The sequence below is a fragment of the Mirounga leonina genome, unplaced genomic scaffold, assembly GCF_011800145.1.
Source record: "Mirounga leonina isolate KUSES-001 unplaced genomic scaffold, KU_Mleo_1.0 Mir_200, whole genome shotgun sequence".
Classification (NCBI taxonomy): domain Eukaryota; kingdom Metazoa; phylum Chordata; class Mammalia; order Carnivora; family Phocidae; genus Mirounga; species Mirounga leonina.
In genome coordinates, this window is record NW_023270503.1 from 26,962,935 (window position 1) to 27,237,761 (window position 274,827).

Sequence of the window (274,827 nt, forward strand, 5' to 3'; positions counted from 1 at the left end):
TCCTAGGGTTCCAAGGTTCTAAGCTGGAGGCCTGTGAGTGTGTTTGTGCATTGAATTAAATCTACTCCAGATCCTTAAACACTCCTTTCTCCCTGACTCCCCTCTGTGTCTTTGCTACACACAAGGTGGCCATGAGTGCATGTGAGACCCAGCCAAGGAGGCATCGGGCTGCTAAGGGAGCTCCCAACTCCCCATCCCACCCCTAAACCCCCCCTCCCCGCCCCACTGCACAGCCTCCATTAGATCTGTGTGTTAGTTTTATTTTCTTCGCTTTGGTCTATACAAAAAAACCAATAACCAAAAACATAAAGCCAGAATAATAAAACTCTCTGCTGGGACCTCCCCCAGCCCCCCACACGCACGTGCAGGAGATGGTGGAGGGTTCGAAACAGGAAGGGGAAGAGAAAGCCCCTCACCGCACACCAGAAGGGTCAGCCAAGAGCACTTCTCAGGAGTCAGCTAGGGCGGTTGTGGGTGGGACGGGGTGTGAGGGCGTCATCCCCAGAGCTCCCAGGAAGGGGCCAAAGCCAGTTGAATGTCCTGGAGAGAGGAGCAGGAGGGTCCTGGAGTGGAGGATTCACTCTCTGCATCTCTGTCCCATCTCTGTGGTCCGTCCCTGAACTTTTCAAAACAAGCTTTGGATTCTGGGCTTTGGGCCTTGAACCTGGGTCCTGGACACCCCAGGGGCTCAGAACAGCTGGTTGGTTGGCGTTCAGTGAGACAATCAGGCCCAGAGAAGGAATCAAAGCTCTGTGGGGCCCGGGCCGCTGGAGTCAGGCCACCTGGGGTGGGGGTGGGGGGTGATTGCTGGTGGGGGAAGAGAGCAGGTGGTTGAGTCTAAAGCTTTAGTGCCGGGGCCACAGAGGTGGGGAGGGGGTGTTTGGCCCTGGACCCACAGCCCAAGACAGAAAAGCAGGAGCAGATCATCATCCCAAGAAAGACCCTACAGAGGACCTCTGGAGGCGTGGGGTTCGGCGAGAAGTCGCAGCCCTGCTCCCCTGGGCTCAGGCACTTTTCTGTCTCGCCCCATCGCCTGCACGGAGAGCCTCTCAGATGAGGAACCGCACCTGGGGGTGAGGCAGACACAGAGGGGTCAGGGCAGGCCTGTGGCCCCTAGGAGCTCGTCACCTACCCACTACCCACAGGAGGGGCAGGACTCCCTGCCCCCAGCAAGATACGGGACTAAGGCAGGCCAAGGCGCACCCCTTCCTTGGGGAAGCTCAACAGCAAAAGGCCCCACACTCGATCCCCCCCGAAAAGAGCCAGGGTTTCAGAGGAAACATGACAGGGCCTCCGTGCGAAGCAGGTTCTAGAGGGGAGGAAAAGCCTGTCTCAACAGCCCGCGGGCATGAGGGAGGGCTGTGAAGCCTACTGGAGTGGAGCCGGCTAGGCCAGCATGTGGTCCGCCGTGGGGTAGGGGGGCCTCAGGCCGTCGCTGTAGGTGTCGATGGGATAGTCCCCGTCCATGTCCATGTGCATGTCCAGGGGGTCCAGGGGCACATCGCTCGAGTACATGGGGCGGTAGGTGGCATCCATGTCTGGGGAGGAGAAGAAGGCAAGAGGACCTTCTACGGTCTGGCAGACCACCCTGCTGGACAGTCCTCGGTCCATCTGCAGCGGGCCTGACCCCCTCTCTAAACTCCCACATCAGCGGGCCTAGACAGGAATATGTGTGGATACTACACAGTGGCTGCCATGGGTCCTTTGGCCCTGGAGCTCACATCCTTCCTTCGCTCCTTCGCTCACGTCCAGAGAGACCCCACACCTTAGGCACTAGGTGGTCCCTGAGGAACTCTGCACACACTTACCATCTGCATAGGGTTCATTGATGGGGATCATGCTCTGGGCCTAAGGAAAGACACAGAGAAACATTGGGGGAGGGGGGAAGGGTGGAAAATGTAGGCTCTGGGCTGGGGGTGGGCAGCTAGAGAGGCTGCTAGAAAGGGGGCCACGGAAAAGCAATGACCCCTCAAAGGAACAGAGGATGAAATGGAGTTACACAGTGCCCCAATGGGCTCCTCTCCTCAGGCACCCCCCCTAGGGAAGGTCCCACCATTCATGCTTGGGGGCACCCACAGAACTAGAGCAGCCCTGGGGACAGCAGTGCATGGGATGTCTTGAGAGCAGGTACCAGGAGCTGCCCCCCACCCCCGCACCAGGATCAGACAACATAAAACTGCCACTCTGGCAGGTCAAAAACAGATAGTTTAACCTACTACTTCCACCTGCTAGAAATTGTCATCAATGATCCAGTTATAAAACAAAAATCTACAAAGTTGATAGTGCAGTAGGAGCCCCCTTAAAAGTGCTGTCCTTGTGCAGTGTGCAACTTGCACAACCATACACTGCAGTCCAGCCCAGGATACTCACAGCCTCCCAGGCAGCAGGGTCATGCTTGAAGAGGGAGTTGGTGAGCTCCACAGACACGCGCTTACGGTAATCTGGGTTCTTGTCCTCGGAGATGCGGAACAAGACAGCAGCAGCGTAGGTGGCTGAACAGAGAGAAAAGGAAAAACCAGTTCAGGCGCCTGCCTCCACCCAGGCTGGAGGACCAAGACCCAGCCCTCCTCTGCCACCCCCTCGCCCAGAGCACAGCCCCTCACCGGTGCCCTCGTTGTGGGAGTGCAGGAGCTCCATGAGGGGGGACGAGGCGCCCTCAGCATCAATGGCATCAGCAGCCTCCTTGTCCTGGGCCAGCTCACACAGGACCCCAGTGGCCACACGCTGGATGTTCTCCACTGACGAGTACAGGAGCTGGGGGGAGGGCGCAGGGGGTGGGCAAGGGGTGCAGGTGGGCGAGGTGTAGGGCAGGAGGGCAGCCCACCACCCAGCCCTGTCCATCTCCACCTCCCTCTTCTGGATTTAACACAAGGCTCCTACTAGAAAGTGTGGAAAAGTCTAAGGGAAGTATAAAGAAAAAGGAAAGAAAACCAGCCACAACTCCCTTACCCACCTACGGCCTCTGGCGAGTTTCCATCAGGTTTTTATCATAGTCCTGTTTTATGCCTATCTATATAAATTTTGATCCCTGCTTTTTTTTTAGCATTTTTTTTAAGATTTATTTATTTATTTATTTATTTATTTTAAGATTTTATTTATTTATTCGAGTGAGAGAGAATGAGAGAGAGCACGAGAGGGAAGAGGGTCAGAGGGAGAAGCAGACTCCCTGCTGAGCAGGGAGCCCGACGTGGGACTCGATCCCAGGACTCCAGGATCATGACCTGAGCCGAAGGCAGTCGCTTAACCAACTGAGCCACCCAGGCGTCCCTAAAGATTTTATTTTTAAGTAGAGGCGCCGGCATGGTGCAGACGGTTGAGCATCTGACTCTTGGTTTTGGCTCAGGTCATGATCTCGGGGTCGTGAGGTCGAGCCCGCAGTGGGCTCTGCCCTCAGCGCGGTGCCTGCTTAAGACTCTCTCTGCCCCTCCCCCCACGTGCTCACTAGCGCGCACCTCTCTCTCTCTCTCTCTTGCTCAGATAAATAAATAAATCTTAAAAAAAAAAACCCAAGCCAACAAAAAAGATTTTATTTTTAAGTAATCTGTACACCCAACATGGGACTCAAACTCACAACCCCAAGATCAAGAGTCGCACACTCCGTCAACAGAACCAGCCAGGTGCCCTGCAGCATAGATTTTGATATTTTGATTCCTGGTTTTCTTTTTTTTAACCTCATACTGTAACATAAGGCATTTTCCTACGTTATTAAAAAACTTTTCCTAGAAATCTATGAGTCCATACTGGTAAAAAGAGAGTACTAAAAAGCCAAACAATAAGAACAACAAAAACAAACAAACAAAACCCCTCATGGGTCACAACTGGAGGTTACAATGGCACCGATGATCCCTTACTCTGAACTCTAGTACTTAAAGGGAAAAGATTTCAAAAGCAAAAAATTCTTCAACTCACAGTATACAGCCATATGATGTAACAGATCATTCTTTTTTTTTTTAACCACTCCCTTATCATTGGCCACTCATTTTGTTTTCAATTATTGTAAGTAGCATTGTGATTGTTGACTGTAGGTATAAATTTTTGCCATGTTTTAAATTATGTTAAAATGATGTCACAAGGAAAAAGTCCCAGACTTGCGTGGAGCCCGACGAAGGGCTTAATCCCACGACCCTGAGATCATGACCTGAACGGAAACCAAGAGTCGGAGGTGCCACCCACGAGCCCTGGACATGAATATCTCCAAGGCTCTCCATATAGACGGCAGAATCGCCTTCTGGGGCTATTTCATCACATCTTTGCCAGCCCAGGGCACTACCCACCCCCCCTCTTTTCCCCCTAATTTGATAGTGGAGAGTGGGATCTCACTGGGAGCATCAGCTTCATTTCTTTAAACTCCTGGGGTTGAGCACTGCTTGTTTATGAGCGACCTGGGGATTGCTTCTGCCTCTGCCCATCTAACCACTGGGGTCTAGCCTTAGTGAGCTCTTTCATATGAAAGATATTAAACTCTTGTCTATTTTGATACTTGGCAAACATGTTCCCAGTTTGCTACTGACTTTTTCATGCTTTTTAGGCTGTTGTTTTGTTTTTCTTTTAAGATTTTATTTATTTACTTGACAGAGAGAGACACAGCGAGAGAGGGAATGCAAGCAGGGGGAGTAGGAGAGGGAGAAGCAGGCTTCCCGCTGAGGAGGGAGCCCGATGCAGGGACTCGATCCCAGAACCCTGGGATCATGACCTGAGCCAAAGGCAGACGCCCAACAACTAAGCCACCCAGGTGCCCCTAGGCTGTTTCTGATGTACAGATGATTTTAATGTTTATGTGGTTGAATCTGGAGATATTTTTCTTATTTGTGATCTCTTTCCTTGCTTTTTTTTTTTTTATTTCTTTTAAGATTTTATTTATTTGAGAGAGAGACAGAGATAGCATGAGCGGGGAAGTGAGGGAGAAGCAGGCTCCCCACTGAGCAGGGAGCCCGACATGGGGCTCGATCCCAGGACCCCTGGATCATGACCTGAGCCAAAGGCAGACGCTTAACCGACTCAATCACCCAGGCGCCCCGCTTTCCTTGGTTTTGAGCTTGGAAAGCCATTCCCATGCAGGGATTTGCTAAGTGGTCACTCCTGGTGTGGCCACTTTTCTCCACACTCCTCCAAAGACCTCTTGCTGCGTGGCCCAGACCCACCAAACCCATGGCTGCCAAGCTTCCCCTTTCAGTAATGAGGATGAGCAGGGGTTGGAGGGTCCTCTCCTGTCCACCTGCCCCAGGCTCACCTGTACAAACAGGGGGATGGTGTTGAGTCGGAAGATCTCCATGCGGTTCATGGGATCCCGGGCGAGGATGTGCAGGGCTCCGGTGCAGCCCTCCACAATCTCCTCCATCCTCACACCGTCCTGCACAAGACGAGGCATTGGAGACGTGGCAACCAATGGCCCTTGGACCTGGCCACACACCCCCAGCATGACAATCTGACAAACCTCACGGGTCCTCAGAGTCCGCCTCCATGACAACTTGCCTCCCCGCTTACACACTCGCGCACGCACACGTGCACAAACAGGACAACCCCGACCCCCAGGGAGGGCTCGCTCACCGTGTAGGGCTGCTGTGTGCCTGCAGCCACATGGCGCTGGGCATCCTGGTGAGCCTTGACCAGCAACTGGACGAGGCGGGGGATAACCGCCGCCTCCTGCAGCGGGGCGTGGTTTGCTGGGCACAGGGCCAGATTCCTGATCAGGCCGATGGTTGCCTGATAAGAAAAAGGACAATAATAGGGACATTTCGTGGACATCTGAAGAATCCCAACTTCCCAGCATCATCTCCTCCTTCTCTTGTCATCTCTCCATCCCCCAGGCCAGACACAGGCATGCTGGAAGATCTCCAGACCATGAGACCACTCCCAGCCCATGTCCCTTATTCCATAGGATCTGTGGGTCCTCATGTTCAACTCTAATAGCCCCTGCTAAAATGATATCCCATTCCAGAACATTCTACCAGCCCCGTGCCCTGCCCCCACCCATCCTTTCTCTTAACAACCTCCCCCTGCCCCCAGACACCAGAGTCTTACTTGCTTTTCTGATAATTCCCAAACCCTGATTATCAGGGAGTCCTTGCTATGGCTGACCCCAAAGCTTCCTGCTTTAGTGATACTCATATTACAATCAATCCCCAGCAAGGCAGCTCTGGGAAGAAGCCTCCTCCCCAGGGCACCCCATCTCCCAGGGGCCACTCTGGCCTGCCACGGTCCCTCAGGCTCTTGCAAAGCAAGCTCTCATGTCACCTGACCCTCAAAACAAGAAGCCAGGAAGGCGGGGACAAAAGTCATGAGAGATGAGGACATGAGCACAAGGTAGATGACCTGCCATGGTCATTTGTCACTTAGCTGCTAGGTCAAACCCTCCCCCCACCTCGGGCTTGCAGTAGGGACCAACCTCGAGGAGGGACCACATGTTTTTGTTTTCTCACTATGGATTTTAAAAATTCAATGTACAGGGGCGGCTGGGTGGCTCAGTCGTTGAGCAGAGTCTGCCTTCGGCTCAGGTCATGATCCCAGTGTCCTGGGATCGAGCCCCGCATCAGGCTCCCTGCTCCACGGGAAGCCTGCTTCTCCCTCTCCCACTCCCCCTGTTTGTGTTCCCTCTCTGGCTGTCTTTCTCTCTGTCAAATAAATAAAACCTTAAAAAAAAAAAAAATTCAATGTATAACTCCTTAGAGCCATTCTTATCTGTACTGTCCAACTGTCTAAAATTTCACCAACGGGAGCCCCGCCAGCTGGCTCTCCTCGACCCAAGCAGCCCCCTTCACACCCTTAACTCCGTATGGCAGACACTAAATGTCCCCCCAGAACCCTTTCTATTTTTTGTCTTGTTAGCGTCCCCCCTGAACTGTAGCGGGACACATGGCCTTCTGATGCAGGACACTTTGCTAGCCTCCTTGTATCTAGATGTGGTAACGTGACCAAGACCCGAAGTGTGAGCGGAAGTGATGTGTCCCATAGACCAGCCACATCGCCTTGGAACCTGTTAGAAATGCAGCGTCTCGGGGCGCCTGGGTGGCTCAGTTGGTTAAGCGACTGCCTTCAGCTCAGGTCATGATCCTGGAGTCCCGGGATCGAGTCCCGCATCGGGCTCCCTGCTCGGCGGGGAGCCTGCTTCTCCCTCTGACCCTCCCCCTTCTCGTGTGCTCTCTCTCTCTCTCTCTCAAATAAATGAATAAATAAAATCTTAAAAAAAAAAAAAAAAAAAAAAAGAAATGCAGCGTCTCGAGCCCAGCCTTCAGGACTCAGGGCCTCTCCGTCACAGCAGCTTTGCCTGTAGCCATAACAGCTCCTAATCCCGCCCGCAGAGAGCGCCTTCCCCTTGCCGAAGCCCTCCTGCGGCCACAGTCCGCACCTTGACCAGCGGCCACTGGTTGGGCTGGTTGAGCAGCTTGACGATGGCCGGGATGCCATAGTTGAGGCGCACGGAGTTCTGGGCCATCTCAGCCTCGGGGTGGCGGCTGGTGAGGTGGCGCAGGGCACAGATGGCAGGCTCCGTGATGTCATCCTTGTCGCCGGCACGCAGGATGGCGTGGATGAGCGCCTCCACGCCGCTGTTCTGGGTCACCAGCGTCTTGTTCTTGCTGTTGTTGCACGTCAGGTTGGACAGAGTGCCCGTAGCACAGGTAAGGACGTTGACGTCGTCCACACTCAGCTGGTTCACCAGAATCTTCAGCACGCTCTCCAGGCCCTCCTGTGGGTAATGGGGGAGGCAGCGGAGAGTGAGGGAGACTCCCCGCTCCCAGGAGTCTTCCCAAATCTGTCCGCCGGCGGCGGGGGGATGGCCTGACAGGGTCTGAAGCCCGCTCAGCTGACAGTCAATGGGCCCTGCCCGCGTGCCTCGGAGCCCCCATCCCCGTGTGGCTATCCCACCGGGCAGCTGCCGCTCAGAGCGGCTTGCCCACATACCCACAGCCAGCGGGCCGGCTGTGAACCCAGGCCTGTCTCTAAGCTTGTGCTCTTCCCTCCCACCCCCTGCCCCTCTGTGTCCTCAGACCCAGGCAGGGCCGGGAGGAAACTGTTGAGGCCATGTGCTTCCGTGGCCCGGCTGGCCTGCTCTTCCCGGCTTCTCATCTTTCTGGGCCTTCGTGCTGCCCTCTCAGGGGTCCCCAGGCCAAACGCAGTTTCAGGGAACATCACTGACCCAGAAGCCCCACTTCTCCCAGGGGGAGCCCCAGGGGCCTTGTGGTAGAACAGGAAGACTCCAGGCTCTGGGATGACACTGCTGAGTCCCAGCTCTGCCGTTTACTAGCTGTGACCAAGGGCCATTACATAATCCCCTGGGCCCCTGTTTCTTCACCTAACCACCTGGGTCCCCTATTCCACCTCTAGCTGTTGAAAGGGGTAAGCGAGCCAATGTCCACAAGTGCCTAGCAGGGTCCATCCAGCACATGGCCGGGGCTGAATAAACAGCCTATTGATGGGGTGCAAGGGGCCTCTTAGGAATGGTAGTCGGGTTGGGAGGAGGGACCAGGAGTCTTGTCCTAAAACTGCATTTTTCCTTAAACTGTGTGTTTAGTCACCAGAGCCCCCAAGCTATCTCTTGGTACATTACTGCTGCTCGCCGCAGGATCTAGGTCAAAACTGTTCCCCAGGGACCACCTGAACTGCAGCTTAGGAACATCAGCCCCTTCTTCTATTCCCCTTCCTGAATCCTTAACAGCCATTAGAGCCTTAAGCTAAAGGGAGGAGGGATTTCAGGGTATTTCCAGCCTCAGCCACAACGGGGCAAGATTTATTGGCCTCAGGCCTCCCACGGCTCCTAAGGTCAGAGTTGCAGACAGGAGCCTGCGTGCGACAAGAGGGGAGGACGAGGTGGCTGGAGAGGTGGACCCAGGCCCAGATGCTTCCCTCACCTGTTTGGTGGCCACGTCCGAGAGGTTGCGCAGGGTCCAGAGGCAGTTCTGTACGAGGCGGGGGCTGTTGCTTGTCAGGTGTTTGCCCAAGGCCTGCATCCCACCTGGGGCAAGGGACAGGGGGCACGTCGGCCACGGGGAGCATGGCTCACCAAGCCTGGCTGCTGGACAAGGCCCCCACCCCAGCCGTCCTGACCACGTGGGCTATCCTTGCAGGCCATACTCACCAGCCTCCACAATGGCAGGCTTATTGCTGGGACACACAGACAGCACCTTGAGCACACGGCTGGTGGTCCAGAGCAGCTTCTCATAACTGTAGTTACGCATGATCTGCACGAGGGCCTGGGGTCCTCCGTTGGCCAGGATGATGAGCTGAGTGGGGAGACGGTGGAGAACGAATGTGAGACAGACAGGAAGTATGACAAGGAACAAGGAAAGGAGAGGGGGCGACAGAGCTGTCACTACTGAACTTCAGCGAAAACCTGAATAGCTTTTGTGACAACTAAAAATGCCAAAATTTTGAAAAAAGGATAATACACAACGCTGACAAGGATGAGGTGAAACTGTACTAACAGACACCACCACTACCAACGCTGTAAGTGATACAATCCTTCTGGAAGGCATTTGGCAATCTGGGTAAAAGCCCAGAAATATTAAAAACCCTCAGCCCCACTGTTGAAAGAATTGTCCACTCTTTGGGAAAAGCTGTGTGCCCAAAGATGCTCATTACAGCATTGTTTATAAAGGTAAAAAATCAAGAGCACTCTAAATGCCCTCCCTAAGAATAACGTCTGGGGCCCCCACTTCATGAATATCATGCTATTTGCCACGATAGAGGGTGATTCTGAAGATACAGGAAAAAAAATTTTAAATACATAGAAAACAGGGGCGCCTGGGTGGCTCAGTAGGTCGAGCCTCTGCCTTCAGCTCGGGTCATGATCCCAGGATTCTGGGATTGAGCCCTGCATCGGGCTCCCTGCTCAGGGGGAGTCTGCTTTTCCCTCTCCCTCTGACCCTTCTTGTGTGCTCTCTCTCACTCACTCTCTCTCTCAAATAATAAATAAATTCTTTCAAAGAAACACACAGAAAACAGATGCAAAGTTGTACATTTGCCAAGGCTACAACCACGTACAAATACACCCACAGGACGGCCCTGCAGGACGCACATGGAGATAGCGGTGGTTGTGTGAGGATGGTGACATTTTTTCCTTTTCCTTTTCCTTTTCCTCAAAATATTCAGCTATATGATGAAAGATGTACAGCTGCGTATACTCATACATTTAACCTAAAAAGGGTAAGGAGGTAACCTAAAAAGTGGCCGGAAGCTGCAGCTGGACAGAAGGTGATGCTCCGCAGGACTGCGGGGCTGGGCTGGGGGCGGCGCACAGCCCACCTTGCTCTCCTGGTTGCCGTAAGCCAGGAGCTGCAGGCAGTCGGTGGTGATGGCCAGGAACTTGGGGTTGTTCTTGTTGAGCAGGGGCACCATCTTCTGCAGCCCATCTGCCAGGCGCACCGCCATCTTGGCGCCCTCCTGGTACAGTAGCAGGTTGTGCAGCGTGGTGATGGCGTAGAACAGGACCGACTCCACGGGGGAGCTGGGACGACAGGCAGGGCGTTAATGCGAGTCGGGTCCCAAGGGCCTGGCGTGAATGTGGGCTACCCTCCTCCCCAGGAAGCCTTCCCCATACCAACACCCCTGTGGAAACAGCCCTTGACGAAAACATCATTGTCCCTTGAGCCCGGCCCCACTCGGCCCCACTCGGCCCCACTCGGCCCCACTCGGCCCCGCTCTTACGCACGGAGCGCACAGTGCGCACCGCTCCTCTCTCCACCAGGACCACGACTCCCCCTGTGCCCAGGGCTGAGCGCACAGTAGGTCTACTAAGGAACTACCACATGGCAGGCCATGTGCTAGAGCGGTCCTGTGAGGGGATCAGAGTATCTCCAACCTCAAGGAACTCACAGCCTGGCATAAGGGTGGATATAAGGAGAAAGACCAATGAACCTTGCAAGCTGGGAAAGATATGGGAGGCAAGGAACTCTCTCTGCTGTTCCCTCTGCCTGGGATACTCTTCCCTTCATCTACCCGGGCCAAACCCCACGCATCCGTCGGCACCCTGCTGTTAGAGTGCACAGAGCTCTGAGCAATCGTGGGCAGACCGCTCCCTAGCCTATACCGGATCCTGGGAACTAACCTGCTAGTTTCTTACATGCCGTCTCCCCGGCTAGGCCGTGAGAAGCTGAGCCCCAGGACTGGGCATGGGGCTGCACCTGGCACACAGTAGGTCCTCGATAAATGTTGTATGGAAGCCCAAGGGAGGGGAGTCCCCAGGATCCCACAGTGAGTAGGGGTGCGTACCTGAGCATGCGGACCAGGGCAGGGATGCCGCCTGACTTGAAGATGGCAAGCAGCCCCTCGCGGTGGTGGGAGAGGTTGTGCAGGATGCTGGTGGTGCAGCGGGCCGTGTCCAGGTCACTGGTGTTCTGCATGGTGCGCACCACGGCTGCCACCAGCTGGGGCGAGCCCATCAGCGCCCGCCGCGACGCCTCTTTCTTGGACAGCTGGTTCACAATCATGGCTGCCTTGGTCACTACCACCTGAGGGGGAGGGGGAGGGATGGGAAAAAGTGAGCAGATGGGCCGGGCCAGCTGCCACTGTGAGATGAAGGGGCCCGGTGAGCCCGTCCACAGAGTTCAGACGGACCCAGCTCAAACTCTCCCCCGCTGATGTGGCCCGGGGTAGGGGGTCCCCTGTAGACACCTGACCTCTCCCCTCTCTGCCCCGCCCCCGCCCTGGCCAGACCCCTCCCAGACCGGGTCCTCATCGTTGAGCAGTTTGGTGAGTTCAGGCAGGGCCCGGGTGGCCAGCTCGGCATCATCCTGGTAGTTGATGAGATGCACGATGGCTGACTTGAGTAGCTGGGACGGCTCGGCCAGCCGCTGCAGGTTGGTGCTCTGGCCCTCCACCTGGGTGGCCAGCAGTAGCGAGCTGTCTTCCCCTGTCACACCAGGACACATGGCCTCCCGCACCCGCTTGGCTCTGGCCGTCGTGGACATCTGGTACTCCAGGTCGCCTGGGGGGGGGCAGGGGGCAACGGGCACGGACTGAGCCATAGGAGGTGCATGGGAGGGGCAATGGTGGGGGGACACTGGGGAGCAGGGCAGGCCTTGTAGACAGCCCACGTGGGTTCTTGGGGCTAGCTCCCACCCCAAGGCCCCAGTGACAACCCTCGCACGGTTCTGCCTCTAACCAGGGGAGGTCACCACTGCCTCAGTTACATCAGCTGTAAAATGGGGCCCCACCTATTCTGTCCATCACAGGGAATTCTTACGGGAATTAAATACTAGTTGTAAATCGCTCTGAAAAAAAGGATGTAGTAGTACACACATCCCTACAAAAGTGTTAGTGAATGTTACTATTCATAAGAATAGTTAACATTTTTTGAGTATTTAACTATGTACTTAGCAGTGAATTAAATGCTTTTCTTATATTTTCTCATTTATCTCATAATAACCCTATAAGTACTATTATTATCTCCATTTTACAGATGGGGAAACTGAGGCATGGTGAGATTCTAGGAGCCCAAGCTGGGGTCTGAATTCAGACAGCCTGACTCCAGAGCCCAAACCCCAACCCTACGCCCCTCCCTTAACAATCAGGTTGAGGTAGCAGCAGACAACCTAGGTCTCCTTTCAACTCTGAAATCTCATGATTCTAATTATATCCTCATCATCTCCAAAGGAGGCAACTCTCCCATTACACAGGCAAGCAAATAGAGGCCCAGAGGGCCACCCAGTATCATACAGCAGATCAGAGAGAAAGGCGGGAGTGTGGGTTTCAGAAAGCAGGAGGTGGGTTCTCAGCTCAGACTCCGTGTTCCACCCCCTGGATGGGTCCAGAGTCCCACATATAGGTGCCCAAGCTTCCCAGGCAGCCCGATGCCCTGGGGGACAGACACACAGAGAGGCAGAGGTTCCACCCTCCAATTAGTCGGGAAGGAGGAGACACTCACAGACCTTTCCCACCTGAATGCTGGGCTTTGAGCTACCAACACAGTGACTGGCCTGCCAAGGGGCCCTTGCCTGCTGTCAGGGAGGAGAGCCCCGGGCGCTGAGGCTGAGCTCTGCTGGGCCTCCACCTGTGCCAGCCCACCCCGCACCTGTCCCAGCACCCACAGCTCATCCGGCTCAGTGTTCGGCTCCCTGGAAGCACCTGTGGACAGTGGTCTAGGGCCCACATACTCCTCTCCCCCCAGAGAGACCAGTGCCCCGGCCGGAAGCCTCAGGGCCAGGAGCCAGCAGCTGGGTTGTCACGCCACCACCCGGCCTCAGGCTATCTGTAGGTCTCCTCCTACCCCCATCGGGAGCCCTGCCTCCCCATCAAATTTGAGGCTCCTGGAGCAAAAGGACCATCTTTCCTGATAGTCCATGGGTCCCCTGAGGGCAATAGTGATGCCTCGACATTATACTATAAGTTCATCGAGGACCAGGACCGTGCCTCCAGTCTGGCAGGAAGGGTCTTGCTTCCTCTCCATACGAGAGGTTCAAGGAAGAGGAATCCGCCGCCCTCTCAGATGGGGGCACCCTGAAGTAGCTGCACCTCCTCCCTCAGACAGGAGCCCCCTAAAGTCGGCCTCCCTCTGCCCCGACAGGGCCGAGGCTGATTTTTTGCTGAAGTATTTCCGTGGGATAGTTTCCATGCAAGAGTCCCGGGGATCCTGACCTTGGCTCTGGGGCACCTGGGTGTAGGTGGTGGTCTTCTTGAGCGTGTACTGGCACCCACAGGCCTCATCGTCTTCCATGATGCCCTTGCTACTGACCGAGGGCACACAGGTGTTGGCACCCGAGTGGATGCCAGAGTCATAGGTGTATGTCTGCTGCCACTCAGTCACCTTGATGGGTTGTTCGATCAGGTTCATCACTTCCATGGCGGCTGCTGGGGACACAAAGGAGGGACAGGAAATCAGCTGGTTCCAGGGAGGCATCCCATGATCTGGCCCAGCCCCCAGCTTCAGCCCATCCCCAGGCCCAGGGAGGGACTGCCCACAATGGGATACCCAAGTGTGAGTCCTGGGCTTAGACCTCTAACCTCCAGCCCAGGGTGGAGCGATGGTGGGGCGACACTGGGGAGCAGGGCAGGCCTTGTAGACAGCCCACGTGAGCAGTGGGGCAGTAAAGAGGCAGATGCCCCAACCCAGCCCTGGGCTCGCTCACCTTGCTGTCCCCGCCCAACACTCCCAGAGCAAAAGGCACTCAGGACCTCCAGCAGCTTCTGGGGTCCTGCACACCCACCCCCATGCATGGGGCTCTCTGGGAAAGTCTCTGGTGAGGCACCTACACCCCAGGCATTGGACAGGAAACTGGGTGGGGCAGGGAGGTAGTCTGACAGGTTTCTCTGGAGAGCCCCGGAGGCTGCTGGGAGCCGTCAAAAGCTCCCTTGGAGACTCCAGGATCTCAGGATCTTTCCTGAAGATGGGGCAAGGATCACAAGTGACCCCAGAGGCCCAAGCCCTGAGATCCCTGTCTCTCTAGCACCCCAGCTCCTAGAAGCCTTTTCCAGAATTCTGAGCCCCACTGACCAGTTCCAGTATCAGCCACATACTACTGGGCAAATCCACCTCTCCGCAGAGCCCAACCCTCATTTGCAAAATGGGGTAACACCACGTCCCTCACAGGCTGTCGTGAAGGCTGGATTTGTAGAAGACCCAGCCTGGTGCCAGGCACATAGTAGGTGCTCAGTCTTGGTGGCCACAGCCATGCACGTGGCCGTGGCCATATAGCAACACTGTCTCTCCCTCGGAGGGGTTTTCTCACTTCCTGGCCTCCTAGAACCCAGACTAGAGATAAGGGGTGGGGCAGGCCCCGAAGGGGGGTCACTGCTATTCAGGTACCCCTTCCTCCCCCTGCAGAGACTTGGGGGCACTTGAGGTTCACGAATTGTTGGGCCCTACTGCGGACCCCTGGTGAATTCTCACTTGGTCTGTTGGGCTTCCCTGTCTCGGGAGCTGACCTCCAGAGTCCAACCCCTGGGAGGAAAGGCAAGGGAAGCTGTGCTCCAGGGAGGGCCTGCCCCGTGCCAGAGCGTTCACGAACGCCGTCATCCGCACAAGCAGGTGCTCCCCGCTTTACGGACAGGGAAACTGAGGCTCCACCAGGGGAGGTGGCACAGCAGAGAAATGGCAGAGCTGGGACCAGGCAGAGGCGTGAGGGATAGCCCAGTCTGTGGCCTCTGCACACGCAGTGTGGCCTCAGACAGCAAACAGACCACAGGCCGGTCCACCCACGAAGGCGGATGCGACGCAGCCCCTCAAACCTACTGTCCCCATCGTGACGGGGAACTGGGTAAGGCCCAGGGTGGTTGGGCTGGCTCAGGCAGGCCCCACCCCGGGAACAAAGATCAGCAGGGTATGTCTTCCCAGGGCCACCCTCAAGGAGGAGGACGAATGATCCTCAGGCCTCCCTGCCTTTTACCTGACACGGGTTCCTTCCCTGCCTGTGAGCATACCTGAACAGGCAGAGGCAGGAGCCAGACTGGCTCCCAGCCGCCTCCTTCCTCTCCTCCCTTCACCCCAAGTGACTCAGAGTTTCGAGCTGATAAACAGAAGCAGGCCCAGAACGCACCAGACAGCAGGCTGGGTGCCACCAGCTGCACCCAGCTGCTTCCCAGGCACCGGCTATTTCAGGAGGAGCCCCCCGCCCCCGCCCTAACCACACACTGGAGGTGGGAGAGAGAAAGAATGGAGTAGTTTGGAGAAGCAAGCCTGTCACAGAGCCGCCCCCGGGGAGGAAAAGACCCCGGGGAGGAGGCCTTGGACATCCCAGTGCTGCCGAAGGGAGGTAAAACTCCATCACGATATACAGCTGCACTGACCCTGTAAATGCCACTACGCCAGGCAGAGGGCGGAGCCCCCATCTGGGCGCTGAGCCGTAGAGTCAGATCTGCTCAGGACAAACTGGAAATCTCCAGCCCGGATCATAAGAATGCTCCATCTGAGCCAGGAAGAGCCCCTCCCCAGCAGAGACCACCGCCTACCCCTGGGGCTTCTCAGCCCAGCCAGAGGGGCTCAGGCCTCACCCTGAACCTCAGAGATCACCCCCCCACACCACCACTTGCCAGCCCCGTATCCACGGGGACCACCGAGGTCAAGGCTGGCCACAGGAGGGGCATTTTCCCAGCAGGCCCCTCACCACCACCACCCCCCACCCCCGCCAGCCGCAGGCCTGGAGCCAAGAGAAGCTGAGGGCTGGCGGCTGCCCAGGGCGAGACAGAAGCCACAGGGAGGTCAAAGGATCCATGGGGGAAGGGACACTCAGCTGCTTTTACTGTCAAATGAATCTCACGCTTCCCTCAAAGCCACCCTGGCGGGCATTTATCCACGTCCAATTTCCAGTTGAGAAGACTGAGACACCACCCTGAGAACAGGGCAGTGCTCTGCCCAGATTGGGTCAGCCTCGCTGCACATCGGCCTCCAGCCCGCTAAACAGGGCTGCTCCCCTGGCTCCTAACAGGGGACGCCCTGCGGTCAAGGGGAGCGGGCGGCTGGGGCGTGGGTAGAGCGGAGCCCCTACGAGTGGGCGGAGAGGCTGGGGAGGCCAAGGGGACTCACAGCTGGAGGCAGAGCACTGGCTACGAAATCAGGCGTCCCAGCTCGCCACAAGCTTACTGGTGTCCTTAGACGATTACTTGCCCTCTGTGCTTCATCCACAGAAAGAGTGGCCCAGCTGATCTCAGAGGAACGTTGATTATCTAAGACTCAGGCTTCCCACGACAGACAAGAGAAGGCTGAGGGTGGGCCAGGGGAGGGACCGCACAGAGTTCAGAGAGGACACACACCAGAACGCTTCTCGAAGAAAGGATCCCGGGGTGAGCTCCTCCTGCAGCAGGAAGGCTAGGAGTCAGACCTCAGGCAGGACTGTCAGGCCGCCCCACCTTCCTCCTCACCAGCTCCCAGGAGAACCAGGGGAATTCTATCACCAAGAAACAAAAGTGCTGTTTGGGCAGTTCCCAGGGTGGAGCGGGCCGCGCCCAGCTTGGTCTCACCCCTCTCCACCCTGGACCCGGCGCGGGACCTGCCCCAATGCCCCCCGGAAAGAGCCAGGGTGGAAGCAGGCGAGACAGGCACGGGCCCTGCCCACGCGCTCCGGCCAGAGCCGGGCAGAGCCAGACACCGGGGGCCTTTGTTTAGCAGCATGCTCTACTGTGGGCAACAAGATCACAGCGTGGGGTGGGGACAGCACCGGCGACAGGAAGAGGAGCCTGGGCCCTGGAGAAGGCGCGCCAAGGAGCCTCCCCACAGAGGTCCCCAACTGGGTAGGAGTGTGCAGGCGAGCTTCGGACACACCCTGCCCTTCATTCCTGCTTCCTCCCCAGTGTGGCCACCTCAGCAGGCTGCCCCTGGGCACCCTAAGTCCAAGATGGTCCCGGGACAGTGTGGTCCAGTCCTGACACTCAAAATAACTGCCACGGCGTGGGGCGGGGCGGGCTGGCCGGCTCAGTCGGAGGAGCGAGCAACTCTTGACCCCGGGGTTGTAGCTTCTAACCCCATGTCGGGTGTAGCCATTGCTTAAAAATAAAATCTTTTTTAAAAACTAAATAAACAAAAAAAAAAACACCCTGCCACCAACCTACTGCAGGCCCCTGCCCCCACCAGCACCACTATCAGTAAAACACCTAGAAACAAGGGCCGGAATGGGCCGCCCAGGAGGCCTGCTGGAAGGAGGCTTAGACACACTGCATGAGGGAGCTAGAAGAGCAGGCAGGGCCCTCCAGAAGTTCCCTGGGCCAGAGGCCAGCAGCCATGCAGACGCTCAGTGATACAGGCTCAGTGACAGAGGAGGGGGCCTGTGGGCAGGGCAGGAGAGCCTGGGAGTCAGGGGAGAGGATCCTTCCAGGCCCGCCACCCACTGGCTATGTGCTCTCGGACAAGTCACCCGATTTCCTTAAGCCTCATGTTCCTCATCTGCAAAGTAGAGATGATCAACAAGCACTCCTTTCTTGAGACCACGTGTGGTTCGTGGATCTCACACAGCCGGGACCGCGGAAGCCCTCTGTCCACAGTAAAGGCCCAGGCCAGCTCTCTTCTATTAGCCAAGCCAAGACATGGCAGAGGAGGAGGCCAGCAGAGTCGGGCCTGGCAAGGGGGCGAGCAGCCGGTCTGCTTTTTGGGACCCAGGACCAGGGAGGGTGTCTGCCTCCCAGTCCCAGGCCCGAGCCCCAGGACTGGGGTGGGGTGTGGCTGGGGAGAAGGAGTTATGTCCGGTCCAGGAGGGAAGACACTGCTCTCCCACTGCCCTCTGCTCTCTCCTCTCTCCCCAGTCACATGAGCTGCTTCCTGCATCCAGGGGTGGCCAGGCCAGTCAGGCCGGGACATTCCCCACATAGCAGTCCCAGGAGAGAGGCTGGGCTGAGCAGGGTCACCAGCCCCCACCCTTCCCCACTGCCTCTGACTCCAGCAGAGCTTTGGCCAGCGGTCCCAAGAACAGACAAAAACAGACCCTAGAAAAGTAGAGACAGACGTGACTGCTTCCCTTGAGGGCCCTGTCTCCCCCATCAGGCTGGGGCTTCCCAGCTAGGCCTCTCCCCTCAGACTGGTGGCCTCAGCAGCAAACACCCCACAGACGAGAGGTTCCTTGACAGAATTCCGTAGTCTCTCCTTTCAGAATGGTCATCCCGAGCAGACAGAGACTGAAATGGGCACCACATATGGCCAGGGCCCTGGGGACAGGAGAAGACAGAGGAGCCCATCCTCCTGGATGCTTCCAGAGGAAAACCCTCACTTCCGGTCTGGAGGACAGCCCAAGCTGCGGCCCAGGACTGGCTGGGGGTGGGGGAGGCTCAGGTCAGGCCATCCCAGCTGCTGTTTGTTTTCTTCCTTCTGGGCTCCTTCCCAAAGCAAACAAACCAGGGTGGGAAAATGAAGGGGACTTGGAGGAGAGGGAAATGCAGGGCCAGGTGGCTCGACCCTGAGGACCTCCCGGCTCCCCTGCGGAGGACTCCAGCTGGAGCTCCCGTCTCTGCTGGTGACCCTCTGTGGGCAAAAACCCAAACTGGCGGATCACCCCACACCAGGGCTCCTGAGAGTGGAAACACACCGCACCCAGCCTCAAGAAACAGCAAAGGGTGACTTGAGCAAGTGGGGCCTCACATACCAGGGCCTCCGGGGGGCTGGGCAGCCCTGACCCCAGCTGGCATCCTCTCCTTAGGGGGTGATCCCCCAGGGTTTCATTCTGCAGGGATCTGCCTGACCTTCTCCGGGAAGTACAGGGAAGAACCAACCCTGAGTTCCCTGTTCTGCATTTGCTGGAGAAAACTAGGATTTGGATAAAGGTTTGGTTAAAATTTGTTATTGTCTACAGAGCGTGAGATCATCAAGATAGAGGCTAAGAAACAAGAAAAGAGGGGCGCCTGGGTGGCTCAGTCGTTAAGCGTCTGCCTTCGGCTCAGGTCGTGATCCCAGGGTTCTGGGATCGAGCCCCGCATCGGGCTCCCCGCTCAGCGGGAAGCCTGCTTCTCCCTCTCCCACTCCCCCTGCTTGTGTTCCCTCTCTCGCTGTGTCTCTGTCAAATAAATAAAATCTTTAAAAAAAAAAAAAAAGAAAGAAAGAAAGAAACAAGAAAAGAGAGGGAAAGAAACGTTAGTGTTGGGATCATGGATGATTTTTTTTTTCTTCTCTTGTAAACTTTTCTAAACTTTCCAGTTATTTTTTTACAATGATCAGATGTTACTTTTTCAATCAAGAGGGAGGAGGTGTCACAGAGTCCAGCCTCCTCAGCATCCCCCAAATAAGCATACTGATTGCCCAGCCCCATCCCAACTCTGCCTGTCCCAGACACTCAGCCCAGTGTCCCTACAGTGGAGAAGGAAAGCAGACCTGTGAACCCACACTCTGCAGGTCACAGAGAGCTGAGCTTCTTGTCCTGAGGCCCCCAAAGGCTGAGGTGCCAGGAGGCTGAGCAAAGAGCTTTTTCTTCAGGCCTGGCCAGGAAGTTGCTAGAAATTGGGGCAGTCCATGCCCCCAGACCGCCATCAGATTCAACCATGTCCCAGGAGAGAGGCCTCAAAATGTCACTTGCAGGGACACAAAGCTGGATGGCCTGCTCCAGCCACACCTCTCTTTCTCTTCACAAGGGTCACTGGGCCAGCCGGCTCACAGATACCTGTCCCTCTTACCGCCAGGACTCTCTTCTCCCAGAAGACACCACCCTGCGTGTTTCCCCAGGGACCCCAACAAACCTCAGACTGGCACCAAAGGTACTGATTCCTGCCTGCCCTCTCTCTCGGGCACGATGGCCCTCCTCCAACTCCCTCAGACAGAACCCTGCTTCCTCCTCTTTAGAGAAGAGTCACCTCTGACCTTCCATCTCTCCCTCTTACTCAGCAATGCAAGAGCTCATCTCTAACAGACAGGAAGTCCTTCCTCCTGTCTAGCCTCCATTCCTTCCCTAAGAGCATCAGTCTCCATGGCCCTTGTATCCCCAAGGGTGATGGAAAACCACAAGCCCAGCACCCTCTTTATAGCATCAGTCAGGACTGACATCATTCTCTTTCCTTCTCTGTCACATCAAGTCCCCTCAGCCTTCTCTTCTCCAGGATCAATAATCCCCATGCCCAGGGGCCCCTCTTGACCTCAAGGGATCCAAAAGCCCAGTGCTGACAGGCTCAGTGCCCAGGCTGCACCCACACAGAGAGAAGCCCCATTTTCCAGGCCCATCTGGTGTCAGGTGCCCGGTTGGCAGAGGTGACAGGTCTCAGAAGGCAGTGACACCAGCCCCTCCCTCAGGGACCAAGGCTCTGGATGACCCCACCCCATCACCAGAAAGGCCCTCCCAGGCTCCCGGGTTCCCAGTCTCCCAGGCTCCCAGGTTCCCAGGCTCCCAGGCTCCCGGGCTCCCAGTCTCCTAGTCTCCCAGGCTTGCAGGCTCCCAGGCTCCAGGGCTCCCAGGCTCCCAAGCAGAGGACAGCCAGCTCTCGGCCCCAGAGCAGCCAAGCAGTACTGACTGGCACAATCCTATAGCCCAGTGGCCCAGTCCTAAATCTGACTCTCATTTCTCTCTCCTCCCCAGGGACCAGGCTCCCCTTTATGTTGGCACAGCCCCAGCCCCAGGCAAAGCAGGAAGCCCCACTCCCTATACAGGGACAAGCCCAGAACAGCCCAGGATCTGGCCCGGCGCAAGCCAGGAGGCAGCAGCAGCTTTGACTCCTGCCCTCCTCTGCCCCACCAGCCTCCTCCACACATGGCCACAGCCCCTGGCCCTGGGGAGATGGCCCCCTCCCCCAGGAACTAAAAACCAAGCCATGGAAGTTTCAGAGGGCTGGAGGCTAGGACATGAGTCACCCCCTCCTGACCAACCTGCCCCCACCTTCACCACCCACACAAACCTGGCTGGGTCATTTAGAATTCTCTTCTCCCCAAACTCCCAGGCAGAGGCTCTCAAAGAGCAGGAGCAGGTTCTTCCCAGAGCTGCAGTTGGGTCATACATGATACAGCAGGATGGGCTCTGAGCTTGGAACCAGAGGACCCAAAGGCTAGTCTTGACCCTGCTTGGGTCTCGATGTGCAACTTTGGGCAAGTTACTTAACTCCCCTGAGTTTCAGTTTCCTCATCTGCCAAATGGGGTAATGATACCTGCCTCTAGGGATTGTCGTCAGGAATAAGTGAAAACACTCAAAGGAAAGTGCTGGTATCTGTAAAGTCCTCCCGTACATTTTTAGTTACCATTTGTCAAGTACTTATTGGGTCGTGGGTATTACTCCCATTTTGCAGAGGTCACTGAGGCTCAGAGAGATGAAGGGACCTGACCAAGGCCACACAGGTAATGAGTGGCAGAGCTGAGATTCAAACCCAGCTCAGTCCACGCCCATTTCACTGTGCTCAGAATTGGCCCACGGCCCTTCCACTGACAGTCAATCACCCCATCTCATTCTCAGGTGGCTCTTCTCCCCAGCCCCTCATCAGGACCTGCCCCTTGAGCCTCCAGCGGGGAGCCTCAGCGGGGAGCCTCAGCGCTGGCAGCCAGAACAGAGGTTCCAGAGGGAATGGGGGTGGGGCAGGGTGGAGAGGGCTCCTGTCACCCAAGCCGGTGCTTGATCTAGCAAGAAATGACTCATTGGATCCTACCTTTTCCCCCTTCTACCTCCCGACCGAGAACCACCAGTTGCCACCAGGCACCTCCTAGCAATACTTCCTCAGTATTATCTTTTGATCACAGTCACAGACCCGATTAGCTAAACTAATCATTTTACCAATGTAATTACAATGCCTTCCCCTCCTCCACTTTGGCACACAGCAGAGGGAAAACAGGTTATTTTTGCCCAAATTCCATGACCTTTTGGCTCCCCAGAGGTACACTACCCATTAGAGAAGAAGGATGGGGTTTCCTCCTCAGCCTCCCCCTAACTCAGGGCACTCCACGGGGACGGGTCTGACCCCTGCCCACTCCCCCAACTACAACCAGGAAAGAGGTGGTAGGGTCTTCCCAACTGAGTCAGGCCAAGCAACCCTGATTCCCTCCATACTCCCTTCACCCCCGAACTAAGGGAGAGCCTGGCTCTTATATTTCCCCTCTGGTCCCCAAGGAGGCTGGCGTCCAAATCCCTGCAGAAAGACCACACTTCAGATTTTTAAAAACCAGTGCTGAAAGCCTGGTGATCTCCAACTCTGCCCAGGGAAGGGGCTCTCAGGAAATTGGGGTGAAGGGAGCCCTCATGCAGCTCTCCCGAAACCTTGTGCCGCATAGCCTGTCCCACTCACCCCACCCAGCTCTCTCAGAAAGAGGTGGCTGGGAGACTGACTGCAAAAGCCTCCCGAAGGAATGCACCTTCAAAACCCAGAAATCAAATGGAAACCAAACCCCAAGCTGCACACTCTCCGGCCTCAAAGACTAGCCAGCTATATAAGGTGGGGGATGGGGTAGAGGGGGGAAAAAGGCCAGAACAATCGCTCCCCCCACCCTCTTCAGTTTGGCCGCCCCACCCCCATTCCTGGGGAGGGGGCAAAGCTTGGGAGAAAGCCACTGGCCTCAAGCGAGGGGGTGTGGTGGTCCCCGGAGGCAGGAAGAGAAGGAAGAAGCTGCTTCCCCTTTGGCCCACCCCCCAACCCCTGCCCCCACCTCGGGCCCCAGGGGCCCAGCAAACAGGATGGAGGTGGGGGCAGGGAGGATAGGGTCAGAGCGCAGGCACTGGCCCGGGCTCAGCCGGGCCAACTGGGGGAGGGGGCTTTGTCCAAGACGGACCCCCTAAGCCTGGGGGGTAAAGCCCTTGGGCAAGGAGGCAGTTAAACCCGCAGAGAAAGCTGCCGTGAATACTTCCTCCTAGAAAGTTTGTTTGGGGTGATTTTTTCGACAATAAGAGGTTAGAGAAGAAGAGTAGTCCTGTTCCCCTGTCGACGTTCTGGAAGCAGCAGCTACTGGAAACTGGGCCAGGGAATTCTCCAACCAGGCACGACCCCTCCGCTCAGACCCCAGTCCGAGCCACGGGTGCCAGACACCAGCTGGGCGCGCAGCCGGGCCCTGCGCCAGTCCCGCTGTCATCCCATCCCACCTCCGATGGCGGAGCCCTAGCCCGGCACCCACCGGGGCGGAGGGAGGCGCCGCAGGTACAGTACCGACGAGGGCGCTGGAGGGCTGGGCCTCTGCACTGAGTGCTCACCTGCTCCGCAGGTGGGGCCCGCGACGCTGGGAAAATGTGCGCTCGGCCCCCACGGTCGGGCAAGCTGGGCGCAGACAATAGGGCCCCACCCAAGCCTGGGGGAGTAGAGAGGGAGGGAAAGCGAAGATGACGCGTGAGGTGGGGTGAGGGTGGCCCCAAAGACACCAGCGGCAGCAAGTTTCCCGAACTGTACATTCCTGACTACAGAGTGAGCCCTGGGACGCAGAGGAGCAGGGCAAAGTCTCCCTCACAAGAGTCACGGCGAAGAGTCGGGGATGCGGCGTCGGGCGAGCTCCACCGGCCGCAGGTCAGGCGCGACCCCAGAGGCACCTGCCCTCATCCCTCCCCGCCCTTCTCTGATCTCCAGCTCACGCAGCCCCCGGCGCACAAGGCCGGAACCTCGCGCCCCCTGAGTCGCCGCGCCCAAGGACCCCAGCGCGCCCCCTGCCGCCGGTGCAGGGTGGCGCTCCCTGGCTCGCTCCCTCACCTGCCCGGAGACGGCGGGGATCGGCCTCTCGGCCGCTCGCCGCCCTTCCCTCGCCCCAGCGATCCCCGCCCCGATCGTCCGCACCTGCTTGTGGAGCCTGGCCGGGCTGGGTGTAGGGGTCGGGCCAGCGCGGGCAGCGAACTGAGCTCGGCGCGCTCGGGCGGCGGCTGCTCCGAACTCTGGCCAAGGCAGCAACTCAGTAACCGAACAAAAGGCGAAAGGACCTGACAGCCAAGCCACGCCTCTCGCCCCCTCGAAGCTCCGCCCCCGAGGGAAACGCCCACCCGCTGATGAGGGTTCACTGGCTGCCTCTCCTGACTGTCCCATCGAGGGGCGGAGCCTCGCGCCCAGTCCTCTTCCACCGCCGCCTCTGTTTATCCGCTGGCCATTGGCCCCAGGGACTGCTAGTCGGCTCTGGGGACGGCCTCCAACTTGAGGTTCCATCCTCACTCCGCACCTATTGGCAGATAGAAGGTTACTTCCTCCTGATTGGGCAAGGGATTGTCAGTAAGACTAAGGAAAGAACCAATGGGAAGGATGGGGTGTGTCTTGCCCCACCCTAGCTCTGAGCAGGTGAGACTCATTACTCTCCCCTTCCCCCTACCTGTCCAACAGGTGAGTCAGGAGGCGCCATGGGAAAGGACAGACGCCTTTACAGGCCAGCCAACTCAGCGTCAGGCATGATGCTTCTTTGCGCTTATTCACCCTTGCCACAGAGGGATAACAACATATTTGTATAGCATTTCATAGGCTTTTTTTTCTAGGTTGGGATTTTTTTCCCCAAAGACAAGAGTGCTCATGAGATTTCGAATTAGAAGGCCTGGGTTTGGGTTCTGCCACTTAGTAGCTGTATGATCTCAGCCAGTTACTTCATCTTTCATCCTGTTTTTCTTCATCTGTAAAATGGGTACATTAGCTGTATGTCTCATGGGGGGTGCGGGAATAAAATTAAGGTTTGTGAAATCATTTGGACAACTGCTAAATGTTAGAATTTAAAGATATGGAGGGGTTTTGGTTTTTTTTTTAATTCTCATGACAATTCTGAAAAAAAATTTAGGACAACAAAACGAGCCTCATTTCAACGATGGGGAAGCTGAAATTCAGAGAAGTCACAAACCTACAAAGTGGCATATCCTCCACTAGCACCCCTTTCTTCTAATTTCAAGGCCCACCAAACGCATGCGCCCCTGGTGGAATAATAGCTTAGACATAAAATGTCAAAAGCAGCGGGGAGGGGTGGGGGGAAAGGCAAAAGCAAATATTCTGGGCAGAGACAGAAGAACAAAGATTTGGGACAAAGAGAAAGTAGTGGTGGGTTTGGGAAAAAAACAGGCATCAGATCTAAAGGAAATCAACACTAGCATAAAGAAATGGGGCAGCAGCCCCCTCAGTGGTGGAAGATTGTGGGTTAGTAATCAAAAAGAACTTCCCAATAGGCAAGCAAGTTAAGAAGACAAGGGTCTTTCCGTCCTGTGGTTAATGAAATGGGTGCCCGCTCTTGTGGTTGTACAGTCTACTGAGCTTACTACAGACATTCATTCAAGGCACCAGATTGGACTCTGGTAACACAGAAAACCACAAGGATCCCAACCCTCAAAGGGTTCCCGGAGAGCTAAGTGTAAACAGGTCATCTTAGCCACTCTGAGTGTGTGGTAATTGGGGGAGTGGTTGTCATGAAAAGGTCCTCCCTCAAACAAGATCTATAGTCCCAAAGCTAGCACCCCAGCAGTATACTTGACCACTTTCCCACCAGAGAAAGGAATGATGGCCAAAACAGTCTCACTTCTGAGGCTTGTGCCATCCAGGAAGCTTTCCTGGAGGGGGCCAGGGAGACATCAACATCCTTAACCAGGTACCATCCCACATGCCAGGGCCACTGCCCTTCACTTAGTTTCCTTGACTCCCCCTCCTCTTGCTTTTCTGAGTATCTTCCTCCCTACCTTATCCTTGCCCACCCCTCCACCTGCTCCCCCCAACCCCCAGCCAGGCTGTACAGTGGCCAGCCCTCAGCTTAGGAGGAATAGAGCTCCCAGCCCTAGGGTTTCACTTCCTCCCTCTCCCTACTCTCCCCATCCCCTGCCCATTTCCCCACCCCCAGCCCTGCCCATAGACACACATACTTCCCAGACTGGAGCCTGACTTCACTCTTTCCTTCCTGTCTTCCTCTCTCTGCATACAGGCTGGTTGATGACAGAGAGGTGGAAGAACCTGGTGGAGAAGGGGGGCACAAATAGGGCTTCAGAATAAAGCCTCTGTGTCTGTGTGTGTGTATCTTCCCAGAATGTTCCCTGCATGTCAGCCTGGAACAAGCTGCAACATGCTGGCCCCACAGCTAAGCATCAGGCTGGGACTGGGTGGAGGTACCACCCACAGCAGCAGGAAAGACTGGAATAAGAGCTGTGACTCCTCCCAGATCAAGGGATTTTTGGCACATTTATTAAGCACCTACTGTGTGCCTGCCAGGCACTGAGGATTCATCTGTAGGATACAGAAAAGAATCAGAAAATGATGTTTACTACAATGAGCTGCCTGTGTAGAGGATTTGGTCTCAAGGGGCGAGGAGGTGCCTAGGGACAGGGATGAGAGTCTCTGTGGCCACAGACTCCCCGGTAGCTTGAACTTGAAGGACAGGCCACAGGAACATCTTACCCAGTCCCCTTCCTCCAAGCCTTTCAAGGCAGGGGTTTCTCTGTTTGACAAATCTCCGGGAAAGGAGAGTCTCCAGATATTATATGAATACCCTTGTCTCCTTTTATTGTAAGTTCCTTATGTCTAGCTTCACTTCGTATTCCTGAATTTTAAGCTCATTTCTCTTGCCCAGAGCTCAGTGGAAGCAGAGTCCTTGGGCCATGAAGAACACAAATGGTTAATGCAACCTTGCAGCTGTCTGGGTTCTCAGAGCAAAGAAGGAAAGGGCATCAAGGGGCTCATCCCAAACTTCCCCAGAGGTGGAAGTTACCAGCAAAGAGGGGTATGATGAGGGTCCAATGTTGGGGTGGGGGAGTTGGGAGGGTGGGGGCCAGGGAGGTGCTTCCCTGGAGGAAGGTGAACAACAGCCAGGCCGCTCTCCTCAGCTCATCCTCCGCAGGCCTCTGGGCCATATAAGGAGCTGGGACAGATGCTGTTGTCTTCCATCTCGGCCCCCTCTCTGTCAGGGATTTAGATGTGCAAAAGCCACACACACAACCATCTGCACTCATACCTCCGGGATATACACTGACGGGCCTAGATTCACACATACAAACACTGGGCACGTCAGCACTCTCCCCCAGCACACACACACACACACACACACACACACACACACACACCCTTCTTCCCTCCTCTGACCCAAGGTGGCCGCAGGGATGGCCACCTCTACAAAAGAAGATGGGGGGCACCTGGGTGGCTCAGTCGGTTAAGCAGCTGACTTCAGCAGGTCATGAACTCGGGGTCCTGGGATCGAGCCCCACAGCAGGCTCCCTGAATTTTTTTTAAAAATCTTATAGAAGAAGATGGGGTGAACAGATGGGTGGCTAAACTTCAGGCTGATGACGCTGCCTTTCCACAGCAGGAAAAACACAGACAATTGCAAGTTACTCCTGGAGGAGCAGACTGGAATCAGGCAATGCACAGAGCGAAGGGCATCTTGAGCGCCGGCCTTCTCTCAGCCCTGGGGCAGAGCCATCCACAGGCGTGGGGAAGGGGCCTCAGCCCTGGTCCTCCCGTGGGGGGGGCGAGGGACAGCACCCCTCCACACAGGAACAAGGGGAGGAGCCTACACAGTGTTCATCCCTCTCCCCTTTGAGACCACACTCTGGACGGACGAGAAACCGGAATTCCCTGCCCAGAGCTGACCCTGCTTGGGTGGCCTGTAGTTCTCTTGTTCTGGCTCTTTCTCCTGAGAATGGACAGAAGCAGCATGCGTGTTACGTGCACACTTGGTCCAAGGGGTGACAGGGGCAGGGATGGGGGAGGGATGGACACAGAGGACATGCTGCTGGGGTATCCACACACACATGCTGGAAGCCCTTGGTCATGTGCTAGTGAGTGGGGAGCCAGGGGTGCAAAGGGAAGGGGAGATGGCCCAGGCACTGGGGGTCAGGGAACAGTTACCCCAGGCTGCTGTGCTCTGAGAAGGAATCAGAACTCTCAGTTCCATCCTGGCCCTTCAGGTCGCTGTAGGGGTATACTTGTCAAGGTACACCTTACTTAACAGTTTGTTGGCTTGATTTGTGCCCAACTTAGATCTCTGTATGCGGGCCTCCATTTGCACTCTGGCCCCTGCCTGCGGGTGTCGGGGTGGGGGGATTGCTCAGTGGGATCCCTTCGGGGCTGGGGAGATGGCTGCAGAAGGGCCTCTGGCTCCCAAGCTCTCCTGGCGGGAGCGGGGCCAGGCCTTGCTGGGAGTAGGAGCATACAGGATCGTGCAAGGGCCCTGTGTGTGTGTGTGGGGGGGGGTGCTCCTGCTTTTTGTGCTGCCCTCTGTCAGGGGGGAGGAGCCTGGAGGCCAGAGACAGATGGCCACAGCCTGGTCCTGAGGGTGCGTGCCCAGCCGGCCAGGGGAGGGCTCTTAATTATAGAGGTAGCTCCCAAGACACTTCACTGCAAGGCGTGTGGGCGGGGATGGAATGTCAAAAAGAAAACAGGGAGACAAGAAAACAGAGATAGGACAGCCAGAAATAGCACAGGCCAGGGGGAGATACCAGGGGCTGGAGGTGGTGGTGGATAGGGAGAGGCTGGAAGAGGGTCAGGACCTCTCCAGAGCATGACGATCCCCCAGTAGGTACCCCCTTACCTACCCCAACCCCCCAACAAGGTGCGATTCCAGAATTTCAGGAACTCAACAGGACGGGCTCCAAGCATTGGGACTGTATTCTTGAGCTCTGTCCCCCTGGTTTTCTGAGCAATCCCCTCCCCCTGCTGAGAGTTTGGGTGGGGGGAAGCAGCAGGGGGAACCCTGCCACCTGAGTCACCCCTCTTGCTGCTCCTGGCCTGGAACAGGCTGACGCAGCTGAGGCCCCACCCACCTGCCAGCCCGCCTGCCCCTCCTGCTCCCAACAATCCTGGAGAGATGCCTACCCTGACAGGTGCCCTTCCCACGGAGAGGCTGCCCCTCCCCTGGCACACGCGTGTGCAAGCGTGAGAATGCTTGCACGCGTGTGCACACACGCACAACCCGATGACAGGATTTCTCCCGCACCTGTGGAGAGTCCTTGGGAAAAGGAAGAAGAAACATCAATCAGAGTCCTTCCTTGTATATATGGGGAAACTGAGGCTAGAACCAGGAAAGGAACGTCCCCAAGGTCACACAAGCAAATTCCTGGCAGGCCTGAGACTTGAACCTTGTCTCCTGCCTTCCCCGCCCCCCCCCCCCCCAGCCCACCGGTCTCACCAATCTAGGTCTTTTCTATCTCAGCAAAGGTGGGGTGCGGTGTATGTGTTAGGGGGAGAGGAGAACCAATTTTGTGGGAAGTCACCTCGTGTTGGGACTTCGGGAGGAAAACTTCGGGATTTGAGAGCCAGGGCTGGGGGGCCACTGGGGCCTTGCTGGGCTGGCCGGCCCTCCCCAGGGGTGGAAATCGGTCACCTCTGCTCACTGCCGCGCAAGCCTCCGCACCAAGAGGGCACCACCCAGAGCCACAGTCCTGGATGTCATAGGGACCTTTCCCCCACCTCCCGGGCCTGGAGCCCCCCTCCTCCGCCCCCCGCCCTGCTACGTGAATCCCTTGTTCCCCAGTCCCATCCTGCGGCCACCAGGGAATTTGAGAGTTGAGATCCCTGAATATTTCATCGTCACCTCAGCCCTGAGTTGAAAGCAACAGCCAACTTCGAGCTCATGGATAATTTATGGCCCTGGCAGAGCACCCGGAAGTGGTGAGGGGAGGAGCAGGGGGCGTGGGGCCGGGTGAAGCCTGGCCAGGGCCACGCGGAGGGTGCTGGAGAGAGGCCAGGTCCATCCGAAATGTGTGTGTGCTTATGGGGGGGGGGCGCCCCAAGGCCTGGGACATTTCCATTTTTGAGGATACCAATGGATTACCAAAAAAAAAAAAGGCAAAAACCCACAACCACCACCACCAACCAGGTTTGTCAAAATAATTGTACTAAAGGTTAAAGTCATGAGACAAGCATTTTCTGACTTCATTCCTATCCCCGTGTCTCTGTAACTACGAGCATAACCTCATTTGGAGATACCAAAAGCTTTTATTTTTTTTTAAGATTTTACTTTTGAGTAATCTCTACATGCAATGTGGGGCTCAGATTTACAACCCAGAGATCGAGTCACCTTGTCCTCCATTTAAGCCAGTCAGGCGCCCACCCAAAAGCTTTTAATGGAATGTCCTTCATGGCTGTGAGGTCTCTAAAAGGCCCCCTGCTCCCTACACCCACCAGGGCCAGGGAGAGAGGCCAGACTTGCCACTCAGACTGGCTGAACTGCTCTCCTTCCTAGCTCCCTCCAGGAAGGCCACCAGGATTGAGCCAAGGGGTCAAGGGAAAAGGCAGGCATCTCATGTGGCTACTCTTTACTGTACTCTAAGAACGTAATATCCCACTCCTCTCCTAAAAGGAGAGATGACAAAGGTGACCCAAATGGAAAATGTCAAGTTCTCCTTGACTCTTCATTGGGAGTGACTTACCTTAGTGAGTTCTTCCCCAGATTGAGAGGATTAAGTATATGTGTGTGGGGAGGGGCCGGTAAAAAAGCAGGCACGTTCTCCCCCTTACCTCAGTTTCCCCACCTGAGTCATGGGTTGTGAGAGGTGCTCCCACCCCAACGGCTGTTTGGGGGACAGAAGAGATGCTATCCGGGTGCCCTGGCGCCAAGTGGGACCCAGGCAGGTGGTGATTACAGGTGATGCGTCCACAGGTCGGCCTGGGGCTGGCTCTGGTGGGCAGTTCCAGGCCCCCACATACTCCCACCTAATCCCTGAGTCATTTTGGGGCTAAGCCAGCCTTCTGCACTCTCTGGGCCTCAGTTTCCCCATCCATGAAGGTGGGGCCATCTGCCGGGGCTGTCCTTGGGGAGGAGTGGGAGAGCTGGATGAAGACCCCAGAATGGGGAAGCGGCAGGGGGCGTGGGCCCTGCAGCTGCTAGAACTTCTGCAGTCAGGTTATGCTGCGGGCGTCGGTGCCAACTGGACACAGCCTTCTGACCCAGTGAAGGGGTCCCTCTCTGTCCCCAGGGGAGACCCTACTCTCCTGGAGAAGGGGAACACCAGGGTGAGACTTTAAGAACTACTGCTCAAACCTAAGGGGGGATTTCTTCCATTAGAATTTACTGGAATTTTGGAAGAGCCTGTAGGACTTTCCCCCTCCACTGGCCATCACTTCTCAGGATTCAAGAAGGTGCTGGTGGGGCGCCTGGGTGGCTCAGTTGGTTAAGTGACTGCCTTCAGCTCAGGTCATGATCCTGGAGTCCCGGGATCGAGTCCCGCATCGGGCTCCCTGCTCGGCAGGGAGTCTGCTTCTCCCTGCGACCCTCCTCCCTCTCATGCTCTCTGTCTCTCATTCTCTCTCTCTCAAATAAATAAATAAAATCTTTAAAAAAAAAAAAAAAAAGAAGGTGCTGGTAAGTGACCCCGGCAAGTCTGTCCCCAGGCTCCCTAACATGGGCCCAATTCCACGGAGCGGACAATGGCGGGAGGCGGGGGAGGGCAGGCTCTGGAATGGGGCCGAGATGCAGAACCTGACTGCCTGCTCTTCCTTCCCCTCCCTACCCCCTTCTTCCCTCCCTTCTTCTTTTTTTTTTTTTAAAGATTTTATTTATTTATTTGACAGAGAGAGAGAGACAGTGAGAGAGGGAACACAAGCAAGGGGAGTGGGAGAGGGAGAAGCAGGCTTCCCGCCAAGCAGAGAGCCCGATGTGGGGCTCGATCCCCAGACCCTGGGAGCATGACTCGAGCAGAAGGCAGACGCTTAACGACCGAGCCACCCAGGCACCCCTCCTCCCTCCCTTCTAGAACTCTTTGCCTCCCTCAGTAGGCTGCGGCAATGTGGGGGCTCTGTCCACACATCTAGCCCCAAAGCCAGCACCTTTCTCTCCTTTCTCTGAGCAGCATTGATTTGGGGGAGAAGAGTTTCAAACCCAGCTCAGTCACCAATGTGAGGAACCTGGGACAAGTTGCTTCTCATTCCTCAGCCTCACCTGGAGCAGAAGGCAACTGAGGCCTATGTCACAAGAATGTTTAAGACCAAGTGCCCAGCGTGTGGTAGGTACTCGGTATACTGTAGTAGTGAAGCTTGCTTCAGGATGGGGTCTTTCTGGGTCCGGGCATCTCTGTGGCTTCTGAGCCTGGCCCCATTGTGTGAGGTTGCCATCCCCAGTCTTTAGGCCTTCCCTAACCTTCTACCCATTATCCTACAGATGCTATGACTGATGAGGTGCTGGGTGGGGTTGGGGGGCGGGGTATGGAGGGACCAGGTGAGAGAAGTGGAGGAGGCAAGGGTGTCTGCAGTGGGTGGGGTTGGGAGAATGGGCTGGAGGGCCCACGCTGGGACTCGGTCTCACCGGTTTGGGGACCTGGCCTGGCACTGGGGAGACGCTGGTATCAGGGAGGGGGGAGGGTGGTGGTGGCTGCCTAGAAGAGAAGAGCTGAGTAAGGGACACGGGGCTGCAGGGCCTGGGCGAGGGCCTGCCCGTGGGGAGAGGGCCCAGGCCGGGGCTGGTGTTCCGCCCCCGGGGGATACCCCCCCTCACACACACACCCAGAGACGCCTCTCAGCTGCACACTTAGACACACACCACACGCTTCTGAAATGGCATCCCCTCAGCTCTCCCCGTCCCTCCTCCCCAGCTCTATTTTTCTGTCTGATTTATCAGACTAACCATGTAATTTATTATAACATTTATTGTCGGGGCACCTAGGTGGCTCAGTCAGTTAAGCATCTGCCTTCGGCTCAGGTCATGATCCCAGGGTCCTGGGATCCAGCCCCACATCGGGCTCCCTGCTCAGCGGGGAGTCTGCTTCTCCCTCTCCCTCTGCCCCTCCCCACTGTTCCTGTGCTCTCTCTAATAAATAAATAAAATCCTCTTAAAAAAACCCAACATTTATTGTTTATTGGAGGTCTCTCTGCTGGGACGCAAGCTCCACGAAGGCAGGTGCTTGGCCTGCTTTGCCCACTATTGTATGCCCGCACCTACAGTGTGCTTAGCACATACTAGGTGCTCAATAAATACGTGCTGAGTGAGCGAACCCCTCCAGAAACACATTCACGAAAGCCTGCGTGGTCATGGAGCCACGTGCAAAACCATGCTCGGCCACCCGTGCAACTGCCACAGACATTCTCCGACACACGCACCCAGACCTTCTTGCTCCTGCACACACACCCTGTCAGACTCACCCACCCAGCTGTCCAGATTCCAAAGCTCCTACTCACAGCAGGCACGCTCGGGCACATCCCAGCTCCCCAGCCCCTCCCAGAAACGGGGCGGGGCGTCAGTGGAAGCTGACAACACAGCAGCTAGGAAGGGGTGGGGTGGGGTGGGGCCCTGGCACCTGCGAGACGCTACCGCTGCGGACCCACCTATGGGAGAAAGGGAATGAGGTCACCGGTGCCCTCAGCCTTGACCCAGCCCTGCTGCAGACTGACTCTGGCCTCCCTGTCCTCGTCCCCACCAGAGACCCAGGGGAGGGGTTTGGGGTGAGGCAGAGAGTCCTCCTGGGCACAGAGAGGGGGAGGGCCCAGGCCAGGTCACCTGGCACGTCTGTGGGGAGGGCAGGGGTGCGGGCTTCCCAGCATCCGCTCCACCCTCGGATAGGAAGAGAAGCCTCCTACACCACCCTGCCCCCTGGGAGGCCTGAAACCTGGGGAGTCGGGCAGAACTGTTACCTGCCTCGTCCTGGCCCAGGGTCCCTCTCCAGAGAGTCCCCCCCCTCCCCCCGTGGAACACGGGGGAGGACACGGGTGCATCACGGCACTGAACAGTAGCCACCTGGCATTACCCTCACCTCTGCACCTCCAGACTCTCTGCCCCCTAGAGCTGATGGAAGACTGGGCAGGAGGATCTGGCAGTCCCACTGCCACCACGAGGTCTCGTTATCAAACTGTATGCCTAGGGCCCCTCTGGCTGCTGAGATGGAGCCCCAACCTCTGCCGAAGAATGGGAGAAGGGGCAGAGAGCAGGGCAGGGAATGCTTGCTCAGCCCCTCGAGAACCTGGCTCAGGAAATGCCTAGAAAGTAACAACCGGAAATATCCTTAGCCCCCCTCCGCATGCTCACCACACTCCCCGAGGGAAGCAATGCTGAACCAGGAAAATATAGGACATCCCATCTTAGAAATCTGAAACCGCCTTCCAGCGGCTGCAGAAGGAACTGCGTGCTCACGCCCCCTGGCGGGCGGATCTGCAACTGCCCTCTGCTCTAAAAAAACCCGCCCAGGTCTCCTGAGGCCAAACTGTGCCCGCCCCCTTGCCCACCCCATATTTACACAGGAGGGGAGATGGACGCGGAGGGAGGGAACGACCCGCACCCTCAGCCCAGGGGAGACCAGACCCCAGGTACTGCAATTCATTCGACAAGAAACATTTATTGAGCACCCACTGCCAGTGAGCCAGGAACCACTGGACTCTCGAGTGCTCCTCGTAACATCAGCGGCCCCTCTGCTGTCTCTGAAATCCAGGCTGAGACCCAGCTTGGAGGAGCAGGAACCTTCTCCTCCAGGAGACTGCCCAGCTGAGGAGAGCACCGGGGAGGAGGGGGCCGTCAGCCGCTGGAGCACCACCATCCTGTGGCCCAGAGACCCTGAGACCTGGGGAGCAGCGCTCACAGGTGGGATGGGATGGGGCCTGGTCAGCTATGTCCGTTGTACATTTTTAATAAATAGTTCTTGCTGCTGCACAGGCTGGTGAGGGCGGTACCACTGGGCTCAGGCTTCCCCAGCTCTTGAGGGGTGCAAGGGTGGCCCTCTCATGCTAGTTCAGGCTCCAGCTCTGGAAGGGAAAGGAGGGAGCCCCGGGTTAGCCCCGCATCTGCTCCCAACAAGCATCTGGGCGCTGTCCTGGGGGCATAGGGGCAGGCAGGAACGAGGTTCCCTGGGGCAGGTCTCAGCGGGGTCCCAGCTCCAGAGAGGATGCCACCCCCTCACACACAAGGTGGGACAGGGTTGGCTAACAGGCTAGAAACCCCCAGAGGAGAGGTCCCCACACCCCAACTGCCTCTGCCGTGCAGTACAAGGATCCTTCTGTGGCCAACCTCCACCCAGGGTGGCAGCCCCGCCCTCCAGCACTGGAGTCACTGACCGGCCTCTGCCTCGTCACCCTTGGCATCCGGCTCCTGCCACCAGTCAGCATAGATGCCCTCCTCGTAGTCCCCCTCCCCCTCGAACTCGGTGTCGGAGGGCGGGTCCTTGGGCTCCACGGGAGGCACTGTCTCTTCAAGCTCCATCTAGAGCAGCCCCAGGGTGGGGAGGGAAATGAGGCACAGCACGTGCAAACCCAGACGGGCTCCCTTCCTGGATGAGCACCCCCATCCCATCTCAGCCCCCAAAGCCCCTCCTTCCCCAGTCTCAAGATCCCACCAGGGACTGATCTGAGGGTTTCTCCCACAAGGTCCCACTCCCAAACTGCCGCTCCCAGGGCCGATGCTCCCCCAGCAGAGAGTGAATGTCAGCTAGGCGTTCCCTCGCCAAGTATGAATTCCCTAGCAAATGCTGCTAGTCCACGTAGTGTGTGCTCATGCAGTTTCCTGGCCAGGAACATGATTACCTCCCCCCGCACCACCCCGTGCCTGGGTAATGCCTGGACCGCTCTTTTTGACCTCACCGACGCCAGGCGTCAGCTCCAGGATGCGACCCTGGCCAATGAGCCCTGTTGGACCTAGAGCCCTCCTCTGCTGGCCCGGGCTGACCTCTCCTGAGCACGTGCCTTCCCCACTAGACTGTGAGCTGCTTGGAAAAAGGACTCTGCCTTTCATCAACTTGCCCCGGGCCCCCACAGTGTCTGGCAAACAGCAGGCCATGAATAACAGTAATCAAAACAGCACCATTCACTGAGCATCTGTACTAAGTGCTTTCCACACTCGATCTCATTTCATTGCCACCACAATGGTGTGACGTGGGCATCATCCTCCGAATTTGAGATGCAGGAACGGAAGTTCGAGAGCTACCTAAGACTTGCCTGGAGGCTGCCCACCCGGTAAGTGGCGAGGCCAAGTCAGGCTGTTGCCAAAGCCAGGGTGCAAATGGTGTACCCCCTGCGCCCATATGTGACAAGGAGGGGCATGGGTGAGTGAACGAAGGGGGTAATGAATAAATTAGCACTGAGCACAACACCTCACTGAAATTCAGACTCTCAAACCCTCATTCAGAATCAAGGTACCACACTGTAGTCCTTCTTTCCTGGCATCCTGCATTCATTCATTCGCTGGTTCATTCAAACTCCGTTTCCCCACACCAGCTCTGTGGCAGGTGCTGTGGGAAAGCTGGGAATAACCTGGTTCCCCGTCCCAGAGCACAACCCTCTGGGAGACTGGACAGAGAAGGGGGCTGGGCGGGGGGGGGGAGAGGGACCAGGGCTGCAAATCACTCCAGGTCCGGGGAGGCAGAGGGTCAGAACTGGCACTGCAAGCCCAGAAGACAGAGCCAGGGCATGCAGGGAGGGCTTCCTGGAGGAGCTGCCCCTTGAGCTGGGCTGGAGAGTTATTGGGCAAGACACATAGAGAAGGGGAGCACAAGAACACTGAGCGGGGAGAGAAGGGCGGGTATTGATGAGGGATAGTGAATCTCTCCTGCTTCACAGTAGTTGAGTGCCAGGAGGTGGGGCCGAGCTTTGGCACAGTGGCCCCCTGGAAGAAGATCAGAGGTCTCCATCATGGCCCAGCCTAGAGAGCAGGGGGTCGCTTACCTCATCATCTGACTGCAGGTACATATGTGCAAACTCCAGCAGCTCCCGAAGCTCAGTGGTCTGGTTGTGGTAGAGCATGGCCTCCTGAGAGGAGGGGAGGAACGTGGGGTAAGCCAGACCCTGCTGCCAGGTGGGGGAGGAGCCACATTGTTAGGATCTGGGTCCTCCCACCCTTTTTCAGCTCAAAGAGCAGGGAACAGGTATCAGGTCACATGCTGGTGGAAAAAAATCACAGCTGCTTGGAGTGCCTGGGTTAAGGAGGATTCTGAGGGCTCTATTAGAAAGAGTTCCCTAATCCATTAGCAATGTCTGCCACACATAAGGAAATCGAGGGTGGCACCATGTGCCCCATGACTGCCAGTCTTGCCCTAGATTCCCAGGGGTTCCTTAGTTGGTCCAAGCTAGGGGGTCCCTGGGGAAGAAGGGCAAAGGCCAGCGGTGAGAGTGACCAGGGTGGGGCAGGGAGCAGGCGGGGATGGACAGGTATTTTGGGCCTCCCACAGCCCGGGCTCTGTGCTGTCCCAGGAGGTGGTACCACTCCCATTTTGCAGGTGAGACCACATATTCAGAAAGGGTCAGTAATGTTCCCAGGCCCATTCAGCTGGTGGGGCTGGCTTTGAACCCAGGACTCCAACCACAACCCACAGTCTTTCTCTTCCCTTCGCATCCTGCCTTCCAAAGAAGCCAGGATTTTTTTTTATCCAACCGAGAGTGCCTCCAAAGGCAGTGCCCACCTCCCGGGGCTGGAAGTCCTCCTCCTCCAGGCCCCAGCGAGCCCGGTGGAAGCGGTAGTACACCAGGTTCTGCTGCATGACGCTGTCCCCGGGGTCGAAGAGCATGTAGCTGGCGGCACTGTGGGCGGCCTGGCGCACGTCGTTCACTGCGGGCAGGACAGGAGTGGACTAGTCCTGGCACCTCCCCACCTCCAGGGACAATGCCTTCCTAGGCCATCCCTATCTCCCAGCTCAGTCCAGTGCTCCTGGCTCCCCAGCTGCCTCTCATAAGATCTTTTGGCCACCTCACCGCACCCAAATAATAATGCAAGCTAGAATGTACTGGAAACTTGCCATGTGCCAGGCCCATGCAATTCATTTAAGCCTCACCATTATTATCATCCCCATTTTATAGACAAGAGACCCAAGGCACCGAGAGGTTAGGTAGATTTCTCAAGCTGACACAGCTGGAGAACAATGGCACTGGGGAATGAGAGCCCAGCAGCCTGGCCCTCAACCGCTCTGCCAACTGGACCCATGAAGGGTCTCCTGGCTCCTTGGTCCTCAGCTCCTCCACTCTGACTCCAGCCTCCATACGAATCTTGGCATCTTAGCATTGCAGGAACACTGGAGATCATCCATCCCAGCCCCAGCTGATGCTCAGGGTCTCCCCCAGACAAGAAGAGCCATAAGTCCTGGTGCTACTTATCATTAGCCATGTGACTAATGGCCCCATTGCGCTGTATGAGCCTCAGTTTCTCATCTGAAAAATGGGTCCATTCATGTCAGCTGCCGGGGGGAGGCGGGCTGGTGAAAGCATCAGGTGAGATAAACAGACGTGGCAGGGGTGTGTAAACTGTGAAGCGCTGTGCAGTTGTTGGCTACCCAGTCATTTACCCAAGAGGTCCCTGAATTCTCCTAAGGCTGCTCTCTGTTCCTTCCCACCCTCTCACCTGCCCGCCAGCCCCAGCCTTCCCTCCCGTCACCCAGGGTCCTCACTTCCGAGGAACGGCTCGCCACGACTCTGACGCTCCCAGTACAGTGCTCTCTCTCCCCCCTGCCCCCCATCCCAAGCCCCCTAGGAGGCTCACACTTGTAGTAGGCAAACTGCAGGTAGTGATACATGGTAGCCACGAACTTCTCCACGAAATAGCCCCCCACGTTGGGGGTCAAGTTGGCCTCACAGTCCACCTTGCACTGCAGGGACTCTGCAAAGAGATCTAGGGGGTGGGAGGCAGTGGTGAGGAGCTGGTGCCCAGCCAGCCTGTGCGATCACAGGAGGTAATGCTGGTGAAGACTGCGCTCAGCATACTAAGGGCAGTGCTAAGGACGACCGGGCCGGGGCAGCCTGGGCGGACTTATCACCCCCTCGACTCACCCCCCCCCCCCAAAACCCGAGGGAGCCGGGGCATTCTGAGGCAGATGAGGTTTGGAGGTGGGACTGAAGCCTAGATAGAGAAGCTCAGGACAGTCCTCTGTGCCCCCCCTGCTGAGGGACCCCACAGTTAGGGATCCCCAGACTAGGTGTGATTTCTGGCCACAAACTGCCTTCTGCACACACCACCTTGGCACCTTTGCCCTCTGCCTGGAAGGCCTGTGAACCCAATGTCCCCAGATCCTTTGGGGATGTCACCACCTCTCTGTACCCTTCTTGCCCACACCTGGGCCAGTCAGCACCGTGGCCTGTCCCTCTCAGAGGACTGAAGGCTCCCGGAGCGGGTTAACACCTTACTCCGGTCCACCACCCAAGAACTTCCTCCATGCTTCATCAAAGTGTACGGGAGGCATACTTGTATTAAGGGGCCTTAGGCGTTCTGGGAAGCAGGGCCCTGTGGGTGAGAAGGACGTCCACATGGGTCTGCAGGGACCGGGGAATACCTGCTATGGCCGGGTAGAAATCCTTGAAGTCCACCTGCTCGTGGGCCCCCTCGCAGCCGGCCAGACACCGGGCAAAGACGGCCAGGTACTCGGCCAGGGCGCGCTCCATGTCCTCCGTGCTGCTGCGGAAGTCCCCGCTGTTGTAGAGCTTCACGGCCCTGAGGAACACGGCCTGGAGGGGAGCAGGTAGGGGTCAGGGAGACGCCCCAACACCTCCCCTCCTCTACAAGCCTCAGGGCCTGCCCTACCCCTCTACCCCACCTCGTAGGGCTGCGCCTCCAAGTCTGTGAGCGGCTCGTCGGCGGCGTCTAGCAGCCCCCGGTAGTAGCTGAGATACTTGGCGGTTAGCTCGTGCTTCGGGTTCCTCTGGAGGAAGGTGTAGGCCGCGGCTGCCGCCTTCTCCAGCCGGTTAGCCTGTGCGGCGGGGACAGAGGGGTCGGAAGGGCCAGAGCCTGCAGCCCGGAGCGCACGCGCGGCCTGGGCTGTCCCGGGTTGTGCGAGCGACTCTGCTCCCGACCGGACAGAACCCGACGCCGGCTCCGAGCCACGCGTCCCAGCCGGGCTCCGGGGGCGAGGCAGGGCAGGGGCGCCGGGGGTGAGAGGCACCCCGGCTGGGGGCGGGGGGGGGGCATGGTTGGTGGGGGAGGCGAGGCGAGGGAGGCTGTGGGACTTGGGGCGCGGCGGGGCTGGGGGGGCGCGGCGGGACGAGGGGCGCGGCGGGGCTGGGGGGGCGCGGCGGGGGCCCACCTTGAACAGCGCGTAGTGCAGGTACTGGTAGGGCAGGCGGCTCTGGAAGTCGCGCAGCAGCTGCCGCGGCGGGTAGGGCACCTGGAAGGCGGGCAGCGTCCGCTTGCAGCGCCGCAGGCAGGCGGCGCGTTCCAGGACGTGGCCGAAGAGCTGCAGCTCGCGGGCCCACTCGTCGCCGCCGCGGCCGCCGTCGGCACCGAGCGCGGGCGCCGAGGGCGAGGCCGCGGGCGGCGCGGGGCCGCTGCAGTTGGCGTGGCAGAAGGCCTCGCTGTCCCGCAGCAGCCGGTGCAGCCGCAGCGCCGCCTCGAGGTAGCGCGCGCTCTCGCGCCAGCTCTCCCCCTCGTACTGCTCGAGCGCGTGCCCGTAGGCCGCGGCCAGGGGCATCAGGTCCTCGGGCGGGAAGCCCCGGAAGCTGTACTTTTCGTACTGCGCCGCGGCGCTGCCCAGCAGCAGCCACAGCAGCCCCCACGCCGCCCGCCCCATGGCCGCGCCGCGCGGGCCGGCTCTCCCGGGCGGAGCAGGCGTCAGGGCCGGCCGGGCGGCGGGAGCCGGGGCCGGGCGGGCGCGCCCGCTGGGTCTTAGCGCCGGGCACCGGGGCGGGGGGAGCAGGAAAGCGGGTCGCGGTCTGGGTCAGCTCCCCCGAGGGGCAGAGGGCCCAGTGGTGTCCTGAGTCCCCTACGTTGGCCGACCTCCTGCTCTTGGGGGTCTTCCGCTTGACGGATGGTAAGTGGGTGGAGGAACGCTTCCCGCAGGGATGGGAGCCCGCGAAGCCCCACCCCACGCAAGGACAGTCCCCCACTTTAAGATCAAGAAACTGAGGGAGCGCCGCCTCCTCCACTCTGCCTAAACCCTGGCACCCGGTCTTCTTTCCATTACAGGGTCCCTTCTGCTTCTTCTCCGCCCCTAGCCCCGATGAAGTCACTCCTAGTGTCCCCTCCCCGCCCCCCCACCCCCCGCCCCGGTCCGCTACGGGGAGGCGCACACCTGGCTTCACCCCGCACACAGCACCCTCGCCGCCGCACACCCATCTCCACCCCCGCGCGGGAGAGGCTTGGCGGCCCGGCTTTTCCGAGCCGCCGCAGCTCGTCCCTGGAGAGGCCATCCCTGGGACAGTGGGGGGTGTGGGGCTGGGGGAATACCAAGATTCTGGAGCCCCACCAGCCACCTGGAGAGGCCTAGATTTGGGGGGTGCCAGCGAAAGAAGCAAGGGATGCTTCAGCCCGGCTTTAGGACCCGGGGGCTCCGGAAAAAAGACTCTGAACTTTTTTTTAAATGGGAGTCAGCTCCGACTTCTCGGCTTTCCCGAACCTCCCTCCCTGGCCGGGCCCCTGGACGCCGAGCCCCGGGGGAGCGGGAGGGGGGAAGCTGCAGTTCTTTGTGGTGCATTCCTGTGACTCCAACGCTCAGCCTCGCCCCCTCCTCCTATCCCACCCTCCGTCTCCCGCCCCCCGCCCCGCGCCAGCTCCGTCTCCCCTTCCCCCATTCCACGTGGACCCGCCAGGGCGGGGGTGGGGACGGAGGACAGGAAGGGGGGGAGCCTGCTCCGGGAGGAGGGGGGAAGAAGGTTGGCGGCGGCGACTCCCTCGCTCGTCCTCACTGCCGGCGGTCGCAGCTCCAGACACCATGTTCCGCGCGGTGTCCCCGAGCCACACCTTCCTCGGGCTCCCCCTGCTGCAGTTGCTGCTGCTGCTGGTGCAGGCCGTGGGGAGGGGGCTGGGCCGTGCCAGTCCGGCCGGGGGCCCCCTGGAAGATGTAGTCATCGAGAGGTACCACATCCCCAGGGTCTGTCCCCGGGAAGTGCAGATGGGGGATTTTGTGCGCTACCACTACAACGGCACTTTCGAGGATGGCAAGAAGTTTGACTCGAGGTAATGGGTTGGGTGCCCCCAGACTCGCCACTCCCCTTGGGGCCGGGCTCTCTTAATCCTGGGGATCCCTTGTAGCCCCTTAGGCTGTGTCTGTATCCCCTACTCCATGGTCTTCTAAGCCCTAACACAGCACCTTGGGGATGGGGACTCCCAGACATCCATCTTCCCAAAGACATCCTTGCCCTGGATTTCAAACCCTCACCTCTCAAAGGACCCCAGTTTCTTTTACAGCAAGCTCCCCATTTCCCCCAAAGTGTTTGATGATCAAGGTGAACTGCTCTGTTTACTTATGGGTGCTTTACTTAAAGTCCTGGCAGGGAGGAGGTTCTGGTCCCCAGTGTTGGGGGGAAGGGCATGGCCCCTGCTGCATGTGAATCCTCCAGGGGTCTCAGTCTGGGACCCCCACCCTTTCTACGCAGCCTGAATCCCTTCTGGTTCCAGCCCCAGGGTCTAGTGCCTTTGTAACCAGAGAACAGGCAGTCGAACCTTTTTGGAGGCGGTGGGGATTAGGAGAAGCTAGCATAGTAAAGCCGAGGGAGCATTGTAATAAGACAGCAGGATGGATCCAGGAGTGTAGGGCATAGCTCTGTGTGGGGATCCTATCTGTCTACGTGTCATATGGCCGGACATTGACCCCCTGGGCTCCTCGGAGGGTTCTCTTACCTCTCTCTCCGGGTCTCCCTGCACCCCCACCTTCCTCCATCTTAGCTCTACCAGGCCAGGGCTGTCGCCCATCTTGCCAGCCTTGGGGTTTGAGAGATGGGTTTCTGGTCTGATCAGGCCTTTGGTCTGCTCTGGCAAGTCACTTTTGTTGGTGGAGGCAGGGCAGGACTGCATAGCAACCTGGTTCAACCTCAGGTCCCAGGCACGTACCACAGCCCAAGAAGCCAGTCCCTCTTAGACCCCTTCCCAAAACACACAACTCAGCCCACGGGAAGTTAGTGGCCTTGGCTTTGGAAGGCAGGCAGTATGTTGGGTAAGAACATGAACTCCAGAGTCCAAGACACTGGGTTCCAATCCAGCCTGTGACCATGGACAAGGAATTTTGCCACTTTAAGCTTCATGTTCCTAATCTGAAAAATGGAGGTTAAAAACAATCTGGAAAATTAAGTCCTCCCTTCCTAAGGCTGATAACAGGGCTCAAGTAAGATGATGAATGAAAGCGAACTTCGCGCAGTGCCTGCCAAACCGAAAGCCAGTTGAGGGCCTATTAGCCTTGACTGTGGGGAGGACTGGGTGCTCTGTGTTGTTGTTTTTTTTTAAGATTTTATTTATTTGTTTGACAGAGAGAGAGAGAGAGAGACAGCAAGAGAGGGAACACAAGCAGGGGGAGAGGGAGAGGGAGAAGAAGGCTTCCCGCCAAGCAGGGAGCCCGATGAGGGGCTCGATCCCAGGACCCCAGGATCATGACCTGAGCCGAAGGCAGATGCTTAACGACTGAGCCACCCAGCCGCCCCTGGGTGCTCTGTTTTTAACTGGTAGAAATTTTGTGCAGGCTTCGGCCCTCACAACAGCACTGTAAAGGAAGCAGCTCAGTGGGCAGAATGAGGTATGGCCTGTGGCCAGGAGTACAGCCCAAGTCAGGGAGGGCTGGGGAGCAGGGGATGACTTCCTTGGTGGGACTCTGGGAGCCTAGCTGGCCCCAGTTCATGCAGTGCTGAGCTTGGAAAACTTTCCTAACCCATGGTTCTTAACCCCTTTGATCAAAATAAAAATCTCGGGGCACCTGGCTGGCTCAGTTGGAAGAGCATACAACTCTTGATCTTGGGGTCATGAGTTCGAACCCCACATTGGAGGTAGAGATTACTCAAAAAAAATAAATAAACTTAAAAAAAAAAAGTGATTTAAAAATTTTTTTTAAATAAAAATCTCCAGGGTCGCCTGGGTGGTTCAGTCGGTTAAGTGCCTGCCTTCAGCTCAGGTCATGATCCCAGGGTCCTGGGATCGAGCTCAGTGAGGATCCTGCTTCTTCTCCCTCTGCCTGCCACTCAGCTTGCTTGTGCTCTCTCTCTCTCTGTCAAATAAATAAGTGGAATCTTAAAAATAAATAAGTAAAAAAATAAAATAAAAATCTCCCATCCTCCCTTAACTTCTGAAAACTGTAAGTAAAAGCAAATAAAAGTCAAGAGGTACAAACTTCCAATTATAAAATAAATCAATCACGGGAAAGTATGGGGAGCACAGATGACAGTATTGAATTAACTTTGTGTGGTGACAGATGCTGACTAGATTTATTATTCCGATCTTCTCGTAATGTATGTGAATGTCGAATCACGAGGTTGTACACCTGAAACTAATATCATCTTGTACGTCAATTATACTTCAATAAAAAAAATAAAAGTAAAAAAACAAAGGCCACGGCAATTTTAAAACAGGGCTTTCCAAAATTGGAAACCAATCCCTATTCTCAGGGAGCCCTGCTACCCCCTCCTTTCCTGGGAAATTGATGGTGTGGTGGCCCAAACACAGAGGTCAGTTGACCACGTGTTAGCCGTGTGACCTTGGGCAAGTCAGCTAGTCTCTTGTCCCAATCGTTGTCATGAGCAAAAGGAAAACGCTAACGCCCACTTCACAGAACGCAATAAGGTGGCGCATGTACAAGGCCGAGGATTTCATCTGGCCCATCGTACAAGCTCAGTGGTCCTCGGCCCCTTGGTGCCATACTTCGCCCTCCGCAGCTGCTCACAGATCTTAGTAGCACAGAGCCCTGGGCAGACCCCCGCCCCCCTGCACTCCCCCACCCCGGTCCCAGGCAAATAAAAGCCCCTGGCCTCCCTCGGGGGCTTCCCTGTGTAACAGCCCCTCCTCTTGAGTGGGGAGGGAGGCTTGAAGAGGAGACAGGAGCATGTAGATGCACACCTGTGTAGCGGGAGGGGGACTGAGTGTGTGCGTGCCCCTGCGTGTGTATGTGGCCCCCAGAGGCCGCCGTGGCCCATCTGTTTCCTCCCTCCCGCAGCTATGACCGAAGCACCTTAGTGGCCATCGTGGTGGGCGTGGGGCGCCTCATCACTGGCATGGACCGGGGCCTCATGGGCATGTGTGTCAACGAGCGGCGACGCCTCATCGTGCCCCCCCACCTGGGCTATGGCAGCATCGGTGTGGGTGAGAAGGGGTGGGGCCCAGGCGTGGGGATGGAGGAGACCAGGAAGCAGAATCAAGGGCCCCAGGTCCAAAAACCTGAAGCTCAGAGTGGGAGAGTGACTTGCCCAAGGTCACACTGCACATGCAGCGTGAGTCGGGGCATGTCTGGGACTAGAGTTTCAGTCTCCTGCCCCTGGAGTGGGAGGAAAGGAAATGACAGGGCCCTGGGTAGAATCAAAGCTTGACTGGGGAGAAGGGGACCTAGGGGCGGTGGAGCGGGTGGCCGAGCGGGACGTTCAAATGTCCATTCAACCCGCCACGCTGGGACTGTGGCAAACACGGCACCAGCTTTGATACCAGGTAAGGCTAGAGGGAGTCCCGGGGCCCCGGGGACTGTGGCGCGCTGAGGGGTCCTGGAGGCTGCACCAAACATGAGCTGGGGCTGCCGGACTCTCACAGCGGGGCTCATTCCCCCGGATGCCACCCTCTACTTCGATGTGGTCCTGCTGGATGTGTGGAACAAGGCAGACACCGTGCAGGTGAGCACCTTGCTGCACCCAGCCCACTGCCCCCGCACGGTCCAGGACAGCGACTTTGTCCGCTACCACTACAACGGCACATTGCTGGATGGCACCGCCTTTGACACCAGGTAAGGGCTGGAGGGAGTCCTGGGGCCCTGGGGACCGTGGTATGATGGGGAGGGTGTCCGGGGCCCTTCCTGCCTCTCTCATCTCCGCAACATCACCTCTGCCTCATTCTCTGCAGCTACAGTAGGGGTGGTACTTATGACACCTACGTCGGCTCGGGCTGGCTGATCAAGGGCATGGATCAGGGGCTGCTGGGCATGTGTCCTGGAGAGAGGAGGAAGATCATCATCCCGCCATTCCTGGCCTATGGCGAGAAAGGCTATGGTGAGGGCAGACAGGGACTCGGAGATTCCCCAGAAGAGGGCTGCCACATACAGTTGTTCAGGTTGTGTACTGCACAAGGGCACTCAGCCAAGGAGGCAAATCAGAGATGAACTCTATCTTGGTGATGATCTCACTAAGAAAGGGTGCTTTATTCTGATTCACACACGCATTTGGTATGGGCTGGTGATGGCCTTGGGGAAGATCCAGCTCACACCTCACAGGGGGGGCAAGAAACAGGGCTGCTGAGGGTAGGGAAGGGTCTCTGGAGAGCAGAATTAGCACCTTTTTGCAGGGTGCTCACATGGGCCTTCCTGAGTGGAGGAGGAGCCCTGCTTTGCTCTCCACTTGTATGGTTCAAGCCTATCCCTTCCCCAGGGACTGTGATCCCCCCGCAGGCCTCCCTGGTCTTCCACGTGCTGCTGATTGACGTCCATAACCCCAAGGACACCGTCCAGCTGGAGACGCTGGAGCTACCTCCTGGCTGCATCCGGAGAGCTGTGGCTGGAGACTTCATGCGTTACCACTACAACGGCTCGCTGATGGACGGCACCCTCTTTGATTCCAGGTCCGGGGGACTCCTGAGGAGGGAAGGTGGGGGCTGGGAGGAAGGTGGAAGAGGCTGAGGCAGGATCTGGGGTGGCCCCCCAGCAGCAACCGGGGGCGGTTGGCTCTGAGCTGCCGGGAAGGGCCAGGGACCCCTTTGACCCCTTGCTGGCCCTCCCTGCCTTGTCTTACAGCTACTCCCGCAACCACACCTACAACACCTATGTGGGGCAGGGTTACATCATCCCCGGGATGGACCAGGGGCTGCAGGGCGCCTGCATGGGGGAGCGCCGGAGGATCACCATCCCCCCGCACCTGGCCTACGGGGAGAACGGGACTGGAGACAAGATCCCTGGCTCCGCTGTGCTGATCTTCGACGTCCACGTCATTGACTTCCACAACCCTGGGGACCCGGTGGAAATCAAGATTCTGTCCCCGCCCCCGGAGACCTGCAATGAGACGGCCAAACCCGGGGACTTCGTTCGCTACCATTACAACTGCTCCCTGCTGGATGGCACCAAGCTCTTCTCCTCCCACGACTATGGCGACCCCCAGGAGGCTACTCTGGGGGCCAACAAGGTGATCGAAGGCCTGGACAAGGGCCTGCAGGGCATGTGCGTGGGAGAGAGGCGGCAGCTCGTGGTGCCCCCGCACCTGGCCCACGGAGAGAGCGGAGGTGAGGGGCCGACTGGCCTTGGTGGCTGGCGAGAGGGGTGCAGGAAGCCTTCCCAAGGGTTCTGCAAACATCCCATGTGCCCAACATGGGAAACGGAGGCCTCTGGGCTGGGGAGCACCCAGGGCAGGCTGCGAGTCGGGCCAGACCTGGGCCCAATGGCAAGGCCTTCCTTCTCTTCTCCCTCCCCGCCTGCAGCCCGGGGTGTCCCTGGTAGTGCGGTGCTCCTGTTTGCGGTGGAGCTGGTGTCCCGGGAAGAGGGGCTGCCCACAGGCTACCTGTTTGTGTGGCACGAGGACCCTCCTGCCAACCTGTTTGAAGGCCTGGACCTCAACAAGGATGGCGAGGTCCCCCTGGAGGAGTTCTCCACCTTCATCAAGGCTCAAGTCAGTGAAGGCAAAGGACGCCTCATGCCTGGGCAGGACCCGGAGAAAACCATAGCAGACATGTTCCAGAACCAGGACCGCAACCAGGATGGCAAGATCACTGTGGAGGAGCTCAAGCTGAAGTCAGACGAAGACCAAGAGCGGGTCCACGAGGAGCTCTGAAGGCCAGGGGCCCGGGCCCGAATGCAAAGGCCCAATTCTGGGAGGACAGTGGGCAGTGGGGCTGACCTTCCAAGAGTCACCCTCCCCTGTGCTGGCAGGATGTCGAGAAACATCTAGAACTTGGTCAGAGGAGACAACTCTGGTCATGCCACCAGCCCCCAAGTAAAATCCACAGCACAGACCTCTATTCAGTTTTTCTCTTCTGACCCCAAACCCCTCCTTTACAAGTTTTGGAGTCACAAAGCCAAGCCGGCCATTGGCCGAGCCTTGGGGATGAACGGGGCCCTTGCTGGTGCTTCACCCACACCTCCCCTCCACATCACCAGACACTGAACAAGGCCAAGCTTGTCCTTTATTTCCCCAAACTTCCCTTCTGTCCATGCTTTTCCTTGTTGTCCCCCCCCCCCCGCCAGCTCCAGTCCCTATTCCTGTGTCGTGGCAGCTCCCCAGGAGCGTGAACCAAAACTGACTGGATGCTCAGCCTTCCTCTCCGCTCTGGCTGGCTTCTGTCCCGCCCCCCTCCCCTGTGTCCCCACACCTATGCTGTCCACCCCTCACTCCGGCCAGTAGTGGCTAAAGTGACCCTGGGGTGCCACATTTAGGGCTGGGCTTGGCGTTGCCTTTCATCCCTAAAGAAGGCTGCTTTCTCTAAGGGACAGAGAAGAGGAAGAATGTCAAGGGGGCAGGGGTGAGGATAACTACTTGGGTGGGTCTTGGGGCTACGAAATTCTTGGTTCTGGGCTGAGATAAACTTGGAAGAAGGGCTCGCGGAGGGCGGGGAGGGGGGCAGAGCTCCACACACTCAAAAGGCTAAATTGGTGTCAGATCCCTTTCTCCTTTGTACCAAATAAAAGACTAAACCAAAGGCCTCAGGATGTGCTCTTCCGGGGACAGGGGGAGGCCCTTAGACCCAAGGACTGGGGAAGAAAGGGAAACAAAGCAGGCGCTCAAGATACTGTGTCCCTCCCTAGGTCTCTGCCTCTGCCCCCTGAGGCCTAATCAGGGCCCTCCCCATGGAAAGGGAGCCCCTATCTGCTGGAGGGAGGGTGGGGAGTGGGCGTCTACAGAGGGGCCTGCGGGGAGGTGTGGAGAGATGATCCCTGTCTCCTAACTATCCCAACTGAATGGAAAGATGAGGTCCCTGACCTCAAACATGACATCAGAAACTCAAGGATTAAATTAAGCTGCACAGGTCGGATTCCTCTCTTCCATGTAGACTTGTTCCAATGCTAGGCCATCCCCACCTCTCCCTGCTCCTGGCTGCCAGCCATTACCTCCTGCCGGGTCCTCCCTCCTGTCTGAAGGAAAGGTAACAGGGCTCCAATCTCCGGGGTCTTGAGGGAGGAGTTGCTTCAGCCAGCACCCGCCCGGCCGGGACTCTGGCCAGGACAACAAAGATGACCTAAGCCAGGAGAGGACAGGAGAGCAGGGGAGTCTTGGGAGAGAGACTGATGGTCCTGGACTCCCCGAACTGATCCATCCCCCACGAGCACCTGCTTCTTGCCCAGGATCCCGAGACACGGCTTTTCCCCACGGCCAATCACGGACACTCCTGGCCCCAAAGCATCCCGAAGGCACCTCAGGGTCTGACAGTGTCTGTGGACCAGCCTCAGATGGTCACCACCTGCCCCCCAGAAGCGAACAGCCAGCTCAGGACCAAAGCCCACGAGCAGGGGTGGAGGCGCGAAGCAGAAGAAAGGCGATGGCATCCGTCAGAAACACTGAAATCTGGCGCTAGCTCCTAGCTATGGAGTGGGAGCAAGTTTCTGGTCTTTTCCGAGCCACCTATAGATGGGAACTACACCTACCTTCAGGGCCCTAGTGAAGAAGGCACTGCCGTCCCCTTCAGAGCCACAGGGAAACGCATGTGCCACAGCCGGGCACCCTCTGCGGGAGGATGAGGGGAGCGTTTCTCTGCGGACAGGCTACAAAATGCCAGGTGAAACTGGTGGGTTTCCATTTTTTCTTCAAAAGGTGCCCTAGAGAGAATTCAGCTAGTTCTTGACCATCCAAGTCGACAGGGGAGGGAGAAGGAAAGAAACTGAAGGAAGCCCAGTGAGGCAAGACGACAGAGCAGAAATCACTTCTACTTTACTGTGTCACTGAGTGCCTTCTCCCTTCAGGTCCTGGTCTTGACTCCCCTGAAGTCACCCATTTTCATGGCTCTGGGCCCACATAAGGAAGAGAAGACATGGCAGGAGCCAAGGGCACAAGAGAAAATCTGCAACCAAATGGATCCCTTTGGGGATCCATAAATAGGGAACTCTGCACACAGGGCTGGCCAGACCCAACTGACCCCAATTGAAGTTCAAGTTTAACGGCTACCTCAGCATCAAGTGAAACCATTCCAGGTCAGAAACGCACCTTCCAATCCCGCCTGCCCATCTCGGTCCCCAGACACATTTAGGACGTGCTCAGAGGGTCCTGTGAGTGAATTCGGTGTTTTGTTTTGTTTTAAGATTTTATTTTCTAAGTAATCTCTACACCCAATGTGGGGCTCGAACTCATAAGCCAGAGATCAAGAATCAAACACCCCACTGACTGAGCCAGCCAACCCTGCACCCCCCAAATCAGAATAGCTGTTTTTTCCTTTTTTTATTTTGATCTGTTTAACACATTAGATTTGTTTGAAGACTAGCTTCCCGTGTTTAAAAACTGGGGGTGGGGGAAGAACCCCTGGACTAGTTGGTCCCTAGAGTGCTAACACTCTGTAGGTCCTGTGTTCACCTGGCTGGCCCTCCCATCCGGCAAGGGCCTCCCGCCAGCCTCCAGAGAACACCACAGAAGACGCTGGGAGAGGAGCAGGGAGAGGCTGGGCTCGGCAGGTGCACCCCCTGGGACTCCGCGCACACACAGGGAGCAGCAACGCTCCCCACAGGGTGGCCTCCTGGCGAAGCTCCCCCTTCCCCGCAGCCCACAGCGCCTGGCCCCCCCGCCCACGCTCAGGAGCCCTGCGTCTCTCTCCAGTCCCTGCGGGGCAGGATGTGTTGCAGGACCCCGTTGACCACGTCCAGTGTCTCGTCTTTCTCCAGCACAATGTCGTAGGAGTCCATGTAGCGCTCCCGCCGCTCTTCCACCTGCCCAGGGAAGGGGGATAGAGTCCCCAAAACACCCTGACTTCTGCCTCTGCCTCTCAGGCACCCGGGGCAGGGGGAGGAGAACATTCGAGCTGCAGCTCCCAAAGAGCAGCTCCAGGTTACAGGGACCCGCCCTTTGGATGGCAACAGGCACAGGGTGCCACCATTAACCCTTGGGTCAGTGGCAAAAGGGAAGGACGAGAATTAAAATTTAAAAACCAGATGTCACTTCTAATCCATCTGGACTGAATTTTCACAAGGCTCAAGCATTCTGGAGGTCTTCAGCACCTGCTGGCTGGGGCAGGGCGAGGGACTGGTAGCCTTCTAACTTGACCCCATGCTGTGTCCCTTTATGACTATGGTGTTTTCACCCGTTGGCCTCTGGTCTGTTCTTGTGTTTTCCTTCTCTGAATTGTAAACCCATCTCCTGAATACTGACATCTCCCACTTCAATCATGCCTTACAGGTATGATTGAGGAGGACTGTAATCAGCCCCACCACTTCCTACACTACGTACCATAGGTAGATGAACCTCCTTGCCTCGGTGTCCCCATCTGTAAATCAAGGCATAAGAGGCACCACCTCAAAAGGCTGCTGTAAGGACTAAATAGGTCAATAGGCCTGGCACGTGGTGAGCACCCAGAGGAAGTGTCCCTGAACTCTGCTGTGGTGCCGTGTGCCCAACACAGCCGTCATCACGGTGTCCCTAGGAGGATATAGCTTGTGGCTCAGCTCTGTGCCCTGGACACTGACCGCGCCTGGCACATAGTGTTCGATAGGCATTCGTTAACAGGCAGCGAAACAAAAGAGCTCCACTAAGACGGGAAGCCCCGGTCCCACACCTACCTTGTCATTTAAGAAGCCAATCTTGAGAATGTTCTCCACACCAGGAACCCCATCAGCCATAGTGAGGTCCCCCATGGAGTCTCCCAGCAGGAGGATGTTGGTTTTGCCCTGAAGCTGCTGGAAGTACCCAGAGTTCTCACAAACGGAGCTGTTCTTGTTGTATGTGTGTATGAGCTGGCCCTTGAATCCCTGGAGGAAACCCTAAATAATCAAGAGACAGAAGGGCTGCAGGGACCATCCAGAGCCAGGGTCCACTGTCTCTGTCACAGAGGAAAGGGAATCCCGACAGCCAGAGACATGCCAACACCTCCTTGTAGTCTAAACTCGGGGCCGGCCAACTAGGTCCTGTAGCCAAATGTGGCCTATTTTTATAAATTCAGTTTGACCGGAACACAGCCAGCCTCGTCTGTCACATTGTGTTCACGGTTGCTTTTTTTCCACAGCACAGCTGAGTAGTTGTGACCGATCAGAGTCCATCCCACAACGTCTAAAATATCTACTACCTGGCCTTTTACAAAAAAGGCACGTAACCCCTGATTTAAACTCACAAGGACCCTCAGACATCACTGATCAGCTATTCTGGTGGGAGCATGAAGCCGTGACATGAGCACTGCTCAGACCACACGTGTGCTCACCCTCGGCGGCAGGCGCGACCTCACCCCAGGTGAACGGAGAAGTGGAGCCACTGGTGTGAGGGGAAGAAGTCAGAGTGTGGGTGAGTCGCAGCGGCCCACCTCTGGCTCCAGGAAGACAACTCCAAGTCTAAGCCCTGGAGTACCTAGGATGGCACATGACCTGGGACGGTGACACGGGGCCTGGGTGAACCCTAAATTAGGTACCCCAGGACACTGGGCTGTCAGTCAAACACCAAAGGGCGAGTCCTTCAGAGGTAACAGTCTCTAGCATGCATGAAGAAATAAATAACTGCCCGAGGGCAAGAAGCCAGCGCGCTTTCCCTCCCTTTCCTCCCCAAGTCAGACTTCAGGGTTTCGGGTGCTACCTGAGGGGCTGGTGGTCCCCACCCCTCATCCACTCCCACCCTAAAGGAGAGCTGGCTCACGTCTTCATCAAAGTCCATGTAGTTTGACACGATGTGGATGTTGGGGTGGAACACTTTCATCTGTCGGATAATCTCCTCCAGGATGTCACCAATGCCCGCGGAAAAGATGAAAAGGGGAATGTTGTTCTGGTAGAGGGTGTTGAAGAACGTCTTGTATCCCTCCCTGAAAAGAGATGGATGGATTCCACAATGGCACTGCCTCTGCTCCTGGTCTTTATTTTCTATTGGGGTGATGTATTTTTAAATTTTTTCTTTTTAAAGATTTATTTGGGGCACCCGGATGGCTCAGTGGGTTAAGTGTCTGCCTTTGGCTCAGGTCATGGTCCCAGGGTCCTGGGATCAAGCCCCACATCAGGCTCCCTGCTCAGTGGGGAGCCTGCTTCTCCCTCTGCCTCTCCCTTTGCCCCTGCTCCCTTTCTCTCCCTCTCCTCTCTCTCTCACATGCTCGCTTTCTTTCAAATAAATAAATAAATAAAATCTTTTAAAAAAATAAGTTTATTGTTTTGTTTGTTTATTTATTTGAGAAAGAGAGTGTGTGGGTGGGGAGGGAGGGAGGGGCAGAGGGAGAGAGAGTCTTAAGCAGATTCCCCACTGAGCACAGAGCCTGACATGAGGCTCGATCTCAGGACCCTGAGATCACAACCTGAGCCAACATCAAGAGTCGGAGGCTTAACCGACTGAGCCACCCAGGTGCCCCTAAATTTTTTCTTTTATTTCTTTCCTTTTTTTCTTTTAAGATCTTTTATTTATTTGAGAGAGAGAGCAAGCAGGGGGAGGGACTGAGGGAAAGGGAGAAGCAGCCTCCCCACTCAGGACAGAGCGTGACATGGGGCTCGATCCCAGGACCCTGGGATCATGACCTGAGCCAGAGGCAGATGCTTAATGACTGAGCCACACAGGCGCCCCTAAAAACATTTTAAATTGAGGTATAAAATACATACAATAAATGGTTAACATGCACTAATCTTTTTAAAATTTTTTTATTGTTATGTTAATCACCATACATTACATCATTAGTTTTAGATGTAGTGTTCCATGATTCATTGTTTGTGCATAACACCCAGTGCTCCATGCAGAACGTGCCCTTTTTAATACCCACCACCAGGCTAACCCATCCTCCCACCCCCCTCCCCTCTAGAACCCTCAGTTTGTTTTTCAGAGTCCATCGTCTCTCATGGTTCGTCTGCCCCTCCGATTTCCCCCCCTTTATTCTTCCCCTCCTACTATCTTCTTTTTTTTTTTTTCTTAACATATATTGCATTATTTGTTTCAGAGGTACAGATCTGTGATTCAACAGTCTTGCACAATTAACATGCACTAATCTTAAGTGTTCAATTCAGTTAATATTCACATACGTATACACCCATGTAATTACTAACCAGATCAAGGTTCCCTTCCCAACCAATGCCATCCTCTCCCGTTGTGACTTCATATCACTGCTGATCAGCTTTGCCCACCCTTGAACTTCATACAAATGGGCTATTGTTTGCTTGTTTGTTTCTGCCTTATTTTGCTGGAGCAAAATACAACCAGGTAGCTATCCGGGGCAGCTTCACTGAGGAAACACTCCAACCCCACCCTGGTACTTATTGGGTCTGCACGTGTCTCTACTTTCTTGGCTTTTCATGGCTCTCCCCAGTTAGGACACCCAATCCTTGAGAGCAGGCAACCATGTGGCCTCCTTTCTCTATGTGACCTTATCCCTCCTCCAGTAAAGAATATGGCAGCAGAACCCTATGACCCAGCAATTGCACTACTGGGTATTTACCCCAAAGATATAAATGTAGTGATCTGAAGGGGTACCTGCACCCCAATGTTTATAGCAGCAATGTCCACATAGCCAAACTATGGAAAGAGCCCAGATGTCTATGGGTGCCTGGGTGGCTCAGCTGGTTAAGCGACTGCCTTCGGCTCAGGTCATGATTCTGGAGTCTTGGGATCGAGTCCTGCATCGGGCTCCCTGCTCAGCGGGGAGTCTGCTTCTCCCTCTGACCCTCCCCCCTCATGCTTTCTCTCTCATTCTCTCTCAAATAAATAAAATCTTAAAAAAAAAAAAAAAGAGCCCAGATGTCCATCAACAGATGAATGGATAAAGATGTAGTATATACATACAATGGAATATTACTCAGCCATTAAAAAGAATGAAATCTTGCCATTTTGGGATGACGTGGATGGAACTAGAGGGTATTATGCTAAGCGAAATAAGTCAATCAGAGAAAGACAATTATCATATGATCTCACTGATATGCGGAATTTAAGAAACAAGGCAGAGGATCATAGGAGAAGAGAGGAAAAAATAAAACAAGATGAAACCAGAGAGGGAGACAAACCATAAGAGACTCTTAACCTTAGGAAACAAACGGAGGGTTGCCGGAGGGGAGGGGGGTGGGAGGGATGGGGTGGCTGGGTGATGGACGTTGGGGAGGGTATATGTTATAATGAGCACTAGGTATTATATAAGACTGATGAATCACAGACCTATACCCCTGAAAGAAATAATACATTATATGTTAATTAAAAAAAGAAGAAGAAGAATATGGCAGCAGAGAGAGCAGCACTGGGAAGGCCACTGATGATCAAGGATCCCAGGCCAGCCAACTCCCATGTCTGGGTTAATCCAGAACACCAGTCATCATGGTGACCCCAAAGTCTTTTTACCACTGGAGAAAATAAGTTAGACGCTGTTTGTTCTGGGAGATGAAGCCTTGGTCATATTCATAATGCATCCACTAGCAGCAGGCAGCTTCCTAGGAAGCACCCAAGGGTGAGAAATCCTTTAGCTGTACTCAGAGAGGAAAAGCAAGACCTTCTTCACATCAGCCACTTACGGTGCTTTGTCTCTTCTGACTCCCCTAGCAACTAACTCCCCTCCACTCCTTCCCAGCCTCTTTTTGTGAGCAAACCAGTTTCAAATGTTTTCCAGAGCAAGAAGCTTACCTAAGCATTGCATTGGACTCTCTGACCACCTGGGCAATCTGAACCTTCTGAATCTTCTGTTGGCACAGGAGATTGTGTGCTTTGGTCCACCTAGAAACAGACACCCCACAAAAGCCCAAATTCCAATCACTAAGGAGGAAAGTGTCCTTTCCCTTTTTAGGGCCAAGTCCTCTCTGGCAAGATTAATGGAGGCCTCATCCTTTTCCACCAAACCCCTTCCTGAAGAACTCTGGCTGTCCTTAAAAGGAAGACGGTGAGAAAGCCATACCCCAGCCACAGGAACAAGAACTGGGTGAGATAACCGCTGAAGTTAAAGCTCTTCTGAATCTCTCCCTCGGTGACCCCATGTTCTGGAGAACTGGGGCTCTGTCCCCTATAGGACATGCTGGTTCCTAATGGAGAGTTAGCTCCCCAAAGCATTTATTCCCCCAAACCAAGGGGCTTCTGCCTCCTTCCAAGGATTCTCACTGGGCCCCCACTCCAGCAGCAGCCACAAGTAGCCCCTTTGTGGCTAGACAGTTGGTTCTAATAGGTGGGCCAGGGGAATTCAGTAAGGTAAGGGGGCCTGCCACCTCATTCAAGCTCAGGAAAAAAATACCCGCTCCTGGACCAGTCCATTGTGGGGGCCAGGAGCAGTTCAAAACCACCGTCACGGGATGCCTGGGTGGCTCAGTCGGTTAAGCATCTGCCTTTGGCTCAGATCGTGATCCCAGGACCCTGGGATCGAGTCCCGCATCGGGCTCCCTGCTCCGCGGGGAGCCTGCTTCTCCCTCCGCCTCTCTCTCTCTCTCTCTCTCTCTCTGTCTCTCATGAATAAATAAATAAAATCTTTAAAAAAAAAAAAAAGACCACCGTCACTTACCATTCCACCATATGAGGTAACTTCTCTCTGATGGTCCGGTGTGGGTCAATCTCAATTGGGTAATAGTGGTGAAGGAGCGCTTTGAGCTGGGACATCCAAATGAAGAGAAAAGCTGTTAGTCCGCGTCAAGTTTTCCCCAGCGAAGTCCCACAGTTTAGCGTGAGCAAATAATCACCTAGAAGATGCAACTCTGTGTTAGGGAGTGACTGACATGCAGAGCTGGTCAGCCCTTCATACGCACCCTTGGAGTGTGAGGTCTAAGGATCAATAAAGATCTTTCGCTATCAGGTCATAAGTTACTAGGATTTTGTTGTTATTCACTAGTTCAGTCAGCAGGGCTTAACCAGTAAGAAGGGATTAATGCTGTATTTCCCAAAATGGGGTACACTTTCCTCAGGGGTAGGCAAAGTAACTTTAGGGGGAACATGGATAAACACTTTTCATTTTAGTAGCTTTGGATTCATTTTAATGCATATTAAGAAAAAAAAAAAAAAACTAGGGGCACCTGGGTGGCTCAGTCGTTAAGCATCTGCCTTCGGCTCAGATCATGATCCCGGGGTCCTGGGATCAAGCCCCACATCGGGCTCCCTGCTCAGCGGGAAGCCTGCTTCTCCCTCTCCCACTCCCCCTGCTTGTGTTCCCTCTCTCACTGTGTCTCTCTCTGTCAAATAAATAAATAAAATCTTTTAAAAAAAGAAAAAAAACTAGCACATCAAATTCATGCTTTCACAAAGATTGCTTCTTTTCTAATTGCATTCAGATTTTTTTTTAATGTTTTACTTATTTATTTGACAGAGAGAGAGAGAGAGAGAGAGAGTACACAAGCAGGGGGAGCGGCAGGCAGAGGGAGAGGGAGAAGCAGACTCCCCGTGGAGCAAGGAGCCCGATGCGGGACTCAATCCCAGGACCCCGGGATCATGACCTGAGCCGAAGGCAGACGCTCAGTTGACTGAGCTCCCAGGCGCCCCGCATTCAGATTTTTAATAGTAACCCAACTTTAAGTAAAATATGTAGTAAAAATCACCCTAGTAGATATGGCAAAAATCATGAAAGTGGAAGTTAGAAAAATCATGGAAGTGAGTTTGGGACCCAGCATGTTAGTGGATAACCATCACAACGCCAACATTGAGTAAACCACTTCACAAGCATCCGCATGTACCTCCTCCTGCTAAGATTTCCTTCCACGTCTGGGGAGACCGCTTCAGGGACCATGTGTCACACAGGGCCAGTCAGTAACAGCGCCCAATAAAAATGGGAACTGATTGGGTAAAGAATTTTAACTTTAATATATGCACAGTCTCAGAATATTATGAGATCAAATGTGGAGTCCCTGACCATGGGTCCAAAAGAGAGTCAAAGGCAAAGATCACACACTGACAAAGGGAGAAAGCTCCTGAAATGTATTAATGTGTGTTTTGTTGGGGGGGGGGTTCTCAATGTGTGTGTTTTGGGGGGGGTGAGAACATTTTTATAAAAAGTATGAGAGAATTCAACAGAAGAATATACTTTTTTTTTAAGATTTTATTTATTTGAGAGAGAATGGGAGCGAGAGAGAGAGAGCACACTAGTATGTGATTTAGTGATTTAGTGAATCTGAGCAGGAGCCTGATGCAGAACTCATCCCAGGACTCCAGGATCATGACCTGAGCTGAAGGCAGTCACTTAACTAACTGAGCCACCCAGGCACCTCAAGAATATACTTTTTTAAAAAGATTTCATGCATAAACTTTGCTGTATTATTTTTTTTTTTTTTCGGGAGCTCATCAACACCCAGAATCTTAGTTTGCCCTAGCTTCATTATCCTAGAGCAGGCACCCAAACCTGCAGTCTTACACCTGGATGCAGCTTTCTGGAAGCTGGTAAGACAGGTATGTGAGGAACCACTAACAGTGACTTAACCAAAGGCAATTAATTAGTCCTGGAGCCAGAACTTACATTAAGCTAAAAGTGCATCTCCAGAGAGACAGGTTTTAGAGATATAAGAGCTATCTATAATTTGTTGCTCATCTTTTTTTTTTTTTTTTTAAGATTTTATTTATTTATTTGACAGTGAGATAGACAGAGCACAGGTAGGCAGAGCGGCAGGCAGAGGGAGAGGGAGAAGCAGGCTCTCCACTGAGCAGGGAGCCCGATGCGGGACTCGATCCCAGGACCCCGGGATCATGACCTGAGCCGAAGGCAGCCGCTCAACCGACTGAGCCACCCAGGCACCCTAATTTGTTGCCCATCTTAATAACAAGTAACCATGACAGAGTATTGAAAGAGCTGACCAAGATGACAGACTGACAGACCGCGTAGTATGTGATTTAGTGATTTAGTGAATCTCGGCAAACTGCCGAGAAACGTGCAACCAGCAGGGCTCTCCTCTGGCAAAGAGGACGGAACGTGGAGCAAAGTAAAATGAACTCTAAGGCTGCAGGATTTATAATATTTGTATGTATCTCATGGAAATGGGCGTTATCATATATTGACATTAATTCAGAAGTCTTTCTTGATACCTGTTACCTTGCCAAAAAATTGCATATTTTTTAAAAGACTTATTTATTCATTTTGGCGGGGGGAGGTGTGCAGGGGGAGGATCAGAGGGAGAGGGAAAGAATCTCAAGCAAACTCCCTGATGAGCAAGGAGCCCCTCGCCGGGCTCAATCCCAGATCCCACCACCCTGAGCTAAAACCAAGGGTCAGATGCTCACCCCACTGAGCCACCCAGGTGCACCCCCCCCAAATTATATTATTAAAGAAATAGCATAATGTAATGAAAAGAGTTTGGGACAGAATCGAATCTATGGGAAAACCAAGCTCTCTGTGTCTTGCCTGTATGACCCTTGAAGGAGTTGCTTATCCTCTTCAAGTGGTTCTATCCAACCCTGGGAGTTGCTGGAGGGTTAAAGAGCAAATGTTGAAGTCTCTTGTAAACTCTATAGCTGGCAGTATGCATAACACCCATATTCTAACCACCAATCGTCACATGTCTTGAACAAAAAGGAAACACTGCCCCAGTGTGTGAGACTAGGTCCACCTGAACATAAGAACAACAATTTTTTAAAATACTAATCTTCTGAAGTCTCTATCCTGGAATCTTTGATCCTAACCAATAACTATCTGAAGTAGTCCATAATGGCCATCTCTGAACAAAGAAGGGGAGTAACCCACCTCATTCTGACACTCCTCACTGATGATCTTGCTGTTATCCAGAATGTCTGCAAAAACACAAAACTCCTCTCATTTGCCACTTAGAAGCCACCATCTTGTCAAGCGTAACAAAGCAAAGCTAGTATGGTGACTTACTGTAAGAAGAAGGGCATCGCTTTCCATTATATGCAAACCTGCTCAAGGTCATGTCAAAATCAGAAATGACCTAAAAGGCAAAAGAGAGATGCTATCCATACAGGCTCCTTCCGGTGTGGCCCTGCCTGGGGGGAAGATTATGAAAGGCAAACCAGCTCAGTAGCTAGCCAGTGCAGGAGTTAGGAAAGGCCGGCGGGGGGTGGGGGGGGGGCACGACACGGACGAAGCCTAGGTAGGAGAATCCTAGTTAGTAGAATCCTAGTTAGTAGTAGCGTGCTAAGCCTGAGGACGCCCAGCCTCTTGCGGGTCGCTGGCAGAGTGGGGACTGAAGAATCAGGACCCCCTTTGACTCTTAGCCTTGCCATCTCATTGCCTTGGGTCCCTTCCAAGGTGACCCATGTCCACATCTGCAACTTCCTGGGGAGCCCGCTGACCGGGCTAGTGTGGAAACAAGGCCCCAGGGCCTGGTGCTTTCTACCTAGTAAGAGGAAGCAGCAGCTGGTCATGACTGACAAATTTGAAATGTAGGTTTTCCGGCAGGTGGGCTCTAACCCAGGGCAATCAGGCGGAGCAACCTGCTTGCCCTCAGGCCTCTGGCCATTTCTAGGGGCTCAGGGCCGGCAGCGTCCGCGGCAGCGCGGGCAGGCCCCTTGGGCGGGTCACCTCCCCAGCCGCCCCACCTCGCCCCGGCCGTACCTGCAAGCGGTCTCCCCCGCCCCTGCGGAGGGCGCCCACGATCTCCTGCACCCGCCCGGGCTGCCGCATCAGGACCGTGGCCTTCATCAGGGTGCTCACCTGTCCCGAGACCCGAGAGAAGCGCTGACCCCGGCGCCGCGCTGGGCTCAGCGGGAGCCCGGGGCCGGCTCCGCAGCCCTGCGAGGCCGGGCCGGGGCGCGCGGGGCGCGCAGGGGGGCGCTCCGGGCCAGCCCGGGGCGCCTACTGGCCGGGGTGGCGCGGCGGGGCCCAGGTGGCCCGCTGGGGGCCTCGGAGCGCCCCGGGGGTCGGGGCCCGCCCCACGTCGGACGCTTCCTCCCGCCTCACCTCCTCCGCCATGGCGCTCGCGGCCGGGACGACGGCGCCGGGACAACGACCTCCCCGCGGCCGCACTGCGCAGGCGTCGCCCGCAGCCAGGGGGCCGGGTGGACCGCGGGCCCGGGGACCGGGCGGCGGGCGGGGCCGGGGACCGGGCGGCGGGCGGGGCCGGGAGAGGGCGGCGCCCGCGCTGGGCAAGACCCCGGTTGCGGGCTCTGTGTTGAGGAGGGTGAGGGTCCCAAGAGTTGGGGTTACCGGGTGCCACCGTCGAGAGCAAAAGCCCTGGCCAGAGGGGTCATTTCCAGACGTCAAGTTAGCATGACAAAAAAAGCCGCAGGAAGGGAAGGGATATGGAAAACATCCAGAAGGGGCTTAACTGGGCCCACTCCTCATCACAGAAGAAAATGAGCGACTAACACAAGTCCGCAGGGCAGGAAAGCCCTGGACAGCTGGGCCAGCGTGAACTCTAATCGGCTTTCCTTCCTTCTGCCTTCTCTGACTTGGTTTCCTTGAATTCAGTGTCTGGGGAGCCAAGTGCCCAGCAGTGGAAGAAGGTGGATGATGCTACACGGATACAGAACTGGGCAAATTAAGTGGGCAACAAAAGCTAGAATGGATAAAAACTCTTATATGGTGTTGGTGGTCACAGTCCTGCTCCAGATTCAAGGGCTTGGAAGGTGTGGGGAGGTCTTCAGCCTGAATGGTGGGGGAGGGGAGAAGGAAGGACGACGGGGACAGGAGAGAGTTCCAGAACCTGAGAGCACAATCCGGAGAGTGATCTCACTGCGGGCCCAGGATTCTGGAACTTGAGCTGCCTGAAGGGCCCTATATGAAAGATGTAGTAGGGAAAAGGAGCGACAGCAGGCTAAAGGGGCCCCCCACAACCCTCCCCGACACCCTAGGAGAGCAGCCTCTCTCCGCTGGTCCCAGGGTGCCATGGAGATGGAGAACGCGGCGGCCTCCACACGTTTCCACCAGCCTCACATGGAGAGGAAGATGAGTGCGATGACCTGTGAGATCTTCAACGAGCTTAGGCTAGAGGGCAAGCTCTGCGACGTGGTCATCAAGGTCAATGGCTTTGAGTTCAATGCCCACAAGAACATCCTCTGTAGCTGCAGTTCCTACTTTAGGTATAACAGGGTTGCCAAACTAAGCCAAAGGGGGACTTGGGCTCATTCTGAGACATTTTGGTTCATTTCATGTTTCCCACCCCATCATCGTAAGTTAGGGACACTGTCAAATCTGTGGGCTCCTCTAGCCTGGCTCCTTTGTCTTCTGAAGAGGCACAACTAGGGCGGGAGCCGCCTCTCTGCTTTTCCACTGGATTTCAACCAACTGTTGGTGGGCCAGGTGCTTTTCTCCTTTGATTCTCACCCAAACCAACCTTCGGGAAGGTTGGACACCCATACTGGATTTCCTACTTAAACCTAGATGACAGTGCCACCTCAGCTGCCCCTTGTGCCCCTATCCCAGTAGAGACTATCTCAAACAGGGTGATGAATTAACAAGGATTGAGCAGGTGGGAAGGAGGATGCGGGAAAGCACCAAGGAAGTGTTTATCAGAAGATAAAGGGAGTTTGGGTCACAACCACTGTGACCCAGGAAGTGGCAGAGCTATTTTGTTCATGAGCTGAAAATGTTTGAGTTATCAGTTCCAACAAACATATGATACATGTGTCCCATCTGTTGCTAAAAATTTTCATTCATCTAGACCTGCAACAGGGTCTACAAAAAGACCAAAAGACCAGATAGTGAATATTTTAAGCCTTGCAGGCCATACAACCTCTGCCACAATGACTGCACGCTGCCTGTTTTATAGTGGGAAAGCAGCTGTAGACAATACTAAATGAGAGGGCATGGCTGTGTTCCAATAAAATAATTCATGGATGCTGAAATTTGAATTATAATCCAGGTGTCACAAAATCTATTTTCCCCCCACTTTTAAAAATGTAAAAAACAGGGGCGTCTGGGCGGCTCAGTCAGTTAAGCGGTTAAACTCTTGATTTCAGCTCAGGTCATGACCTCAGGGTCGTGAGATGGAGCCCTGACTTGGGCTCCACGCTAGGCGTGGAGCCTACTTAAGATTCTCTCCCTCTCCCTCTGTTCCCCACCTCCCCACTCTCTCGCTCTAAAAAAAAAAAAAAAGTAAAAACATTTTTAGCTTGTAGGTGGCACAAAAACAACAGGTGGGCCAAATCTGGCCCAGAGGCTGTAGGCTTGCAGACCCCTGCTCTAGAGAAGAATCTGATTTCCAAGCCCATATTCCCTTAAACCATCTAGAAAAAGGAAGCAAAAATTTGTTAGGGCAGGTTCTTCTGTCTTTTTCAACACCTAAAAAAGTACCTAGGTATACAGTGGGAGCCCAATAAATAGTTCTGGAATAGTACACTGTCAGTAATTATTTATTGAGTGCCTATTTTGTGACAGGCACTATCCGAGGTACTAGAAATAAAACAATGAGTAAAAAGACAAACATTTATGGGCGCCTGGGTGGCTCAGTTGGTTAAGCGACTGCCTTCGGCTCAGGTCATGATCCTGGAGTCCCGGGATCGAGTCCCACATCAGGCTCCCTGCTCGGCAGGGAGTCTGCTTCTCCCTCTGACCCTCTTCCCTCTCATGCTCTCTGTCTCTCATTCTCTCTCTTGCAAATAAATAAAATCTTAAAAAAAAAAATTAAAAAAAAAAAAGATAAACATTTGTGTTCTCATGAAGTTTACCTTCTAGTAGGAGGAATAGGTATTCAATAAATAAAAACATAGCAGATCATAAGTGCTGGGGGGCGGGGAAGGAAGGTAGGGAGATTTTATTTATTTATTTTTAAAGATTTTATTTATTTATGAGAGAGAGCGAGCATGCACAAGCGGTGGGAAGAGGCAGAGGGAGAAGCAGACTCCCAGCTGAGCAGGGAGCCTGATTCGGGACTCAATCCTAGGACGCTGGGACCATGACCTGAGCCAAAGGCAGACGCTTAACCAACTGAGCCACCCAGGCACCCCGGGTAGAGAGATTTTAAACAGGAAGGGGGCAATTTTAAATAGGATGGTTTGCTGACAAAAGTGACATTTGAGCAAAGACTTTAAGGGGGAGGTGGGAGTGAGAAATATGGAGATCTGCAGCGGGGAGCCTTCCAGGCAGAGGCAACAGCATGTACAAAGGACCAAAAATGAAGCACCTCTGGTGTATTCAAGGAAAGCAAGGCTGGTGGGACTGGAACAGAATGAGGGGGACGATGGGAGGAAGTGGCCAGAGAGGTATTACTGGTCCAGACCTCAGAGGACTTTGTACTCCCTGGTAAGCACCTTATATTTTACTCTGAGCAAGAAGGGATGTCAGTGGAAGGTTTTGAGTGGAAGGGGTACGTAAACTCATAAATAAGGTGGTTGGGGTATGACTGTAAACTCTGGCAGTATCAAGGGCAGAAGCAGGGGCATCAGAAGGTTACTCCCAATCATCTAGGCTGGAGATGGTGGTGGCTTGGACTAAAGAGGTAGCAGTAAGAGGTGAGGAGTGATCAGATTCTGGGTGTGCGTTGACTGAACGGTACTTATTTAAAAAAGCGTATTGCTCAAGTTTAACTTCCTTAAGTAAGGTTGAGATAGAAGAGACCTAGGTCTTACTCCTGGCTCTAGATCCCAATTTTTCCACCCACCAAACAGGGAAAAGTTCTAGTTATCATGAGGATAAGAAGAGTGACCAAAGTCAAAGTTCTTGGCAAGGTTCTCTTGCCCACTGTATAAAGCACATAGTCTACCCTCCCCCTCCCCTTCCCCATGCCAATTTATTTCCAGCATACTCACCGTGCACTATTTGGGAAATGTCCAGACTCTCCTTGACAAAAGAAGGTCGGGGGGAGAACCTGGTAAACTGGAGAGAAATGTTTCAGTGGCTGCTAGTTTCTTTCTTTCTTCCAGAGCTTTGTTTACCAGTGGCTGGAACAACACTGAAAAGAAGGTATACAACATTCCTGGCATTTCCCCTGACATGATGAAGCTAATTATTGAATATGCATACACCCGGACCGTCCCTATCACACCGGACAATGTGGAGAAGCTGCTGGCTGCTGCAGACCAATTCAACATCATGGGTATTGTCAGGGGTTGCTGTGAGTTCCTCAAGTCGGAGCTGTGTTTGGATAATTGTATCGGCATCTGCAAGTTCACGGACTACTACTACTGTCCCAAGCTGAGGCAGAAGGCCTACATGTTCATACTGCACAACTTTGAGGAGATGGTGAAAGTCTCGGCTGAGTTTTTAGAGCTATCAGTCACTGAACTGAAGGATATCATTGAGAAAGATGAGCTCAACGTCAAACAAGAAGATGCTGTATTTGAGGCCATTTTAAAATGGATTTCTCATGACCCCCAAAATAGGAAGCAGCATATTTCAGTTTTGCTTCCCAAGGTCAAGTTTAGTTATTTTTTGTGGGATGCTTAATTGCTCATGTTCGGTTCACTTACCCCGGAGGGACTGTGCGAAGAGCCATATTCAGATGTTTGGCAGCTTCTGGGGCTGTATTTACATACACTTATATAGAAGGCATCTCCTAATCTTTGGAATTTTGCAGTTTTTCTTTCTTGACATTGCTAGTCCCTTCTACCCCACTTACATTCTTTGACCAAAATTCTCCCTGGCAGTGGGGGAAGGAGATGGCAAGGCCTTCAAAAGAATTTTAAAGGGCCCTCCTTTCAACCATTTTTATTCTGTGAGTTTCCCCAAATCCCAGGTAGAAGTGGGATAGAACACCAAACAGTACTATACACAATTACAGCCATTTGGCGCTAATCTGTGTTATTTTATACAGAGAAACATAGATGTTCAATGACTGAACAATCACCCCAGCCTTCTCTGGTCTAACAATACTGCCCAGTGGCCAAGGAAGAGGCTAGCTCTGTGATCATTTGAGGTGCCTTTTTTCAAGCTCATTCTCAGCATCCAAATGTATACCACCTCCAGAAAACAAGTGTTTAAACTGTGAGCTGTAAATCTCAAACACAAAATATGATCCTGCTGCCATTCAAAGTCAGACTGTAAACGGGGACTTGTGGATATGGGTTTTCCAGGTACCCTCACCTCATCTGACTTTCTGTCTTTCTTTCTTAGGTTCGCCTGGCCCTAATGCATGCTGAGTACTTCATGAACAATGTGAAGATGAACGACTATGTCAAAGACAGTGAGGAATGCAAGCCAGTCATCATTAATGCCCTAAAAGCCATGTATGACCTCAACATGAATGGACCCTCTAATTCTGACTTCACCAACCCACTCACCAGGCCCCGCCTACCCTATGCCATCCTATTTGCAATTGGTGGCTGGAGCGGTGGGAGCCCCACCAATGCCATTGAGGCATACGACGCTCGGGCAGACAGATGGGTGAATGTCACTTGTGAGGAAGAGAGTCCCCGTGCCTACCATGGGGCGGCCTACTTGAAAGGCTACGTTTATATCATTGGGGGGTTCGACAGTGTAGACTATTTCAATAGCGTTAAGCGTTTTGACCCAGTCAAGAAAACGTGGCATCAGGTGGCCCCGATGCACTCCCGACGTTGCTACGTCAGCGTGACAGTCCTCAGTAATTTTATATACGCCATGGGAGGATTTGACGGCTATGTGCGTCTCAACACTGCTGAACGATACGAGCCGGAGACCAACCAGTGGACGCTCATTGCCCCTATGCACGAGCAGAGGAGCGACGCGAGTGCCACAACACTCTACGGGAAGGTAGGAATGGGGAGGGGGGAGAACATGCCCAGAAGTAATGCTCTTCTTTGTTTTCCGTCGGGCAGATGGAAAATAGAAGAGGCAGTCCTCACTTTGCAAGACTAACTCCGTCCTCGAATGACAAGGTGGCCCTTTGTAACAGTCCTTTAAAATTTTACTCATTAAAAAGCGATGTAGGGCGCCTGGGTGGCTCAGTTGGTTAAGCAACTGCCTTCGGCTCAGGTCATGATCCTGGAGTCCCGGGGTCGAGTCCCGCATCGGGCTCCCTGCTCAGCGAGGAGCCTGCTTCTCCCTCTGACCCTCCCCCCTCTCATGTACTCTCTCTCATTCTCGCTCTCTCAAATAAATAAGTAAATCTTTAAAAAAAAAAAAAAAAGCGATGTACGCACACATGGGAAAAAAGAAACTGGACGGACTGGCATCAGAAGGGTCCCCTTGTCACCACCACCATATACACACCCGTTCTTTCTACTCCCCAGAGGGAATGAGTTCAATAACCTTGCGCCTCTCTTCACACAGGTCTACATATGTGGTGGTTTTAACGGAAATGAGTGTCTGTTTACAGCGGAAGTTTACAACACTGAGAGTAATCAGTGGACAGTCATAGCACCCATGAGAAGCAGGAGGAGTGGAATAGGCGTAATTGCTTATGGAGAACATGTATATGCGGTGAGTTTATCTTATACCGCACAAAAACAATAACCCTCAATTTTTTGTTCGCAAATAGGTTTACACTATTATTGGTAAGCATTTGAAAAGCAATTTTTTTTTTCTCCCGTGGAAAATAGTGGAAAGAGGGAGGTATGAAATCACTGGTTCCCCCACCCCACCCCCAAAGGCGGCCTTTTCCTCCATGAACAGAAGCCATGGCTAACAGTCAACCATGTTTCCCTTGCTGTCCATAGGTAGGTGGCTTTGATGGAGCAAATCGACTTAGGAGTGCAGAAGCCTACAGCCCAGTGGCTAATACTTGGCGCACAATCCCCACTATGTTTAATCCCCGTAGCAATTTTGGCATCGAGGTGGTAGACGACCTCTTGTTTGTGGTGGGCGGCTTTAATGGCTTCACTACCACCTTTAATGTGGAGTGCTATGACGAGAAGACGGACGAGTGGTATGACGCCCATGACATGAGCATCTACCGCAGCGCTCTGAGTTGCTGTGTGGTGCCAGGGCTGGCCAATGTCGGGGAATATGCAGCTAGACGGGACAACTTCACAGGATTAGCCCTGCGAGATGAAGTAAAGTACTCCGCTTCGACAAGTACCCTACCTGTATGAGCCTCTTCATTTAGCTAATAAAGAGTCTAAGCAATAAGAATTACTTCTTTTTTTAAATAAATGCAGTGTTTAAACTTGTAAGAGTACTGGAAAATGTTCAACTTAAGGGAGCCAAGGGTTGGATGAATAAGGGAGTAAGAGGGAAGGAAGAAAGCATTTATACCAACAGTGCATCATTAATAAAGAAAAATCACACAGTACAAACCAGCTCTAAAGAAATATGTTTATTTAAAACTTACATTGAGACAATTAATAGCTTCAACACAGAACAAGATAGCTTTAGGAACATAAAACAAGCTATTGTACAATGTAATGTCTCAAAGCATCCTAAATTCTACATCTCCTCTGACTTAAAGGGAGAGAGCCAAGATTATACTTTCAGTAGAGTAGGGGCTTGGATACCGATAGCCCAAAAAACCCACCGTGTACCAACTGAACTAAATATGTATTTTACAAATAACTCAATGAGCCCTAGCACACAGATCATAATCTTCAAACATCTAACAAGCGTAATTTTTCACAAGTGCATTATGCAGGAGGATTAAGTTAACAAGTGCTCTACTGTATGTGCTTCAATGTCAGACATTCGTAATGATGCTCAGAGAGTAAGACAAAAGCCCTACCAAGGTAATCAACAAAGCTGTTATTTGGCTGTCTAATTAAATTCCTTGAAGCAAGATGACTACTATATTATGTTATTGTTACTGTATTACTCACTCAGCTATGAGCTGTTTTGTTTCCAAGGACCAGAACACGTTATGTAGGCATTATAACAGCAACAAAAATGGACTATTCTCAAGAAAGCAACAAACTGGAGTGATCGACCGTGCCAAAATGTTTGACAATTAAAGGAGAGACTGAACTGTTTCTCAAATATTCTACAGTTAAATGGCAACCTATAAATACCCTATTTTTCTAGTGGAGGCAGGGAACTTGCTTCACAATTCTGTGAACTTTCAAAAGACAGGAAGTGTGGCCAACATACCCTCTCTATTTAAGCTTAATTTGACGAAAGTACAAAAAAAGTCCCTTTAGTTATGCTTGATTAGGCCAAGTAACTAAAATATACAATTTAGCTTACTTGTCTACCTATAGAATAGTGTCTTATTAGGATTATGAAGCAGAGAATGAAGTATTTAAACATACCACATGCTACACTAGTCAAGAAACAAAAAAGTGTGCCCTAGAAACTGCCTTACCAGCAACCTGAAGAGTTTAAAAAACAAAAGCACACAAATCTTTGATAAACACTACCTTTCCAGCTTCAAACCTGTGTTTTTTTATATATATTAGTGTTTTAAAAGTTTTTGGTCCCAACAATACTATATAAAACTAAGTGATCAAAACAAAACTGGTATCAATGAATTGAGATTTTTTCCTTAGTAAAATATCTTTGAATTGGCACAGCAAAAGCAAAGTTGGATATCAAGATATACAAGACTCATCATGCAAACAACTGCAAGTGAAATGTATTACTTAAACACTAAGCTCATGACTGACATTCTCAGTAGATACCACAGGTTTGTTTTTTTAAAGCCATGGTGGGGTAGGTGTAAAGGATATCCATTCTAAGATATAAATAGCACTCAAAATTATGTATAGGTATTATTTTTTTGGTATAATCAATTCCTCTCTTTTCCTTCCACAAAACAAAACCAAAAGCAACAACAAGAACAAAAGGTCTGCTTGAATATATGTTAAGCTGTCCTTTTTAAAGCTATATTTTTAACTGCTTAAATTACCAAACACACTCTAAGTTTTCATCAAAATGGAAATTTCTTTCCCAAAGAGCCATTTTAGGCTGGTTAACATAGTCAGAACCTTTCTAAATACTCTGGAAGTTATTTCCAGTTTAGATTTCAGAATGTCAGCCTTGAACAGATTTAAGCAAATCTGGTTTCCTTCCTTATTAACAAGTTAGTTAGGATATTTCAGAAACACAAGTTATTGATGTGAAGTCACACATGTGTGAATTCAAATATGAAAATTAGAAATTCAGTTGTCAGGAAAACCTGCACACATCATGCAAGGAAGGACTTACCCCTTCTTTTCAGCCATGGCCTAGGTTGCCTGCTGAGTTAAAAAAAACAACAGTTTCAATCAAGTTTTCAAAACCAGATTATACCTAAATCTTAGAGGAGTTAGAACTTGTCACATACGTGAAAAAAGACCACCCCCCAAATAACTTGGTAACAACGGTCTCAGAAGACAACGCTAAGATCCCAAAACTTTACATCACACCTTCTAGAGAGAAACTGCCATTGTAGTGAGCTACTAAATTATTTCACCACCACCAAGAAAAGGAAGTTTGCTAGCCAGCATAGTCTATCAGAGAGGAGAACATCACTCAATGAGCTTTTCTGTCTCACTTGCATAGACCTCAACTCAGAATTAGCACTTCTCAGAAATGGCTTTTTTTAAAATAACTACAAACGGAAATTGATAAGACAGTAGAGATGGCACAGGATAATATGTCCTCATACAGAAACAAGACTTGAAGTTTACTACCCCCACCCCAATCTAAATGAAATGGTTTTAAAGCAGATTTCCAACACATTTATTGACAAACTTTGTCCTAGGCAGGGATACTAATTTAGAAATTTCAGGGAAGTTCTTGGTATAGAGTCCAAGGGCTAAATATTAATAGTCTCGCAGCAAATTGAGAGCCAAAATTTCTAGTTGTGCTTTTTCTCTTTTGATGTTTGATACAATAAGGAGGTTAATTATAATGGACTAGGGAAAAAAATAATCACTGCACTTGGAATTCAACTTCTAGAACAATATTCTGGAATGTCTAAGGAGATAGACATTCTGAAAGAAACAAGAAACATATAATGGACCCCTTCTGCAAGCCATTAGGGCAGGAGTCCTCTAAGCTGAGTGCTAATTCATATAAAGTTTGGGAGTGTGTTAGAGAATCAGAAGAATGCATAAAATAAATAAAAGGTAACTAAAGCAATACATTTTTAAGAGCCATAATTGTGTACCTAAATTTGGTATTCTAGGCTCAAAGTTCCAATAAAAGCCTAGGGCAACTGGATAAAATAGTAGAACAACCAGGGCTGAGAAACAATAAGGCTTCTCTTCAGCAACATTTCTCTAAATTGTCACTTTCCTTCCCATTTTGGAAAAAGTTTCTTTTAGAAAGGTATGAGGATTCTATACAATATACATTAGAGCAAAATTTAAAACTGAAGGCACTGAGTGTCGATTGTCATAGGCATTATTTACACACTCAGTAATTTATCCTCAAGTAAGCCTGCAACTCCTGAAAAAAGTGTTTAAATGTTTTAATGCCTTTGATTGCTCAGTCTACACTAACAATACTTTTCTTCTTAGAGAAACAAATTTCGCATATATACCTTCCTCTATATTAAATCAATCAGCCAAAGATCAATACTCTTGTCAACCACCATCATCTCAGAACGATGGCTCCAAGTTTCCAACAGTTGCTGAAGAAATGAAAAATATTCAAAAATCAGTGAGCCAATCACAAATTTCTCATCAGTCATCTCTTCTAGAGAGAAGCAAAACAGAAGTTCTAGATAAGCACATACAACAAAATATCAATGCAAATATTCTGAAATCATCTCGCTGAAATATTGTGCTTTTCCCTTCAAATCTCAGTGTCACTATTGCACATACTTCCTGCAGATGAGGGCTCAATGCATAAATTCTGCCCTTTTCAAAACCAGCCATTCAGGAGAAAATCAAAAGGAATATCAAAGTATATGTGCAAATAAACTGTTGCTTAAAGCATGTTCAAAACAGTAAGTCCCTAAGACAAAGGAGTTTTAACTTGTTGGCGGAAAAACAGCCAAGTGACTATCCCTGGGTTTTCCACTTGTCATTAATAAGATCTCATTTAGCTGGCACATCCACACAAACCAAAGACATAAAAAGACTACAAACCAACAAAAGTTACCACATAGTAAATCGAGTTTCCCATTCTTCAGTTTTTTTAACTCTATTTCCTTTATATGGGGAAATAATCAGTTTAGGTAGAAAATAAGTTATCGACATACTTTCTCAAGTAACAGTCTGGGTATCCTCAGCCTCACGAAACAGTACAACTGTTTGAAGCTGCACCTATCAGAGAACCTAGCATTCAATCTGAGAGCTCGGCACTCGTCGCATGTTTAGGGCGTGCCGATGTATTTCTTGCATCTGTCTGATCCGGTCCTTCTGCCACATTAAGTTTTGAGGCATAGGATATCTCTGGGTGCCATGCAAGTACCGGTATGGGATTCTCACATGGCAAGCAGTGGCTCTACAACGTGGCTGTGGCATGGGGGGAAGAAGCATCCACCGCTTTCTTTCCGCACAATACCGGTAGGCTTCTTTCCGATACTGTTTGTCAATATCGTCACTGTTTTTCCAGCCTCCAATAATGAAAACATCATCTTTGTAATAGCAGATGGCTGCTCCTTCGATGCTTAGGACTTCTGGAGGTAAGCTTTCAAGGATCTCGTCGGAAACTTGGCTGGCAATTTTTCTTACTGCCTCTTCATTTTCTAAAGAATAACTCTTAGGACAGCATGATGCTGTCTGATAAAAGTTTGAATTGACCACGGACATTTGGAAAAAGCAGTAATTGTCAATAAGTGGCAAAGATTCCACATCTTGCCACTGTCGAGTCTCCGTATCATAGCAAGTAATTACAGCCTTTAATCCGTCTTCCGTGTCCCGGTCCACCGGAGTGCGGGCAGCAATGTACACAAACCGGTCTTCAATGGCTAGCGCTTTGACATCTCGAAGAATCTTTGGTGCCGATTCCAAGTTGTGCCATTTATCAAGCTCAGGATTATAAACAGTCACATCTTTGAAGCCAGGACTAAAGTTGCCATGTCCTCCAATGCTGTAGAGCTTCCCTTTGACTTCTGTTAACCCAAAAGAATGCTTCCTTGTCATCAGACTACAAACATGTTCCCACGTATTCAAATTTGGGTTGTATCTTTCCACAGTTTTAGCAAACCCTGGTTCCATTGATCCAGCAACATACACATAGGACTCTGTTACTGCAACAGCATGTCCATCAAGGTGATTATGAATATGGGGCAGGTTTACCCATCTGTCCTCATCGACAAAATATCCCACACATTCACTTAAATAATCCCCTCCTTCTGACACGCCTCCAATAACCATGATCACGTCCATGTTTTGCCCATAGCGAGGTAATAAGGAGACATGAGAGGCGGGATGCTGGAAGGTGCCAGACTGTATGTTTTCAGCCCTCAGAGCATGCCTCTCTACTGCATCGGCCACTAACTTGACGCAAACTTCGTTATTGGCCACCAGCCTCTCTGGTTTGACATGCCGAGTAAGGTAAGTAGGTTTCATCTGGGACAATCTGAGCAATTTAAAAAGTTCTTCAAAGTATCTTTCTCTCTCCTCAGCATTTCTCTGAACCCACTTCAAAACTGTTTCAAAGAGAACCTCTTCAGAATCCACCGTAATTTCCAAGTCCGACAACCAGTCTCGAATGAGATGGAAAGGTAAGGTATAAAATTCTTCATCCTGAATTACTTTGTGGAAATTTCTCCGTATCATATCGGCAGCTTTCAGAGCAAGTTGGCTCAAGGTATACATGTGAGCTAAGCTATGAATGGCCACACAATTAGAGAGATGAAGTTTTTTCTTGAGAAATTCTCCACAAAATTCTTTTAAACGAATTAAAAGGAACCTAAAATCAAGAAAAAGAAATTTTCAAATGTGCATATTTTTTGTGGTTGCATTTTAAGAACATCTGAATTATACAAATTAAAATAGTAAGCTTCGGGCGCCTGGGTGGCTCAGATGGTTAAGCGTCTGCCTTCGGCTCAGGTCATGGTCCCGGAGTCCTGCATCGGGCTCCCCACTGTGCGGGAAGTCTGCTTCTCCCTCTACCTCTCTCTCTCTCTCATGAATAAATAAATAAAATCTTTAAAATAAATAAATAGGGGCGCCTGGGTGGCTCAGTTGGTTAAGCGACTGCCTTCGGCTCAGGTCATGATCCTGGAGTCCCGGGATCGAGTCCCGCATCGGGCTCCCTGCTCGGCAGGGAGTCTGCTTCTCCCTCTGACCCTCCTCCCTCTCGTGCTCTCTGTCTCTCATTCTCTCTCTCTCAAATAAATAAAATCTTTAAAAAAAAAAAGAAAGAAAAAAATAAAATAAATAAATAAATAAAATAGTAAGCTTCATCTCACTTTATGCCTAACATCTGAAAAAAGGCAAATCCCCCCAAATTAAAAAGGATTATGCTGAAAAGTATATTTAAAAGCATAAAGTCATCTTTATATAGGATATATTTTAAATTATTTGTATTATATAGTTTATATATAGTTATACATGATACATACAACACACACACAATGGAGAGTTCTTCATAATGTAAGGTTTCCTGAAATATATCCTTTAATAAAGTACAAGAGTCAAAGACAAATACATATGATCTCACTCATATGTGGAATTTAAGAAACAAAACAAACATGCAAAGGAAAAAAAGAGAGACAAACCAAGAAACAGACTCTTAACTATAGAGAACTGATGGCTACCAAAGGGGAGGAGGGAGGTTGAAATGGGTGATGGGGATTGGGGAGTGCACTTATCATGGTAAGCACTGGGTAATGTATAGAATTGTTGAATTACTGGGGCGCCTGGGTGGCTCAGTCGTTAAGCCTCTGCCTTCGGCTCAGGTCATGATCCCGGGATCCTGTGATGGAGCCCCACATCGGGCTCTCTGCTCAGCGGGAAGCCTGCTTCTCCCTCTCCCACTCCCCCTGCTTGTGTTCCCTCTCTCGCTGTGTCTCTCTCTGTCAAATAAATAAATAAAAAATCTTAAAAAAAAAAAAAAAGAATTGTTGAATTACTATGTAGTACACTTGAAACTAATATAACACTGTATGTTAACTATACTGGAATTAAAATTAAAAACTTAAAATAAAAAAATAAAATACAATAGTCCCACACTTTATTTTTATTGGCAAAGGCAAATCCCAATCCCAATTTGTCTATGCCATTCCTGTCCTAATCCTCTGTCAACCACCAGCCTTTTCTTCAATGGGAAGAGACTTTATTAAGCCTTGACTAGATGCTACAAGAACTGTGGCTCCTGGGAGGCTATGTCTGCTCAAATATCAGAAGGAACAGCAGTGGAAGCCTCGTGTCAGAGGTTTTAATCGCCTCTTCACCAGTTTTCTCCTTGGGCGGCAGATGACGGGGGCAGGAGATGGTGCTGGGCGGGTGCAGCCTGAGTTGGGTTCTCATTAAAGCAGGGGTGGCAAGGCAAACTCAAACAACAATAACAAACATATGAAAGTGGTTTGGCATGTAGCTGACCAGAAGTTGTCTGCCCACCTAAACTCACTGACTCATATTCCCTTGGATAGGGTGTTTGGAAACACTGCTCTACGAAAACAACAGCTATCATACACTAGGCATTTGCCGTGTGCTGGGCAGTGTGCTGGACACTTCCTATTATTTCCTTATAAGTACCCTTGAAGGAAGGTATGATCAACAGACAGTATATGGGTGGTAGGGAGAGGGACGCTGCCTCAGAGCTGATGGGTAAGATTAGATGTGATGGTTGCAAGGCACTTAGAACAGTGTCTAACACCAGGCAGCTGCTAAAGCAGCTGACAGATGGAGAGAAGTTACAAGTTTTAAGTAAACTGCCTGGGGTGTTCTCTCATCACCTCCAATTCCCCTATAAAGCAGGGGCAAATTTGAAAAATAAGCCCACACGACAGACACAAACATAGCTTGAGTGATTGCAATGACCCTTCTCTACACATTTTCATTCTACAAACATCCCTCTCTCAGATCTGTACCTGCCCCCATCCTTTCTCACCCTCTAATGAATGACCCAACCTTGGGCTTTGAGAAAACAGAAATCAGGCAGAAGAAACTCCATCTCCCCATCGCCCAATCTGCTTGCAGCTCTATCCTATACTCTGCCTTCCCTGTCCAACTTTTCCATTTTAAATATGGATTCTATCCCCTTCTTGGTTTTAAGGACTTTGCTCCTGCAATTATTCCCCTACTTCTGTAACATCAATTTCTCCTCCACTGATTTTTTTTTTCAAGCACACAAACAAGCTCATCTCCTATCTTAGAGTGGGGGAAAAGACCTCCCCTGACTCTTCCCAAACATTTCCATGTGTATCATTATTCTGACCCTCTTTATAGGAAAAATTTAAATGGCTCTTGTTAATGCCATCAAGGACCTCTATTACTGCCAAATCCAGCAATCTACTATGGTTGACGGAGTTGACGTGATTAGGCTACTCCCTCCTCTACACTCCCTCCTCTACACCCTGTGAGACCCATCTCCTCTGCTGGTTCCTTAACATTTTGGAACCCCAGGGCTCAATCCTGCCCTTTCTCTGTCTACACTCTCTTCCTAAGTAATTTCATCCAGTCCCATGGCTTTAATTACCATCTATATGCCATATTCCTCCCAATCTCTAGCTCCCAATGTTCTTATATCCAACTGCCTCCTCAGACATTCCCTGGACCAAAACCAAACTCCTGATCTTCCTCCCAAACTTGCTTTCCTACATTCTTCCACGTCTTAATAAATAAATAACCCTATCTTTCCAATTGCTCGGATCAAAAAACTAGCAGTCTTTTCCCTTATACTCTACATCAAACCCACCAGCAAATTCGTCTCCTCTACCTTCAAAACATATCTAGAATTGAAGCGCTAATCACCTTTACTTTTCTTCGATCCAAGCCTCTACCACCATTCCAACCTCCTAATCTCTCTGCTCTGCCCAGAAGCCCCATCCTGTTTTCAACACAGCAGATTCTTCAAATCAGACTGCATTGCTCCTCTGCTCCTAAAGCAAAATTCTTCAAATCAGATTGCATCATTCCTTTGCCCCCAAAACCTTCCCACCTCATACTCATTCAGAGTAAGAGCTCCTTCCACAGGCTGCAAGGCCTTTGGAATCCAAGCTCCATGGAAACTAGATCCATCCCCATCACCACCCTGAGGGGCCTCTCCCACCCTCTCCACCTGCATCCATTTGATCCAGCCACACTGGCATCCTGCTATTCTCTAACATCCAGATAAGCTCCACCTCACGGCCTTTCCACCTGTGTTCCCTACCTGAAATACTCTACCCCATCTCCTTAGGTTCTTTGCAAAATGTCTTCTTCATTAGGTATTCTCTATGTACCCAATTAAAAAACACAGTTCCTCTCCACCAGCACTTTCTTTTTTTTTTTTTAAAGATTTTATTTATTTATTTGAGACAGAGAGAATGAGAGAGAGCATGAGAGGGAGGAGGGTCAGAGGGAGAAGCAGACTCCCTGCCGAGCAGGGAGCCCGATGCGGGACTCGATCCCGGGACTCCAGGATCATGACATGAGCCGAAGGCAGTCGCTTAACCAACTGAGCCACCCAGGCGCCCACCACCAGCACTTTCTATATGTCCTTACCATGCTGTATTTTCATCAAAGCTATAACAATCATCTGACATGCTATTTTACTTATTTATTGTCCATCTACCAAGGTAAGTGCAACAAGGAAAGGGACTTTTATCTGTTTTGTTCACCACTGAATTCCCAGCACCTGAGAACCCAGTGTCTGATCTGATGCATCACAGGCACTCAATAGGTATTTGTTAAAATAATGTACCTGTAACACAATACTGCCAAAACAGACTCCTCCATATCTCTAAAAATGGCATTCGCCTGCCTCCTAACCATTCTCTGAAGCATCCATTCCTACCCCTTACAGTCCATTTCTCACAGTAGCAGAATCGGCTTTTAAAATAATTAAATCAGGAGATTTCTTCACCCAGCTTGCCATCGCACAGTAAAAAAAAAAAAAAACAACAAACTCCTTATTTCAATGCATTTCACACACCCTTCACCTACGAGATCCAGCTCCACTGGATATTTCTTTTAGTTCTTTAAGCCAAATTGGGTCCTGCCAGAAGGCCTTTGCGCTATCTGCCTGGAATGTTCATTTCCCATCTTTGCACGGTAGGTCTTTCTTGCCGTTTGGAGGTCGGTTTAAACGTCACCTCCTCAGAAAGGTCTTTCCTCTACCCAATCACTATCCTTTCATCCTTTTTAAATGTCAACACAGCATTGATTACACGCAGACTTTCTTTTTCACTGCCTTTGTCCCTCCACCTGGAATCTGAGCTCCCTAAGAGCAGGGCGCCCTCGTCAGACTGGTCGGCTGCATCCTCAGTACCCAGAGCAGTGGTGCCCCACAGCACACAGCAGGCGCTCAATAAGTATCAAACAAATGCATTTCCTCGGGGTCGCACTGCCTCCCTGCCTCCCCCGCCCCCTCCCTGGATGGGGCCCTCGGTGGGCGAGCATCCCCACCGCCCCGCGCGCGGCCCTCCGCATCCCGCCTACCTGTCGGCCAACTCCAGCACCTCGTGCACGCTGCCCGTGCTGACGCGGATGCGCCCGGTGTACATGTATTCGATAACGGCTTCCACCGTGTCGGGCTCGGGCCCAGGCTCGGAGCTCCACTTGCGCATCTCCACTCGGCCCGAGCGGGACTCCGAGAACTGGCCCGAGAGTAGGGGCGTGAAGTACTCGGTGGCGGCGGCCAGCACCGAGCGGTGGGCCCGGAACTCGCGGCCTCCCGCGCCGCCGAAGCATAAGGTAATGTCGCAGAAGAGGCCCTGGCGCCGCTGCTCGTTCTGCCTCCAAGACAGCTCCGAGCAGTGAGAGCTGCACTCGAAATCCTCGGCCTCCGGGCCCGGATCGCCCCCGCTCGCCTCCATTGCAGATATGCCGGGCCCAGACCCGAAGTCCACCGTGCCGCTGCCTCGGACTTCGGCGGCCAGCCCTGCCGAGCCGGCGGCGGCCGTCTCCATGCTCTCCATCTCTAGCACCTGAAGAGATGCGGCCGCGGCCGCCGCCGCCGCCGCAGCCACCGCCGCCGCCGCCATCTTGACGCCGCCGCGCCCGACCTCCGCAGTCTCGGAACGATCCAGCCGTTCTGGTGCGACACAGAGGGATTCTGGGAATAAATAGTGGGCGCGGGGCGGAGCCGGGCGCCGCTGCTGTGCGCACGCGCGCACGCGCCCACCCGGAGCCGTCCTACCTTGGAGAGGGCTGGAAGGTCCTGCTTCCCCAGACGTCCCACCCAAGTCTCGGTGGGAGGGTGGCCTGTCTCCTTCCCCTTAGAGTAGCATGCTCTTCATGGTCATTTTGTACAACAAAAGCCAACCTGGACCGTCAAGCCATTGTTAGTGTCTCGGGTGGCAACAGTGGACTTTTACCTAAAATTTAAAATGAATTTGGAGTAAACAAAAAAGAGAAAAGGTTTGAGACCGAGACCGAGCTAAGCAGATGAGGGTGAGCAAGTTACTTAGTATTTATCTTCTAAAAATGAGATAGTGTCTATGTTGGGAGATCGCTGTGAGGATTAAACGAGATTCTTGTGTTTTACGTAGTGCTTGATCCGCAGTTATTGTTCCATACATACTTGTCAAAAAGATCAATAGAAGCCACTTTGCGGGTTTAAGCAAGGGAGTGGCTTAGTTAGATTCGTGTTTTAAAATAGCACTGGTGGCTCTAGAAATAATGAAAAAGTGGCACTAGGTGTACTCGTTAGACCAGATAGGGATGGATCGGAGGGATAATGAAAGGATAAATCCATAGGAAGTGGCAACCAGAGAGAAGTGGAAGAAAGGAGGACTCTCTTTGGGTAGAGCTTTGGTTCTTCACTGAGAAAGGGAGAGGTACAGATTTAGGGGAGAAGATAGGGTTTTGTTTTGTTTTTAAATTTTATTTGTTCACCATTTTTTTAGTTGATTTTTTAGTAATCTCTACAACCAAGATGGGGCTCAAACTCATAACCCTGAGATCGAGTCGTATGCTCCACTAACTGAACCAGCCAGGACCCCCCTTAGGGGGTTTTCTTTGAAGCCAGTGTTTTGGTTAGTTCTTTCTGTGTGTGTGTATGAAGAGGCGAATGAACATTTAAAAAAATGACATGTAGTAAAACCGTAAGTATATATACGTTCAAAGGAATACAGAGGAAAGGATATGGAGGACATGAGACAGTAGTGTGTCTTCATTATTACTGGATAGTTTATTGAAACCAAACTGATAATACAGAGAAGAGACTGAGGTGGCAGCTGCCAGAATCTTGGTGGATTACAGATGCAAACTGGCTGGAGACGGGTCCTTGAGCCCACACTTCTGTAACAGACTGATAAATCAGTTGCATAAATAGAATGAAAGACACGAGACATTTCACAGCTTTTCGCTTTCCATTTCTGTTTTAAACATATGTATGTTACAATTTTACATTTTAAATTACCACGCCACGGATTTTGTGACAATGGCTAAGGATACAATGGTCCCATCCCCCTGATATAAGCACAGTTTGGTCTGCAACATACAACATTTCAGTAAGATACCAAACCCTTAACACATAACACATAAAAAGATCTTTAAAAATCAGATTAACACAATGCCTTCGGGTTATACAAGGAAGAACGGGAAAGTGAAAAAATAAGACATTAGGGATGCTTTTAATTGATAGTGTCTTGAGATCTTAAAAGTTTCATTCCCTTACTCCAAGGGGAAAAAAAAATTTTTTTTAACTAATGGAAAAAAGAAAGCAACATCATAACACCCTACAATGAGGAAAAACACTATCCTTACAGTGCTTAGATGCTTCCATATAATAAATACAGCAGGTAGCAGAGCAAATGTCACAATTTATTGGCTTGGTTTTTATTTCTATGCTTATAAAAAAAATACTAAGCTTCTTTGCGTATACTGAACAGTGTTAGCCCATGGCTGTCTTCGGTGCCTGCACACCAGTGGCTGTTTACATTCCAGGCCCATCCTAGAGCAAACTCCCATACCAGCTGTCTGCACGCTGTTTGTTTCCCAGGGGAGGGGTTCTTGTCTTCACTTTACTGCAACAGGGTTCCTGGCTCATTACATGGTCATGTGTTCCGGAAGAACATACGAAATATCATCCCACGGGTGACGATACAGCCCCTGCTTCAGCCTCTTCTGATCGAGATAGTGTCCTGAAATATGGAGCAAAGGCATCTTTTTATTAAGAGGTGGTGAGTCTGTTAAAAGTCTGGTGAGGGGGAGAGGATAAGGAGGAGAAATCTTTCTTTTTTTTTTTTTTTTTTTTAAAGATTTTTATTTATTTATTTGAGAGAGAGAGAATGAGAGACAGAGAGCATGAGAGGGAGGAGGGTCAGAGGGAGAAGCAGACTCCCTGCTGAGCTGGGAGCCCGATGCGGGACTCGATCCCGGGACTCCAGGATCATGACCTGAGCCGAAGGCAGTCGCTTAACCAACTGAGCCACCCAGGCGCCCCAGGAGGAGAAATCTTTCTAATACAAAAAAAATGAGAAAGTAAATCCAGATCCACTGCATAAGTGTATGGCAGCCTGGGTAAAAGGCAACTGTTAGATTTCATTCTGTTTTCCTGGGCTAGCAGTCAGTCATTTCCAAGAACAAAGGAACAAAGATAAAGGGGGACTTAAAGTAAGAAAGGAAGAATTAGGAACAATGATGAAGATAACATGACACGTAGAAACTTGCCACATAGGTAAGTGTTAGAGCTGAACCATCGGAGGAAACCAAACTGAATTCTTTTTTTTTTTTTTTAAGATTTTATTTATTTGAGTGAGTGAGTGAGCGAGAGAGAGAGTGCAAGCAAGAGTGGTGGGGAGGGGCAGAGGGAGAAGCAGGCTCCCCGCTGAGCAGGGGACCTGATACAGCTCGATCCCAGGACCCTGGGATCATGACCTGAGCCAAAGGCAGACACTTAACCCACTGAGCCACCCAGGTGACCCCAAACTAAATTCTTAATAACAACAACTACCAACTCACCAATGAAGCCCATACTCCTTCCCAACACAAAGATGCCATTGAGGGCTCCAATGTCAATATATTCATCAGCTTCCTCCCTGCAACACATAATCAACCTGTGGTTTTAAAACAGCTCACGTGACTGCCCTCCTCCCCACAGACAGTACAACTTCTGCCCTAGAATGAGAAGCTAGCTCTCTTTGGTTTCAAAGTAGAGAAAGGGTGCTCTGGGTGGTTAAGAGTAGAGATAATTTTTGTTTTCCTTATACCTCTCCATATTTTCTAAATCCTCTGTAATGAGCATGCACTGCTTTTAGAACTGGAAGGAAACAACAAGCATCAATAATTGTTAAAAAGAAAATGGCCGCACAGCTCACCGGGTAAAGGACCCACAGTTTCTAAGCATGTCTACAAATGCAACTCCGATGAAACCGTCTACATTCAGGATAAGATTTGGTTTCTGGGAAGGCAAAAAATTAAAAGCACTTATTATTTCTCATTTTTTCTTTGTAATTTTCCACAATTACTACTACTAACCTAACTACAAATTCTGACCACAACTTACAAACCTCCCACCAAAACATCCCAGCTGGTTAGAAAAGGAAGTGTCAGTTCAATTCCCAATGTCTAGCAGAGGACCCAGCACCTAACTGACACGTGGTATGTATCTGTTGAACTTAGCAGTGCAACAGAAATAGAATTTCCCAGAAAACCAGGTTTGATTTTGGCTGCATAATCAAAATGTAGGCTGGCTCTTGTTTTCCCCAAGTAATGCACCCACAAGCTATGATTTGGGAATTAGGGACATTTTCTCTTTTACCTTCGAGGTGGTAATCTTCTCGACTTCCAGCGCATAGTCAAGCAGAGGGGTGGCGGGGAAGTGCTGTTTGACGTAATCTTTGAGGATCTGCACTCGCATGTCTGGGTTGTTTATCTAGAAAGTGACCCAAAGTTACAGAGGAACCTACCCTAACACAGGTATTAAGAGACATGTTTGCACTCCTGCCACAGATGGGAGTGCACCATATCCGGGAGGTGTGTGTCAGGGACCTGATCCATATGTCTGATTCCGTGCAGCACAGACGATGACACTGCTGTGAGGCTTAAGGTTTCTGAAGTCTTTTATGTCACCAACAAGGAACTGAGACCCGGAGATGTTAACTGCGTTCGCCACAGGCCACAGGCCTCGGTTTAAGCAGCAAGGGGCCGGGGCTCACCTACTCTCCAACCAAAAGTCTTAGGTTCTGGCCTCTAACCATGCTGCCCACTAGTTCAGCAGCCTCATCAAGCTGTAACAAAGTTCGACAGAGTTCTTCATTTCTAAACTGGCAAGCACTTATTGGTGTGGGGCAGCAGAGCACCCCTGAAATTTTAAGGAAAGCCCTGGACCTGCCATGCATGGGGTTACACCATCTGTTAAGAGACGCACGCTAAGCAATAATGGGTCAGTGGGGCAGGGAGGTAGTTCAGGCACCAGCGAACTCCAATACTACAGTGACCTCAGCCACCGCCTATTGGCTCTCAGGCAGACAGCGCTGCTCCAGCCCACAGCATAGGGCCTCTTTCGGAGAGAATGTCACATCTGTGCCGCCACACTCAGGCTTTTTGGTTCCTCCCTTTCTGGAGTCTATACTGACCTAGCGTGTCTCTTCACTAAGGGAGGTGGTCACTGTGGCTGCAAAGCCTAGATGGAATGTTCCTCAGAACGAACACGGTCCCTGATTCTAATGCAGTTTAAGGGCATTCTGTATTATAATGGAAAAATAGCTGCCTTATCTTTGACATCTGTCAACACAGCCAAAGCTTTGGAGTTAAGAGTCAGGAGCCTAGGTTCCCAACTAGAACAATGCTGTCTCGTCACCATCCACCTGCAGATCGGTCCTTAAGGAGAGCCACAACTTACCGATTTCACTCGGTGACCGATGCCCATGATCAGCTTTCCTTCCTTCTTCATCTTGTTCACAAACTCCATGGGGATAATACCACTGTCAAAGGCTTTGCTGAACATCTTGGCAGCGGCATCCAGGGCACCCCCAAACCGGTCCCCCTGTGGGACAAGCAAGCCCACATTGCCCTGAGCTGGAAGAGCCTCCTTCAGCTTCGCAGACCAATTTGGTATGCCCCGAATTGCCCTGTCACGGGGTTTTACACTCCAAGGTCCCTTCTAGGACCCCGTGGCAGCCAAGTGCATGTCGCCAAAGCCATTTATCCCCTGCAGTTCTCCCTTCCCAGGATGCCAATACTCACAATAGTGAGCAGCCCCGAGGTGAGGCTGGAAACCAGGTCCTTCCCAGCCCGAGCACAGATGATGGTGTTGTGAGCCCCAGACACAGCTGGCCCATGATCCGCGGTCACCATCAGACACATCTCGATGAACTGGCAGGCATACTTGGGCAACCTAGAGGGGGAGGAAAGGGGCACTAAGAGGAAGGTCAGACAGAGGCGAGCAGCTGGACAGGAGCTCCGCTGACCTGAAGAGCCAAGCTCCTACTTGCTCCCATCCTCCCTCAGTAAGTCACTCACATTCAAGAAGGGTAGCAACTTCACAACCCGTGTCTAATACTGTATCAAGCAATCCCAGGGCAAAACCTCCCAATAGCTTTTAAAGATTTTTAAAAATTTATTCCTCTGAGAGAGAATGCAAGCACAAGTAGGGGGGAGGGGCAGAGGGAGAGGGAGAAGCAGACTCTCCACTGAACAGGGAGCCCAATGCCAGGCTCGATCTCAGGACCCCGGGATCATGACCTGAGCTGAAGGCAGCGTCTTAACCAACCGAGCCACCCAGTTGCCCCGCAAATACTGCTTTTTAAAACAGGGTTAGCTGCCAGGTTTGAAAATCTCTTCTTTAGGCAATGGCTTTCAGCGTGAATTACTGCAAGAGAGTGTAACCTCTATTTGTGGCTTCCCTCTATGTGTCAGAGGAAGAAGTGAGACTCCTGTCCCCTTCCCTGTGTAGGAGGCCCCAGGTCTTCTGCAGGGTCCAACGCCCCAACTAATGATTAAGAACAAAGTCTGGAGACATGGGGATGCAAGAGCAGACAGGGAAACCCGCTTAGGTGTTACAACCTGTGAACTCCTCCCAGGAAGGGCCTATAGCAGGACCAAGATCCATCTCTGCAGCTCAGGGCATGACACAAACCAAGACTTTCACCTGGCCTTCTGCCCAGTGCCACCCCAAACCAGGGCTCTGTGAATCAGGTACTCACTGGCCCCCTTGCCCCACTGTCAGACCCAGGGGAGGGCTAAGTTTGGGAGTTGCAGAGAAACCAATTTTTTTTTTAACACTCAGGCTGATAAGAGAGAGGACCCAGTACAAGGGACTTCATGCCTGTTTAGCAACTCTGCCAGGCCTGCACTCTTTGAGCTACCAGACCCATCCAGACCTTTCTCTCAAGAGGCCTACATTTACTGTCTCCTTTCCTTAAGAGCACCAAGGACAGGGACTGATCCAAGATCCCTGATGAGGTCATTGCTTTCTACCTCTTAGTCGAGACTGGCTTTTCTGTCCTTGGAAGACCTAGGAACAGCCGGTATCTCTTTCCTTTGACCTTGCAATTGATCTGTGACCATAAAGATTGATCCTGGACATATTCCCCAAGACTGCCCACCTCCACTCCCTGGTCAGGGGAAAACCCTAAACTCTGAGCCACAGATGGTGGGGTCCTGCCATCTTTTGCCCTGCACATCTCACCTTCTCTGGAACCACAGGAGGCCAAGGACCCCGCCAATACCCATCTCCTCCTTGAAGACCTCGGTGATGGGCATGCCCGCGTAGATGAGCTCCTGTCCTCGCTCATCACAGATGCTGGTCATGAATGAGGCAGGTTTGCGGATCAAGCCCAGCTCCTGAGCAGAGTCGGGGGGAGAGGGGAGCAGCACGATGTGACCACAGAACCAGAGTGTCTCAGGTAGGTCTTAAATTCTGACTGCCAAGTACCCTACACTCAGACCAACTCATCCCAAGAAAGAAGTACAAAAGCCCTTTTATTATCTGGTTTTTGTTGTAGAAAATAGGAATGCCAAGCCCACAGCACCCACAGTTCCCATCCACAGGTTCGTTTTCACCCCACAAATGTATCCTAAGGAGAGGGAACGAAGCTCAGAAACCAGCCCAAGGTCACCTGGCTAAGAAATGCAAGAACAAATCTAAAGGGAAATTTTTCTAACACCCCACATTCAGCTGCCAACCCCCCACCAAAATGTAAGGAGGCACGTGGCTGTGGAAATAGGGGATCCCCTCAAGATGTCCTTCACCCAGGAAAAGGGACTGGGTTGAACTCCTAGCTTCCAGAGTTGGGGCAAAATGGGGGCAACATTGCCAACTCTGCCTAGGCCCATTTCTCCAATTATCCCCTATCAATTTTCAGATTAAAAAAAAATTTTTTTTTTGAATTTTTAAATAAAAATGTGTGTTCTGAGCCTGGAGCACACACTCTGCAATCTCAGCACTAACCACTGGGGAGAAGAGCCCTATCGATTTTAATTTAAAAATGCCTTTCTGGGGGCGCCTGGGTGGCTCAGTTGGTTAAGCGACTGCCTTCGGCTCAGGTCATGATCCTGGAGTCCTGGGATCGAGTCCCGCATCGGGCTCCCTGCTCGCAGGGAGCCTGCTTCTCCCTCTGACCCTCCCCCCTCTCATGTGCTCTCTGTCTCTCTCTGTCTCAAATAAATAAATAAAAAAAAATAAAATCTTTAAAAAAAAAAAATGCCTTTCTGCCTTAATGTTTGTCAGTTTAATGGACGTCTATCTGGTTCTCCACTTTTATTTATATATAAAGACACATGGAAAATACACAACACTGTTTTTGTACATACATTTTTTCATATACTGTCCCGTAATACCCTATTTACTCAATGAACTTGAACTCCATAAATGTTAGCACATACATAGATCTAGTTCATTCCTTTTAACTAATATACAATTGAGCCATTCTTCCACTGATAACCATTAACTGGAAAAAATCTTCAACACATTTGTGTGAATGCATAATCATTTCCCTGAAGTAGCTTTCTAGATACGGGATTAATATGCCATCAGGTGTGAGTGCTCTTTTTTTTTTCTTAGTAGTAATCTCTACACCCAACCTGGGGCTTGAACTCACGACCCCGAGATCAGGAGTCACATGCTCCCCCAACTGAACCAGCCAAGTGCCCCAGGGGTGAGCACTTTTTTATTTTTTAAGTTTTTGAATTTTTTTTTTAATTAGCAAGAGAGAGAGCATGCACACAAGCGCACGAGCAGGGGGAGCAGCAGAGGGAGAGGGAGAAGCAGACTCCCTGCTGAGCAGAGAGCCCCATGTGGGACTCAATCCCAGGACCCTGGGATCATGACCTGAGCTGAAGGCAGACGCTTAACTGACTGAGCCACCCAGGCGCCCCAGGGGCAAACACTTTTAAATCTGATATTCCCCAACTGCCATTCAGGAAGGTTGTGCTCGGTTCCACTCCCACCACCAATGGATGGACAAATGCACCAGTCTCCTCACACCCACAGAAACACAACATATTATTTTTTTTTAAAGATTTTATTTATTTATTTGAGAGAGAGAGAGAATGAGAGACAGAGAGCATGAGAGGGAGGACGGTCAGAGGGAGAAGCAGACTCCCCGCCAAGCAGGGAACCCTATGCGGGACTCGATCCCGGGACTCCAGGATCATGACCTGAGCCGAAGGCAGTCGCTTAACCAACTGAGCCACCCAGGCGCCCCGAAACACAACATATTATTGAAGATTTTTTTCTTTGTTGACCCAAAAGGGGATAATTGGTATCACAGCTTTTCCTTTGGCTCCTTTTTATAATGAGTGAGGCTGAGGGGCGCCTGGGTGGCTCAGTTGGCTGAGCGTCTGCCTTTGGCTCAGGTCGTGATCCCAGGGTCCTGGGATCGAGCCCCGTATTGGGCTCCCTGCTCAGCAGGGAGCCTGCTTCTCCCTCTGCCCCTCCCCCGCCATGTTCTAATAAATAAATAAAATCTTTAAAAATAAATAAATAAATAATGATTGAGTGTGAGCATTTACTTTTTCATGTTGAAAGGCCATTTCCTACCCATTTTTCTAGTGGTCTTTTAAAAACTGATTTCAGAGAGTTCTCGTGTCTTAAGAACATTAGCTTTTCATCTCTGCCGCTCAGACAAGCAGGCAGAGAGGACTCTGCTTCACCGTGAAGCCCCGTCGAGCAAGTGCAAACTACTCTAGGGGACACTGTCTGTCTTCAGCCCCCATTGCCAGGCGAGACCACGTGGCTGTGGGAGATACATGTTGCTCTTTGCCCTCTTGCGACCCTGAATCTGTTTTCCCCGTTGGTCGGAAAGGGGCTGGCTCACAAGCTCCAGCACACAAGGAGGGGCTGGAAGCCAAGAATCATCGTCAAGGTTCCTCCAATGCCCTTGGAGTAGAGCTGCCCTCGAGGGCAGGGTTTGGAGGCCAGAGCAGTGATTTACAGGGTTGCCCCAACTAGTAGGGCAGGCCTGGTTTCCAGGAATTCAAGCCAAGTCAACTCAAAACCCACCCCGTCAGCCCCCCAGTCTGCCTCACCCACACTTAGAGGCATATGCAGCACCTACCCTGGCCCAGGAGTAGTCCATTGGCACGGTTGGAGGAGGCACCTCCTGAGCAGGTACAATGACTCCTTTGGCCACAAGATCTTCATACACAGACCTGGGAGGCGGGAGAAGGGGAGGAAAGAAGACAGCCATGTGGACTTTATGCTTCTGGGTGCTTCTAAGCCATCCCAGGAACGCTCCTCCGTCCAACCCCAAAACTCTAGGTTTTCTAGCTCTGCACCCCCTCCTGGCAATGCCTTACACCAGGCGATGCCTTACACCAGTTGGATGCCTGAGAACTGAAGGAAAACAGGTTCTGGCCAAGAACCATCCACCAACGCCACCGGGCTTTACAGGAAGCTGACTCTGGAGGCTAAGGAAGGACAGAGGGGAGGAATGGGAAGACACAGTGGGTTATCCAGTAACTGTTTATCAATCAATTAGAGGGGACACCTTCTAACGGTTTCTATGCCCATTTCTTATTTACAGAACAGCCAAATAGATAGGCTCAGAAACCGAACATGTTTTAATACCAGTCTGAACGGCCTGTTACTGCTGTGTCTACAAACAAAATAAAACAAAAACCGAGGGGCACCTGGGTGGCTCAGTCGGTTAAGCCGCTGCCTTTGGCTCAGGTCATGATCCCAGGGTCCTGGGATCGAGCCCCGCATCGGGCTCTCTGCTCAGCTGGGGAGCCTGCTTCTCCCTCTCCCTCTGCCTGCCTCTCTGCCTACTTGTTCTCTCTCTCTCTCTGTCAAATAAATAAATTCTTTAAAACAAAAACCGAAAAGTAAGAAAAGATTTCGGACCATCTGTACAGTTGCACTCATCACCTAAAAGGGACCAGGATTTCAGACACCTCTGTGTCAGAGAGGCTGCAATCCTCACGGGGGACCTGGAAAGGGAGTGGGAGGCTGGCATCCTCCCCACGGTCCACTTACTGGATGATTTCTCCCAGTTCGTCAAAGCTCGGGGGCACAAACACTCCTGCCTCCTTCAAAGCCTGGTTCTTGGCTACTGCAGTTTCAGAAGCCTGGTTGGCACAAGCTCCAGCATGGCCAAACTGCACCTGGAAGGCAAAGGGGAGAGGCTTTACCGGGCTTGTTAATCCCCGGAGGGAGAGAACAAAGGCTCCTGGGAATGTTGGTACCCGTTACAGGCTGGACCCTGCTAAACGCTCAATGTTTATTACTTCATTCAAGCCTCACACAGCCTCACTCAATAGGTATGCCGAATGACTCTCAGCTTAAAGAAGAAGAGACCGAAGCACCGAGAAGTTCAGGAGCTTACCGGAGGTCACACAGCTGCTGTGTGCTGGAGCCAGGGCACAAAGCCTGGCGGCCCATCCCCCCACGCCACCGTCGGGGGTGGGGGCGGGATGGAGAACAGGTAGCTGTGAGCCACTGTGAGAAGTGAAATTACATGCTGGCAACCTTAGGCTAAGCTGACCTCACAGATGGGATCTGATTGTCCTGCCCATGCTTTTTATAAAATAGGTCCAAAATCTCATGTAGGGGCGCCTGGGTGGCTCAGATGGTTAAGCATCTGCCTTCGGCTCAGGTCATGATCCCAAGGGTCCTGGGATTGAGCCCCACATCGGGCTCCTGGCTCAGCAGGGAGCCTACTTCTGCCTCTTCCCCTGCGCACGCTCTCTCTCTCTGTATCTCTCTGTCTCAAATGAATAAATAAAACCTTAAAAAAAAAAAAAGTCATGTAAAAATACGAATTCCTAGCGTCTTTTTTATTTATTTATTTATTAAAGATTTATTTATTTATCTGAGAGACAGAGAAAGAGCACGCATGAGCAGGGGGGAAGGGCAGAGGGAGAGAAATCCCCAAGCAGACCCCCTGCTGAGTGTGGAGCCTGATGTGGGGCTCAATCCCAGGAGCCTGAGATCATGACCTGAGCTGAAACCAAGAGTCAGATGCCTAACCGACTGCCTTCGGCTCAGGTCATGATCCCAGAGTCCTGGGATCGAGCCCTGAGTTGGGCTCCCTGCTCAGCGGGGAGTCTGCTTCTCCCTCCAGCTGCCTCATTCCTAGTTTGTGTACGCTCTTGCTCTTTCTCTCTCTCAAATAAATAAAATCTTAAAAAAAAAAAAAAGTCACGGGGCGCCTGGGTGGCTCAGTCGTTAGGCATCTGCCTTCGGCTCGCGTCATGATCCCAGGGTCCTGGGATCAAGCCCCGCATCGGTCTCCCTGCTCAGCGGGGATCCTGCTTCTCCCTCTCCTTCTGCCTGCTGCTCCCCCTGCTTGTGCTCTCTCTGTCTCTCTCTGTCAAATAAATAAATAAAGTCTTTTAAAAAAAAAGTCAGATTGTAGGTGTCTCAGTTGGGCGACTGACTCCTAATTTCAGCTCAGGTCATAATCTCAGGGTTGTGAGATGGAGCCCCACGTAGGGCTCTGCGCTCAGTGTGGAGTATGCTTGAGATTCTCTCTCTCCCTCTGTCCCTCCCCCCTTTTTGTAAATAAATGTAAATAAATTTAGATTTGTTTAAAAAGACAAAAAGTCGAGTTGTCTGTAGGTCTATATTCCCACATGGCAACTATCATCTGGAGCCGACTAGCACCTGCCGCCTTCCACCTGAGCATGCAGTAAGATAAACTCTAAATCTAATGGCACAGGGGTGACTGGCTATGGGAAGGGAACATCAGGAAAGAGAAAACCCATGGGAAGAGCGACACGGTAACTGTGTCTTTGACCACGCAACAGGGAAAATGAGGTTACCAAATAAGATGTGGTTCAAAATCCCGATCAGGGCAGGGTGAGGTGGATAATCACAGCAACATCTAACCTGTTTGAGTAACACTACATCCAGGCACTTTTCTGCGCACTTGACTCATTTCATCTTTCAGTTGCTATGGCTGCTTCCAGTGAGAAAGGAAACAGAACGCTGGAGGGGTAACGTAACTTGCCCAAGGCTACACAGGTAGCATGCAGTAGCATCTGAACCCAGGCAATGTGGCCTCTCCCTATGTTCTTACCCACTACATGTAACAAAAGGGGCCTCAAGTGTGGGAAAGGTCAGGAACCGCCGCTCTGGTTAGCGATGCTGGAAAACACATGCTTTAACATGCAGGCTCCCAATGCATTCTTTATAGGACCGAATCTGCATGGGTGGAAGGGGTGGGAAGGAGAAGAGATTCTGTACTCAAATAAATGGACAATGCTGGGTTCAAGGAAGTTAAACAAGTCTCTTTAACTCTGAGATTCCTCAAAACTAAAACCAAAAAAATTAAAGATTTTATTTACTTATTTTAGAGAGAGAAAGAGAGAGAAGGAGAAGGAGAGAGAAAGGGACAAGCAGACTCCGTACTGAGCAGTGTGGAGCCCGACACGGGGACTCAATCCCATGACCTGGAGTCCTGGGATTGAGTCCCGCATCGGGCTCCCTGCTCAACAGGGAGTCTGCTTCTCCCTCTGACCCTCCTCCCTCTCCTGCTGTCTGTCTCTCATTCCCTCTCTCAAATAAATAAGTAAAATCTTTAAAAAAAAAAAAAAAAAAGAGTCAGATGCTTAACTGACTGAGCCACCCAGGCACCCCCCAAAACCAAAATTTTAAAAGGGAAATAGATTATGTTCCATGTTCATAATTATAGAAGCTCCCCGTTCTGTTTGCTTTGGTTTTTGTTTTGTTTTGAGGACCACGGCTATAGGACCAGTGTTTTGTGGAACATAGTTCTGAAAAATGTCACCTATACAAACACCTCCAGTTTCTACTCCCATTGCTCAGTTCTTAATTCTGTTTTCCTGAGGAGCTGTCTCTGCTTGCCAACAGGTGGAGATTTTGTTGCATACCTTTATTACCTCCTCTATAGGGCAGAAAGTTCTGCAAGGTCATGTGACCTAATTAAGAAATCAAAAATCACTTATTAGCTGGGCAGTCACTGTACTCTACATTTGTGTATGCCTGAAATTTCATAATGTTTTAAAAAATTAGGGGTGCCTGGGTGGCTCAGTCATTAAGCGTCTGCCTTCGGCTCAGGTCATGATCCCAGGGTCCTGGGATCGAGCCCCGCCTCAGGCTCCCTGCTCGGCAGGAAGCCTGCTTCTCCCTCTCCCACTCCCCCTGCTTGTGTTTCCTCTCTCACTGTCTCTCTCTGTCAAATAAATAAAATCTTAAAGGAAAATTTAACTGAAAGACAAAAATAAAACGCTGTGAGGACCTGTCCCACCCTTGGGGTGATATGGGTGCCCAGCCAGAAAGAGAAGAGAGTGCTGCGCTCACTGCAGGCCTCTGGGCACCTTCACATCCACAACAAACCTGGCTTTCTTCTACAGCCCCTCCCCATGCCCCTCCCCAGCTCTGCACCTGTGTGTCCTCGCCCTTCCCAGCCTCCCTTTCGGGAAGCAAACCCCTTTCTCATCCCTTAGATGCAGTGCAAGCCTCACCGTCCCTGCGGAGGCATCTCAGCTCCTCCAGACAGAACTGCGCCGACTCCAAGCAGGGACTCGCCTGCTGATGACTGCCCCCCACCCTCCAGTGGACTTAACCTCCTAGAAAGCAGGGCCCTGGCTGGACCTCGCGGTAACCCAGCAAGTAATAAATGTTCCTGGGACGAACGAGCTGCTTAACAAGATGACCACATGGTTCACCTTGAATGCCCGCTTTGGCCTCCCTGTCCACGAGTGACCCGCCCCAGCTGTACCTCAGAGGAGAACATGGTGGCACAGGTCCCGATGCACCAGCAGACCACGGGCTTGGTGATGCGGCCCTCCTTGATGCCCCGGCAGATCTTATATTCCTCAGTGCCCCCTATCTGCCAAGGAACAGGGAACGAGAAAAAGCCCACAAGTTAGGGGAACCCGTCCCGAGCTGCTGTGGGAAGCACTGCCACAGGAAAATCTGCCCCAGATCAGGCAGGGGTCACAGGCACCAGGGGTCCTGACTTACAACTTGGCTAGAAAATGAAGGCACATGGGCTTTGGCCAAATAATAGCCTGTAAGACTGAGACTGGATGCACGGAAGAATTGTAACGGGGGAGTGGGTACCCTCCGGGGTCCCCGGGACTCCCCCTCCCTGATCTAAGGGTATAAGATGATTTTGGGGGCGCCTGGGTGGCCCAGTTGGTTAAGCGACTGCCTTCGGCTCAGGTCATGATCCTGGAGTCCCGGGATCGAGTCCCGCATCAGGCTCCCTGCTCGGCGGGGAGTCTGCTTCTCCCTCTGACCTTCCTCCTTCTCATGCTGTCTCTCATTCTCTCTCTCTCAAATAAATAAATAAAATCTTAAAAAAAAAAAAAGATGATTTTGGATCAGACCTGCTCAGGGGCACAAGCAAGGAATGGGGTTCAAGGACTCTCCCAAACTGAAAAAGTGCACTTCTTACTCCAGCTACACACTGCCCGAGAGACCAAGGCCAGCCAAAAGCTTCTTCTTTATTGGTACTAAAATGTCTTGTGCCACCAAGAGGCAAGAAGTTTCAGGAACAAACATGACAGTGTTGACGGTGATGGCCTTTATGTCCCAGAGTGTAGGGAGGAGGATTACCAGGGACTGTCACATTAAGTTATATATAACCAAAATGCATGCTTTTTTTTTTTTTTTTTAAGATTTTATTTATTTATTTGTCAGAGAGACAGAACACAAGCAGGGGGAGAGGCAGGCAGAGGGAGAAGCAGGCTCCCCACCGAGCAAGGAGCCCGATGTGGGACTCGATCCCAGGACCCTGGGATCATGACCTGAGCCAAAGGCAGCCGCTTAACCGACTGAGCCACCCAGGTGTCCCGCATTTTTTTTTTTTTAAATGGAGCTCACACATTACTTTTAGAGTCAGAAAAATAAAATTAACAGAACAAAACAAAACAAAACTCACCTCTCCAAGAACCACAATCATTTTCACTCCTGGAGTATCCTGGTAACGTAGCACATGATCCATAAATGTTGAGCCAGGGTACCTGGTGATAGCAGAGAGAACACATGGGATCAGCAGGCCTGGGGAGGTGCAGGTACAGGTGTAGGAAGCTACCAGGAACACGTGAGGCTTCTCGTGAGGGCCCAGAGATGCCTCAAGTGTTGGGGGTGGGTAATAAATGAAGCACAAGGGAAGGGAAGGAGGAAAGGGGAGGTTTGCTTGGCAGTAAGAGATGCTTACAGAGCACATGTGTGGTGGTTTTAAAATACGGCTGCAAATTCGTTTAACAAGGTGGAACCTCGTGCCTCTCTTGCGTATGAATCAGACTGGATGATTAGTTTCTAATAAATAAAATGTGGCAGAAGTGATTCTCTGACAATGACTTCCGTGGCAGGGTTATAGAAAAAACAGCTTCTGTCTCGCACTCTCTCTTGAATTGCTCACTCTGGGGGATGCTGGTCACTACGTCCTGACGACACTGAGCAGCCTGTGGAAAAGCCCACAAGAGGGGCGCCTGGGTGGCTCAGTTGGTTAAGCGACTGCCTTCAGCTCAGGTCATGATCCTGGAGTCCCGGGATCGAGTCCCGCATCGGGCTCCCTGCTTGGCGGGGAGTCTGCTTCTCCCTCTGACCCTCCTCCCTCTCATGCTCTCTGTCTCTCATTCTCTCTCTCTCAAATAAATAAATAAATCTTTAAAAAAAAAAACACATAAAAAAAAAAAGAAAAGCCCACAAGAAAGCCCCTTGCCAGCCTGTGGATGGGCCATGTTCTATTACAGTCTGAAACCACCTGCTTTGCGTGACTTTTTTTTCTTTTAACACAGCAATACATAATACAGCGGGCCAACTCCTGTCCCAGGACTGGCAGGCTATGGCTGCATCTCTATATAGGCCTGTACACATAGTTGGTCCCTGAATGACGTGATGGTTGGGAACACCCATCCCTACCACATGCAGTCGAAAACCCAAGTAGACAGGGGCGCCTGGGCAGCTCAGTCAATTGGGCATCTGCCTTTGGCTCAGGTCATGATCCTGGGGTCCTGGGACTGAGCCCCGCACTGGGCTCCCTGCTCAGTAGAAAGCCTGCTTCTCCCTCTCCCACTCCTCCTGCTTGTGTTCCCTCTCTCGCTCTCTGTCAAAAAATAAATACAATCTTTAAAAAAAAAAATAAAAGAAAAAAAGAAAAAAAGGAAAAGAAAATCCAAGTATAACTATGACTCCCCCAAAACTTAACTACTAATAGCCTACTGTTGACCGGAGCCTTGCTGATAACATCAGTAGTCGATTAACACGTATTTTGTATGTTATACGCATTATACACTATGTTCCTACACTAAAGTAAGGCTAGAGAAAAGAGAATGTGATTAACAAAGCCATAAGGAAAATACATTTACAGTACCATGGTGTATTTATTGAAAAAAATCTGCATATTAGTGGACCCGTGCAGTTCAAACCCGTGTTGTTCAAGGGTCCCCTGTATTTTTTTACTTTCTGCTGTCACATGAGATTACTAAAGGATTGTTTAAGGCCAAGGATGCTTCTCTGCAGATCTTTGAGAGCACTGTACATCACAAGGGGACAGTGTAACTGCCCAGACTTATTTGAGCTGGAGCCCGTCGTCAGGGAACACCGAGGACGAGGGTCCCCCAGGCCGTAGCCTCAAAGACCTGGTGAGAGATCTTCCTCACTCAGGAAGTCCATCTGACACAATACTGGAGAGCCAGGAGACGGACAAGGTGCCTCACTTGCCCAACAGCTTTTGGTTGAGGCAAAGAGCAGGAGATGTAATAATAAACAGCAATGGCTAACGTGTATTATGGCATTAGGTGGTAGGCATTACTCTAAAATAATACTCTACTCATTACCATTCCCACTAACAAAAACAATGAATATACTATCTGTGAAATAAGAAGAAATAAAGATTTGGTCTCTGTCTCCAGTTCCTGACGCAGAGCTCCTAAAACCCTTGGGATTTCCTAGGTGACAAGGGTGTCTTTTATTCTCATGAGGCAACTCTTGGTGGGCGCCTGCAGAGCTCCTGGATGCGGGCTGGTCACTAGAAAACCAAGCCATGATCAGAGGCTTGGAATTTTCAGCCCTACTCACCATCCTTTGGGGAGGGGAGAAAGGCCAGAGATTGAATTAATAATCAATCATGCCTACATGATGAAGTCTCCATAAAAAATCCCTAAAGAAAGGGGTTTGCAGAGCTTCTGGGTTGGTAAGCACACCAAGGCGCTGGGAGGGTAGCATGCCCACAGAGGGCACAGAAGCTCCATGCACTGCCCCCCGTAACTTGCCACATGTGTTTCTTTCCTCTGGTTGTTCCTGGGTTCTGCAAGCCATTCTAGCAAATTACCAAACCCAAGAAGGGAGGTGTGGAGACCCCCAATGTATAGTCAGTTGGTCAGGAGTACCAGAAGCCTGGACTTGCAGTTGGCATTTTGTGAGGCTGAGCCCTTCACCTGTGGGATCTGGTACGAACTCCAGGTAGATACTGTCAGAATTGAAATGCATTGCAGGACGCCCAGCAGAGAATTGGAGAACTGCCTGGCACAGGAAAAAAAATCCCAAAATCTGGTAGCCAGAAGGGTCAGTGAGGTCATGGTAGAGAGTAGAGAAACAATTCTTCCTTTCACTATTACAGACTACAGTTAACACCTGCTGAGTCAAGTGCTAGGTAGGCCCTGTATTAGCCACCTTCTATAAATATTACCCTCACTTAATCCTCGAAACAACCCCATGAGGTGGCTGCTATTATTTTACCCATTTGATCTATAAGGATGACGGAGGTCTGCGGAGGGTAAATGATCTGCCCAGGACACTTCCCTGGTCAACAGAGAAACTGGGATTTGAGCCCCTTGCTCTGATTTCAGAATTAGTCCTACCAACCGCTCCGCTCTGCTGCCTCCCTATGGCCACAACTCAGACAAGGAACAGAATTACCCCCAAAGCCTAAACACCTTTGAAAAACATCTTTTCCTGTTGTTGTTGTTTTTTTTTTTCCTGAGTTCATGCCGATGTCAGTCCTGAGACAGAGTAGAAATGCCGTTTTATGGACTTCACTCGGCAGCAGCGAGCAGAGATTGGAGGACCCAGCGCCCCCCTTCTCCTAGCCTACCACTCCCCAGCATGGGAGACCCGCCTCGGGCCAGCCGATCACCTGTCCCCGCCAATGGCCACACCCTCGTAGACGCCGTCTGTGGTCCGAGAGATGATGTTGTTGAGCTCGTTGGACATGCCCCCAGAGCGCGAGACGTAGGCCACGCTGCCAGGGCGGTACAGCTTGGAGGCCAGGATGTTGTCCAGCATCCCACCTGTATTCCCAATCTTAAAGCACCCGGGCTTGATGCCTCCAACCTGTGAGGGCACAAACAGCAGTCAGGAAGGAAGCGTAAGCTCCTGACTGACCACAGGGCTCAGTGGAATCATGAGGCCCAGTGCTACCTGCTCAACCCCCCGCCGGCTGGTCAGGATGGGAAGGAAATGGTCCGAGAGAGCTAACACCTGCACACTGGGTTTCCAGCTTAGGAAGAATCTCATCTCTCCCTCAAGAGCCATTACACAAGAAAAAAGAGAACCCTGCTTATAAAACATGGCTTACTACTGCAGATTCAGATTTGTATACTCAGGATTAAGTCACCTCCTCCACTTTAAAAGGGTGACAGCACCCAGGAAAAGTGTAAAATACAGGTGTACACCTCTGCTCAACATCACCCTCTGCCTCAGAGATGAAAGACAATCTGACCGTCAGACAACTTTTTAATGCAACAACTAAGGAAGAACAACAACAAAATAGTCCCACGGCAATTTCTTTCTATGTGAAGGCCTTTGGGCAAATAAAACCTGTAAGTAGATTCTTCTTCAGTTCATGGTTAAAGGAATAATCAAAGACTATGCTATGGTTGTATGAAGGTGGGCAAACACACAAAAAATCTTCGTTAGCCCCCTAAAACTATAAAGGTGATAGGGACTGGGGAGAGAGCCCTTTAAAGTAACTGGATATAAACTGACTTTCAATGGGTACTCTCCGAATCTTTTCAACCTAAGAGGGAAACCGAAGAGTCAACAAGTTTGCTTTCTGTGGGCCCAGAACTTCGAAAGGTAGCCTTGAACTTAAAAGGCTTTCCGGAAAGGACACTCACAGTGGCAGGTCCAATGATGGTCACTCCCTTCTGGTCCGCCTTCTTGATCAGCTTCCTTGTGAGGGCCTCAGGGATGCCTTCAGCTATGATGGCGATGGTCCGGATCTAAAGGACAGTCCCTTTCTGTTAACTTTGTGCCTCAGATGAAGCAACGGGGTGGCTCCCAAAAAGAGAGGTATAGACATCCAAAGCCAATCTCCATTGGTTAACACCACAGTAACTCAGGAACCAAGCAGGAGCAAATGTTTCTGAAAACCCACTACCATCAAGAGTGGCTATATTCTCTCCCAACCAAAAACCCACAAGACTCAGACCCACCTGCTCCCCACCTGTCCTAGTGCCTATTCATAAAGCAGGTATCTATGGCTTTTTCCACTGTGTCCTCTGAGTCTCTGACTCTATGTCCCAGGGTCAGTAAGGGACACAAATGAGCTGCTTACACACTCAGACCAGAGAGTGGGCTGGGGGAGAAAGCCAGAAGGAGTGGGGGTGGGCAGGAAAGATCGAGAACCATCTCTGGCTCTAGAACAGGGGCCAACAAACTTTTTCTGACTTTTTTGGTCATGTGGTCTCTGCAGTAACTACTAAACTTTGCCTCTGTAGCATGAAGGCAGCCATGGACAATACATAAATGAACACAGCATGGCTGTGTTCCAACAAAACTTTATTTGAGAAACAGACAGTGGGCTAAGTTTGACCCTTAGGCTATAGTTTGCTAAACTTCGCTCTAGAATAAAAAAGCAGCTCATTTTCAGCAGGTGTGCTTTTGTTTTTGCTTCACTGAGATGGCAAAACAAGTTTACATTCTCCAGTCGTACACTGAACTAAGCCAGTCTGGGATCAGACAATAATTGTGAACAGAAGAATCAATATCTTAATCTATATAGACTCATACAAATCAGTAACAAAAAACACAAACACTCAACAGGAAAAAAAAAAAAAAAAAGGAAGGGAGAGCAAGTCACAAAATATAAATGGTCAATAAATGTTTTTAAAAGCTCATCTTAGGGGCGCCTGGGTGGCTCAGTCGGTTAAGCATCTGCCTTCAGCTCAGGTCATGATCCCGGAGTCCCAGGATCGAGCCCCTCATTGGGCTCTCTGCTCAGCAGGGAGCCCGCTTCTCCTTCTCCCACTCCCCCATGCTCATGTTCTCTCTCTCTCTCTAATAAATAAATAAAATCTTTTTTTTTTTTTTAAAGCTAATCTTAGTTAATAATCAAAGATATGCAGATTAGGGACGCCTGGCTGGCTCAGCTGGTTAAGCATCTGCCTTCAGCTCAGGTTGTGATCCCAGGGTCCTGGGAGCAAGCCCTGCGATGGGCTCCTTGCTCAGCAGGGAGTCTGCTTCTTCCTCTTCCTCTGCCCCCTCCTCCCACCTGTGTGCCCATGTGCATGTATGCTCTCTCCCTAATAAATATAAATCTTAAAAAATATGCTAATTAAATAAAATACCTATCACTTGTCAAATACATGCTTTTCTTAGAGAGTGCGTGTGTGGGAGCAGGGGTGGAGAGGCACAAGGAGAGGGAGAGAGAATCTTAAGCAGGCTCTACCCCAATGCAGAGCCCAACTCAGGGCTCCATCTCACGACCCTGAGATCATGACCTGAGCAGAAATCAAGAGTCGGATGCTTAACCGAGTGAGCCACCCAGATGCCCCAAATACATGTTTTTAAAACGCAAACATTCAGTGTTGGCCAGGGTACAAGGAAGCAGGCATTCCTGAATCACTGATGGAGTTTCTGTCCTTACAACTTTTCTGGAGGGCACCTGGGCAGGATGGATCAAAGGCTTTCAAATCTGCACATTCTTTTTTTTTTTTTTAAGATTTTATTTATTTATCTGACAGAGAGAGACACAGCGAGAGAGGGAACACAAGCAGGGGGAGTGGGAGAGGGAGAAACAGGCTTCCCGCTAAGCAGGGAGCCCGATGAGGGGCTCGATCCCAGGACCGTGGGATCATGACCTGAGCCGAAGGCAGACACTTAACGACTGAGCCACCTAGGCGCCCCTAAATCTGCACATTCTGATGCAGCAGTCTGACTTCCAGACATTTATGCTGGGGAAATAATTAAGAACATACACAAATGTTCATCTAAGATGCTCACCACAAGACCTGAAAAAGCAAAACTGATGTTTGCCAATGAATATTTATGGATGTGGAAAGAGTAACTGAAGAAAATGGACTACAAAACAGTCACGTATAGTATTATTCCACATGTTCAAATCCAGAAAAAGGAACAGAGGAGGATCTATTCAAACGTTGGCAACCATATTTCTGGGAAACTGGAATTGACTGAGGTATTCATTTTTTTCTTTTTATTTAATAGTATTTAAATTTTCTCTACAACAAACATGTAATAATTTTATAATAAGAAATTGCTTTTGATTCTGTTGTGAAAGCCGGTCTTAGCAGCACAGGGGGGACCTGGTGGGGGGCAGATGATCCTGAACGGACTCTCTGTTAGCCTAGGTAAGTAGCCCTGTCCAGCCTGCTTGCCCTCAGTTACCACACTATCTTCTAAAGATCAAGCGTATCCAACCATTTTCTCCCACACCACCGGCCAATCCTGAGCGCCAAGTCCTTTTTCCACAGTGCCAGAAGACACCATTTAGGAGTTTTCCCTGCTTCCCCACCCCTGTGCCCACTGATCTACCTGCGCGTAATTCATGGTCTCAATGGTACTGTCATAAGCTGAGCGGAGAGAGGCAAAGTTGATCAGCACGTCTACTTCTGGGTGTTTCTTCATGGCATCAGCCATGTTCTTGAAGACGGGGATCAGGATTTCCTTGTGACCCCAGTAAAACTTCTGCTTGTGGTCCCCACTGAAAGAGGAGGAAGATGGGTCAGGATACCCCCAAACTGTCAGGGCTGGGGAGGGGGAAGCCAACGGGAGGAGCGTCATCTAGAAGGTGGAGAGACAGGGTCCCACATGTGGGAAACAGATCCCCTAGGAATATGGATCGCCCCCAGTCTGGGATGGCAGATGCTCCCCCAGCAAAGGGGATAATCTTGCTGGCTCCCCTGGGTCTGTCTTAGTGAGGGAGAGGAGATGAGGAAATCCCACTTGGTAGCCATCTCTTGCTTCCCGCCATGGTGGGACTCACGTGAAAGGGTACACCATGGCGGCCACTGAGGGCTCGTCTCGGGAGCAGACATAGTCGAAGTCCAGCATGCCCTGCACGGCCCGGGTCTGCATGCCCCACACGATGGCCTTGGTATGGCAGCTGAAGAGGGTGGCACTCTTTCCTGGTGGGCAAAGACACAGCGAGTGCACCGAGTGCACCCAGAACACACACTCCCGGGAGACCGGCAGGGGCTGCCGCACCCCTCCATACCCAGTTCGGGGAGAGGGGCTCATCAACACGGCAAAGGGACGTCAAGAGGCTGGGACTCTGAGAGCTGGAAGAAGAGGTGCCCTGGTTTCTTTGCAAAGAGGTGGCAGAGCAAAGAGAGCTAAGAGGACCTGCCTAGCTGGTAAAGAGCTAGCAATAAACACAGAAAGGACTCCCGTGCAGAGAAAAGACCCACAGGAGGAGAATCCCTACAGGAGGAACTGCTCCGCCTCACAGGACAGGCATGTAATCAGCATTTTGCTTACATGCAAATGAAGGCTTGATCGATTATTTTTAAAGACGCTGAGAAAAAAACCTCAAGCTCTCCCAATTCTGGTGGCCACATGATTTCAAACAACCCGACAATTATCACCTCTAAATCTGGACATTCCCACATGGGGGGGTGGGGGGTGGGGAAATTCCCACACTTGGGTCAAGATCTGAATCCTCAGGATTCTAGGTCAGTGTAGGTCCAAAGAAGAGGCTGGCTGCAGCCTTATTTCTACCTGAGGTTCTGGTCAGAGCACACTGGCTTCGTGGCATCCCCCTAACATTCTCTGTGCCGTCCCCTCCCTCCTGCCCGCCTCCCTCTAGCAGGTGGCCCTCTCCTGCTCAGAACAAGGCTCTCAGGCAATTCTCCAGGGGGCAGAAGAGTGAGAGGCAAAAGAAGCGGGGAGAAGAGCTGTCAGAAGTGCTTGCACGGCCTGAAGGGAAAGGCCCCTTCACCACCCTGCAGACAGGTGACCTGTCCCTCCCATTCTCTGCAAGTCACTGGAGGACAAGTCACTGGAGGAAAGTAGCCCCTGGGGAGGCTCTCAGCTCCCCTGGGGAGAACAAGGCACCGAGCTCAGGGGCCATCTGGTATTAATTAACCTAGTGTGCTAGTGCAGGCTTGGCTAATCAGGTTTAAGGTCTGATAAAATAAATTTGAGATCACTCTCCCAAGGCATGCAGGGTTCTCATCCCTACATAGGCTTGCTTCTTCCCTCTCAGCTGTAAGCTTCTCATACCAGAAGTCTCCTGCTGTTCCAAATACCTGGGACTTGCTGTCACCAGATCCACCTGCGTTCTCATGAGACATGAGCTCACAGAACAAAGACGGCCACCTAATCCAGTACCCTCACTTCCCAGGGCCCGGAACCTGAAGCTCAGAGCTGACAGATGATGGAGATTCTGTCATCTAGCATCAGGGCCAGATTATATACTAAATTACGATGCAGCTCAACTGTACAAGGGAGGAGGGCAGGATACAAACCAGAAGGGCCCAGCCTCTCCCCACCCTTGGGGGAACCCACACCCCCCCCCCCCAAGTCAGAGTGTGAGCAAGCACACAAACATGCATCTGTCTACCCAAGAGAGTACAGAAAAGCCTGGAATCTCTACAAGCCCACGCGCACATCCAGCATGGAAGGGGCAGAATTCAAGCGTGCTCCTCCTTGAGCACAGAAATGGCAAAGCCTAAGGCTGTCATCCTCAGCCCACCAGCAGCAGGGGCTAACTAACATCCCCCACCAGGCTCCTCTGCTGGCTCAGTAAGAGACCCCAGCCCTTGGGTGGAAGAGCTCTCAGAACTGGGGTAGACCCCTGTTCTTTTGGCACAGGGCTCAGCCTCAGCTCTGGTGTTTCAGGTAACAAAGGATCTTTCCAGAGACAGGAAACATAGGGATTAAAGGCAGATAGTGAGAGGACTGCATCCCTGGCCTTCCTAAGGGGGGATATCTGATCCTAGCCTAGTTGCCCCTTCCCCTCCCCTTAGCAAGGGATCAAAGGTCAACATCTGAAGTTTCCCCTTGCCCAGGGAAAACTCTCCCACAGCTGTGAATGTCAAAAAGTTAAGTGGAAGCCCTGATGCTTTGAAGGGACAGTGTTCGCGTGAACGTGTGAGTGAGCACGGCAAATGTCCCTCGTAAGCAATGACCTCCTACCCCAAGGCCCAGATCCCCTTTTCAGATTTACTGCACATCCAACTGGGCTTCTACCTCTCTCCTTGACTTGTCTAGCCTGTCTTCCACCCAAAACCCAGAGAAGTCTGAACCCGCTGCTGGCACTGAGAGCTCAGGGATTCAGGAGGCAGTGGTGAGGCTAGGTGGGAAAGTAAGAAGAGACCTTGAGACCCAGATGAGAATTCCAGAAGCCTGAGGTTGCCCTCCTCGCCCCTGCGCTGCCCCCCCGCCTTTAGCTTCCATGGCTCCCTCCTTCCCAGCAAATACCACTCCACTCTCCAAGGCTGTGGGCCTGGCTCTTACTCCCACGCTCTCTACCCTGGTCCTGTCCTGTCCGGAGGGTGGAGCCAGAGACAGCTGGCCAGGGGAGCGCTGAGTGGGGGTGGGAGCGACTAAGCAAGGGTGGGAAAGCGAGGGAGGGCGAAGACTAGGACTTGGGGGGAAACAAAGCACACGGAAGACTATAACCTGCTAACAAAGCCACACACAGAGCTGGGGCGGGGTAGGGGCATCCTACCTTGCAGGGGTCTTGGACTTGGGACTGAATCTGTCAAAGAAAATGACCAAGGCAGCTGAGTCACCTGCTGGTGGCTGGAGGCTTTGGAGGGAGAGGGTGGGAAGAGGGAAGGGTCCCAAGGACAAGCCTCGTAGGGCTGATGCCCTGTCTCTCACCTATTCCACAACAGACAGGAGTGAAGACAACAAAAGAGAAGAGAGCACTGATCAGCAGTGCAGAAGCAAGAAAGGGCCAAGGGCCAAAGGGCCAGAGAGGGGGCGGGAGAGGCAAGAAGGCTTGGAAGGGGTGCTGAACACCACAGGCCCCCAGGCTTTGTGGAGGGGCAGCTGGCCAGATCCCACCCTCGTAATGCCAATCCCGTATCTGTCCCCGTGAAGCACAGTAAGATGATTAGGTCACTGTGGGCTGGACCTGTCACTGCGCTATAGACAAAGCTGCTGGTTTGGGGGACTGCAGGGGAACAGCTTACAATCTCAAGGGCCTAGAGCCTATAGAACTATTTCACAAAATGCCTCAAGCACACGCGGTCTGTACCAGGAAGAGGCTGCAGCAGCCCCGTGCTGACCAAGGCCTAGTACCTCACGCTGGCTGCCAGCGCTGTCTAGCAGGGGTCGCGTCTGATGAACCAGAGGACAGACAGACAGGGGAGGCGAAATGCAGATGGGCTGGTTACTGATGGAAGGGGGGTCTTCAGAAGAGCCCCACAGGGTGGGATGGGCATGTGGGCGCTCGCTCTGCCGTCCCAGCTCTAAGGCTCGTGCTCTCCACTGAGAAGCAGAGTCTGGGAGATCTTGCCACCTCTGGGTATTTCTGTCGCCCTGTCTCTCCACAGTTTCCCTGCCCAGCTCACAGGCCCCCGCGGGAAGTAAGGGGGTAGAAGAGAAGATAGTAGGGAGCGGGGTGACTCAGGCGCAGCGTGGGTCCTCAGTGCTAGGAGAGACAGGGGAAGGCTTGGGAAGGCCTGAGTCTTCATGTCCTCATGTCCATTTTGGCCCATGTGCCACACCCACTCTCATAGCAAAGCCCAAACCCTGTTCCAGTGCCCCAGGAGGGCCTAGACAGGGCAAGCAGAATGGGGGGAGGGGGGGCGGGGGGAGGGAGCCTGAACTTCCTGGCAGTTACCTTGTGGCATGGCAGGTTTGGCTTTCTTTGCGGGTGCCACCTCATCGGCCCTGGACTCAGAAAAAGATGCCGTCCTGCTGGGGGCTGGAGTCTGGGGTGGGACAAGGACACAGCGTAAGAGTCACAGGTAACAACTGGGAAAAAGAGCTATTGGTCCTTAAGCTTTGGTTCCTTAAGGCCCAAAGAAATCGGGTAACAAGAACCACCATGTACAGAACTATCCTCTACAAAGTGCTTCCAAAAGTATTATTCTAACAACCCTCTTGAGATAGGAATTAGTATTGTCTCATTACCACAGATGAGCAAACTGAGGCTCCGAGAGGGCATGACACCTGCCAACGTCCTGCTCTCAACAGGATTTGAACTCTGGTCTGATTTTAAACCCCCTGGTCCAGGGGCACCTCGCTGGCTTAGTCAGTGGAACGTGCGACTCTTGATCTTGGAGTTGTGAATTCAAGCCCCACGCTGGGCACAGAGTTTACTTTAAAAACTAAACTAAAGTAATAAAAACCCCTGGTCTTTCCATTATACTACCTTGACTGGGCAGGAAAAAAATTGGCAAACATACAGAAACCAACCTGTCTTTCCCCAGTGCCCCCAGATGGCTAGGGACAGAGCAGGGGCACTGTGCTCTGGATGGGGGTAGGTATGAGGGGGAGGCAAAGATGACACAAAGATGCTTTAAGGTGGAGGACAGGGGGCACCTACCGATGTACTCCCACTGGCATTGAGGAGGAAGTTTGCAGTGTGAGCAGCTGTGGGTGGCTGGTTGGGGATGGGGCGGTGGCCTAGGGCCATGCCCACAATGGCCGTCATGTGAGTCTCAGTGCCAAAGACATGGATGGGGATCCCAGTGGTCTTCCCTGTGAGGGAAAGAAAATAATCCATCATTCAAGTCTTCAAGTAAGTACCCAAGTCCACATGACTCTGCAAAGGCCCCTACCCAGCATCTAGTGCTTTTTTCTGCACAAGACAGACCAACTGCCCTATTTTCACCACCAAGCAACTCTTTGTAAAGACCACCTGCTGATAAGAAGAGCAAGAAGGAGCTTTCCTGATACCCTGAAGCGGCCGCGAGCATAATTAGGGTCTGCGCTGTCCTGCTGGCCACTGGACCCTGGCCCTCCAACCCCTTGACCTCGATATCTGCCTGGCCTGCCTCTGTTCCTGAGCTCCTGGGCTCACTTTCTCGGGGCTCTGGCCCTTCTCCCTTTGCACAGAGCCCTCCCGTCACCCGGCTCAGCCTGAGTGCCACCTTCCATGGAAGGCCTTCCCTGGCCTCCTCCCCCCAGCCCCTGGCCGCCTCACTGTACGCATGCCCATCGAACAGCATTTCTTTTAGTAATCGTTTACTTGTTTAATGTCTCTGAGTTCAGTGGCCCAACTGTGACGAACATTCACTGTGCTGTACCCAAGGGCTGTCCCCACAGCAGGACCTCAGTTGTAGGTGAAAACGAGGACTAGCACCCCTTCGAGTGATGTAAGTGGGCCACTGTTTGCCAAATCCACCGCGTTTGGGAAGATGGGAGGATGGAAAGCTTTTTCCCTTCCAATCAAAGGGCATGGCATGCGCCCTGAGCAAGAGCATCTTGTCACCTCTCTGACACCTCACACGAACCCCTGCCCCACACATAACTGCTCTTAGCAATGGGGGCTGCACTAAAGACCAAAGCTGCTAGTGACCAAGTTCACGTCTCAGGATCCATGAGGTCAACTTAGGGAGACATACTCTTAGTCCAGACGGAGAGGAGGCCCCCAGCTTCTGGAAAGCTCTAAATGTGAGGTCTCATGAAACTGCTGGAGATCCTCAAAATGCAGAAGGGAGAAAGGAAACCAAAACAGATGCCACCACCCTCTTGCCCCTCATCTCAGCGAGGGACACTGCTCTCCCGTCCTACCAGTTACCCGCCCTTTCTCTCCTCTCCCCCAGTCTGAGAGATCTCCACCCTCCCGCCTCTGAACCTGCTGTCCACCTGGCAGCCAAACAACCCTTCCAACCCGAAGTCAAGGTGTGCTCCTCCCTCAAAGTCTTCCACAGGCTGCCAGCCCAGGGGCATGGCCAAGTGCTCCCGGCACCTGGACCACTCCCACCTGGCTCCCGCTGCCTCCCTGCCTTGCTGCCAACACCCCGCCTTTGCTCCCTCAGCCCTGCCCGCCGGTCCCACACAGCAGCACGCTCCCACTCAGGGCCTTGGAACTTGCCCTTCCCACCGTGGTCACTGCCGAGCTGCTCCCTCCTCTCCTCCAGCTCACTGCTCCAATGTCACCTTTTCGGTGAATCATTCCCCGATCACCCCATTAAAGCCAGGCCTGTCCCCTCCCACATATGCTATCCCTTTCTTCGGCTTTGTTTGTTTTCGCGGCACCTCGTGCCACCTGACATGACAGTCAATGTTCTCAGCAGCACAAGGGCTTGCTGTCTGTCATGTGTGCAGCTGTAACCCCCGTGCTCTGCCCGGAGCCTGGCACAGGGCAGGTGTTCCACAAATATCTGTTAAACAAACAGCTGAATGGCAATGCTTTATGAACCATTCTGAAGTTTAGGTAGGGGGCTCCACATCATAGGAGCACAGACACTGGAAGCTGAAGCAAGCTGCATATCCAGGAAGTGGGGTGCGTGAGCAAGTGTCTGAGGACCGACCCGCTTCCAGGAAGCCCAAGGAGGCAGAGAAAAGGTCCCCCCCGCCAATCTTACCGACTTCTCCCATCACTCGCAAGCCCTCCTGATAGTTGGGGCCACCTCTTCGGACAAAGATGGTGACCTCATGCTCCTTCAGGGGGCCCTGGTAATCTCGAATTGCTCTCACAATGCCCTGAAAGCATGAAGGGCCGACAGACATGTAACTAAAAAACAGGCAGTCCTAAGTCAATTATTATTTATAATCATGATAAACATACCACGGTGTAGGTAAGGAGGGCGGCTTCTCATGAAGAAGCATGGCAGGCCCAGCAGTCAAGAATTTCACACGTATGGACGAGACTACCCACAAGCAACGGAAAGGCCTAGGACTCATGGGCACCCGTGCTGCTGCTGAGGTAACGCTGCTGAGGAGCCTGGGAGTCACACCCCTCAATGCACGGGATGCTGGCTCCCGTCATCCTTATTACCTCCTATTGCAGTCTGGGGGGAAATCGAGGCCAGGGTCCAATGCAAGAGTTCTCAGAGCTATCAGGACATGATCCACTTAAACATCCAAGTCCTACTAAAACCTCTTCGAGCAATTTTGGGGATCAGCCCTTGCAATGAGTATCAACTCTGGAAACAATTTGGAAGAAGGTACAGGTGCGAGGAATTCTTTTTTTTTTTTTTTTTTTTAAAGACTTTATTTATTTGAGACAGAGAGAATGAGAGACAGAGAGCATGAGAGGGAGGAGGGTCAGAGGGAGAAGCAGACTCCCTGCAGAGCAGGGAGCCCGATGCGGGACTCGATCCCGGGACTCCAGGATCATGACCTGAGCCGAAGGCAGTCGCTTAACCAACTGAGCCACCCAGGCGCCCCGGTGCGAGGAATTCTTAATTGCAGGAAACAAACTGAGGGTTGCTGAAGTGGGGGGTGGGGTGGGAGGGATGGGGTGACTGGGTGATAGACACTGGGGAGGGTATGTGCTCTGGTAAGCGCTGTGAATTGTGCAAGACTGTTGAATCTCAGATCTGTACCTCTGAAACAAATAATGCAATATATGTTAAGGAAAAAAAAAAAGAAGAAGAAGGTAGCGGGAGGGGAAGAATGAAGCGGGGGAAATCGGAGGGGTAGACGAACCATGAGAGACGATGGACTCTGAAAAACAAACAGGGTTCTGGAGGGGAGGGGGGGTGGGGGATGGGTTGGCCTGGTGGTGGGTATTGAGGAGGGCACGTTCTGCATGGAGCACTGGGTGTTATGCACAAACAATGAATCATGGAACACTTCATCTAAAACTAATGATGTAATGTATGGGGATTAACATAAGAATAAAAATAAATAAATAAATAAATAAGAAGGTACAGGTGCGTACGAGTTCTGTCTCTCCAGACAGGAGGCTAGTTTATGGAGTCCAGAGTGTGATGTCTGTCACCCAAGGCATTCCACCTGAAGCTCTACACCCAGGTCCTGCTCCAGACCTGAGCAGCCTACCAAATCTGTGGCTTACTACAGGGTTGCTCAGAAGTGAGCACAAAGCCGTCAAGATTCACCTGCTTCAGGTCCGTTTGTTGAATCAGGGCCAATTAAGGAGACCCTGTTTTAGGCAAGACTGACAAGGCCTGGTCCCCCACTTTTTCAGAGGTCACTTGCAAGACTGGCATTTATTGGGGCGCCTGGGTGGCTCAGTTGGTTAAGCGACTGCCTTCGGCTCAGGTCATGATCCTGGAGTCCCGGGATCGAGTCCCACATCGGGCTCCCTGCTCAGCAAGGAGTCTGCTTCTCCCTCTGACCCTCCTTTCTCTCATGCTCTCTGTCTCTCATTCTCTCTCAAATAAATAAAATCTTAAAAAAAAAAAAAAAAGACTGGCATTTATTTATTCATTATTCTCAAAACTTACACGCAACTACCAGGTGGGACACATTCTTCTGAGGAGCCTCACTGAGCATCGGATAGTACGGAACAAGACATGGCCTCCTGAGGTGGTTGCTGAGAAGGGGACGACTCTCGATCCATGTTAGTGCTGTCGTCCTTCCTGACCAGCAGTCATACTCTGAATTGTGTGCCCTGATGCCCCTGACCTGTGCACAGGGACCCAGGCTGACAGGTCCTGGCTGAATGAACAACAGCCCCAGATCACTGGACCATTTTCCTCATTCTGACCTTTTGGAAAAGACCTACATCTATTCCAGTGTCTTCTGCATCCCCAACAAGGGACCCTGGGACAAGAGCCCCTACTGACCTGGGTAAGTCATGGGAAACTGCTTCTGCCTCAAACCCTGCTTACGGAAACCTCCCTTTCTGGCTTCCCCCAAACCCACATTCCCCAGAAACTGCACGGTCCCCTGTGGCTGATTACCTTGAACGTGGCAGCCACATTGGTGAAGTTTGCGATGCTGCCTCCAATGATGAGGATCTTGCCTGTGTTTGGAGTAGAAGGGTTATTAGCAAGGGAGACTTGAACATCTTACCGGAAATCTAACTGAGGGAGTTCTCCCAAGCATTAGGAAGTATCAGTGCAGAGACTGGCTGGGGTGGGCAGGAGGCTGGCCTCCCCTGACATCCATTCAGTCTTAACTGACTCAGCTTTCCATCACCTGTGCCCTCGAGTCAGTGGTTAATCCAAACTCACCAAACATCTATATCGTTCCTGGTTGGCACTCAGAAACCCAGGTTAGTTTCCGGATACCCCCGGTGGGAATCTCTTCTGGCTTAAGGGAAGGTGACCTGCTATGCATAATCCACAAACACTGGACAGGTGGTAAAGGGAAGCCGGGAATCCCACAGCCCAGATTAGGAAATGTAGAAGTGGGCCACTAAAAAAAACAAACTAAAAAAAAAGTGGGCCACTAAGATCTGAGCTTACAGCAGTCAGTAAGAGCATGCTGCTGCCTCCTCCCCCGCACCTGCTCATAGGGCTCTAGGTACACATCACTTCCTTGCCTCCCTGGAGCTCCCCCATCCGACAGCCACACTGCCCACTGTATACTTGGAGAAACAGAAGTCCAGAAGCTGAATGACTAACCCCAGGCTGCCAAGCACCAGGACCACCACCTCAGTGCCTCCTCGCCCAAAGCTGTTCCCACTGCAGCACAAGGGGCCGTCCTGGGGAAGGAGCATGTGTGTCTCACCATCTGGGTGCTTCTCCCGGGTCATGAGGGAGAGGATCGTCTTGGCGTAGTCATAGGTCTGCTGCTCACTGGGGGCGCCCGAGTATTCCCCGTAGTTTGCCAGCTCGTTGACACCCCCTAGGTCACAGATGGTATCACTGCCAGGGAGACAGAGAAGTCAATGCTGGCTTTGACTCGAGTGGCAGAGGGTGGCAGCTTGGTGCCGAGGAGGACACGCAGATGCCCCAGAGCCCTGTGGTCAGCCTACGGCACCAACCCCTTGGGCCTCAGACCCTCCAGGGTCCACAAAAGTCACACCAGAAGGTTAAGTGCACTGCATCAGGCTCTCCCTGGCAGTGAGCTCTGCTAGCCCCAGGCCATCGTGGGGCTCTGGGTTGACACTGGTAAGTAAAGGGAACAAGGGGCGCTTCCACACACAAAGAAAAACCACGCATTCTAGGATTCCCTGCCAGGCTGCCCAACAGAGAAGTGAAACGGTTGCAGCCAGAGGAGGGCCGAGCCAGGCACAGAAGGGAACGCGGCAGATCACTGCCTGGAAATGAGCAGATGCCTACCGTGCTTTAAGAGAAAAACCACCAATTATCGCAAAGGGTATAGAATACGGGTTCAACATTCCTATGAAGTGTGGAGGTATGAAGACTTACACAGGCATTAAAACAGCTGGAAGGAGGGGTGGGGAAACAGCCAGGCAATGTTTACTTTTAGGTTCTTCTCTGTATTTACTGTACCTCTGCATGAAGCATGTAACGTTAACTATAAAGATTAAAACTAATAAAAGCAACCTCATTTGGAAGTAAACAAGAAAGTTGCAGAAGACAGTGTAGAGGACAGGCGTTCACCAGAGTCTCTGCTCTGGACCAAGGGGAGGAAATGAAGATCCTCATCCCCACTCCGAGGTGAAGCAATTTGATCCAGATCACGCACGCGTGGGCTCCAGGCAGACCTGGTTGCCCTCCCGTCAGCAGCCCCTCCGTCACCTGTACACGACCGAGGCACCACCTCCAGCCACCATGGTCCAGATCCTCCCCTTGGGGTTCAGCAAGGTCAGCTTCAGGCTCGCCCCACTTTTGGCATCCAGGTCTGCAATGTAAGCTTCCTAGGGACCAGAGAGCAACAGGTGGGTCCTGGAGGTACCCCCTTCACTGGGTCCCAGCTCCCAGGACCCTGCTCCTTTCCCTGGAGATACATGAAGAGGTCCTCAAGCCTTAATAGGGTCAGGGAGAGGAGTTGGGCAGAGCCCCACGTGCCTGGGACAAAACATGATGACATCCTCAAGTACCAAAACAACCCCCGGCCAAAGTCACTGCCTGGGGACAAACTTCCCTACTCCTTTGTCTCTGACCTCAAGTCCTGGCCCTCTGCCCAAGTCCTAAGCCTCACTAGGTCACCCTGATACTGCCACAGCCCCCCACTCCCAACGTCTGCCTGCCTGACTCGTAACAAGCCTCTCCACCTGCAGACCCCATCCCTTCTCCCAGCCCAGCCTCTTCCCCTGGCCTGGGTTATGACTCACAGGCCTGATCCTGCTGTGAGGACCTCTCAAGAGGATGGGGTGGGAAAGAGCTATTAAAATTCTCAGCAAGTGGCCAAGAGAACTACCTTCCTCTGGCACGATTAGCAAGAGCCACTCGGAATTATCAACAAATCAAGTTAAGAGCCCAGGGAGGTTGATTGAGAGAGAAGTCTGAAAGGATTTCTGGCCAGGATTCAGAGGCTTGGCTGACTCCCACCCCCACCTCCTTTGGGGTTTTAAGAAAATTAAATGGTTCTCAACCTTCCTTTCCTGCCAAATATACAGCCCACGGTGGGACGGAGGGGGGGCGGGGGGGGAGGGAGGTGATACTCCTCTGATATCAGTCACCCTCTCCCAGGTCCCCTCACCCGCCATTTCTTCCCCAGAGCAGCCGTACCTCTGGGTAAGCCTCACGCCCGAAGGGAGGAGGGAACTCTATATCACCCCACTTCACTTTGCAGATGTAGTCGGCTGTGGCATCTATCTTGGCCGCCAAGTCAAGGACATAGACGCCATCTTTGGTCACAACTGCGAGAAAAGCAGAGGCAATCAGATGCGGGCCCCTGGCAGAAGCGACCGCCGACCTCCAAACTCCTCCACAGGCTTCCCCACACACCAACCACCCACCCTGGGGTTCCACCCAGACTGTAACTGTCCAGCTCCACAAAAAAACCAGATGGCCCTTCCACACAGCTTTTACCCCATTAAAAGAAAAATAAATTATTTAAGACTGCCCCCAACCTCTGACCTATAGGTAATGTGACAGGAAAGTCTGTTTTAGTTACCATGACAACTTTTCAAAAATACTTATTTATTTATTGGCGGGGTCACAGGCAAGTTGGGGGAGGAGCAGAAGGAGAGGGAGAAGGAAAGAAGCAGACTCCCTGCTGGGTGCAGAGCCCCCCATCCCATGACCTATGAGATCACGACCTGAGCAGAAATCAGGAATCGGACGCTTAACCAACTGAGCCACCCAGGTGCCCCTGTGCCGTGGTAATTTTTTTTTTTTAAACAGGATAGAGCAATCCTTTATTTTTAGACACTTTCACAAAGAGGTTTTCAGTAACTGAACTTTCCAGTGGAGAAGAGAGAACATGAAAATCAGCCTCCAGCCAGCAGCAGCAGCTCTGCTCAGGGCCTAGGATCCTCCTTGCCCAAGTGGTGAGGTGGAGGTGCGTACTTCCCTTCCTTTATTAGTTTACCCCACTGCCTCCTGACGTCACTCAGACGTTCTACGAAATCATCAAATTCTATCTTGCACGCTTTCTCTGCAACGCATACCACCGATTCCAGGCGCACATTCTATCCATTCTTTTTCAAAAAGCATGGCATCGACCTGGAATCTTGTGAGGCTGCTCAGCACTTTGGATTGTCATCCAATGATTTAAGTTAAGGCCCAGCCTTTTCTGCACATCAAAGAAAAGCATGGCATCACGCCACCATGCCCTTGCCTCCTCACTGGCCGCCGCTACTGGATGATCTCACCATGGCAATTTTTAAACTTTTTTTTATCTTTTTTTTTTTTTTAAGATTTTATTTTTGACAGAGAAAGAGAGACAGTGAGAGAGGGAACACAAGCAGGGGGAGCAGGAGAGAGAGAAGCAGGCTTCCCATGGAGCAGGGAGCCCAATATGGGGCTCGATCCCACCTGAGCCGAAGGCAGACACTTAACGACTGAGCCACCCAGGCGCCCCTAAACTTTTTTTTAAATGCTACATTACATGCCTTCAATCTAACCATTCACCCCTTCCACAGTCTTGCCCTTAAAACAAAAAGCATTAAGATACTGACTGCTGTCAGAAGACCCCCCCAGGTGTGTCCAGGTGGGTTTCCTGAGGTCAGCTAAGGGAAGCCTTAAGTGTCTAGGGGAGTGAGAAGCCTCGGGATGCACTGCACCCCCAGCCAGGATTCATTTACTGCCAACTAACTGGACATCCATCTTCCCTTTACCCCAGGGTCATTTAGCTAATTAAGTTAGCACAGAGCCATCTGGTTCATTAGAGGGGCTGCATCCCCAGCTGGAACCTGGAATCGGACTTTGCCCTGAGCAGCCCTGGCTAGAGCCAGCTCCTACCACCCTCCTCCCTCACAGCCTGAGAGGCTTGGACCAACATCTTCCCAGCCTTGGGGGTCAATGACTGACCAACTCCTGGGTGGGGGGGTGCTCTAAGGGCACAGAGAGAAAAGAAGGGCCTGAGTAGTCAGATCAGTGCAGAGGCAGCCCGGACCCTGGTAGCACAGCTTAACCCACTGGCAGGAACAGCCACTAAACAGAGACTCAGGTCAAAATCAGGACTTCCCCATCACAGAACAAATTAAAACCAAAGAAAGCTGGAGTTGGTTTAAAAGAGGAATAATCAGTCTTCTGAGAGCTCAGAAACAGCAGACTGCATTCCATGAGCCCAGACATTCCTCTGCAACCATACACCTGTCTGGACTGCCCTCTATGAGTGCGGGGTCTGGTGTTCCGAAGGTCAAGGCCAGGGTTACCACAGGCATGGGGACCCTGTTATAGCTGCACCTTGCCCAGGGCCCCCACCCCCACCCCCAGCACAGCCAGTTACCAAGGGGGTTGATCTCGAGGTAGGTGAAGTACAGATCCTCATAGAAATTGAAGAGGCCGGAGATAAAACTGGCCAGAATCCTAGAGGGAGAGGGAGAGAGGGATGGTCAATCCTCAGGGAGCCAGGGAGCGGGCCCAGCAGCAGCCCCCAAACACTCCCTCCCCACAGCAATCTCTCACTGCCTCGGACAGCTCCACTTCCCAACACTCGCCCCGCCAACCCCTCGCTTTCCTCTGTGAACCGTGCTCCCTGGACATCACTCCAGCCACTGAGGCGGAAAGGAGCTGTCAGGCATGAAGCTGGAGACAGTGATGCCAGACAGACAGGGGCAACGAGGTGAGGGACGCAGACGGCATATTTCAGTCTGAGTCAGCCTCCTGTCCACCCCCAGCGCCCCTCCTCGGGACAGGGAAGGACTGTGCCTACCCTCCCACCCAGATGCTGGGGCGGGGCAGGGTGGATGTCCACACAGGGAAAACTGCCTTGCTTTCCCTGCTCTGTGCCCAGAACTGTCAGCCTTCCCCATTCCCCAGCTGCCACCTGCTGGCCCTCCCTCTCACTCAACTCTTTCTTATCTCCAGGAGCATGGACCAACAGGTGTTTCTTGATGTCCTCAGGATTCAGTTTCTTGTCCACGCCAACGAGCAGTTTCTGGGCTTTGGCGTCCACGTCACCCACATCCACCCCACCTTCATGGTGGAACAGGACATAGTCCCCTTCTCGGGTAGCATAGATGCAAACGTAGAACTCCTCCGCCTTGAAGGGGAAGACAGGACCACGTGGGTGAGGGGCACTGAACTGGCGAGCCCAGCCCCTGTGGTCTCATTTCTAAAACCCTAGTAGAGAACACTCACTCGGGGAGACCTGTCCACCATCTTCCCCTTGGGGACAAGAGGAGAGAAGAGACCACTGCCTAGCTAGCGGACAGTCCAGCCTCAGCCACGGTGACCTGACCTGGGGGAGGGTGCCTGCCTTCAAGTCTTTCTCATCCCAGCACTGAGAAGTCCCCTCTGTTAGCAGCCCCAATTCCTCCCTGCTCCATCTCTGGACTCCCTGCTCCATGGCACCCCTCAGACCCTCGGTGCAGCTTCAGAGACTCTGGTCCCTTTGACTTTTCTCCAGCAGCTTGCTTTCTTCCTTTAGCATTTTAGGGTCGACAAACACAAAGGGAAGGAGAAGACCCAGCCTGGAGCCACCTCACACATACCTGACTGTGGGGGACGAAGGGTTCGATCAGAAAGTTCTTGAGGAAGCCTCTGGCCTTGCCCACCTATGGGGATCAAGGAAGCTAAAGTTTAGATGGACAGCACGCGTTGTTCCCCAGAGCAGGAGGATTGCCCTCTGCTCCCTCCACTGGCCATCCCATCGGAGGTGGGGCCCACGTACTACTGCCCTTCCACAGTAGGGAAGGGATTTTCCAGAAACCAGGGCAATGTGGTCACAGATCCCTAAGCTAAAGAAGTATCCATGAGATTCCCCTCTGCCGTTCACTGCCCTCGTGCCAGCCGCACTTGGAAGTGTACTGACCTCACACGTTCTTGTTCTGCCTCCTCTGGAGGGTGACAAACGAGCTGGACTGACAGCGCTGCCCCGGCCCCCAAAGCACAGGCATCAGGAGTCCTCTCCATCCTGCCATCAGTTGCACAAATTACAGAGCCCACACAAATCAAGGCTCTCCATCCCAGAGCTCAAGCAGAGAGACCCAGCCCAAGGACGGAAGTCCAGGCCCAGAAAATTAGCAGGGATGGCACGGCGGGGGAGGGAGTGAGAGCCTGACGGGGAAAACTTCACGCACACTTTCCTGGCTGAGGACAACAGGCCTGCAGAGCTAATCAGTTTGAGTGTGTCCCTGGCGGCCGCTGAGGCGAGACAGCCCTCATCCCAGTGTCCCGAAGCCCCCACCCGCCTGCATGCGTCACTGCTGAGTCAGGGACCAGACAGTGATCCATCAGAGGTAATGAGCCACTCCTGCTGGGGCTGACGCCCCCCTCCCAACAGCTAGCCGAGGAGAAGGGCGCATGAGGACCTCCCTGGGCGTACCATTCAGCCCCCAACCCTGCTGTCCTCTCCCCAAAGGCCTGCAAGCACAAAGGCCAGTCAAGATCCCTCCGCCCCCAGGTCCACGTGTGACTTTTAGAAGCCCTCTTTACTCCAAGAGCCAGAAACTGGGGAATTACCACTAAGAGCTGATTTGAGAAAGCCCAGTAGAAGAGGCAGACGGCTCCATCACCATCCGCATCCTACTTCCGGGACTGCCAAGGAAGAGAACAGCTCACCCCTGGTCATAGTCCCCCAAGACGGGACAGCACACCTCCCCGGTCTCAGGGACACCTCAGCCCCCTCCCCCTCTCCTGTTCCCCAGCCCCTTCTAGGACCGAGAAGGAGAACTGCAATTTTATCTCTGAGCCTCTCCTAGCCTTCCCAAACCATATCTCACTTTAGCTCTCATCTCCAGAGCTGACATTAATTACAAAGCTGGGAGAAGCCAAGAACCGAATTTACTCTTCAGTATTAACAGTCTCATCCAAGGCTCTTGGCCCAATAATGTCTCTGCCTAAATGAGTCTGTGTCTTCTTTCTTGAACTTCGTCTTACCCGCCCTCTTAGACATACACGTCACAAGCTGGAAACTGAAAAGAACGGAATTCCCTGAACGGGCTACAGAGACCCATCTCCATGTTTGCCTTTAAGAAACAGGCCATTTCCACCTGGCCATGAACTGCACTGGGGTGAGTTCTGCAGCCCATCTTGCCATTCCCTGATGGCAGAGCTGGGAATGAGCACCAGGCCTGGCCCTGTTACTCAAGTCAGCTCTGCAAGACCCTCGCCTTCCCCAGGCTGCAGTGTGTCTGGGTGCAGGGTGACCCACAGGGTCGCTGATCTGGAGCTGACCGCATCTGCTTCCATTACCACAGCGCCTCCACCCCGACCTGTCCCCGTATACTCACGGTGGCCTCCTGTCCCAGCCGTGGTTTCAGCCAGGACTTAACACCTTCCAGAGTGAGGTTGACTCCCACGAGGCCTAGCTTTCCACGCCGTTTGATCAGCTGGTCTGGCTTGACCACCAAGCTCTGGAACGAGAGGGGTTTGTACTTAGAACAAGGAAAGAAAGAAGAGAGTCAAAGGCTATATATAGTTCTGGAACCCAAAGCACAGGACAGCCTGCATGGCTTCCAATCCACCCAGCCATTCTTCAGGGTCAACTCCTGGAAGCTCTCCTCACCTATCCCAGTTTACACCTTTCTTTTGACAACCAGGAATCCAGAGCCATCTGTGCCCAGGATGGGGCCTGGCACAGAGTAGGTGCTCGCCAAATACCCGCTGAATGAATGATTCCCTACCCTCCCTATGTGCTATCTTAGCTTCACTGAACCATGAACTCCTCAGAATATGGACCAGCACCTGTGTTCCGAAACGAGGAGCAGAGAGACAGAGCCCTGGGGTGACAAAGGACCTTAGAGATCTGGTCAGTCCCATCTCGGTGCTTGATCCTGCCTGTAAGCCCAGCAAGCAGCCCTGAGGCACTGTTCACACTGCCCATCAGGAAAGGCACCACCTCCTGAGGCAGGGGGAGGTAACGTGCACCCCCGGAAGCCGCCATGGGTCCTGGTCCTGCTCTCCAGGCCCTGCCTGGGCAGCCTGCCCTTCCCAACAGGGGCCCTGCAGGGAACCGGACAGAGGAGCCTCGACTCCAGGCTAGCTGCCCAAGGCTATCGGCCACTCTACACCAAGTCCACGGCACTCTTCCTTGCGGACCTGACACAATCCTGCTATGCTCCACCTGGGGGATTGGGGCACACACCTACTTTTACTGAGCATTGACCAAGTGCCAGGTGGCACACTAAATGCTTTCCAGACATTACTGCTAATCCTTAGAGCTCGCAAGGCGAGCGTTCCGCCCATCTGACAGATGCGGAACCTGACAACTCAAGAAAGGTTAAGAGTTTAACCTTTAAGTTAAAGAGTTAAACCTTAGTTAACCTTTAACTAAACCTAAACCTCGAGGTTTAGGTCCAGGCCACATGGTTAATCAACAGAGAGCTTCGATCTGGACTCCAGTTTGTCTAGTTCCAAGCCCATGCGCTGTCCCCTGCCAGGGCACCTCGACACGTGGGGCCCACAGCAGAACATGAAACCCCGCTCAGCCCGCTGCATGCTGCCCAGGGATGTGGGCAGTCTGCCATTACGTGACCCGTTGTGACATCTCCACCAAACCAATCCTTTCTCCTCTGACCCTGGGCCTGGAAGCAGGGCCCAGGGAGGGCGGGCTCACCTGGCTGAGCAGCCAAGGGTGGTCCTGCAGCAGGCGGGCCCAGTCTGTGTCAGGGGTGACCCGAGCATACTTGAACCTGTTCTGGATGGCCGAGGTGGTACAGATGTACTTGTAGAGGAGTTCTTTGCCTGTCTGCTCCGAAATTGCCTTGGCCGACATGGCTGCAGAGGGACCTGCTCTACCTGTTGGGGGAACAGGAGCTGGTGGGAAGGGGCAGGGGAAAGAGACCCATGTCCAGCTGCCCCCAGACAATAAAACCAGATCTCAGTGCTCCTCAAGAGAGGGAAAGAGGACTGGCCCAGCGGGAGGGATGGAAGGGAGAGCTCAAGGATCAGGAAATGATGGGAGAGAGAAGATGGTGGAAAAAAAGAAAGGTGGCATTTTCCCCGGGACTCTTGGCCTCAACCCTGTCCCTACTTCTTCTCAGCAAACCAGCTCATATTTGTCTTGGGGCAAAAGCCAGCTGGATGGGGAGACAGAAATACCAGTGGTGTGACCCAAACCCAAGCACTGGTCCCACCCGAGGTCCCCCACACACACTGAAACACACCCTTTGGTTCTGTGACCTATGGGGCACCCAGTCAGAATTGTGCAAGGCTACCTTTACTCCCCCTACAGGTTTTGTCTCCCCCACACCCAGATTCACCCACTTCACACACTTAGACTCTCACCACCAGGCTGAGGACCAGGTGGGTGAGTTACTTCCTCAGGCAGGATCACGCCCCTGAGGAGCCAAGAGGAAGCATCATCTCAGAGTTCATTTCTCCCAGGACACTAGACTCCCACCTCTGAGTTCAGAGCAGACACAGGGCAGGAGAACGGTGACCTTCAGTGCATCCCAACCACCCCACTGAGTCACCTAGCTGCTAATTTAGAGCAAAACTGAGGTGTCTCTGGGGACCGCCCTGTACTGGTCACTTCTAACTGAGCCAGAGCTGGGAGGGGACAAAAGTCATCCTCTGTCACATGTATGGAGATGCTCATCTTCTATGAACCCTGTGAGGTACACTGAAATACACCTATTTCTTAGATGAGGAATAAAAGCTCAGAGAAATTAAGGTAACTTGCCCCAAAAGTCAAACTAATAAGCAGGGGACCCAGGACTTGAACCCAAATCCTTTACTCCTGGTCCACAGAAAACCCCACACCCTCAGCCTGAGAGTTTTTCTCCAAGGACCAGGCCGTGTCCCCCTTCACCTCACAGAAGGGTCTGTGATGACAATTTCTTTATCTCCCTCTCCCCCCAACTGCTATGCCCTGACACACCCATTCTTTCATGGGCAGTGAGAGGAGCAAGTTGGGGAGAGGAACAGGGGCAAGGGGAGGGAAAGGAAACCGTCGTTCATGCTAAGAGTTTGGCCAGATCAGGAAAAGTCACTCCAATCTCTCCCACAAAGATCCAGAACTGAAGTTGCTGCATTTGCTGGGGAAGAAAAGTCAAGTTCAAATAAAGGAGGGTGGAGTTAGAGGCTTGGCTCGGTTATACACCCAGGAAGGTTGGTCTCCATCCCCAGCTCGAGGAAGGCCAAAGTTCCACCTCCACCTCTCTCCCAACTGGTCAGGCTGGGGCTTCAGGTTCTAACCCTGGCTTGGCTGGCCCCCTCAGCCTCCCAGCTAGTCTCCAGCTCAGCACAATGGGTGCTTTCAGTCTGGTGTCTGGCCCAAAGTGGGGTAGCTGGGAAGGGGCTCAAAATAAATGTTCCCTCTTCTGGCCTTCCCTGGGATGACTTCCGGCTCCAACTCAACATGAGTTTCTGAAGGTGATGCCTCAACCAGCCCCAGTGTCCCACAGTCCTCCACCCCCCACCCACTCCAGCTCCATTTCCCAACCTTCTTGACTTCAGACCAGAAAAACTGGTCCTGAAATCAGATGGGTACACCAGCCCCCACCCCCCTCCCAAACAGAGTGCAACCCAGGGTAGATGGAGCAGGGTAAGGAGGCAGCAGCTTCTGACCACCCTCAGCAGTTCAGACACATCAAGCACCTGGAATCACAAACTCCAGGAGGAAGGAGCCCCTCAGCTAAGCCTCCCCAGCAGACAGCAGTCCGATAGACACTACCAGAGCAATGACCCCCCAGACCCGGCACCTCCCAAAGCAGACAAAGGATAAGGCTGAGAAAAGGGATGTTCTGTGCTGAAATATCATAACTTTCTTGAGCCCCAGATTAAATCTCAAATGCAAGAGTTCATTTCCGGGGGGGGGGGGGGGGGGAGGGGCGGGGAGATACAACATGGGGATGATACAGGATAGAACAGATTTGCCAGCTTACCAAAACAACAGATATGCCACCAGAGCACTTTGGCTTAGATGGGGCAGGCCCTTTCAAGGCCAAGACAGGATTTATATGATAGAATAACAGTGGGGAAAGAATCTGGCCTCCACATATTCACCAATGCAGTGTAAGGCTCACAAACTCAGGGAGTAGCCGGAGTGGAGAAAACTTGAAAATGTAATCATTCAGAGGGGTCACAGAAGTCTAAGGCAGCGGCTCTTAACCTATTTGAGGTCTCAGACTCCTGAGCACCTGAAGCCCAGAAAAATGTGCCCCTCCCTGACTGTGCATATCATTTCAAGGTGCTTATGATTATGACCACAGACCACCCACTCTAGTGACACTGAGACCTAAAGTGTCAAAAAAGAAAGTATATACCAATCTGGGTATTGGGGATACACCCCACCGAAGTCTTTGGCTGCCTCCCCAGGAACTGAATGTGCTGTCGAACTGATGATAGGTGGTTTTAGGACAGAGCTAAGATCCCAGGGGTCTGCTTTGGGGCCCCAGGAACTGTCACCTAATAACAAGTAAAAGTATAAATCATTTGGGGGTAATCATGCCAAGGAACTAAACCACACACTCTCTCTCTCTCTCTCTCTCACTCTATCTCCCCAAGGGAAGGACTTTATGAGCTGAATGGGGTCTTTTCTGCAGACAGGTAAGTGACCCAGGATTGAGTTCATCCACAGCAAGGCTGAATGAAGGAGCCTGTTCCCCAGAAATGTACCCCTGGGACGCAGCCAGTGCAGAGGAACCACTAGGGATGCTTCTTAGAGTCTCTCTCTGAGGAAGACAAAGAGCACCCATTTTTAGGTTAGTTTCCATAGGACTGGTGTGGTTTTTGTTTTTGAGAGGACAAGCAATTCCCAGAGTAAAGGGGAGAGGCAGAATTCTGTGTGGGTCCCCTACTGCAGCAAGCATAGTGTCAGAATGGGGGTGGAGGCACCAACTGCCCCATGTCCAAGGGCTCTTCCTGTCACTCTGGCCCAAGCTGTTGAAGTTCTCTCAGAGATGAAAATTACCCGCCCTGGGCAGCTGGGGTCTACCAGCTCTTCCTCACCCAATATTTCGGATCTCCAAGGACCTGCACTGGCTGAAAGAGCAAAGTTAAAGGCTGGAAGGAGTGGGCTGGTTGGCCAAACTGTGCCATGCACTGCTCCTCCCTGCCCTCCCAAATCCTCCTGCCAGGCAGACCCCAGGGGACTCCCCCCGCCCCAATGGCAGAAGTCCTCGGTATTGCACAGTATCTGCCAAGGTTGGAGAGGGCAGCCGGCGCTGGGTCTGGCTCTCTGCCAGGCCCTACAGGAGGGCGGCGGCAGCATCCTCCGGCTCCTTCAGGATCCAGCCTTGGCCAGGCTCCGCGTCAGCGCCAGAGGTGGGGAGGGAGACTGACACCCCGGCCATCTGTCGCTTAGACGCTGGGCCCGACGGCACCTCCAGAGTGAGGAGGGTCCTTCCTGCGCCGCTGCCCCACAGGCAGGTCCTCGCGCCGAGGCCAGGCCTCGGGCACCATGGAGTAGCCCGGCCCCGCGTGGCCCACCAAGGCTGCGCGCCCCCCTCGCTCCCTCCACTTTCTCGGCGCGGGACTCAGTCGACTCGCCACAAAAAATAGAGGAAGGGCCTGAGCCCGGGTAGGAGTGGGGCGAGTGGCCACCACTCTTCCTACTTCCCGTCCCCCGCATCCGGTGGGGAGACCCGGATGGGGACAAGAGGGAGCCCGCTAAAGCCCGAAGAGGTTCGAGGACTGGCCCCGGTCGGGGTGAGGGGCCCTTGGATGGTACAAATGCAGTTTTGCGAAAGGAAGAGAAGCCAGAACGATGGCACACCTCATGCAAACTCCCAAAAACTGGAATGCGGGAGAGTGGGGGTGGGGTGGTCGACACGCGGCCACCGGCCGGGTTCCGAGCGAAGGCTAACCTAAGGCGAAGACCCCCAAAACTTCTAAGCAGGTGCAGGGAGGGCACGTGGGCACCAAGCAGGCGTCGGGAAGGCGGCTCCGGGTTGGGGGAGGGAGGCAGGAAGCTCCTGGAGCAGGTAGTGCCCCTCTCGCGAAAACAGCGGCCCGCTACTGACCTCTCTGCGAAAGTCCGTGCGCAGCGCTCCCTCCGCAGGCCCCGCCTCACCACCCAAAGCCCGGAGCGCTCCAGCCTCAAGCAGCCGCCCGGAATCCGGCTTTTGTCCTGGACCCTGCGGGCTTCTCTCCGCCCCCATCGGCACACGGCGCGAGCGGCCCCGCGATTGGTCACACGCGTTTCCTAGCCTGAGCGCCAGGGCTTTCCCAATTCGCTGCCCGGCATAGCTCCGCCCCCCAGGGGGCGGGACTCAAGGGCTGCTGGGACTTGTAGTCCACCTGGAGCGTCGGTCCAGATGGCTGGCAGGCACCGCCTCTCCAGAACCCGCAGGTCTCGGGCGGGTCCGGGGGCGGGGCCTCGGTGTGGGGAGATGGGCGGGGCTACGCTGGGAGGAGAACGTACGGGGTGGGCAGCCGTAGCCTGATCACATAGGGGCTGGGCCGACGACCGCTCGGAAGGTGGCATTGGCCGGGTGGGGCTGGCGGAACAGGCTGTAGCACGGTTTTGGGGACCTGGAGTCTCCGTCTTCTCTCCCCTTGGGAGAAAATAACGTCCGTATCCCAGCTACCTAAAATCGGCCACACTGAACCCAGTTGCTTGGAACGGCTTTTCACGTAGCGGTGGCCGACTGCTTTTGCATCTGCACGTGGGCCCTCTCCATTGAGCCGGTAGGGCAAGATTGAGAAATCAAATCAGACCTCCCGAGGTGGGATAGGGCGGGAATGGAGTGAGTGGGTGGGGCTAGGTGGGTGCCGGTCACACCAATTTGCGTCCCACTCACCTCACCTGGCGGAGCTGAGAATTCAACGGGAGAGTCTAGCACAGGGCCGGGGCCATCTCTTCAGGTCTCCTGCTTCCCCTTACCGCCCCCCTCCCCTCCCCATCCCAAGCTTCCCCACTGGAATGAATGAACTGTTGCCTTCCCTTTCTCAACTACCTGTGAGACAGGCTATTTTCCAAACCAAAAACTGGAACATCCGGTCTGACAGGTGCCAGTGAACCAGTGGGGCAGAATATTTGAAATCAGGCAATCCTGGAAACCAAGACATACATTTACTGCTGCGACATTCTGGAGTTTTCACCTCAGTCCTGTCAGTCTCCTGAGCAGCTCTTTGATACTAACAGCTACCTAGCTCCAGGAAGGAGAACCAATGGAGCACTGACCAGATCAGGTGAAAGGGTCAGCCCAGTATGCAGAGAATCACCATGACTGTGCCCCTGCCAAGCGCGGGACACTGCAACAATGTTGCGACATTCTTTTGGACAAAAACTTCAGGAAGCCCTCCTTTCCCCAATCCAGTTGTAATCAGGAGTGGGTCAGCTAAACTTGCTGCCCATGCCTGAACCAAATGATCCCTGATGATGTCACTTTCTGGTCCCTTTCCTCCCAATCATCCTTTTGAAAGAACTCTTCACCTCCTCTCTGCTGTTGGTCCTTGAGAGTCTTCTACTCCTATATGGATTGAGCTCCAACCCTATCAAGAATCTCCCCCAAAAGCACAAATCTCAAAGGGTCATCTCTCAGTAGATAAAGAAAACCTCTCCTATGAAGAGGTACTCAAAAAAAAAAAAAAAAGTACTCCTTTTCTGGCCTTGGGGAGACAGCAACTCCAGATGTTCAGAAGCTAGCAGAAGATTGTAGTCAGGAGGAATCACTTGTATAGCAATTATCCCTCTGGTTGGAAAGATACACTCATCCAGAAAGCCTCATCCAGGTAGAACATAAACTGTAACAAAATGTTCATCAATTTGGCAATATCAGTAAAAATTTTCAATGCACATGCTTTTGCCCCAGCAATTCCAGTTCTAACAATTTATCAGTCAGCTATATGTGCATAAGTACATGAAGATGAGGCTCTTTGTTTTCTTCACTGCTGTGCCTTCAGCACTTTGAATAAGGCCTGGTACATAGTAAACAATAAATATTTGCTGAGAGATTGAGTCCCCCTATATAGCTGTTGCCAGGCCCAAATGTGACTAGTCCTGGGTGGGGGCGACAAGAAAGGAGCTGTCCAGAGAGTGAGGGAGGAGAGGTGCTGGCCACAGAGTCCAAGAGCCAGCCAAACACTGGGATTTTTCAGTTCTCTGTGTGGTTCCATCCTAGGTCTTTCCCCACAGCTCTCAATCCTGCCAGGAAAAACTCTTTCATTACTATGCTCCCGCAGAAGCTCTTCTGCTCTGAAATGATTAATCTGGGCCCCATTTTCTTACCTTTCTGACTTAAAAGCTCTAAACTACTTTGTGTTTGCCATTTGAATCACCTCCCTCCTCTTCTAGATTGGGCTGGAAGACAAATCCATGTGACTGGATACAGGAGGATATAGGCACTATCTCTGTGCCCAGGCTACAGGCATTCTACCACAGTAGCATTAGCCTACTCAGTGACTCCCTCCTAGATTTTAATCCACTTTAGTTAATATTCATTGAACACCTACTATGTGAAAGGTAAGGGTGCTAATGCAGACTCCTCATGGCAACCTCTTGAGCCAATCGTTTTGCAGATGAGCAACTGACCCTCTGCTGCCCTATCCACTACCACCAAGTAGGTGAGGGGGAGGGAAAGAAAATCATATCCAGTGAGTCTCCCCCACTTGGCTGGAAGCTCCTCAAGACCCAGGACTGTGCCTTGTTCCTTTTGACATCCCCAGTGCCTAGGATGGGACTAGGTACATGTTAGGCATGTTGGAATGAATGAACATGTGAATGAAGGAAAGAAATTATGGAAGGATGGAAGAGGAAGGCGGAGATGCAGACAGGACAAGGGTCTACCTGAGTATGTAGTTCTAAATCCCCCGGTCTCCTGGCAACAACCAGAGACAGGGGGCTTACACCAGAGGCCCCTCCTGACCTGCCCTGTGAAGAACCGGGGAGGTTCTCACCCTTGCAACTTTCACTTTTTGCCCAGCACTGACCAGTCTCCAACTGGAGCCAAGGGCCAACAACCCGCGGTGTCCTGGGGAAGCTCCCCAGGGAGGTGTGACCAGAGCCAGCTTCTGGGTGCAGGAAACATTCTCCAGCCAGACCAAGCAGCTCCTGTCTGGCCTCTTCCCAGAGTCTGTCCCCAGCTCTGCCCTCACCCTGTCTTAAAAATTGCCACTACCTCATCCTTACCAGGTGTGTTCCTGGGAAATTCTCTCCTCTTTTCTGCTTTCAGGATGCCTTCCCCTAGGAAGACAGTACGCCATTTCCTGTCCTAAGACAGAGCCTGCACAGCTCCTCCCACACACACACATCACTTACCCTTGACTTTGACTTGACATGGTTAACTTCATCTCTGAACGAATTCATTATTTATGCCTCTTGTCTCTCCTTTGCCATGTTCTGTGTTTCGAAATTCTCGCAAGGGCAGGCAGAAGAAGAAGTCGTGGTATACAAATGAGAACTGCCAGAGGGCCAGAGTCTCTACCTTGACACCAGTCTAGAGTTTAGGACTGTGCCTCACCCGAGGGGGCTTGAAGGCCTCCTCCCATGCACGGGTTGCACTTGCCTCTCTCCCTGAGAACTTAGGTGCTACCTCAAGGATGTGGTGCTGCTTATTTAGGCCTCCTTGATCACAGAATCACAGAACATCAGACTCAAAAGGGACCTCAGAAATCCCTTAGTCCAATCCTCTTATTTTATGAAGGAAATACGGGGGACACGGAGGCCCAAAGGGGTGACCAGACTACAGATGGGCAGATGCAGATGTGTCACTTTGAAAACCATCTAACATTATCTCATAAAACTGAAGACATACACGAAGACCATGCAGCCCCACTCCTAGATATACCCAGGAGAATCTCATACATACATGCCCGGAGACGCATGTGAGATTGTCCAAAAATTGGACAGAGCCCAGACTTCCTTTAAAGGTTGAATGGTTGGATGGGTTGTGATATCATTCACACAAGGAAAAATTTGACAGCAGGGGAGAATGAATGAATTGCAGTCACACGCAACAACATGAATGAATCTCAAAAACATAATGTTGAGCAAAAGAAAATGGACCATGAAAAGTACATATATAGTATGATTCAATTTACATAGAGTTAAAACAAACAAATCTAAATTCTATTATTTAGAATGGATATATAAGTGGGAAAACTACCAAGAAAAGCAAGGAAATGATTATCACAAAAAAACTGGACTCTAGTTCTTTCATTCAATCCATACTTACTGAACACCTGCAATGTACCAGGTACTATTCTAGGCACTGGAGCAACAGTGAATGAAACAAGCAAAGATGCTCAGCCTTGCCTTCCTCACATTTTATCGGGGGAAACAGCAGTAAACAAGGGCAAAGAGGCTGCCGTTTAAATAGGGTGGTTGGTGGGGCGCCTGGGTGGCTCAGTCGGTTAAGCGTCTGCCTTCGGCTCGGGTCGTGATCCCAGGATCCTGGGATCGAGCCCCACATCGGGGTCCCTGCTCAGCAGGGAGCCTGCTTCTCCCTCTGCCTCTGCCTGCAGCTCTCTCTGCTTGTGCTCTCTTTCTGACAAATAAATTAAAAATAAATAAAATAAAAATAAATAAATAAATAGGGTGGTTGGGGGAAGCCTCATTGTGGAGGAGAAATCTGAACAAATACAGGAAGGAGGGGAGAGGGTCAGTTAAGTAGCGAGGAGGGAGTATTCCAGATCAATTCCAGGCCATTTGAGGCTGAGAGAACACCCAGAGTAAAGGCCTTACGAGGAGCATATCTGCTATTTTCCTGTTCAGGGAACAGTTAAGAGGCCAGGTGGCCAGAGCACAGGGAGTGATGGGGAGAGTAGCTTTTATTCTGCATGAAATGGGGGACCACAGTAGGGTTTTGAACACAAAATGACAGGATCTGACTTGTATTTTAAAAGGAATTTTCTTTTTTTTTTTAATAGGGCAACTTCATTTTTTTGACACCGTTTTTTTTTTTTAAGTAAGCTCTACACCCAACATGGAGCTTAGACTCATGACCCCGAGATTAAGAGTCACATACTCTACCCACTGAGCCAGGCAGGTGCCCCTTAAAAGGAATGTTCTAACTGCTGTGCTGAGAAGGAAGGAGGCAAGGGTAGATCAAAGAGAATTAGAAGGATATTACAGTAATCCTGGAGGGAGCCAATGAGGGTTCAGACCAGGAGAGTAACCAGGAAGGTGGTGGTTACGTGGGGAGGGGGGTAGTGGGGGATGAGACTGTGACTGGGGAGGAGTCTCACAGGGAGCACCCAGTTGGCAATGTTTTTTGACTTACCTGTGAGATGATTGCATGGGTGTTCATTGTGTAATTATTTAATAAACTGTATATGTATATTTCATATATGTTTTTGCACCTATATTTCACAATAGAAGGAAATATAAAGGAAAAAAGGAGATAGAAAGAGGTAACATAAAGATCTCAGCTAGTAAGTGGCTGGGACAGGTTGGGAACAAATTCCAGTGCTTTTTACCCTAATCGATTCAACCTAGGCATGGGCCCTAGACCGGCCCACCTATTTCCCGGTGATGTGGCTTCAGGCAAGCCCTGTCACTTCTCTCAGCCTCTTTGTTTCATCTATGAAACCAGGCAAATAGTGCTTGGCTCCATCCATCATTAGGATGCTGTCAAGATCACAAAGTGCTTTGTAATCTGTCAAAAAGCACACAATATTATTGCTATTTAACTGTGCCTATTTATTTATTTATATGACAGGAGAGCACAAGCAGGGGGAACAGCAGAGGGGAGGGAGAAGCAGACTCCCCGCTGAGCAGGGAGCCCGACATGGGGCTGGATCCCAGGACCCTGGGATCATGACCCAAGCTGAAGGCAGATGCTTAACCGACTGAGCCACCCAGGCACCCCAAACTGTGCTTTTTTAAATAAAGATTTTATTTATTTAGTTTTGAGAGAGAGAGCACGAGAGAACACAAGCAGGTGGAGAGGCAGAGGGAGAGAGAGAATCTCAAGCAGATTCCCTCTCAAGCAGATTCCCTGATGAGGGCAGAGCCTACATAAGGCTTGATCTCACGACCCAGAGATCTCGACCTGAGCTGAAATCAAGTCGGACGCTTAACCTACTGAGCTACGCAGGTGCCCCTTAACTGTGCTTTTTTTTTTTAAACAGCTTTACTGATACTTAATTGTTGTACAATTTGATGAGTTTTAACACAGGTATACATGGTGAAAACATTACCACGATCAAGATAATGCATATATCCTTCACCCCTGACCCCTAAAATCCTCTTGTACTTCTTTGTATTCTATCCCTCCCTGCCCTACTTCCATATTCCTAGGAGGCACTGTTTTGCTTTGGGGCACCATAGATTAAGTATGTATTTTCTACAATTTTATTTTTTTAATTTTTAAATTTTTTTAAACAAATATTATTTTTTGTTTTTTTAAATTTATTTGTGAGAGAGAGAGAGAGAGAGAACATGGGGGGTGGGGAGAGGCAGAGGGAGAGGGAGAAGCAGGCTTCCTGCCAAGCAGGGAGCCTGATGCCGGGCTGGATCCCAGGACCCTGGGATGATGACCCAGGCAGAAGTCAGACACTTAACTGACTGAGCCATCCAGGTGCCCCCAGAACCTTTTAATCTTGATGTCAAATTTATTTTTTCTTTTTCATGCTTTTTGTACCTTGTTATTTTCAACTATTTTTTCCCTAATTTTCTAATTTTGATGTTTTACATTTAAATCTATTGAGTTAATTTTTGTATATAGTGTAAGGTTTTTTTCTGTTTTATTTTGGCATATGGCTATCCAATTGTTCCAGTACCATTTGTTGAAAAGATTATCTTTTCTGCACCGAATTTCTTTGGCAGCTTCGTTGAACATTAATTGATCATATATGTGTGGATCTATTTATGAACTCTATTCTGTTGCATTGATCTGCATATCGATCTTTATGCTAATACCCTTACTATAGCTTTAAAATAAGTCTTGACAGGGGCGCCTGGGTGGCTCAGTTCGTTAAGCGACTGCCTTCGGCTCAGGTCATGATCCTGGAGTCCCGGGATCGAGTCCCGCATCGGGCTCCCTGCTCAGCAGGGAGTTTGCTTCTCCCTCTGACCCTCCTCCCTCTCATGCTCTCTGTCTCTCATTCTCTCTCTCGCAAATAAATTAAAAAAAAAAAAAAAAAAGTCTTGACAGCACAGCATAACTTCTCTTTTGTATTTCTTCTTCAAAATTGTTTTGGCTCTTCTAGGTACTTTGCATTTCCACATAGATCTTAGAATCAGCTTGTCAATTATCAAAAAAAATTCTGCTGGGATTTTGATTGGAATTGAATTAAACCTATAGATTTCCTCTTTGCAGGAGGATTTTCCAATTAACTGCTGGTCACTTCAGCAATGTGTTCAACTCACCTATGTGCCCATCTTAATAACATATAAGTTATGGAAGCCAGCACATGAGGTTGCCGCTCCTTACACACTTTGTGAACTTACACACCTCTGGCCTTTGCTTACCTCCTTCCCTACTTAGGTCTCTTGGGCACCATTCCTACTCACCCTCCGCTCAAATGTGACCCCTTTTGTGAAGCTGTCTCTAATCCAGCCCAGGCCCTGACTGAATTTTTCACTCATCTATCCTCACCTCCTTCACAGGCACACAGAACTTCGAATATCTCAACATCGCTTTGGGAAGTCATTATCATTTATGCATCTCACTCCCTGACTAGACCAAACTCTTCCAAGCAAGGAACCTTATTTTTTTTATCTTGGCATTAAAGTCATTCTTTTCTTAATTAGACTTTTATTTTGAGATAATTGTAGATTCATAGTCAGTTGTAAGAAATAATAAAAAGATCCCATGTACCCTTTACCCAGTTTCCCCCAATAGTAACATCTTGAAAAACTTGAGAACAATAACACAACAGAAAATAGACGCTGGTACGATCCACTGATCCTATTCAGATTTCTCCAGCTTTACATGTACTCATTGGTGTGTACATCTGTGTAGTTAGGGCCATATTTTAACTATTTAAACTTTAACAATGATTTATTTAGCTCCTACTATGTGCCAGACAGTTGCATTCTGGAAACAAGGTTACGACAGGGTCCCTGCCTTAATGGAGGTCACGATGTCACTAGCGTTGGAAGTTGACGTTTTAAAAGTAATGTCGCAAAGGCAGGGTGTTCGCTGGAACTTAGCAGAATCTAGTCTACCTTTTTAGCAGAGAGAGTGAGGGAATGGGGAAAGCCGTCAGGAGAGGCCTCGATCAGAGCCTACCACAAGCAAGTGCTCAATAAATGTGTTAAGTTAAGGTCGAACCCAACGATGTCTTCCACGAAATCCCTTGCAAATCCTCAAGTCCTGAATGTGGCGGTACACGGTGCACATATCCTTGCCACGTATGCCTTATCTCTATTGGGAATTCTGCCCCCAATCCTCTTCCAACGTTCCTGGCTGTAAATTCTGGACACGGGGCACGGCTCTCGGGAGACAACCGACGGAGCGCGCAACAGCACAATACGGTCCAGCGCAGCTTCTCGGAAGGCACCGGCCACGCGCCGATCACGCCCTCGGCCACGCGCCGCTGGGCCGGCGCATGCGCACGCTTGCGGCGGATGTACCGCGGACTCCCGCCCCGAGGGAGCGAGGGGAGGGGCCGGAAGCAACTCTACGCTTCCCGGTTGCTAAGAGACGGGGCTTCCACAAGCCAGACCGAGGTTCTCCCGCTTCTTTTCCTCCCTTTTTCTGCTTCAGCGTCACCGAATCCGGCTACCATGTCGGACCCAGAAGCTGAGAGCTTGCGAAGCACCTTTCCCTCTTACATGGCGGAGGGCGAGCGGCTGTATCTGTGCGGAGAGTTCTCTAAAGCCGCCCATAGCTTCAGCAACGTGAGTTGGGCTCTGAACCTACCAGTCACCCATCACCACTTCTGATTGCTGATAACACTGAGGTCCCCGTGGTGCCTGGAGGACCCTTTTGTTTCTATTATTCATTTGTTCCTGATTGACGCACTACTGTCAACTTCTGTCACTGCCTCGCCATTTTCTACCATTTCCCACTTGCCTTCTGCCTGTTAGTAACCGTTCTCTACATTAACAGTGACTTCTTTTTTTACTGAAATGTGTGATTGGCCTCTTCCCACAGAGCAGCCTTAATTTCCCGTCATTGGCTGGGAAATGGGCTTGGAGGCTGCGTGCACAAGTGGTGAAATCTCAAGCACAGTTGCTCACAGAAGATGGCCAGTAAATAACATTATTATATATAATCTTAGTACCAATTGCTCAACCCCACCCTATGGGGATTGGGCGCTGTTTTAGGATATTAGGCACACTGCTGCTAAGTGCAGTACAGCCCTATGAGGGAGGTTCTGTTATTACTCCATTTTATAGATGAGGAAACTGATATAGAAGTTGAGTACATGGCGGAGATCACTGAACTGGCAAGAGAAGGTTTTCAAACCCAGGCACTCAGATTCCAGTGCTGAGGTGCTAACCACCATACATACTCCCTCACAAGTAAGCTAGTAGAGGTTCTTTTTTTAAAAAAGATTTATTTATTTATTTATTTTAGAGAAAGAGAGAGAGAGAGAGTGCACACAGGGGCTGGGGGTGGAGGAGGGGCAGAGGGAGAGACAGTCCCAAGCAGATTCCACCCTGAGTGTGGAGCCCCACTTGGGGCTCCATCTCAAGACCCTGAGATCACGATCTGAGCTGAAATCAAGGGTCGGTCGCTCAACCAACTACACCAACCCAGGTGCCCCCAGCTGTTAGATGTTCTTACCACAATTTCTTTTACAACGTATAGCCCACTTCTTTTTTTTTTTTTTTTAAGATTTTTTAATTTATTTGACACACAGAGAGAGACAGTGAGAGAGGGAACACAAGCAGGGGGAGTGGGAGAGGGAGAAGCAGGCTGTCCTCTGAGCAGGGAGCCCAATGAGGGGCTCGATCCCAGGACCCTGGGATCATGACCTCAGCCGAAGGGAGACACTTAACGACTGAGCCACCCAGGTGCCCCTCTTTTCCTATTTTAAAGAGTTATTTATTTACTTATTTTGAGGGAGAGAGAGAGAGTGCACACGTGCATGTGGGTGGGAGAGGGGCAGAGGGAGAGGGAGAAGCAGAAGGAGGGAAGCAGACTCCCGCTAAGCGCAGAGCTCTACCTGGGGCTTCATCTCTCAACCCCGAGATCATAACCTGAGCTGAAACCAAGGGGCAGGCGCCTAACTGACTGAGCCACCCCGGTGCCTCTCCAATGATGATTTCAAACAGAAGAGAGGACACAGGGAGCAGGAGAAATGTTCCATTCCCACTCTATTGCCCAAATCACAGTTTCAGTTTTGCTAGCATTTTCATCATGATCTCCTGAAATAGTGATTTGTTCATTTGTTCTCAGTAAGCTATGTAAAAAGAGAGAGCTAGGGGAATGGATGACTCAAGTTGCAGATGTCCTAAAACCTGTTTCATTAGGCTTCAGAATGCTTAGCCTCTGAAATGTATTTTGAGTGTTTGTTATACAGCCATTTGAGGTTTGTGGTTGAATTTGGTATGCACTAAAAATCTTAAGCTTCTATTGCCTGAGAAGACTGGAGGAATCCCAGACATTTGGGGGAAATTCAGTATATTATATCCACAGAGTGGTATATTCACACGTTTCCACCAATGGCTTTCACAATAGCTAGTGATTTGACCTCGTTCGAGATGAGCTACGTGCAGCCTATTAGTGGACTGAGCAAAGATCGATGTTGTGCTGCTTTTGGTTTGAAAAGATCCAGAGACCTGTTTGCTGGCCTGAGGAGTCCCCTTGAAATGCTGGCAGGACGGTTTGGGATGCTCTTTCTGGTCAGGCTTCTACCTTGTGCTGCCTGGTGCCTGTCAACCTGGGTGGTTCCTTTCTTAGGCTCTTCACCTTCAGAATGGAGATAAGAACTGCCTGGTTGCCCGATCCAAGTGCTTCCTGAAGATGGGAGAGCTGGAGAAGTCCCTGAAGGATGCTGAGGCTTCACTCCAGAGTGACCTGACTTTCTGCAAGGTGACTCAATCTGGCTTTCACCACTGCCATTGCCTGTCGCAGCCTCTGATGAGAAGAAGCTGAAGAACCAGCCAGACTGCCTAGGGTTTGATGCCTTTTTCTCTCCCTAGGTCACTTACCTAACTACCTGCCCCTGTATCCCAACCTTGATCCTCAACCCAGGACCCTCTGCTCCACAACACCTAAGTCCTATAAGGCCTTGTCTGCCACCTCAATTTGACTTCCTCTCATTTCAGGGGATTTTACAAAAGGCTGAGACCCTGTACACCATGGGAGACTTTGAGTTTGCCCTGGTGTTCTATCATCGAGGCTACAAGCTGCGGCCTGACCGAGAATTCAAAGTTGGAATTCAGAAAGCTCAGGAGGCCATCAACAACTCAGTGGGAAGTGAGTGACCATCGGACCTATGCCCTTATCCTGGGAGGCTCTTGGAATCTTTGGGCTTGGAGGTGCAATGAGTGAGCAGCTACACCAGGCCTGCAGGGAGTCTCATGCTTGGATTTGGTTGCTGCTGATTTTGTTGACGATTAGGAACTAATCTGTCTACCCAGAGGACCAGCCCCTGATCCACTGTGCTCAGCTCTGCAACTTCTGGTTCTCCTCTAAGCCAGATGCAAAAGCTATTCACATTAGGCCTGTCTTTGGCCTGGTTTCATAGGATAGAATGAGGTCCTGAGCCTAGCCTTCCCTAGTTCCTGGCTTCCTCTCTTACTATGAATGCACCAAGGACTGGCCTTACCCATTGGCTTAGTGGCAGGGGGATAAGGGAGGAGAGCAAGAGTTTGCCACTGTGGGTGGCAGAGTGATGGAGAGCTCTCCAAGTGCTCAGGGACTGCCTTTGGAAATCTGGCTGCCATGGCCTTGGGATATCAGGGGCTGCCTACCTGTAGGAGAGTGTTATTCCAAATATCCTGTACCATCAACCTGCTGAACTGGCTCAGAGACAGCTTTGCCACAACCTCTATCACCCTCTGCCAAAGGCAGAGATTTCTACATAAAAATATGTGATAGGTCATGCTTGAGGGCCTGGCACACCTGAGCCCCAGACTCTTTCCTTGCAGGTCCTTCTTCAATTAAGCTAGAGAACAAAGGGGACCTCTCCTTCTTAAGCAAGCAAGCTGAGGTAAGGGCCTTGGTTCTGATATCACATCCCTCCCAAGGAAGTGCCCACATGTGCTTGAGGTCTCGGTGGCCCTCTAACTTGGGGACAGTCAGCTCCTGCCCATCATGGGCAGCTGTGGGATTCTGCCCCAGCTCCAGAGGGGTCTTGGGAATCTAGCTGTTCCCAGACCAGACACACTCCATGGTTCTAGACCCACAGAAAGGTCTTGGAGGAGATGTCTGGGATCACAGACTCTGGGACCATGTCTGGGTACTCTGTGCTCCTTGTTGAAGCTCTATTGGGTATTGCTCCATCTTCCCAGAGTATGAAAGCCCAGCAGAAGCCTCATCCTGTGAGACAACTCTTACATCACCCCAAGAGGGAGTCCAAGCGGAAGGGCTCACTCAAGAGTGAGAAGATTGTCCGCCAGCTCCTGGGCGAGCTCTACGTGGATAAGGAGTATCTGGAGAAGCTCCTATTGGATGAAGGTTTCAGATACTTTGTTTGCAACAGGGAATTTGGGGCGAAGGAAATCTGGGACAGGTGCTTAATACATGAGCTGGAGACAGAGCCTGTCATGTAACATTAGCCTATGGACAGGATTTCCTAGTATTCCCATTTACAGATGAGAAAACTCAAGTGCAGAAAGATTAAGTAACTCACCAAAGGTTACACATCAGTAAACAGTGACATGGCTCTTGGGTTTGAATCTAGGATGTCCAATTTCAGAACCAGTGCCCTTAGCACTATGGTACCCCTGGGAGGGAACCCTAGAGATTGGGGTTCCTTTATCACTTAGGTCCCTGGAGGGGCATCCCCTGAGCCTTCAATTTGTAGAAAGGGCAAAGGAATCCAGCTGGGACATGCTAGAAGGGGAATCCTATGATACTAGTACTAGAATGTTCTGAAATCTCATCTGGTCTAATCCCTCCTTTTATAGATAAGGAAAGAGAGACTTTGAATGGGGAGCAACTTGTCCGAGATGACAAGCAAGTTCGTGGTGAAGTCGACCCCAGAGGCCGGCCTACTAACCTCCAGTCTAACGCTCTACCTACTATACTGTGCTGGCAGTGGCAGGAAGTAGGGCAGAGCCTTGAAATGAAATGGGAGGGTGGGAGGATTGCCGTTAGCTGATAAGCCTAAGCAGGATTCATCCTTGAATCAAATGCCTTTTCTCCAGAGCTGCCTTCCTGAGGTTATGTGCAGGGCTCCCTGCAGGTCTGTGTCTCAGGAGCATCTTCCCTGCTGGCACTTCTCTGTCTGGGGCCTGAACACTTTCCTCCAGAGGAGCTTCTGTGGAGGAAGGGGTGGCCTGAAAATTACCCCACAAGGCCTTGCAGTTTTGCTCCCAGCTCTAACCTGTGGTCAGGCAGGCGGGCAGAACTTGGGCACACTCTTCCAGCTCCCTGCTGGCCCTGGCCCACTTGGCACCTGGGGAATCCCTTGGCACTGGCAACCAGGGCCAGGCTGTGCATTCATACTCAGTCTTCTCAGCGGACACAACCTGAAATCAGGGGGCCCGAGGGCTGCGGTCCTTTCAGGCAGCTATCTGCCAGTGGCCCCCTCGGCTAGTTCCTTGTATCCTTGCCATAAAAGGCCTGTGCATGAACTTCTACACCATGGCAGCACCTGAAAGAGGGGCTCTGGCCTCACCTGGGTCCACACAGAGCCACCCTGCTACCTATGTGCTCTTGCTTTTCCCAGCTCAAAGCAGAGCTCCCCACAGGGGACCCCACAGCAGGAATCCCCAGCCAACAGGAGGTGGCTCCCTTAGACGCCGGTTCTAGATGGTTTCTCCTCACACCATTCTTCCCAGACCTGATCAAAGGCACCATTAAGCATGGCCTGACCGTGGAGGACCTCATCATGACAGGCATCAACTACCTGGACACCCGCAGTAACTTCTGGAGGCAGCAGAAGCCCATCTATGCCAGGGAGCGGGACCGGAAGCTGATGCAAGAGAAATGGCTACGGGACCGCAAGCGCCGTCCCTCACAGACAGCCCATTACATCCTCAAGAGCCTCGAGGACATCGACATGTGTGAGTGGTGTTCTCGGAAGGGCAAGGCCTTGGCCAGGTGGTGGGAGAGCACCAGAGGGGCCTGAGGTTTCGGGCCTGTGGATCGTATCTGGGGGGAGGCGGGTTCTCCCATCAGCCTGAGGAGACTGCTCCCACCTCCCTGTCCCCTGTTTCCCTTCCTAGTGCTGAGCAGTGGCAGTGCTGATGGCAGCCTTCAGAAAGCTGAGAAAGTGCTGAAGAAAGTGCTGGAATGGAACAAAGAGGAGGTGCCCAACAAGGACGAGCTGGTTGGAAACTTGTACAGCTGCATAGGGAATGCCCAGATTGAGCTGGGGCAGATGGTCGCAGCCCTGCAGAGCCACAGAAAGGACTTGGAGATTGCCAAGGAATAGTGAGTGCCCAGGGAAGGCTGAGCGGCTGGGGCCCGTGGGCCTACGGATGAGCAGGGTGGGGGCTGCATACCAGCCTTTTTCCGGGGCTGCTGGTGGGTGAGCTCCCAGGACCGACGCTAAGAGGCAGACCTAGACTGTCAGCTTTTTTGCCCCAAAGAGGAAGGCAGTGGCCCAAAACGCCAAAAAGCTCCCAGACATTGGATTCTGAGGGGATAGGTCTATACTTAAATTATCTCAACCAAGCACAGGTCAACCACAGACCCACCAGTGGCTGCTAGCCTCGGGGAGCAGATACAAGGGTCCTCTCCCTGCAGATGTAAAACAAAAAGTGACATAGCTAAGAATGGTAATTGTGGGAAGTGTCACGAAGGACATGTACAGGACACAGTGCTATGAGAAGTATACTCCAGGAGGATTTCATTGGGCATTGGGGAACACAGTCTGTGGGAGAGCCCTTAAGCAGGCAGGAGGAAGCTCAAAGCCAGAGAGCATAGAGTATTGCCAGGGGAAGAGTGGCCAAGGGGAAGTCAGACCAAATGGCAGCGGTCAGATCAAGCCCGGCCTCGGATACTATGCTGCTGACCGAGAAGATGGGGCTCCGGAGTCGGACTGATCTGGCCTTCGGAATTGTACCCCGCAGCTGCTGGACTTTGGGCAAGGCACTTCACCTCTCCCAGCCAGGTCTCTTCCATCCGGTGTGCATAACAGTAGCCTCTTCCTGAGAGGGCAGAAGGGAGAGGACAGGCCGAAATCCAGGCAAAGATCTCAGGACAGTGCCGGGTTATCCATAATAATACGAATACCCACTATCCGCTCTTCCCCAGACTCGAGGACCCCTCTAAAAGGTACCATCACTTTCTGGGCCTCCTGCTTCTAACCTTTGGAGTCCTCCACGACTTTCTCCTGCTCACTTTCCACTTGCCCCACAATCCGAACCTCTCCTTACCTCCCATCATCCTATTTCCACTCACAGGTCAGGTCTTGGCTCTCCCTGCCTCCAGCTGTTCCCATGCACCACCTCCTGAGACCTGCGTTTTATCCAGCAGCTCTTCCCCAGCTGACACACAGGCCTTGGCCCCTCGTTGCCTGCAGGTTAAAATCATGCCTTCACCTGGCACCTTCACCTTCAAGGCCTCCTCTGAACGCGCTTCCACACAGCCCTCCCATGTCACTCCTCCATTTGGGTCAAACTGTATTTCTTTTTCTTTTTTAAGATTTTTTTTTTTTTTTTATGGGATGCCTGGGTGGCTCAGTCATTAAGTGTCTGCCTTCGGCTCAGGTCATGATCCCAGGGTCCTGGGATCGAGCCCCGCATCGGGCTCCCTGCTCAGTGGGAAGCCTGCTTCTCCCTCTGACCCTCCCCCTGCTTGCATTACCTCTTTTGCTCTCTCTCTCTCTCAAATAAAAAAAATAAATGATCTTTTAAAAAATAAGATTTTATTTATCTAAGAGAGAGAGAGAAAGCATGAGTTTGGGGGAGGAGAAGGGAAAGGAAAGGGAGGGGGAAAGAATCTCAAGCAGACTCCACACTGAGTGCAGAGCCTGATATGGGGCTCAGTCTCACAACCCCAAGATCATGACCTAAGCTGAAATCAAGAGTCAGACGCTTAACAGACTGAGCCACCCAGGCGCCCTCAAACCGTGTTTCTTAACCCCCACCCCACCGCCCTGCTCCTGCCCTCTCCTCACTCACCTGAGCCCCATGTGCTATTCATTCCCAGTTCATTTCTCACTGGCATTTGCCATGCTGAGCAGAAGTATCTCGTATTGGCCATTCTGGAACTAGAAAACAAGCGACAGCTTTGGAGACAAAGCTGACTTTGATTCCTGGCTTTGATACTCAGAAGCTGTGTGGATTTTATTAAGTTGCTTGTCTTCTCAGTTTGCTCATCTCTAATGAAGGTATATTAATACTGATTCATAGAGATTATGAGGATTAAATAAGATATGTATGCACAGTACCATGGATCCAACCATCTCCCGTGCCCTAAAGACTCACTTATAATCTTAACTTCTCAGCAGACCTCCCTCATGAGCCCCAGGCCTGCATATCCAACTGATTCCAAGGCATTTCCATTTGGATGTCCCACAGGAACCCCAAATTTAACATGTCCTAAGTGGAATCCCTTATCTTCCTCCCAAACCTCTTGCTCCAGGGTTCCCTATCTGTGAGGATGGCACTATTACTGGCCACTCAGTCCCCAAGAAGGAGCCTGGGCAGCTTCCCAGACCCCTCCCTCCCTGCTCACGCCCAGCCAGCCTACATGTTGTCTGGGCCTCCTCCTTCCTGTCTCCATGGTGCTTTTCTGTTTCCCTCCCACAGCTCAGTCCAGACCCTTCTCACTTCTGCCTAATTCCTCCTACCTGGGTTTCCTGCCACCCAGCTGGCCCTCCTGTGCAGAAAAGTCCAGTGGTAGGACTGGGATAAAGTTCCAGCTCCCAGTTCTTTTCAGCTCGGGCTGCCCTTCCTGACCTGACTTCTCCTGGCCCCAGTGGACCCAATTCTGTCCAGGCCATTAGGCATCCTGTGCCCCCGCCAACACCTTGTGGCTCTGTTCCTGCAGCCCCTAGACAGGACTCCCTTCTCTTTCTTCATCAACTCCCCCCTTCCCGTCCTTCACAATTGTAAATATGTCTCCCTTCAGGAAAGTTCCAAGTGTCCCCCGGTGATTTAGAAATCCCCGTCCCCTTGGTGCTCCCTCTCTACACTCTATGTGGATCCTGGCTCCCCTGTTAGACTTTGGATTTTGGAAGGGACTATCTTATATCACTTTCTCTTCCCAGGACCTTCCGCGTAGTGGGCATATGATAAATGCATGCCAAGTGGCTAAATAAACAGAGGTGTTCCTTAGAGAATGTTAGTCCCTTTTTACCACCCACAAACGGGCCTCAGGTCTTGTTTGTTCAGGTACTCCCTCATCCTAATCAGCCATGCCCCCCATCAGCCTCCCACCTCCAAAGCCTGCTAGCCCTCAAGGCACAGATCAAACCCCAGTTTGTCTCAGCAGCGTCTCCAGTGGCCCCTGCCCTCATTTTTTCCTCCAGATACTCTAGATGATTTGATTGCATGCTTTCTCATTGCTATTGTTACTTCTTATTACATAGTATTATGAATAAATTAACATACTACAACTTATCCATTCATTCATCACACTATAACAGAGCGCCCGCTCTAGAAGGGGGGTCCATCAGACATGCTGTCAGAACAGTGGGTGCACAGTATGGCCGTTGGCCCAAGGAGAGAGGCAGGGGGGAGCACTGCTGGGAGCTGAGGGGGTTTCAGAAACGACAGGTCAGCCAAGTGGACGAGGGGGAGGGAGAAGGGCACCCTAGGCAGAGAGAAGTGGCAGGGATGGGAGATGCAGGGCAAGCGGCAAGACCTGTGGGGAGTGGCAGTCTGGGTCCCATGCTGGGGAGGACTGAGGACAGAGGAGGAGTCTGGTTTTACACAAGTACTAGTGTTAGTGTTGTACTTGGTCTGGAACTCTGGGACACTGAGAGCAGAACTTGGAAGACTCTCCCTACCTCCACCTCCCAGCACCACACTCCGCTCATTTACCTGGGGCCATGTTGACATGTGTCCTTCTGGCCCCTTTTCAATGTATTTACCTACATATTTATATACATATGCACATACCTAGGATTCTTTTTTTAAAAAAATTTTTATTCTTATGTTAATCCCCATACATTACATCATTAGTTTTAGATGTAGTGTTCCATGATTCATTGTTTGTGCATAACACCCAGTGCTCCATGCAGAACGTGCCCTCCTCAATACCCATCACCAGGCTAACCCATCCTCCCACCCCCCTCCCCTCTAGAACCCTCAGTTTGTTTTTCAGAGTCCATCGTCTCTCATGGTTCGTCTACCCCTCCGATTTCCCCCCCTTCATTCTTCCCCTCCTGCTATCTTCTTCTTCTTCTTTTTCTTAACATATATTGCATTATTTGTTTCGGAGGTACAGATCTGAGATTCAACAGTCTTGCATAATTCACAGTGCTTACCAGAGCACATACTCTCCCCAGTGTCTATCAGCCAGTCACCCCATCCCTCCCACCCCACCCCCCACTCCAGCAACCCTCAGTTTGTTTCCTGAGATTAAGAATTCCTCATATCAGTGAGGTCATATGATACATGTCTTTCTCTGTTTGACTTATTTCGCTCAGCATAATACCCTCCAGTTCCATCCACGTCGTTGCAAATGGCAAGATCTCACTCCTTTTGATGGCTGCATAATATTCCATTCATACCTAGGATTTTTTTTTTTAAAGATTTTATTTATTTATTTGACAGAGAAAGACACAGTGAGAGAGGGAACACAAACGGGGAGTGGGAGAGGGAGAAGCAGACTCCCCGCCGAGGAGGGAGCCTGATGCAGGACTCGATCCCGGGACTCCAGGATCATGACCTGAGCCGAAGGCAGTTGCTTAACCAACTGAGCCACCCAGGCACCCCATACCTAGGATTCTTAAAAGCAATTTACTTTTATGATTTTTAAGAAGCATATCTCTTGAAAGGGTCTCACTCTTTAAATGGCTCCAGAGAAAAAAAATTTCAGCGTGCATAGTAATTTCTTTAGCTACATCCCTGTGGGACACTCAGGCTGTTCCCCTTTTACCATCAAGCACAGCAACATTTGCGTGCGTGTTTCTGTGGGAAGAGGGCTGGCTTGATGAGATGTGCATGTTTGAAAGGCAGGTTCGGCCACGGTGGGGGGAGAATGAGTCCAAGGAGCAAAGTTTCATGGGACATAGTAGCCCTCTGGATGGCAGGGTCTTGAGGGATGAGGAGGAGGGAGAGAGTGGGAGGAGATGCTGGGGGCGGGGGTGGAGCATTGGGGGACAGTTTTCTTCTTTTCTTTTTTGGGGAAGAATTTTTTAACAGATCAGTGTTCATGTGGTGGTAATGGTAAAGGACCGAAATAAGTGAGCAAATTGTCGTTTTCTTTATGAAAATATCTTAATCTCATGGGCACGTGGGTGGCTCAGTTGGTTAAGCGTCTGCCTTTGGCTCAGGTCATGATCTCAGGGTCCTGGGATCGAGCCCCGCATCAGGCTCCCTGCTTAGCAGGGCGTCTGCTTCTCCCTCTCCCTCTGCCACCCCCCTGCTCGTGCTCTCTCCTCTCTCTCTCTCTCAAATAAATAAATAAAATCTTTAAAAGAAAAAAAAGAAAATACCTTAATCTCTTTTCTGTTGTTACAGAAATACTGTAAACAATTTAAACAATATGGATAAATGGGTAGTTTCCCTCATGCTCTTGTTTCCCTTGGATAATCATTGTTAATAGCTAGACCTACATCCTCTCTACTTTTAAAAGTGCCCATTTTGGGGAGTGCCTGCCTGGCTCAGTGGAGCACACAACTCTTGATCTTAGGGTTGTGAGTTCGAGCCCCACATTGGGGGTAGAGATTGCTTGAAAATAAATTCTATAAAGAAATGCCCCCTTTTTATTCCTTCACTTCTTTTTTGGTGAGTTAAAACAAGTTCATTTTTTTAAAAAGAGTTTATTTATTCATTTGAGAGAGAGAGAGCGAGCGAGCAAGAGGGGGTAGGAAGAGGGAAAAGGGCAGAGAGAGAGACAGAGAATCCCAGGCAGACTCCGCACTAGCGCGGAGCTTGATGCGGGGCTCAGACTCACAACCCTGAGATCATGACCTGAGCCGAAACGAAGAGTCAGACGCTTAACTGCCTGCGCCACCCAGAGGCCCCACATTCATTCTTTTGTAGTTCTGAAGGTTAGACGTCTGAAGGCATTCTCACTGGGCCAGAACCAAGGTGTTGGCAAGGCCGTCTTCCCTCCACAGGCTCCGGGGAGAATCTGTTTCCAGCCTTTTCCACCTTCTAGACTCGTACTCGGTGCACTGCGTGCCTCCTGTGTGGCCCCTTCCTCCATTGTCAGGCCAGGAACACAGCATCGTGCCTCGGGGCTGCATATTTATTTTTAGCACAAACGGGGCAACAGTCATAGTATACACTCCTGGAATCTGACTTTTTAACTTCATGTGTCAGGGACTTTTTTTATACACAAAAATTGTCAGTGCCGGGGCCCCGGTGTAGGTTGTTTCTAATGATTATTATTCTTGTCACATTATCTTCTCCAGATAAATTCCTAGAAGGGGAATTGTTGCATCAAAGGGACATGTGTATAAACTCTTGAGTGATTGCTCTCTGGAAAGGTTCCCATGGCGTTCATTCATGCCACAGGGCATGAGAGGACCTACGTACCACAGCCATGCCTCCTGGGCATCATCCCTCCAACCGGACTGGACACCCAGTCCCTGAGCCATGATGCTGTGTTCCTGGCCTGACAATGGGCCTCTGTCTGCTTCTCTTCAATTACCACAGTGCTGAGAATGGCCAATTTCTTTTCCTTTCTTCCTTTCTCTCTTTCTTTTTTTTTTAAGTAGGCTCCACACCTGACATGGAGCCCAACATGGGGTTTGAACTCATGACCCTGAGATCAAGACCTGAGCTGAGGGACACCTGGGTGGCTCAGTTGGTTAAGCGTCTGACTCTTGGTTCTGGCTCAGGTCATGATCTCATGTGTTATGGGATTGAGCCCCGTGTCTGGCTCCTCGCTCAGCGGGGAGTCTGCTTGAAAGGTTCTCTGCCTCTGTCCCTCCCCGCCCCAAGTAAATAAATAAATCTTTTTTTAAAAATTTATTTATTTGAGAGAGAAAGAGAGAGCACAAGCAGGGGCGCAGGGAGGGGCAGAGGGAGAGGGAGAAGCAGACTCCCCACTGAGCAGGAAGCTCGATGCGGGGCTTGATCCTAGGAACCTGGGATCATGACCTGAGCAGAAGGTCAGGCTTCTGCTTAACCAACTGAGCCACCCAGGCACCCCAATAAATAAATCTTAAAAAAAACAACAACACAAAAAGACCTGAGCTGAGATCAAGACTTGCACGCTTAACCAACTGAGCCACCCAGGTGCCCCTAGGATGGCCAATTTCTAGTGAACAACAAATCCTGCTTCTTCCCCACAGTGACCTTCCTGATGCTAAGTCAAGAGCCCTTGACAACATTGGCAGGGTTTTTGCCAGAGTTGGGAAATTCCAGCAAGCCATTGACACGTGAGTAACCCCAGACTGCCCCTTCCCCACCCTAGGGCCAGGACTTCCCACCCTCACACCGGACTCCCAGCCTGGGGCCCGGATGACAGGAAAGAGGCATCAGAAAATCTGAGTTTGGCTCCTGGCTCTGCCAAGTGACCATGGGCTAGCCACTTTGTCAACTCTGAGGCTCATCTGTTAAGTTGATTGACTAGAATCAGCATCTGCTCACAAGTTCCCAGTGACAGGAATCTCCTGGAGCACAGGTACATGAATTGCTGGGGTCTCTGCCCTGAAATTCTGATTCTATAGGTCTGGGTTGGAGCCCAGGAACCTGGGTTTTTTTTTTGTTGTTGTTGTTTTGTTTTAAGATTTTATTTATTTATTTGAGAGAGAGGAGCTTGAGCACAAGTGGAGGGAGGAGTAGAGGGAGAGGGAGAAGCAGACTCCCCGCTGAGCAGGGAGCCCAACAACACAGGACTCCATCCCAGGAGTCTGGATCCAATTAGACTCATTTGCCGGGACCCTTCTGCTCCACATCTCTTGGTTTCCTGAATGACCCCTGGTGTCTATGTGCCAAAAGACATAAGAGTTTGAGAGTTCACCCACCCGTTTGTATCTTTTTATAAGAAAATGTTTTGTAGGGGCGCCTGGGTGGCTCAGGTCATGGTCCCAGCGTTCTGGGATCAAGCCTCCCATCAGGTTCCCTACTCAGTGGGGAGTCTGCTTCTCCCTCTGCCCGTCCCTGTGTTCATGCTTTCTCTCTCTCTCTCTCTCAAATAAATAAAAAAAAATCTTTCAAAAAGAATGTTTTGTAGTAAATTTGTGCTTATTGTTAAAATATTAATTTGGGAAATGCAGAAGAGTAGCAGGAAAATTGTCTTTCCTCCCAAAGATGATGACTAGGTCTAATCCTAATCTTCCTTTATTGATATCTCATTTTTTTTTTATTATTCTAATCTTTTCTGTGTGGATTTTGTCTTCTATATACTTAATGATACTCCTCAATGTTATTTTTATGTTATTTGAAATGCAAGTTTACAAACATGATTTTCAGTTGTATCAGTTCTATCTGTAAATGTACCAAAATAGCTTTGGCCGTTTTAAAATATCTTCATGCTGGGGCGCCTGGGTGGCTCAGTTGGTTAAGCAACTGCCTTTGGCTCAGGTCATGATCCTGGAGTCCCGGGATCGAGTCCCGCATCGGGCTCCCCGCTCAGCGGGGAGTCTGCTTCTCTCTCTGACCCTCCTCTCTCTCATGCTCTCTCTCTCTCTCTCAATAAAATAAAATATCTTTAAAAAATAAAAAAATTAAAAAATAAAATATCTTCATGCTTACTGGTTACACCCCTGAGTCCGACAGAACTGGTAGTTGGAGAACGAGTTCTGCTCAGCCTCCTATGGCTGAGTATAGGGTTTGAGTGGAAAGAACTGACCCTGGTTCTTCACATTCCCAGGTGGGAGGAGAAGATCCCTCTGGCAAAAACCACCCTGGAGAAGACCTGGTTGTTCCACGAGATCGGCCGCTGCTACTTGGAGCTGGATCAGGCCTGGCAGGCCCAGCATTACGGTGAGAAGTCCCAGCAGTGTGCTGAGGAAGAAGGGGACATCGAGTGGCAGCTGAATGCCAGCGTTCTGGTGGCTCAGGCACAAGGTATGGGCATGGAGAGAAGACCACCCGAGCTGCCAGGCCAGGGCTGGGGACCTTTGGCATCCCAGTGTGTCCCTGGCCAGATGAATGTGGACTCTGAGAGTGGAGGACAAAGCCCTCCCTTTTGACCAGCGTGTGGTAAGTGCCTTCTTTAAGCTAAGCTCAGTGAGAGTGTGGGGCACCCCCGAAGCTCCCACTGAGGAGCTCAGCTGCAGATCAGCCCAGCATCGTGTCATCATCAAAACAGCACCACTTCTTCTGGCCTTGGTACCCTTTGAGTGTGCATTCTTGCACTTAATCACCATGTGAGCCAATAACGAAGGCATTGTCCTCCTTTCACAGATGGGGAAACTGAGGCACTGCATGGTTCAGCTGACTGCCCCAGGTCCCACGAGAGACGTTTTCAGAGTGATGGAGATGTTCTTTTTTTTTTTTTTTTAAAGATTTTATTTATTTATTTGACAGAGAGAGAGCATAAGCGGGGAGAGTGGGTGAGGGAGAAGCAGGCTCCCTGCAGAGCAGGGAGTCCAATGTGGGGTTCAATCTCAGGAGCCTGGGATGATGACCTGAGCCGGAGGCAGATGCTTAACCAATTGAGCCACCCAGGTGCTTGATGGAGATGTTCTAAAACTGCATTGTGGAGATCATTGTACAATTCCATAAAGTTACTGAAAGTCATTGAACTGTATACCCACAAATAGTGCATTTTATAATATCTAAATTACGCCTCAATAAAGTTGTAAAAAATAACCCAGCAAGGGGCATGGGTGAGCAAGAATAGATGAAACAGGGTTGGTGGTATTTTGATAATTGTTGAAGCTGGGTGATGAGTCATAGGGGCTCACTGTACTCCATCTACATTTGTATATATTTGAAATATTTCATAATACAAAGTTAGAAAGGAAATGGCTGGAGGTCACAGGTTAGTAAGCAATGAGGCTGGGACTAAGCCTTGTCCCCTGCCCCCTGGGGGTGCAGTGGACCCCCAGTGAGGGAGGTGATGTGGCAGGGGCTGTGGTCAAGGGCATCATCATTTTTAAAAAATATTTTATTTATTTATTTGACACAGAGAGAGAGAGAGAGAGAGTACAAGCAGGGAGAGTAGCAGAGGGAGAGGGAGAAGCAGGCTCTCCACTGGAGCAGGGAGCCCGACATGGGACTCAATCCCAGGGCCCTGGGATCATGACCTGAGCTGAAGGCAGACGCTCAACGGACTGAGCCACCTAGGTGCCCCAAGGGCATCATCATTCATTATTCTTTTTTTTTTTTTTAAAGATTTTATTTATTTATTTGAGAGGGAGAGAATGAGAGAGAGCACGAGAGGGAAGAGGGCAGAGGGAGAAGCAGACCCCCTGCCGAGCAGGGAGCCCGATGTGGGACTCGATCCTGGGACTCCAGGATCATGACCTGAGCCAAAGGTAGTCGCTTAACCAACTGAGCCACCCAGGCGCCCCATCATTCATTATTCTTAACACAAATATTTTCTTGGCACCTTCGAGGCACCAAGCGGGGTATACAGCAGGGATAACCATTGATAACCATGTCCTGCCTTCATGTCTGAGGAAGTCACTTTGAAGCAGAAACCTTAAGGATGAGAGGGCACCAACTATTCTAAAAGCTGAGGACAGGACTTTCCAGCCAAAGGAACAGCATGTAGAAGGTGGGGAGGAGTTTAGCGGATTTAAGAAGCTGAGGGAGACCAGTGTCAGCTGGACCCCTGGGGGCCCAGGAGGTCTGGATGGGGGAGGGTGCTGAGGGGTCAGATCCGCAGGGCCTTATGGCCTCATTACAAATCAGAGATTCTTCCTTAAAAGCACAGGTAGAGACAACTACTGGAAGCTTTAAACTGGGGGAAGGCATGAGTACTGGAGCTTTTCCTAGAACTCTTTCCTGTTCTCAGGAGGGCATAGTATAAGCTGAAGGGAAAATGCGATGTACCCCTCAAGGGTCGATGTCCTCAGTCTACTCCTTTTTTTTTTTTAAAGATTTATTTATTGGGGCATCTGGGTGGTGCAGTCAGTTAAGCGTCCGACTCTTGGTTTCAGCTCAGGTCCTAATCTCAGGGGCGTGAAGCGGAGCCCCATGTCCAGCTCTGCGCTCAGCATGAAATCTGCTAAAGTTTCTCTCTCCCTCTGCCTCTGCCCCTTCCTGCTGTGCGCGTGCATTCGCTATAAAATCAATCAATCAATCAATCTTTAAAAAAGAGAGACATTTATTTATTTATTATAGAGGGGGCGGGGAGAAACTTAGCAGATTCCATGCTGAGTGCGGAGCCAGACACAGGGCTCGATGTCACGCCCCTAAGGTCAGGAGCTGAGCTGAAACCAAGAGTCAGACGCTTAACCGACTGCACCATCCAGGCGCCCTCCTCAGTCAACTCTTGAGGACTTACTTGGCCCCGAGGGCCCCTGGAGAGCCAGCCAGTCATGGCTGCTCTCAGTTTCCCCACTCTGGGATGGAAAAATCAAACGCAGCCGCCTGGAGCCACTGGGTTTTAGAGGCCGCACAGCCTCGCAGGCAGAGCTTGGGCTCTGGGTCCTCCTGGCTCAGAAACCTTGGGCGGTCAGTCAGTCAGGCAACAGTGAGATCCCAGGTGCAGCACTAACCAGCTGGGTAAGTGAGCTCAGACAGCAGCCGCTTCCTCTTGGGGTTCAGACTGTTCCCATGTGGGGGCTGGACTCCAGCTGCTGGCCCATGAGTCACAGCCAACCCTTTGATATCTCTGTTGGTGTTCACAACATGTTAGGGCAATTGAATGAACAATTTTAAAATATGGGTTTCCAGGGGTGCCTGGGTGGCTCAGTCGTTAAGCGTCTGCCTTCAGCTCAGGTCATGATCCCAGGGTCTTGGGGTCGAGCCCTGCGTCGGGCTCCCTGCTCCGTGGGAAGCCTGCTTCTCCCTCTCCCACTCCCCCTGCTTGTGTTCCCTCTCTCTCTGTCAAATAAATAAATAAAATCTTTAAAAAAAAAAAAAAAAGAAAAAAAAATATGGGTTTCCAGGGGCGCCTGGGTGGCTCAGTCGGTTAAGAATCCAACTCTTTTTCTTAGCTCAGGCTTGAGCTCAGGGTTGTGAGTTGAAGCCCTGATACTGGGCTCCACACATGTGGAGCCTACTTAAAAAAAAAAAAAATATATATATATGGATTTCCACTTCTGGAACAATCGTATGTTGGGGCAAGATGGAATTGTCCCCCTGCCCTGGAGACACAGGATGTGTGCACAGGCCCTACCCCAGACCCTTCTTTCCTCTCTGACCTCTCTGAATGGCCTGCTATCCAAGACTCAGGTTCCTAGGTGCTGGTCCTTAGTGGTGAGCTGGCCCAGGAATGCGATGGAAAGTGTGGTGATGGGCAGCTCAGTGACGCTGCCTGAGGCCTGGGGCTTCTAACTGACCCTGGGAGGGGCCAGGCAGCCACATTGTCCAACACGCAGTGTCACGATCTACCTGTGCTATGCCCCCTTTCTGCTCTCCAGTCAAGCTGAGAGACTTTGAGTCGGCCGTGAGCAACTTTGAGAAGGCCCTAGAGAGAGCGAAGCTGGTCCACAACAACGAGGCGCAGCAGGCCATCATCAGCGTGAGCTGCCCACCCCCTGGGCCCTGGCTGCGGGGAGGGCGTGGGTGGGTCCTCAACCTCTCAGCCAGCCAGAGCCCGGGGATTTATTACCCACCAAATGCAGGCCACATTCTAGGTGGGGTAGTGGCTTTCAAACGCTCGCTGATGCTCTCAGTTTATACAGCAATCCAATATACCTATTTTTATTTGAAATAAACAATAGGAACGAAAGTTTAACAAAGCAGATTTACCTTTACTATGTATGCTATTTCCTATTATATTCTCCTTTTTCCTTTTGCTAAAGTTTCCATTTCCTTTTCTTTTGTTTAATGCTGGTTGAAACTTTGACTGATTTTAGGGCTTGCCTTTTGGAAAATGCTGCCTCCTCCAGGAGACAAGAAATACGGTGTGACTGCCTCACTCACACGCCTAGGGAGGCGCCACACTGCTCAGCCAGGCAGCCCGCCACATGCCGCCAGTTAGACTCAAATGAATTAAAAGTAAATCAAATTTAAAATTCAGTTTCTCAGTCACACAGCCACATTTCAAGTGCTCAATAGCCGCATGTGGCTTGTGGGTTCCAGAGAATGTAAGATCGAGAGGATTGTCATGGTGGCAGAAATTTCTGTTGGATAGTGCAGGCGTAGACCATAAGGGTCAGGAGGCAGAGACCAGAGGCGAAGCCAGAGGAGGCCTGCAGGTGCTTCAGACTTGCCACCACCCCCGGAGCCGCTCCAGGCAGATGTCCCCCCTCAATAGGGTCAGTGCCCTGACCTCAAAGATGCCCAGGCAGTTTGCAGGAGTCCCCTGGCCTCCCCACCTCCCCCCCCCCCCCCCCCACTGCCCCACGTTGAAATTCCAGAGCTTCCTACCCCAGTAAGCATCTACTGGCATGAATTAAGCAGGGCCCTTGTCCTTGGGGAGCTGGCCCCTGTGGTTAAGAGAAGCCAGACATAGTAATGAGGGGGCACCACGAGGGGCATGGCCTCGGGGACCAGACTGAAGGTTCAGCAGGTACTCGGGAAAGGGAGCAGGGACCCTGGGAAGTGGCAGCCAAGGATGCTCCGGTTGGAGGTGGGCCTCCTGCTAGGGGCTTCGAAAGACCACAGAAGGGTTCGGCTAGGCTGAGAAGGGGCAAGAGCACTGAAGGAACTGGAGGCCGTGGGCACTGAGGGGTCTGTGGGAGGCAGAAAAGAGCCCCTGGGCCTGGATGCGAGGGCTGGCTCACAATGGCAGAAGGAGTAGGGCCAAAGGACCCCAGACAGTCGGTGGACCAGCTGGGACTTGAAGGGCTGGGAATAGCAGAGGAGCGACCTGATCTACTCGGATTTTTAGGGTGTGAGCTCATGGTTTGTGAGGACCCTGGTGAGGCCACCCCTTTCCTGTCATGGTGGGGAAGTCGCCCCCGAGAGATTCCACCATTGGCAGTCTGTGCTCTCCCGTCACCTGTCCCAGGGCGGCTTAGGCCTGCCACACTGCTGTCTTCTTCCTCTGTAGAGGGGTTAGCTCCCCAAACGTGCACCTTGCCCTCCAGAGGAAGAGTGTTCCTTCCCTGAAGCCCTGTTGCTGCCCCTCCACCCGCACGCACCGTCTCTCACCCTTAATGCCCTTCTGCAGGGTCACTCTGCAGCCGGAGAGGGACAGCTCCACAGTTCAACCCAGTAAATAGTTGCTGGCCATGGGCTGACTCTGAGCTGCCCAGTCCAAAGGGGACAGCTGTGGTCCTGGCCCGTAGGAAGCTTGCTGTCAGTGGGAAGGTTAAAACAAAAACCCCTTGTTCCTGACCAGGGCGACAGGGATGAGGGGACCCAGGGTGAGAGCGCCCCACTGGATGAGACAGGGTTGGGTTTTCCCATCAAGGGGGGTCTGGGGTCGCCTTGAAGCCTGGGCAGAGTTTTGAAAATGAGAGGCAAAGAGAGAAGGCCCCACGGCCTTGGTGACCCCTCGTGAGACCAGGTCCCCGCCACCTCACCCTCCCGGACCGGCAGCTCCGGGCAGGAAGATCAACACTCCATAAGCACGTCCAGGCCCCTTGCTCTCTGTGGATGGTTCCTGAGTGCTTACTGCAGCTCTGCCTGGAACTACATACGCACAGGCTGAGCCCCAGGCCGCCAGGGAACCTGTAGACATGCCGGGAGCCCCTCTCAAGACAGGCCAGCGCCCCAGTCCCACCCGGCAGTGCGCTTCCAAATCCCCTCCATGGCTTGCTGCCTTGCTGAGTGCTTAGGGGCTTCACTGTCTCTATATTGGCTGGAGCCAAAAGAAGCTTCTGGTAAAGAGGTCAAAATGAGCAGAAAAGAGACAACTCTGAAATACATACCGAAGCCCAAGGAGCTGAAGTCCGAGTTACCTGCAGTCATGTATCTCCTCCCACTTAGTGTGGCTAATTCCGGGTCCGTAAGTCTAAATTAACCCCGGGCAGGAGTCTGTGCAGAAGCCCAGGGAAAATGGAGGGCGGCAAGGCTGGTGCAGAGTCCTGCCTTCTGGAGTTGGGGCTCGGGTGATGAAAGGGAAGGTGTGGGTGCCAACAAGGGCTAAGAGAGGTCACCAGCTCCTCTCCACCCACAGGCCTTGGATGATGCCAACAAGGGTATCATCGAAGAGCTGAAGAAAACAGACTACAGGGAGACGCTGAGAGAAAAGAGAGAGAGAGGTGAGTGCCAGGAGGTAGCGCCGGGGTCCCCGTCTGCGCTCTCCAGCAGCTCTTCCAGTCCCGGGGTTGGGTTCCCTGGGGCAGGAGAAGGAGGTCCAGCCTGTGCCCACTGCCCTGAGAGCCCACTTCTGTATTTCTCCATCTCCAGGTATTAGTTAAGCACTCGTCATGCGCTGGGAAAGTGTGGGATTTGGGAGAGACAGAGGTTCGGCCCCTGCCCCAGAAGAGCCCACAGCCCAGGGGCAAAGCCAGGAGATTTGAGCTGTCAGCAGAGGGGCTCCTGCCTGCGTGCGGGAAGCAGCAGGAGCAAAGACGCGGGGGCAGGGGGGGGGTGCCACAGGATGACAGTTCTACTCAGCTTCTGCCCGCCCCGCTGTGGTCTATCACCCTGGCAGCGCGGCGGTGACCCCTCCGGGCACCCAGGCACAGGGGGAGATCGGGTGTGAGGTTTCTGGGTGCCCCAGCAGCCAGATGACAGCCCTTTATTATGCAGCGCCTGCCATGTGGTGGCTGGGTCTCCTCAGGAGGGCATCTGCCTCTGCTCCCACAGGCCCTTAGAGCTGCTCTCGGGAGCCACCGGGGCAAGAGAAGCTCCCAGCGGCCTCCCATCCCCTTGGCAGGCTACGTGCCGGGGTGGCCCTGCGGACCACGGCAGCTGCCGGGCACTTCGCCCCCGGACCGGCAGGCGGCAGCATTGCCCAGGTCTTCACGGCCACGCGGCGGCCTCTTCCCTGCTAGGAACCTCGGGCCAGCAGGCATCTTAGAGACCAGGGGCTTCCAGGAAAAGAGTATGGGGGAGACTCAGGAGGGCACTGTGACTTTTCTCTGTAGCTCATAAAAACATGGAGCAAGCGTCCTTTTGATCATAAAAATAGCTCCCCAGCTGAACTTCCTGCTAACAGTCTGCTCATATTTTGATAGGGAACCTCCCAGTAAATGATGAATGTGCTTCCCAGGGACAAAGAATAATGCAGAATGAGGATGCTGGAGAAAAGAACCTGTGTTATTTCTCGTAGGGAAAGAGAGTGTGCTCTGAGAGCAGACTGTCCTGGGTTCAAATTCTGGCCCTGCCATTTATTTACTGGCAGCGCGACCACTGGCTGTGATTTCTCCGTCATCAGTCTCAGGTCCTTTGACGACGAACTCCAGTCACTGACACTATGCCATGAATTCCATGACAACTGCGTGACATCACCTCTGCAGCCTGCCAGATGCCTGGAACAGGGCTGGTGCTCAGGAAACAGTGACCCGCTGTCTCTCAGAAGCACAGGCCCCCAGGGGCTGAGGTGCCCCCAGGCCCAGAGATGGACAAACTTTTACTTTTCTTCCCTCCTTTCTCTTGTTTTTCAGAAGAGGCCGCTGAATTGGAAACCTTGAGAGCGGCGGCGGCAGGGAAGGAGAAGGAAAGCACGAGAAGAGGGAGAGACGAGCCCGAGAAGGTGATGAAGCACTGGGAGCGAGAGACAGCTGACAGTGAGAAAGAGACAGAAGATGAGTTGTCTCAGGAAACTCTGAGGGTCACAGCGAGTGGACAAGAAGAAAACAGGCAGAGAGAAGTAGGGGAAGCCAGCTCCTTCAGAACAGGGCTGGAAGCCACAGGGCAAGACTCAGGAGATGTTGCCAAGAGAGTGTCCAGAGACCTGGGCACAGAAAGCGAAGGAGAGGAGGACGGGAAACCGTTAGAAGTGGGCAGAATGGAATCAAGAGAAATTTACAGGAGGCCTTCAGAGCTGGACCAGAAACCCTCAGCAGAATTAAGCAGAAGGGAATCGGAAGGACTGGAGAGTCAAGTTTCAGAAGACAACAGAAGAGAGTCAGAAGAAATAAGGAAAACAGAACTGGGAGAAACAGCAGAAGTGACAAAGGCAGAAAATGGTGAAAACGTGGAAGAAGGTGAAAAAGAAGATGAATGAAGCAGCAGGCATCAGGACCAGGGGCCTCGGGGATCTTATTCAACTGGACTTAAAATTTCAGGCTGAGATATTTCTTTCATAGGAGAACACGTGGACTGGGCTCCTCCACAGGTCGCCTCTGCCTCTTTCTGTTACTGTTTTCCTTTCAATAGATACCTTTCACTCTTACAAATCCCGAGTCTGTCATTTTGCCTCCCTGCTCACCCACAAGAGCCTTAGAGAATGAGGACCCGACTCGGGGTACCACTCTCCAAGCAGAACGCTGACCTTACCCTGGCCAGGTGACAAACACAGACTCCAAGCAAGGCCTGATCCAGAGTGTGATCAAGGTGGGAAATGTGCTCCTCTGCCCGGGGCCTGTCCAGGGACCTCATGGAAGAAATGATAGGGGTGCTAAGCAGAAAGCATTTCAGGATGGTGAAGAAACAGGTGAGCTCCAAGGGACCAGGCTAGCTTAAAGGGGAAGAAAAGGAAAGGCCTGGGAGTAGAGGTACGTCTGGGCAGCCACTGGCCGTGGGTTCATCTTACTGAGTGCCTGCTATGGGCAGGGCACTGTGGGAGGCTTGATGGGAGAAGTGATGATGGGTCACGCTGAGGACTGGCAGGCACGATGAAGTGAACGCTGGCATTGACAGGGGCACCGTGCTCGAGGAGCCCAGAGAAAGAGAGTTCCTGCCCGAGAACAGGGAGCCGTCCCCAGGAGGAGGGGCGGCTGGACTCCACCCGCACCACCTCCAGGAGGTACAGTCAAGTAAATCCGTGAGCTGGTTTCCTCCTCCGTAGAACGGGTATCTAACTCCGGGGTTGGCGTCAGGCTTCTGTGAGTGCTCAGCACAGCACCTGGTACACGGGAAGCTCTCCAAAATCCGACCGAGCTTTAGGTGGCTTCACAGAGGAGGTGGCAGCTGAACAGCTGCCTCAGAGGATGAGCTAGGATTTCACTACATTATTCATTTGTCTCCTGGCTATTGCCACCCTGGTTCCATCTCTACAGTCCTTGGAAAGGTTAGGGCTGAAGTTAGGCCAGCTAGGACCAGACCCCGACTACTGTGAGGCGAGTGAGGCATTTCAGATGCAATATTTCACGGGGCGCCATGAAACTCACTAAGCAACATATAGTATGTTAATGTAATGTTGTAAAACACACACACACCGCAAAACCCCCACGAGGAATACAATATCACAATTTTAAATAAAGACCGGATCTGACCTTGCATTTGCAAGACCCTGCCTCCCTGGCCTCATCCCAACCCCGGCGCGGGGCCGGGGAAAGGTGACTGCCTCCCTCTGTCTAGAGTTCCTCGGGACCTCTCCAGGGCACACGTGCGCCGCGGCCGCCCGGGGCGGGACGCGCGACCACTTCCTCTCCGCGCCGAATCAGTTTCGGGTTTCGATTCGCCGCGCCTGCGCGGAGAAGCCCCGCCCCGCCCCCGGGCTATGTAAAGCGGCCTGGCGCGCGGTGGGGCCCCCGCTGAGCTCCGTGTCCCTCCGCGCAGGCGGGCGGCCCCGGAGAGCTAGTGCCTGCCGAGGCGGCCGCGGCGGCGCCCCCCTCATCATGGTGAGCGGGCGCGGACAGGCGGGAGGGGCGGGGGCGCGCCCGGGAAGCACCCTGACGGAAAACGGGAGTTCGGGGGGATTTTCGGGAGGAAGTGGCATGCAAATGAGGACCCGAGGTTCCGGAGTTGAGCTCTGGCTTGCTGGGCCGTGGGGTGCAGCCCGAGGAAGGGGAGCCCCGGGCCGAGTTGGGGAGCGGGCACGGCCGCTGGCGGAGCGCGGGGTCGGGCGCCGCGGGAGCTCGTGCCACCGAGTGTGGCCCGGGGCCAGTGCGGGGCGGGCACTGTCGCCTGCTCCCGCCCGAGGGCCTTCTCTGAGAAAAGCCGGTGCCCGCGCCGCGCTCGGGCTGCCGCCGGGAGGTGCAGCCGCGTTAGAGGAGACCGCTCACCGCAACAGGTGGTGTCACTTGTGGCTTTTAGCAGGAAAGCAAGTGGCTCAGAGAGGTGCTGCTGACACACAGCAAAGTGGGGCGCAGAGCTGGACCCCGGACGCAGGTGCCCTGGGGCGCCCAGTCCTGGGGCAGGCACAAAGACCACGCCTTTGTGGGGGGCCGAGGGGCAGGGGAGGCGGCGGCAGGCGTGGTGAATGAGGCCCTTTGTCCGGCGCTCTCCTGCCCTGCCTCCCACCAGCCCTTCTGTGGGACCATTGTCCCCCCCCATCCCAGACAAGAGAGTATTATCTGTTGCCGCCCTTGTGGGGGCAGGGGAGGCAGTCTTCGGGTAACCCTTCTCCACCCCCAGCCTCCTCTGCGCACCCGGAGCCCGGGCAGCTGTGCCTTCGCCCAGACAGAGCAGCCCCACCTCCAAAGAGGGCATCCTTAGTAGGTGCCGGGACTCTAACGTCAGGGTCCGCTGCAGAGGCACGGGCCTGCGCTTCCAGCAGCTTCCCCGCTGAGGGGCGGCAGCAGTGGGGGATCCTTGAAGCCTCAGCTCTGACCAGCGGGAATTAGGGGCTGGGGAACCTCAGACGAGCTCTCCCGTCCCTCCTGCACCACCACCCGCTGGCGGCGCCCCGGCCGGAGGAGGAGAAGGTCCAGTCCTGGGCTTGGGAAGGTGCCCACCGCACGGGGGGCGCTTATGACTCAGGGCTGGGAGGCCCAAGGAGAACGAGGCCAGAGTCAAGGGGGCGAGGCCGGTGGGGTGGCCTCGAGCGAGCCGGCTGACATCTGCTCTTGCCCTCCTCACACACAGAACAGAAGCTTCTCCCGAAAGAGCCACACGTTCCTGCCCAAGATCTTCTTCCGCAAAATGTCCTCCTCAGGGGCCAAGGACAAGCCTGAGCTGCAGTTTCCTTTCCTGCAGGATGAGGAGACCGTGGCCACGCTGCAGGAGTGCAAGACCCTCTTCATCCTGCGCGGCCTGCCCGGGAGCGGCAAGTCCACCCTGGCGCGGGTCATCGTGGACAGGTACCGGGACGGCACCAAGATGGTGTCCGCCGACGCCTACAAGATTACCCCCGGGGGCCGAGGAGACTTCTCGGAGGAGTACAAGCGGCTGGACGAGGACCTGGCCGCCTACTGCCGCCGGGACGTGCGCGTCCTGGTGCTGGATGACACCAACCACGAGCGGGAGCGGCTGGAGCAGCTCTTTGAATTGGCCGACCAGTACCAGTACCAGGTGGTGCTGGTGGAGCCCAAGACGGCGTGGCGGCTGGACTGCGCCCAGCTCAAGGAGAAGAACCAGTGGCAGCTGTCGGCCGACGAGCTCAAGAAGCTGAAGCCGGCGCTGGAGAAGGACTTCCTGCCGCTCTACTTCGGCTGGTTCCTGACCAAGAAGAGTTCCGAGAGCCTCCGCAAAGCCGGCCAGGCCTTCCTGGAGGAGCTGAGCAACCACAAGGCCTTCAAGAAGGAGCTGCGACACTGTAGGTGGCGGGCGGGGGCCGGGGTGCGGGCAGGTAGCGGCCTTCCCAAGCCTCCCTCGCTGGGCTCGCGGTGCTGAGCGTCCGGGACCGCCGCTGCCCTCCCAGCACCGAGTGAGGCTGCAGGGGTGGAGGCAGAGGCGCAGGGGGACGGGGGGGGGGGGGGGGGGGGGGGCCCCCCGCCCGGGGGCGGGGGGGGGAGAGCTGCTTCCCAGGGACCCCTCTCCTCTCAGGGCGCCCCCTCCTCCCTGCCCCCCTGGATGGAGACCACTGGCCCTGTCTTTGGATGGGGGGAGGGACAAATTCCCCGCACCACGGGAAGCATGTCCACATTTCCTACCACCTGAGAGGGAGAACCTGATTCGATGTTTCTACCTTGTGTTCAGCTGCAGAGCTATCTTTCTGAAGTAGAATATTCCATGGAGGGGCGCCCGGCTGGCTCAGTGGGTAGAGCCTGTGACTCTTGATCTCGGGGTCATGAATCCCAGCCCCATGTTGGGTGGAGAGATCACTAAAAAAGGAAGGGGCGCCTGGGTGGGTCAGTTAAGCGACTGACTCTTGATTTTGGCTCAGGTCATGATCTTAGGGTCATGAGATCGAGCCCCGCGTTGGAGCCTGCTTAAGATTCTTTCTCTCCTCTCCCTCTGCCCGTCCCCCCTCCTTCTCTAAATAAATAAATAATAATCTAAAAAAAATATTCCACGGAATCCTAAGCTGCAAAAAAATGACAACTAAGACTATTGTGACTTGACTGGGTATGGTGCCAGGTCTCGGGCTGCCCAGTGCACCTCCTGTGGCCTCCCGCAGCTCCAGAGAACGGCCACACGCCTAGTCCAGACCCCTCGTTTTGCGGAGGGGAAAACGCCCAGGAGGGCGGTGGGATTTGCCCAGAGCCATGGTGAGAGCCCTGGACTCTGTCAGCTCTAGCAGGGGCCTCCCCATGTTGGGTGGGACCTCTCCTGGGAAGGGCTGTTTGCTCTGGGGAAGGGTAGGTTTGGGATAAGGGAGGCCTTCATTTTCCTGCAGTGGCCTCTTAGGGATATGTCACCCACTAATCTGTCCCTTTAACCCATTTCTGGTGTCCCCAAATTTTAGATTATCTTCCTCCTTGAAATATCCCCACCCATATTTCTGTGTTGTTTCGGGGGCAAAATCTGTGCCTGGGTATGTGCTCAGAGGTCTCTTCTTGGCTCCTAAAGCTGGAACGCTGGGAAACCAGGGAACCGTGACACCCGCAGTGATGTTGTCCGGGTGTGAGCCCTGCACCTGGAATTGCTTGGCAGAAAAGCACCCTACAGGCAGGGCCCCTGGTTAGAGCTGCTCTGCCTCTTGAAGCTGCCTTTACCACTAAAAACTGCCACCCTTTCCTGCCTAGGACACACGCGCCTGTTCTCAGAGCACAACTGTCCCTCCCCTGTGGAGGGTGAGGGATATCCTCGCAGGGACTCAACTCTGGGAGTAAATACAACAGATCTAGTGACTCTGAAACGAGCCCTAAGGCCTGGAGTCTGGAAACTGAAATCACAGATAGCCCAGGTCTCACCATATAATATCTCATTATATCCCAAGACCCTTCCTACTCTAGGCCCTTTATAGGCTCTCATCCAAACAGGCCTGCACGGTCCATGTTCTAGTGACCAGGTAACTTCTGGTCCGGGTAGGCCCAAGTGAAAGGGGGCTCGGCTAAGAGTTCCCCGGGTGGTCCTGGGAAAATGGGTGTGTGGTCACCCTAATGGTACTTGATTGACAGAAAAGGGTCAATCATGTGCCCCAGGCCAAAGGACTTAAGCTCTGACTCCTTCCATCATACGACAGTTCCAACGTTCTTTTGCCTTCCTACCCCATTTCTCATGACTTGCTTCCCTCTTCCAGATGTGTAGCTGATAAGGCCGAGAGTCCCTTGGCCTATGCTGCCTATCCCTGGGTTACGAGTGTGTCACTTTCCAAATCTGAAGAGGGATGTAAAAATCTACATAACGTGAAACCAGGGAATTTAGACACCTTTTTGTAGCTTTGACGTGGCTGTTGGTTTGACCAACTAAGGAAGGAGTGGATTATGGTGGATTGCCGAAAAACTTACACTTGACGTCGTTTTTTTTCCCTCCGAGCCTCCACGGTCTTGGTGACGGGTATTAGGATGGCCCCTGCTCTCCTGTCCTGACCTCCCCCTTCTCTCTCTCCCTGCAGTTGTCTCTGGGGATGAGCCCAGGGAGAAGATCGAACTGGTCACCTACTTCGGGAAGAGACCCCCAGGTGTGCTGCACTGCACAACCAAGTTCTGTGACTACGGGAAGGCTGCGGGGGCAGACGAGTATGCCCAGCAGGATGTGAGTGCTCCCCGGGGACGCCCGGCTGAGGTGGGGAGAGGGCAGGGTCTTTTGGAAATGGGGACCGGCTCAGGCGGGGACCAGAAGCCAGACAGCCTCTCAGGAAAAATGGCATCCCCTGCTCCAGCTCGCCCCCTCCCCAGGCTCAGTCACACAGAGGCCAGCGGCCCTGTCTACCCGCCCGCCCCCAGCACTGCCACCAGCCTGCGCGCTCGCCCCCAAGGCCTGGCCGCCAGTGCCTTTTCCTCCTGCAGACTGAGGGCCGGCAGCAGGCTCCCGCACTGGCCTCTGAGCCTGTGTGGAGTTCCCAAGGTTAGGTGGCCCCAGCCCCCAGCGAGCCTGGTGCTCGGAGGTCCCGGTCCCCAGGCCTGGCCTTGCCCTGGAGGAGGGCGCATTGAGGCGTAGTGGGGCTCTTGGCTTCGGGTGCCACACCTTTCCCTCCTCCCACTCAGCCGCTCTCTTCGGCCCGCAGCCTCCGATGCGTGGTCCTTAAGCCACAGGCACGTGGCCCGGCCCCTGGTGGCCTTCTGGGCGAGGCCTTCCTCCACCCCCGACCCGATCCCCCACTTGTCCGCCCCGGTTAACGCAGCAGCCGTTTTCCTGATTGTTCGTTGGTCCCCCCGCTTGCAGTCTTCCGTTGGGCTTGCGGTCGTACCGCGGCACCTAGCAGAGCCGCGTGGCTGCGTGGGTAACGTCCGGACCGGCTCAGCCATTCGTGCGCTCGGCCGTGTTTATTAAGCACCGGTGAGGCACCAGGCACGAGGGACTGTGAGCACAGATAAGAGACCCTTTATGGTCGGTTGGGAGAGGTGGTCGGAGAGTCAGCTAGAAGCAGATGTAAACCAAGGCGTACGAGGTGGATTTTGATCCGAGGCATTTATTTCTGACCTCTGGGACACTGCCTGGGGCACTCAGGTGGCTTTTACCCGGATGAGCTGAGTAGCAGTGACAATAGCACTCGTCACGTGCCTGTCACTGTTCTAGAATCTTCACCCAGACTCTCGTTTAATCCGGACCCTGAGGTAGGTTCCAGCATCGTCCCCGTAGAACAGGTGAATGAGCCAACGCAGCAAGGTTCCAGGGCCGCTGGGAGGTGGGGCACCAGGCTCTGAGTCGGGCAAGTCTGGCCTTCGGCACCGCCTGTGCCCTCCGGCACCTCCGGCACCTCCAGCGTCTCACATCAGCCTCGCCCGCGTCCGTGGGAAGATGTCCTCCCATGAGACAAGGGCCACGTGTGCCTTTTACCCGAGGGTTCTGCCCAGTGCTGCTCACCTCTGCTAGGCCCATCCTTGGTCAACAGTCTGCTCTGGGGGCCACCACGTCCGGCTTAGCACTGTCGTTCTGTCCCCACAGGTCGTGAAGAAGTCTTACTGCAAGGCCTTCACGCTGACCATCACTGCCCTCTTCGTGACGCCCAAGACTACGGGAGCCCGGGTGGAGCTGAGCGAGCAGGAGCTGCCGTTGTGGCCAAATGACGTGGACAAGCTGTCCCCCTCTGACAGCCTGCCCCGGGGGAGCCGGGCTCACATCACCCTTGGCTGCGCGGGTGACGTGGAGCCCGTGCAGACAGGCATTGACCTCCTGGAGATTGTGCGGCAGGAGAAGGGGGGCAGCCGAGGCGAGGAGGTGGGTGAGCTCAACCGGGGCAAACTCTACTCCTTGGGCAATGGGCGTTGGCTGTTGAGCCTGGCCAAGAAGCTGGAGGTCAGGGCCATCTTCACGGGATACTACGGGAAGGGCAAACCTGTGCCCACACACGGCAGCCGCAAGGGGGGCGCCTTGCAGTCCTGCACCATCATTTGAGCGTTCTTGCCACCGTCAGCCCCGCCCCGCTCCTAGGAAGGGAAAGGGGGGGCAGAGGAAAGCATGCCTTCTGCCTGATCTTTAAGATTTTTTTTTTTTACTCAGTTAACCTTTCTGTAACTTTTTAAAACCTTGTAAAGTAACTTTTCCTGCCCTCCCTTGTCCCCTCTAACACCCAAGCTTTCACCACAAGACGGGGTGTGGGGAGCGCCGTTCAGGAACCCAGAGCAAAGCCGCAGCCGCAACCCCAAACGCTGCCGCCTGTCCCGGGTCCCCTGCCCCGAGCCAGCCAGCGGGGGAGACGCCCCAGAGCTGCATGTCCCCACAGGGTGGTCACGGCAGCCACAGGAAACTAGCCATGGATTTGAGAGGGTGGGGGAATCCCTGGGCTTTGACCCTGAGTCTTAATCATTGCAGCCCCATGACGTAGGCTGGGGCTTTTTACCAGGGTACAAAAGGGGCTTTAAGTCCCACCTTTGGCCCTAAGTGCCTGTCCCCTCCTCCTTTACACTGTGACTAGGGAACATTGGACAGCCACCTCCAAACTGGCTGCAGGTCTCGCCCCAGGAAGGGGGTGGGCTGGCCAACCTTTCCGGCGGTGTGGCTCTGCTGCGGGGATGAGGAGACTGAAGCCAGAGCAAGTGCCATCTGCCCAGTCCAGCTTGTCTCCTTGGTGCCTCCCCTCCAGGGGGTCAGTCGGTGGGAACCAAGGGCCAACGGAGCGGACCCCTGGCTGGTCAGGGCCAAGCCCCAGCTGGTGCCTCTGAGAAGGGGTTTTTAACATTGGTACGTGTGCTGTGGTTCCTGGGGTGCCCTCCGCTGCCCCCCTGCTCAGTAACAGGGCCTCGCTAATCGGGTTGTCACTGGATGAAAGTGCTGGAGATTTAAGTTACTATCCTGGCTTTGCCCGACCTCAGTGACTTGTAAGACTGACCGTGAAATAAACCGTGTTAATCCTGGCCGTGTACAGTCTCTCTCACCCTTCTGTGCCCAGCGCAGTCTTCCCTGGGGCCAGGGCTGGTGTTATCAGGACTGGCTTTGTCCCACAGCTTGGGGCCATCGGTCCTGTCTCCCCTCCGCTGGCTGGGCACAGCTGTGGTGAGGTCGGGCAGCTGAACAGTGTTGGCTTTCATGAGGCGGCAGAAAGGAGAGCGGCTGATCTTAGACGCACACAGAAAGTGGGTGGGGGGGTGGCCGGGTCTGAGGGACGTGGAGCAGAGCCTGTCCTCCCCCATTAACTGCAGCAACAGGCCCCCAGGTGTGCCAGCCCCAGGCAATCAGAGGGACTGCTCAGCCAGACCAGCGGTTCCTGGTCTGGGTTTCCGCCAGCTCTCTAGGGAAGGCCACCCTCAGGTCATGGTGTTGCAAACACAAGGGAACACCTGACATTCGGGGGTTCTGTACAGGCCCGCGGGGGAGCTTCTCAGGCCTAACTCAGTCATACTAGCGCCATGGCCTTGGCGCCAGCAGGGGAAGCCTAGAAAGAAAGGGGCCTGGGCTCGGAGGGAGGAGCAGCAGTAAGTTACCTATTTGGGCCATGGTCCTTTCTCAGCCAGCTCTACTACCAAAGCGCCAAAAATCTAAGCGTCAAAGTCTCAAATCCCTCTGCCTGGAACTCCTAAAAAGATGACCTGCCATGAACACTATGCTTGACTTGAACAGCAGGACACTGGCCACCACTTCCTCCCCCAGCTTGTCTCCCACACACGGGACAGCCACGGAGAAGTCGAGCGGTACTTACTAAGAATGCTGTTTCCAGCCATGTGAGCTTATGGTCTGTGACTGGACCCTGGGGCCCAGGAGCTACGTGTCCCACTTGGAAAGGGTCTGGGGGGTCAAGGAGGCAGGATTCTGTCCCTGTCCTCCTGTCCCTTAGCCTGCAGTGGCCGCAGGACTGTGAGGGCCTGTGTAAACCTCCTCTGAGTCAGCCCAGCCTCAGACTTAGCACCCAGCCACGCTCCACATGAGCTTCTAGTGAGTTGTGGTCCTTACCATCAAATCACATGTGACTGACATCAGGTGGGGCCCAACAGCATACTCAGGCCTCCCCAGCACTCACAGGCTGAACAGGTTTGGGAGAGGTGGACAGCATCCCCCTGCCATCAGGCCCTGGGTGCCCACACCCCTTACGGGCAGGTGCTCGGCCTACAATCCACGTCCGTAGCAGCTCCATGCTGGGGACTCCGCTCTGGCCTACCAACTCTGGAGTGACACAAAGTAGCTGCCAGAGCAAAGTGCCAGAAAGGGTCAAAACATTTTATTCTCTTAATTTTTTTTCTTTTTTAATAAAGTTAAACAGTAAAACAAAAATTCACAAGCTGCCTCCCTGTCCACCCCCCGCCTCCCTCCCCTCCCTGCAGTCTCCGGTGCTGGCTCCCTTTCCTTTCCCCCCACTCACACAGACACAGGGTATCCAACTAAGAAAACGAAACTGCTCTAAGGATGGGGAGACGAGATGAAGGGAGGAGGTGAACTGTGCCCACGTTCAAGGTTACACTGAGCAAGTCTGCACTTTCTGGGTTCTGGATGGTTTCCTTTCATTAGCCAAATTGAAAAAAGAAATTCCCTGGACCAGATGCTGTAAGGCAAAAGAAGGGCTTGTTAGTTGGCTCTCGGTGGGAAGATCACTGCCGATCACGGCAAAGTCTTCAAGGGCTGCTTCAGAAGAACCGCCCAGAGCATCAACAGCCTAGGCCCTGGGGCCTCAGGGGAGCATGTGAACAGCTGTGTGTGTAGCTGCTTAACCTCACTCTTGTGGAGAAGCCCCAGCATGAGACAGCTTAGAGACACCTCCCCGGCCCTGCAGAGGGGTGGGCTAACGGTCCCAAGGCATGGTGCGCCCAGGGGCCTCCCTGCAGCACCTGAGTGGATCTGTATCCTGCTAGCCGGGCCTTCTGCCACCTCCACTCCTGGGCCCCTGTGACAAAGAGCTACCTAAGTGGGGAGTCGCATTATGAGCCTGTAATCTGGGAACTCCCGAGAGCAGGAGGCTTACTCACCTTCAAAGCTGAAGCCCCCAGGACCGCCAAAGAATGCCTTGAAGATATTGTTTGCGTCAAAATCTGTGCAGCAGAACAAGAAACAAGACAGGGACAAAAAGTGGAAAAAGTCAGACATGTCTGAAGAGGGACTTATGACAACGCTGAGAACGGGTCCCCAAAGCTCTCCCAGCCGCATCCCTTACCGCCTTCCCAAAACCTCACTGACTCCCCATGCCAATCGCTGCTCATCCCATTCGTAGGACACGCTCCTCCTTCCCAGCCAGGCCCGAAGGAAAGCTGTCTCTGCCTCAGCCCACTTTGCCGGACCTTCTTCTCAACAACTGGGAGGCCACTTGCACTTACAAGACTCGCCCACGCCGTCTCCCTGTAATGCTGGGGCTGCTACTGAGAGGGCGAAAATCTAGCACTTCAATGCTAGCAACACTAAATCTAGGAATAAGATCTAAGGTTTACTGTATTCATTTGATTCCATGCTCTGTCTAGACTGTAGGCCGGGGCGGGGGGGGGGGGGGAGTCATGGTTTATTAAGCACCTACTAGGTGCCGATCATTGTGCTGCGTACTCTGCACACCTTACATCGCCCCCAATTTATACTCAGCAACACCTAAGTAGGGAGCTCAAGTAACCTGCTCAAGATCAAGTGATGGCAGCAGAACTGAACAATCCAGCTTCTGCCTGACTCCAGTGCTGCGGCCTTATCATCAGACCACAGGTCTGCTGCCCCGATGCCCACCTGACTTGCTAAGCTCCACAGAGGATTTGTCTCCGCCAGCTGATCCAACAGGCACATTGTGTCCAAAAGCAAATTCTTCCTTGCCTGTGTACCTGCTCGTCTTGGGTCCCCTAGTTTAGTGACTGGCTCCGAGCCAGCCATCCAAAGCCACTCAGCTTCGTCCCTCCCTTCTTCCAAAACATCAGCAACCACCTCCTGCTACATCTCCCACCGTGCCCTCCGATCCTTTCCTACCCATCATGCCTTCCGCCATCTCTCACCGCCCCCCTTCACTGCACCAAACCACGTCCTCACTGCCATCGCACATATACTTCTGGAGCTCAACTCTGGTTGGGAGCTCCCCTACTTAGAACCCTCCAGTAGCTTTTGACTGCTCGTTGCTCCTCCCAACAGCTGGGCAGAGCAACGTTTACTATTAGTAAACGTAAGTTTTTAAAGTGTGCACACACACACACACAAACCCCGAACCAGAGATAAGGATTATCTAGGCAACATCATCAATCCTATTTTAAATTCCAAGATTTTCTTAATGGAGGAGAGAGGGCTGGTATTAGAGACAATGGTCTGAGAAGTGTGCAGAATTCCTGGCCTTTCTCATCTCCAACCAAGCTCATGGCGAGCAGCGACACTGACAGCTACGCTTTAAGTCTTTCGGGGAAACTGAACTTCGTGAAGCCCGCAGGGAATGGGTGACACATGTAAATATCAGTCAGCATACACTCTGCAGGCGGAGAAAACTTCCAGCCAATAGGAAAAAGCCCATATTCCCTACTCCGGCCGCCAAGGCCTTCTGAGGGGGGATCCAGCTACTTTGGGGCTTCATGTCTCACCCTCCCCTGCCTCGAGCACCCTCTATCCTCCCCCACTCAGCCCCTCACAGCTCCCCGAAGGTATTATTTCTGCATTTCCAAGCCTTCCCTTACTATTGCTCACCATCTAAGTACCCACTCTGCATCCTGAGCACCTGTGACCCTGACTGTCCTTGTTGGGACTCCACATCCAAGGGTCAGGAGTCAGATGTGGCCTGTGGGTCAGTTTGCAAAGCCCAAGACTGGGTTCTCGGAGCTCAGGGAACCTGTTTGATTTACCTGTTATTTCCAGTGCCCATCACAGTGCCTCACACATTACAGGTATTTATCCAGGGTGGGCCTTACACATCACTATGCCTCACTGGCTGTTACGCAGACTCCCCTTTGGAGTGTCTTCAGAAAAATTCTAACAATCCACAGCTGTCAGGTTCATCCCAAGCTGCCCCAACCAACTCACCACCCATATTCATGCCCTCCTCATCCAGGTCCTGTCCGCTGTCGTAGCGAGTCTTTTTCTTGGGATCAGAGAGGATGGTAAAAGCTTCTCCAACTTCCTTGAACTTTTTCTCTTCCTCCTTCTGAACTTCGGCACTGGCTCCACTGTGCCGATCTGAAGGGAGAAGTATGGGAAAAACTCAATCACAAGAAAACAAAGTTTAAGACAGAGACCACTTTATGTCTGATTTTAGAATCTGGTACTTCCAAAGTTTGGAGGGTAGGGAACTTACCAACAGCTCATTCCCAGCTAAAGAGCCAGAAACTTTCATTCTGGCCCAGTTTGGCAGGGCCGGCCTGGTTCATTCTTCCCAAGTCCCCTCCCCGTACCCACTCTACCTGGATGATGCATCAAGGCCCGTTTCCGGTAAGCTTTCTTGATCTCGTCCTCAGAGGCATTCTTGTCCACTCCCAGAATTTTGTAGTAATCTTTCCTCTTACTCTTCTTCAGTTCCAGCTGTGCATTTTTTAGGAGCTGTTTGTGTTCTAGAAGGATACAGCTAAAGTCAATGGACAAATCTGACTCTGGTTTCCTTTACCAGGTCCTAACCCAGATAGATGCCTTACAGTCAGAAGCCTTGTTAAACATACCAGGCGCGTTTATAGTGTTTTCTTCTTCTTCTTTTTTTTTTTTTTAAGATTTTATTTATTTATTTGAGAGAGAGAGCACATGAGAGGGGGGAGGGTCAGAGGGAGAAGCAGACTCCCTGCCGAGCAGGGAGCCCGACGCGGGACTCGATCCCGCGACTCCAGGATCATGACCTGAGCCAAAGGCAGTCGCTTAACCAACTGAGCCACCCAGGCACCCTATGGTGTTTTCTTCTGAAGATTAAAAAAAAAATCTACTCATACTTTGGTTCCTCACATCAGCCTAATTACACAGAAAAGGAAGTGAAAGTGACAGAGAGGATTTAGGGGCAGAAAAGAAGTGCCTTATCCTGCACTTGGCATCTCTGTTCACTTCTTCCTGGTTGGCAAATAGGCTCCAGGTATATCCCTGATCCCTGAATCAAACAATCCCATGTCCAGTTTTAAGGGCCTAAGAGAAAGACCTCACAGTTCCCTGAGAAACATGTTCTCAGACCCCTTTACCTTTTGTTTTCTCCGTCTGATATACTTTTTCATAGTCCCGCACTGCTTCTTCATACTGTTCTGTGTCCATGTAACTGAGAAGGAAATACAGGGTGGTACAGCAACGTAAATAGAAATGGCCTTCGGTATCACTGCTGCAGAAGAGGCACAGCTCAAGCAAGAGACACACACTTTTGGTCGAAATGCTTCATGAATCAGGAGTCCTTAAGCTAGCCGTGAAGAATTAAAACTACCAGTTCCTCAAGTAAAAAGAGAGCGATCTCATGCCACTTGCACCCAACCAGCAAAGTGAGACTCTGCTCTGAGCAGAAAGCAACCAACGGGAGAAGGTTCCTTCTGACGTCACAGAGCCCCTGAGAGGCATCTGGATTGCCTTAGGAAAGGCAATGTGAGCGCACCTACTTGAACGCTTACTTGGGATTGAAATGCAAAAGAAAAATTATCAAGTGAGAGCCATGGATATGGAAAAGCTTGGAAACCTGTAGTGCCATAAACATGCAGGGCCAGCTCCAATCCAGAGTAGAAGTGGGATTAGTGAGCCACTAGAAGGATCAAGTTCAAGGTGGTGGCTGCTGGCAAATGCTTCCAGTAAGACTAATCAATCTGAGAGATGTAGGTAAGCGAGAGAAAAGGAGACTCTAAACACAGACTTGCTTCTGTTTCAGTAATGCAGGAGAAAAGGGCGGGGGGCTGGCCCAGATGGGGAGAAACAAGCTTGCCAGGCTGAGTGCCGGACCTTTTAAGACCTTCTCTTCCACAGAAGCAAAGTGGTAATTTCCATGTCCTGATAAGATCACTGGCGCCAAGATGGCCTACCACGTAAACGGACTGTGGTAGAAGCTCCAGAGACAGACCGCCTCAGCGGGGTGCACCACAGCCAGCCACTGCACAACAGAGACCAAATTTACTACCCTGCCCCCACACCAACCCGTCTCTGCAAACATCAGAGCTCCGCCGGGCCGAGAGGCCACAGCTACTGATGTGGCTGGCAAGACGGAAGCCCAACTTCTGAAGCATCTTTGATTTTCCAACAACATCTTAATTTACAACTTTAATTAAAAAATGGTGAGAAAAGCCAGTACCCTGCACACACAGGGCACAAATGCTACCAGGAGCTCAGAGAACCCATTTACAGGATGAAGAATAATAATAAGGGGACAGCCCAGGTGCAGAATGATGGGACAGATAAGCAACCTTAATGAACTTTCCATGCCCTTTTGGAACGTATTAAACAAACTTACTATAGTGATTTGCATTTTTACTTAACGTGTTTTTAAAATTCAGGGATATCTTCACATTTAAATTTTTTTCTGTGTTGTACACCTGAAAGAATATAACACTGTACGCCAACTATCTATTAAGAAGGTATTTTTTTTAAAGTTGAAGAAAAAGTAGAGTAGTAGAGCCTCAGGGAAAATGGGAAACTCCAGCCCATGACAGGAGCTGTAGCAAAGATCTGGCCGTCTCCCCAACTTCAAGGGTAGGTTGAGGCCGATTGGGGCAGCAAAGCCCCTCGTTAGGCTTTGGCCTGAACTAATCTCCACTACTTCATGTCAATCCCGGCTACCTGAGGGGATCATTGGCCAAATTTTGGCCAACTGTACCCAAAAGTGCATGCTGTCCCCTGTGGTGGGATCTCAAAGGCAGAGTTACTCAGAGGACAGTTCTGTTTCTACCACAAAGATAAGGAGTTGTCTGATTAAAGCCATTTGATTTTTCCTTATTGAACACTTAATAAAGATTTAATTATCCCCCTAACAAGCCAAGAATTTTCTCTTCTCTCCCCATTCCTGTTCAAACACTGCAGAGTGTCCACTGAGTTGACATGTCATGTACCTAGCCACCTCGGCCCCACCAGACACTTAGGGGATTCTCTTTGCTGGCTATTACAGATAACACCACAGTAAACTTGCATATAGCATTTTTTATCTGTTAAAATGAGTCATTAGCTGGGTCAGAGGATATGTGTTGTCTTCCAAAGCTTCCATGTTTGCCAGTGGTTTGCAAACAAGAGATGATTGACAGCTGGTCTCACAGAGTCTATAATACAATTCCGTGGATGTTTCTGTTTGACAGACTTACTCATCCACTTAGAAATCCACTTAAAAAAAAACACAGTAGCAATTTTCCTGTTTTTAAAAAATGTGGATAATTTGGGGAAAACTAAACGGGAGGCAGGCCACGCCCCGCACCACTGATGAGACTGAGGAGCTTAAAGAATGACGGGCTCCTCAGACATCAGTAACATCACCAGTCCTCTGGGTCCGACATTTCGTGACAAGAAATGGCATGAGTGTTAGAGGATTAGTACACAACAAACAGGTCTTCCTTTGGAACTTTAAAGGTAGGATGTGTTTTTCTGTCAGGGAAATAATCTGAAATACGAAGAGATGGATTTGTGGGAGTCTCTCTTAGCCCTTGCTGCGGTTCCTGTCTGCAGCACAGAGTCTGCATGGACAAGCAAGCCAGGGAGTGCCTGGACTCTGACGGCAAGTCTGGGCACTAGATCTAGGTAGGCATCTCCTGGCTCATAAATCAGAGTCCCATGGAGTATTTCAAAAGGGGCTTCCTTATACTGCTGGGAGGCTGAGCCAGATTAAATCCCTTCCAACCGAGACTGTCTTCCCTAACCCAGAACAAACAGGACTCAACTGTCTCCAAGAGATACTTTACTTCTTCCTCTTCCAAGCACCATACATTCATTCCACAAAACATTTATTGAGTGAGCACCTATTGTGTGCCAAGCACTGTGCCAAGTTAGAGCAAAAGTGTACAACACAAAATACAATCTCCAAAGGAAATGGATTTAAACTTTAACAAAAGGAATTTGGGTCAGGCATCAGAGGAAACTTACTGACCGTGAGGGGCGTAAGACACAGGCATGGGAGACTGAGGGAGCTTGTGCAATCTCCTCCGCTGGAGGTCTATAAAGATAGTCTAGGGCTGGAACAATCCCACCTAGAGGCAGGGGGAAGGACCAAATGACCTCACAACATCCCTGGGTCTGCGTCAGCATCCACAATGCAATTCCCCTGGCAGGCCAGCAGCAACCCTCGCTTCCCCTCGCCCGCCGGAGGCACTCACCACTGAGCTCTTCTCAAGTAGGCTTTTATATAAGTGGCATCGAGCTTCACTGCACTCGTGCAGTCTTCTATTGCATCATCTAGTTTCCTAAGCTTCAGGAGAGAGAGAGCAGTCATACTTCACATCTCTGCAGACCGAGGGAACCCAGAGGCTGTGAGCATGGCTTCAAAATTCTAAGAGGACAGTCATGCTGGCCCCCCGAACTGTCACACTCACTCTCGGTCACTGAGAAAGCCAGTGTCTCAGAGAGCTAAGGACACCAGATTTGAAACTGGTTTCTCTTCTACGGGATGGAAGCCAGGCACACCTACGTGCAGGGATAAACCACCCCTGCTGTTCCTGGGGTAGTGCCCAAACAGGATATGGGAATAGGAAGGGTGGTTCCTGCCCTCATTCTCCCAAAGGCCAATGAGAGGGTTAAGAACTGCTCTGATCTCTGATCGCTGGAACACTGTAAGAGCAAGGACTCTGCTGCTGTTTCTTACGGTACACGCAGGACTACAGTGGGCCCGCAGGCCATTTCCAGCCAGGCGCAGTGACCATCACTTATGCTGGACAAAAAAACTAAGCCTGCCTCATACTCTACTTTCCTCCAAATCACTCCTAAGAAAGAAAGAATCACTTGCTTAGGCCAAAGCAGCAATAATATTTGCTTAAAAAATTATCCCAGAGCCTCTAGGTATTCTTTTAGTGGAGGAAAGGGAACGTGAGGAAGAACAGGTAGGAACAGCCTTCCAAACTGTCCCTCAAGTGCCCTTCAATTCCACAGAAAAGGTAAAAGCCTGCCTCTCCGAAGGAAGTTCCTAACAAGCTGAGCCTTCCACCAAAATCACCTTTTCTCCTTTCATCTGGCCTGCCCTCATTAGGCAGAATCCCCAAGACCTCTCTGATGTCCCTTAAACATATCTCCACAGGCCCCAAGACCCAGACCGAGTGCTTACCTTGGAATTAACCGTGCCCCGATTACAGAAGAGTTTAGCATTTGTTTTTATATTGTTAGGATCTATCCCCAGGGCTTCTGTGTACAGTTCATAGGCTAGCTTGTAATTTCCTTCTTTAAAGGCTTTATTCCCATCTTCTTTCTTTGCTTTCAGTGCTTTGGCATTCTACAGGAAAAAGGAAGGGGAGGTCAGTTAACATCCAGGAAACCTCAGACCACTGTACAGAGGGGCCCAAGTCTATTTTCAGTTTCTCAGATCCCAGGTGTTTAGCATCACACTGACCCTGACCACCACCACCCACCCTCTGCCCTGCCCCCGCCACCTGGGCTATTTGTTGCTCACTGATGCTTCCTACAGAGTGGACAGGGGAACCAAGATTTACAACAGAATACCAATGAGACTTGTTTACCCAGGGTTTACCTCCACTCCCTAGGTTAAGCATTACTATTTTTTCTTCACTGAGGGAAGAAAAAAAGAAAAAAACACTTAGGTATTAGAAGGATCTGACCCTGTATGATCACATTTACCTTTAGACAAATAAAAGTACTTCTGAAATAATTTCTAATGAAAGGCCCAAGCATCCTGGCAAGGTGGGAAAAGGAGCTATCACATTTCATGTGAACCTTGAACCTTCCACTCTTGACTCTCTTAAAGGCTCAAAAAGGTAGCTTTTGTTCCTACTCAGATCTGGGGCCTAGAACTTACTCTGCAAGCAATGCAGGCCTTCTCATGGTCAGGAGCCATCCTGAGAGCCTGTACAAAAAACTGAACCGCCTTCTCAATACAATCTTCATAATAAAGGCAAAGACCTCGTACATACAGAGCATCCGCATTGGTAGAATCCATTCGTAAAATGTCACTGCAATAGCCGGAAAGGGGCACATTCAGCCGTGGTTTGGATCTCCCCACCATTACTATCATTTGTGATTACTATCGCCAGTTTTTCTCTTGACCGTGTGTCTAGTATAGAAAGTATCCAAAGGTAGATAGATCCCAATGAGCTCTTCCCATACCTTCCCAGCTCTTCCCAAATAAACCACCTGTATTTACCTTTAATACACTTCATGTGTCTCAGTCTTTATTTGAACAGAAATTGGCAAACTACAGCCCACAGGGCCAAATCCTGCCTGTCACTGTTTATATAAATTGTACTGAAATCTAGCCACATCATCCACTTATCTATTATCAATGGCTGCTTCTGCCAGAAGTGAATAATTACGACAGAGATTCTATGACCTACAAAGCCTAAAATATTTACTACCTGGCCCTTTACAGGGCTCACAAACCTGTGGTGTAGGAAGAAAATGACATTAAAATAAAAAACAAAAAAACAGAAACAAAAAAACCACCTCACACATCTGTTCTTCGACATACAGCTGAAGTACCTACCATACTTCTATATATCTGGTAGGTTTTCAAATCCGGTCTAATTGTGGCTTTAAGTCCCAGGAAGGTCTGATCAGCTCTACCTGGTCTACCTACAGGACATATGGTAGCGCCTGCTATAGACAGCTGCCAGGCGGCACCTGTCCAGTGGTGGGACATTTCAATGCAGAAATGGCCTGACTTCATACCTGGCCACAGACTGTGCTTCCGGGTAACGACCTAGCATTGCTAAACATTCAGCTTTGAGGATTTTGAAGCGATGGCAGGCAGGGGCAAATTCTAGGGCACGGTCCATGCAGAAAACCACCTATGGGGAGAAGAAAGCAAATAAGGCTCTTCATTCTGGACTCTAGAAATATCTTCATTTATAAATGTCTGGCCACAGGCAACAGATTAAAAGGAAAGTAATATCAGAGCTTAGGAACATACCTGATTCATTTGATTAAACCACTGAAACAAGGAGAGCAACTGATCCAGATGATGATGACATGACAACAGCAAACATTTAAGTACTTTATATACTGACCCATTTAATGCTCATAATTTTATAAAATAATTTTATGAAGTACCTTATTTTATTAATGAGAAGCTAAACTAAAGCACAGAGATTAAGGAATGTGTTCAAGGTCACCAAAGCTAGTACGTGACAGAAATGGGGTTCAGTCTCAGACACTACAACTCCAGAGCCTGTTACTTTAATCACCATGCTAAGCTGCCTTCACAGTGACTGTGATCAAAATTCACATCCTTCTACTGTAGAAATACAATTATTTGCTACTCTGTATAACTCACCATGCTTAGCCTATTACGTAAGACAAGGATACCGAAAATAACCTGACACAGAATCGTCGCTCCCTATATCATTAAAATTGCTTACAGTTCCCTCCTTCCTGTGCCATGAGCCTCACATCTCACTAAGTACCCTAGTGGCCACCCTTCCATTCCTATTTTATTTTTATTTATTTTTTAAAAGATTTATTTATTTATTTATTTTGGGGAGTGTGAGCAGGGAGAGGAACAGAGGCAGAAAGAATCCTCAAAAAGACTCCCCGCTGAGCATGGAGCCCGACACTGGGCTCAATCCCAGGACCCTGAGATCATGACCTGAGCCGAAATCAAGTGTTGGCTGCCTGACTGAGCCAACCAGGCGCCCCTCCGCTTCTATTTTAGTAGCAATATATCAGTAAAATGGTTGGTTTAAATGGTCCTAAATAGACTATATCAAATTACTATACTTAAGATGTTTATAAACCAAAAGGCAAGTTTCTCTCTCTCTCTCTCTCTCTCTCTCTCACACACACACACGCTGAGATTGTCTTTCAGTTTGATAAAGCCTCTCCATATATTCCTATTTTCTCTTTTCAGAAGTTTGTTCTCTGAGCCTTCATTTTTGGTTTAGCTGCTATTCCTGGGAGATCCTTGCTGAATCATATCCTTGTCAAGGATAAATGACCCAAAGGAGCAATGTGGAATTAAGAGACACCCATTCGGTCTAAGAATCTGGCCATGGGGATCAGGAAGAAATGAAGTCTGAAAACTCAAAAGCAATAATAGGTCAAATTCCAGCAAAAGGCAACTGGTTGGACATTCATGTAATGGAATACCGTGTGGCTCTAAAACAGAATGAAGCAACTTTCCATGTATTAGTACAGAAAGACTTCCAAGGTCCACTAAGTGAAAAAAAGCAAGGCACAGAATAGTGAAAAGCATACGACCTTTCATGTAAAAAAAAAGAAAATCAGGACTCTATATTTCTACTTGCTTATATACATACAACCAGACTGGAAGGCAACAGAAGAAACAAGACTAGAGATTACTTCAGGGGGTGAGAACTAGGTAGACAGAAGTTTGGGGGAATACCTATCACTGAGTATCTATTTATATTTTTAGCTTCCCCCCCACCAACCAATACTTCTAACTTTTGAACAATGAATAGCACCTATTCAAAAATTTAAATTTGAAAATATGCAGAAGTAGGGCAACACCAAGAGCTGCTCCACTGGAAGACTGCAGTGTTCACAGAGCAGTGGTGGGGAGGACTCTCTTTCAGGGCACAGGTTACTATCCTAGAAGTTCTAAGGATTCTATGAAAGTTCAGGTATCATGTAAGATAGAATCATGGTGCTAATTTTTCCCCCTTAAATAGAAAGAGAATGGCGGGGGGGAAGCAGTCAGATGTAAGCAGCCACACCCTGTTGCCTTCGCAACGTTCTGTATGGAGATGGTTCTGCTCATCGGGTCAGTGGCGTGTCAGCTGAAGGCTTAGTGCTTCACTTCCCACCCCCCACTCCCCATGACTAGGGACAGCTGCAGGCAAAGAAGATCTTTGTTTCTTCCAAGTTCATCTGTTTCCCCTGCCAGGATCATAATTCTTCATTTGTGACATCACCATGAGCTACAGTGGGGGGGGCTGGGATGTCACAAACAGAGGATTCTGTCACAAACTGGGGATTCTGGCTCCAGAGTGGGCAAGAGAGAAAAGAAACTCAAAAGATTGCCTTTTGAGACAAAGCTTTTGCCTATGTAAACCTCAGAAAACATGACAGAAGGAAAACACACACACACACACACCAAAAAAACTTATGAATCACAGTACAAAGACACTATGGTTATTAAAACCAACAGACAAAAGAGGGATGCTAATAAGTTAATGCTGGGACTCTGCATAAGCTAATCAGAAATATTTATTACCAAATAAAAGACCTGCACAGTTTGTGACTTAAGAATAATTAAGAATAATTCTTAGTTGTACCCTTTTATCAAACGTTTACTGAGTACATTCTATAGAAAGCACTGAGCAAATTCCCACATATGAAGTAACAACTCTATTCCTTGGATGATACAAACCTCTTTTAAGTGATCCTGAAAACTGACCCTAATCCGTGGTTTTTACCTTTTTAGGAGGCTAATCACCTCCCTTTTGAAACTCTAATGAAAGCTACTTCCAAATATCATCTAAAGCAGGGAATTAGGAATTATACAGATGAGACATAACCACTATAAACAAAATCTAGAAAGGTATCTAGAACTTTTACACCTTTCTCATGTTTTCAGATAGGTCAACCCCTCTGGTGCATTTTCATGGACTATCACACAGCTCCATCAAGGAGAGTAGTGTGCTTTCACAGCAAGGCCTAACATCAAAACTGTAGTGATGACAGGTTACATACACTGGCCAAAAATCTAAAAGGAGCCTCTATTTTTTATTTAGACCTGCATCTAGTTCACATAAAGCAGGGTGAAAGCTAGCTTTCATTATTCAAATTAAACCAATATCCAAACCTAATATTTAATTCCAACTAGTATTCCCTCTATTAGCCAACACACTTGTAGGATACTATCTTGTATCAAAAGCAGGAACAAATTCAAGTAAACTCACATTGCTTTTTATCATAAAGCCAAATAGAATTAAGAAAGTAAATACCTTGGCAAAAAAATTTTTTAGATGCTGGTGATGATGTGGAGTAACAGGAACTCTCATTCATTGCTGGTGGGAATGCAAAAATGGTATGGCCATTTTGGTAGTTTCTTGCAAAACTTAACATACTATTACCACACAATCCAGGAACTGCACTTCTTGGTATTTACCCAAAAGAGGTGAAAACTTATGTCCACACAAACACCTGCACACAGATGTTTACAGCAGCTCTATTCATAACTGTCAAAAACATGACTGTCAAAAACTAATGATGTAAGGTATAGTGATTAACATAATAAAATAAAATTAAAAAAAAAAAAAAGTGACTGTAACGTATGTGCCTCTGGGGATGCCCGGGTGGCTCAGTCAGTTAAGCATCTGCCTTCAGCTCAGGTCATGATCCCAGGGTCCTGGGTTCAAATTCCGCATCGGGCTCCCTGCTCAGAGGTCTGCTTCTCCCTCTCCCTCTGCCCTTTCCTCCTGGCTCATGCTCTCTCTCTCAAATAAATAAATAAAATCTGAAAAAAAAAAAAAGTGCCTCTGGTGGGGAATGCTGATAATGGGGGAGGCTATGCATGTGTGGGGGCAGGGGAATATGAGAACTCTCTGTACCTTCCTCTCAATTTTGCTGTAAACCTGTTCTTAAAAAAAATAGTCTTAAAAAAAAAAGAAAGAAAAAGGCAAAGTCAAACTGAAGTGGTAATTTATTATTCTGGATCTTCTGTACCATACTAACACACACACACACACACACACACACCTTCTGTATCATATTACACGTGCACACGCGTGGCCTTGTGATAAAGGGTAGATGAGATTTCCCCATAGTTGTACTTTACCTTCCGAAAATCCCGCTTCTCAAAATCCGTTTCTGCTATTTTCTCATATTCTATGACTGCATTAGCATTCTTGAACTACGCCAGAAAATCAGACAGGGAAAGTTTTAATGAAGTTGTAGATTCAACAACCACAAAAATCAAGGCTTTGATGAATTATGAGTTCAAGAAAATCAGAACCACAGACTTCTCACAAATCAAGTTGGTGAAGATGCAGCCAAGACTCCTAAAAGGCAGGCTAAAGCCCTACCTGCAACCTCAGTTTGAACTTCAAGTCAGGAACACCAGAGTCGTGCCTTGATAGACATAAATTAAAGGCACAGCATCATCAGAGGTTGAGCAGAAGCTTCCAGATTCTCACTAAAACGCATCCAGGAGTAAACTGGGTATAAATAGAGATGGAACTAAAACACATTTTAGCTGCTACTGATTTAATCAGGACTTGAATTTACTCAAATTCTTTAACCTCACTCAAATTAGTTCCTTGCAGCATCTGCCGGCTCCTCAGCCATCTAAGAAACCCTCCATTTCACAGATTTCTAAAACTATAAATCATATTCAAAACTCTGTCTACATATAAGAAACTGAGGCTCGGACAGACTATGAGACTTGCCTACAGTTACCCAGATGTGGTGATGGCAGAAGTGAGACTAGCTCTCAGTTCTTTTTATTTTTAGGTAGCTCTCAGTTCTGACTTTCAGGTCACTATACCACAGTGTCTCTTTCCATATGGACAAGATCAGAACCATACCTCCTGTTGTGCCTGAGCATTTTTGTGATCCAGTTCTAGGGCTCTCTGGAAACTACGACATGCTGCCATGGCATTCCCTAGAGATAGGTGGCATTTTCCCTCTCGTAGATGTCCCTAGAAGAAATGCAAAGAGCGAAGAAAAGGAGCATGATTGGCCAAGCAGAGAGCAATCAACAGCAGGAACAAACACCCACACAAAACCCAACATGGGATGAAAGCAGCCAGAGCAGTGGTTCTCACCCAGGGGAGATTCCGCCCTCCATGGGACGGTTAGCAATGTTGGGGACATGTGTGGTTGTCACAGCCGGGGAGGTAGGGGTGCTACTTATACCTAGTGGTTAAAGAGATGCTGCTAAACATCATACAATGAACAAGACAGCCCTCCACAACAAAGAATTATCTGGTCCCAAATGTCTACAAAGTCAAGACTGAGAAGCCCTGGGCTAAAGGAAAGCAACTGCAGCAACCGGTCCTCCCCAGATGGTCGCATTACGTACCCGGACGAAACTGTCATCCAACCTCACTGACTGTTGTGCATCTCCAAGAGCTTCCCGGAACTTGCCGAGCATCATCAAAGTGGCTGCTCGATTCCCATAATAGCTAACATTTTTAGGACACATATCTACGGGAAGGGCAGAAGAAAATAAAATAAAGCTTAGCACGGGTCACTGCTTCAAAAACTCAGGGGCCCTCTCCCCTCAGAACTACATCAAGGCAATCAAACTATAATAGGAATGCTGACATACTCTCTTTAAAAGGCCATGGCCAAATTTTTGACTACCGACAGCAGCAATGGTATGACCTATTAAAAAAATAAAAGTTACTTAAAAATAATTTATAATAGCTTTAAAGTGCACTGATTATTCTTTAAAGGGGAGGGGTCAGCATATTCATCTTCTTAATGAATTGTATTATATATAATAAGAAATGAAAATGAATTTGCATTTGTTGAATTAGGGGTCAAGAGCCTGTAAGCAAGTTAAGTGAGAAATATGCTGACATGGGATTAAAATATGCTGGCAGATGGAGCATGGAAGTTGTTAAGACTTGATAATTAATATCTATAAGGGCTATTTTCTTTTTTTTTTTTTAAGATTTTATTTATTTATTTATTTGACAGAGAGAGACACAGTGAGAACGGGAACACATGCAGGGGGAGTGGGAGAGGGAGAAGCAGGCTTCCCATGGAGCAGGGAGCCCGACGTGGGGCTCGATCCCAGGACCCTGAGATCATGACCTGAGCTGAAGGCAGACGCTTAATGACTGAGCCACCCAGGTGCCCCATACAAAGGCCATTTTCTAACATGGTTAAATGAACTAGAAATGGCTGAGATGCATTTAGGTGGGTTATCTTTTTGCCATATCTAGAATTTCTGGAATTGCCTTTGTCAAATGAAGAACTACCCATTTATAAGTCATCCCTCATAAGCCAATTAAGTCCGAAAGAGTTCGCATAGTAAGTTATGAACCCACTAAGCCAAAGGCTACTTTTTCAAGAGCCGCTACATACAACAGTACTTATACTGAGCAAATTTATCTTCCAACATAAGCAGTTAAGGTCCTTCTCACCTATGGCTTTTGTATAATAGTTATAAGCTTCATTGTAATCTTTCTTGGCATAGTATGCGTTTCCTTGTTCCTTGAAAGACTCTGCTTCCCTGAAAAGGAAAGAGAAAGAGGAGCATATTATACACAGGGAATAACCTCTGTAATCTCATGGGAGCAATCTTTTGTCTAGAGCCCCGGGTATATTGAGCTGAAAGTTAGTGCAATACTTGAAGGAATTTATAGATTTGTTCGATGCTATTTTTGTCACTTAGATACATTCAAACTAAATCAAGAAAACCTCTCTCATGTGGCCTGCCTTTCCTCGTTATTCCTGCCAATAGTCATATCCCATACAACAAGCAAATTTAGACATCCTCTCACAGAGACTGAAATTTTTTAAGTTTATTTATTTATTAAGTAATCTCTACACCCAACATGGGGCTCAAACTCATGACCCCAAGATCAAGAGCTGCATGTTCCTCCAACTGAGCCAGCCGAGTGCCCCTGAATTTTCATGTTTATTTCCTTTCCCCTGTGTCACAACTGCTGCCTCTTCAGCAAACATTAAAAATCAGTTACAGGGGAGCCTGGGTGGCTCAGCTGTTAAGCATCTGCCTTCAGCTCAGGTCATGATCCCAGGGTCCTGGGATCGAGCTCCGCATCGGGCTCCCTGCTCAGCGGGGAGTCTGCTTCTCCCTCTCCCTCTGCTGTTCCCCCTGCTTGTGCTCTCTAACAAATAAAATCTTAAAAAAAAAAAAAATCAGTTACAGATCACTCCATTCAGGGGCAACGATTTCTTAATGTGAAAGGGGTCACATCCCTAGAGTTCTAATGATTTATGCTCTTGAAAAGTGACTCATGCATTTGTCATTGAAAGGACAAGCAGAGCAAAAGCAGGTGGCAAAGGAGTTAAACACATAGAATATTGGTGTTTAAGATGGAGGACGGAGTTGAGTGACAGCAGAGACCAAGAACTTGGGTAACAGGGACATATGAGGTACAACCTGCCAGTGCCATGTTCTCAGAAGTACCCACCTACTGATGTACTCTGCCTATCACATCTATGTGGGTACTTATGCTACCATTTCTATAGTATCTTGTATAACCACCAAGTGGATAATATCAGAATTTCTGCCCTACTCCAAGATCCATTTTTGAAGCTGTGCCATTAGACAAACTGTACTTTCCGAAAGGAACAATGTTATGTAAGGAGAATTATATTCCAGATCAAGGAACTAGAATCGAGTAAGACATGACCAACAATGTTGTAAAAAACTAGTAACCTCTACCAAAGATACCCCAAATCATTCTAATGACCAACTTGAGTGACAAAGATAATTCTTTACCCAAGTGATTCCTGCAACATAACGAAATATCTGAGCACTTTTGTTATAAGAATCTTTGTTTCTTTTTCTGTCCTCTACACAACCAAAAAAGGATCCAGTTCAAGGGAAGTAGGGACAAAAGTACCTAATTCTTTTTTTTTTTTTTTTTAAGGTTTTATTTATTTATTTGACAGAGAGAGACACAGTGAGAGAGGGAACACAAGCAGGGGGAGTGGGAGAGGGAGAAGCAGGCTTCCCGCAGAGCAGGGAGCCCGATGTGGGGCTCGATCCCAGGACCCTGGGATCATGACCTGAGCCGAAGGCAGACGCTTAACGACTGAGCCACCCAGGCGCCCCAGTACCTAATTCTTAACATAGTAATGGTATGGGAGTTTACAGCTTGAGTCTATGGACATCAGCATTGGGAAGATTTGATTTATTTACTTACATATTTTAAACTACAAAGTGGCAAAGCCGCCCTCCTTTTATTGAGGCGATCTCCCTTTCCATTCTTCTCCAGCACTGTCCTGGCAAGCCCTACTAACATGAAAAGGCTGCTAGAAGAAAGGAGAAGGAAAATGGGAATGATCTATAAATGTTGACAGATTTGAACTGTGCTGGACATAAATCTGTTTGAATAATTTACACCAACTGGTACAATGCTATAAAGAGGCCATCTGCTATTAAAAGTCCTCAAGAAGGATCCCCCAACCGCAAGATTTATAAGACCAACTGCAATCTTTCTACATGGTGTACACCATCCTATAAATGTGAATTAAGCAAGGCACTATAAAAACTATGAGGAGCCTATCCTTTAAGAGCAGACATGCCAAGAGATCTGAAGAAAGGGCTTCCCCAACACTGGATGTCAGAAGCTGAGTCAAACAGCTGTGAAGAAATGGAGTGGTAAATTCAAAGGAAACACTGGGCCCACAATGCAACTGTGATCTAGTCTTCTCTTCAGTTGGCTAGTGGCTAAAAATACACAAATCCTTGAGGAAAACCAAAGGTATCCAGGCACTTGGACAGACACCATATTAGCAGTAGAAAGCTTGTTAGTCAAAGGTGAAACAATCTGTAGAGCTACAGAATGGTGCCCTTTCTTTCCTGAAACACTAACTTCCATGGCTGCAAGGGACTTCAGCACTGGCTTCTATAAAAACACAAAGGATGATTTCTGTGGAAAGTCAGAAATAATTACTGAAGCCTGGTACTTTCCATGCGTTATCCTTCTACCAGGTGTTTCATTATTCCCGTTTCTCAGAGGAGTAAAATAAGGGATAGAGATTAAAAAGTGGCCCAAGGTCAGGATGTGAAGCCACACCTGTCAGATTCCAAAGCTTATGCACTGTCTACTATGCTAAGCTTTCTCTCCAATGCTCATCTCTATCTATTGCTTAAGACTTTAAAAATTAATCTGTCCTGCAGGAACAAGACATGGGCAATGAATGTGAATTTCTTCACACTAAGATATAAAAAAGCCCCCGAGTATAAAATCCAACTCCAGAACTACAATCTGCATTTAAACAAGCTAATGACATTTCCTAACAATTAGTCACAGAGAGAGCAGGGCTCCTTTCTCTTTAAGATGCAAGACCTAGTGAACTGGACTTTGCCTCCCCCAAGAAATGCATTTCATTTTAGTAAATGGTGAGTAGATTCCATTCTAGAGCAAACAAAGCGAGTAATGTAGAGGCAGCCCACAGCAGAAAGAACAAGAAGAATTGTGTTGTGACAAGTTACCATGTTTTTAACCTCACACTGCACAGCATCAGGCCAGAATTAGCTATTCCCACACAATTGCCTCATGAAAAGGACTTATTTTCATAGAAACATGGTTGATTAACAGCTGCCTAAACAATGGGCACTTAGTGCTTTTAGGCTGAATGCTTATTTTTTGCCTCCAGGTCCAACTCCCAAAGTGGAGTCCCGCCTTCATTTTGAACCTCCCCACCAAATACGCGACAAGCTTTAACCAATGGGCCTGACCCTGTGAGACCAGCCGAGGAAAAAGTGGATCTTTGGAATCCAGCATGGCAGCAGCAAGAACTGAACAAGGCTGCATCAGGAACAATTCCAGGGTCAAATCCATTCAAGTCCTGCCCTGGGAGTCTGAGAAAGGGCTGAAGCTTGTTCAAGTTGCCCTTACAGCAAAGGGACTGAAGGATGAGATGTCAAAGGCGTGGGACTGGAAAAGAAGGAGAAGAGCTGGTTAACACGGGAATTGAGGGCAGTGTGGTGCTGGTATCTGTCACCACTCACCACCAGGGTCAACAGATTTGATAACCAAGTGAGGTTACAACATGTACCTACCAAAACACATCAGCACTGAGAAAGGAAGGATTGGAATTAATTAGGTCCACCTAGACGAACCAAAAGGAGGAAAGGAGTCCAAAGTGGACTAAATTACACTACAGGTTATTTTCTATGGCCACAAAATAAAATTCAGACTAAACCCTGAAATATAATACCACATCAAAATAGAGACTGGCCATAACTGACCTGCTGGAGCTATTAATAGCTACACTACATCTCTAGTGCTTTTTCAGATTTGCCAAGGCATTCCGAGGGAAGATCTGGGCCTCCTGAGGTGGTTATGGCGATACTCTCACAAGTCCTTCAACAAGGAAGAGCCAGTGAGGTACCCAAGGCAGCCGCACAGGCTGCCTAACTCTAACAGTCCCAGATTTTTTCCCCACTAGATCCTGTTAACCAACGTTAAGGTTTTTAGATTAAAACTAATTTATCTAGTTTCCCACCCAATCTCTAAGCAGAATAAGCTGCACCTCTGATTCACCAGGAGATGCTGAGAAAGACTCTACCTTCCACCAAACCAGTCCTTTCACTTTAATAGCCAGCAACAAATTCCTGTGAAGGAGCTACTGAAAGATTTTCAAAAACTTCTATCCTCTTTGGAGGTATAGGGGGAGGGCCCACCACAACAGGATGAGTGCTGGAGGGCCTAGACGGCCTTCTCTCTGACAGACACAGGTGAGGAGACTACATTCCACTCTTGGTCCGCTTTGATATTTTAAAATTATTTTTTGGAAATAACTTCATCAATCAGAAAACTGCAGCCTGACACCTGCTCTTCTACACTACATGTGTTAAAAATCTGTATATCCTCTGATCATGCAGTTATATTCTCTCTCCCCCAATGTAGCACTCATTCATCACAGATGCTAATTACTCCAATGAAAAGTGCCAAGGGAATCATTTGGTATCACATAGGTCTTAGCAGGGCTCAGCATCATGTGATCAATTCAGACAACTTGGGCTTATGATCACCAGTCAACTCTGCACATTTACAGCTCAGCTAAATTAACCATTCATTAAAACACAGCAATTCACATTGCAACGTGACCCAAATTAGATGCCCTATAAAAATCTTCATTTTCTCTCTAAATACTTCCAAGTTGAATGGTAAAGCAGTATCTTCGCCTTAGGCCAACTAGTCTATCTTTTAGCAATGAAAGAGAGAATTTTACTCATCAGCTTTCATTAATGCAGGATTCACTGGGTGGCAGTTTTTAAAACGCCCTCAATATGACTGAGTTCACTTTGGAAATGCTTCGCATTTCATGTATTTGTGAATTATTAAAATAAGGATGAGATGCTCCAGTATTAGTACAATATCACTTCAAGGTTTAGTTACCTCCGTGCATAAAAACAAAGACTAGCGGGGTGCCTGGGTGGCTCAGTCAGTTAAGTGTCTGCCTTCAGCTCAGGTCATGATTCCAGGGTCCTTGGATCAAGCCCCTGGCATTGTGTTCCCTCTCAGCAGGGAGCCTGCTTCTCCCTCCCTCTGCCTGCTGCTCCCCCTGCTTGTGCTATCAAATAAATAAAATCTTAAAAAAAAAAAAAAAAAAAAGACTAGCACAGTTCACTATTCCATAACATTTGCAACCTAGGAAATGTGGATTAGATTTTTGTATGACAAAAACATACCTGACTGCTTTTACTTATTTCAAGTATTTGGCTAGAATAATCTATTTTTAATAAAGTTCAGCTCTTCTAATAGTCATTAATAATAGTTTAAATCAAAAGAGATGCAGAAGCTTGAATGAGATCTTTTTTTCTCTTTTTTTTTGCATTTTCTTGATGTATTCGGCTACTCCTGATGTGGAAGAAAAATCTAACTGCTAAAAATGTAACTCAGGACAAGATGATTTCTTTTGTTAGAGCAGAAGAGTATTTCAGGGCCTTTGCTTTTGGAGACTATTTTATTGGCAGGAAGACTCTTAGAAGATACCTATTAACAATAATACTTTAGGGGCGCCTGGGTGGCTCAGTCGTTAAGCGTCTGCCTTCGGCTCAGGTCATGATCCCAGGATCCTGGGATCGAGCCCCGCATCGGGCTCCCTGCTCCGCGGGAAGCCTGCTTCTCCCTCTCCCACTCCCCCTGCTTGTGTTCCCTCTCTCGCTGTGTCTCTCTCTGTCAAATAAATAAATAAAATCTTTAAAAAAAAAAAACAAAACACAATAATACTTTATACTGCCCGAGTCAAATATCCTTTATGCATTCTTACTATATTTACTACTTCCAAAATGTCACCTTCACTCTGTGATTGTTGCACTCATTTTTTTTATTCAGTCAAGTTTACTAGTTGCCCGTTGATCTAGAAACATCCTCCACCCTTTAGAATTTACGGGATCTTGGCCAGTCTCAGAGTAGAAATTCCTTCCTCCTTCCCACAGTCCGAGACCTCCTGTCCCCAAAGGCATGTCACAGGGCCTGTTTCATGTTGCACTCTCTCTGACCTCCATAACAGAATAAAGTAAAAGGAGCCCAGGAGCCTTTTATTCCATCTTACTAAACACATACTATTCTTTCTTTTCTAACTAGTCTAGGGATGAAATGACAAATTTTATATAGGTAAGTGGAGGAATTCCACGGATTCAGTGCTTGCTGAAAGCAAGGTGCTCTATGCTGGGTGTGAATAAAGGCTTCATAATGGTCCAGAGAAAACAGGGTGGGCTCTGCAACTGCTACCAGGTGGTAAAAATGGGCTACCCAGCTTCCTTTACCCAATTTGCTTTAGAATAAACAGCTTCTGCTTTCACTTTAAAGCACAATTAAAATATCCACTCTTCTCCCAAAAAGAGGGGAGGAGATGAAGATGAAGAAAACTCATTAACATACCAGTTCAAATAGTTCTCTTTCTGGACATTCAGGGGGAAGCCTCAACAGAGGCAGAGCCAGAAAGGACCAAGTGGAGTCACAGATACAGTCTACACAAGGCAGCAGCACTCTCTACTGCTTGAGCAGGGAAGGACACCAGGCAACACACTGGAATTGGCAATCTCTTATTCAGTGAGGGGAAAAAGCAACCAACTATCAATCGACCCAGACGGAAATCCTATTATTGCACACAGAAAGATATACACATGAAATAGCTGACTCAACCACAATAAATTTATGCTAGTTCCTTAAATGAGAGGTGTCACAATCTGTGGCATCTACCTAACTAACCTTTACTCCAGGGGACAGGAGACCCAACCATAAAGCTGCTAGCCAGAGGCTTGTTTTCATAACATACCCCAAAACCCACCATTTTCTATCCCTTGGTTCCCCATTCTGTGAGATCTCCTGCTACCCTCATCGGGACATTAGCACCCAACAAAAATCTAGAACTAAGGAACTATAATTAAGAAAAAGGCTGCTTTCTGAGTTTTTGGGGGAGGTGGGGGTGGAGGTGGGAACCAGAGTGAGGAGTCTAAATTGTCAACTGGCATGTGGCTTCTAAAGTTCTCACAAAAAATAATAAAGTTCTCTTGGTTCCTTACTTTAACAGGTAGTTGACTATCTCAGAGCAAACTGACAGAGGAAGAACTCTCAGGACAGAAACTCCCTGAGAATAAGAGAAAATGTTGCCTGCCTCACACACCCTCTCCAAAAGCCTAATAATAGAATCAGAAGAGATGGCTAACACTTTGCTTACCTGACAATCTGGTCTCCCCACAAAAACTTCAAATCATATGACAACAGAATATTAGGGGTCAGAATTGGACTCTGAAAGTCAAATATTCATATTTTCATTCTCAAAAGTCTCAACCACTCATACTCCTGCCAATAGTGGGATAAAAAAAGAACTGCTATTTTGGGCGCCTGGGTGGCTCAGTTGGTTAAGCGACTGCCTTCGGCTCAGGTCATGATCCCGGAGTCCCTGGATAGAGTCCCGCATCGGGCTCCCTGCTCGGCAGGGAGTCTGCTTCTCCCTCTGACCCTCCTCCCTCTCATGCTCTCTGTCTCTCATTCTCTCTCTCTCAAATAAATAAATAAAATCTTTAAAAAAAAAAAAAAAAGAACTGCTATTTTGATTTATATGGGGAAGAAAAAAAATTGTCAATCCAATAAAATGAACAGACATTGGGATAACTTGTATGATGTTCTGCTCTTACTGCTGCTCTTACTGCTGAAATTCAGACAGTTTAAAAGAATACCTGGAACGACCTCTAAGTAACTTCCACATCACTCAGCACTGGAGAAAAGGGACCAAACATTAGTGGAATAAGGGTGAATGGGCTCTCAGAGGGACTGTGCATCAGACCACAAGGCACCTAGGCAGCCGCTGACCATTGTTCTCCAATCTTCTAAAGTCCTAGAGAAAAAAAGCAAAGGCAAGTGCCCAGTACTCAGCTTTTAAAAACTTTTAAAATACTAGCTTCAATGACTACACTCATCCCTGATTGGCTAGAATGTTCAATAAGCCCGGGTTTTAAGCCAATCAGATTTCTGGCCGTTGGGAATGGACTAAACACTAGAGCAACTGCCATTCAACTTGGCTCAATTTGGTTGGTTTCTGGTTCTGGTTAGTATATGGACCTGAATTAAAGCAGCAAGGACAGAAACACCCTTCCTCTGTACTCTACCTTAACTCCAGTTATGATTTAACAAATTTTTTTTAAAGACTTTATTTTTAAGTAATCTCTACACCCAACCTGGGGCTCGAACTCACAACCCCAAGATCAAGAGTTGTATGCTCTATCAACTGAGCCAGCCAGGCTCCCCTGATTTAACAATTTTGCCACTTATTAATATTAGGTTCAATTAACCAGTTAATCAAGTTCAATACTGGTATTCAGGATTCTGTATTCCTAGCTTCATCCTTTCCTTAACCATGACTTATTTGTCCCACCTCCCGTTTCTTCACCTCTGACCCCACACTTAAAGTATACCAAAATGAAAATGAAGGCTGAAAGCCGTGTTTTCACTGATTTGAATTTAAGGTCAAAGATAATATCCCATTCAGCTTGTGGGCTTACTGAAATGTCTAGCTGCCTACCATGGAACTTCAAGAGAAAGTTTAGAGAGACAAATGCCTAAGAATTTAAAACAGAGGAAGAAGAGCTGGGGAAGGCATCCCCACAAGCTCTTCAGTTATGGCCATGAACTCCAAAATGTCCCAGGAAGCTGTAGTAAATAAATAAATAGCAACTGCAGCAGACCCTGAGATATGGATTCAGGGTTCAGTGCTTCCCACCAACAACATGAATAGAGAAAGAAAAAGCAAACTCTACAGAGTTTATGATACCTGGGTACTGAGAAAGGACCCAATGTTCTTGCTTGAGTCCACCATGAAAACAGATACACAGATTATCAGATCAAGGAATCAGATAAGGATGTTCTATTTCCTAAATCTACGGCTTCCATTGGTTCCTTTAGACCCTATTGTCCAGTCACGCTGGATACATGCTGAGACACAGAAGTTTTTCCTCTACTGATGAGAAACTTGAAATCCTTCGATTTTACCATAATAAAGACTGCCTACAGACACCTCCCCAGCCCAGGAAATGTGACCAGAGAGCCTTCACTTGAGACAGGTATTCATATATCAGATAAAGCAATCAGCAACTTCCCAGGCAAGTGTAAGGCTTGAAATTAAATTAGCTGAATTGTAAAACCTCTGAAATTTATCTCTCTGGCTCCCCAAGTAGCTTTCTCTGTTCTGGTGGGCAAAGAGAAATTCAGAACCCTGATCTATTTTGGAGTGCCAACTAATACATCTTTTATTTTAGCCTCTCAGCTGCTATGGGGGAAAAAGAACTTTGTCAGAGTGACAGACAAAAAAGAAACTGAAGTCCATTTCTTTTCTCTCTAAAGACACTAAAGCTAATGAAATAAAACATGCAGCCATTTAAAATGCTGCAACCACGAGGACCCGTGTCTTGAAAGCTCTTCTCACTTTGCCCCCTGTGGGACTGTAACAATTTAGCAGCAGCAGCATGCTCTTGAGCCAAGAAGCAAGGAAGGAAGGACTCCTTGCTGGACTCCACAAAAACTACCCAAGAGACCCATCAACTCCAGTGTCCCCAAGTGAACTGGTAGTAGGACTGTAACAAGAGACACAAACTTGGCCAAATGACTAAAGGGCATCTGTAAGGGATGTCCCTATCCCTGCCCTCTGCTATGGCTACACAGGATTACAGGATACATGAAAAATGTAAAATTACCTTCCTCCAAAACCTCTACATCATCACTCCATTTTCAGCATTGGAAAACCATACATAAACAAGGCTTTTTCTTACTAACAGAGCCCAGTGTTTACTCTCCTAAGGATGCCCATACATGGCAGAAAGTCAATATATAGTGATTTTATTTCACTATATTTTCCTTTTGATTTGCTCACATAAGTGGTATATACTAAGTATCTATGTGTTATTATAACTAAAGTATCTATGTAAGTATGTATTACATATAAGTCTAGCAAGGATGTATTTTTTTCAGTTAAATTTACAGTATTTTTTTTCAGTGGTAGATAAAACCGTGCATTTTACAGTCAATGACATCTTAAATTCCATGAAATAAGGCAGTTAACCTAAGTCAACACCCCTCCTTATTCTGCTGTACTGCTACCAAATATGATGTTTTTGTGTGATGTGGTCATGTTACAGCATCACCTATTTTGCATTTCTTAATATACCTTCAGGTTCATTTACTATAATTTTATGAGGCTGTGTTTGTTTGTTTAAAGAAGGACCTGCTTTAGATAGAGGGCTTTGAAGTAAAACCCCAATTAGGGACAAAGATCTATACTAAGTAGGAGAAGGTTTTTTCAAATTACTACATATAGCCCAAGTTCCTATTTATAGCACACAACCCCCCGCCCCCCACTCTTTACAATACCAAGTAAATCCTTGCAATTAATGTAAGCTCTGTCTGTGCCCGGCTGGGGGGAGGGGTGGGAGAGGGGAGTTTTGTTTCCCACTTTGCAGTTCCTTAATGATGCTTAATCCTAACCACCTGAGAACTAGGTATGATGTGAAAACTCAAAACTAAGAACAGAGACTAGACTCTGGTATCCTGCCTTCTCTGATTATCCCGGGGACTTACTACACACTTGGTCAAGCCTCTCAGTTCTCAACAGATCTTGGGACACAGGCTGCAGTAAATTACCCTGAAGCTTGATTAACGATTCATTCCACCACAGTGAGTACCTCCTGTATTTCTAATTTGGACAGTAAAAAATTCTCAGAATCCTGGTTTCGGATCTCATGAAGCCAGACTGAAGCCATACAGGGATTAGTACAAAGATATGGAAGATGAGGGAAGGAAACTAAGGGAATTGAAGCCAATTAATCTGCAGTTGATAACGAACGGAAGCCGGGCTTCCGAAACCTTTTCGATAATTCTCCTTCAGCATTAGGACAAGTATGACTACCCACAACTGCGTTCCAACCCACTTCCAATAACCTGCCTTAGCTGTAGCCAGAATCCAGAGTGTTCTCGAAAACCACTCACTCAGCAGCTCCCTTGGCTAGCCCAGACTGGCAATCTCGAGCCACTGCGGCTGCCCAGCAGTGCCAACAGCGCCCGAGCAGTTGCGTTCCTCTCTGCTGTTTAACTTAAGAACAGTCCTGGGAAGAATGAGGATCTTCCTCCGGAAGGACGGAGGGGCAGGAGTTTGACGTGTAGAGCATGAGACAGGGCCCTCACTCTTCCTTCTTCCCCTCTCATCTCCGACTTCTGGGGTACGGGGAGGGGGCACCAGGTCAATAATGGAGACACACTCGGACCCAGGCTAGTGGTCGCCGGGGTACATTACTGAGGAACGAGGGTGAGAAGAACAAGGGCTCTGAAGATGCAAAGTGCTGATAGCCAACAATGCATAGAAGTTAACAAGAGAAGGGGGGTCGGGGGCGATGTAAGGAAGTCGTCATCGTCGCCGCGCAGCCTCCCCCACTCCATAACAGACCTCTGAGATCCCCTCAGAGACCCGGCTTCTACAATAAGGGCGACGTTCCTCCTGTCCCGAGAACAAGGCTGTGCCTCCGCTCCCCAGCCAGGCGGAAGCAGGAGGGGAGGGCCGACCTCCGGGAGCACCCCTTCAGGGGGTCTATCGGGACTTATCTCAGATGGGGGGGGGGGTCGCGGAGGGCGGGGCATCGCCTCAACAGGGGCTGCACCATGGCAGGGACGGGTTTCCCGGGGTCACGGAGCTGAAGCTCACCCCTTCCACTCCCCCGCTACCCGGTTACCTCTTCGCTTCCTCGTCGTCGTGCAGCTCTGGCTCGGTCGCCGCCATTACCACATCGCACTCCGCGGCAGCCGCCATCTTACCGCCGGGACCAGAGAGGCGGGTGGGAGGCAGGCGGTGAAGAGCACTTCCGGCTGGAGCATCGAGCAGCTCAGCGGCGCTGCGCCCAGAGAGGCTCCCTCGGGCCCGTCTACCAGCGAGAGGCTCCGCTTGGGGCCAGAGCGGCCTCCCGCCCGCGGAGGTCCACGGTGGTCTCCGCGCCGGGGCGGGGGCCCAGGGACGGTTCCTGTGCGTAGGGGGCGCCACTTTATCCGTGGGTCGGAAGTGGGGGGTACAAGAGGGTGACTCCTCTCTAGGCCTGAGTTCTCCTCAGTATTCTGAGAGCTTCGTTGCCATAGCAACTTCCAATCCTAGAGCGTCTCCGGTAAGGTTCAGGAGAGTCTGAATTGGGTTGAGGACTCGATGACCCAGGACTCCAGAGGGAAAGATCCCCCACTACTACCTTCTCGACCCTTGGAGTGTGTCCACTGCTTCCTCCCGGGAAAGGCAAGAAGACACACTTTGAGCCCAGTTCCTCCAGCTTTCATCGGCCCTTGGAAGCCTTGCCCAACCAAGCCAGGGGAACGCAGGGCGTCTTCACCCCGCGCCTTTCATCCCCTCTGGATCTCCAAGCAACAACTGGTTCATCACCCTAATGACGCTGACCCTTTTATGAGGCTGCTTTCATGTCAGCTGCCTGGGAGTGCCATCTCAGCATTAAGCCTAGGGAGGGTGGCACGGCGCCCCAGACCCTGCCCTGGAGTTTATAAGGCAGCTCGCAGGGTGAGGTCCCTGCTCCATAGTGTCCCCAGTACTCTCACCCTTTATAGAAACACCCTGCTCAGCACGCTTGTCTTGCCGAATGCAGTCTGGACTGGGAACTCAGACAGGGCAAGGACACAGCCTAATCATCTTTGTAGTACCTCCCTCACCCAAACCAATAGTATTTGTGGGTATGAATTAAACTGGAGTTTTCTGAGGTTAAATTGGGGGAGTTTGAGGTTAAAATTTTAGAGTTAAGAGGAACTAAAATAAGGGGGCAAGTGGATTTAAAAAGGATGGACTCCTTTCCTCCATTTCTCCCTAGTATGTGCTATTCTCAGTAGGCTGCTTGCAAGGTCCTGCCTATCACAGTGCTAAGGGAGCAGAAACCACACCCACCACTGGGTAGAGAAGGATGGGAGAGGCTCAGTGGGTGGGAAGAGAGAAGTCATTCATCCAGCCAATCATTCACTAGCCTCTCCAAAGTGCCTACTTTGTGCTAGGTTGGGAGGGCACAGACGCAGAGACCACTTACCCTGTCTGCCAATGGCTCACAGTCTACCATCTGCTGCAGGTAGCCAACCTGTCTTTAGTCTTTAGACCATCTTCTCACTGTGTTCTTTGCATCTAAGCCATCTCATTTACTCATAGCTTTTTTTTTTTTAAGGTTTTATTTATTTATTTGACAGAGAGAGACACAGTGAGAGGGGGAACACAAGCAGGGGGAGTGGGAGAGGGAGAAGCAGGCTCCCACTGAGCAGGGAGCCCGATGCGGGTTGGATCCCAGGGTCCTGGGATCATGACCTGAGCCGAAGGCAGATGCTTAACGACTGAGCCACCCAGGCGCCCCTACTCTCATAGCTTTAATTTTAGCTGTAGATGACGCTGAATTCTGTTGATATCTCCAATCTAGAATTCTCAGTTGTGAGTTCTAGATGTCTATATCCAACTATCTACTGGATCTCTTGGGTGTTTCACAAAACCTGGAGACATAACATATTTAAGATGAACTTATCATTCTCTCCCCACTTTTCAACAAAAGAAAAAACAAATGCAGTACTTGATTCTCTTTTCCTGAATTCCTTATCTTGTCAAATCGATTCACCATGCAACTGATCACCAAATTAGAAAGATAGGAGACATCATAAACTCCCTCTTTCTTACTCCTGACTCCCAACTTATCACCGAGTCTTGTTGATTCTCCTACCAAATATCTTCTAAATCTATCTCTCTCTGTTCCACCCCAATTCAGGCTCTCATCATTTTTATTTTAAAACTTGGGATACTACCATTGTCTCCTAACTGGCCCCCAGTCTCATCTCGCTCCATTCTTTAATCTTCTACCAATGACTTTCTACACTTGATCTTAGCCAAAAGGCCGAGAAGCGATTGCCAATGACTTTCTTAAAAGCAAAAACTGATCACGTCACTTCATTGGCATAAAATCTATCAATGGCTTTCCACTGCTGTTAGGATACAGTTTGAACTCTTTGACCTACCACACAAAGTCTTTGATTATTTGCCTCCCTTCGACCATCAATATTGACCCCAAATACTTGTAGTTTCAGAAAAATGCCATGACTTTTGCCAGTTTCCTCCACCCTTTCCTTCCACACCCTTCAAATCTCAAAACAGACATAACCTCCTCCAGGAAGTTTTCCATGATGCCCACTGTCCCTGAAGTTAAATACCGTTTGCTCTGCTCCCATAGCACCTCCGTAATAGTTCTCACCGTGCTCTACTGTAATTGTCTAGCTCCTCCGGACGGTAACGTTCTAACTCGTCCATTTTTTTCTCAGCATGTGGTTTTGTACCTGGCACAGAGTAGGTGCTCAGAAAACATCTGACGAATAAACGATTGAATAAAAGAAGTGTTACTGCTCTATGGTAGTCTTTAGAGAAAGAACATTTGGGCATCAGAAACACCAGCACCCCTCGTCCCCGGCGCCTAGAACGGTGTGCTCAGGCGCACAGCCGGCCCATGTCCCGTCATTCTCCCCGCCGGCCGCTGGGGGCGCTGTGAGTCCGGCTCCCGCTGCCCGCCGCCGGAATTGGTCATGCCGGACGGAAGCTGGGGGGGCGGGGCCGGACGGAGCCTGGAAGGACCCGGAGGAAAAGCAGAGTCCTTGTGGCTGTGCTGCCCCTCCCCTGGTCCCGGCGCGCCTAGAGGGGCCCGGCCGGGGTGCTGCGAGGGCTCCGGGAGGTACGGAGCTGGGAGGCCACCGCGTCCGGGCCGCCTTAGGTGGCGGGTCTCTGCCTCCGATTCCCTCGGGGGGAATAGGTGGCGGAAGCCCTCTGGCAGTCTCTCTTAGGGGTATCCCTTAGTTGCGGGGCCCTCAGGCGGGAGGAGGGGTCTGTATCAGGAGTTTACTCGAGAGGTCTCTGTTTGGGACACCTTTTGGGAGTACATCTGTATCTGCTGTCTGGGGCAGTCTTGGTGTGGGGTTCCTTCTGGGAAGCCTATGTTTGGGATGCCTTCGACGAGATCTCTGTCTGGGACCTCTTCGGCGAAGGGGTTTCTGTGTCAGCCTCTTCATCCTGCTTTGTCCGTTGAAGGGCAGCACAGATTTTCTCCTTTCCAAAGCCTTTTCGCCTTAGATTCTTTGACTCTTTTCTTTCTTGTCTGATGTTCTTCATCTTAGCCATGGACTTGACTGGGAATTAGAGGGAATTAATTGTTGTCCAGGTAAATCATACAGGAAAGCAAAATACCCTCCTTGTTTGCTCACTCTCCCCACGAAGAGCGGCTTAAGACAGATCCATACAAAACGGGATCGCTGCTTATTTCTCCATGGAGTCATGGTTCAAGACCGGAAGCTGAGCCAGAGCTCCCTTCAGCAACTGGTCTTCCACATCCTGTGCACAGAAGGGAACCTGGGCAGTGGTTCCTTTGAAGCAGAGACTCTCTTCCCCCTTTATGGCATCATTTACTGAGAACCTGTCCTGAGCCAGTTACTGGACCTGTACTGGTTATAACAGAGATGAATAAATTATAGCTCACTGTCCAGTAACGGACATAGACACATCATTCCAGTACACCCTGACCCTAGGAGGGGACAGACAGTGCTGAATCCCTGAGGCCTGTGTATTCTGTCCAGATCCTGGACTCTCAGTTACGGGAGGTCTGCCCACTTTTTCATCCCACTTAACCCAGTGTGCCTCTGTTTTTCAGGGTTGAAGGCTAAGCATGGGGAAGAGCTGCAAGGTGGTCGTGTGTGGCCAAGCATCTGTGGGCAAAACATCAATCCTGGAGCAGCTTCTGTATGGGAACCATGTAGTAGGTGAGTGTTGTTGGGGCGGGGGGCATGGTGGAAGAAGTTGAAGAATAAGTAGGATTTGATCACAACACGAAAAGGCTACCTTTTCGGTGGTGGTGGTTATTGCACCCCACAGAGTAAAACTGCATAATGACCCCAACCCTAGCATATTGAAATCCGGAGAGAGGAAACCCAATACTTGAGCTAGGGAGGAAAAGCTCTCAAGTCACACTTTTGCTTAGCATGGAATTAGCATGAGATTAATGTCTGTTCCCCCCCCACACACACACACAAGTCATCCAGTCCTGCCGGACTGTCCATCCCTGGCCCTCTCTCTTCGGCCCCACATTCCTTTCTCTCTGGCTGGTAAGCCTTTTAGGATATACTCAGTCACTCATGTTTCCCACCTTCCTTCTCTCTACAAACAAGTTTTCATCTTGTCCCAGGTTCTGAGATGATTGAGACCCAGGAAGACATCTATGTGGGCTCCATTGAGACCGACCGGGGGGTGCGGGAGCAGGTGCGTTTCTATGACACCCGGGGGCTCCGAGATGGGGCTGAACTGCCCCGGCACTGCTTCTCCTGCACCGACGGCTATGTCCTGGTCTACAGCACGGACAGCCGAGAGTCTTTTCAGCGTGTGGAGCTGCTCAAGAAGGAAATCGACAAATCCAAGGACAAGAAGGAGGTTTGTGTGTGCAGGGGACACTGGTGATGAGAGGGAGTAGGCCCTGGGCTAGTTTTGGGGAGCCTGGCATGGCTGTTTTTCATTCATATCTCAGGAGATGGGGTAGGAGCTAGAGGGGGGATGGAGGCCACTGGAGGCGGTCTTCCCCCTGGAGGTGGCCGTGTGTTGAGGCAGCTCAACCAGAGAGGCTTTTCTTTAGTTTCAGGGGTTCCTGACCTAACTCCAGAAGCCCCCACTAATCTTTCTTGATGATGGTTCCTTGCTCTTAGCTGTGAAGGCCCTTCTGTTCTCAAATCCCCCTGTAAGCTGCAGGTATTTGGAGGGGTGCTCCCTTACCAGTTGTTTAGACAGACTGATAGCTAGTAACGAGCAGGCGTAGGTGATACAGGGTTTATAAGGGAACTCCTGGAGGGAGGGCCAGATGGAGGCCAGAATTTAAACAGAGGAAGGAGAGGACAAAGCAACCATCTCCCTCTCCCCAGTTACTGTTTCTAATATAGGAAGAGGTGAAACGTTCGCCATTGAGACTTTCCCTTCTCTTAGGACTCCTAGGTAGGTGCCTGCCATCACACCCAGGCCTGAGGTCCACAGTACATCCTCAGGTCTCTACTCTGTCTTCCCCAGGTCACCATCGTGGTCCTGGGCAACAAGTGTGACCTGCAGGAGCAGCGGCGTGTCGACCCAGACGTGGCTCAGCACTGGGCCAAGTCCGAGAAGGTGAAACTGTGGGAGGTATCTGTGGCTGACCGCCGCTCTCTGCTGGAGCCCTTCGTCTACCTGGCCAGCAAGATGACCCAGCCCCAGAGCAAGTCTGCTTTCCCCCTCAGCCGCAAGAACAAGGGCAGTGGCTCCTTAGACGGCTGAAGAGCTGCCATTCCCTCTCCACCTACCCAGCCTCATTCCAGCTTCTGGGGCTCTGGAGGATGTGTCCAGGGGTGGGGTTAGGCAAGCTGTCCCTCCCAGGCCAGGCAGCTGGGCTGTCCCAGGCTCAGGTCACTTTCGCTCCCTCCCAACTCTGGGAAGTGCAGATAATCGAGGCTAGTGCCCCCAAATCCTGCCTCTCCTCCAGCTCTCATCATCCCTGCCCTGCTGTGACCTGAGGCAGTTGTGGGTCAGTGTCCCCTCCTGCCTGCCCTGGCTCGGAAGCAGAGCCACCATGCAGAAGTTCCCGGTCCAGGCTCTGGTTTGTCACAGGGGTCCCCCCACCTGTGGGTTTCCTGCCAGTGACACACACACACACACACTCACACCTATGGCACCAGCCTGGACTCTGGAGAAAGGCATCTGGGTATCGCGTACATGCATGTAGACGTGTGCACGCGTTCATGTGTGTGCCTGCTGGTGTCCAGCTCTGACTGGCCTCTCCTTGGCTGGAAGAAGCCAGCCGCCTGGGAAGTGTAATTTTCCGCTTTCACTCTCCACCCCCCGCCCAAGTTGTTTTGCTTCCTCTTCCTGCTCAGGGAGCACACGGCCCTCATTGGCTGAGATGGAATGGAATGAAGGCTGGGCTTCACCCGCTGGCTTTGGGACCCTGCAAGGCCTTTCTCCTCTCTGGGTTTCAGTTTTCTCATCTGTAAGGTGATGGGAGTTGCTTAGATGATCTTCTGGATCCTTTCCAGCCCTCAGATTTTCTCATGCCCGTGGCTTCGGGCTGGCTGTTACTGTGCCCTGGCTTCTGCCTCTTCAAGGTGCTATGCCTCCTGGCCCTGGAGGCTGAGACACTGCTCCCCCGAACCACCAGGGGGCAGGCGTGCACTGTCCGCTCTAGTGGCCAGAGTGGCTGCCCAGTGCCCACTCAGCGGACCTCACACCGGTGGGGCCTGGTCTTCACCCCTTCCTGTGGTGGTTTTCGGCTAATAGCTGGACTTCTATTTATAAATTACTTGTGTTTCTCTGCCTGCTGCCATGGTGAAGGCTGGACAAGGTGCTCCTCTAGCCCCTCCTTACCTCAGATGCCTGAACAGAACAAGGCAAACCAGTAGCAGCTTCTCAGGAGCTGTCAGATCTGTCGGAACTCAGAAGGGTGGTTACACTTTCAACATGCTATAAAGTGAGCTTGTCACCCACAACTCCCCATGTCCACTTCATGCTTCTAATGTGCACACCCAGTGTAGATGAGACGCTAGAGCCAGGTGACTGACTTCTAGTACACACCCCTTCTCCCCAAGACGGGAGAGGCGAGCAGGACGGGCCACCCAGGGCTGGGCGAGTCGAATTAGGGCATATACAGGCTCGGGCTTGAATTCATTTATTGATGCGTTGGACACAATAAAACCACAACTGTTATCAAAAAGTTTCCCTTCCCTCCCCCCTTCTTGTCCTCCCATTGGAAATATCTAAAAAAAGAAAAGATACAGGTGGATACTGGCAAAGTCCCATATTGTGGGATGAAGGAGCAGTGCTGGGGGTGGGATGGGGGTTGTGACATTGACTTTGACAACATGAAAATAGGTCTTGAGAGTATGTCATCCTGGATCCCAACACTCAGTTTCACAGTGAGGGGGGCTGGGTGCTAGTTGGAAGGAGGGGAAGCTGGATTTGGTGTTAGGGACCAGCTTGGGGTGAGGAGCTGGAGGGGAAAGCTCTTTGTTTGGGAGCCCTGGCGTAGGGAGGTTGGTGTTTGCTGGGTCCAGAGTCTGAGACCCAGTGCTTCCCCCCACCCAGGTGGGGTTCACAAGGAATCAAAGGCTGAGGAGCTTGTGTGGGGTTGATCACCTCTGTTAAAACTGGGCCCAGCCAGAAAATCACCCTCACCTACCCCTCTCCTAGCGCCATCTTGTCAGAGCAAAGGAACCCCAAAAGCCTTCAGCCCCAGCCCCATTTTGGCTTTGCCCCCACGTAGCACTGCTCCCTTTCTCCTCCACAGTCTTCTTCCACTCCCCCAGGGTCACCCTGTCCAGATAGCCTTGAACCCTCTCCAGCTTGAGACCCCATCTGCCACCTCAGCGATTCTCTGGAGAATCGAGTAAATGGGGAGGGCCTCCCCTGCAGACTTGTCCCCAGCTCAAAGTTAAGATTCCTAGGGCCTCTGGCCATGGGGGTATAGGTCTCGAGTGGGGGAAATGAGAGCACCATGGGGCTGGGGCTAGGATTTTGCATAGATCTTTGGGATTTCTCAGTTTGCTCCCCATAAATCAGGCTGGAAAATGCAGGGGAGCCCACCAGTAGCCTGAGAAGGCTGGGGAAAGGAGGGTGGGGATGGAAGGGCCTTGGGCCAGGAGGGTAGTAGTGGAGTCCCTAGACCAGACTGGGTAAAGGCAGATGCCCTTGAAACTAGCCCAGCTCTTCCTAGATTGGGCAGGAAGCCCTCGGCTGTAAAAGGCAGTTTCCTGGGGATGGAGGAAACTGAGGCATCTTGGGAAGAGGAAGTGGGGAGAGCAACTGCTGGGAAATGAGCCCTGGCCTCCCCAGGAAGCCTAGTAGGGGGCAAAGACAATGGGCCCTGTGGCAGGGCGGACAGCTCCTGCTGGGGTACGAAACAGAGCTGGGCCCAGGATGGGAGCTGGGAAGAGGGTGGTGGCTGCTGTGGGAGCAGGCCGGAGGGCCAGGGGCCCTGGCAGGGCACAGATGGCAGCAGCTGCGGCCGGGATCGGGCTGGGCAGAAAGCGGGCCGCCAGCGTCTTGGTGAGTTGCTTCTGCAAGGCCAGTTTCGACTGCAGAGAGGAGAGAGAGGAATGGACCCAGTCTGACCCAGGAAAATCCACCCCCTCCCGGGGCTCCATCCTTGGGCTTTCTGCTGCAGGAAAGACGTGCCTTTTAGGGTTCCAAGCCTAAATCCTCCCTTCCCACCCCCAAACACTCATTCCAAAGGGCTTTCTCCACCACCTGTCTTCCTGCCCAGGGGAAGGAGGCTGTGGGGGGGTGGGGGCAGAGATGGTCTCTAGGAGATGCACGCCCACCCCTTGCTCTTGACCCACCTCCCCGGAAATTCCTCTGGGCAGATCCCAAGATGGCCAAAAACACCAGTCCAGCTCTCCCTCAGCCTAGGCAGCCTTGAAGGTCGGGGGAGGGAGGGTGGCTTCCTTCCTGCCCCACCTTCTCCCCGCCCCCCCCCCCCCTCTCCCCCCCCTGCCCCTCTGGTCCCCCCCCCCCCCCCCCCGACCGGGCCCAGCCCTGTTGCCTGGAGACAGATACCTTGAGGACACTCACAGCCAGCGCCGCATGCTTCTGCAGCTTGCTGTGCTGGCTGGAGGGCTTGGGGGGCTTCCCAGCCAGGCGGTCTTTGTGTCTCCTGCTGCTCAGGTGCTAACGGACAAACAGACAGACAGACTGGCAATGGGATGAGGAAGCCCAAGGACCCCCCCACAACCCTATCATCCTCAACTAGCTAACCCTTCCTCCACCCGTGAGTTGCATGTTGGACACACATTTGTGGGGTGTCACCCTGGGAAGCGGAGGTGAGACTTGGCCTTTGCCCTCCAGGAGCCCTCTGTCCTTCCAGCCTTGCTCCTCTTCCTTTACTGGCTCCCTCCAGGCACCCGACACCAGTTCCACCCCCTCAGCCCTGCTCCAGCCCAGTCCCAGCCTCACTTCTCCCACCTGCTTGAGCTGGGTCTCTGAATTGACTTGGAGCTGACACAGAGCACAGTGAAAAGGAGGGCTGGGCCCCTGTCGGCCCCCCTGGCCCCCTGCCACTCTCTTGGCCTTGTGTCCAGCTCCCCGGGGAACTGGGCGGCCCCGGCCCCTTCGGGGAGCACCTCGCTGACCTTCCACCATCCACCGGTGCTTGGCTCCTGAGGGAGGAGGGAAGACAACCCATCAGCACCGAAGAGGAGCTGCAAGGGCCATGGAGACCCCCCCCCCAACACACCGAACTAGGTCAGTCTGGCTGCCCCATCAAGCCTCCAGCCACCTGAGAATTCTCTTCCCCACCTCCGCAAGGTCCTCCCAGCTTCAATCATTTTCCGCCAGCCGCCCCCCACACCCAGGCCTTCTTGCGGTGGAACTACACGGCTTCCCTTTGCTCTCATCTCCTGCCTTCCTTCTGGGTCTGACCTATGGACAGATGGAGGAAGTGTTTCCGGCCTTCTCCCAGTGACCCTTCAGTCCTTGCTGCCCCAGACTTTTCTTCCCAATTCTCCCACCTCAAAAACCAGCTGGAGGAGCCAGAATGCCCACCCAATCACAGCTGAACACAAGGCCTGTGTCACCAGGCCCTTGAGACAAATGCCCAGAAAGTTCAGCCTGCATGCAGCTGGGGAGGGCCGGCTGCCTGCCCTCTCCTCTCCTAGACTCCAGCGCACTGACCTGTGTTGTGAGCCTGAAGCTGGGAGGCAGAGTTCACTGTCACCTTGCACGTGGGGCAATAGAGGCGCCCCTTCTCGCTCCTGCCCTCCACACTCACACCAGTTCCCACAGCAGCAGCTGCTGGCTCAGGCCCTGGCGCCTCTCTCCCAGGCTCTGGGGAGCAGGGTGGGCAGGAGGAAGAAGAAGAGGAGGCAGCATCCAAGAGGTCTGAGTGGGCCGGCTCCCTGGGCGTGGGGTCCGGAGTCAGCGGTGGCTGGTGTTGGGGTCCAGGAAGAAGGGCCTCAGGAACTGCTGGGGAGATGGAAGGCATCGGGTAAGAATCATCTCGAGACCATGATTTTAAGTAGTGATATACTGGGGGTGGCATGGCAGAGTGGAAGCATCCCTGACGTAGGGATGACCAGCAGTGAAATCCAGACTCCACGCTCCCACCAACTCACTGGGCAGACTTGGGCCTCTTTGGGCCTCAGCTTCCCCATCTGAAAATATAAAGTTGGACAGAGGGGTCTCAGAAAGCCCTCACAGCCCTGATAGTTCAGAATTATTAGCTAACTGTAAAATAAGTGGAAGTCACCAAAAAGATGCACTGGAATATTCATAGAGCACCACTCATAATAGCATAAAACTGGAAACTCTCCAGGGTGCCTGGGTGGCTCAGTTGGCTGAGCATCTGCCTTCAGCTCAGGTCATGATCTCAGGGTCCTGGAATCAAGCCCCGCTTCTAGTTCTGCACTTAGTGGGGAATCTGCTTCTCCCTGTCCCTCTGCCCCTCCCCCTTGCTCATGCTCGCTCTCTCGCTCTTTTTTTTTTTTTTTAAGATTTTATTTATTCATTTGAGAGAGAGAGAATGAGAGACAGAGAGCACGAGCGGGAAGAGGGTCAGAGGGAGAAGCAGACCCCCCGCCGAGCAGGGAGCCCGATGCGGGACTCGATCCTGGGACTCTAGGATCATGACCTGAGCCGAAGGCAGCCGTCCAACCAACTGAGCCACCCAGGTGCCCTCTCTCGCTCTCTCTTAAATAAATAAAATCTTTTAAAAAAAGATAAAACTGGAAACTATCCAAATGTCCATAACAGGAGAGTAGATTTTAAAAAAGAGTTGTATGGTCACACAAGAGGGCTCTACACAGCTTCATGCAACAACACTGAAGAGGCCAGGTACAAAATCTCCCTACTACAGGATTCACCAAAACCAGGAGCAACTGATCGATGGCAAGAAAAGTCAAGATCACTTGGGGGAGGGGTGTAGGTAGTTGAATAGTGTTGCCCCCAAATTCACGTCTGCCTGAAACCTCAGAATGTGATCTTATTGGGAACCAGGGTCTTTGCAGATGTTAAGTAGTTAAGATGAGATCATAGTGGACCAGGGTGGACCCTAATCCAATGACTGGTGTCATAAGAAGACCATGTGGAAATAAAATAGGATAAAAACAGAGAGGGAGACAAACCACAAGAGACTCTTAACTCTAGGAAACAAACAGGGTTGCTGGAGGGGAGGTGGGGGGGATGGGGTAAATGGATGATGGGCATTAAGGAGGGCACCTGATGCAATGAGCACTGGGTGTTGTATGCAACTGATTCTACCCCGAAACTAATAATACACTATACGTTAACTAATTTGAATTTAAATAAAACAAAACAAAACAAAACAAGACCATGTGAAGACACAGAGACATGGGGAGAATGTGATGTGAAGACAGAAGCAGAGATTGCAGGGATGCATCTATAAGCCAAGGAACGCCAAAGATGGTCAGCAACCACCAGAAGCTAGATGAGAGGCGTGAGACAGATTCTCCATCTGAGCCCCATCCCATAGACACCTTGATTTCAAATTTCTCACCTTCAGAATGGTGAGAAAATAAATGTCTGTTGTTTTCAGCCACCCACTGTGGGGTCATTCACTGTGGTAGCCCTGGGAAGCTAATACAACGAGGCAGTGACTGGGGGAGGGGGCAGCAAGGAGGGCTTCTGAGCGCCAGTGCCATGTTTCTTGATCTTGGTATGTTCAGACTGGGAAAGTTCGTTGAGCTCAACACTTGTGATGTGTGCCTTTTTCTGTATGTATGGGCTACCCCAACATAGACAAAAATAATAAGCAGAAATCTCCCAACCCCTCACCAGAAACCAGATTTGGATTGGGGAGTGGGGAGGGGAGGGAGAAGAGTTCAGGACTGACCTTTGTTCTGCGGCTCTCCTGGGGATCCACTGGCTGAAGTCGGGGTTGGGGACACCAGCACCCCATCCTGGGCCAGGGTTTGTGGCCTCTGCTTGCTCTTGGCAGCTTCGACAGCCTTGAGTTTTCTGGCGTGTTTGTGGCCTTTGTAATGTGCTTCGGCTTGGTTCTGGGGAGGGGAGGGCTTGGGGTCACCATTTATTTGCTGAGTCTGCATGCCCCCTCCATGAGCTGGCGCTGGGCAGGGGGCAGATCAGAGGGGGCAGGGCTTCAGCCAGACAAGAGGGGAATCCTTGTTTTGTTTTGTTTTTTAAAGATTTTATTTATTTGACAGAGAGAGACACAGCGAGAGAGGGAACACAAGCAGGGGGAGCGGGAGAGGGAGAAGCAGGCTTCCCGCTGAGCAGGGAGCCTGATGCGATGTGGGGCTCGATCCCAGGACCCTGGGATCATGACCCGAGCCAAAGGTAGACACTTAAGGACTGAGCCACCCAGGTGCCTCAGAGGGGAATCCTTATCATCACAGCATGTGTGTGGCCCTGAGGTTTACAGAATTCCTTCTCATACATACATGAGCCCCCAGGCAAGCAGCTTCTGGCTTCAAATTCTGTCTCAGCCACTTATTAGCTGTGCATCTCTGGGCAAGTCGCCTCACCTCTCTGAGCCTCAGTTTGCTGACTCGTAAACTTTGTGACAATACTGACCTCACAGGGTTGTGAGAATTAAAAAGAACATGAAGGGCGCCTGGGTGGCTCAGTCAGTTAAGCAGCCGACTCTTGATTTTGGCTCAGGTCATGATCTCAGGGTCGTGAGATGGAGCCCCGCGTGGGGCTCCGCGCTCAGCCAGGGGTCTGCTTGAGATTCTTTCTCCCTCTGCCCCTCCCTCCACTCTCTCTCAAATAAATAAAATCTTTAAAAATAAATAAATAAAAGTAAATAGAACACGAATGACAAGGGCCTAATACATACAGCAGGTGCTCAACAAATGTTAGTTACCAAGTTCATAAATGCACAAATGGAAAAAGTAGAGCATTCCTCATACTTGGGGTATGTGCACCCCAGAACATTCATCCCTTTGTTCATTTTTTTCAGCAAATTGTTTTTGAGCATTTGCTCTTTGCCAGGCTCTGTGCCAGGGGCCCGGCATGGAGAAGACATGGTCCCTCCCTCAGAGTGACGTCTTTCTGTCCATCTCTTGCAAGACTCATATGACCTGAAAACTTGAAAAGAACCCCTGAATCTAGCCTGTTAGTGTCCTCCCTCCTTCAACCAGAGGTCCCTGCTTATTGCTCCCAAGTATAGGAAAGACAGGCCCCTGTGGCCCCTCCCTAGACCCTTTCACCAGAGCAGATCTCCCCAAGCCCCAGAATTTCCCAGACAGAAGGTAAATATTCCCTCGGAGTCCAGAATGAGGCTTCTCCACTATCTAGGGGTAGGCTGTGGTAGAAAGTATGTGGGCCTTGGGGTCAGCCAGGCCTGGGTTCAAATCCCAGCTCTGCTACTCACCAGCTGTGTGGCCTCAGGCAAATCACTTAACATCTCTGAGGCTGTTTCCTCATGTGAAAAGTGGGGATGATAATAGCACCTCTTTCCATCTCACAAAGTATCATGAGAACTAATTAAGATGATGGGCATGAATATATTCAACACATTAACTCTCTGGTGCTTTAAGAACTCAGCTCCAGACCAGGAACTGATTGGGGCCCCTGGGACCCAGAGCAGGGAAGGGCAGTATTTTCTCTTGCAGAAGGATCCAGAACACAGGAGAGAAGCAGAAGGGAGGGAAATGGAGGCCCCAGGGCCACTAGAGATGAGGCAGAGGAATTTGGAGAGAAGAGACGGCAGGATGGGTAAAGGACCAGGAGCGCCTGCCTCTTCTGCACCCAAGGATGGAAAATACGGACCCCAGTCCCTTTGCCAGCCCTATTCCTCCAGGAAAGACCCCAGCAGCCAGTGTCCAACCCTCTCCCTGCCCAGCCCCCTCCCCAGCCTGTTTCCACTACTCCCTCTCACCGCTGAGTTGAACCTCAGGTGACAGATGTTACAGGAAATGAAGAGCTTCTTCTTCAGAGGGGAGGGGACCCCAAACGTGTGGCTGATGACAGCTTTCTGGATCGGGTCCATCTGTGAAGGGGGTGGGAGGGCACAATAACGCTGGGGTCGGCTCTGGAAGGGGAGGCAGTACAAAATGCCAGAAACTACAGACTATTAAGGACGGCAAGCATCGGGACACAGGAAGAACTTCCCCATCCCTGTGGATAAGAGACACACAGAAACAATCTCTTCCCTGGCTGACCTTCTCTGTTCGCCCGGGCTTCAGCTTGGAGGCAGGGGGGATGGCCAGGGTGAACTCCGTGATCGGGAGAAAAACCATGTCCCGGTGATCACCTTGGCCTCTCTTGCTGCCCCACTGGCCTCTGGTTTGGGTTTTTTTTCCTTATTCACAAAAATCACAACTATTGGGACAGAGTTGGGGGCAGGGAGAAACAGGGACGGGACAAAGAGTCTCTCTGTTGGTAATCCTCTCCCATAACCCAGCCTTGTGCTGGGCCTGTGGGCTGGGGGAGAAGGCTTGCTTATCTTTTCAGCTCTGCCACTGTCACAGGGCCTGAGGGGGGAGTGAGGGCATGGCCAGGGCAGGTGGGGGGCCAGGAAGGGGCAGGTTGCAGCACGTGCAGGCCAGACGGTCCCTGAGTTGTAGGATTATTTCTTTGGTATATTAATTTGTGGGTTTTTTTTCCCCCTCTTCCTTTTTTTTTTTTTCCCTTCTATCAAACCAAGCCTTTATGTTCCCTTTCCTCAGGGGCTGCTTGCTGGACCAAAAGCAGTTGTCTGGGCTTGCTTATCAAGAGGAACTTTCCAGACCTCCCTGAGAGAAGAGAACAGAGGCTTTGAGAGAAAAGCATGGTTTCAGAAACTCCCTAGGGAACGGAACGAGGGTCTAACCCTCACCTAACAGCACCTGGGGCTGGGGGCAGGCAGGAGACAGGAGCACGGCCTGCCAGGGCCCCCAGAGATGCGGGCAACAGAAGCTGTACCCACTCCCAAGGGACTGTGTACATGGTGCGTCCGCAAGTGAAGAGAGGACCAAACAACAGGGGACCCTCCCCAAATGGCTCAGGCTCCCGTGGACCTCTGTGCGACGCTGGAGGTTAGAAAGGAAGGGACTCCTAAGGATGACTGAGACTGAATTTCCCACCATCTTGTCAGGATGGGCTGGGGCTCCTTGATGATTACATTTGATGTTTCAGAATTAAAGAAAGGGGGGGTACTTCTTATAGTGAAGTAAAATTCACGCTCCCTGCACTTGTCATTCACACACACGCACATGTGGAAATACAGAGACACAGAGCACAGAAGCCTACAGGCAGGTACGAATCACAGAGCCATGCAGAAAAATGCAGACCCAAAGGAGTACGAATGGCACACTTCACAGACACGCTCACAATCACCCAACCCCCCCCCACACACACTCAGAGGTCAGACACACACCAAACATGTACAGAGTCAACACAAAGACAAAAAATCTCTCAGAGACATAGGCACATATGTTAATTACATACAGTTACCAAGGCGCAAGAGTTGTTTACAAATACACACACATCCACAAGTATCACACAAAGACCCAAAGAAACATAAACTAAAACAGAAGGGCACACCCCAGACATACAGATGTCCCTCTACAAACACTCAAGTGTAACCTCCAGGCCACAGGCCCAGCAGTCATTACCGGGGGAGGGGGTGACACCATCCTCATTCCTTGGCCTCGGGGAAAGCTGGACCCAGGGGTCCCTGTTTTGGGAGTGCCCAGTCACTCTTGGGGATGCTGCTCCTACTTATACCCACCTTCCAAGAGCCAGCCCCTCTGTGCCCACCTTCCCTGCCCACCCCCAAGCTCGGCCGCATGCCCCCACCCACCAGCCCAGCCCGTACCGTGCTGAAGTTGGGGGTGAGACTGAGCGGGGTGGCGCCATTGAAGTGGAAGGCGAGCAAGTGCTTGAAGTCCAGCGGGGGCTGCAGAGGCCTGGCAGGCAGGGGCAGGGAGGCCAGCAGGGGGCTGGGGGCACTGGAGGCTGGGCCTGCTGCAGGAGGAAGAAGGGCAGGGTCTGAAATGGGGAGCCACAGGGCTCACAGTGACCTCCACGGCCAGAAAAAGAGGCTGGTGGGCTTCTTGGGTGTGGAGCCAGGGCAGAAACTCCCTCTTCACAAAGCAGCACTGGCTAAGTCCGGGGCACTCACAGCCCATTTCTGTGCCTCTCCTCTCCACAATGGGGGTAGCAGAAGCAGGGAGAGCACAGTTCTCAGTTCCCAGCCCCGAAGGATGCCCCTCCCATCCCCTCCAGAGGCAGCCCGAGGGCCCCAATGAACCCCAGCTGGGAATCAGGCCAAGGGAGGGGCAGAGGCGTACACACACACACACACACACACACACACACACCACCATGGAGACTGTGTGATGTACTGGGTTTCCATTTATTGCAAGTTAAACCCAAACCCAGGGGGCCTGGGGAAAGGCCAGCCCCCTCCCCTCTCACTAACTGCCCCCCTCCCAATCCCCACATCATTTGCTGCAGGGGCTGACAGAGAAGACGGGAAACCCGTTGGAATCTGAAGGGATGTTGTCCCCTAGCTCTGTGAGGCCCCAACTCCTTCCAGAAGGCAAAAAGCCCTCCAACCCCTGGGTCAGGCCTGAGGCTGGTCCTCAGAGTTGGCCGGTCCAGCCCTGTGGTTTTAGGTCTTTGGTCTTAAAGGTCTGAGGCAAGGGCAGGGAAAGGCTAGGAACTTTGGGGAGCAACCAGACTCTGAGGAAGAATTAGAAATAAATCCAGTCCATCGGGACTTTTCTGGACCCTGTCATTGCAAAACCGTAAGAAGTCCTTTCAGATTTTTTGTGTGTTAACAATATGCAAGATAGGTTTATTTTACATTTATAGATGTATATGTCTATATACACAGCCATATGCAGGAGAGCCTCACGTAGTGGGTAGGGGAGGTAGGGCACCACTACCTCCCTTGAACTGGTAGCTTGTGCACAGAGAGGGTGCTGTGCTGTGTGTCAAAAACAAGGAAGTCATCTGCTCCAGTTCTATCTGAAGAGAGGAGATGCTGCCAGCAGGGGAGCTAACAGCCAAGAACCCACTCTCCCTTCCCTCAATCCCTCAATTCCTGAGACCCAGTCTTCCTCTCTCCCTCCAGCCAAGACTCTTCAGTTTTTCTAGGGCCCAAATCTGGGCTTGGTCCAGACGGAAAAAGGTGAGCTACCCCTCACCAAACTCTGGCAAGCGCAGGAGCGATATTGAGGGTGCCCCAAACCTAGCATCTCTGCCGGCTCGCCCAGGCCTCCCGTGACGCAGCCCTTCCTCCACAGCCCACGGGGCACGGTCAGTACTCAGCACCGAGGGGAGGAAGCCCGGGGCAGGTGGGTGGGAGGCCACGGTGAGGCGGTCAGCTTGGGTGTAGCACGGTCAGATCCGCCTCGGCCCCTAGACTAGCGCCCAGGGCCCCAGGCTGACTGGGCGGAGGGAAGGCGGCCGCCCTCACGGGGGCTGCGACCCCAGGAGCCCCTCCGCCCACCCACTCTCCAAGAACTCCACGGCCAGCGCAAAGTCAAACTCGTGCAGCGGAGGCCCATCCACGGCGATCTTCACCGCCGGGCCGCCCCGGCCCTCCCCGGCCCCGCTCTGCCCCCACCACCGCAGCTCCCGGCTGCGGCCCACCTTGTCCAGGAGGCCGGCGCCCGCGGGCAGCGCCAAGGCCAGGGCGGCCAGGGCGGCGAAGTCCGGGAAGAGCTCGTGCAGCTCAGAGCGCGCGCACGCCAGCTTGGCGCACAGGGCCCGCGGGCCCAGGCGCCCCAGGCTGCGCACCACGCGCTTGAAGAGCGCGAAGTCGCCCAGCGCTCGCTGGCGCACCACGGCGGGGGCGAAGGTGCGCAGCAGCACCCGCAGCGCCCCCTCGCCGTGCGCGCCCAGCTCCTCGGGTGCCTGCGGGTAGCCGCGCGGGTCGAAGATCGCCGCGAAGGCGGCCACGGCGTCCAGCGAGGGCCCGGGGTAGGAGTCCCACAACCCCCTCCGCATGGAGTCCAGGAAGGCCCCCCGCAGCCGTTCCAAGCCCCGCACGGCAGCCTCCGAGTAGCCGACCAGCTCCACGCCGCGGTAGGTGCAGCGCCCACCGCCCAAGTCGGGGCCGGAGGAAGCCAAGTCCTGCAGGAAGCCCTGGAGGCGCGCCCCACCCGAGATGCGCTGCGCTTGGAGGGAGGCCGCGGCCGCCATCACCAGCGGCTGCAGCAAGGCCAAGTCCGGCTCTTCTGGCTGCAGGACAAGGGCGAGCTTCTGCACGGTGGGCAGAGTGTCCAGCAGCAGGTAGGTGAAGGCCACGAAGGTGAACTGGCGCAGGGCGAGGGCCAGTGCCCTAGCTGTAGGGGAGGCTGGGGCAGAGGCCTCCAGTGTGGGCACCAGGCAAGGCCAAGCCTCAGCCACTGCTTCCACGATAGGCAGCAAGGACGCCCAGGGCACTGGCCGGGGTCCCGCCAAGTCAACAGCAGCAAGGTCCAGTGCCGCCCGGAGCTCGGGGACCGTGTGGGAACTGGGGCCACCATGCAGGCGGAATAGGGCATCCAGCACACTTTCGTATTCACTTAGGTAGGCCGGGGGCTCAGGATCTGTCCGGCCTGGGAGGCAGTGTAGCTCGGTGAGCAGTGGGCAGGCGGCGCGGAGTTGTGGGCCCACGTGCCCAAGGCGGTCCCTGGGGAGGCTCGAGCTGAGCCAGGCCAGCTTGGCTGCAGACACACCGAAGGCCTGCAGGATGTCCAGGAGTTGGCCAGCAGTGGCCTCACCCTCCTGTAGCGCCACACTGCCCAGGAACGTGGTAGCCGGCTGGCCATCACAGGGGGACACCGAAGTGGCAAACAAGGCTAGACTGTGGGACTCAGGCCAGTCCCTGGTCTCGTCCAACACCAGCCCCACATACGGGGATGCCTTCAGGCGCTGGCAGGCCTCTGTGTGCAAGACACTGGCCATGGCCACCTGGGACAGCCAGGGAGAGAAAGGGAGGGACAGAGTTAGGCTTGTCCTGAGCAGGGGAGGTAGCAGTACAGAAGACAGAAAGGGCACAGGCCTCGGGCACAGACAGACTAATCCTGGCCTGGCTGCTTAATGGCTGGGTGAGCTTGGGCAAGTCATTTCACCTCTCTGAGCCTCAGTTTCCTCAGCTCTGAAATCAGGCTACTACTTGCCTCTCAGCTCCTTAAAAGGTTGTTGTCAATTAAAAATGTAACTTTCTGTGGCTGTGCTGGTAAGTGTAAAAATGCTTGAGGAACCATAAAGATTCTGCAGTATTTTGTGTGTGTCTCTACAGCATGGCCCCAGTTCCTATTCCTGGGGGTCTCCCTCCACTCTGCGCTCAGGAATTAACTCACAGACATGTTCCCTCCCAGTTACATAGAGCCCCAACTGTGTGCTCTGTTTGTCCGGGTGTAAGCTCTCTGTAGGATGAGATCTAACTCCCCCACCCTCACGCAAGTCCCTAGGACTCACACACCTGGTACCTAGGACAGAACTGCAACTTGCATGCCCCGAGGGGCCACGTGGGTGGTACTGGGCTTGATGTGGGCCAGGGATACACCAAAAGGAATGGAGAAGCCGTGGGTCTTCTTCATGCCCTGAGGGTACAGGGACCTAGCTTTTCAGAAGTCACAAACCCACATTTTCATATGTAATCTCTCTTTTTTTTAACTTGGAAACTAAGTGAGGTTTTCCAAAAACACTGTGAAAATCAACAAGATACATCTGTGGGCCAGTCAAGCCCCCAGGCTACCCAGCTTGCAATCTCTGGCCTCTGCTGGGAGGGAAAGCCCCTCTGCCCCACCCCTGGGGACAGGGCCTGGTCTGGCCTCTTCGTGGCCGTGCCCCCAGCAGCTGGCCCAGGGCCTGGCACATAGCATGGCTCTGAAAGATTCTGCTGGGTGAAGGTATGAATGAAGCTCTCCGGCTCCTGCCCGGGGGCCTGGCATGTTGGCGCTGTGCCCAGAGGGCTCGATGTCCTCCCTCCTCAAGCCCTCCCCCACACCTCTGGCCACCACCCACCTGCATGTCCCTCACCCTCCTGGGGCTGTAGCAGTCGCCGTGCTCTGTGCCCAGCAGGGCCTGGCACAGGTTGAACCTCTGCAGCTCGAGCAGGGCGGAGCAGCGGTCGTCGGGCACGTCCTCCTTGGCCATGCAGTACACCGTGGTCAGCACGGCCACTTTGGCCGGGTCCACCTCCATCTTGACGCCCCTGGAGGTGGGGGGCGTCTCCAGGTCTGGGTAGGCCCCTCCTCCCTCGGCGTGGCCCTCAAAAGTGGGCTGGCCCCGGTTGACGGCCAGCGCCTGGCGGTGGGCCCCCGAGGTCACGTGGCGCAGCAGGGCGTGGCGCTGGAAGTTGTCGGTGCCCACGGTGAAGGCGTTCTCCGCTTTGCCATGCTTGTTCCGCACCAGGGCCTGGCGGCACTCGAGGCAAAACATCAACTTCCGCTCATAGTCAAAGTCCAGCCAGGGAAACTCCTCTTTCCAGTGCTCGTTGAAGTAACGCTTGCACTTCTTGTTGGAGTTGGAGGCCTCTCCGGCGGGTTTCTTCCCTGGGGGCACCATTCCTGCTCGAGGGGCAGGGCACCCCCAACCCCCACCCAAGTGCTCTGGCCCCCCAGCCTCCCCCTACACACCGCGGCACCTCCCTTGACAATGGAAGTTGGTGGGGAAGGCAGGAGGGGAGCACGCTGGGCTAATGGGGACCATCCATCTAACTTAGCTGGGAAAGTTTATTCCTGCTCCTCCGGTGGGAGACTGGAGATGAAAGAGACAAGGGAGAGGTGTTAGGGGGTCCACCGTGGGTTCATGCTGCCCACAGAGCACTCCCCAACTGACCGGGGCACAGCACCTAACGGGGAAGGGCTCCTGGATGGGTGGGGTCATGCCAAGGGCCACAGAATGTCATCCAAAGTGGGGGGAGGCCTGGGGGCCCCAGCCCACTCTGAGGGTCTCCCTCCATCCGGGACAAGGCCCTGATGAGCTTTGACTGTTGAAAGCATGGCAGAACTCGGCTCTGGAAAGACTGGCACCAATCTGTGCAACTGAGTCCAGGTGACAGCGGTTCCCAGGGCTCATGAATAATCTGTGACTGAGCCAGGATCGGACCTTGACTCCTCATTCAAGGATGGCCAGTCTCTTCAGTCCACAATCATTTATTTCATGAGAATGAAGTTAGCACAAAGCTGAGATCCCAGAGCCACGGGGCCAAAGAATGGCATTCATTTTCACCGGGCCTCCCTTCCCTAAACCTATACATGGCACACTCAAACGCACACACGCACCCTGATAGTGTGGTGCTGGGTAGGGAAGCCCAGAAGTGGGGGCGGGCCCCAGACTTAAGGGGCTAGCTGGCCAACTGTACCTTGCTCACTCTTCCACCACCCCAGGCATGAGGCCAGGTGAGCAGTTCAGGACCAGAGGCCACGTCCTGCCAACGGCCAAAACCAGACACCTCTACCTCCTTACTATCCCTCAACCCTGTCCCCTAGATGCCCACTCATAACGACAGCAGTAACTACCCTTTGTCAAGTGGGAACTGCGTCAGGCCTTGTGCTAAGGACTTTGCAGTGACTCCATGAGAAGACCAAGATTACTCTTGCAAGTACTCTCTGAGGGTGGTAACCTCCTCATTTTGGAGAGGAGGAAACCAAGGCTGGGGGACCTTAAGTGACTTGCTCAAGGTTCCACAAGCAGAAAGTGGCCAAGGCAGAGTTAGAACCTACGTCCAGGGGCGCCTGGGTGGCTCAGTCGGTTAAGCGTCTGACTTTGGCTCAGCTCATGATCTCAGGGTCCTGGAATCGAACCCCGCATCCAGCTCCCTGCTCAGTGAGGAGCCTGCTTGTCCCTCTCCCTCTGCTCCCCACCCCTCACTCATGCTCAGTCTCTCTCAAATAAATAAATAAAATCTTAAAAAAAAAAAAAAAGAAGAAGAAATCTACATCCATTTGACCCCAAAGGCCAAGCTGAGACTCTGGCCTGCACTGTCTCACCTGGATTATACATCTGCCTCCACCTTTGCAGTCACGCCCCCAAATTCGTCCCTCCCTCAGCATCCAGAGAACCAGCTCACACAAAGGCCACTCCCTTGCTTCCACCTCTTCGCAGGTGTCCTAAGTGGTTGCCTGAATCTACACACCTCACCATGAGCCAGCAAGGTTCTCCTCAGCCTCCCGCTGCTCCTGGCTGCTCGCCAGCTCCAGAGGCTCACCATTCCCCCCACACACCCAGCTGTTACTCTGCTTCTGCCTTCATCCTCTGTGCCTGGGATTTCCTATCCCTCCTCCCTGGCTAATTCCCATTCATTCCTGGAGAGCAGCTCTGCATCCTCTCTGCCACCCGGATCCCCCCAACTGGGGCTGGTGCCTGTCCTTTAGTCTCCCATAATTCTCTGGGTGTGGGTCTTGATAATACAATACGGTAAACTCAGGGTTTCTCTATGTATCTCTGCACTTGGTTCCTAGAAGGTCAAGATCACGTTTGTTCATTTTGGGATCCCTAAGCCCCTGTAGAGGGCTCGGTATGAAGATGCCTTTGAGCAAAAGTTTGTTGTTTAAGAGAACGGAAGGACTGATTTGGGCTGTATGAAAGAACTGCCTGTTTCTAAGGCTACTGGTTAGATGACTGGGCTCTGAGAAAGCAGTGATTGTCTTGTCCTCCTGATATGCCCAGCACCCTTCATGGAACCTAGCACTTAGTGGATAAGTAAAGGGCAGATGAACAGAATGCCAGGGGCAGCCTGTTCAGTGCAAGGGAAGGTGCTCCCTATTGCCCGATGCAGTGAAACTCTCAGTGGCATTTGGGACTGCTCACCCCACCCTCCCTGAAACATGCATTTCTCTTGGCTTCCAAGACCCTATGTCTCCCAGCTTTCCTTTCCCCCATCAGCACCCCTCCGCCTCTGATGTCATCTCTTCCTCCTTTTCCTAACCTAAAACTGTCCAGAAAGTTCAGAACCATGTCTGCTGGTCACCCTGAAATAAACCACTCCAGCCGGAGCCACTCCTCTGGGTGCCACACCTCTCCATCCAACCACTTTCCTGGCTTGTCTAGATGGAGCTGTCGATCTGTCCCTACAGATATGCTCCTCTCCCAGTCATCCCCATCTCAGGAAACGCCTGCTCTCCTACCCAGGTGCTCTGGCCAGAAAGCTGCCCCTCCAGCCCCTGCTCTCTTCCATAACCTGGAGCTGGTCTATCCACAGGTGCTGTTGGCTCACCCTCCACAATCTGCCTGTAACCTGTCTCATCTCTCCATGCCGCTGCTACCAGCCTTGTCCAGGGCACCTGCATCTCTTGCCTGGACTACGGCAGTCACTTCCTGATGGCACTCTGGGCTTCCACTCTTACCCTTCTCTGAGCCATCTGGACCAATAACAGCTGGAGGGGGCTTTTGAAAACATACTGCTTAAAACCCCTCTGTTGTCTGAGGCCAGTGGCAGGATCCCTTTCGAGGTCTGGTACTGCTGACGTCTCTGGTGGCCACTTGTGCCTCTCTCCCCTTCCTGCTACACCAGCCTTTCCTCAGTTCCTCCAGAGTGCCAGGTTCCTGTCCCCAGGGCCTCTGCACATGCTGTGCCCTCTTCCAGAATGTCTCCACCTCCTCTCAACATTTTGCCTATTTCACTTCCCCTTTGGTCCCCTCTTCCAAGGAGACTTCTTTTTCCCTTCCCAGGAGGTCCTTTTCTTTTCTGTCACTATTTCCTGTTTGTTCCCTCACTGTACTCCTCACGGTTTACAAATTTGCTTATTTTCTCTGCATTTCTATTGCTTGGCACGCTCTCTCTCTCCTTCTCCTTCTTCTTCCTCTCTCTCAAGAATGCAAGCTTCCTGAGGACAGGAAAGGTAACTAACCTGTTCACATCTGAACAGAAGGGAATGCTGCCTGGCACCCAGCAGGTGCTCCACAAAATTTGGGGAGTGAATGAATAAGGAACCACCAGCTTTCAAGCAGAGAGAACAATGAGTGCTGTCTTGGGCACCTGTTGGGTGGCTAAAACAGCTGCCTTTGACCTCCTTTCCTCCCAAGATCCCATGATTCTGTGACCCCATCTAGCTCACCACCCAAAGGATCTTAGAATGTGGAGGAGGTGCAATTCCAAGGTGGTACCCTTTGAAAGTTTGTCAGCTCCTTTCCATATACCTAGAACTGGCTATCCTGCCCCATTCTGCAGAGGGATAAAATTACTATGTGACCTAGGATGTTTTTGATCAAAGAACAGACGAGTAGGTAGGGAGGATGCATGGGAAGATGGATTCTGAAACTGCACCGTCAGATACGGTAGCTAGTAACCACATGTGGCTGTTTATAATTAATCAGAATTAGAAAAGCATTGTAGAATTCCTCAGTCTCTCTAGTCACATTTCAAGTTCTTGATAGCCACTGGCTACTGTATGAAATGGCCCAGACAGAGACCATTGACTTCACCCCAGAAAGTTCTATCGGACAGCGCTACTCTAAAACAACCCAGCCAAAGTTACCTCAACCTGAGGGAACCAGGCTGGACGGGGTGGGCTGTAAATAAAATGTGACTATGTGACCAAGGCTGACCAGGGCGGTGCACCTGTCAGGCCCAGGTCCCCCACACCTCTCTGCACCCTGGCCACCTAGACGTCAGCCGCCACAACTTGTGGGGCTCCTGGAGTGACTGTGTATTATTGGTCTCTGGTCCCCACTCCACCCTGGCAGGTCAGCCTCAAACACAGAGCTTATGCGGCCCCAGGGTGGCAGTCCCCAGCCTCCTCCTCCCCAGGCCCCTTTGGGCCCTTTCCCTTCGGGAGCCCCTAGGGGGATCTATGCTCCAGGTCGGAGGACGGGCGAGGTGGGAGCTCCCTGCTCGCCCCAGACCAGGACACGGAGGGCTGGGGAACTTCCTCTGGGGGGCGCGTGGTGGGGGAGCCCTCGAAGGTCCCGGAGGCCCCCGCCTCCTCCCGCGCGGCTGCCCCGCCCGCAGGGCTCCCACCGGTTGGCCGCCCCCCCCCACCCGGCCGGAAGCTCCGGGAGGGGGCGCCCCCCCGGCCCGGGCACCGCGCCCGCCGCACACACTCACGGAGACTCGGGAGCCACCATCTTGCGCGGTGGACGCTCTGGCCGCGGTCTCCTTGGGCCCAACTGAGCGACAGCAGCCACTAGCGGTAACCGGGGCGAAGAGGCGCCAGCAGCCGGCGAGGGCCGGGGCGGCGGGCAGGGCGGCGGGCAGGGCGGCGGCGCCCTGGGGCTCACCTGGCGCGGCTGTCCCCCCTGCGCGCGCGCTCAGCAGGCAGCGGGGGCCCCGGAGGTGAGACCGCCGGAAGGGTGTCCCGCCAGCGGGAGGGACAGGGTCATTCATTCATCACGGGCACCCACCAGTTCTAGAGCAGCTCCCAGGTGAGAGCTCCCAGGTGAGAGCCAAACAGGTAGAGTGCTAGGGAGGCACCGGCAAAATGCTTTGGGATCACAGGGGAGCAGGGAGGAAGCCGACGGTCTGCGGGGAGAGGCTATTAGGTTTCACTGCAGGATAAGTCAAGTTTTAGCAGGGGAAGGGCATCCCAGGCAGTGGGCCTGGCTCAGCACCCATGGGGAATTGAAATGCAGTGCAGGTTCACAAAGGTCAAGGCGGAGTGGAAGTATGGAGGGGAGGGGGCGGGGCCTGCTGCTGGAAGGCTCTGCAGTGAGTACTGGGGAGTTTGACCTTCTCGCCTCGTGGGGAACCTCAGGAGAGGGGTTCCCTGTGTGGGTTCCCAGGTGAGGGGAGGAGAAGGTGGAGGAATGTGGAACTGTGGCGGCCATCCCTCCCAGACCTGGAGTCCAGAGGCCTGCAGTGGGGCTCCAGTGACATTGAACTCTGAGGCCTCGGGCTAGACACTTACCTATGAGCCTCAGCTTCCTCCATCTGTGAAGTGGGAATTACAGCTGGGTGAGGAGGAAAGGGCAAGGCAGGGATGGGTCTGAGGAACAAAGGAGCTAGGTGTGGAGGCCGTTTGAAGAGGGGGTGCTGTGGCACTCGGTGATTTAGTCTCCTCTTCCCATCAACACAATCATCCAGAAATGCCTTCCGGCCACACCCCCCGCCCCAATTGGGTACACTTTTCTCCCACACAAGGCCTAGGGCACACGTTGATTTGAGGTCGGGACCTCTCCGGTGGCTTCTGGGAACTCCCCCAACACCCTTCACACCGCACTGCTCTGTGCCGCCCACCGTCTGCCGCTGACATTCACCGTGAACCCTGGCCCCCCCAGCTGCTGGGATGATGCATGAATCATGGCACATGCACACACACATGACCGCCTGGCTTGTGGGTACACTCAAATGAAGGGAGACACCACAGACCCAAAACCTGCCCCAGGAGGGTACCACACAGCCCGGCACCCATGAAAGGGTCAGGTATATGGCGGGGAGGGGGGTTCTGTGATGGCATTTTGCAGCAGAACACCCTGGCTAAGTCCCTCCCTTCTCAACCCTGGCCAGGGGTCCACAGCTGGGACCCACAGCTCATTGGACGGCTGCCTTAAGAGGGCAGGTTGTTGCTCTGGTCAAACACAAACTAGACAGAGTGGCAGAAAAGAGGCCACCCTCCGGGGTCCAACTGAGGCTGGGGCAGGGGCACAAAGCGGGTGTCTTATGAATTAACATCACTCTGGCTGCCACCCAAGGGAGAGGATCTGGGCAAACCTCATCCAGCTGTTTTGCCGTCACTTGGTAAGATACACAGAAGAGCCCAGGGACACACACCCTGCAATCCACGGGCGCCCACAGATGGCAGGTCACAAACCCCAAGGCACACACTCACACACATCTCCTCGTGATGAGACCATCTAGGCACACTGATGTGTGCATATAGAGAGGTGGTACCCGTGCAGAAATGGACAGACGCCCATGCCGGCTGGGGGCAAAGGCCGGCCCAGAGGCCACGCACAAGCATGCACGTACACAATGCACGTACACACAGACAGGCAAGATCAACAAAGACGCATTCAGATCGTATACACCCAGAGGGACAGACAGACACATGAGGACCCCCAGGCCCCTAGTAAGGCATATACAGATGATTTGAAACCATGCACACACCATCACAAAAAGAGGCATAGACACAAAGATCTATATACAGATACAGTTGCCCAGAGATCAGTGTGTTCACACACGCTCTCTTGCAAAATGAAATGCATCAGATATACACACAAGCTCATGTAGCCAGACCCAGAGTCTCTGTCTCTTGCCCCACCGCACGTCATAGGGGCAGATGGGAGGGCCCTCCCTGAGGTGCACGTGTATGTATACACACACACACACACACACACACATCTCAAATAGTAAAGCTGCCCTTCCTATCACAGAAGAAACCAAACTCTGAAGAAAATGGGAATCTCGGAGGGAGAGAGAGCCAAAGGCAGGGACTGGGGGGTTGATCCAAGATCTGTGTGCTCACTCCCCGGTCGGCTTAGGATTCCCACCATGGCCAGAATGCTCCCACATTCTCCAGAGCCCTCCTCCCCGAGCTGGAGGAAGACCCCCAAGACCAGCCACAAGAAGAACTCTGAGGGGCCTGGGTGGCTCAGTTGGTTAAGAGACTGCCTTCGGCTCAGGTCATGATCCTGGAGTCCCTGGATCGAGTCCCGCATCGGGCTCCCTGCTCGGCGGGGAGTCTGCTTCTCCCTCTGACCCTCCCCCCTCTCATGTGCTCTCTCTCATTCTCTCTCTCTCAAATAAATAAATAAAATCTTTAAAAAAAAAAAAGAACTCTGAGACAGCCCTCCAGCCACCAGCCCTTGCCCTTGTGGAAGGGGTTCCCAAAAATACCTCTTAAAAGCTAATGGCTGTCTCCCTCAAAGAGTGCCAGGTAACCCCTGTGTGGAGAGGTGAGCCAGGAGACCATGGATAAAGGTGGGGGGCATTAGTATGGACCCCAGTGCAGTGGCTGCAGGAGCCACCCAGATTTCTGCCTGTCTCCCTCTGTTCACTTCTCTCTCTGCTGAAGTAATGACTCCCTCTTAAACAGTCCCCCGGCCCCACCCCCCCACCCTCCTTTGGAGGCTCCTGGCAGCCCCTCAGAGGCAGTTGAAGGTATGATTTGATACAAGGAATCTCTGGCACAAGCTCCTCAAACGTGCATCTGCCCCAAAGTGTAGTCCACCTCCCTCCTGCCGGGTGCACCTCCAGTTTCCTGACCAGTTCCGCCCTCCACCCCCACCCCTACCTTTGTTCCCAGCCACAGTGGGGGCTCCCCTGCCCAGCCCTGGACCTGGGAAAAGGTACCAAGAGTCAAATGGCTACCAGAATCTCTCCACAGACAACTTTTGGGGGCCAACAATGGCAAGAAAAGGATAGGGCGGGGAGAGGAGACACCCACCCTGGTCTGAGCCCCCTCCCCACGCTCTGGCCTCCCCAGCACTCACCCAAGAGCATTCTCCGCCTTTGGAGGCACCGCTGAGCGCGTCTGAGGAGCAAATGAAACCAGCCAGGGAGTGACAGAGGGAAGGGGTGGGGATGTGAGGGACAGGAGGGGAGGGCAGAGGGAGGGACTCCTGCTCCTGCCGGAAAGCACCGGTTGTAGGGCCCTTTCTCCCCTTGTCTGGAAGCAGCTGCCTGTTCCCTAGTTTCTCCCATCCCAACCAGGGTGGAAAGCACAGAGCACTTCCTGCCCCAAGGGTGGAGAATGGGGCAACTTTGGGGACTAGGGACAGGGGGCAGCCTCCATCCCCCTCCTCCCGAGAGTCCCTGTCTAGTGCCTCTTGTACTTAAGTGTAGAGTTGACCCTGCCTATAGAGACCTCCAGAAAGGAGGTGCTGCCAACCACTTCTTAGCCTGCCAGAAAGTTCTTGCTGAACTTTGAAGCCCTGCCTCAGGGCTTGCTGCTGCAGGAGCCCCCATTCTCCTGTCCAGCCTTGCTCATCCTCTGGCCCACCATCCCTTTACATTTACCTCCCTTTGCTGAAGGGGAAACTGAGGCCCAGAGAGGTGTGACCACTTCATCCCAGAGCACTGGCCATGGTGGTGGGGGAAGGGAGCCCCAGGGGCTTGCCCTTCTTAGTCCAGTACCTGGACCTGGACCTACTACCCAGGCAGTGCCAGGTGGGGTGGGGGGGTGTTCATTTGATCTGCTAGAACTTCTGACACTTCTCCCCTGCTCCAGACCCTTCCCTACCCCCCAGGCTCAGCTCTCCTCCATTTGCTCCTTCCTCCCCCTCCTCTTCCCCACTAAGAGCCAGCTCTCTACTCACCTGAGCACCTGGTGGCTGGGAGGGGTGGAATGGGGGAGAGGAGGCAGCCAACCCACAGCTGGATCCAGTCTGGCATTCCAAGCCCAGGCCCAGCGCTAGCCGCCCACCCCCCTCAGCATCCTGTCTCCACCAGACAATAACCTGTAATCTCTGGGGCAGCCAATACAGCCGGCAAAGGGTCTGCGGAGGGGTTGGCAGCAGCAGCTTCTGAAAACAGGTTTGTTAGGAAGAGGCTCTAGGGGGAAGGAGTTGCTCGTTTGGGGAGAGGAAGGAAACTCAAGCCCAGGGCTAATTAACCCACCCAGACACAGACGGAATCTTTGTCTTCTTGAGGGCAGGGATCTGAGCTAAGCCCCCTAATTCTCCACCCAGACAACCTTGCATTTCCTGGTGGTCTCTGGTAGGGGGAAGGGTCTGATGGTCAGGTTCACACCTGGGGGAGGGGGACGTGATGGCCGTCCAGGGAGAGCGAGGGGCACTTCCATCACCTGCCACTTAAGGAGAACAGCAGCAGGAGGAGCTGGTTAGACTGCAAGAAGAACTTACCAGTGGCCTTGGGGGAGCCCAGTGTCTCCAAAACATGCACCCAAAGGCCTCGGGATGGATTGGGGGGCACTGAGGAGGAATCAGCAGCCCAGGGAGATATGGAAGCGATAGGGGGGACAGGCTGGAGGGTTTCCAGGGCTTCCTGATGGGACTGAAATTAATCCATCTGCAGGGAGTGGGGGGTGAGGAGCTCATCAAGCCGGTGACTCAGGCGTGACCTGAGCTCAAGGTCTTTGATCTCGGGCTCAGAATGCAGCAAGAGGCTTGTGCAGTCAAAGACTCAGAGAGGAGATGGAGGGTCTGATTAGAACAGGAGCTAGGGGAGGTCTGAGGGTGCAGGGCGGTCGACAGCCTCCACCCGCCACTCTGATCCCTGGCCACCCCGAAAGGCACATCTTTGCCCTGAAATCCATTATCGTCTGAGTTCATCTGTTTTCCTGTCCCCCTTAGTGTCTACTCTGCACTCCCCACCCAAGGCCCCCCTGGCCCGTTCAGAACTTAAGTCATTTCCAAAATCCCCTTCTCTCTGCTCCGGTGTCATGTTGCACCGCTGATGGTGGGTGGGGGGCAGGGGGTGGGCCGGTGAATTGTATGGCTGGGTCAGTCCTGCCAAGAGAAGGGAGAAGGGAGGGAGAGGGATTGGCTTTGGGAGGTTCCCCTTCCCTCCCCAGCCAGGTGAGGCCAAGTGGGGGATGGCTGGCATCTCCCCATCTTTCAGTGGAGGATACCAAGGCACAAGGCAGAGGAGAGGCCGTGGGTTCTGAGCACTGTGAAGTCATCTGGGAGCCAGTCAGCCTTCTCTGGCCATCCCTCCTCCCCATTCCTAAAACATCCAGGTCCAATGTCTCTTCATATACGCTGCTCTCCTGAGCAGCAACGGGGCTAGTGTAGGCGAGTCAGACACGCTGGGATCCGAACCCAGCTTTGTGGCTTTGGGTGTCTTGCTTAAACTCTCTGAGCTCCAACATCCCACTGTAAAGTGAGAACTGAGTGCCGCCATCTACTCCTGGCCTGTGGCCGGGTGAGGAGGGAATGCCTTGCTGCATGTGGACGTGCTCCCCAAACAGTGCAGGTCCTAAGTAGATGCATCCGTGTTCCCCAGGCCCTGTGCTGGCCCACCATCCACAGTAGAGGCTGGGGCTGAGAGGGTTGAGCCAGCAAACCTTTCTGTAGATGTTCAAGAACCACCTAAATTGTTTGGGGTGTGCATGTGCGTGCGTGTGCGCATGTGTGGTGGTCAGTAGGGTTACTGAGTTCAGCCTTATTGGGGTGGAGGTGCCTGGTGCCCACACACCCCACCCTGTGGGAGGAAGCGAAAAGGGGGTGAGGAAAGATGGCTCAAGACACATTCCTGGAGAATGAAAGGGCCTGCTGTGTAGGGTACAGATAGGGCGGAGGGTGGGCAGGGAAAGTTGGGGAAGTACCTGGGGGGAGTGAATCAGGGAAGTCTGGGGTACCTGCCATTTCCCCATCCTGTGTCCCCTCCCAAGTGTTCCAGGCTCACTTAGGTGTGGCTCAGTGAGGAGGCCTCTGACCCAAGCATTGGCGAGGGGGCTCAGAGAGGGAAGAGTCCCAGCCTCCCCCTCCCATGGATGGCCTCAGGGACATGAGCAGGAGAGGGTCCCTGCCTCACTGCCTGTGACGGCCTGTCACTGTGCAGGCCGCCAGCCCCACAGACCCCTAATCAAAGTGACAGCTCCAGGAGGCCTCCCAGAGTGGCCTTCCAACCCCCACACCTTCAGCACCCTCCCAGCAAATGAGTGGTCCTCCTAGCTGCCACAGGCCTGGGACCTCACATGTCTAGCAACAGAGGCATGTGTTAAAGACTCCTATACTTTGCCTTAAGCCTCTTGAAGGTTTATGTGTGACTCTTTTGTTCAGAGGCCAAGGCTGCCCCCAGTCAGCTGCACCCTAAGGGCTCTCTGCTCTGACCCAGTCCCCACCAATGGCTGGGAGAGGCCTTCGGCATGGCTGAGGTCCTCTCACCCCCAGTCCTCACCCCAGGGCAGTTGCTAGCATCCTCAGCCCTCAGAGAGCCAAGGAGACAGGAGAAATGCATGGGAGTGGGTGGAGTGGCCTGGCGTAGGCTAGGAAATAATGAGGCCAATGGAGAACAGGTTCTTAGCTGGGGCCCCCAAATTCCAGGGTTCCCAGAAATCTGAGGACCCTTCATCCCTGCCCTAGGCACAGCTATCACCCTCCCCTGCTCCCACAGTGCTGCTCCCTTCCTCAGCAGGGCGGTTAGAAAGGTCTGGCCCCATGGCTGCCTCCCCCTCCGCACTGTGCGTAACCGAGGGCAGGCACCAAGCACCCCTCCGTGCAGAATCCTGGCACGGGCCAGCACAGACGGATGACTGGAGGGACAGTGACTCTCTTCCCATTTCATAATCTGGAGAGGAGGGGGGGGCATCACGTCTCCTGGTGTCCCCACAAACCTACCCAGAACTCTGGGGATGAGGACTGTGGGAAGAGGGAAGCCCAGCGAAGGGGTCCCCATCCCCTTGAGCAGTCTGTCTCTGGCCACATCTGGTGCTACAGCCTTCTCTCCTCGCATGCACGCCACGTGCTCTCTCCAGGGGAGCATGGTGGGTGGGAAGGGAGAGAGGGAGGCTTGTACCCCAGGGACTGCCATCAGAAGCAGGGCTGAAGAGGCCATGCCGGTGGGGGGGCAGCCAGGCAGGACTGGCCTTCTCTACCTGCTCCTGCCCTCCAGCCCTGCTTCCCCATCAGTACCCCCCTTCTTTTTTTTTCTTTTTTTTTTAAGATTTTATTTATTTATTTGACAGAGAGAGAGCGAGCGAGAGCAGGAACACAAGCAGGGGGAGTGGGAGAGCGAGAAGCAGGCTTCCTGCCGAGCAGGGAGCCCAATGCGGGGCTTGATCCCAGGACCCTGGGATCATGACCTGAGCCGAAGGCAGACGCCTAACGACTGAGCCACCTAGGCGCCCCAGTACCCCCCTTCTGATGATGGCACTGCCCGGCACAGCGTCACCTTAGCTGGAGTCATCCTGGGCACCTCCCTCTCCACATCCCTCTGTCACTGAGTCCTGTTGCTTCTGCTACAGAAAAGACCCCAGAATCTCTGTCCTCCCTCTTCTCGGGTACCCCCAAGTCTTACCCTTCCCCCTTGCCAGAGACATCTAAAAACACTAACGACGCCCGCTCAGAGCCCTTCAGTGACACCCATCACCTTCAGGACAGAGGCTAAACACCCAGCCTGGCTGTGAGGCCCTCCCGGGGGGTTCCTGCTCACCGTCTGCCACACCCACCACACACCCGCTGCCCCCTGAAAGCCATGGGCCTCAGACCGCACAGCATTCGCTCTAGCCCTTTCTCTGTCCAGGATTCCCTTTTGTCTCTGAGGTCCAACGTCAATGTCGCCTCTCTGAAGCTTTCCCTGACTTCTGTCAATTCCCTTCTGCCTCTGACTTCTCCAAGCACCATCTGCCCAGCTCTTTGGAGCCTGTTATTATCTTGGACAAACCTGTCTGCATGTGTCTTCAGACAGCTCTTTCTTGACAGGCCGGTATGCCACCTTTGAAAAATATGAATTCCTCGACAAATACTGTGTGTTCTCAGTTACAGGCAGAATCTAAAAAAGTCAGTCTTGGGGCGCCTGGGTGGCTCAGTCTATTAAGCAGCTACCTTCGGCTCAGGTCAGGATCCCAGGGTCCTGGGATGGGGGGCCCCGCATTGGGCTCCCTGCTCAGTGGGGAGCCTGCTTCTCCCTCTCCTCCCCGCTCGTGCTCTCTTTTGCTATCTCTGTCTCTCTCAAATAAATAAATAAAATCTTAAAAAAAAGAATCAAAAAAGTCAGTCTCATAGAAATAGAGATTACAGTGGTGGTGGTCAGGGGCTGGTGGGTGGGGGCAATGGGGAGGTGTTGGCCAAAGGGTACAAACTCCCAGCTCTCAGATAAATAAGATGTGGGGATCAAATGCACAGCGTGGCGACTATAATTAACAATGCCATATTACACACTTAAATTGGGAGATGTTAAATGTTATCGAAACGCACACAATCATAATTATGTGAGGAGATGGAGGTGTTAACTAACTTTATGGTAGTAATCGTTTTGCAATACATAGGTGTATCAAGTCATCACATTGTCCACCTTAAACTGACACATATGTCAATAATATCTCAATAAAGCTGGAAAAAAGTAAAAATACGAATCATCCAAACAGCAGCTTGCGTAGTTGGTTTCTATAAATAGCTAATGAAAGAATGAGTGGCTTTTGAAACACAGACATACACACACATTCCAGAAATATCCATATAGTCAGATACACTCTTACTCAGAGTCACACCCTTGGAGTCCAGCCCCAAGCTCAGGTAGAGCTCTGAGTTGATACCAGCCATCAGACCCATCCCCTGCCTTTGCTTATGCAGTGACCTCTGCCTGCAATGTCCCTTCTTCCCACGCCCCTGTTCCAAAGCTGTGTGTCCCCCCCTTCCTCCAAGAGGCCTTTCCTGGTGTCCCCAGGTATAATCACCCTTTCTCCCTTCGTACCCACACATGGCACCCATAACACTCATCTGCTCTTTTTGTGTCTGCCTCGGACCAAAAGCCAGACTCCATCTTGGAGCAGGACCGTGAGGAGGAAGATGGGGATTTGTCTCCAGGCCCCAGCACAGTGAGGGAAACGCAATTTTCCCCATGGCCCCTGTGTGCCTGTCAGCTGGAATCACCCTCATGAATGCATTCACCCATTTCCCCCAGAAATCTGTCTTGTAGCCAGCGGCCCCTTCAGTGCTCACAGCCAAACCTCTGCAAAGTCACCCCAGCCAGGGAGAGGCAGAAATCCTGGCCAGGAGTCCCGCCGCCAAAGGAAGAGGGGCTTCCCCTGTCTGTCCCTCAGCTGGAGTGCCGTGCACCTTGCTGACCCCAGCCTTCAGAGGCTAGAGCAGGAGCCCAGGCTACCCCTTGTCAGAAAGGCTATCCCTGCCAGGGGGCTCCAGGCTGGAGAAATGCTGCTTAGGAGGCCCCAAGAGACCCCACAGGGAGAGCTCCCACACCCCAAAAAGACTTCAAGAGAAGTCCTCAGTCCTAAAGACCCTCAGATCCTGAGAGACCCCACAGACAGTTGTCCAGATGTATCAGGGGGACTTCCGACCCTGAGACCCCATTGAGGGCACCCCAGACCCAACACCCCCCAGAGAGAGGCCACAGACCCAGAGCCTCTCATGGGGCATAGACGGAGCCTGTGGGAGCAGTGCCCCTCCACACTGACCTGGCCCGGCAGGGGTCTTCCCCAAGCTGAGCTGCCTTAGCCGCCGCTGGTGGGCGCGCCCCCCGCAGTGCACCTGGGCCTGGGCTGCCGAGTTCAGCTGGATGTTGCAGACGTCGCAGAGCGTGTAGGACGGCCGCTTTCTTTCACGCTTGGGCTTAGGCAGTTCTGGGGGCCGAGGGGGGCACTCCGTAGCTCCAGATATGGGGGGCTCCTTCTCACCTGGGGGGGAGGGGCTCAGTGGCCGCTTCATACCTGAGCAGAGAGAGAGGGAGACAAGTCAACAGGCTGAGTACTGTGAACACATAGAAGGAGCAAGAGGGGTTCAAGACCCTGAGACACCTGTGCCCTGTGTCCCAGATGAAACTCCCCAGCTTTTGGATGTCCCCAACCCAAGGGGGCAAAGGGAGCGTGATGAGGTCCATTTCAAACAAAGCAGCATTGGGCGCCTGGGTGGCTCAGTTGGTTGAGCGACTGCCTTCGGCTCAGGTCATGATCCTGGATCCCTGGATCGAGTCCCGCATCGGGCTCCCTGCTCAGCAGGGAGCCTGCTTCTCCCTCTGACCCTCCCCCCTCTCATGTGCTCTCTCTCTCTCATTCTCTCTGTCTCAAATAAATAAATTTAAAAAAAAAATCTTAAAATAAATAAATAAATAAAAAACAAAAAAACCACAAAGCAGCATAAAAATACAGGGATGTCTGGAAGAGTGTCACAAATGTCCGCACCCCAAGAGGCCGACACCTGGGACTCAGCCACAGAGCAAAACTCAGAGAGGAAGAGTTGGGGCCCGGGGGAGCAGGGAGAGGGAGGCAGCAGTGAGGTTAGGGGAGTCGCACCGGGGGAAGCCAGGGCCCCATGCTCAGCCTCGCAGCAGGCGCTGACAGTCCTGTGACAGGCAGGCATGTGGCGCTTGCTGCGGCCGCTGGCCAGAGGGGTGACTGCAGAAACCCTACCTCCCTGTGCCCAGTGCCCGCCGGGTGACATTTACAAACATTGACAGTGTGTGAAGCCATCCCCACCCCTGACCCACGTGGCTCCAGATGTCCCTTGCTGTGTTGGCCACCCAGGCCGTGGCAACAGTTGGTATTTTCAGTAACGACCTGGGCCCTGCTGCCTGCGTCGGCTGAACACAGCCTCTTCCCTCCCTCTCTCTCTTTCTCTCTCTCTCTCTCTCATGCACACGCACGCACACACACACGCACACACGCCTGCGCCACCCCTCCAGGCCCCTCATCTGCCACACACCATCTTCCTGTTCCGACTCACTTCTCTGGAACCTTCCTGCCTGACTCCTCAGCTCTAACCTGCTCTCTTCTGGGCTTGCCAACTCCCTTCCTCACACTGAACTGTGTTCCTTTTCACTTCCTGGATCTGTGTGCGTGCTCTCTGCCTGGACTGCCCATGGCCGGGGGGGGGGGGGGGGGGGGGCTCCCGGAGGGCCCGGCCTGAGCCTCCCTCCTCCCTCGTGGGGACAGAGAATTCCCGAGCTCAGGGACATGTGACTTCCTCACAGCCCTCAGAAGAAACCGACCCTGATGACACCTTGATTTCGGACCTCTAGCTTCCAGGACTGTGAGGCAATACATTTCTGTTGTGTAGGCCACCCGGTTGGTGATACTTTGCTGCCGTGGCCCTAGGAAACTGCTACATGGAAGTTCTGACCCGTAGGCTTTCGACGGTGTCTGGTGGTGTGAGGGGCAGCCGTCCCGGAAGCCAGGTGGAGCAGCGAGGGTGCAGTACCAGCGACAGGCTCCAGGTGGCGCCGCGAACACCTAGCGGGAAGCGAAGGGGGCAACTCCATACCCCTCCTGGAGGGGAGGACCCCACTCCCCCACACTCCTGCCGTCCCTAGCCCGAGCCACGCCAACCTCCCGGGCACTGTGTCTGGGGTCCAGGGCACAGTCCTGCCCACAGAGGGCACCCTGGGAGGTTACTCCCCTCACATTGCGGCCGACCCCCTCCTAGGCTGCACCAAGCGAGTCCCCACCTACATTCTGCACTCTTTCACCTCGAGGGAGAGGTCATCAGAGTTATGTTCCGGCCTGCACACCGTCCCAGCAGGAGGAAGGAACCGGAAGAAAGTACCGCATGCAAGTGTTTTAGGGGGGCTCCCGCTTGCCAGTGGGGAAGAGGCTTCAGGGGAATGAGGTCTTCCTGGCCAGGCCTAGGAGAGCTGCCTGCCCTGCCAGCGAGGGGACGGGGGATTTTGAAATCTCAGTGCAATTTATGACAGGCGGGCTGAGGACACAGCCCAAGAGAGCCGACAAATATCTGCCGTGGGGCTGATTAAACCTCTGTGATATACAGCCTCTGGGCTCCCAGGGCCTGCCTGGATTCCGGGGCTAATTGTGCTCCCCTGGCCAGGCTGCCAGCCTGCTGCAACCTGCCCGGCCTGACCCAGCCTCCCCAGCTGTCCCCTCAGGAGCCACACTGCTCCAGCTATGACTCCCAGGCAGAAAATGTGGACGGGTGGACACTTTTGAGGGCACCCCTGCTGTGAGCATCGGCAGGCCAGCACCCCTTGCCTATAAAATGGCAGCATGACTCACCCTCGCTGGACCTACACTCGGACAGGACCTGGCTCACATGTTCTCTTTAACAGAAGAGGAAATTGAGTCCCAGAAGGGGTGAGTGGACTTGCTTCCAAGTACATGGAAAGACAGTGAAGAGCTGTTTCTAGAAGCTTCCTTGCCTCCCTCTTTACCCAGCTGCCCAGGCCACCTCTTCAGATTTGCAACCCCATTTATTGAGACCTTCCTATGTGTCAGGTGCTTTGCACATAGGATCTCTTTTAAACTTCATAACACCCCATGAGGTGGGCACTATTATTAACCTATTATCCCACTTTATAGATTAGAGAACAGGCATTGAGAAGTTTCATAGCCAGACAGGGAACCTACACTTGTCTGACCCTGGAGCCCAAGTCCTTAACCACTGCCCTATCCCCCCTCTCCTTAAAGTCTGCCAAGTCCTCTTTTGAACTTCTGGGTGGGGAGGGGGTTTTTCAGATTCTGGGAAGGACTCCTGGGGGGACTTAGGGTTGCCCAGCCCCTAACAGCTGGAGTGCCAGGCAGGAAGGTGCCGGAGCCAGAGAGGCTGGGAGGGAGGGATGTGAAGAAAGGGGGAGAACTGAACCTGAACTGAGTTCTGGAAATGACCAAGTGAAAGCAGAGCAAAAGAGCATGCACATACCCAGGTGTCTGTCTGTCTGTGATTTGCACAGACAAAGCCCTCTTGCTCCCACCTTCCCTGAGAGAAGGCCAAGGCTGCAGCAGGGAGCCGGGCTTGGACGGTGGAGGGAGCCACCCATGTAAAGGCAGACTCACACCAGAGCTGGAGAGCTGATGGAGGCCAGGGTTCCTGCCTGTCTGTGTGTCCACCCGTAGGGAGCTGGAGGGGATGGGGCATGGAGGGAGCACCCAGGCAGGGCCCCAGGGCTCCACCTCCACCACCACTGTTGAGTGATGAATGGACTTCAGGGCTTGGGTCTCCGTGGGGCCTCGGGCACTGCAGTGGGGTGGAGCTCTCCGCCTGCCTGTCCCAAGAGCGCTGGCTGGAAAGGGGCCTTGGAAGCCGAACAGTGCAGAGCAGGGAGCTGTTTCAGCTGCAGGCTGGGAAAGGGTCCTCAGGAAAGAGCCGCTTTTGCCAGAGGGTTAATGGGAGTGAAGGGTCTAGGCCTGTCCCAGCCTTGGGCAGGGCATGAAGGGCTCCCTCACTAAATCCTTAATGAGCCCAATTACACTCTGGTATTTTCCCCCATGCCTGCCAACATCTACCCTCCCACCTTCCCCAGCCAGGTCCTAGGCCCTGCCTCTGAGAAGGGAGCCCGGCTGGCTGGCCAACCTTGGGCTAGTCCCTGTCCTTCTGGGCTTCAGTTTTCCTTCTTTAAAGAGAGGGGGGTTGGGCTGGGCTAATCTCTTAGGTCCTTGGCAGGCCGTGGTGCCACCACCACTCCCAGCAGCTGCCTCTAAGGTGGGGGTGAGGGGAAGACCAGGTCGTATTGGTCTGTCGCAGCCACCAGAGAAAGGCGGGGTGGGTTTGGAGAAAGAACTGCCCGTGGTGGGTGCCCCTTGCACTCTGGGCACTGTGCAAACTGCACCTCCATTGACCCTCACAACAACCCTGGAGGCATTAGAGATGAGGAAACTGAGGCTCAGAGTCGAAAAGAGAGGCAGGTGAGTAGGGCCAGTCCTCTTCCATCCTGTGATGCAGGCAGAGGGGGTGCATGCCCCAGCAGCCCCCATCCCACTCATTCACAGGATCACCAGCAGGAGCTGGGGGTCCTGCCCCTCCCCACCAACCCAGCTGCGGAGAGAAGTGTCTGGAAGAAGAGAGGCCTTGTTTGTTCTTGTCCTAGCAGAGTGTGAGCCCTCCTGGGACTGGCTGCCAGCTCAGTGTCCCTGAGAAGCCACCACTGAGCATATTGGTCTCTCCTGCCACCTCCCCTCTCCCAAGGCTGACACCTTTCCAGGGTGAGGAAGGGGGAATTAGCCACTTCAGTGCTTGGCCACCACAGGGTGGCATCTACCCCCACCATTCTGTGGGCTCAGAGAGCTGGAGTCACACCCAGGTCACACCCCAGACTCCCTAAAGGAGCCAGAGACCCCCCGCTAGAGGAGTAGGATGGCCTGAGTAGGGCCAGCCATTCCAATCCCCAGCCCACACCTCCCCGCTTTGCCAGGGCAGGAGGCTCCAGGTGTCAGGGGCCGGGTGGGGGGTTTCCACTGGGCAAGCCAAAGCAGCCGTGTCTGTCTTCCCATCCAAAGTAGTGACAGAGGCAGCCCATCACCTTCCCCTGGGGATGCTGGGTGCTGGGGATTTCAGGAGTAAACTGGCTGAGAGGTGCTGAAAGCCTAAACTCAGCTCCAAGGAAGGGAGAGAGAGGGCATGGGAGGTGAGGGAGAGCCATGGTCCAGAGATGAGGTCACCGTCCCCCACCACTTCCCCTCCCCCAGTGTGCTCTGTCCTCACCCCTATCGGCTGGGTGTCCCAAAGGGCCTCCTGCCATCCTGACACCCCCAAAGATAGGGGCTGCCTCTCCTGGGCAGTGATCTCCCTCAAAAGAGCCTCAAGCCACCCTCAGGAAGGAAGTCCTTCTTGCTATCTAACCACAGTGACCACACAGAGAAGCTGCCTCTAAGATGGTGATGGGGAGGGGCGGTTAGGAAGGGAGTACTAGCCTCAGCACCCCCTTTTCTAGCCTCTGCTGCCAGGCCAGGCCTGGGAAACCTGATTGTTGTGCAGGAGATCCCCTTACCTCCACCCCTCTTAGCATCAGGACCAGGATCTTGGTGCCCTGGCCTCCTCATCCATAGCTTGCTTGCCCAGCCCAGCTCCCCGCAGGCTGAGCAGTAGCTCCACAAACCCCATTCCCTGCCCGTGAGGGCTCCACCACCAACACTTCCAAGCTAGGGCTGGGGCATGAGTCTGGGGAGCCAGAGGGAGGAGGGGTGGGAGTCCCCAGACTGTTTGAGAGTTGTGGGTGGAAGGAAGCCCAGGAGGGCCCCACCTATGCCCTTTGCCGAAGATGAGGCTATGGGCTTGAAGGGGGAAGGGCGGACAGGAAGGCCTCCAATGACTGGGAATCCTGGAAATGGAGGGGGGTGGCGAGTATGCTCTTTGCACCCCCAAAAAGACAATGGGAGATCTCCCCTCCCCTACTCCTTCCATTCTATTTTATCCCAGGGGCTGATAGGGGTGGATTGATTTTGGGATTCTCTAAACTCCTTAGGAAAAGAAAGTGAGTTATTTGGTCGAGCTCCCTATCTCCAGAGCATGGTCCCCTCCTTGGGGGGGGGGGGGGGTGTCTCACCTTCTCTGCCCTTCCAGCTTCCCTTCCCCTAGGGGGAACTGGAAGTCCTTGCCATCACTCTTGTCTCCCCTCCCAACCTCCGGCGTTTGGCTAAGTTGCGGTTCTTGCCTGCCCACCTCCCCCACCCCACAAGGTGGGGCGGGGTCCTTGCGGCTGCCCGGCTGCCCGCAGCCCTACAGAGCCACCCGCACCCCCAGCTCCGGCGCGTGGGCCCCTCGGGCGCTCAGCCCCAGCGGAGCTCTGTCTGGGATGGGGAGCCGGGAGTGCGGTCCCGCGGCCAGCGCTGCCGCCTACCTGAAGGGCGCTGGCGACCCGAGCGGGGCCGCATCCGGCTCCCCACGGCCCCCCAGGGCGATCCGGATTCCCGGCTCCTGGAGCTGCGTGGCCGGGTGAGTCCCAGGCCTGCGAGTCCCGGGGCAGCCGCCAGTCTCCCGAGCCCGCCCCCGGCCGGCCGGCGCAGAGCAGGTGCCAGGAGCCGCGCCGCTGGGAGCGGAGCGCAGGCGAGACCCCGGAAAGGAGCTGCGCGGCGGGGCTCCCCAAGAGGACAGGCGAGGGGAGACCCAGGGGTGCTCCCTGCAGAAGGACTGGGCCCATTGGTGAGTATCCTTATCCCTGGCCGGCCAGGCATGAATGCCCCTTGGCGTCCGAGGGGCCCTAGAGCTCAGGGAAGGGAGTCCCAAAGTGGCCACCTCCCAGGGCTCTTCTGTGATCTCCCCACCCCCTGAAAATTGCCCCTCTTTTGGGGGGAAGCTGGGAGAAAAGGAGGAAACTGACATTCAGGGAGCACCTACTGGGTGCCAGGAGGGATGGCCTTCAATCCTCATAACCACTCTGCCTGAACTGGTGTGATCCCCATTTTACAGACCAGGAAACTGAAAGATTGTCACTGGCCCCCAGTCACACACGAAGTGAGCACCAAGCGGGAGACTCCAGACTGCTCCTAGGATCCCTTTCCGGAGGTCAGGGGAGACAGCCAGCGGGGGAAACTTCACCCGTGTGTGTGGCTGGGGATCTTTCCTGATTTCTCCCAGGGCATCAGTGCACGGTGTCTGGCCCAGAGGGGAGGCACAGGGCAGGGGCATGAAGCCAAGCAGGGGTGGGCAGGAGGCAGGGGCTGGAGGCATGACCTCCTGAGAGTGCTCTGCCATCTTTCTGTTAATGGAGAGGCAGTAACAGGGTAAGAAAGTGAGTCTCAAAGAAAGGGGGTAGAAATGGCTCTTGTATCCCAAGAAGATGCGTCAATACAGCTCACCCCTGGGCGCCTGGGTGGCTCAGTTGGTTAAGTGACTGCCTTCAGCTCAGGTCATGATCCTGGAGTCCCTGGATCGAGTCCCGCGTCGGGCTCCCTGCTCAGCAGGGAGTCTGCTTCTCCCTCTGACCCTCCCCCCTCTCATGTGCTCTCTCTCTCTCAAATAAATAAATAAAATCTTTAAAAAAAAAAAAAAATACAGCTCACCCCCTGTTGTGCTCACCCCCATTGTGCTCAGGGCATTGTGTTTACCGGGCCCTGTAAAGAGGAAGTCCCACCTTGGGGAGCCCTGGCCAAGCCTCGCCCACTGGGGCAGGGCACCTGGCTGCCCCTCAGTTGAGCAGAACTTCTTCCCTGTCCTCACACCCATCAACTCACTCCTGTCTTGAGGCCTTTGTCACTGCTGTTCCCTCAGCCTGGAACCCTCCCCTAACCTTCACAGGCTTGTTTCCTTGTGGCTCAGGCCTCAGCTCCAATGTCCCCTCTCCAGACCCCATTGTCCCCGCCCATTATTCTTTGTTCCAGCCCTGGGCTATTTCCCTCCTGGCACATCCCCCACGATGTCCTTCTGCTTGGACACTTACCTGTCTCCTCCAGAGGGCACGGCCTTTACCTCCCAAGTGTCTAAAGCAACCAGCCCAAAGCTTGATGTGTAGCTAACAGATGCTCGATAAACAGTTGTTGAAGCAATGCATGAGTTCCTCCCCACTCTAAAAGTAAATCCATATTACATTGCACACTTCAGCGAGGCGAATTGTATGCTCCGTGAATTATATCTTAATAAAGCGGTTACTATAAAAAAGCCCAGGGTGGGGCTGATAGTCACCGCACACATATGCCTCACCCTCCGGCCTCTAACTTGATCCAGTCACACCTCTCCCCGGCACAGTCTGCATCCTGTGTCTGGCCGTGGAGGGTCACAGTTGCTCAGACTTGGAAGGGGTCTTAGAGGTCATCCTGTCCCTTTTGTAACTTGTCCCTGACAAGTTTCCCTCTGGCCTCTGCTTGCTTGCACATGCCACAGGGAGCTCCCTGCCTCACAAGACAGAATATTCCATCGTTGGGTGGTTCTCAGTGACAGAAATCTATCTGTATGGGAGCCTGAAAGCTGCTTTCCTATAATGTTCCTGCATGGGTCCTAGATCCGCTCCTTGGTCGAGCGGAAGAAACGCATACCACCTTCCACAGTCAGCTGAACATGGCTGGCAGCTTCTTCCTAAGGGGTCCCTTCTCCCAGCTCAAGAGACCCATTTCCCTCAACCCTTCTTCCCCTGACATGGCCACCTTCTCCAGGAAGCCCCTCCTACGTGCTCCCAGGACACTTTGCGTTGGTCCCTAACACTGTACTTTCCACATCGTATTGAAATGTCTTCCCCAAATCCTGCCCCAGCCACCCCTCTGCACTAAGTGGGGGTAGTTCTAGGCCTTTATTCACTCCCTTCTGCCCAGGACCTTATGTGGTGACCAACTGAGCTGAACTAAGCAATTAATAAAAATGTGTTCCCAGGGGTTTTATTATCCTAGTCACATCCCTCTAAACTGATTTAGGCTTTCAATGTCCTCCTTAAAACAGAACAAGGGAGAGAATCACTGCCCCCCATCCTCAACCCTGTTTTCTAAGAATGCTGTCCACCCCTTAACTTTTCTGCACTCTTTAGTCAGCTCTATACAGAACTGGGCCGGGGGCGGGGCGGGGGGTGGTGGTCCATGAAACCCCTCGGGGCTATTTTTCCGAGATTCGCTGGCAAGCTCAGCCTCCCCACTTAGTCGCCAAGAGAGCAGTTTCTTGAACTGTGAGCACCAGACCTAGGTTTCAGCTTGCTGGAGCTCCCATTCTGCCCACAGCCTGTTGAAATCATTCAGCGGGACCACAGGTACCAGCTTAGTACCACGGCAGGGACGTGGCTTTACCCAGCTACCTGGGTAGGAAGAACACGTGGCTGAACTCCAACCCCCCGCACACAGACAAAACACTGTCATTAACTGTGGGCCTTCTGTATCCTGTACTCTTCCCACACCTCTATCCTCCCATAGTCCTCAAAGGTCAGTATTCCGCTCAAAAATAAGGAAAGGGAGGCTCTGAGAGGTTAGTTCAACTGCCCCAGGTCACACAGCTAGAAAGAGGTGGAGTTGAAATCCATCTGGTTGACTCCAAGCCCTAGGCTGTCTTTGCTCCAGGTCCTGGTGCTTCTAAAGGCTTTATCTCACAATGCCTGGGGACTCTTTTCCCCTAATGGTGGGGTGAGGAGGAAGGAAACACAGAAAGCTTCTTCATAATAATGGGAGCTGGAGGGGCGGGGTGGTGGTGCTCTGCTCCCTCACCTACCTACCACTGTCGGAGGAGGGCTTCAGGCCCCAGGTTATTGCCTCCCCCCGCCCCCCCCCCGCCAGAAAATGACCCTTAGTCCAAATAAAGCCACCTAGTCTCTAGTTGGGCCACTCAGTTCTCATGGCAGCCCAGTCTCATCCCATTATTTCCTCTTCCTCGGCCTTGTCTGTGAGGAATCCCCAGCCCTAGAACAGTGCCTGGCACTCCAAAGAGAACCAACCCATGTTGCTGGATTTGAGGAACGAACTGACTCTCATTGTGAGAGCCAGAAATGGGTTGGGTTCCTTACTCTGGCTGTGTGGGCTGAGGCAAGTGACTTTCCCTCTCTGAGCTTCAGTTTCATTATCTTTAGAACGGGGCATGAATACGTAACAACGAAGCCCAGGGTAATGTGAGATCATCCCTGCAGAGTGCCCGACATCATATGCATCCAATGAATAATATGGGCATCCTTAATGAGGTGTTCGGGTCCCCGCTTGAGAGACCGGGCACTGGGGCTTAAAAGGGGGACGGGACTTATGTAGCCCATGGTACCAGCTTGGAATCGGCCTGTACAGGACAGGAGCCTGGTTGTGTCTGCCTTCAGGCTGAGCCCTCTCCCCAGCCCCATGGGGCCTTCCCTGAGTGCTCAGTAAATATAATTTCTACCACAAAATTATGAGATGGTTATACTAATCATTCATAGTAATAATACCAAGAGCCCCGGCTGAAGCAAAGCCTACAGCGAAGAGGCTCAGGTAAGGAGCTGTAGACCCCTGCCCAGCCGGCTGCTTCTAGTCTGCTCATGGCCCCACTGGGGCGGGGGTACGCAGAGTGGTTCCGGGCCCCTGGGTTCCAGGAGGGTGAGAGAAGTCCCAACCTCAGGTGGGCCTGTCCCGTCCATCACAGCTCCTTTCTGTTCCGTTGCTGAAAGGGCAAACTCACTAAAGACTTGAACAAGTCTGCCATGATCCCTCCCCCAACGGGGCCAGCCTTTTGCCTCCCAAAATAGCCCAGAGCCACCATGTGCCCAGGGCGGCTCCCCACTGGTTGCAAATCCCCCTGAAATTAAATCCCCATCCTGCCCCAAGCAGGATGGCACCACCCCCTGCCCTGCTGAGCTCCAGGGCTGGCCAGGCTCCCCCCAGTGGAAACCGGGACAGTCGTCCTTCACGGTGACCGAGACATAAATCCCCAAATAATGAGACAGGCGCTGGGAGCACAGAACCAGACACGGTGTTAATTGGTTCACTTCTGGGCAGGCATGATGTGGAGGCAACAGCAACAGGCCTTGGTTTCCCAGCCAGCAAAATGGGGTGGGGGGTGCTGTGATGACGTCCTGTGTCCCTGGCTGGGCTGATTTTCTGTGCCCTCTGACCGGCCTCCCACCCAGACTCACCAGCAGCTCTTCCCAACCTTCCTAGAACACTAACTTCTCAGATGTAAAAGGGAAGGATCGGGGTCCACTTGTCCAGGTCTCGAGGTAGGGAGGCCCAAATCATCCCTCCCATGATCTAGAACCATCTTCTTTCCTCTAAAACCAAACCAAAAGGCTCAGTCCACCTCAGCATGCAGGAGGATGGGGGGTGGGGAGGCAGGAGGGCCCAGCGGAGCCTCCCTGCTCCTCGTGTGAGGCCGGTGATGGATTCCTGGACGAGCAAGAGGTCCTCAGTTTGCAGTAATCAGAATGAGATTATCACATTAAACTCTAAAAGTCTTTGCTCAAAAAGTAGCAGTGACAGCTGACACCCTTGATTCCCCCGACTGCCACCATCACCCTCTCTTGGACCGTGGCCAGATGAGCTCCAGATACTGGCCACGTGGAGGCTCCACTGCACTGGGCTAGAGGCAGGGGGATGGACAGAATGACTTCTCCAGGTCTGGGCTGCTTCTGAGTTGCGGTGAGATGGCAGGGGGAGGAGTTGGGGGAGGGGGTGAGCGTTGTCTGGGGGATGGGAGCATTGTTTGGAGGGCCTCAGGGGAACCCAAGTAACTTGGGACCCGGCAGACATGCACTGATTACAACTCTGCCACTTACTATCCCGAGCCTGGGAACACGCCCCTTTGCTCCACACCCCAGTCTCCTTGTCTGTGAAATGGGGATAACAATGACAATAACTGATAATAACTCCCTAACCCAGGGCTGACAGCTGAGGAGATTAACTAAGACAACATACAGACCAACCCCTGCAAGCTGCGAAGAGCCATGGTCCCGTGAAGGATGACATTGTTACAGCAGGAGGGACTGTGATCAGACTGCAGAAAGAACTTCCTCACAGCTGTGCATTAGAAACCAATGGGGCAAGAAGAGAAGCCAGGCACACGGGTCTGGGTGGGACCCCTATAATGTCACCCACGATCCCCCCTCCCGCCCAGGGTGCCATCCCCATGTCCAAACCAAACCCCTGCCTTCCTGGCCATTGCCTCGCAAGGCTGACAGCCTGTCCCCACTCTTTCCCAGTCCAAAGCTGTATCCAGCTTGTGTTTATTGCCAACGCAACGGAAATTATTTCAACCTCCTCACCTGGCTTGGCAAAGCTGCCTGGGTTCTATAGGAGAGGCCGGAGCTGGAGGGGAGGAATCTGGGAACTGGGGTGCCTACAGCAGGGTGGCCCCTTCCCCAGAATATTAGCTTCAATAGCAGCAATCAAGAAGGCAGTCAGCCTACTGGGGGGACTTCCCCATACTGCCCCATGGGAGGGAAGGGAAAGGCTGAGGGCCCGGGGGTCCTCACCAGGACCTTGGCTACCTTCCCTCTTACTTAAAGAGCTGCATTCAGAGCAGGCCGGCAAAGGCCCTGACTACCAGCCAGGATCAACCCTGAAGAAATTAAGATCTTTGCATTTTCTTGACCCACCCTTCATTTCCTGATGCTCTTATTTAGTTAATCTGTTCAACAGAATCCTCTCACCCTGGCCCACCCCACTGGACCCTGGGGCCCTTCCCCTTCCTCAGTATTAGAAGCTGGATCCAGAAGGATGGAGGCAGGGAGAGGCTGAAAATGACCCTGAGATCTCAGCGTCACCCCGAGCAGGAGGGAGGGAGATGGTGGGGTGGCCCTGGTCTACCTTGCTGGCCACGGAGAAGTGCCGACCACATCAAGGAGTCCTCCTCTCTAATTGGCATGTGGGCGGAAGCACAAGGCCCTCGCTGGCCATGAAGGAGGCCTTTCAAAACCAGCCGAGAAGTTCCAAGAACGCCCCTGGGATGGGCTGCGTCAACATGTCCCAGGCCCCTCAGGCCCTCCGTCCGGCCCCAGGGCTGCTCAATGGCCTGAGCTGGGAGGCAGTGTGGGGCCCCAGGACAGACACCAGGCACTGGAGTCGTCAGACCTTGGGCAAGTGGCTTCACCTCTCTGATCTGTAAAATGGGCCCAATGGTATCTGCGTCATGTGGTTATTGGGGAGATTAAGGGACGATGTAGGGAGATGCCTCCCTTTGTGCCGACCACAGAGTAGGGAATTAGGAAACTCACGGAGTAAATATCTGTTGGACATCAGCCACAAGCCAGGCCCTCCATTCTTCACCCAGGGGATCCAGCACTGAACAAAAGTCCTGAGGGGCCATTATGGAGCTTGCAATCTAGGGGCGATGGTCATGGTCCCTAAGTAGATAACCACACGAGGTCAGGGAGGATGAGTGGCCAGGAAAAGCCTCTCTCAGAGGGGACAATTCAGCCCAGACCTGGCTGATGTGAGGGACAGGCCTGCCTCGGGGTCCTCGACCGTGGCGGCTCACTGGACTCCCAGGGGCAGCTCTGAAAGCTTCTGACCGCTGGGCCCCTCCCCAGGGGTTCTGACGGGACGGGGCTGGGGTGCCGCCTGGACAACGAGATTTTAAATTCGGTCCAGGTGATCCTGATGTGCAGCCAAAGGTGAGAACCCCTTGCCCTGCAGTTTTCCCAAGTGCCTGTCCATGTAATTTGTCTGGCATCCTGGGCTGGGCGGCAACCCTCTAGAGATGTCTAGAGAGATGTTCAGGAGACGAAGTCTGAGCTCTGAGCTTGGCGCTGAGAGCCCCCCACTACTGACCGCAGCCACGCCCTCACGGGACCATCTGCCGCTTCGGGACACGCTGACGCATCTCTGTCCTCAGCCTGGGAAGCGCCGCCTTCCTCCCAGTGAGGTCGAGGGCATGCTCCTAGGCTGATCACGGAGCCTGAAGGGCCCCACTGCTGGGGGCTTAGGATCTGTTTCCTCGCTCCCCTCGGCTCCTTGGCCAGAGCCCCTGGGCCACCCTGTCCACGCGTCCTGCCCGACCAGACCCTAGGCTCTCCAACCACATGGCACCGTTTTGATGTAACATTTTAGATTTGAAGCTACAGTATCATAGAATACCCAAGGACCCTGCTCCCATAGTCACTTCAGTGAGAGGGAAGCACTGAAATGCTGAGTAGGGGCAGGTACAGAGAACTTCCATCACTGCTGATGGAAGAGTTTAAAATACACTGTAAAGACGTTGAGAAAATATCATGCCTGCGCATGTTGGAACTGAGTACTTGTACAGGATGGAACATCTTTCAGCAGGTCTCAAGAAACTGGGAGCAAGGGCGCCTGGGTGGCTCAGTCGTTAAGCGTCTGCCTTCGGCTCAGGTCGTGATCCCAGGGTCCTGGGATCGAGTCCCACATCGGGCTCCCTCCTCGAGGGGAAGCCTGCTTCTCCCTCTCCCGCTCCCCCTGCTTGTGTTCCCTCTCTTGCTGTCTCTCTCTGTCAAAATAAATAAATAAAATATTAAAAAAAAAAAAAAGAGGGGCGCCTGGGTGGCTCAGTCGTTAAGTGTCTGCCTTCAGCTCGGGTCATGATCCCAGGGTCCTGGGATCAAGTCCCGCATCAGGCTCCCTGCTCGGCAAGAGGCCTGCTTCTCCCTCTCCCATTCCCCCTGCTTGTGTTACTGCTCTCGCTCTCTCTCTCTCTCTGTCAAATAAATAAATAAAATCTTTAAAAAAAAAAAAAAAGAAACTGGGAGCAAAAGTATTTCTTAGGCTTTGGGTTCAGAGTCTTGATACCCTTCCTCAGAAGGCATTTCATATGCCTCATTGTCAGGATCAACGGGCATATCTTCCAGAATTCCTTCCTGTGGGCCTCCCTCCTTCACCCTTGCCCAGCTGATCCTTTTTGCCAAAGCCAGTGGCAGCTGCGATGCTCCCTGCTCCCTCCATGGCCTTCTGCGCTACTGCTGTCACCCCCGTGACCACCGCGTCACCAACATTTGTCACTTGCTCTTTGGTCTTCTCAGCCACTGTTGTCACACCATGAACCACTCCGTCCTTGGTTTTGGAGCCTACACAGAGAACACCTTCTTTTGTCTTTCCTGCTGCCTCTGCCACACCCTGTTTGGTTTTTTCAGCAGCAGCCACGACTCCCTCCTGGGCCTTTGAAAGTCCTTTCATGGATACATCCATGGCTAATGAATTCCTTTACACCACACCCCTCTCTCGGGTCCCCTTCTCGTCGTCGTGGTCTTCCTCCTCTTCCTCTTTCTCCTCCTCCTTCTCCTCCGCTCACCGCCCCCGCCACCCAACCACCTGGCATCCCATAGGGTTTGCCTCGTCCTAGTTGAGGGAATACCAAATCTACCCAGCCTCTGCTGGGCACAGCTGTCCCCACACCTGCCAAAGGTGGCAGGGTTGTGACCCGCTCCGAGAGATCCTTGTTCCATCCCTCCTCCCAGGTTTCCTCCTCCGGACTCGTCTTGTGGAGTCTGACTTCCCTCTCTCCTATCGTACCCTTAGCCCTGCCCTGCAGGCCAGGCCCTGGGATAGGGGACATTGCACACTTGTGTTCTCTAAGGCATGGGTGTGCCAGAAGACACCCCTATCCCTGCTGAAGAATCAGGGTCCCCCCACTTCAGGGGCCTGGCATGATGGCCACCCCTTTCTTTTGGGAAGCAACATAGTACAGCCATAATGCCTGGGTTCAATCCTACCTCTGCCACTTTCTAACTGTGTGACCTTGGCCACCTCTGTGCCTCGGTTTCCCCATCTATAAAATAAGAATCAATATTACCTCTCTTAGAGGGTCACTATGGGGATTAAATGAGCCAATAGTCACTAAGGGGTCGGCAAACAGGCACATGGTAATCACTATGTGTGAATGTTTAAAAATACATGATTCTATGAAGGTGATGCTTTAGTCCATCAACGAAGTGGGTCCTGACAATGCACCAGGTCTGGGAGGCAGGGATGAAGGTTCCATTTTACAGGTGAGGAGACTGAGGATCAAGGAGAGGAAGGGACTGCCTGAGATGACACCCAAACCTCGAGTGTACAGCACTTCAAGCCTTCTTTCTCCTGGCACCCCCAGGCCCACCTCCCTCACTCCTCCGGCGCCTGGCCTGGCCCAGATGGGCTCCGTGCCCTGCACTGACAGAGGCCCCTTTGTACCCCTGCCCAGGGTCACACCCTGAGCTCAGAGCCACGGCCAGACAAGCGCCCTGTGTCTGGGTCTGTTTCACCGCCAGGCCTGCGGTCGCCCTGGCCTCTCCGGCCACGTGCTCTGGCTGGGCGGATCTGAAGGCCGTCCCCCACCCCAGCTAGCCCTTCCTCCCCAACCTCAGCAGTGTATCCCTGACACTCCCTCAGCTGCACTCAGCCAGGAGACAGACTGGGAGGCAGTCCCACGGAAAACACCCCATTCTTGGTCTCTACCCTGTGCAAATTCCGGGTGGTCAGAGTCTAAGATGTCTGGGGCCCCAGAGGAAGAGACAGGCAGGGGCTGAGGGGGTGGGGAATGACACGGAGGTTACTCTGGTTACCCTTTCTGTCTCCCTAATCTTTCTTCAATCTTTTGGCTTCCTTTACCACATGGACTGACATAACAGCCTCCTCACCGGCCTCCCTGCCTCCTCTTCTCCATCTCTCACCTTTCCGGTTTGTTCTCCACGCACCAGAAGGAGCCTTTTAAAAACAGAAATCTGATCATGTCCCTCTCCTGCCCTAAACCTCCAAAGCCTTCTCCCTCACCTTCAGCTTAGGAGAATCCTTATCCCCAGCCTGCAAGATCTGGCCTCTGCCCACCTCCCGCAAACCCTCTCCTCTTCCAACCTGCCCTTCCACTGGATTCCTCCCACAGATTTACTGAGATAGAAATACAACTCTCCAGCTGAGGATGTTACCAGTAGATCTAACACTGATGATGGCTAGAACCAGATACAGAAAAACTCCTCATTGATGAAAATGGACAGAAGAATCCAGTCTTGACCACAAATGTTTTTTAAAATTTAAATCTTCCGAAATCAGATGTGTTTACTGAGTCAGTCACACAATGGCTGAGACTAAGATCAGGCGCCTTCAATGGATGCCGAATTGATTGATGGATCAGATCTCGACAGCAACATTTTACAGCATTGATGCCGATGAAAATAATTCCAGTAAAATTAAAATGGAATTTAAAAAAATGGAAATGTGTTTAGCTGTACCATATAGGAAAAATGGAAAAATCTGATCAAGAAATTAAGTTGGATGAAAAGAATTCAAACTGGAAACCACTTTCTAAAAAAGTCTTCAGTGCTGGTATGTTTTGGTTTAAAATGTTTGCCTTCAAAACATCCTGGGGGTCCAAATGTCCAAGTCAAAAGATCCTGTGCCCCTCTGATGTTTTTGTACCCCTCCCTCCCCTGCTCAGGATACTCCAGCCACACTGGGCTCTTTCTCTCCCTGAAGTACAGCGAGGTCCCCCTAACCTTGGAGCGTTCTCAAACCCTATTCTTTCTGCCTGGAGCACTCTTTTCCTCCCAGCCCCTACCTTGCCTTCTCATGGCTGATGCCGAAATGCCACCTCCATGAGCTGCCTTCCCTCACTGCCCTCCTTAAGGTAGATTTCCTTCCTGCCTCCTTGCACTCCTTCTTCACCCTGTCTTATTCCCCCCTTGAATTCCCAGGGCAAGCCTAGCAAGTGTAACACATAGTAGGTGCTCAATAAATATTCGTGGGATGAATAAATCAGTGTCACGACGGTGAGGGGCATGGGAATGGGCTGGAGCTCACGAGGGCCCTTGGGAGAAAAAAGGGACAGGACAAAGATATACCCTTCCACCTCTATCCCAACCCCTGCCCCCCTTACTCATGACACCAAGTTCCAGAGGAGCCCATTAGCAAGGGAGAAAAGAAGACAATGGCAGCCCTGCTTCTTCCCTGCCCCTTGCCCAGCTTCCCAAGGCCCAGGTCCCTTTGCCAACTGGCCAGCTGCGCCCCGGCTGGGCTGCCCCCACCACCACCCGGCTCCCACTTTTGGCTGCGGGCTGGGCTATTTGGGGAAACTTCCTGATCTCCCCTCTGGCCTCTCCACCTCCACACCTCATCCTGAGGCCCCGGAATAGCTGTCCCAGCCTCAGCCTAGGGACAGTCGCATTCCCAATTAGCACCCAGATGGTTGAAACCATGTCTAAAAGCTTCTCATGTCCCTCTCCCCTCAGGAAGCTGCTAACTAGGACAGCAGATCTCAGAACGAGGTCACAAGAATGCTACCTGCCCCTACACTCCCTTTCCAACCGGGGACACACGGGTGGGGACCAGGAGCCTCTACTGCAGGCCAGTGAGGACAGAGGGAACGTGAAGGGGGGGTGAGATGCGGAGAGAAGTGGGTTCTTTTTGCTCAAGGGGCAGCTCTGGCCCAAGCTGGTGAGGGGGCCTGGCTGTGGGGAGTGAGGAGACCTGGTTTAAAATCCAGACTCTGCCTGGGTGGGGATTTCGTTACCTCTTCAGGTGATCAGAGGGCAGGATGAGACAGTTCTGTATCTAGTACGGCTCCACAATCCAGGAACGGACCTTAGGGTCCCAGGGAGATGGTTCTGGGACAGATCCCCGGTGGCCATAAGCCCATTAGAGCATTATTTCTCTGTTCGAGTCTCACGCTAGCCCTGACTCAAGCCTCAGCCAGACAGGTTAGGCAGGTGTGCAGACTTCTGCCACTTTCCGAAGACCACACCTGTGTGTCTCTGTCCTCTGAATAGCCTCACAGCCCTCCCCACCTTCTGCAGCAGCTCCCCCCAAAGAACCGGAGGGTTCCAGTTCCCAATATTGTCCCTCAGTGAGGGATGGGGTGGTGAGCAGTGTGACTCATACTCCCCATCCTGCCCGTCCTGTCCGTGGGAGGAGTCACGGACTGAGACCAGGAGGGGAGAGAAGTCTGAGGCTGGAGGATGGAGAAGAGGCAGGTAGGACCTGGGGGGAGGGCAGTGAGGGGAGTGGGACACGGCAGGCCCAGTCTGGCCTCTTGCCGGGGCATCTGAACTGGGGAGAACTATCTGTGGATTCGGTCCTCTCCCTGCCCAAGGAAACCTTAGTCAAAAAAACAAACAGCCAACACAGCTGCTCCTGTGTGAGAGGCCAGGGCAGTGAGGAGAGGCCGGCTGAGGTGGGGGCCTGGGGAGAGGACAGGGCGGCGGAGCAGGCCCCTCGCCCCAGGCCTGTTGGCAGAAGTGTTTGGAACAGGGCGGGGAGTCCGCCGGTGGTTTGGAGCAGGAAGCTGGGGCCTGGGGTGGGTGCGTTGAGCTTGGCTGCTTCGAGGAAAAGTGTCAAGTCAGCCCCTCTTCTGAGGGAGACTCCAAGTCCCCAACACCCTTCCTTCAGCTCAGGGTCAATCAGATCAACCAGACAGACAAGGGGCTCTCTTCTTTGTCGCTCGGAACCCCCAGCCCTGCTCCCCGGCCATGACCCTGGGCCTTGTGGCTGACGAAGAAGTCTAGAGCCAAAGCCCCCAAATTCTGGAGTTCTCCACAGAAAAGCTGGGGGAGGTGGACTGACATCCATCCTCTTCAGAACCTGATATTCCTCCACACCGGGCAGTGGAGTGGCCCAGAAGTAAGGCCAGCATCCCACCCCGTGCTTCGTCACCTTCTACACACCCAGAGACATCTGGACATCTGGCTGTCCTGCTCCTCTGGGACACCTCACGAGAGTAAGACAGACGGGGATCAGACACACCCAGACTTAGAGGGAGAGAGGGACAGAGGTGAAGACAGACGAACTCAAGAGATGCCACACAATCAGAGACACAGAGCTGAGACAAGGAGAGAGCCTGAGAGGAAGTGTGTGTGAGTGACAGACAGAGGGGCAGAGACACACAGAGAAAAAGAAAGGGACTTAGAAAGAGGGGGACAGAGACACTCATACAGAGAAAAAGAGAGAGAGAAAAAGACACATAGAAAAGAGTAGGACCCAGAGACGGGGAGAGAAGGAGGGACAGATGGAAATGACAGGCATAGGTACAGGGGAAGGACCAAGCAGGGGACCCGAGGACAGATGCACTTACAAGCTGAGAGGCAGAAAGAGGCTCACAGAGCTACGCAGGGACCACTGACTGAGAGACTCAGGGCCTGGGGACACTCCCAACAGACCAGGGGGAGGGGCAGAGGTGCTGAATGTCGAGTCCAGTGGGGTTTGCAGGGAGCCCCAAGAGGGCACTGCTGTCTTCTGTCCCCAACACCAAAGCGCTGCAGGCGTCTGGCTCCAAGCCACCCCCGAGTAAGCCAACCCTTGGCCACCGGAGCTGGCAGGTCATCCAAGGTGAATGAAAAGTCACCGATCAGGGAGGGTGACACGGTGGCTGTGGTGGAGGCAGGTGGGTGGCCCAGGTGCACGTGCCAGCGTGGGCCTGCAGGGGCCCCATCCCTGACACTGCACTCGGAGCCGTGTTTGGGGTGTGCAAGCGTGGACAGCGCCATCTGCGAGCTCATGCAGGGGGACGAGTGTGCCTGGCTATGCGAGGGGGTCCAAGGGTGAGTGTGCCTGCTCCATCAGGTCCTCCACGGCGCCAACGAGGCCAAGGTGGCGGGTCTGGTCCTCAAAGAGCCCAATCAGAGTCGATGAGTGTCAGTCGGCCCCAAAAAGGCCGTGCGTCTCTCTTCTCTGAACAGACGGTGTGTCCAGGTGCCACAGGGCACTCAACTGGAGGCGAGACCAGTGTGCCGTTCATTCCCGCCAGGGATGACCCCCGCTGCCTGGCCAGCTGGCCCCCACACTCTTCTCCAGCCAAAGCCCAAGATCCAAACTTACAGGAGGACCCACATTACAGACCCACGCCCCCTTCCTGGCTGCGGGCACCTCCTTCTCTCCCTCTCGGAGAAGGGCGGCAGGAGGGGTGGTGGGGTCTGGCCCTGACCTCCCCCCGGCCACACAGCCCTCCCCACCTGCTGCAGCAGCTCCACTGAGCTCCTGGGGCCCAGAGAGTGCCCACACCCTCCCCACGCTCAGGAGATAAGCGACTCTCTCCCTCTCATCCATTCCCTCTTAAGCATCACAGGACATTTGAAAAAACTGTCCCAATTTTAGGGTGGAGAATGAGGTCAGCAAGCCCAAGTGGGGACTGCTTGTTAGTGACAGCTGACAAGTCTCCATTTCACCTTGAAGCTCCTTCCTGGTCCAGGGGGGAGTGTCCTAAGCCCGGTTTTACAGGGGTGCTGCTTGACTGGGAGACCGAGTGAGCAGGAAGGGAATTCACCGAATAGCGGGTGCTGCCAGGCCCACCCCTCACATTTGTGGGGCCTGGGGCAAGAGAACGAGTGGGGGCCCACCTATGCATGGCTAAATATTTAAAAGTTAGAAACCAAGCCAACGCACTCTTAATTACAATGTGTTCTAACCTCCCATCTTGACAAGGACACTCTCAGAACAACCTGGAAGACCAGGTTCCAATGCAGATTTCTCTGACCCCGGTGAGTTTTGCGGGAGAACAACACTGTGTGGGGAGAGCTCCTTCCTGCACCACAAGGGACTCTGATGCACACATGTGGATGCCCAACCTCACATCCTGGCTTCGTCCTCATGCTTGGCAAACAGCTGCCCCTTAGCCGTCACTAGGGGCCCCTCAGGTTTAGGGGTGCCCATGCTAGTGGGATAACTTGCATTGAGAACAGGCCCAGGGCAAAGGCTTGCATGGCAGCAAGCTGGTGACCATCTGGGCAGGGACCTCCAGAGTCACAGGTCTGGGGAATGTGATCTTGAAGGGGATGTACAGGCTCATCCCCTTGGCCTTGCTGACCCCTCAGTCCACAGGGAGAGGGATGGCCAGAGGAGGATGGGAGTGGAGCCCTTGAAATCACCCGGGGGGGCACGGGCACTCCCTCCCCTGCCCAGGTTTAAGGGTGATTACTAGAGCCAGCCTTCCCCAGCAGCCTCCAGAGCTCGGGCCAGGGACTGAAGCTGTCTTTCCATTGGATGGCAGCTTGGACAATCCCCAAACAGGACTTTCAGTCACTTGTATTATTTCTCTTCCTGGAAAAATTTAGTGCGGCTTGATCCCAACTTGTGGATTTCTGGAGGTGGGGAGGGCAGGGAGGTGATGACAACGGGGCATTTTTTTTCAGTTGGGTCTCTAAGCCACTCTGTTCCCTTAAGGTACAGCCCCAAGTGGGCTTCTGCTACCAGTGGCCCCTGCCATGTTGGGGCCGCCCTCCTCACCCCGGGCAACTAAAAGAGAAGGAGGAGAGGGGCCCTGGGCAGCCCAGACAGATCCAGTTGAGATCCAGGGACCAGCAGGGGGCAGGGGCTGGAGGGGTGGTAGTGGTGAAGGGCATTGCACTCTCCGGCCAAGTTTAAAAAAAACTTCCACACACCCCCCGCCCCCCCGCAGATCGGCTTTGCTGTCCTACACAAGAGGGGACACTTACACTTGTTGAGCTCTCACCAGGCGCCAGGCACTATGCTAAGCGCTCTCCGTGCGTATTCTCATTTAATCCTTGCAGCTACCCTATGAGGTGGGTTCTATTATTATCCCCATTTTACAGGTGGGGAAGCAAATTCAAAGAGGTTAAGTAACTTGCCCAAGGTCCCACGGTAGGTACAGGTGATAGAACTCAAGTCTAACTGACCACAACGACCCTGCTTTTTCCACTATAGCACACTGCCTCCCAGAAGCAAGAAGCGGGCACAGAAGCAGAAGGGATGAAGGTCAGATACGAGAAAGAACTTTCTGACAATGATAGTTTGTGTGGTGGAAGGAGACAACGGAATGGGGAAACTAGACATACACAGGAAGACCTCCCACCTGCATTGGATCTCTGTCTGTCCTTGGGCTTGTGATGATCTCTAGAAGGTCTGTGGGGTCCTGGCTGGATCCAGAGGGCAGCATCCTGACTTCCCTTTTTTCTACAGTCTGGGGTCCTCTGCTTTACCCCAGCCCAGCACCAAGGCCCAAAGTCTGACTCTCCCTTGTGGCTCAGAGCTCTAAGCATGACATCTGAGCTGTCAGCCCCAGACCTCCTCTTCCAGGAAGCCTTCCTTGAGTACTAGGAGGCAGGACCCTTTTCCTACAACCCAAACCCCAACATGGAGCGTACAAATGCACCCCGCATCTGCAGTAAGGCTCCCTTCGGTAATCACCTTTTCCACCTGGCTCTGGGACATCAACACAGAAAAGATCTAGGCAGTCCCCAGGCTCTCTGGGCTACCCAGACCATCTGGATGATCCCCCCCCCCCCCCGCTCCCTCCCGCTCACCCATGCGTATCTGTACCCAGGTGTAACAAATGATGCGGGTGCCCTGGGCTTACAGGAAAACCCAGGTCCCAGCTCAGCTATGCACTCTTACCTCATTTACCCATAGAACAGACGATGTCTGGGTCACCCCCATCACTCCCTAAGGGTGGGGAGAGGATGCTGCACCTGGATGAGGCCCGGGGCACCCCAGTCAGTCAGTGGGTCCTCAGCGGGAGCCCTGCAGTCACTATCCCCAACCTGCTCTCCTGCAGAAAGCTACGTGCCTAATGCCGGGCTCTGTCCCTTCTCATCCCTCAGAGCCCACCCCAGCATCAGGGATAACCAGCCGGGAGCCTCTAAACTTCTCCAGAGTTTAGTCCCACCCGCTAGATGCCCAGCCTCCGTGCGCAGAGCCAAAGGGTTGTCCTTTGGGCTCCCCCAGTTTTGAGAACAGGGCACAGGACAGGTGGAGGGGGCTGCCTTGTTCTCCCCGCGCTGCCCTCGAGGTCCTCAACGTGGACCAGCCCGCGTCGCTGACTTACCTGCAGGGCAGAGACGGAGCCCGCCGCGGCCACCTGCTCTCGCTGCGCTCCGGAGCGCGGCGGCTTGGGGCTGGCCGGGGGAGCAGGCGGGGCCCGGGAGGGGCGGGGCCCGGGAGGGGGAGCCGCGGCCGAGCCCCTCCCTGAGTCGCGGCCGGCCGGGTGGGCGGGTTCATTCAGGTGGGCAGAAAGCGAGGGGAGCTTCTGGGCCACCAGGGAGGGTCTGGAGCTCTGGCTTATTGAGGGCTGAAAAGGTAGGATGCCTGCGTCCTGAGAACCCCACGAAATCCCCTGCTTCGGGCAGCCTAACCCACATGAAGACCCTTCCCCAGAAAAAGAAAGCCTAGGAACTTCTCGTGGCCATCCTAGCTCAGGAAAGCTCTCCCAGCCTGGCAAGGTGGGTGCGAGATAGGTCACCCCCTCTAAAGTCAGGGTCCCTCATCCAGGGGGCAGCTGTGTAGGGGTCCAGGCCACGGGGGACCACTAGGTGCCAGGTCGTCTTTATCCTCCATCTCTCTCTGCAACACTACCCCCTGCCCCGAACGCCAGCTCGAGCCCCTCAGCTGTCACCGTTTAGCCCTGGAATGACAGGCGTCCAGACTCCGTGCGCCCAGCCGCATTCAAGGCCATTGAGCTTAGCACCCCTGGGCCCCTGTCCCCCCTCCCTCTGCCCCCAGTCGCTAATTTTATTGACCTGTAAAAGGCACGTTGCTGGCAGGGGAGATAACTGAAGGCGAAGTGGGGAGCAGATGGGTAGAAGACAGGCCTCAGGAGGTGGAGATGTGACAGCAGGGAGAAGGGTGACTTCTGGAACCAAGGCCAAGGGACACCGGAGATTAGAAGGAAGATAGGCCCCGGGGGAGAGGGGTACCCTTTGGGGAGATGGAGACCAGAGAAACTGGAACTGGAAGTTCAGCCTCCATCAGACAAGAGACAGACTGGAGAAAGAAGGTGCTGGGGAAAAGAGAGGGCTTCATTTCCTGGTCTACCCCTTAGGCAGGACCAAGGATGTAGCAGGAGGGAAGGTGGTTAGACGGCGGGAAGGACAGCCATCCTGCTCTCAAATCTCTGCCCTAGCCCCCTCCCTTCCTCTCGAAGGTGACTCCTGCCTGCTGGGCCTCTTACTACAGAAATAGCCCTTTCCCTGAAGAATCAACCTAGATCTTGCCTTTCTCTCTCTTCTTTCTTGTTAAAATGAGAACAGAAAATTTAGGCCTTTACAACTTCCCCCATTCCCATGCCTACCTGAGCACCACCCCTCAAGTCCTGGATCTCAGCCTCTCCCCAGCCCAGGGAGGTGACCTGGGGGTTAGGGGAAGATGGAGGGGGCACCACTGGGGTTGGAACCTTTAACGAGGTTGGGGGGGGCCTCACATTCTGGATGACTCTCAAATTTAGACTTGTGATGCTCTTTCTAAATAAGGTTACATGAGAGCCATAAAGAGGGTTGGTTAACAAAACAAAACAAAACAACTTTAACATTAAAAATATACCACAAAGCAGATCAGGGGAGGGGAGGGGTAACTTGGGAATGAGGAAACTTTTGAGGGTGATGGCTATGTTCATTATCTTGATTGTGGAGGATAGTTTAAAATTTATCAAACTGTATACTATAAATATGTACAGTGTATTTTATGTCAATTATACCTCAACAAATCTATTTTTAAAATACTTTTTTTTTTTAAGATTTTATTTGAGAGAGAGACGGAGATAGCGAGAGAGAGCACGAGCAGGGAAGAGAGGGAGAAGCAGCCTCCCCGCCGAGCAGGGAGCCCGATGCGGGACTTGATCCCGGGACTCCAGGATCACGACCTGAGCCGAAGGCAGTCGCTTAACCGACTGAGCCACCTGGGCACCCCACCACATCTTTTCTATAGCAATTTTCTACTAGTTTATTTTCAATTTATGAGGAACCTGAAAAAATTGAAGGGAAGGAATGTCAAGGGGTCACGGGAAACTGTGTTCATTGCTAGTAGAGTGTGGCCAGCTTCCTGCCCCAGTTTCCCTCCCAATCCCCCCAACCTCTCCCTCCATCTAGTGCATTTGGGTGTCTGTGGGTGTGAGGGGGGACCTGGGGCCGAGCTGCTTCCCTAGTGTGGGAGTCTGAGCCAGCCTGGGCGCCCCAGGTTCCGCTGTGGCTGGTCAGCATGCCACCCACCCCACCCCCACCCCCCCACACACCCCCAAGCTGATGACTCAGGCGGGAGGGGCTTGGAGGCAGGCTTTGCCCAGGGGAAGACAGCGGCTGCGGCTTCTCCTGCCCCCTGCAGCCTGAGGCGGGCACTGCAGGGACAAGGTGCTCAGTCCAGGGAGAGGTCGGCCAGGTTCTGGGCACAGTGCTGCAGATAGTCGAAGTCAGCCACTGGGAAGGGCACGCGGGACCACTTCTTGGCCTGGACTCTCCCTCGGGGTGTCTCTAGAAGCATGCTGCGGACCCTGAGCGCCGGCAGCTTCACTGACTTGTAGATCATCTGCAGACCCCAGGCCTGAGGATGGAACAGAGAAGGCTGGGTTGGGGTCACTGTCCTCAGACTGGGCTTCTCTCCTCAAGGTGGAAGATCCATGAATGCAGGGCCTGTGTCTCCCACCTCAGAGCTGTCTCCCCAATCACACCGCGGGCTCCCGAAGATAGCAGTTCGATCTCTCTCCTCTGACTGGGGGCTCCTGGGGCGGAAGCTGCTTCCCCCATCACAGGGAGGGTGTCCTGATGGCAGAAGGCTGGGCCTCCTCTCTCAGACTGGGGACTTCTGAAGACTGTTGTTAAGGGTCATGGCCCCAACACTTACCTCCCCACAGTTCCTGCAGTGAATGGTACCCCCAGGCCTCCAGTCCTTGAAGACTCTGTCAATGACTACAGCCCCTCGGGAGACAGTGTAGTAGATCCTGGAGGGGAATGGGAGTCAGTCCTCATGACACCCCCCCATCACCCCCGAGCTCGCACCCTCCTGCTTGCTGGGCCTCTACCTGGGCCTCGGGCTCTTCTGCCTGCCCAAGAGGCACAGAGACCTCCCAGAGCCAGGAGATCCGCCCTCCAATAAGCTCTGCCCGTGCAGCTTCATTGCGTACCCTCTGCTCACGTTCAGGCCTCGGCAACACCCACCCAGATGATTCCCACAGTCCCCCAGCGGATCTCCCAGCTCCACCACTTCCATCCCATTCCATCCTCACTCCCAACCCACACCGTCCTTCTGCCAACTGCCAGGGTGATCTTCTAAAAATGTAAATCTGACCTTGACGTTCCCTTGCTCAAAACCCACCCAAGACTCCTTCCTCACTGCCTATGGGATGAGGCTGGACTTCCAGGCCTGACCCTGGCGGCTCTCCACAGGCCAGCCTGTCTTCCTCAGAGTCTCATCCTTCACGGTCCTTCCCACTCAAGCCAGCCAGAGGCCACGCTGGTACATCATCCCTGCCTGGGCTCATCCCACCTTCCAGCCCGATCTGTCCTGCAAGACCCCGCTGAAATGCTGCCTCCTTAAATGAGAGAAGCTGGTGTGCAGATCCTTGGCCCCATGGCCTGGCATAGAGTGGCTCCCTAGTAAATACTTAATGAGTGGATGGACGGATGGAGGGTGGGGGAAGGTTACCCTCTAGGGGACAGAGGATGAGAGGATGGCTCAGGGACAAGCAGCCCCTCTGTCTTCAGAGTAGGTGGGACGGGGGGGGGGGGCGCGGAGAGCCCAGTTCGTGGCATCTCAGCATTTGGTGTCCTGAACTCCAACTCTCGCTCAACTACACAGTGGCTGTGGGAGCCTGGACAAGTCCTTTCGCCTCTCTGAGCCTGCAAAATGGGGTGGTGATAAAACCTGTCTAACCAGCCTCTTGAAAATGCAGACTCGGTACCTGTCAAAATGCCATTTCGGCTCCCAAACCCTCAGAGCACGGTCTGGATGGGAGGAGTTCTCTGTCCCCCATCACACCCCTCCCTCCCTCTCATCCTGCCAGCCCCTTCCCCTGGTCTCACGAGAAGTTGGGGTTCACATTGACGTGGTGGGCATCCTCCACCTTCCGCAGGTCGCTCCCGTGGCCCACGGCCACCATGCAGTTGACACAGAGGAGCTGCACCTGTTCGGCCAGGAACTGCTGCCGCTGATTCTCCCGCTGGGCTGCCCGGGCTGCCCGCTTGACCATAGCTGCCCGCTGTAGGTCCCGGATCTGGAGTCAGAGGGGACACCAGACAGAGCTGGGGACACTGGGCAGAGCTAGGGCCCCCCAGGCCTGACCCCTGGAATGCTCTCAGGGTCTAAGGGCTCGCAAAGACCTCAGATCATAGTACCCAGAAGGGACTTCCCTCAACTCTCCCTGGAGCTTCGAGAAGCAGCTCTGTGGAGAAAAAGAATATGGAGCAGGGGCAATGTTGGGAGCAGGGTGAGCTTTGTGGCCGAGTCTCTGCCTCGTCTTTGGAGGATCTTGTGCAAAGCTGCTTCTTTGAATCTCACATGGGGCATCACTAATAATTATGCTGGGATGACAGGGGTACACAGGGATCGTCCTGGGTGAAGCTGGACGACGGTGACCCTGCCTCAGGGGAAACTGATTTAAGTCCTGGTTCTGGGCTTATTCTGTGCACGTGACTTTGTTTCCCCCTGCCCGGTGCTGGAAGGATCGTAAGGCAGCTCTCACAGATACACAAAGTATTTGGTGAGGAGCCACTGCCTTCCCAGGCAGCCCCACCCTTGGCCTCTAACCTCCCCTCCATTCACACCTCCCCAGGTGGGCCACGTTAGCCCCCAGAGAAAGGGGAAGCAGGGGTGTGTGTGTGCAGCCAGAGACCTTCCAGGCAGAGCATCCTCAGCACCCCCACCCTCCCACCCCCTGGCCCACACGGCGTGCAGGCTGCCCGCAGACCTTGGCCTGGTACTCGGCCTGGTCCATCTTCTGCACGGTAGCCACGGCCCGCTCCATCAGCGTCTCCAGCACCTCATTGGTCAGCTCCCGCCGCAGCTCCCGGCTGCCTTGGGTTGCCACAAAAGAGTATATACTCTGACCAGCCCGGGCGCGGCCCCTGGCCTGAGGAAGCAGATAGCAAGGGGCCTGAGTGGGCCTAGGGTCCCACAAAGATCTTTGCAGGCTGTTGGCGACACAGGGTTCACGCACCTGGACCATGGAGATCTCGTTGGTCAGGAGCCCATAGCGTACCACCACGTTGCACTGGGGGATGTCCAGTCCCTCTTCTGCCACACTTGTGGCCACCAGGAGGTTCAGGGTGCCAACCCGGAACTTCCGGATCACTTCTTGCTGGTCTCTCTGGGGTGGGAGAAGAGAAAGAGGATGGTACACCAAGTGGGTTGCCTGCCCTCCCGCCAGCCCAGCCTCACGTGGTTCAACGAGTTTGGCCCCTTTGGCCCCTTTTCCTAGGGAGCCTGAGTCTCCACCACTACCCCCAGGACCTTGCCTGTCTTGCCAGTGGACCAATCACCTAACCCCCATCTCCCCTACAGACTCTTTAGGGCCCCCACCTGTCCACGCTAGGAGGTCTCAGGGCCTATTCTTCTCCAGCAAGGGACCCCAGACCTCTGATCCTCTGTCCTGAAAACATCACTTATCTCTTTCCCTGCAGATCCCCCAAGCTTCAGTCTCTCTGTCCGCAGGGACCGCTAGACTAGGAAAACCTCCAGTCCTGGGGATCTCAGTGTCCACCTCTTCCCCCCCAGTTCTCTGCCCTCTGCCTGGGGAAATCAGTCCCCCATAGCTCTGTAAAGACTCTATCCCCACCCCTTCCCCTCTAGGAACTCCCCCAGTGCCAGCTCCTTTCCTCAAAGCCCACACCTGGGTCATATGGCTGTTCTGGCTACTGTTCCCTGCGCCGATCAGCAGGTCAGCCCTCATGTCCACGGTCTGCAGGCCCGGCTGCTGCCGGAGCCAAAGCAGGAGAGAGTGAGCGCTCTGGCGGGTCTGGGTGAAGATGATGCCCCGGGCGCTGTCGCTGCTCCCAAACTGCTCCCGCAGGATCTGTTCTAGCATCTCCAGTTTTGGATTCTCCAGGCTGCATGTTGCCAGGTGGGCCAGCTCATTCTTGTAATCTGCCAGAAAAGCCCAAAACAGAGGCACGGGATTCAAGCCTGGATGTGGGCACGGCATGCATGGGAGAGGGTGTGGCCCACGGGGACAGGATTGCAGGGGGGTGGGGGTGTAGAGGGAGCCTGAGGATATCTGCTCCCAATTCCCCCCGAGCGGCACCAAGACAACATTCAAGGACACGCTCTGCCCACCCAGCCAGCCTGACACCAGGGGCCTACAGTATAGATTTCTTAGCAGACATACCTCGGACCTCAGCTACCCAGGATTAACTCAACCTCAGGTCCCTTCAGAAAGATCCTTGCCCCGCCCCTCAGGCTTGCTGAGGCCTCTAGCCTCAAATGCCACTCTCTGACCACCTCCCTTTCCCAGCTTAAAGGTACCACACACCCCAGACTTTCAAGGGACAGTCCCCCAACTAAATGAATTAGTTTTCATGTCTACGCAACCCTTCACAAATGAGGGCATACGTCTTTTGTCCTATCCACCGCCTTGACCCTCGGTTAGAAATACAGGGTCCCAGGACCCTCGTTGGCCCCTTGCCAACCTGTGTTGGCGCCGATGCCCTGGTCTAGTCCAGTTCCCGCGAGCCTCACCATCGAACAGCGCCAGCAGCCAGCGCTCGGCCTGCAAAACCTGGGTCTTCGCGGCGCGCTCCCTGTCGTAGAAATCCCGCAGCGAGTCCAGGGCGTCCACAGGACGGACCGTGTCGTGGACGAGCAGCGCATCGTTGTAGCGCCGCAGGTGAAGAGCGTACACCCGGCGCTGCTGGAGGCCGGCCTCGGCCGCTGCGGACGCGCGGGAGGGAGGGAGGGAGGGAGGGGGCGCACAGGGCCTGAGCGGCCACGCCCCTCAGGCCTCCTCCCGCCTAGACTCCGCCCCCCGAGAGGCCGAGCTCCGCCCCAAAAGGCTTCACCAAGGCACGTCCGGGCCTCCTCGCCCCCACCCCGCCCCGCGCGGACGGCCCCTCTCACCAGCCTGGCTCAGCTCCACCACCTGCTGCTCGTAATTCTGCGTCCCGTAGTCCTGGCTCAACTCGGGCATCTCCAGGCGGTTGTGGATTCGGTCCATGAGCTTCTTCAGTGTGTCCCCAAACGGGTCCTGGGTGGGAAGGGGGCGTGAAGGGATTCCCACACACGTGCGGGTGGGGGGCAGTGAGCACCCAGTGAGGGCGCTGATCTCCGCTTGAAGCTGCAGGGCTCCCGCTGCCGCGTCGGGGTTTGAGAAGAGGAGCTCCAGAGAGAAGCCCACTGGGCTGTGAAGGAGGCCCCGCTGGAGGCTGGGGTCAGGTGCCTGCCCCGGCTCCTGCTCTGCCTCCACCTCCTCCGCGCCCTTGACCTCTGGCCTGAGCACAGCGATGTCTAATCCCTGTGCGGCCTTGCCCCAGCAGACGCCAGAGTCTGCGCCGCCCGACAGCCTCAGCACAGAGGGCCCGAGGTGTGTGGTTCGCGAAGCACCCCGCGGGGTTTCTACAGATGCCCCCAGAGGCCTCGGAGTCAAACCAAACAGCAGGCTGTGGGCACGGGCTGCATCTTCCCCATTTCACAGAACGGAGAAAGAGAGACTCAGAGAAATAAGCAAGTAACCGGAAGTCACGGAGCTCGTGGGGGTGGAGGCAGGGCTCAAGGCCAGGTGCCCTACCTTCACACCAGACCCCACCTCCACTCCCACCCCGCCTTCCACTCACCTGACTGCGCCTGCAGCAGAGGTTGTACTGTTTGCAGGGCTGAGGGCTGTGCTCCTGCAGCTGGGGGCGGTAGGTCTGCGGTGACATGATGCGCCACGTGTCCAGGTTGGCACAGAGCTGGGGCAAGAGAAAGGGGTTCACGCGAATGGGGGAGAGCCCTCTGAGGACAATGGGCAGAGCTCTGAGACAGGGTAGATCCCAGCTGCAATTGAGCGGGGCCACTGGAAGTGGGGATTCATTTACTCAACAAATATTTATTGCTCGCCCTCTCTGTGCCCAGTGCTGTGGTAGGTAGTGGGGATCCAGAGTCTTACTTTGGAGTTGGGGAGACAGGTGATAAACCAGTAAAGAGTAACAGAATGGGAGGGTTTCAGGCAGTATTAATGAGCTCTGAAGACAAAACTGGATGACGGGACATGCTGTGGGGGTGACCAGGGAAGACTCTGAGGAGGTGACATTTAAGCTGTTCCCTGAATGACAGGAAGGAGCCAGACAGGTCAAGTGCAGGGGGAAGGGCATTCAGGGCAAAAGGAACGGTGAGCACAAAGGTCCCGAGAAGGATGTGATATGCTCAAGATCCAGAGAGAAGGCTGGCAGAGTAGGAGTGAGGTGTGGGGAAAATGAGGTTGGAGAGGTAGGCAGGGCTGGGTCCCATGGAACTTTGTTAAGCCACCGTATAGAGGGTGGGGTCTAACCTAACCGAAGCTCAGTGAGAAGCCACTGGAGGCTGGAGTTAAGAGCCTGGGAGAGCCTGGGGAGGGCTGCTGGGCGAGAGGCAGGCCGGGGGGCGGGGGGGGGGGGGGCGGGGGGGGGGGGGGGCGGGGTCACAGGGGCCCAGCTGACCTGCAGGATGTGGTCAATGGCCCCATTAAGCGTGGAGGCCCCACCAGTGCCTGGGGAGGCTGTGAGACCCAGCACCTGGGGCAGGGGCCGTGTCCTCTGGAGTTTATGCTCTAGGTACCGGCTCAGGATGATGTTGTAGACGGTGTCTTTGTGCGTGTGGTGACACTCATCCACCACGAGCAGGGAGAAGGCTGGGGACACATGGGGCAAGGCTGTGACCGACATCTGCAAAGCCCTTCCTCCCCCATAAGCTTTTCTGCATGTAGCCCCCACAGGTCATCTCACTCCTTCCTCCTTTTACAACTTGCAGCCAGGCTCCAGAGAGCAGCCTAGGCAGGGGTGACCTACCTCCATTTTACAGATTAGTCAACTGAGGCTCAGCGGTGGTGGTGGTTGGGGGGACTTGCCCAAGATCCCGCACCATAGCCAGGCCTACTTCTACGAGGCCATATGCTAGGGTTTGGTGAATGGGGAACCCTTCACTGCCTCCAAATGTCCCAACAGCTCTACCAGAAGAGGTGCCCTGGGGGTTGCAGGTAGGGTGCCTCAGGGGCATACTCTCCGCCCTCGCTCACAGCCCTCACCATTGAGCTCCACGTGCTCCTCCTCCTCGGGGCTGGTCAGCGCCATCTGTAGCAGCTCAGCTGTGCAGATGATCAGATCATGGCTCCGGGCCAGGTGGCCAAAGCCAGCTCGTGGCCCCATGTCCCCACTCAGGGTTATAATGGCCCAGCATTTGTCCAGCATGCGGCTGAACTCCTCACGATGCTGGCTTACCAGGTGCACCTGCCAATGCAGAATGAGGTGCAGAGAGGAAGCTGGGCTGGGGGCAAGGGGGATGGGGAGGAGGCAAGCTGACCCCCCAGGACTTGGCTGGGGGCAGGAATGGGGGAAAAGGCAGGTGAGCTTAGAGATGACCACAGCAGCTCCTGAGTTCTGGAGGGTCTTGGGAGACACCTGAGGAGCTGAGGCCCCAGCAAGGGGAGTGCGGGCTACTCACCCGGTTGACCAGTACAACCACCTTGGCTCGGTCCACAGTCTCTAGATGCCTCTTGGCCACATAAGCAGCCGCCCGGGTCTTCCCAGCCCCCGTGGGCAGCCATACGATGATATTCTTGCCCTCCAGGGCAGGCATGATCACCTCCCACTGGTAGGGTCGCAGCTCCATTCTGAGAAGGGAAGGAAAGTCAGACCCCTGGCCCACCTGGCCACCTCCCAAGCCCGGCCCCCTCCCCATTCCTGGCAAGCCGTCTTGTGCAGAGACCTCCCCATCCGGCTTGAGGGAGGTGGGGGAGGGCACGGAAAGGATCTACCAGGAACCTGATCTGGCCAAGACAGGTGGGAGTAACACAAACTACACCTGACTTCTGCCCTGTCGGTTCTTATCTGCAACACCTGCCGAGGCGCTGAGGTGCCGAGGGTGGCCCGCTTAGCTCAGCTCTGAGCCGAGCCGGGTGCCACTGGGCTGTGCTGAAATCGAAAACAGAAACTGAAACTGTGGGAGGAGTTAACTCGGGCAGAGCTCAACCTTAGCAATCTCCTTTCCCCTTCTTCCCCTTCCCCGCTCTGTCCCCCTCCCCCAGAAAAGCTGCTGGAAAGCACCCTTTCCCTCCTCCTGGGTCCTACAGGCCCCTCCCCTGAGAGCCCAGTCTCCGCCACCCCGCCCCGCCACCCCGCCCCGCCTCCACTCCTTTTGAACCAGCTGCAACCATGTCCAGGCAGGGCAAGGCGGCCAGGTGGAGACTGGGACCCCTGCAGCCCCCACACCTGGACCAGGAGCAGCCAGCAGTGGGGAGAAATGGGGGCTGCAGCACTGCACGTGCCATCACCCCAGGAGCACGGGACTAGGCAGGAAGCTGGCTGGGGAGGGTGGCCCCAGCACCATCTGAGTTGTTGTGGTTTTTTTGTAAGATTTTATTTATTTGAGAGCGAGAGAGCACAAGCAGGGGGAGTGGGAGAGGGAGAAGCAGGCTTCCCTCTGAGCAGGGAGCCCGATGTGGGGCTCGATCCCAGGACCCCGGGATCATGAGCCAGCCAGGTGCCCCATCCATCTGAGGTTTAATAGGCTCCAGTTCTGCAGGAGGTCCAGGCAGGAACAGGGTCAACCTGCTAAAGCTGAGGACACTACTAAAGAAACAATCACACAGAGAAAAAAAAAAGAGCTTTATTGTTCCCTCTGAGGGATTAATGCCAGGAAATGGTCCCCAGGCCCCCCACCCCTGGGGGACAGACAGAACAGTGCAGGGTGAGGGGTGAGGCTTGGCCCCTCCAGTCCCAGTTGGACTTCCAAACACTGGAGCCCCCTCCCTCAAGCTAAAATGGGCAGTCCCGACCCTTGAGGAAACAGTGGGCTAGACTCCACGGCTCTGTGGGGACAGGGCTGGGGGCCACCGGGGCTGGGCAGGGCTTATCCTTAGCCACCAGCCACTTCAGAGGGGCTGAACCCCAGCCCCCGGAGACCCCTCCCCAAGGCCAGATACGACGAAAGCTCAGCCTGCAGGCGTGGGGGCGCCCGCGGATCCAGAAAGGGCTGCAGGGCCCGGGGGCTGGAGTGTCTCAAGCTGAGAGGCACGTGGGCGCCAGGGCCGCCCCTCGCAATCGGATCAGAACCCGAGGCGGAGACAGTCCAGGTCGGGGCTGCGGCCCAAAGCCAGGCGCTACTTGTCGATGAGCCCCCCCTCCTTGAGCTTGAAGTAGAAGAACTTCTCCAGGGCGCTGGCGCAGCGGCAGTACTCGCTGTCTGGAGGGTTGTACTCGCGGCAGTTGGCGATGACGCGCTGCAGGTCGGCCACGAAGAGCTTGCGGGTGACGTAGTAGCGGCTGCGCAGTCGCTCCGTCATGGTCTTCAGGTCTGGCACAGCAGGGGGCAAGCGCGTGCTTTCAGGAGGCCGCGGGGAGCGGGGGGCCGTGGGGCCCAGGGAAGGCAGGAGTAGATGGGGGGGGGCGGCAGTGGCAGGACGGGGTCGGGATGGAGCGTGCTCACCGATAGGGAAGCGGATGACCTCGTAGTAGTCAGGGGCCTCGGACTTCTTCACGGGCTCCATGAAGGGCCAGGCGCTGGGGTGCGACTGCACAGGAAAGCCGAGCTGGAGCCGGGCCCACTGCGCCCCCAGCCCAGCCTGTGAGCACCACCCACCCCAGAAGGGGTCGTAGCCACTGGTGCAGGGACCCCCGGGACGGAACCTCGTCTCCCCACCTTGATCTGGGCCAGCAAGTTTTTGAGGGTTGTGTAGAGCTGGTCTGGATCCTTCAGCTCCTTCCTGGGGCGAGAGACGCCACGTCTGAGGCCCTTGGTCCTTCTGCCTCCCGCAAAACCCTCCCCCTCCACCCCCACAACACTCACCCCTTCTCCTTCCCCAGTGGCTTCCAGCCCGTCTCTCCTGCAAAGTGGGGCGTGGGGAGAGCATCCCTAAGAATCTGAAGACACACCCCAAGCAGGGTACCCCCTCCCCGCCCAAGACCCCTGCTCACGAATGCCGGGGACACTCTCCACAGGGATCTGCCTCACACCCTCCTTGAAGCAGCTGAGCCCCGGGTAGACCTTTCGGATCTGGGCCTGCTTGCGCTCAATCAGCTTCTTGATGATCTGAGGAAGGCAGGGTCTGAGGGGCCAACTCCAGCCCCAGGAGCAACCCTCCCAGGGCCACAGTCAGAGGCCCTGCCCCTGACCTCCTAACTTCCCTGAGAGGCAAAGCAAGAACCAAGATCCTGGCCCACGCCCATCTCACACGTGCACGTACATGTGGCACACATCCACACGTGTGCTCACCCCCACGTGCACATGAAAAGCCCCAGGGTTGAGTGCGTGCACACACACACACCTCCTTCTGCTTTTTGATGATGTGGGACAGCTCCGTGTAGGGGATCCGGGGATTCAGCTCACACTCCATCAGCGTTGCACCCTCATAGTCCTTAATGTAGCCCAGGTAGCGGCTCTTGGGCACTTTGATGTCCTTGGAGAAGCCCTAGGGAGTGGACAGTTATGACCCGATCCGTCAGCAAGGCCCTTCCAACTTGAATGACCCCTCCCCCGGAAGCCCCCTGAGGGGCTGTGCGGGCCGTGTCCCCTTCTCCCGTTCCCAGATCACCTTCTGCGGTAGCTGGTACAATGCTCTGTGTTGTGTGGGCTCAATCTGTCCCCAGAAAGGTTCCAGGTCAGCGGCGCCCTCCCCCTCCCCCATCCAGAGCCTCCCAGTTCTTCCAGCCTGCAGCACTGCCCTGCAGGCCCCTCCTCCTCACTGGGACGGCAGCAGGAGGCCTGCAGATGGGCGCGGAAGACTTCCCCGTAGGTGCTGTAGGTGCAGGTGCCGGATGGAGCAGGGAGCATCCCACCCCATCCCATCCACACCAGCGGGCTAGAATGACCCCTAACCCCAGGCAGCAGGCAAGTGTGGGCGGAGGCGAGGGTCACCTGCTTTTTGAAGTAGCCAATGGCATACTCATCTGCGTAGGTGAGGAAGTAAAGAATGTTGTGTTTGATATGATACTCCTTCAGGTGGTTCATCAGGTGAGTCCCATAGCCCTGCGGGGGAGGGGAGCAGGGCTTAGCAGAGGGGCCCAGAGCGGAGAGCAGACTGGATAGGAGAACGGGACAGCCCGGGGACCCAGGACAGGGAGGACGAAAGGCAACTGGCAGAGGAAGGGGCGTCTGTAGGAAGAAAGTGAAGGACACTGGGTTTCTAAGTGCTTACTGTCGACCTCGTGTGATGCCTGGTACTTTACAGACCACCTCTCAAGTTAATCCATAAGATAAAATATTTTTATCACCATTTTACAGAAAAAAAACAAATCTGAAACTCAGCTATGTTAGGAAATGTGTCCAAGGTCAGCCAGCCAGCCACGGTAAGGCCAGGACTGAAATCCCAACCAGGAAGTTGCCATCCACATGCCACTTGGTTCCCAGTTCCTGGGCCTCAGAATTAGGGGGAAAGGGAAAGAAGAATCACAAGGGCCCTAGTCATTTCAGATCTGAACCCTGAAGAGCGAGCATCTCTCACACACGTCAAGACCTAGGGGCACCATGCAAATCTGGCTTACATAAACCAGAACCGGGGACCCTACCAGCTGTGGGTTGTGGTCTGTTGGGCCAATTCAAGGACAGAACCCAGGACTATCACCCAGCGCAAGGCTGATAAAAGATTATTAACTTCCCAGTGTATGTGAATGTTCTTGTGATCAAGGAAATTCAGGTGCATTTAAAAGTGTTATTGAAAAAAATAATAAATTAAATTAAAGCGTTACCGATAGGGGTGCCTGGGTGGCTCAGTTGGTTAAGTGGCCAACTCTTGATTTCGGCTCAGGTCGTGATCTCAGGGTCGTGAGATCGAGCCCCAAGTTGGGCTCTGTGCTCAGCTCAGAGTCTGCTTGTCCCTCTCCCTCTGCTCCTTCCTTCCCCCCCAACCCCTACTCATGCTCGCATGCTCTCTATCTCTAAAATAAATCAATAAGATCTTTTTTTAAAAAATAAAAAGCTGGGGCGCCTGGATGGTTCAGTCAGTTAAGTGGCCAACTCTTGATTTCGGTTCAGGTCGTGATCTCAGGGTCGTGAGATCAAGCCCTGCATCAGGCTCTGTGCTCAGCAGGGAGTCTGGTTGAGAGTCTCTTCCTCTCCCTCTGCCCCTCCCCCTGCTTGTGTGCTCACAAGCTCTCTCTAAAATAAATAAATAAATCTTAAAAAAAAATAAAATAAGGGCAGTATTGATTTTGGAACTCTATTTGTCAACAAGTGTTTCCTTAATGCAGTTACCAAAGGACGACTGCCACCTTGTGGGGCTGTGAGGAACTGCCTGGCCACTGAAAGAAGAGCGGGAGACAGCGGCTCGGACCCAGCACAAACTCCACCCAGCACAAACTCCGGAGCACATGGTGGGATGGGGCTGGGGCCAGGAACACGCACTCACCTTGACCTGCTCATTTGAGGTGACGGCGCAGAAGACAATCTCCGTGAAGCCCTGAGTGGGAAACATGCGGAAGCAGATCCCACCGATGACCCGCCCATCCTTGATCAAGGCCAGAGTCTTGTGCTTCCTAAGGGGAGAGGGGACTGGTCACTGCCCCTACCTGTTCCCCAGATGCCGCCCAGGGCCCTACAGCCTGAGAGGCCCAGGCTGTATTTAGTGCTGGGAGGGGAGGAGCAAGCATTCCCACAGGTTGCAGGGGTCGGGGCAGAGGACAGGCGTGGCGTCCCCGGGTTGGGGCTCTTCTGGGGACGCACGGGTCAAAGACGAGGCGGGCGATGTACTCCTTGGGCATGCGCGGCAGCTGGTGGGAGAACACGTTCTGTAGCCCCACAAGCCAGAGCAACACGCGCCGGTTGGCCTTGGGCGTCAGCGAGTTGCCGATGACGTGGAACTCGATGATGCCGCGGCGTTCCTCCAGGCGGGCAGTCTCGTCCCGGGCTGCATTGGCTGACAGCAGGCTCGTCTGGGCACCAGAGGAGAGGTGGTGAGCTGGGGCCTCAGACTGGCGAGGCCCCCTCCCCACACGGTTCGGGAGCCGGGCTGCCCCACCTCAGGCCCCAGCATGGCGGCAGGGTCAGTGATGGTGAGCATGACCTCGTTGACCAGCTCCATAGGGATGTCGCCCATTACGCGAAGCCGCTTGGCATCCTCCAGGGTCAGGTTCTCTGGGAGCTTCCTCTTCTCACCTGCTGGGAAGGTTGGCAGGGTCTCCGGTGGACAGCAAGAAAGGTTAGGGGAGGGCTGAACGAGAGTCAGAGGTAAGGGGTCAAGTACCCACCTGGCATGGGCTCGGCCCCTCCAGAATCCAGGCTCAAGGAGCTGTTGCTGCCTCCACCCATGGTGGGGCTGAAGATGGGGGCATTGGGAACGACTGCCGCGCTAACTGTAGCTGAGAGGGAGTGAAATCAGGGGGTGGGGGGGGTCACAGGTGGTGGTGGTCCCAAAAAGGAACCCCCCCCAGACACACCCTCCTGCATGTCCCCATGGAGGCCAAGCTGAGAGCCTGAAGAGCCTGCTGCGGCACATACCCGGCCTGGGCACCAGCTGGGTCCCCTCTGAGGGTGGCATGGTGAAGCTGGACTCCCAGATCGGAGAGTTTGCCCCATAGATCTCCTCCTCCAGCATGGACAGGAATCTGTGGGGAGGGTACAGGCTGTCTCGCAACTCTGTCCTCCAACCAAGGCAGTAGCCTGGGCCAGACACCAGAAGAACTGGAGGAAGGTCAAAGAGACCCTGTTGTCAGGGAACTGGGAGCCGAAGAACGGAGGCAGGCTTCAGACTAGGGGGAGACGCAGTCTCCGGCCTCTTGGGAGCCCCTAGTCAAAGGCAGAACAGGGCAGTCCAGGACAGAGATCAGAGGCCCAGTTTGCCATGGTGTGCAGCACATGGGGACAGGGTCTGAGCTGGTGCCATCCTGAACTATGGGGCCAAGGGCACAATTCACCCTGGGCCTCAGTATCCCCTCCTGCCATCTCATATTCCCAGCTGGCGGCAGAAGGGGCCCTGAAAGGCCTGCGTTAGTCAGTGGAGGCTTGTTAAACTGGGAAGCTATGAGCCAGGTTTAAAACGAGAGGAAGGTGTAGCAGAAGGGAGGGAAATCTTACAGAAAGGACTACAGTAGGAGTGGAAATGGGTTTCACCTCAAGCGTGAACTCTGGTTTCTTGGCACGCTGTGCTGGGAAGGATTCTGAGGCCGTGTCCAGGCCCCGTGGGAGACAGTTAGTCACATTTACCAGGGGCATGGGCAGGGGTAATGTTAGCACTCGGGCCATGTACCTGCCATCCCCAGACTAGTACACGCAAAGGCAAATGCCAGCAAGTTGCATCTGGGCCCCAGACAAGTCTGCCAGGTAGACACCCAGATCCCAGAAGGCTCATGGAGGGGAAGGAGGGACCATTCCAGGAAGCCTTCCTGGAAAAAAGGGGACAACAGGGAGGATATGAACTTGGGGAAAACTCCTGATCGGCCAGAACGAGCCTTACTTTGGGAAGTGGGTGAGGATGAGGGTCCTCTTCTCAGGCACCAGCTTGTCCTTCTCCACCCGGAATTTCTCCAGCAACTGCCGCCGGGTCACCGTGAAGATGGAACGGAGGAGGCTTCGCCCAAAGATGTGAGTGGTCTCATAGCGGGGGAGGCTGTCACAGCTCTGGGGCACGTGGCAGTAGCAAAGCCATCTGCGGGCAGCGGGGAGGTGAGAGGTGAGAACGGACACGCTGGACCCAGGCTGGGCCTCCAAGCCTCCCCCCTGCTGGCCCTGGCTAGGCCTACCTGGTATAATTGACCTTGTAGGTAGCCACATCCTCGGCCTGAGACCGCTGCCGAAACTGGGCAGGTGTCTCAAGTTTCCAGTAGTTAAGGCAGAGCAGGAACATCTTGGAGAGCTCAAACATCGTCTGCCGCTCCCGAGGAGCCAGATGACTAAACTTGTACTGCACAAAGTTCAGCACACCCTGAGAAGTGGGCAGGGAACAAGACCAGGAAGGAGATGTGAGCAGCCAACAGGGGTTTCTTACCCAAAATCTGGTGCTTCCTGAGGGCAGGCTAAAGCTCTCCTCTCACTCTGGGGCTCTCTGTGAAGAAAAACCCTGACCCCTTCCCATCCCCACGCCCCTCTTGAGCCCAAAACATCCTCCCTTCTCTGAACCTATCCCTTGTTCTCAGCTTGAGGAAGATGGGGAACATAGGCTCCTTACTCCTCCAACATGCCCCCAATTCTCTTACCACCTTCCTCATCCCACCTGCTCAATATTAGGCTTCTCAAATGGGGGACTGCCCAGGGAGCCCTCCACCACAGGCCGGGTCATCTGCAGGATGCATTTCCGCAGGAGCTAGAGGAAGAGGAAGGGGGAGGAGTAGAGGTCAGTGGAGCTCGGAGCTGCAGACTCCCCAGGCCCACCTCCTTTGCTCACTCACACTCACTTGGAGGAAACTCACCTTGAAGAGGTAGAAATAGACCTGCTTAGTGTCTGTGTCCTCCTCTTTGTGAACAGACATAAACAGATTCTCCACGTCCACCACCATACCCAGCAGCCGGTTAATCTCATCCTCTGACACATTCTCCAGGTGGGACACGTGGTCAGCTGTAAGGATAGGTGGTAAGGTTGGAAAGAATGGAAACATCACCAGAGCTCCCTGCCCCTCTTCATCACCAGCCAATTTACAGCCTCAGTCCCTCCAACCAGTGTGACCAGCAATGAGACTGGCTGCTCCTACGTGAGCCCTTGGGTGGACCCTGTCTCTTCTGGGCTGGCAAATTTCCTGTTTCTTCCTTGGGAGAATACATGCTCCCAACCCAATCCCTCCTTAAGGAGGCATTTTTGGCTCCACAGATATAGTTCTGTGGCACCTAAATCATCCTGTCCAAGCAGGATCCTGCACCTGCCCCCGCCCCAGCTCCAAGGGCACTACCTGCCTTACCCAAGGGGTGCTCACAGCTGCGGCACAGCTCGCTCAGGTTGGCAGCTGGCTGCTGGAGGTCCATGCGGGGTGCAGTGGGGGGCTTGGGGTTTTTCCAGCCATTACACTTGCAGGTTTCATTGGCCTGGCGGCAGAAGACTCAGTCAATAGTCCTGTAACTGGGGACGGGGAGCCGATCCCCAGCCACAGATTTGCCCCCATTCCCACCCGAGCCCCGGGATGCCCCAAGCCCCGCCCCCTTCTCACCCCAGGCCCCGCCCCCACCTTGCAAGCCGAGAAGACCCCTAGCTTCTCAAGCTTCTTGGCGCGCGGCAGCCCCCGGACTTGCGCCTTCCTCTGGCTGGCGCGCTGCTGCTGGCTCAGACCAGGTCGAGCCGGATCCCCTCCGCTCCCGGTCCCCCCACTTCCTACCCCGGGACCCCCAGTCCCTGTGCTGCCGGCTGGCGCTGCAGCTGGGGCGGGGGCTGGTGCCGGAGTGGGAGCCGGAGTCGGGGCTGAAGCCGGGCTGGGGGCAGGAGTCGGAGTTGGGGCAGGGGCTGGAGACTGAAGGGGACGGGGCTGCGTGGCCGGGGCCGGGGTCGAGGCCTGGGAAGGTTCCGCCATGGCCTCCCCCGCAGCGGAGCGCGGCGCGGCGCTCCCAGCCCTAGGGCCGCATGGGCAACCGGCGCTCAGTGCGCAGGCGTCGCCGCACCGGAGCATGATGGGAGTTGTAGTCTTCCACTGCCGCTCCCTTAGCCTCCAGCTTCCAGACTTTTCTGTCTTGTTTTTGGGTCCCAGACAAGCAAGTGAAGCCTGAGCCATTACCCCAGATTGGCTCCTCCTGACTTCTAATCTCTCTTTGAAGGCCTCCGGGATAGTGAAGATTGCTGTTTTCTTGGGGACTTGGAGAAGCATCTGAGAAAACAGGCTTCTGTTGAGGGGAATCGTGGAATCTGCCCACCTCCCAAGCCTGGGGGTAGAAGTGCCGCCCTGGGGTCTGGAGTTGTGTAGGCTTCCCGGCACATTCCCCTCCCACGCCCACCCCGGCCCTGTCCCACACGTCTGCAGACATAGAATTGCAGCTACAGCGGAGATTAAGAAGCAACACTTCCATTTCCTGACCCGTGAAGGGGTTACACGGGTGTGCTCTCTGTGGGATAATTCGGTTGTACTCTCTGGTGCACTTTTTTGTATAACGTTATACTTCAGCAGCAAAGGATTGTTACAAAAGCACTGAGCGCCAGAGGATGGCCCTGGTCACGAAGCAGGATACCGAGATGAGGATGAGGTAGAAGTAAAGGAGGGCACATCCTAGTGTATGTGAGTGGCTCTCCCCCTAACACTGTGGGCACCTCGAGGGCAGGGCCCGCGTCTTCATTTTGCCCCAGAGCCCAGCCCTGAGCCTGCCACAGTAGACCCAGGGTCTGATGCACGAAGGAAACCAGGAAGCCGCGTTCACCTCCCAAGCCCCATGTGGGGGGTCAGAGAAAGGACGTTCGGAGAATGGAAGACCCCATGGCCACAACCCCTTGGCTCTGTTCAGGGGACAATCCTTCTTGTCCTCAGGCCCGATTCTTGGAAGGGCAAGAGCCCAGCGGCTCAATCTTGTCCCTGCCCTGTGCTGGCGAGCGCTCCAGGGTCTGGCTTCCACGTCCAGCTCAGCCTACGCAGGTGCCTCACAGCCCGGAGCTGGGGAAGGGCCTGAGAAAGGGGCAGGCGCCAGGACAAGGGCAGCAGCGGCGCGCCAGGGCGGCTGACAACCTGACCTGTGGAGGCAGGACTCGCGTTGCGGACCGCCCTGGCCGGCCCCAGGGGAGCCGAGCCAGGCTGCTCGGAGCGGGGCCGCGCAAGGGCCTCTCGGGGTGTGCGCGCCGCAGTCGCGAGCCCAGCGCCACGCCCAGCGCCACGCGCCCTGGGACAGCAGTTGCTCCCTCGGACAGCAGTTGCGCCCTCGGATGCAGCGGGTCGGTAGCGGTCTCCCCAGCGGGAGCCGCAGTCCCAGCGTGGCCCTCGCCGAACAGAACCAGGTGGCCACGCTGCCGGTACGGCTGCTCAGGGACGATGCGGCGGCTGTGCGGAACAACGTCCACGCAGAGGATGGCTTCCAGATGAAGGTGGATGCCTACGGCTTTACCCCCGAGGAGCTGGTGGTGCAAGTGGACGGCCAATGTCTGATGGTGACCGGCCAGCGACAACTGGAGGGCTGCAGCCCGGATGGGGCTGGCTACCGCGTGGCGCAGAGGGTGCAGCGGCAGATGCAACTACCGCCGGACCTGGATCCCGCCTCCATGACCTGCAGCATGACCCCCTTGGGCCAGCTGTGCGTCCGAGGCCCGTGCCGGGCGCTGCCTTCCCCTGAAGCCCAAAAAGGCCCATCCCCGAGAGTCCGGGGCCGTGGCTCTAAGTGCCAACCTAGGCTGACCCAGTAAACCACCACTGTAGTGAGCAGCAGCAGCCTCGGTGTTGTGGTCTTTTCTTGGGGCTGGGGTCAGAGGTTGAGGCGTAACGAGATACAGAGAGGGCCAGTGGGGGGTCCCAGGAGGCAGGAAAGGCACTTTAAGGTGGTGGTCCACCAAGAATCAGGCCTCTGCGGCCCTGGGAGAAGCTGGGGGAGCTCAGCGGACCAACAGCCCAGCCCCTGGCAACTGACAGCAAGAGCTCCAGCAGGGAGCAGCAGAGGGCCAAGGAGGCCTGCAGGGGCACCAGGTTCCACAAGCAGCAGAGCACCGGACAGACCAGGGACCAGACAGACGGCTTGGACCTGGTGTAGGGCGGTGCCTTGGCCTCATGACCAGCTCAAGGTTCCAGAGGTCACCTGGGAAAGGGTGAGAGGACCCAGCCCTTCACAAGGTACAGACTAACCAAAAAAACCCCAAAGAGGTTGTTTTGGTGTTTCAGAGACCAACTATTTTCAGTCTACAGCCATCCCACCCTGAACGCGCCTATTTTCAAATACAAACTGCACATCACCCCAATATAATCTGGAGGGGGGCGGGGAAAAGGCAAATGCAGGTCCCTCAACTTCTAACTTGGTGAGGTTCAGCCCCAGGTCACTCTCACCCCACCCCTACCCCCTAAAGCTGGTACCAGTAAGGGCCTCTTTCTCTTGGTTACCATGACCACCAGCATCCTCTCACTTTTGGAAGGGGGGAGCCTTTGTTCCGTAAGATTCAGTAGTTCATTTTAAATTAACTTCAAGTAAGCTAGAGCGGATATGGTCTGATAAACTCTGCCAGAGAAAGACAAGGAAGACAAGCGGAAGGTCGATCGATCGGCTGACTATATTGACAAGATACTGATTGGTTACATGTTGAAGAAAACATACAATACAAAATACAGAAAAAGTTGGTTCCATCCCCTCCCAGTCCCCCCCCCCGCTTACCCACCCATCCCCAAATACTCATCATCGTGATTTGGTCAGAACAGGGCTCAGAGCCAGAGGTCAGGGTGACGGGGGGGGGGGGCAGGTTGTGGGCAATGGGTTGGTGGCTGTCACAATAATGCTGTGGTAATGCTGTGGTTTCTCTCCCAGCTGTGAGTCAGGGGGTGAGTGGGGGCTGCAGCCTGATGACAGCCAGCTGAGGGAAGAGCTCTCTCTCCCTTCCCTCACCCCTAGGGCCTGCCCCACCACCCAGAACCAAGCCCACTCCAAACATGGTAAGGATACGGATGCTCTTGCTGAGTCTGCTAATCAGCAAGAGGGAAAGAAGGGTAACTGCTCCAACCCCTGCCTCCCCACATACAAGGGTAGGGGGGAACAGGGGCACGTGGCTACTACCAGCAAAGGAAGAGTGGGAGAGCAGTAGAAAGGGCTGGAAGTGGGAAGAGCAGAAGATCATATATATTAAAAAAGTGACTTAAGACTTAAAATTGAATTAGTATTTGTACAGAAAGGTGCAGGTGGAATAACTCACTCCGGCCTATGATCAAAATTCTATGGAGAAATCATGGCGGACCCCTCCCCCTGCCCCCACCCCCCCCAGTGGTAGCCCGAGTCGTTAAGTGCGATTGGTTAGAGTGGATTCCAGTCGGGTCGGTCAGGCGGAGGAGGAGGGGGCAGTGGGCAGGCAAGGGGGGCTCAGTTGCTGCAGCACTGGCTCCGGCTGGCTGGGTTGTTCTCCTGGAGGTCCACGCCTCGGTTCCGGCTCGGAGCACCAGCTGCGTTCTGGGGCTCATTCTTGGGAAGCTTCTTAGCTGTTTGGAAGAGGAGGGGGAAAATGCGTTTGTGGGGGTACCCCAATGCTCTTCCAAGTCCACTTGAGTGGAAGCTGGCCTTTTTACCACCCCATGTGCGATAACCCATTGAGGGCTCTGCTTCTATGTGCCACGTGCATTCTGAGTGATTCAGGAAACTGAGGCAAAGAGAGGTTAAATAACCTGCCCAGAACCACAGAGTTAAGTAATAAAACAAGGATTTGAATCTGGGCAGGATGACTCACTACAGAGTCAGATGGGCCTAAAAATCCTAAGTATTAGGTTAGGGGGAGGGTCATGTAGGGTTTTAGGTGGGTGATAAGCTGAAGGGTCAGAAAGTAAAATGTAGAGACTTTGGCCCCAGGCTTTAGAAACTTCTGGGGTGAACTATCTACATCTGGGAATCAGATAAAGGGATCCTAGAGACCTACTAGGTACTACAGACAGCAGGCAAGTGACAGGACCCAGGTCAGGGGAGAGGAGGCGAGCAACTCACCTATTGCCATGAAAATTTCATTCACGTTCATTGCAGTCTTTGCTGATGTCTCCATGAACAGCAAACTGTTGTCGTCTGCATAGGCTTGTGCTTCCTGATTTGGATGGAGGTGAGAAAGTGAGTAGGAGGGAAATGATGACAGTTGGCAGGGGCCAGGGCCCAGGATAAAAATCTCCCCTCATCACAGTTGCCTTATACACAACAGAGACAATGCAGGGGTTTTCAGGCCGAGGGCTCTCCTGCCCTGGGTGCCCCCCACAGCAGACACCTGCACCATAACCCCAAGGCCCCCACTTCATGTACAGCACCTTTCAGCTCACAAACATTGGCAGATGTTTCACTCAGGTTTCCCTAGGTCCCTAGCCTTCTTGCTCTTCAAAATCACTAAGCTAGGAAATACTTCTAGAAAGTTATCCTACAAATGCACTCACACATATAGAAAAAACACAAAAGTATGTGGATGTTGACTGTAGTGCTCTTTCTAGTCTTTCGATGTTACAACCAACCTAGAAGTCCATCGGTTAGGGCTTGGTAAAAAAAATGCACAATATATAGAGCACACTCCGACCTATGTAAAGAAAGGGATTCAGGGGCAGCTGCGTGGCTCAGTTGGTTAAGCGTCTGCCTTCGGCTCAGGTCATGATCCCAGGGTCCTAGGATCGAGCCCAGCATTGGGCTCCCTGCCCAGCCCTGGGCAGTGTACTCGTGCCTCTGTTCCTCCCCCACCCAGCTCTCTCCCCCACCCCCCACCTCCCTCTCTCTCCCAATCTCAGACAAATAAATAAAATCTTAAAAAAAAAAAGAGGGGGGATTCATACATATGTGCACATTTCTAGAAAAATAAACTGATGAATTTGGGGGAAGGGAGATCGAGTTTCTGGGTTAGGGATTTACATTTCGTTCTATATACACCTTCTTGTACTGTGTAAATTTTATTTGTGCATATATTATGTGGAAAAAAGTGATTCTTTTTCAGTATGTTTCATTAAAAAGTGAGTTTACACAAAAAATAAGCAGCAGCTTCAGCGATCCTTATGCATACACACGTCACCAACTGACAAGAACAAGGAGGCAGACAACTGCTTTAGGCCCTCGCTCAAGTCAGGAGGGGACAGCAGATCAAAGCTCCCAGGCCACCTCCCAGCCTGGCCCATCACAAAGCCCCCAGAGCAGGCTAGGCTGAGCTGTGAGTAGAGCTGGCTTACTCCACCCTGCCAAGTCCTGTCCATCCCCCTACCTGGAATTCCACAGCTCTCTTGCTGGCCAGGTCCGCCTTGTTCCCCGCGAGTGCGATGACGATGTTGGGGCTGGCCTGCCTCTGTAGCTCCTTCACCCAGTTCTTGGCCCGTGCAAATGTATCCTGGGGAGACAAGGCCAGAAGGTCAAAGAGACAGAGGAGGCATTCTGCCCAGGGCCACTCACTAGAGAAGCTCGAACTGGCAGAG

At 52.9% G+C, this 274,827-nt stretch overlaps 16 protein-coding genes and 2 pseudogenes across 30 annotated transcripts in view; 6 read left to right on the top strand and 12 right to left on the bottom strand.

Moving 5' to 3' along the window:
* Positions 1-244: 244 nt before the first annotated feature.
* Positions 245-24,220, bottom strand: JUP (junction plakoglobin). 4 transcript variants are annotated; one of them, XM_035027095.1, is made up of 15 exons: positions 24,065-24,220; positions 13,570-13,782; positions 11,661-11,920; positions 11,206-11,444; positions 10,240-10,441; positions 9,074-9,218; positions 8,847-8,950; positions 7,346-7,684; positions 5,548-5,703; positions 5,231-5,350; positions 2,604-2,754; positions 2,371-2,492; positions 1,809-1,848; positions 1,373-1,538; positions 245-1,067 (listed from the first exon to the last, which is right to left on the bottom strand). In XM_035027095.1, exons 2-14 carry the CDS (start codon positions 13,772-13,774, stop codon positions 1,387-1,389), a joined length of 2,235 nt encoding a protein of 744 aa, XP_034882986.1. In that variant the 5' UTR covers positions 13,775-13,782; positions 24,065-24,220; the 3' UTR covers positions 245-1,067; positions 1,373-1,386. The 4 variants fall into 4 exon arrangements, with proteins under 4 accessions (XP_034882986.1, XP_034882987.1, XP_034882988.1 ...); XM_035027096.1 differs by having other exon boundaries at positions 13,570-13,779; positions 24,065-24,214; XM_035027097.1 differs by lacking the exon at positions 24,065-24,220 and adding an exon at positions 23,494-23,515.
* A 10,243-nt stretch (positions 24,221-34,463) lies between these two features.
* P3H4 (prolyl 3-hydroxylase family member 4 (inactive)) lies at positions 34,464-40,671 on the bottom strand. Its single transcript, XM_035027098.1, has 8 exons — positions 40,141-40,671; positions 39,655-39,807; positions 39,394-39,565; positions 38,607-38,735; positions 37,537-37,682; positions 36,803-36,886; positions 35,201-35,345; positions 34,464-34,891 (listed from the first exon to the last, which is right to left on the bottom strand). The coding sequence occupies exons 1-8, from the start codon at positions 40,621-40,623 to the stop codon at positions 34,869-34,871; spliced, it is 1,335 nt and encodes a 444-aa protein (XP_034882989.1). The 5' UTR covers positions 40,624-40,671; the 3' UTR covers positions 34,464-34,868.
* A 1,033-nt stretch (positions 40,672-41,704) lies between these two features.
* Positions 41,705-47,964, top strand: FKBP10 (FKBP prolyl isomerase 10). Of its 2 annotated transcripts, none has more exons than XM_035027100.1 (7): positions 41,705-42,008; positions 44,965-45,110; positions 45,549-45,738; positions 45,855-46,000; positions 46,376-46,565; positions 46,738-47,219; positions 47,415-47,964. In XM_035027100.1, exons 1-7 carry the CDS (start codon positions 41,764-41,766, stop codon positions 47,762-47,764), a joined length of 1,749 nt encoding a protein of 582 aa, XP_034882991.1. In that variant the 5' UTR covers positions 41,705-41,763; the 3' UTR covers positions 47,765-47,964. The 2 variants fall into 2 exon arrangements, with proteins under 2 accessions (XP_034882991.1, XP_034882993.1); XM_035027102.1 differs by having other exon boundaries at positions 47,579-47,709.
* Positions 47,965-50,344: 2,380 nt separating this feature from the next.
* NT5C3B (5'-nucleotidase, cytosolic IIIB) lies at positions 50,345-60,931 on the bottom strand. Its single transcript, XM_035027103.1, has 9 exons — positions 60,876-60,931; positions 60,531-60,629; positions 59,835-59,904; positions 59,700-59,746; positions 56,547-56,632; positions 55,685-55,774; positions 52,748-52,910; positions 51,688-51,888; positions 50,345-50,841 (listed from the first exon to the last, which is right to left on the bottom strand). Exons 1-9 carry the CDS (start codon positions 60,885-60,887, stop codon positions 50,707-50,709), a joined length of 903 nt encoding a protein of 300 aa, XP_034882994.1. The 5' UTR covers positions 60,888-60,931; the 3' UTR covers positions 50,345-50,706.
* An 871-nt stretch (positions 60,932-61,802) lies between these two features.
* Positions 61,803-67,890, top strand: KLHL10 (kelch like family member 10). Its single transcript, XM_035027104.1, has 5 exons — positions 61,803-61,996; positions 64,778-65,267; positions 65,967-66,584; positions 67,104-67,253; positions 67,490-67,890. The coding sequence occupies exons 1-5, from the start codon at positions 61,803-61,805 to the stop codon at positions 67,862-67,864; spliced, it is 1,827 nt and encodes a 608-aa protein (XP_034882995.1). The 3' UTR covers positions 67,865-67,890.
* A 183-nt stretch (positions 67,891-68,073) lies between these two features.
* Positions 68,074-78,833, bottom strand: KLHL11 (kelch like family member 11). The gene is made up of 2 exons (XM_035027099.1): positions 78,224-78,833; positions 68,074-73,547 (listed from the first exon to the last, which is right to left on the bottom strand). Exons 1-2 carry the CDS (start codon positions 78,766-78,768, stop codon positions 71,966-71,968), a joined length of 2,127 nt encoding a protein of 708 aa, XP_034882990.1. The 5' UTR covers positions 78,769-78,833; the 3' UTR covers positions 68,074-71,965.
* Positions 78,834-79,891: 1,058 nt separating this feature from the next.
* ACLY (ATP citrate lyase) lies at positions 79,892-123,732 on the bottom strand. 6 transcript variants are annotated; one of them, XM_035027109.1, is made up of 30 exons: positions 123,630-123,732; positions 122,924-122,959; positions 119,229-119,428; positions 117,904-118,026; positions 116,164-116,226; positions 115,522-115,712; positions 114,957-115,036; positions 112,790-112,920; positions 111,857-111,975; positions 110,880-111,016; positions 110,108-110,169; positions 107,822-107,939; positions 105,835-105,989; positions 105,127-105,217; positions 104,005-104,034; positions 101,317-101,458; positions 100,866-101,034; positions 98,210-98,314; positions 97,228-97,424; positions 94,027-94,108; positions 92,860-92,970; positions 89,151-89,278; positions 88,231-88,324; positions 85,362-85,516; positions 83,918-84,068; positions 83,574-83,717; positions 82,491-82,604; positions 82,048-82,130; positions 81,692-81,768; positions 79,892-80,871 (listed from the first exon to the last, which is right to left on the bottom strand). In XM_035027109.1, the coding sequence occupies exons 1-30, from the start codon at positions 123,715-123,717 to the stop codon at positions 80,777-80,779; spliced, it is 3,471 nt and encodes a 1,156-aa protein (XP_034883000.1). In that variant the 5' UTR covers positions 123,718-123,732; the 3' UTR covers positions 79,892-80,776. The 6 variants fall into 6 exon arrangements, with proteins under 6 accessions (XP_034883000.1, XP_034883001.1, XP_034882996.1 ...); XM_035027110.1 differs by lacking the exon at positions 104,005-104,034; XM_035027105.1 differs by lacking the exon at positions 122,924-122,959 and having other exon boundaries at positions 119,229-119,410; positions 123,580-123,695.
* LOC118024895 lies at positions 113,381-113,819 on the bottom strand (annotated as a pseudogene).
* Positions 123,733-132,104: 8,372 nt separating the features above from the next.
* TTC25 (tetratricopeptide repeat domain 25) lies at positions 132,105-154,971 on the top strand. The gene is made up of 12 exons (XM_035027112.1): positions 132,105-132,347; positions 134,359-134,490; positions 134,727-134,877; positions 135,552-135,613; positions 135,915-136,080; positions 137,409-137,633; positions 137,796-138,003; positions 144,992-145,078; positions 146,515-146,711; positions 150,182-150,282; positions 152,830-152,914; positions 154,265-154,971. The coding sequence occupies exons 1-12, from the start codon at positions 132,234-132,236 to the stop codon at positions 154,825-154,827; spliced, it is 2,091 nt and encodes a 696-aa protein (XP_034883003.1). The 5' UTR covers positions 132,105-132,233; the 3' UTR covers positions 154,828-154,971.
* A 1,289-nt stretch (positions 154,972-156,260) lies between these two features.
* Positions 156,261-163,327, top strand: CNP (2',3'-cyclic nucleotide 3' phosphodiesterase). Its single transcript, XM_035027117.1, has 4 exons — positions 156,261-156,385; positions 157,572-158,241; positions 160,426-160,565; positions 161,919-163,327. Exons 1-4 carry the CDS (start codon positions 156,383-156,385, stop codon positions 162,366-162,368), a joined length of 1,263 nt encoding a protein of 420 aa, XP_034883008.1. The 5' UTR covers positions 156,261-156,382; the 3' UTR covers positions 162,369-163,327.
* A 1,301-nt stretch (positions 163,328-164,628) lies between these two features.
* DNAJC7 (DnaJ heat shock protein family (Hsp40) member C7) lies at positions 164,629-192,382 on the bottom strand. Of its 4 annotated transcripts, XM_035027114.1 has the most exons (15): positions 192,268-192,289; positions 188,233-188,390; positions 180,485-180,573; positions 179,413-179,537; positions 178,916-179,029; positions 178,168-178,242; positions 174,099-174,217; positions 173,230-173,383; positions 172,525-172,689; positions 171,584-171,675; positions 168,500-168,573; positions 167,747-167,893; positions 167,370-167,522; positions 165,368-165,430; positions 164,629-164,946 (listed from the first exon to the last, which is right to left on the bottom strand). In XM_035027114.1, the coding sequence occupies exons 2-15, from the start codon at positions 188,259-188,261 to the stop codon at positions 164,909-164,911; spliced, it is 1,437 nt and encodes a 478-aa protein (XP_034883005.1). In that variant the 5' UTR covers positions 188,262-188,390; positions 192,268-192,289; the 3' UTR covers positions 164,629-164,908. The 4 variants fall into 4 exon arrangements, with proteins under 4 accessions (XP_034883005.1, XP_034883004.1, XP_034883007.1 ...); XM_035027113.1 differs by lacking the exon at positions 188,233-188,390 and having other exon boundaries at positions 192,268-192,382; XM_035027116.1 differs by lacking the exons at positions 188,233-188,390; positions 192,268-192,289 and adding an exon at positions 183,778-183,931.
* Positions 192,383-195,140: 2,758 nt separating this feature from the next.
* NKIRAS2 (NFKB inhibitor interacting Ras like 2) lies at positions 195,141-199,305 on the top strand. The gene is made up of 4 exons (XM_035027119.1): positions 195,141-195,270; positions 196,240-196,348; positions 196,771-197,012; positions 197,637-199,305. Exons 2-4 carry the CDS (start codon positions 196,255-196,257, stop codon positions 197,874-197,876), a joined length of 576 nt encoding a protein of 191 aa, XP_034883010.1. The 5' UTR covers positions 195,141-195,270; positions 196,240-196,254; the 3' UTR covers positions 197,877-199,305.
* A 9,552-nt stretch (positions 199,306-208,857) lies between these two features.
* On the bottom strand, positions 208,858-217,581 carry CUNH17orf113 (chromosome unknown C17orf113 homolog). Its single transcript, XM_035027118.1, has 3 exons — positions 217,540-217,581; positions 212,514-213,248; positions 208,858-211,454 (listed from the first exon to the last, which is right to left on the bottom strand). Exons 2-3 carry the CDS (start codon positions 213,054-213,056, stop codon positions 209,970-209,972), a joined length of 2,028 nt encoding a protein of 675 aa, XP_034883009.1. The 5' UTR covers positions 213,057-213,248; positions 217,540-217,581; the 3' UTR covers positions 208,858-209,969.
* A 24,231-nt stretch (positions 217,582-241,812) lies between these two features.
* On the bottom strand, positions 241,813-242,236 carry LOC118025097 (annotated as a pseudogene).
* Positions 242,237-252,654: 10,418 nt separating this feature from the next.
* Positions 252,655-260,839, bottom strand: DHX58 (DExH-box helicase 58). Of its 2 annotated transcripts, none has more exons than XM_035027121.1 (13): positions 260,701-260,839; positions 260,336-260,504; positions 259,920-260,121; positions 259,336-259,526; positions 258,493-258,609; positions 257,780-257,906; positions 257,402-257,593; positions 256,557-256,810; positions 255,885-256,034; positions 255,636-255,797; positions 254,752-254,942; positions 253,574-253,670; positions 252,655-253,273 (listed from the first exon to the last, which is right to left on the bottom strand). In XM_035027121.1, the coding sequence occupies exons 2-13, from the start codon at positions 260,501-260,503 to the stop codon at positions 253,088-253,090; spliced, it is 2,037 nt and encodes a 678-aa protein (XP_034883012.1). In that variant the 5' UTR covers position 260,504; positions 260,701-260,839; the 3' UTR covers positions 252,655-253,087. The 2 variants fall into 2 exon arrangements, with proteins under 2 accessions (XP_034883012.1, XP_034883011.1); XM_035027120.1 differs by having other exon boundaries at positions 260,696-260,839.
* Positions 260,840-261,479: 640 nt separating this feature from the next.
* KAT2A (lysine acetyltransferase 2A) lies at positions 261,480-269,381 on the bottom strand. Of its 2 annotated transcripts, none has more exons than XM_035027123.1 (18): positions 268,978-269,381; positions 268,714-268,837; positions 268,231-268,376; positions 268,035-268,124; positions 267,565-267,746; positions 267,279-267,470; positions 266,324-266,430; positions 266,074-266,184; positions 265,845-265,981; positions 265,550-265,758; positions 265,236-265,362; positions 263,747-263,857; positions 263,157-263,300; positions 262,807-262,921; positions 262,679-262,715; positions 262,532-262,595; positions 262,319-262,403; positions 261,480-262,186 (listed from the first exon to the last, which is right to left on the bottom strand). In XM_035027123.1, the coding sequence occupies exons 1-18, from the start codon at positions 269,314-269,316 to the stop codon at positions 261,993-261,995; spliced, it is 2,514 nt and encodes an 837-aa protein (XP_034883014.1). In that variant the 5' UTR covers positions 269,317-269,381; the 3' UTR covers positions 261,480-261,992. The 2 variants fall into 2 exon arrangements, with proteins under 2 accessions (XP_034883014.1, XP_034883013.1); XM_035027122.1 differs by having other exon boundaries at positions 265,845-265,984.
* A 1,266-nt stretch (positions 269,382-270,647) lies between these two features.
* HSPB9 (heat shock protein family B (small) member 9) lies at positions 270,648-271,258 on the top strand. The gene has a single exon (XM_035027125.1). It carries the CDS (start codon positions 270,648-270,650, stop codon positions 271,119-271,121), a length of 474 nt encoding a protein of 157 aa, XP_034883016.1. The 3' UTR covers positions 271,122-271,258.
* A 695-nt stretch (positions 271,259-271,953) lies between these two features.
* The window catches only part of RAB5C (RAB5C, member RAS oncogene family), a 23,335-nt gene continuing 20,461 nt past the window's right edge, over positions 271,954-274,827 (bottom strand). Inside the window, exons 4-6 of the mRNA XM_035027124.1 lie at positions 274,620-274,742; positions 273,383-273,476; positions 271,954-272,886 (exon numbers count right to left, since the gene is read on the bottom strand). Of these exons, the coding sequence (XP_034883015.1) occupies positions 272,771-272,886; positions 273,383-273,476; positions 274,620-274,742 (333 nt within the window). The 3' untranslated portion in view covers positions 271,954-272,770. The remainder of the gene's footprint in view (positions 272,887-273,382; positions 273,477-274,619; positions 274,743-274,827) is intronic.

What these genes read in the sequence shown, in the direction of transcription:
- JUP (XM_035027094.1), bottom strand. An exon ending in GCACACAGCAGCCCTACACG is followed by an intron (nt 5,351 to 5,547) that starts GTGAGCGAGCCC and finishes CGTCTTGTGCAG; the next exon opens with GACGGTGTGAGGATGGAGGA. An exon ending in CTCCCACAACGAGGGCACCG is followed by an intron (nt 2,493 to 2,603) that starts GTGAGGGGCTGT and finishes CTCTCTGTTCAG; the next exon opens with CCACCTACGCTGCTGCTGTC.
- P3H4 (XM_035027098.1), bottom strand. Translation starts at nt 40,623, where the DNA reads ATGGGGCGGGCGGCGTGGGGGCTGCTGTGGCTGCTGCTGGGCAGCGCC. An exon ending in TGCACTACGCGCTGTTCAAG is followed by an intron (nt 39,808 to 40,140) that starts GTGGGCCCCCGC and finishes CCCGCCGCACAG; the next exon opens with GCTAACCGGCTGGAGAAGGC. An exon ending in AGGACTTCCAGCCCCGGGAG is followed by an intron (nt 36,887 to 37,536) that starts GTGGGCACTGCC and finishes CCCTCCTCTCAG; the next exon opens with GAGGCCATGCTCTACCACAA.
- FKBP10 (XM_035027100.1), top strand. Translation starts at nt 41,764, where the DNA reads ATGTTCCGCGCGGTGTCCCCGAGCCACACCTTCCTCGGGCTCCCCCTG. An exon ending in CTATGGCAGCATCGGTGTGG is followed by an intron (nt 45,111 to 45,548) that starts GTGAGAAGGGGT and finishes GGACTCTCACAG; the next exon opens with CGGGGCTCATTCCCCCGGAT. An exon ending in GGCACCCTCTTTGATTCCAG is followed by an intron (nt 46,566 to 46,737) that starts GTCCGGGGGACT and finishes CTTGTCTTACAG; the next exon opens with CTACTCCCGCAACCACACCT.
- NT5C3B (XM_035027103.1), bottom strand. An exon ending in GCGGGGGAGACCGCTTGCAG is followed by an intron (nt 59,905 to 60,530) that starts GTACGGCCGGGG and finishes TTTGCCTTTTAG; the next exon opens with GTCATTTCTGATTTTGACAT. An exon ending in TTGGCTTCTTAAATGACAAG is followed by an intron (nt 50,842 to 51,687) that starts GTAGGTGTGGGA and finishes TTCCCTGGGCAG; the next exon opens with GTGGAAGAGCGGCGGGAGCG.
- KLHL10 (XM_035027104.1), top strand. Translation starts at nt 61,803, where the DNA reads ATGGAGATGGAGAACGCGGCGGCCTCCACACGTTTCCACCAGCCTCAC. An exon ending in TTTCAGTTTTGCTTCCCAAG is followed by an intron (nt 65,268 to 65,966) that starts GTCAAGTTTAGT and finishes TTTCTTTCTTAG; the next exon opens with GTTCGCCTGGCCCTAATGCA. An exon ending in CCACAACACTCTACGGGAAG is followed by an intron (nt 66,585 to 67,103) that starts GTAGGAATGGGG and finishes CTCTTCACACAG; the next exon opens with GTCTACATATGTGGTGGTTT.
- KLHL11 (XM_035027099.1), bottom strand. Translation starts at nt 78,768, where the DNA reads ATGGCGGCGGCGGCGGTGGCTGCGGCGGCGGCGGCGGCCGCGGCCGCA. An exon ending in GTGCTGGAGTTGGCCGACAG is followed by an intron (nt 73,548 to 78,223) that starts GTAGGCGGGATG and finishes TCTTGATTTTAG; the next exon opens with GTTCCTTTTAATTCGTTTAA.
- ACLY (XM_035027109.1), bottom strand. Translation starts at nt 123,717, where the DNA reads ATGGGGGCGGAGAGAAGCCCGCAGGGTCCAGGACAAAAGCCGGATTCC. An exon ending in CCTTCGTCCCCCACAGTCAG is followed by an intron (nt 115,713 to 116,163) that starts GTATGTGTGAGG and finishes TTCCCCTTCAAG; the next exon opens with GCGGAGGAGTTCTACGTTTG. An exon ending in AGACCATGAATTACGCGCAG is followed by an intron (nt 98,315 to 100,865) that starts GTAGATCAGTGG and finishes ACTGTCCTTTAG; the next exon opens with ATCCGGACCATCGCCATCAT.
- TTC25 (XM_035027112.1), top strand. Translation starts at nt 132,234, where the DNA reads ATGTCGGACCCAGAAGCTGAGAGCTTGCGAAGCACCTTTCCCTCTTAC. An exon ending in GAAGCTCCTATTGGATGAAG is followed by an intron (nt 136,081 to 137,408) that starts GTTTCAGATACT and finishes CATTCTTCCCAG; the next exon opens with ACCTGATCAAAGGCACCATT. An exon ending in TTCCAGCAAGCCATTGACAC is followed by an intron (nt 145,079 to 146,514) that starts GTGAGTAACCCC and finishes TCACATTCCCAG; the next exon opens with GTGGGAGGAGAAGATCCCTC.
- CNP (XM_035027117.1), top strand. An exon ending in CAAGAAGGAGCTGCGACACT is followed by an intron (nt 158,242 to 160,425) that starts GTAGGTGGCGGG and finishes CTCTCCCTGCAG; the next exon opens with TTGTCTCTGGGGATGAGCCC. An exon ending in ACGAGTATGCCCAGCAGGAT is followed by an intron (nt 160,566 to 161,918) that starts GTGAGTGCTCCC and finishes CTGTCCCCACAG; the next exon opens with GTCGTGAAGAAGTCTTACTG.
- DNAJC7 (XM_035027113.1), bottom strand. Translation starts at nt 192,344, where the DNA reads ATGGCGGCTGCCGCGGAGTGCGATGTGGTAATGGCGGCGACCGAGCCA. An exon ending in ATGCTCAGGCACAACAGGAG is followed by an intron (nt 178,243 to 178,915) that starts GTATGGTTCTGA and finishes TTTCTGGCGTAG; the next exon opens with TTCAAGAATGCTAATGCAGT. An exon ending in GAAGCACAGTCTGTGGCCAG is followed by an intron (nt 173,384 to 174,098) that starts GTATGAAGTCAG and finishes CGGCTATTGCAG; the next exon opens with TGACATTTTACGAATGGATT.
- NKIRAS2 (XM_035027119.1), top strand. Translation starts at nt 196,255, where the DNA reads ATGGGGAAGAGCTGCAAGGTGGTCGTGTGTGGCCAAGCATCTGTGGGC. An exon ending in GTATGGGAACCATGTAGTAG is followed by an intron (nt 196,349 to 196,770) that starts GTGAGTGTTGTT and finishes ATCTTGTCCCAG; the next exon opens with GTTCTGAGATGATTGAGACC. An exon ending in AATCCAAGGACAAGAAGGAG is followed by an intron (nt 197,013 to 197,636) that starts GTTTGTGTGTGC and finishes TGTCTTCCCCAG; the next exon opens with GTCACCATCGTGGTCCTGGG.
- CUNH17orf113 (XM_035027118.1), bottom strand. Translation starts at nt 213,056, where the DNA reads ATGGTGCCCCCAGGGAAGAAACCCGCCGGAGAGGCCTCCAACTCCAAC. An exon ending in GGAGGGTGAGGGACATGCAG is followed by an intron (nt 211,455 to 212,513) that starts GTGGGTGGTGGC and finishes TGGCTGTCCCAG; the next exon opens with GTGGCCATGGCCAGTGTCTT.
- DHX58 (XM_035027121.1), bottom strand. Translation starts at nt 260,503, where the DNA reads ATGGAGCTGCGACCCTACCAGTGGGAGGTGATCATGCCTGCCCTGGAG. An exon ending in TGGTTGTACTGGTCAACCGG is followed by an intron (nt 260,122 to 260,335) that starts GTGAGTAGCCCG and finishes CTGCATTGGCAG; the next exon opens with GTGCACCTGGTAAGCCAGCA. An exon ending in AGGCCGAGTACCAGGCCAAG is followed by an intron (nt 254,943 to 255,635) that starts GTCTGCGGGCAG and finishes CTCTGACTCCAG; the next exon opens with ATCCGGGACCTACAGCGGGC.
- KAT2A (XM_035027122.1), bottom strand. Translation starts at nt 269,316, where the DNA reads ATGGCGGAACCTTCCCAGGCCTCGACCCCGGCCCCGGCCACGCAGCCC. An exon ending in AGAAGCCTAATATTGAGCAG is followed by an intron (nt 267,747 to 268,034) that starts GTGGGATGAGGA and finishes CCCACTTCTCAG; the next exon opens with GGTGTGCTGAACTTTGTGCA. An exon ending in CCGCCATGCTGGGGCCTGAG is followed by an intron (nt 265,759 to 265,844) that starts GTGGGGCAGCCC and finishes TCTGGTGCCCAG; the next exon opens with ACGAGCCTGCTGTCAGCCAA.
- HSPB9 (XM_035027125.1), top strand. Translation starts at nt 270,648, where the DNA reads ATGCAGCGGGTCGGTAGCGGTCTCCCCAGCGGGAGCCGCAGTCCCAGC.